At 46.2% G+C, this 267024-nt stretch overlaps 5 protein-coding genes and 1 non-coding gene across 12 annotated transcripts; 4 read left to right on the top strand and 2 right to left on the bottom strand.

Annotated features, from left to right (window-relative positions):
• The first annotated feature begins 19000 nt into the window (after positions 1 to 19000).
• Positions 19001 to 32452, top strand: LOC134151696 (heterogeneous nuclear ribonucleoprotein M-like). Its single transcript, XM_062596484.1, has 3 exons — positions 19001 to 19218; positions 23541 to 23710; positions 32268 to 32452. Exons 1-3 carry the CDS (start codon positions 19049 to 19051, stop codon positions 32330 to 32332), a joined length of 405 nt encoding a protein of 134 aa, XP_062452468.1. The 5' UTR covers positions 19001 to 19048; the 3' UTR covers positions 32333 to 32452.
• A 640-nt stretch (positions 32453 to 33092) lies between these two features.
• On the top strand, positions 33093 to 49230 carry LOC134151695 (heterogeneous nuclear ribonucleoprotein M-like). 4 transcript variants are annotated; one of them, XM_062596483.1, is made up of 14 exons: positions 33096 to 33164; positions 33249 to 33342; positions 35762 to 35959; positions 37014 to 37167; positions 38315 to 38364; positions 38813 to 38873; positions 40292 to 40393; positions 40974 to 41018; positions 41421 to 41495; positions 41909 to 42007; positions 44723 to 44776; positions 45434 to 45504; positions 45803 to 45854; positions 47079 to 49230. In XM_062596483.1, exons 2-14 carry the CDS (start codon positions 33265 to 33267, stop codon positions 47240 to 47242), a joined length of 1203 nt encoding a protein of 400 aa, XP_062452467.1. In that variant the 5' UTR covers positions 33096 to 33164; positions 33249 to 33264; the 3' UTR covers positions 47243 to 49230. The 4 variants fall into 4 exon arrangements, with proteins under 4 accessions (XP_062452463.1, XP_062452464.1, XP_062452467.1 ...); XM_062596482.1 differs by having other exon boundaries at positions 45422 to 45504; XM_062596479.1 differs by having other exon boundaries at positions 33093 to 33164; positions 44723 to 45504.
• Positions 49231 to 49730: 500 nt separating this feature from the next.
• TIMM44 (translocase of inner mitochondrial membrane 44) lies at positions 49731 to 74827 on the top strand. Of its 3 annotated transcripts, none has more exons than XM_062596117.1 (13): positions 49731 to 49783; positions 50871 to 50978; positions 51492 to 51662; positions 52693 to 52773; positions 54465 to 54614; positions 56835 to 56974; positions 57434 to 57519; positions 59342 to 59434; positions 59789 to 59913; positions 61579 to 61629; positions 63907 to 63996; positions 66848 to 66958; positions 73366 to 74827. In XM_062596117.1, the coding sequence occupies exons 1-13, from the start codon at positions 49751 to 49753 to the stop codon at positions 73483 to 73485; spliced, it is 1359 nt and encodes a 452-aa protein (XP_062452101.1). In that variant the 5' UTR covers positions 49731 to 49750; the 3' UTR covers positions 73486 to 74827. The 3 variants fall into 3 exon arrangements, with proteins under 3 accessions (XP_062452101.1, XP_062452102.1, XP_062452103.1); XM_062596118.1 differs by lacking the exon at positions 49731 to 49783 and adding an exon at positions 50283 to 50302; XM_062596119.1 differs by lacking the exon at positions 49731 to 49783 and having other exon boundaries at positions 50872 to 50978; positions 51497 to 51662.
• On the bottom strand, positions 72456 to 72526 carry TRNAS-GCU (transfer RNA serine (anticodon GCU)). Its single transcript has one exon. It is a non-coding gene; the product is annotated as a tRNA-Ser (tRNA).
• A 30165-nt stretch (positions 74828 to 104992) lies between the features above and the next one.
• Positions 104993 to 142636, top strand: CTXN1 (cortexin 1). 2 transcript variants are annotated; one of them, XM_062596297.1, is made up of 3 exons: positions 104993 to 105080; positions 140456 to 140575; positions 141153 to 142636. In XM_062596297.1, exon 3 carries the CDS (start codon positions 141375 to 141377, stop codon positions 141627 to 141629), a length of 255 nt encoding a protein of 84 aa, XP_062452281.1. In that variant the 5' UTR covers positions 104993 to 105080; positions 140456 to 140575; positions 141153 to 141374; the 3' UTR covers positions 141630 to 142636. The 2 variants fall into 2 exon arrangements, with proteins under 2 accessions (XP_062452281.1, XP_062452282.1); XM_062596298.1 differs by lacking the exon at positions 104993 to 105080 and adding an exon at positions 132519 to 132563.
• Positions 142637 to 145149: 2513 nt separating this feature from the next.
• Positions 145150 to 253089, bottom strand: FBN3 (fibrillin 3). Its single transcript, XM_062596517.1, has 64 exons — positions 252909 to 253089; positions 234989 to 235071; positions 232659 to 232757; positions 228446 to 228541; positions 226750 to 226845; positions 210879 to 211076; positions 210013 to 210138; positions 196288 to 196413; positions 188539 to 188691; positions 187649 to 187846; positions 186833 to 186976; positions 186145 to 186264; positions 184660 to 184785; positions 183932 to 184054; positions 182896 to 183171; positions 181998 to 182051; positions 179458 to 179583; positions 178301 to 178426; positions 177159 to 177278; positions 176199 to 176336; positions 176064 to 176114; positions 175448 to 175573; positions 173954 to 174181; positions 173690 to 173815; positions 173179 to 173307; positions 171841 to 171966; positions 170768 to 170893; positions 170283 to 170405; positions 169848 to 169973; positions 169576 to 169701; positions 168999 to 169121; positions 168303 to 168425; positions 167762 to 167887; positions 167064 to 167186; positions 166360 to 166482; positions 165541 to 165702; positions 165071 to 165139; positions 164639 to 164764; positions 164172 to 164297; positions 163493 to 163642; positions 162735 to 162806; positions 162467 to 162592; positions 161879 to 162004; positions 161007 to 161132; positions 160656 to 160772; positions 160244 to 160372; positions 159448 to 159567; positions 158939 to 159064; positions 158372 to 158524; positions 157851 to 157916; positions 157419 to 157544; positions 157031 to 157150; positions 156171 to 156293; positions 155776 to 155907; positions 155075 to 155200; positions 154037 to 154243; positions 153652 to 153777; positions 153101 to 153223; positions 152158 to 152274; positions 151747 to 151875; positions 150980 to 151099; positions 150196 to 150427; positions 148494 to 148662; positions 145150 to 147724 (listed from the first exon to the last, which is right to left on the bottom strand). Exons 1-64 carry the CDS (start codon positions 253076 to 253078, stop codon positions 147350 to 147352), a joined length of 8622 nt encoding a protein of 2873 aa, XP_062452501.1. The 5' UTR covers positions 253079 to 253089; the 3' UTR covers positions 145150 to 147349.
• Between the last annotated feature and the right edge of the window lie 13935 nt (positions 253090 to 267024).

Genomic DNA, 267024 nt, shown 5'->3' with positions numbered 1-267024 from the left:
CACCCGGGAGCTTCTGAGCTGGGGATGGTGCTGATCTCTCCAGCTGGATTAGTCTCAAGTGACCGCTGGTATCTGAGGAGCCCATGGCGGGGAAGCAGGAGCTGTTTTCCTTCCTGGGCTCTGTTTTTAGCATGGCCTCATCCTGTTTCTGTGGAAGGAGCCGAGCTCTCAGCAGTGCACTGTGCTGCCCAGCCCTGTCCTTAGCCCCCGACTCCCTGCTCTGCTCCCGTGGAGGCTGGAGATCGCTGCAGGAGGCTCACCTGGCCCTGCAGGCTGGATGGTCTGAACTTCAGCAGCTGAGATCGCTGACGCTGGGATGGGGACGTGCCCCTCCATCCGCAGAGCACGGGAAAAGGAGAGGCAACGTTGCTCCGAGGCTCCGACCAGCTCCAGCGCTGCACTGTGCAGCAGCCAGGGCCGTGGGTGACTCCCCTTCGACCCTGAGGTTTTGGTTTCCTTCCAAGAGTTTATGTCCACCTTGCATGGGTGGGAATGCTGAGGGCTGGTTTGGCTGCTGCCCCTGGGACCAGTCCCGCTCCCTTCCTTGCGCTCTCCTGCCCTGGCTCCGGGGCTGGTGGGCCTCACGGTGACCTGGATCAGGGTCCCAACAGCCAGAAAAAAACTGCAGAACGAGGAAACAATTCTGTGGCGCTTTAACTGCCCGCACTTGAGCGTCCGCTTGGAGGCTTGTGTCAGCAAACCGCCAGCTCCTCTCCTGCTGTTTGTTCTGGCTGTGGCTTCGCTGCGCCCTTTTCCTCCCGAAACGCGGTGGTGGGGAGAACATCCTCCTGCCGTCGGAAACCTGCTCGGGGGGCGCAGCTAAGCTCAGCGTGGCCGGCACGTGCGCAGGCCGATAGGCTGCTCTTGAAATGTCTGAATGCCTGTTGCAGGCAAAATAATCTTGACTGAGGGCATGTCATTTCATTTCATTTATTGCCAATTAAAATAATTGGCTATTGAGAAGCAAGGAAGACGCAGACAATTAAACAAGACTTAGGAAAACTCCCTTCCTCCCCTTTCCGCAGGCTCCAGCATTAGCCCAGCACCTATCCTCCCCACTTCCTCGGCTCAACTCCCCTTGTTTTCCCTGCATCACCCGCAGTCCCTTACAATTTTGGTGAGGCGACAGGCGGTGCAGGAGGTCGGTGGTGGTGTGCAATGGTTTCTTTCTGCTGCCTCTTGCTCCTTCCCTCCACTGCTCGTTGCTTCTTGCTGTTCCTGTGCACCAGCACGGCTCCTCCACATCCTTCGGACAGCCAAGTCCATGTTCTGCTGCTCAACCACTCACAGTTACTGGTGTTGGTTTAGGAATGGTGAAAAAGCTACCTACAGAATTCAGCTCTACATCAAGGCAGTTTAAAATCCAAGAACCTACAGCAGCTGCCACTATCTGTTATTGGCTTCTGTTCGCTGCCCCAGGACCAGAAGGACAAAATACTGTGGTGAAAGAAGAGAGCTAAAAGAAAACCCAAGTTCACACTTCATCTCTGTAAATCAGTGTTTCAGAAATGCAAAATCATGGATGTCAGGAAAAAAAAAAAAAAAAGAAAGAAAATCAACAAGGTTGTCCTTGCGACAGAGGTGAGCCACAGGCTAAAGCTCCACTGAGAAATGGGAATCTGAATCAACACTTCCAGTGACAGTCTTAACTCAGGGGTTCCAGTTGCAGCTCGGAGGGAATAAGCACTCCTCCACAGGAGCAGCAGAGCTGGGAACAGTTCCCAAATGCCTCCTTTAAAACAACACAAACTCTTGTTCCATCCTCAAGAGCAATCCAATGTCCACACTGTGAAACACAGGTGGTAAAGCAGAGCTGCTAACCCAAGCGCTATGGCAGCAAGGCCAGAAGGTGAAGTAAAGATTGCAATGTCTACAGCATCGGGATTACCTGTCCTGGGAAGCAGAGGCAGGTCACTGGCACGGGTCTTTCTCATACTTTTCCAGGGAAAAGCAGGCGCTGCTCCCCGTTGTCTGACGGAGCAGATCCTGCCACGGGGCTCTCGGTCCCCAGGAGAAAGAAGGCTTTGCTGCGCACTTCCACGTTCTGCTCTTCAGATGTGCTCGCCCACGACAAGACCACGTATGAGACCACATGCAGGACAACGCACAACTCCCAAAGAGCTGCAGCTCTTTGGAGAGACAGGGCGGCAGATTTGGGGCTGCCTCGCTTCTGAGCATTTGCGTGCTATTCCTCCTGGCTCGCAGAGGCAACGCCTGCCAATTCCAACATCCCCTTCAGCCGGAGCTACAGTCAGGGAGCAGCAGTACTTTGCAGCAAACTAGCTGTTCAGCAGAGCTCTGCACCGCATCCCTGAGGTGGGCACCTTCTGTGACATGGACTTTGGAGAAGATGTTCAGCACTGCTGACAGCCCAAGCAGCTAGATCCTCTCCTGAGACTAGGTTTGGCAAACAGCAAAGGAGCTCTCACTTGCACCAGTGCTTGAAAGGGAGGAGCGGTGCAAAGGAGCACTCCGCCAGCCGCAACAGCCGACCAGCAAGACACACAGATGGGCACACGGACAGTCAGTCGAAGGCAGTCCTTGAACCTTCTGGTTGACGGTATTGTGGATGATGTTTTCTGCTTCTGTGGCAGTCCCATCTTTCTGCCTTTTCTAATGCTGTCTGGATTTGGCCATATTTTGGTGTTCTGTTTCATACCTGACATCTGTAGAAGGTAATGCTGGTTCTCTGCAACAATAAAATATGTTTCCAGAAAGAATATTCACTGGCATGAGCTACGTGGCCAATTAAAAAGTCTTACAGCAGAAACCTCAAAGGACCGCCAAGAACAAGTAGCTTGGCACTTCAGAAAACTATAAATACTTAATTACTATTAGCAAGCATCTAATAAATAACTGGGGGATGTGGGAAAACAGCAACTCACTGTTTTTTGATTCTCCAGTGCAAAGCGAGGATGTATATCATAGCTAGTAGAAAACCAGTGACTGTCACAGACAGTGCTGTAATGTAGATCTTCTGTGTGTTGTGATGACGTGCACCGTCCTTCTCACTGTCCACACCTGGAGGAAATTACACAATTCCATACATTAGACGGGAAGTGTCTGCATTATTGATGATCTAGCAGCACGTTCTACGTTCCCCGTACAATCTGGAAAGTTATTTCTAAAGGTGATCTGATGACTTCTGAAACAAAACTTGCATAGCTGGGTTTCAAAATTAAATGTATCAAACAGCTCAGAGGTTTTGTACAGTGGCTAATTCTGAACTCTCAGGTCTCGATTCACTGCAGGTTTTCCTTGTATTCAAAGCAGCTCAGCAACAACAACAAAACTCGCCCTGGTAATTCTGTAGTCAAAGTCTAGGCAAACAAACTGCCACATCCACAGGAAGATGTTTGCTCTCTTTCAGCTGAACACACATAATACATTTCAGGTGCAGAAAAAACAACTGAAAGGCATAAACCAAGTTTCCAGACAGCTGGAGAAGAGTTGTAGCTTCCTAAGTCACCAAATACTAAGCCAAAATGTTGTATATGGTAAGACACTGTCTAACTAGATGACAGTGCATTGCTACGAGCTGGCCAGGAAGACCAAACTAGTGTCCACTATTAACCTAAGTGAGAAAGGACACAAAGGACAGCTTTCCAAAAAATGAATAAAACTACTTCGCATTTACCTTCACCAGTTTTATCCACCGGAATTATGATGACGGGGCCCTTCTCTTCTGGTTTTGAAAGACTTGCCCCTAATCGGAGAAAAGTAAAGTCTCAGCATGTCTCTTCAGAGTTTAAAAAAGTTTAAAAAGTAATTTAAAAAAGGACAAAGTATTAATCGTGTGCGGCATGCTGCTTTTTGTAATCCCCTTTCAAACGAAAATATCAGTCTGATGAGAAAGCACAAACTGCTCTTGAATCCAATGGCAATAGGAATAAATAACCACCACTGCTGGCAATAGGCCAGAGACCAGGCTCTGCAGGTGGGCCACTTTTCACTCATGTTGTGCAGTCAAACTCTGCGTTTCAGGGACGTTAGCTGCATCTTCCTTACACCCTCCCACCAGGTATTTATACACAAGGATACGATCTCCTTGAGCTCTCTCTTCGCCAGGCTAAACATGCCCAGTTCTCTCCGCCTCTCCTCACAGGTTGGATGCTCCAACCCCTTAAGCACCACAGTGGCCCTTTGCCAGTCTCACTCCTGTATGCCCGTGTCTTTCTTGCACTGGGGAGCTCAAAAAAATTTATTACGTACTTTACTTTCCTGCTAATCTAAAGAATTGTGAAAAAGCCTAATCTTTACAGGAAATAAATACTGGCTATCTACCCAGTAGATCCTGACGCTGCTCAGAAATTGGATCCTGCTCTGAATCTCCATGTGCATCAGCTGCAGGGATCTCTGTAGCCAAACATGCATGAGAAGTTTCCATTACATATTTCACTCTCCTCCTAATCTAAGGAATTATAAGAACATTTATTTTTTCCAGGAAATCAATGCTGACTACTTACCCAGAGGATCATGCTGACCCTTGAAAATAGGATCCCTGTCCGAAGAGGGGTCCACTCTGCCTACTGGAACATTCGAATGCAAGCATACTTGAGAACACATTTAATTACATATTTTGCTCTCTTGCTGATCTAGAGTGTTGTAAAAATGCTTATTCTTTCCAGGAAATCAATACCGGCTACTCACCCAGGGGATTGCGCCGATGCTCAAACATCCGACCCCTTTCTGAAGCTGCGGAAGCTCTGCCTACAAACATATTTGGAGCAAAAGGCAAATGACAACAGTTTGTGTTACACTTTTTGCTCTCTTTCTTATCTAAGGAATTCTAAAAGTGCTTATTCCTTCCAGGAAATAAATACTGACTACCTACCCAGGGGATCCCGCTGATGCTCAAAAACTGGGTCCCGCTGGGAACCTCCATGAGCTTCACCAACGGGCATGTCTGTAGGCAGAAATGCATGAGAATAGTTTCCATTATCTATTTGGCTTTCCTGCTAAGTTGAGGAATAGTAAAAATGCTTATTCTTTCCAGGAAATAAATACCAACTACCTACCCAGGGGATCCCGCCGTGGCTCAAATACCTGACCACTCTCTGAAGATGAGTAATCATTGCCTACAAGAATATTTGAAGTCAGAAACGAATGACAACGCTTTCCATTACGTGTATTGCTCTCCCCAAAATCTAAGGGATTGTAAAAATGCTTATGCTTTCCAAGAGATCAGTGCAGAATACTTACCCAAGGGATCATGCCGACCCTCGAAAATAGGATGCCTCTTCGAAGATTGGTATACTCTGACTTCAGGGACATCTGTAGGCAAATATACAGGAAAATAATTTGCATTACATATTTTACTCTCCTGCTAATCTAAATAATAATAAAAATGCTTATGTTTTCCAGGAAATAAATAGCAGCTACTTACCCAAGGGAACATGCCAACGCTCAAAAATTAGATCCCTCTCTGAAGATGGGTATGCTCTGCCTACAGACACATTCGGAGACAACAACAAATGACAACAGATTCCATTTTGCTATTCTCCTAGTTCAAAAAACAAGTCTGTTGCTTCCAGGAAATAAATGCTGACTACCCACCAAGGGGATCCTGCCGATGCTCAAAAATGGGATCCTGTGCTAAATCTCCTGGGGCTCCAGCTGCAGGCACATCTGTTGACAAACACAGGAGAACAGCTTCCATTGCATATATTGCTATCCTGGCAATCTAAGGAAATGTAAAAATTCTTACTCTTTCCAGGACAGAAATACTGACTACTTACCCAGGGAATCCTGCCGACGCTCCACAATCGGCCGCCCGTCTAGAGATGGGTAAGCCTTGACTGCAAGCCTATCTGTAATCACACAGGCATGGAAACAGCTTACCTGACATATTTCGCTGTAATGCAAATCTCAAGGCATTTACGGAAAGCAAGTGCATCATGTAATTACTCCATAACACTTTTCTCTCCCTTCACCTCAGGAGTATCTTCCAAGCGGCTGACGGCTGCCTCCAGTGGCACTGCCTTGATACACGACTAATTCTCAAGGCAAAGCGTGCCGCCTCGCACCTCCACGGTCTCCTGGTTCCCACTCTGCTCTTTGGCAGCTCCGACCGTCCGTTTGCCTCTAATGAGCACAGTGAGGCCACTCTGCCTGTGACGCGGACACAGGTCGAGGTTCTCGGTGCTGCCGAGCGGGCCTGGGTGTCCTTCTGGGCCTGATAGCTCTCTAAATCATGCTTTGATGCTCTCTCTGAGGCTCCTCAAGCACCAGCGGGACACCACAGCTTCCCCCTGGGCTGCCTTACGAGGAGGTCTCTCCTGCACATGGAAGGAGCACAGACCCCGTAGGGAACGCTCAGTCCCCGAGGACAACGGTCATCTTTTCCCCGTGTCTGGGAGAAAAGCCCATGGGCCAGAGAAAGGCTGAACCCTCGCTGCCTCCAGCTGCACACTGGGGATCTTGCATGATCCTCCCCACCGCTGCTGCTGTGGGCCAGGCCAGGCCCCCCGGGGCCACTGTCTGGTGCTTGCCCGCCCTACCTGGGCCTGGTGCTGCTGCCGACGCAGCCCCGCCGTCCCGGGCGCGTGGTGCCACTGGCGGTGGCAGCAGCAGCAGTGGCAGCAGCAGCGGCAGCAGCAGCAATGGCAGCAGCGGCAGCAGCAGCAGCGGCAGCAGCAGGCGGGGCGGGGCCGAGGCCCCCCGCGCTCGCACCATGCGGCCGCTCGCCAGCCCCTGCCGCCGCCGTGTGTCCCAGGCTGGGCGCGGCGCCGCAGGGCCTCTGTGACCTCACGGGGCCTTTTGTGACCTCACGGCTCCTCTGTGACCTCATGGGGCCTTTGTGACCTCACAGCTCTTCTGTGACCTCATGGGGCCTCTCTGAGCTCACAGCTCCTCTGTGACTTCGTGGGAGCCTCTACGAGCTCAGGGGCCTCTGTGACTTCATAGGGCCTCTGTGACCTCATAGGACTTTTGTGACCTCACAGCTCCTCTGTGACCTCATAGAGCCTCTGTGAGCTCACAGCTCCTCTGTGACCTCCTGGGGCCTCTATGAGCTCAGGGGGTCCTGTGAGCTCAGCGGCCTCTGTGACCTCTGTGCTGTTGTAAAATAGGCAAACGATGCCATCTCCCCAGTAAGTTTTTGTTCACAACCTTCTTGATGATCAAACTGTCCCCATCTCTGTTCTGCTTTAAACTACAATCTCTGCTCGTCTCTGCTCATTACATTTATTCTGAGGGTGAGCTACATCTTTTTCTGGTTGCTTGGCTGTATAACAGCTTCCACGGGTTTCTTCTCTTGACGAGAAGAAATCACCTATCAAACAAAGCAACACATCTTGCAAAACTAAGAACCCCCTTTAAAAAGATCACAACCACGTTCATTGCTAAAGCAGGTGGAAGAGCTGGGAAACAGTATGAATTTTACTTTTTTCTCCCCAAGCAGTTGTTGGCCACGGTGGGAACCACCTCAGCCCTGTGGGAGCAGGGCAGGTTCAGCCTCAGGTCTCAGAGGGACTTGTGAGGTCCCAGAGGCCCCGTGAGGTCCCAGAGGTTCTATAAAGTCACAGAGGAGCCATGAGGTCACAGAGGCCCTGTGAGGTCACAGAGGCCCGTGTGCTCATAGAGGCCCTATGAGGTCACAGAGGAGCTGTGAGGTCACAGAGGCCCCGCGGCGCCGCGCCCGGCCCAGGACACACGGCGGCGGCAGGGGCTGGCGAGCGGCCGCATGGTGCGAGCGCGGGGGGCCTCGGCCCCGCCCCGCCTGCTGCTGCCGCTGCTGCTGCTGCCGCTGCTGCTGCCGCCGGTGGCACCGCGTGCCCGGGACGGGGGGGCCGCGCGGGTGGCAGCGCCGGGCCCAGGTAGGGCGGGCGAGCAGCTGGGCGGCGGCCCCGGTGGCCCAGCCCGGCCCGGCCCGGCCCGCGGAGGCGGGGGGCTAAGGCGGAGCCGCGCCGGGCCAGGGCTGGGCGAGGAGCGGGGCTCCGCCGCCGACACGCCCCGAGCGGTGCCGGGCCGGACCCGCGGCGGGCGGCCGCGCGGGGGGCCGCGGGCGCTGTTGCGGGGCAGCGGCGCCGCGGCCGGCGGGGAGCTCCTGCCATCGCGGCGTGAGTTCGCGGGCCGCGCTGCGGCTGCCGGCGGCTCGGCCGGGGGCCGGGCCGGGCCGGGCGAGGCGGGGCGCTGCCCCGGCAGGCGCAGCCGCAGCGCCGGGTGCTGCCAGCGGGTGGCCGGTGGGCGCGGGTGGCTGAGCCCTCTGGAAACTCCCTCTGCCTCCTTCCTGCCCCCAGCGCGTTTTTCCGGGAGGAGCTAGGGAGAGCTGGTGGTCACTGGTGATAAGGGAAAGCCGGGATTTTGTCCCCCATGTGCGGGAAACATCCTGCTCTGCCAAAGCACCTCTTCCTCCTTGTTCCACAGTGCCCACACCTACCACTTAGGTCCGCTGGTGATGGCACGTAACCAGGCTCTGTCTGAGCATCACCACCGCAAGCCCAGTAAGGCAGTGGAGAAGAGCCTTTCCCGTGTAGTCTGCTTTTCCAGGCAGGCAGCAGTGGCATGGAGCAAAGCGTGTTTCCTGCTGGCCTGAGTCGTTTCTATTTCTTCTGTTCCTAGCCGGCAGTAATACGCAGCTCAGGTTACTTTTCCTCCTATGCTAAATGTTGAGATCGCTCACGTCTTGGACACGAGAAGGACTCCATCGGAGAGGTCTTTCGTCATTCCCTGATGAAACATTCGCACAAGATCCCCAGTGTGCAGCTGGAGGCAGCGAGGGTTCAGCCTTTCTCCGGCCCATGGGCTTTTCTCCCAGACACGGGGAAAAGATGACCGTTGTCCTCGGGGGCTGAGCGTTCCCCATGGGGTCTGTGCTCCTTCCATGTGCAGGAGAGACCTCCTCGTAAGGCAGCCCAGGGGGAAGCTTTGGTGTCCCGCTGGTGCTTGAGGAGCCTCAGAGAGAGTATCAAAGCATGATTTAGAGAGCTATTGAATCAGACCCAGAAGGACACCCAGGCCCGCTCGGCAGCACCGAGAACCTCGACCTGTGTCCGTGTCACAGGCAGAGTGGCCTCACTGTGCTCATTAGAGGCAAACGGACGGTCGGAGCTGCCAAAGAGCAGAGTGGGAACCAGGAGACCGTGGAGGTGCGAGGCGGCACGCTTTGCCTTGAGAATTAGTCGTGTATCAAGGCAGTGCCACTGGAGGCAGCCGTCAGCCTCTTGGAAGATACTCCTGAGGTGAAGGGAGAGAAAAGTGTTATGGAGTAATTACGTGATGCACTTGCTTTCCGTAAATGCCTTGAGATTTACATTACAGCGAAATATGTCAGGTAAGCTGTTTCCATGCACAGATGGGCTTGCAGTCAAGGCTTACCCATCTCTAGACGGGCGGCCGATTGTGGAGCGTCGGCAGGATTCCCTGGGTAAGTAGTCAGTATTTCTGTCCTGGAAAGAGTAAGAATTTTTACATTTCCTTAGACTGCCAGGATAGCAATATATGCAATGGAAGCTGTTCTCCTGTGTTTGTCAACAGATGTGCCTGCAGCTGGAGCCCCAGGAGATTTAGCGCGGGATCCCATTTTTGAGCATCGGCAGGATCCTCTGGGTAGCCAATATTTATTTCCTGGAAAGAATAACAATTTTTACAATTCCTTAGATATCTAGGCTATTAAATATGTAATGGAAACTGTTGTCATTCATGTTTGCCTCCAAATGTGCCTGTAGGCAGAACATACCCGTCTTCAGCAAGGGATCGGATACTTGAGCATCGACGCCATCCCCAGGGTCAGTAACCAATATTTATTTCCTGGAAAACAGAAGCATTTTTACAATACCTTGAATTAGCAGGAGAGTGAACTATGTAGTGGAAATTGTTCTCATGTATGTTCACCTGCAGATGTTCCTGTTGGCAGTTCATACCCCTCTTCGGGGCGTGTTCCAATATTTGAGCTTCGTCAGGATCCTCTGTGTAAGTAGTCAGTACTGATTTCCTTGAAGAAATTTTTACAATTCCTTAGATTATCAGGGAAGGGAAAAATATACTGGAAAATGTTTTCCTGTGTGTTTGCCTACAGATGTCCCTATAGGCAGAGCATACCAATCTTCAGAGAGGGATCTGATTATCGAGGGTCAGCAGGATCCCCTGTATAGATAGTCACTATTTATTTCCTGGAAAGAATGAACTTTTTTTAGAGTTCCTTAGACTCTTGGGATAGCATTATATGTAATGGAAAGTGTTGTCTTTTCTCTCTGCTTCCAAATGATTGTAGGCAATGATTACCTAGCTTCAGAAAGAAGAAATCATCTTCCCAACGTTGCGCTCACTTGTAACCACGACCAACTATAGACTATGCATCCACTATCTGTGCAGTGAAAACGTGGTGTATTTACAGTCATTCTTTCCACTTGTGTCAGAAAAAGATGTGTATTTTCTTCTGTGACCCTAAAAGAAATCTGACCAGCAAGCACAATAATTTGTAACACACTTGGCCCAAGTTAGAGGCAAGCCTCAGTTCAGACTTGGATTGATTTGCCCACTAAATGCCCAATGAACGAATCGATAATTTCTAAGAAACTTAGAAACAATGGGCAGAAGAGCAGAAGACCAGAGCTCTTTGTACCATCTTGGCACAGCATTTCTGTGGTTTGTTTGCCCCTGTCAACAACGGCCATCTCCAATGGGTAAGCTCAGTTGCTGTGGTGAGATCCTGTCCTTTTCCACTGATGGTGGGGGGAGTGTAGCTGACTAGTTCAGGCTGGACACTTAACTTTAAGGCATCTAAAATGAACTGCAGTTAATTCAGTGTTGGATTAGGGAGCTGTTAGTTCTATTTAAAATCTCTGAGTGTGCTTGGGGGGGCTGTGTGTTCTTTGCTAACATTGGTTAGGGTGCCTCCAAGGTCTTTGCAGCGCTTGGGGCTCAGGCCACTTTCTGTGACTGTTACATTGCATGACAGAGTTGGCACGGTGAGACTTCCTTCTCAGGAGGCCATTTTCCCAAGCTGAACTGGTACAGATTTCATTCATTCCCGCAGAAATCAGCATCAACATGGTTTTATGATTGGCAAAAATGCACCAAGGGGAATGTGTTCAAGAAAAGTAGATGCAATGCACTCCTCGCTCACTGGGTTTTTCTTGTTTGCATTAGCGAGCTGGAATGTGTTATGTGCTTAATTGTTTCTCCAGAAATGAATCTTTCTTTGGACTAGCTGAATCCTCAAAATCTCAAGTTTTTTTTTTTTTTTTTTTTTTTTTTTGAAAATGTTATTCAGTGTCTTGAGAAGTACTACCTTCAGAAGATAATATGTTCCTTTTGATGAACCATCCCTTTTAATTCAAATGTCTTGCTTTCTTTTCTAAAGTGGCAACACCGAAGAAAAAGGACAAAGAGGCATTTCAGGAAGGTCCGAGTGACAGTGTACCTGTTCCTGCTGAAAAAAAAGAACAAACTGGAGCACAGCGCCTACCAGGTAATTGCTTTCGATTGTCAGGTGCCATAATAAATCAAAATAACTGTCTGTCCAAAGCCTTGGTAGGTGTAGTATATCATGTCAGCAGCCAAACTTGAAAATAGTAGGGAAAAGGAAGTGTTTTCCACTAAATGACAAATGGCTATCTGAAGGTGACTCTCATCTCCGGTATGTGGTAGTTGTTGTGGTTAGTGTGTTAGCGATGTTCAGCTAAGCTTCTCACAGAATCACAGCTTTTACCTGGGGTCAGAACTGCTGCACTGATTCCCTGGCTGGGCACGGGCTCTAGAGGGAAATGCTGCTGTCCTTCTGCATCCTCTGCGACTGAGACATGCTGAGACTTTTTACCTTTCTCTGATTAGTGACAGTGCTGGCAGATCTTTCAAAACCACTCTACGTGGATGACCTCATCATAGGTCCAATTTATAAAACCAGTGAAGGTAAATATGAGCTAGTTTTATTTGTTCTTTGTAAAGCTGTCCTTTGTGGCCCCTGTATTTGTTGATTTAGGAAGCTACAGTTCTTCTCTAGCGATTCAGAAACACCGGGTTTATGCCTTTCAGTTGTTTTTTCTGCAGCTGTAAGGTAGTGTGTGTGACCTCTGCAGCAAGCTGAGTGTCTTTGGAGCATGTAATGTTGCAGGCTGTTACGGGAGGCAAGACTTCTCTGGAGAGCACTTTGACCCAAGGAAAGGGAGGAGTCCCATTCGCTCTCTCATGTCTTTCTCTTTTCAAGGGTGTTCAGAAGGGGGAGGAAGCAATAGCACAATCAGAGGTGCAGTCAAAAGAAACAAGAAAGCAGGGAAGAAGAAAGCTGGAAAGAAGAAATGCAGGGGTTTGCCCAGCAAGTGTAGTGCTGTGTTGAAGGCATGGAAGGTGTGCCTAAATCCCTAGGAGAGGAAAGCTATTTCCCTGTCTCACTGTATGTCCACAAAAGTATCAGAATGGCCAAACTCAGGCCAGCAGTTACCAGATACCAAGGCTTATGAGGAGAGGTGAAATGAGCTGAGAGTCTTCATGCTGTCAAGCAGAAGGCTCCAGGGGCAATGGCTGAGCTTTCCAAAAGCTTTCCACTGCGAGGGTGCTGGATGAGGTGAAGGCAAAGCCGTTGTTCACCAAATCCCACAGCATGGAAAAATCAAGAGCAAGTCTTCCTGAAGCACAGAAATTGCAGTGGCTCTGTCACTGGCTACTAGAGGCCCAGTCCCTCAGTGTGAACTAGCAAAGCCTTCAGCAGCTGAGAAGGGACCGAGGTGTTCTTGAAGATGGCAACGGCTCCCTTCTGTTTGACCCCTTGTGTAAGTACCTAGGTTGGCAAAAAAGGACAAGAGGGAGTTTGGCTGCCTCTCACCAAGTTCCACGCATAAAACAGCTAAGATTGCCATTGGCATAAAAGCAGCTCCAGAGAACAGAGTGAAGAGAGGCTCCAAAGTACCTAACGTGCAAAGACTTGGGAGTTCCATCTGCTGCTTCTGAAACCAAGAAGATGTTACAGTCCCAGGGGTTTCACTCATTTAAGGATGGGAACAAACGACAAGTTTATGAGGAACGAAGAATACGCCGTTAGATCATCAGTAATGCAGACTCTTGCCCTCTAATGTATGGACTTGTGTAATTTCCTATAGGTGTGGATGATGAGAAAGAAGATGGAAGCCATAACAACATTCAAATATATCCTGCAGTGGTGTGTGGAGTAGTCAGTGGTTTCCTATTGATTGCAGTATGCATATTTGCTTTGCACTGGAGGAGGAGAAAACAGTGAGTGGTTTGCCCCTCCCCAAGTCATGATTAGATGCCTGTTATTAGCAATTAGATATTCGCATTTTTCTAGGACACCAAGTTATTTTTTTGTGAGATTTCTGCTGTAAGATTTTTTAGTTGGCATAGTAGTTCATACCAGTGAATACTGGTTTTGGAAACACATCTTTAATGTTGCAGAGAAGCAGTATCACCTATTACAGACTCTGAGTATGAAACAGATGACCCAAATACAGCAGAAGGAAGATCAAACCACAGAAAAAACATACAGTGATGGGAGAGCTGTGGAAGCATGCAATAGCCTATGTACCGGCTGTCAGCCTCTGCTGCCTTTGCCAAAAGAGAAATCTCAGGGTGCTTTGGCACCCTACAATGAACTGAAACAGCTCTGCCCTCTGTCCCTGCTCTGGACGTTTGCAGCTGCTGCTTCTATCAAGATAAAGAGCAAAATATGGTGTGCTGTGCTGCAATGCTTTTTAAAAATCTCTGTGTGCTAGTACATCACATACATGAGGCCCTTTAAAAGGTCCTGCACAATTAAAATCTGTTTTAACATGCAGCCGTGCGTGTGTCTGTACGCAGGTGTATGCCTTTGGGTGTATAAGGGCTGGTCCACTTGAGGGTGAGATTTGAGAGACTGATGAGGAATGACAGCAGTCCTGTCTCTGAAAGACAGCTCCAACAGTTGGTAGATGTAAGGGTGAAGCAGGGACAACGCCTGGACTTCTGACAGAGACAGACAGACATGACTGATATTGAGCATTTATTACCTCTGCGTCTGAGTAGGGGATCCCCAGTGATTTCCCAATCGATACGGGGGCAGTAATGGAGTTGGAATGTCCCTGGCACCGCTGAGCATCGGTCCATGGCGAGGAACGCCGGTGGGGGGGGGCACTATATGAGTTTTTTATCTACTTTGCAGATGCGCAGTAAGCATATTGAGCTTTTTGCTAATCTCAATTCAAAGCCCAGCTGTAGCACTACACTGGCATAAGTCCAGCTGCATGACTGTGAGTCAACGTGCCCCGTTGATGCTCCTTTTTTCCCACAGAACGGTCTGGCTAGCTTGCATTGCCCATTTCCTCAACGTTCTTCCGCTTTTTTCCCTACAGCAGGTAATGCGCTAGGTTTTAGAAAGAACTCTTTGGGGCAGCAGGGGAGCAATGTGTCCAGCTGTGATTGTTTTTAAGATTCCAGTTGTTTGGAAAAACAAGAACAGAAGCTGAGCCTGTGTACATGACAGTTTCCCCTTGCTCATACATACACACAGTATGTTCTCCTTAGTTTGCCAGAGCTCTCTGCAAGTGATCCCTCAGTCCTGCAGACTTCTTTTTGTTTGGGGAGGGTGAGGAGTTCTTCTCCTGTCCGCCTCCACCCCCAAATGACAAAGTACAAACTAGATAAGTGGTAATGAGGTGGACTGAAAACTGCCCTGACTGGCAGCCTCAGTTCAGTGGCATGAAGTCCACCTGGAGGTCAGTCGCTATTGGGGTACCTGGGGTCAATACTGGGGCCAGTATTGTTTCACATCATCAGTAACAGCCCTTAGCAAGTGTGCCGATGATACAAAACTGGAAGAAGTGGTTCATACAGCATATGGTTATGCCACTGTTTAGAAGGATGTTGACAGGCCAGAGAAATGGGCTGACAGGAAGCTCATGAAGTTCAACACAGGGAAGTGCCAAGTTCTTTGCCTGGGGATGAACAACTCCATGGACTGGTACAGGCTCGGGGCTGGCTGGCTGGAGAGGAGCTTTTCAGAAGAGGACAAAGGTCCTGATGTACAACAACTTGAACAGGAGCTAACAATGTGCCCTTGTGGCAAAGAAGGCAAATGGTATCCTGAGGTGCATTAGGCAGAGCATTGTCAGCATGTTGAGGGAATTGATCCTCCCCCTCCACTCAGCTCCAGTGAGGCCATCCCTGGAGAGCTGTATGCAGATCTGGGCTCTGCCATACAAGAGAGAGACGTGGACCTACTGGAGCAGGTCTAGTGAAGGGCCACTATGGTGATTAAGGGATGAGAGCATCTGTCATACAAAGAGAGGCTGAAAGAGCTGGAATAGTTTAAAGAGTTTACCCTGGAGAAGAGAAGGCTTAGGGGAATCTTATCAATGTGTATAAATATGTGAAGGCAGGGTGTAAAGAGGATGGGGCCAGGCTCTTTTCAGTGGTGCCCAGTGGACAGGATGAGCGGCAACAAGCACAAACTGGAACATAAGAACTTCTGCCTGAGTATAAGGAGACTTCTTCACTGTGTGTGGGTGACTGCCCAAAGGAGTTGTGGAGCTTTGGTGACTTTGCTTGGACAGGAGGATTGGACTAGATGATTTCTAAAGGTCTCTTCCAACCTCAACTGTGCTGCCATAATTATGAGACCTAGCATGGACAAAACCAAGGATCAGCAGTGGAGCTGGGGGTTAGCTAGGGAGAGTTTGTTTGCTGTGAAGAGGGAGTATGTCCTCTGTCCTCTGAAGCACAGAAATTGTAGTGCTCTCTGTCACTGGCTACTAGAGGCCCACTGTCCTCTGAAGTCCACAGAAGTGGATTTAATGGAACAGAATATGATTGCTTATATTCATTGCATGCTCCAGTTACATACGCTGGTTGGTTTGACAATCACTTAATAAGTTAATGTATCTGCAGCCCCTGATTCTTCTTTCTCACACCTCTTATCTTGTTGTTTCACACTTGGGAAGCCTCTCTCCTTGGATACGCTGGACTGAGTAGATTGAATTTGCTAGATCTCATCAAGTTCATGCAGCAGCCTCATTCCATGAGGAATATCCCAAGTTCCTTTGAAGTAAGAGAATTCCTTCTCCAGCGAGCTCATGTCAGAAACTGCCTGTTTCTGGTATGCAAGGACTTAGGAGTTCCACTTGCTGCTTCTGAAGCAAAGAAGATGTTATAGTCCCAGGGGTAAGTAATTAAGTATTTATAGTTTTCTGGAGTGCCAAGCTAGTTGTTCTTGGCGGTCCTTTGAGGTTTCTGCTGTAAGACTTTGTAATTGGCCACGTAGCTCATGCCAGTGAATATTCTTTCTGGAAACATATTTTATTGTTGCAGAGAACCAGCATTACCTTCTACAGACACTGGTAGGAAACAGAATACCAAAATATGGCCAAATCAAGATGGCATTAGGAAAGGCAAAAAGATGGGACTGCCACAGAAGCAGAAAACATCATCCACAATACCGTCAACCAGAAGGTTCAAGAACTGCCTTCGACTGACTGTCCGTGTGCCCATCTGTGTGTCTTGCTGGTCGGCTGTTGCGGCTGGCGGAGTGCTCCTTTGCACCGCTCCTCCCTTTCAAGCACTGGTGCAAGTGAGAGCTCCTTTGCTGTTTGCCAAACCTAGTCTCAGGAGAGGATCTAGCTGCTTGGGCTGCCAGCAGTGCTGCACATCTTCTCCAAAGTCCGTGTCACAGAAGGTGCCCACCTCAGGGATGCGGTGCAGAGCTCTGCTGAACAGCTAGTTTGCTGCAAAGTACTGCTGCTCCCTGACTGTAGCTCCGGCTGAAGGGGATGTTGGAATTGGCAGGCGTTGCCTCTGCGAGCCAGGAGGAATAGCACGCAAATGCTCAGAAGCGAGGCAGCCCCAAATCTGCTGCCCTGTCTCTCCAAAGAGCTGCAGCTCTTTGGGAGTTGTGTGTTGTCCTGCATGTGGTCTCATACGTGGTCTTGTCGTGGGCGAGCACATCTGAAGAGCAGAACGTGGAAGTGCGCAGCAAAGCCTTCTTTCTCCTGGGGACCGAGAGCCCCGTGGCAGGATCTGCTCTGTCAGACAACGGGGAGCAGCGCCTGCTTTTCCCTGGAAAAGTATGAGAAAGACCCGTGCCAGTAACCTGCCTCTGCTTCCCAGGACAGGTAATCCCGATGCTGTAGACATTGCAATCTTTACTTCACCTTCTGGCCTTGCTGCCACAGCTCTGCTTTACCACCTGTATTTCACAGTGTGGACATTGGATTGCTCTTGAGGATGGAACAAGAGTTTGTGTTGTTTTAAAGGAGGCATTTGGGAACTGTTCCCAGCTCTGCTGCTTCCTAGGCAATTCCTGACAGGCTGGAAGGCCCAGAGCTTGATTATATTTAAAGAAAAAGTTTTAATAAAGATAGCCACATCGCAACCCCAGAACAGAGGCCTACCGCAGTCCTTTAACACAAAAAGGTGGGGAGAGGTGCCAGACAGCAGTTTGGCCAGGACAAGAATAAAAAAAGAAACAGAAAAGCCAGAGGAAGAGAGTTCATTCTACTGCTAGAAAAGGAGATATATTTCAACAGCCATCTGGACAATCCCAGGCATCGTGCGCTAGGCGACCCTGCTTGAGCAGGGAAGTTGGACTAGATGATCTCCAGAGGTCTCTTCTAACCTCAACCATTCTGTGATTCTTTGTGATTTTAACAGGGATGATTTTCATTTGTAGCTGTTGAGAGGATGTACTAGATCTGAGCTGGATTTGTTTGAAGTGTTCCTGACACAGACCAGTATTGAGAAAAGCTTGTTTCCTGATGTGCTGCCACTTTCTGAGTGCAGAGTCTGCAACTCAGGACTTTTTTCACAGCTGGGAATGAGGAGGCTTATGCACATTTTGAACAACACTGCTGTGTCTTTGCTGCAAGACTATAAAAGCTGATGGGTCAATATTCGATGACAGTGAGGTTATGGACCTCGCGAATTACCCCGGCTTCTATTTTCAGGCAGCTGGATGTTACGTTGGGGACCGAGATGAGCCAGAACAGCAACAGCTACCCCTCTTGTGCCTTCATTGAGTTGTTTTTCAATTACAGCCACAACGTACTGTCCACCACACTTCTCCATGGAGCTGTCCTACAAAGACATAGCTGGGCAGCAGGAAGTGGTCACACTGGTAATCAAGGGTTTACACAATGCTCAGCTCCGGTGGCCCAGAGTAGGATAACTGAACTGTTGTGTCCCCTCCACAGCAATCTGTTCTTTCAAGAAAAGCTTTTGTTGAATAGGGTGAATGTAAAAATTAAGCTGACATGTGACAAAGAAAGCTTGTGTTGATGAGCTCCCGGGTGACTGTGATTTTGGGTGTGCCCAAATTCAAGTTGTACCAGATAATGATGTACAATGCGATGCAGTCGTCCCAAGACCCCTGGCTCAGCCTCTTGGTGTAGCAGAATGCAGGAAAAGGAGGTGGCAGTCCATCCCAGCACAGTGACAATATTGTGATTCTGCCTATTTGGTACTTCATGGGAAACCTGAAGCATGGGAGATACAAACAGCATTGCTGTGTCTTGAGGACAGGAAGGAAATGGCACGGCCTCTGCGATGGGAGTGCAGGCAGCGTGAAGCAGTACCAGGCGGAAGGGCCGAGCACACGCAGCAGGACCTTCAGTGGCCGAACAGGCCCCTGAGCAGTTGCGGCCCACAGGTGACCAGCCACAGCCGCACGTATGGCTCAGGAACGCAGGGAGCTGAAGCAGGCTTCTAAGAGCGAGCCCACGCAGGACGCGGAACGCGAGACACGACCCACGCGGCCCGCGGGGGCTCCGCGGCGGGCAGGCCGCGGTGGGAGGGCATCTGCGGCCCCCAAGCAGCCGTTCCGCCACGCAGGCACAGCCCGGGCAGCCCCGCAGCGCCACGGAGGCTCAGAGCCATGTTTCCGGGCCCCGACGGGACCCGGGTGCCAGCAGCCAGCGCGGCGCCGCTCCGACGCCCCGCAGCCGCTCGGGCGCCATGAGGCGACTCGCGCCCCCCCTTCCCCCCCCCCCCCCGCGCCGCTCTGCGCATGCGCGGCACAGCGGCCTGCAGCCGCCACCGCCTCCGCCCGCGCCGCTCCCCTTCCCAGCGTGCCCTGCGCGGCCAGCGCGCGGGGCGGGCGCTCCTCACACAAAGGCGCAGCGCTGGGAAAATGGCGGCGGCAGCGACAGTAGCGGCGGCTGCGGAGGGCGCTGGCGGCAAAATGGAGGAACCGGCGGCAGCCACGGTGGCGGCAGCGGCGGCGGCAGCGGCAGCAGCAGCAGCGGCGCAGCCGCCGCCGCCCAACGGGGCAGGCAGCGCTGGGGACGCGCCCGTCAAAAGGTGAGGGAGCTGCTGCGGGGCCGCCGTCCCGCGCGCGGCCTCCCCGTGCCGCCCGGGGCCGCCCGGGGCCGCCGCCGCCACCGCCGCCCGAGGGCTCGGCGCCGCGCGGGCCGGCGGCGGGCGGGCCTGTCGGTAGCGCTGGGGTGCCGCTCGCGTCCACGCGGGCGCGGGGAGGCCGCGCTGGGCCTAGCTGCCGCGCCGCCTGGCATGGCGGCCCAGGCGGCGGCGCGGAGGTTGGCGGGCGCGAAGGCGCCTTGGGGAGGCGCTTCTGGGAGCGCGCTCGGCCTCGGGTCGGGGTGTGGAGGTGGCTGGTGCCCCGTCCTGGCGCTTTGTGCGCCGCGCAGGCCTCGGGGTACGGTTGGAGTGCTCCTCCAGAGATACGGGTAGTGCCGGAGAATTGGGTTTTGATGTCTTATGTTAATTATCGTTAATTATCGTTTGCCCTAGCGTTAGTAGATGGGTTATAATAATTAGCCTTTGCTCAGACAGTGATCATCTCTCACTGCTGCAGAGTCTGGATCAGTGTGCTTCTCTTATGGTTGATGATGTCCTACTGGCAGGTACCTGATTCAAATACCTCATGGGCAAGAGCTGGCTTGAAGGTGATGCGAGGCACTAGCTAGGGGTTATGCGTCTGTTGTAAGGAAAATGTTATAAACTTTTATTTTAAGAAAAGTTTCAGAGCTTACAGTTACTGGCCTGTGGATGTGGGGAAAATAGGAAAGCCTAAACTGCATGTAACTTGCATAGATTAATATTAATCTCTTTTTGGGAAGTTTCTTTCTTAGAGAAACCTAGATTTTATATAAAATTTATGGGATGAACAGGAATTTTTCAGTTACTTTGTGGCTCTGGGACTTGAAGATGAGAATTAGCATTTTGAACCTGATGTTCTTTGAGCAATTTTTTTTATTATTTTTATTTTTTTGCTTTGTTTTTTGGACTTGAAGTCAGATTTGTTTAACTGGTGTTCCTGAGGTGTGTTACATACTTGCGTGTTAGTTGCATTTCAAGCTTCTGAAGACTGTTATGCCCAGACATGTTGCATATCTGCTGTCCAACTTGGAGCTGACAGATATGAATAACTGAGGCTAGCTAACTGGTCTGTAGCTGATTGGAGATAATAAAAGTACAATGAAGAGGCAAATGCGGTGCTGTACCTTGAAAAGCTTCTTTCATCTGTCTCTACTGGCTTTATCTGTAGGTTCAGTTTCACATGATCAGGAACTTCCTGAGCATCAAGCATAGAATGGACTGTTTCAGAAAAATGTTCGTATCTTTTCTTTTCCTTTTTTTTCCTTTTCTTTTCTCTCTCCCTCTCCCTCTCTCTCTCTCTCTCTCTTTTTTTTTTTTTTTTTTTTTAATGAATAGTTAAAGTGTGCTCCTGACAACTGATACTTGGCTCTTTCATCTCCTCTTTGCCAGGCAGAAATGAACACGCCCATTCAGGAGTAGAGGCAGCCCTGGTTGCAGAGGGTGGAGTTCCCCGTGTCACCATGTTGTGTGATGCAGAGGCATGTAGTTTGTTAGCCAGGGCTGGTGGATGATCCTCAAATCTTCCTGTTCTCTCCTTTTCATGTTGGGTAGCAGACGATTGGAGGATGTTCATGTCTTATCTTGGATTGTGGTTACAGCTCTGGTTACACCAGAGCTTGATCTTGGCAGTTATACCAAACCCTCCAGCTCTGGGTAGTATGAGTACAGCAGTTTGTCTTGTATGAGATGAAGATTTATTCCTGAAAGTATAAATAAAGATTTTGAATTTGTTCTGGTTCAGGAGGCAGACCCTTTCCTGACCCTGTAGGTATTTGGGGTTTCTCCAGAGAGGTTGTCATTGTTGTTCTAGGTTCAGTTCTGTATCTAACATCAAGCTCCACGTAGCAAAGCTAACTTGTCTACACTGATAATACCAATGTTCTTGAGAGCATACTTTCAGTGTTCTTGAGGGAGGGGGAAAAAAATCTGTGTGTAATGTATTGAATTCTCGCTGTATTTAATGACTTGTGCACTTTCTGGATATAAGTGGTGTGTTTCTGAAATACATCTTGAAGAGTACTGTGTGCAGTAGTCCATTTCTTGGGAGAAAATAAGAGCTCCCCTTCCAGTTCCTCCTTTCGTACACTTACCACAAACAGAATTTTTCTTGAGACTTACTGGAGCATTTCAGTTCTCTAGCCTAAGGGGAAAAAAATCAAAGTAGAGATGTAGGATTGTGAGGAGCTCATCCTTTTCTGCTAGCTAGAACTCCTCAGGGAAAGAAGAGACCTAAAAACTTAGTTGTCTTCATACCTCCCAACTCTGTCTTTTAAACTGTCTGTGTGGACCTCTGCCTGCCCATTTTTGTCCTTTAAGTGTGATGGAGAATACTGTGGAAGTTGTCTGAAATCCTGCAAAAGAAAAATATTGCAGCTTAACTAGTTTCTCTGACACTTCTGAATTTCCTCTACCTGTCTGGATTCTTGTTACATTGAGTATGTTAAGGAATATGTTCTAGGCTAATACTCACCTTTAGTTGCGGGTACTATGGCTTGTCTAAATTTTTTAAAGGTGTATCAAAACATAAGGTGTACGTAAGCTGATTTGGGAGCATTAAATGCAGGATTGTGAAAGGTGTTTTCATTGTAGCTTGTGACTTTGAACCATCCTATACAGCAGCTCTAACTTGATGCAACTCAAACAGTTCCATTTTGAGGATTAACCATAGAAAACTGGAGCACTGGATGTAGCTTTTACTACAGGTGTCAAATTTAATGTGTATATGTGTTATTTGTTCAGCTAAATAGAAGTTAGTTTAAAGGATTGTCCTGATTTGAATCTGTTTTTTTTTTTTTTTTTTTTTTTGCATTTCTTCTTTACTCTTGATGACTTTGTTACTCAAGAAGTATTTTAAAACTCAGAGGAAAAAAGTCTAAACATTTCACTTTTTGATGAAAGTTTTATAAATAGTAAAGAATTTTATGCACTCATAGGTGCATATGCACGATGCTCTTCCAGCATATTATTCACATGCCTCTCCTTGGCCTATTTTGTCATTGACCTCGAGATTGAATAATATCTGATGGTCATATACAGAGCCAAATTATGCTTGTGGTTAGAGCTGTATCTATAATGAACAGTATTTCTTGAATATTTGCTTGTAACATGCTTATAGCTGAGAAAGCATAGATTACTATGTAGTAAAAATGAGGAACCCACTCAAATATGCAGCTTCTTAGAAATCCTCGTATTTTCTTTTTCACTACAGGCTGTTGTATCTGTTCACTGGTTGAAATGTTTGAAATGATTCTAAAGGAAAGAATAGTATTAGTGAAGAAGTAGATTCATATCAGAGCTAAGATTTGTCATAGAAGTGATAACTTCTGACAGGGCTGGAACTTTGCAGTTCTATGTAGGTTGAGCTGGAACTTAGTTTAAGTACAGCACATTTTTTAGAAACTTTATCAACTTCTGTGGTTAATGTTTTCTGATGAATTCTTTGTGAAGGTGCATTTCTGCATCTTGTAAAAATGGAAGTTGGTTGTATCAGTGAATGGAGCTGTCATGGAGTTGTCACGCTGAAGTTTTTCATCATCCTATTTTTTTAAACGCTTGCTATTCAGTATTCAGTGGGATTTGTATTCTGTAAAAACCTCACGTAAAGGCTCACGTAGCTTGTTAGAGATATAGTCCTCAATTTTTCCTTTTCCAAATCTGATGTGTCAGAGTTAGTGCTCTGATAGAGTTACAATAAATGTACTGGATGGTTATTTTAAGGCAGAGGTTCTGAATTGTCTAAAATGATATTCATTAGTAGAAAAAAAAGTTGTTTGTTAACAGTCATAGTGACCTTAGTGCTTACATGCTGGATCATTTTGTTAAGATTCTTCTAGTACAAAACTACAAATATGGTGGGTCAATGCATTATTTTTATTAAAGTTGTTGAAGTAATTCCATGCGTTAAGGGAAAAAGAAGTAGAGTTGGATGTCTTTGGTCTGAAATATCATGAGGAGGTGAGGTTAGGCTCGGTCAACTTTAAAGATAGTCGGCCTGTAAAACTGAGAACTTCTGACTTAAATGAGTTAGATGAATGTGAGGAAGAATGGTGGGTCTTGATGACTATAACTTGTCTACTATTAGAAAGTCTTTGTTACAATGCAGCACTAGTACTGTGAGTCCCAGCTGTGTGCAGTTCTATAGTAGTTCTGCAAATAGCAGTAATAGGCGAAACTTTTCAAGTTTGGATTTAGTTTTAAGAATATGAAAACTATGCTCCAGGAGGTGTTGTGATTTGGATCAAATGCCAGAGTAGTTAATATATGTGAATGTTTTTCTTTACTTGCAGTGAAGGTGAACGACCAAGCCAAAATGAAAAAAGAAAAGAGAAAAGTGTCAAAAGAGGAGGGAATCGCTTTGAGCCATATGCCAACCCTGCTAAAAGATACCGAGCTTTTATTACAAATATTCCATTTGATGTGAAGTGGCAGTCTCTGAAAGACCTGGTCAAAGAGAAAGGTAATGTACAATTCAGGTGGCCAAGTGATGTCTGTCATCTTACTTGTGGTTGACTCTTTGTTTCTAAACTTAACAGTTGAAGTTCTGGGCGCACTTAGTGACAGGAGTTCTGTAAAAGGTCTGCTTAAAGCCTTTTTTGGTGTTGTACAGCATCCACTCTGTGGCAGAATTCCACATGGCTAGTTCCTTTATAGGCATTTTGGCAGATGGTTAATAGTGTTTCATCAGAGATTAAAAAGTCTCAATGGGGGGGTGATTAGGCTTCTATCAGGTTTAGTCTTGACATGCAAGAAATGCAAGAAAACTTTCTGAAGCATTTTAATGTCTCTTGGTTACTGAAGATGGTTATTTACTGCTGATCTGGTGTACATATAGCTGTCTCCAAACTTTGTAGTGATTTGTGCTTAGCTAAAAATCCATATTGCCATCTGATAGCAGTAAAATGTATTTAAGGGTGACCTGCAAAGGAGAAAAATCAGGTTTGTGCTTTGGCATGTGCTGCAACATGTGTAGGGCTTTAGAAATTATATTCATGGTGTTTTCCCCCTTCCCCACTTTTATTTAATCTACACGTATGAACGGGAGCCTTCTTGGTTTGCTGGCTTAGCATCTTCATCCCTTCAAGAAGATGAAGAAATTGAGTTGACTATTCTCAGATGGTGATAAGTTTAAATGCATCTTTTTGGCTCGCTTAGTGTTATTTCTTTAAGCTGATGCCCAACCTATTAGTTCTCAAGTCATCTTGGAAATGTAGCCGTGGCAAGAAAATATCTGGCTTCTCCATCATTAAAATGTCTGAAATGTTAAGTCACTAATAGAGCCATTCCTCTTGTGGGTCACTACTAAAATACATAGCATGTATTTGCAAAATAAAATAGCAACCAATGTTCACTTGTGTTTTGAACTAGGTAAGGAATTACGGCTAATGAGTACATAAGTTGTGGCCTGATGAATTGGAAAACAAATTTCCAAAAGGGTTTTAAAACATCTGTCTCTGGAGGCAAAATGGAACTGAGTCAGTGTAACAAACTATAAGCCTTGGGAAGTGTTCATAATTAGAGGCTGTGAAATGTTGATGCCTGAGATTCAACAACTGTTCTCCATAACATAAAGAAAGTCTTAAAAGATTGCATTAACAGACCCTAATTATGAACGGTCCCTTGCCTTAAACTATGCTTTGCTACACAAGATACACTGGTTAATAGGAGTATCTGTATGTGTAGATGTCTAATATTTTAAGTGCTATGTTGAATTCCGTTCCAAGTGTCTTGTGGTTTCTCTCCAGTTCACGTGGATGGAAAAGTCCGATGTGAGATTGTTTCCTGCCTTGCTGTTCAGCTACTCATTCCTGCAGATACTTCTAGGGGAACAGTGAAACCTCTTCGTTCTGTCTGCAGGGCTTGTTATGCTAAATCCTGAGAAGCATTGTTCTTGGTTTTTGGGACTGCTTGTTAAAATATAACAGTTTAGATTTGCTGTGTAGTTGGGATTCATTCCAATTAGTCACTGACTTTTACCAAATTGGTGCTCTTGTGCTGTGCTTGAACCTGCTGAATCGGTGCTCCCTGATATAAGGCATAGTAGTTCCAAGAACCAGGAATGTGGCTGTGAAAAATCTAACTGTTAGAATTCTTGGTTTGTAAGTGTAAGAATTACAGGCCAAATGTTCAAGGTTTTGGGAGCATGTGATACAGCTCTGTACATAAGGATAAATATAGGTGATTCATTACTGCTCCATCACTCGGCAGTCATAGAAGACTTAAGCTTTTAGCAGCAATGGCATAGCAGGTTGCCGAACGTAGAAGGAGTTCATCTCAATCGGCTGTTTTGCGTCAGTAAGTATGGTTTAGGAGACATGAGCTTTGAGGTTTGCTTATATTTCTGCAACCTGGTTTTCTTCAGATGCGTACATCTGAAATCTTAAAATGGTGACATCGCTCTGAAGAGCAATGCCTTGGTTCAGTCATTTCAGCGTATTTGTTGGTGAAACTCAATTACAGGTGTGCAGTATGATACAATTTATTAATAAAAATTAACAAATGTTCTTGTTTGAAACTCCCTTGTATTGGCTGACAAACCCAAGCTTCTGCTAAATTGATGTCATCAGCATTGATAACTGGTAATTGGTAAATGGATTCAGGAGAAGAATGAGGCAGCAGTTCTTCAGCATGTAAGTGGATTCTAAATGTAATCATGATTGAATGCTAAACAGTTGTCTTAATCTGTTCCCCCAACAAATGGCTCTGTCTTGGGGAGAAAAATTGTGATGCTTCATGGCAGCTGGCATACACAATGCGATACCATAAGATTAAAAACAATCTGGTATTTGAATTCGTGATGCTTATCATTGATTCCTTTAGGAAAAACAGAATTTTATAGTTTAATCTCTTTACTGATGAAAATAGCAAGATAGAATACAACACAAATTTTAGCTGTAAAATGAAGAAATAACTATATTCTGGTCTGTTGCAAAGGTAGGAACAGTTGCAGCCAGGGCTATGCTCAAGTTGAGCTCAAATGTTTCAAGAGATCCTATAGGTTGTTTGTATTAGCATGGTTGAACCCACTTTTATGTAGTCCGGCCTGTAGTATGTGACAGGCGTGCTCACCTTTTCATATCAAAACCTGAATGCCTGGACAGATAAGAGGAAAAAGAAGTAGCATAGCTATTGGCACCTTATAATGACTGAAGAAGAGCAGCTGCTAAACTTTATTGTTCATGTGCTGACTTCACCTTTCTTGCCACATCTCTAGGTATTGTTGGCGACTGATTACAGAGGTAATTCGCACACTCTTGGTATTATACTTAGTCCAAATTGTCACTTAGGTACTAATGGCAGTTACTCGAGTACTTGAAGACAGTTATTGCTGGAGGTTGCCCTGAGATTCAGTGCCTAAGAAGATACTGTCAAAATGTGCTCGCAAACTTCAGTTTGTGGCCGAAAAGGATGAATTGAACAAAGCAGTAGTGCTGATTTGTCTGACTTACTCCCTCTTACTTTCAGTAGTCATGCTAATGAGGTTTTTTTAGCATCTTGCCACAAAAGCGGTTCCTTGTCCTAGTTCTAGAATAACTTAAAACTGGATCCTCTACAGGCCAAGATTTTCCCATCCTGTGCCATTTCTGCCTTTCTTCTCATTCTTTACCACGAGGCACCACCACCTCTGTGTGTGTCAAATTAATTTTAAACTTCAGTCTTAAATTACAGCCTAATACTTGCCTATTCCTCTTTTTGTTGAATGGTCTGGAATTTAATTTAACACCAGTAAGAACTATCAGCTAGATGCTAGTGGCAATTTAATTTCTTTAATGGTTAATGTCAGTCAACAGGCAGCTTGCTTGTGTGAAAGCAAAAGCAAGCCTACCATTTTATTTCTTCCTCTGAGAAGTAGATACTCTTTCTACTTATGGAAAGGGGAGTTCTACTGTGTTCCTTTTTCCATGTGTTTATATTGAGACACCTACATCAATTTCTACAGAAGGCAGGAAAATGGTTTTTTTTATTCTTCATTCTGTTCTTTGCTGCCTTTCAAAGCTATTGTGAAATGCAGTGAGATGTATTCTCTTGTGTAAGAATAGCTATATATCTTAACTTGAAGTGAAATTACTTATTTGAAATTTAGAACCAAGTGTATGCAGATGTCATAACTTGTTTAGTGCAGAAGAAAACTGTTTATTCTGCTAGGTACTGCACCAATCTGAGAACTGATGTTCTATTGCTGTGGCAAGTATGCCCTGGATATGGTTGCTTGCTGGTGTCAGTAAGGGAGAAGGATGATGCTTCCCCTTTCTTCCTCATTTTCAAATAGGTGTTTTTTGTGAACTGGAAGAGAGCCTGAAAAGCTCTGAGCAGTACTCGAAGCTCTCAGTTGGACCTCTCTATCTGCATCTAAGGCTTTTATACAGGAATATTCAATACAGACTGCAATGTAACTGATTGTAGATGAGTTTTCTTGCAGTACAGAGATGAATACATCCTTAGTTTTAAGATTTTTCTTTTTTTCATTTTATCATGGCCGGAAAGAGAATCATGGCTGATGTTTCCGCAGTTCAAAACTTCAGGTTATTCTTCTTTGGACAGTGTGACAATAGTATCTAGATTACCTGCTTTTTTTCATAATTTTTTAATGTGTGCTGAGTGCAGATGGCAAGACTTGACTATACTTAAAGTATAGTGGGACTGTTTAAAATAAGACATCTAAAATGTTCTTAAATAGAAGTATCAACTGAGAGAAGTAGCAACTGCAAGTCTTTAACTTGTATGTGATTTCTCTTGCTTAATTTTTGCTATTTAAGACCCTTCTGTGCAGTCAGTAGGTTGTATTCATAAAATAAAAAAGAAAACCCTTGGCTGTCCTTCAAGGTGAAACCTCAGTTTAAATACAGCTGTGTAGCTTGTGCGCTGCTCACAGCACTCATCTCTGATTAATGTTTTATCTGGCTTCTATGTGAAGCACTTCAATAAAATATCTTGAGCAGCCATTATAATAGGACTTCCAAGTATAGCAATCGCTAAATTCATTTAAATTTTGCATTTCTGCTGCGGCTGTCATGTTTAATGGAATTTTTGATGTTCTAAAAAAGTTGAACCAAATTTACTAAGAGCGGAAGTTGTGCTTGATGTTCTTGAGCTGTCTGTCACCCTGCAGCAATCCTGCTTGAGACATGGTTCCATCAACTTCCAGAAAGATGGACAGAAGAGACTTAAGTCCTACTGAAATGCTAATAACATTTTTAATAAGTATTTTTAAACCTTTTGATGAGTATTTAAACTTTCAATCTAGCTAATTCAATTACACTTTTAAACTTGTGGGTACTACTTGTTTCTTCTATCTTGCTCTATTTTATAGCCTTAACTATCTTTTGGAGGTGCCATTGTCCTTGTGGATGTCAGTGGATATGATGTGCTTTTCATCTCTTCTATCTTGGCTGAGCTCTTAAAGAGCTAAAATTGCACAAGGCTTTTTTTTTTTTTTTTTTTTGCCTAAGTTGTCTCACTGAAAAGATGGCTTGTTTCTTCTGTCTTTGCTTTGGGAGAAATGTATTTTTCTTATCCCGTTTTGCCTAAAAATTCATCTATACATCAAGTGTCCCTCCTTCTTCCCATCCCTGCCCACAGGTAACTTTTTAGATGTAGTCTGTCCTGAGATTTAAATACGGTAAGTGAAGGAGGAACTGTGACAAATTCTGAATTCTTAAGTTGACCTTATTTGGCTTTTGATAGTACAGTTCTCCAGATTCTAGTATCAGTCACTTTGGTTGCAGTTCTTTACTTCTGAAGATGATGATAAATCTGTGCAGTCTTAGGATAATGTCTTGAAAGGGTGCCTTCTCTGTTTAGTCTATAGCAATTTATTTTTGACCAAGGAAACTAATGTAATTTTTAAGCTTTTACCATGTTTTCTCTTTCTTTTTTTTTCTTTTTTTTTTTTTTTTTCCCCTCCTCAGTTGCTGAGATGTCTGTCTATGAATCTTTTAAACAACTTTCAGGAGTTTTGTGGTTCTTCCCTAACAGTGAGAGTTGTATTGCCTAGCTTAATCTTTAAAGTGAATGTTTGTATCCTGAGCTCATTATCCTGCACTTTCAGATTCATTCATCTAGCCCTGAAGAGGTATCTAAGCCATGCCTCAGGTCACCGTGTGGACATACTTATCTGAACATCCTGAACAGTCAATGAGAACATCCAAATACAGACAAACTAATTTTGGTTGTACATCCTAACTGTCCATGCAGATAAACTTCACAAAGTGGATACAAAATGGAGAAAAAACAATGACAGTGTGAAGTCATACCTGTTCTTCATCTATAACACTGGAGACTTCTTTAGTTTGTACTTCCAGTTCTTGTAATGAAGACTTCTGCTTAAACGTTTTGTTATAGAAACACTGAGTTTCTCATCTTTCTTAAAAGTGAGGTTTAAAAAAAAATCTTTCTGCTCTAAAGGCACCACAGTGAACATAATGCAAGTATAATTATATCAAGGAATAACTTAAAACATTGAGCTAATATTTTCTGTTAATTTTTTAATCCCTTGTGGATGTATATCTGGTAATAAACTTTAATTCCTTGAACAACCTTTTTTATGCTTGGATGAGATTTCTTCACTTCTGAGTGTAGCATATCTTTCCGTGTGAGCCAGCTGTTCTCTAGCAGAAAGAAAATGTGCCTGGATCACTGTGGATTTCTTTTGCACTCTGAAGCAGGATTTGGTTTGTGGATATCTACTGTTGGTATTTTTCCATGGCTTAACTGCCTGTGCAGTGTTACAGGCTGCATTTGCCTGCTGTTGTAGCAGGCAGATTTTTGTCCATGATGCCTGCTCTTCTGATGCACTCTGGTCTGAGATCTAGAAAGCAGCCAACTAAAATGTGACTTTACGTAGATTCTTAAAAAATATATCTTTCCCAGAAACTACTGTTTGAGACTAGCAAAGAGTGCCATGTTGAGTATTATTACATGTTTTTCAGGGACACTTTCCTTTGCAGTTCTCTGTTCTGGACTTGGTGTCTTAGATATTGGACTATTAGTGTTTTCCTTTCCCCCCTTTTTCAGGAAGTTCAGACATCCTTTGAAGGAAAACAGCTTTAGTTAAAGGTTTCTATAAAGCTTGAACATAAAGCTTTGAGTGAAATTGGCACATAAAAGATTTTCCATGTGATAATACAATTACTTCTGTGGCAGATTCTAGGGAATCTTGTGGTTCAGAGGTCAGAGATTCCTTAAACGAGCCTGTTAAATCATATTTAACTTACGTTATATTCAGGCATGGCAAACTTGTTTTGGAAGAGTTTGTGTAGATCTTGGGTAAGAATTGCAGCTGATTTGATTAGTGATTGGGAGTGGAGAGCCATAAATCTAGGGGCTCTAGTGTTATTAGGAGCAAAGAGTCACAGGCTTCTAACCTTGTGACTTTTGGCCTTTGTGAAATGGAGTGGTTTTGTATTGTAGGTAATCTGGGAATTTGTTGTCTTACTACATAAATTGTTGAATCACATTTCATTCTTGATAAAAGTTCGGTTGGACCCTGGCTGCTGCTGTTGAGATGGATGGCTTCAGAATGTCCTGGTAATACTGAATATTTGCACTTAGTGCATGGCCCCTGTGTACCACCATGGGCTACTCCAACAGGGCTGTGTACAATGCAGTCCCTTTAAATAGACTGTGGAAAGAATTCCATGTGTTCTGTGTTCTTTCATGATCTCCCACTACTCAGATTATAGGATGGAGTTGCTTTTTTGTTAGGCTTTATTTCAAGAAGTACTTACTGCTTAGATACAGAAGATACTGATAGTAATTCTGATGTTCCCCATCCCTTTAAAAGGGATGTTTGTTGGTCTCTACCAGTCTCAAACACTTAGTGTCCTCAAAAAGACATGAGTGCCTCAGCATTTGTTTAATATGTCTGGCCATCTGCTCTCTGCCTCGAATGCTGATGCTGTTTAATTTCTCTTTAAATGGAGGAAAAATTGTAGAGACTTCATTAAGCATTCCTTCTCTTCCAGCTTCTGGAATGGACTTTCAGAATGCTTGTTTTGGCTAATCACACTAGCTGTCCTATAAAATGAGTGGTCCTGTAGGAGATGAAATTCCTTCCTCTGTCCCTTGCTAAAAGGGTAGACCCTTGAATGTGAGACTCCAGTTAGTTCCCGGTTCGGTGGAGTAAAAAAGTCTGTTGTTCAAAGAACTCTACCAATATTCAGACTCTAGGGCCTGTGGTTTCCCGTGAAGACTGCTTTCCTGACACCTTTCAGATAATAAAACTTGGAGTCCTCCTGTCATAATTACAAAAACAAAAAGCTCACAAAAGTCATAATTGTTTTCTTCAGTTATTCTTCTGTATGCCAATCACTTCAAAGGCAGCAGCCATTTCGGTAGTTGTATTCTGGAGGTACACGATACGGTTATGTGGTCCTAAATGGGCAATCCTAATCTTGTGTGGAAAGGTGCAGAGCTAGTTTTCTGATGTGTTTTGCCTTTTGCTGCAGACTGTTTTATCTTGAGAGCGAAGATGGCAAAGTTTAGTGTTTCTTCCTGAAGCTAAAAAATGCAGTTAACTTTTATTACAGCTTGACAAAAGGCAAAAAAGCTGCTGAAATAAATAGTAAGCAGTCAATAATGTCTTGGTCTGTTAGGTCAGTCTGACTTCCATTTTGGTAGCTTACCTTTAAATCCAGAAAAGCAAATGGTAACTGTTAAGTTCTGGATTTATGGTGACAAGCCTGCAGATTACGTAATGTGAAGGAAACTTACTCTTGCAGGCTTTCCCATGGATTTGGATTGCCTCTAGTAATGAGTGGGTACTAAAGATAAGGAAACTGATATTGTGGAAATAGCTGGCTTTTGAAGTGGAGGAAAAATCAAGAACATGTTTAACTGTTTTAAAACTTTACTGCATACCTGTAATTGTCCAGTTTTGTGGTTTAGAGAATATGGAGTGTTTCTGGGCTTTCTTATAAGGCAGAGGCTCCATACACGGTTGTTGATTGTTCTAAATTCCCATTGTTTTCTTGGCTTTTCTCCCTTGGTATATGTGTCGTCTGGAATCTGATTTGTAGTTGGTGAGGTAACATACGTGGAGCTCTTAATGGACGCTGAAGGAAAGTCAAGGGTAAGTGTTTGAGAGAATTTCTTCTGTGGATTTTCTACATGACAAATGTAACTGTATGGTGGCGTGGAACGAAAAGAAGTCAGGAAGGTAGACTCTGTATGCTTAGTGGCTATAACATAGGTAGTGCTTAAAGCTTCTCTTGGGATGGGGAGGAGGTGGGATGGGGACTTGTAAACAGTGTTAGGGTGGTCTTCCACTGTGTTCAGTTGGTGTTGGCTGCGTGAATTATGCATGGACCCTAGCAGTGGTATGGAATATTAATGCAAAACTTGTGTTTTGGCAAATGTCACTGTAGTGGTTTGCTGAATTTGTAAGGCCAGTGTGTAAAAGCAGGTTCTGTAAACTACACTTCCTGTGCCAGTAAACATAAGTCAACCTCTTAACTTAAACGTATATAGCCTTCACAGGTACTTAACTCCTTTAGTTCAGCAAAAGAATTTTGCAGGGAGGAAATAGTAGGAGCTCGCTTAACTGTACTGAAGAATATGGATTTAGGGTGAGAGAATATGGCAAGGATTTTGATGTATGACAGAGAAGAACAGGCCATATAAAGCGTGTGGTATTTCTCTTGGAGAATCTGGACTTTAGTTCTGTTTGTTACAACTTCAGAAACTACAGTTTAATCCTGTTAATGTGTAAAAAATTTTATCTTATGGAATTCAAGTAATGAAGGCCTTACTGGGTAAGATTACATTTATTTTTGCTATTAGGGTTAACTAATGTAATTGGACTTAAAAATCATTTGTTTTGTATTTTGTGCTTTTACTTACTTTTTTCTTCTTTTTTTTCCCCCTCTTCTCTTCCTTGTTATTTCGCCTGTGAAATCATCTCGTCAGGGATGCGCGTAAGTTCACTTATCAGTTCGTAGCAAGAAATGGGGAAACTCCAAGCTGTAAGCAGTGTTCTTAGCTGTCTTGTATCTCCACAGTGTTGTTGAATTCAAGATGGAAGAAAGCATGAAAAAGGCTGCAGAGGTTTTGAACAAACATAGCCTTGGTGGAAGACCATTGAAAGTGAAAGAAGTAAGAAAGACTTGTATCTGCTCTTTCAGTATCTTGCATTTTAAAGTGAAGGGATTGTTCTTACTCAAGTTTCATGGCTGACTAATTTGCAGATAAGAATACTTAAAGTAGGGTTCATCAAATAGAATTAGAAAACAGACCAACTTTTTTTTATTGTTTTTGCCATTGGCATATGTTCCTGAATGAGGTTGAACATGATTATCAAGAATAAACTTGATTTAAGGAATAGGGGCTGATGATAGTAATGCATAACTAGAAGAGAAAAAGCAAGATCTTGACTTTAACTGAAGGTATACTTTCTTATTTAATGATTTGGAAAAGAAACCTGTGTAAGTACTGTTTGTTCTTTATTGACTGCTTTCTGTTTTAATTATGCATCATAACGCATGTATGCTACAAACAACTACACAGAGAAGCTTTGTCTCTGAAACATTTTGAAGATTTATTTCCATTTTGTTTTTTAGAATGACATGCTTAACTATATCATGCATTAATATTTATTTATTGACAAATTTAAAACTTGCTTGCAGTAGCTTAGATCCTGTAGCTGTGTTGAAGGTCTTTTTAAATGGTCAGCAGTATTAGCATTGACTCATGGCCATATGGTATATGAGCTATATTCTTAGCTAAGAAAACTGCATGCTTTCTAAATACTGGGAGAAGATGTGTCTGCATATGCATAAGATGGGGTATATGTGTGCAGGAGGTCTGTCCTTAGCAAGTGCTTCTTCGTGCAGTTTGAGGAGCAGTTGAAACGAAGGATGGATACAGTAAGTGACAGCACTTCCCATATCTGGCAGCATTGATTGCAAGCAGGATAATGATTTCCTGGGGCAGCAGCCTGCTTCTGGCTGCAAGCACTCCTTGAACTATTGGCTTCTCCCTGTCCTTGAAGGAAGAGGTGATACTGAAGATTAGAAAGTAGTAGTTTTGTCTGGAATTCATCAGGTACTGACCTTTCCAAGGGGCCTTTGGAAAGAAAGGCTTCTTCAAAAGGGGTCATGACATGAATGTCTTTCTGTTAATGATAAACCATTAATACAGGAAGTCAGGTTGCCCCTTCCCCCCCTTTTTGTTATCAGTCCTTGAAAAGAGGTAGTTCTAGTTTGCTAAACTCTTCCTTAAACTGTTGTTAAACTTGAACATTCCTGTTTATATGGAATGAACAGGACACAAATGACTCTTGAAATTGCCTTAGGAGCATTTTACTGGTTTGAGGGATTTTTAGCAACATTTAACCCAGGCATGTGCCACGGTCTGGCTGTATAGAATGAATTGAGTTATTGTGGATGACCGTTAACATAAGTTCTGCTGACTGCCATGTTTGCTAGCTCCCTACTGAAGAACATGAAATTAGGTGACAAAAGTTATGAGGCAGCATAAAGGTCTCTCCCTGAACATAAGGCTTTAGTTTTGTAACTGCTGCTTTAGGCTTTGTTGGAACCAATCTGATTTTAAGCCACACCTTAATTTAACAGTGAAATAGGAAATTTACACTGAGTTTTGACTTGTATTCACTCTGTGTTGTTTGCTGTTTTGATACCACTGATATTTTTCTGAAATAACTTTGTGAAAGCTATCCTTTCTCCTGTTTTCAAAATGTACTTTTGCTTATTCTTGAAATTCAGTTCAAGATTAAATTCACTTAAATAGGGAGGATTTTTAATGGATCTTTGTATTGCAAGCTAAATCTATGTGTGGCTTCGCTTTCCTTAGCAGACTTGTGATGCTGCCATGTTTGGCTCACTGAATACTTAGTTAGAAATTTTGCATTGTAACATAGATTTACCTTGTATTGTGTGGGTACTTTTCACTTTCTGTCTGAAACAAAGTGGCAATCTTTTTTTCTGCCTTGAAGTCTTTGTTCTTTATGTTCTCTAGTGTGTACTAAAATCATGAGATTCAGCACAAATAGGGGCATATCTTAGCATGATTTTAGTTTAAAAGCTGTATTTAAAGGGAGGGGGGAGGGAAGGGAAGGGGAGGTTGCCCAAATGTCTCTTACTGACATTGCATGCACTTTAAGATAAATGAGTTATAGCATTGTTTTGAAGATTCCAAAAGGCAACTGGCATTTATCTTTCAATACCTTGCCGTTGCCATTCTGAATTTATAGGAACAAATGTGAACAAACTATGAAGTTTATCTTCAGTGTTGAATAATAGATAAAACATTCTTGGAGTCAGTGAATTAATCAAAAGGAGTAGCTTGCAAACTTGAAGGTTACCAGTACACCGATTTAAGAATGTTTTGACAGGTGGCTATGATGTGTGAAATAGTTGGCAGCATATCCATGGGGAGTAGATAGCCCTGAAGACAGAGAAACTCCTTCTTTTGTCCGTTTTAGTCGTGCCATTGAGTCCCCATGTATTTATGGGAATATAGAGGAACTAAATATGTTTGTTTCTGTTTTTTGTAGGATCCTGATGGTGAGCATGCGAGGAGAGCAATGCAGAAGGTCATGGCAGCAGCTGGTGGAATGGGTATTGGTCCAGGCCCAGGTGGCCCTGGAATGATCAATATCCCACCTAGTATACTGAACAATCCCAACATACCCAACGAGATCATTCATGCCTTACAGGCAGGGAGATTAGGAAGCACTGTATTTGTTGCAAATGTAAGTAGTATGTGATCTGAGAACAGATCTGGGCCTTAACTGAATTAAATTTAGTGGATTAGGGGAGAAGTCAAGAATCATCTCTGTTGCAGTAAAACTGAGTAGTAGTTTATTCTGTGACTAGTTCTGCTCTCTTCTGAGTGGAAACAAACTTCCACTTCATATGAAAAATAAGTGAGATGTTTTTCCCATGGTAGCAATACCTTTGTCACAGAAATAGTGTAGAAACAAGACAAGAAGCAGACAATTTGTTCTTCCCTGAGTCTTTAGACCTAACTGTACATGTGACATTATCAAATACTAAAATTAAACTTGATCAGTGAAGGAAAAGCTGTCTGAAGGTAGAAGAGAAAAAATTGACTAGAGCATAAGGTCATTGACCAAGCTGCACAGGAAACTGGGAAACATGAAGATAGGCTGAGGAACCTGGGTTTGTTCAGCATAAAAAGAAAGCATTGAAAGGAGAGACTTTAATACCAGTCAAAAGATAGAGCCAGTCTCTTCTCAGAGGTGCACAGCAATAGGATGGAGGGCATCAGACAAAAATTGGAACATGGAAAATTCCTGTTAGATACAGTTAAATAAAAGTCCTAGTCTCTTTACCATGAGGCTCATCAAATAATGGACAGTTTCTGAGAGAGGGTATAGAATCGCTATCCTTGAAGGTATTCAGGAATTGACTGGACATGGCCATGGGCCACCTGACCTACTTAGGCCACTTTCGAGCTTGAGTAGGGAGTTGGACTAGATGATCTCCAGAGGTCCTTTCCAACCTAAATTATTTTGTAGTTCTCTGTGCAACTGATGTTACAAAATGATGACATATCCTATCTGTTTTGATGTTTGATAATGTGTATTTTTGATCCGATGTTCTCGGTTTTGTTCAAGTTTTGTGGTATTCTCTGTTACTTAAATTTTATCCTGCCTCTGTTGGCATTTGATTGTTCTCAAGACTGCTGATACTAGGAAAGTAAACTTAAGAATATTTTCTTTTTTTTCTTTTCTTTTTTGATGGAAAACTTTATTCATACTTCTGGTATCACTTGTCTTCCAGTTGGATTACAAAGTTGGTTGGAAGAAACTGAAAGAAGTATTCAGCATGGCTGGTGTTGTGGTTCGGGCAGACATACTAGAAGATAAAGATGGCAAAAGTCGTGGAATTGGCACTGTCACTTTTGAGCAAGCTATAGAGGCTGTTCAGGCTATATGTATCCTTGAAGAATAATAATGGTAAACAGTAGGCAAACTTACTAGTATTTCCTATACCAGCTTTCATGAATTAGTAGGTAACTGTCAGTAAATAAAGGAGGATGAAAGTATGATTTTTGCTGTATTACAACTGAGAGAATTGCCACACTGTGGGAAATGAAGACATTGCAGTGGATTGAGAATGTAAGGAAAATTGAAAAAGAGAAAAAAGCCCAGCTTAAAATAGTGGGTTTTCTTTTCTCAGATGACTAAGTGGATTCCCTTTCCCATATGGGGCAATGCATTTCCAGCTCAAATGTGAAATTTCAGTCTCTATTGTAGCTAGTACTTAAATGCAGTTTATAAGAAAAGATTTGCTTTAAATTTCTGTAATGGAGATGAAGAGGGAGTGCAGTAGATCCATCTGCAGTGTAGAAAAGCTTGACCTCGTGTGTTCCCCTGACTAGTGTATCTTTACATGGTGGAAGTTCTGGTTTGGTATGTATAGCAGTCTTCTAAAAACACCTATGTACAGATGGCTTACTGTGTGCATGGTCTCTCAACTGAGACTGCAGTGTGGAAAGGAGAAAAATAACCTCCTCTCCCCCCAAAAAAGTGTTTTTGGCTGCTTGAGTATTGATTTCTTTTTCCTTATGAACCTAAGAAGTTGAGACTGCTGGTTACATATTTTCAGTTCAGCTCTTGACATATGAGAGAGTTGACTAAATTCTGAAGTAAGCCACTTCAGTGAATCATGTGATATTTGTATATTCATTGATTTGGGAATGTTGGACTTAAGCATCTTATTTTCATGTTCAAAATATCTAAACATATTGATGAAACACTTAAGCATCTAGACTGGTTTGGAGACATGCAGGCTCATTTCATATGATGTCTTAATGACTTTAACCTTGGCCAGAGAGTATTTTTGTGACTGATGTTTTAAATTAAAGACATTCTTTAAATACTCAGTAATTGGATTTGGAAGCCTTTTAATTTTTGAGAAGGCAGAAGGCTTGTAGATAACCTGTGAGTGGCAGTGTAAGAAGCAAGCTGGAGGGATGTGGTTCTGTGACTGGGTTTTTGTGCTCTGCATCAGAAGCACTTAGACGTTTGAGACTTTGGGTGGTTCCAGCACTTGAAAGATAATCTTTAACGAAATAATAGCAATGTTCAATGGCCAGCTGCTGTTTGACAGACCAATGCATGTAAAAATGGTAAGTACATTCAAATTCTTATTGCTCTTCGGACTGATAATGTACTCCTGGTTTTGGATGGTGTATGACTTTAAGGTTGTGTCTTATAGTGTTCTGGGTAAGCAGAAGAAGTAAGTAGTTAGGAGAAAGGAGCTGGTATGTAGCCAGGTATTTTGCATCTCAGTTTTAGCTTACGGGTTGAAATATGAAAGTAAATGTGAATTCTACATAAAGATTGGCCTAATTCCTAGTGATATAAACCCGCACAGTCCAAAACAACCTACAGAATATTATTTCTGATTTTTTTGCTAGAAAAAAATCACAGATACAGTAAAGATAGGAATGCAAGGCTAAAGCAATTTTGTTTGAAGTTTGTATGAGATTCTAGCCTACCTTCTGCCTAGAAGAGCAAGAAATGCTTTGGTTTTTTTGTTTTGTTTGTTTGTTTAATGTATTTAATTATATCTAGGATGAACGAGCTTTTCCAAAGGGAGACTTCTTTCCTCCAGAGCGACCTCAACAACTTCCTCGTAAGTCTCTTCTGTGTGACTGAGGCCCTTAAGGTTTTAGTTTGCTGTGCAGCAACTTGAATGTTTACAGCACAAGACGTTATCTGAAAGTATTTTGCTCTCAGCACTGCATTTAGAGAAGCTTCCTTTATATTTACATGTATTACTGAATATTATGCAGATTACATGTATTACTGAATTGGAGTCTGCTGGCAAACAAAGCTGAGTTGCTAATAGTGCCCCTTAGGAACGGGAAAACTGGGCTTAAGAGGTAGTGCTCTTGTAGCCCAGGATCCTTAGGAGGAAGAGATGAATAAATAGAACCCACCTAAAAAGTTAAGCGCTTTTTTAAACTTGAGGCCATCTACTTTTTTAGAACCTGGTCCCCATAAAATTCTAGCTCAGCCTTTTGAAAACTAGAATCCAAATTGTCAGAATAATATCAAAAGAGGAAATAGTAATGCAGAGTTTCTCCTTGCCTTTTTTGGATCCTTCTTTTTCGCCTCATAGCTGGGTTGTGTTAAAACAGTGTTGCATTCATGTTCTTAAACTTCCAAGTTTCTCAGTTGTAATCCAAAAGCCATGATGGCCCTCTTTTTTTTAAGAAAAAAAGTGAGTGATAAGTTGTGTTGTTGTAAAACAAGATTCAAAACTTCCCAAGTTCATTTTTTTAAGAAATAAAGGAAGAAGTCCTAGTCTCATTGGTAAACAATTCTTTTAAGATGTTTGTAAGTACAAGCAGAGTTTTCTTCCTGATAAGTATGAGGGAAATAGGAGTGGTGTTTCTTTTGTTCTTTCTTTGGACTTGGGAACCCTTAAGTCATTTGGGTAGAGGTAGATACAAAATCAATCCCAAAAAAATTTGGGAATGATATACTTCCTTTGCTCAGGGGAGAGGCTGGCTGTGTGCTCTGGATTATATAGGTGGCTATCTAATGATAGATGGATCTTTGATTATTTAAATTCTTACCTACAAGGGAAGATGTTTGGTCAAGGTGGAAATAAGCTTTTTATCAATCAAGGATAATATTCTGCAAAGTTTGGAAGTCTTTTATGCTAAATTGCCCACTCAGTTCTCCTTAGCTTGAGGAGTTGCATCACAAAATAAAATGAGGAAAGCAGTGTTCTAGCCGGATATTTTTTCAGGAGTCAGCTCAAAAACACACACGCGCACACACACACGTGCACACAAAAGCGAGTTTTCTCAATAGCCATATAGAGAGTGGAAGATGAAAAGGAATATTTGAGATAGTTTTCTAGTCTACTTCAAGACACATTACTCTGGTTTTAGTATATGCTTTCATGCTACAAGTACAGACCTAGAGGTGGGAACACAGCAAGCTTTTTAGAGAATGGAAATCAATTACTTAAGAATAAAACTTGCTGTTTTGACAAACTATGGAAACAAGGCTTTTTTGATATCTGAATATTTTCTTCAGATGGTCTTGGTGGTATTGGCATGGGATTAGGACCTGGAGGTCAACCTATTGATGCAAATCATTTAAACAAAGGCATGGGAATGGGCAACATGGGACCTGGAGGTAAGAAGATTACTCCTATGCTTTGTTTCATGAGAGCTTTAAGCTATATAGAAGGTAGATAGCTGTGTTTTGCCAAAACAAAAAGTTGAAGTGTATTAGGAGTGTTAAAGGCAATTGGGTTTTTGTTGAGCTAAATATTGAGCTTGGTAAGGGAAACTTGAACTAAACAGATTGCTCCATTTTTTTCACCATGGTCAAGGCAGCTCTCACTTCCTGACTCTTGAGCATGAGCAGCAAACACTGCAAATATACAATAAAATTTTAAAACCATCTGTCATCCTTAATATTTGTCAGTGGGCTTGCAAATCTGTGTTTAGGATATATTTAAATAGCAAAAATTTTAAAGAGCCACCAAAAATGTAGCACACATTCAGCTTTCAGTTTGTGAATGCCTGTGGGTTTTTCCCTTTGCTGCTTTTACCCCCTAAGAAGGAACTTTGTGCTCTATTCAGAGCTGTCCTGTGTAAACTCTTCAGTCCAAACAGTGGACATGCTATATGGTCTCTTTGTACAGCCAGTCTAATGGCTGAATTTTTGTAGAATTATATCTGCTATATAAAGCTCTCTCTTTTATTTTGAGGAATGGGAATGGAAGGCATGGGCTTTGGAATGAATAAAATGGGAGGTAAGCTGTGTGTGTTTTTTGTTATTGTTTTGATGTATATAGCTTGGACTGCCTGAAAGTCATGTAAACTTAAAATTTTCACCAAATTAGTAATTTTCACCAATTTAGTAATGACTCCTTTTGAGTATTAAAACTGCTGTGATGTGGCATATACAAGTGTATGGAGAAGTGTTAAATTTTCAGAGAAAGCATGACCAGTGCTTTAGTCATTTGACTTGTTAAAATTGCCATTGGTTTAGGAGATAAAACAGTCTGGTCAGAATTTGGTCACGTCTTGTGAATGTGTGTTAAAGTTATCTTGGTGCCTGTGGAAATGTTTTTCAACTTAGCATTTACACTTCACGAGATAAGCTGTTTCCACAAAACATCACTAAAGTATTGCTGTCGAATATTTCATTTCAGGAATGGAAGGTCCTTTTGGTGGCATGGAAAACATTGGTCGCTTTCCAGCTGGAATGAACATGGGCAGAATGAGCGGTAGGTATTTGATTTTTTTATCAGATTCCACGTAATCTCTGAAAGTTTAGTACTGAGGAAACTCTCTAGGTTGGCCCGTTTCCTTTCCCCAACTTTTATTGGAAGAACTCTGGGCTTACAGATGACACAGTATTCGCAAATTCCTCGTGGCCTCTAAATCATAGAAAGAGTAATGTATTGGGACTGTCTTGAAGGCTGTTTTAGAATGAGATAAACTACACTATGTCTGTATTCAACAGAAAAAAAAACTTAAGAGCAAAGTGACTGCCTCAAATGTGGATGTCTGTGTATTGAGATGAGTCCCATTTCTTGTCTCAAGAGGCATGATAAAACTTTGCCTTACTGCTGCATTAGGCCTAATTTTTTCAAGGTTAAAGATACCCTGAAGAACATATTAAACTTAATTTTTACAGAGATGGATCGTGCAATGGGTGGAGGATTTGAGAGAGAATTTGGAAGAAATGAAATGGGAATGTCCCGTAGTTTTGGAGAAACCTTGGAGAGAGGAATAGGTAAGTACGCTATGATAAGGAATTCTAGTATGTGTCCTAGCTGAACTATACATAAAAAATCATGCATACTCTGTTCTAATCTAACAGACTAAATTTTTTAAAGAGCTTCTGTAGTACTTTTTGATCAAACTCCTATGAACTATATATAAGACAGCTATATAACCAGTAGTGATTTGTAATGTGCTGTGTAACGGGAGCCTGATAGGAAAAGGGAATCTTTCTGGCTGTGTAGTAAACTGCCTTGTGTCCTGAAATTTCATACTAAACTTCCATATTTGTGCATGGCAAAGAGGAAAATTGACTGATGCGTTCCCAAGCCTGTAACATAGTTTGCAGCCAAGACAGCTGGGAGGGGAAATGGGTATAACCTTAATTTCTTTGCCTTCCTCCCAGACATTGCAGGAACCTGGTGTAGCCTCATGCATCAAATCACTGAAGAGAACACCATTACTATGCAGCTTCAGGAATTCATGTAGTACTAAACTTTGTGCTCTTAATGTGGATCTTTCCTTCTGAAACTCAGTGGGAAAGGAAGACTATCAGCATAGCAAATAATGTAGTACAAAATAGTACTTGAACTGAGCAAGTAGAGCAGTGCTTTTCTGTGGCTGTAGTAGCTTGGAGATGGCAAAAAGTATTATACTTCATGGAAAGCTTCAGAACTTGAACATTTTAATGTCTTCCATGAGCATCTGTTCCTCATGTGTACAGTTTGATTCTGCCAGTTGCTAGTATGTTAACCTCTCCTTAGATTGTTCTGCTATTGCTGTGCTTTATTGATCTAACTTAAATTCATTCTTAAAGCAAAATGTGCTACGTTGTTGCTGGCAGAACTCAGAGGTCTGGTTTTGTAAAACTGGATCTCAGCTGCAAGGGGAGAGGAATCTTACTTTAGTCATTCAAAAGGACAAAATCCTTTAGAAGTGAGGTTGCAAAGCAATACAGCCTGACTTTAAAAACTTCCAGAACTTAAAGCAGCAATGCACTGATTGTAACACGTTGCATTATCGTTTCTTGATATAGCGTAGTACAGTCAAAAATAACTTTCTGGGAGATAATCTTTAAATAGGTAAGCCATGTTATTGCACTCATTAAAACACTTCTGGAAAAAAAGGAGGAGCACTAGAAAAATAAGAGAACTATTTTTAGATTATGCTTCACTGACAGCTGCCCATTTTTGAAGTGCTACTGTTGAGAAGGTGGGATATTGTCAACAAAATCCTACTTCTTCCCACTGTGTAATGTCTAGCTTCCTAGCAAGCTACCTGCTGACTCTGGAAATACTGGACTACAGTAATCAGTCACTTAAAACTGTAGAATTTCTGAAACAAAACTGAATGCAAATGTCCCAAAGTAGGCAGGCCTTTACTCTTCAACTTACAGAAGGAATTTTATTTGGTTTATAACTGAATCGCAGCACTTAAATAACCCAAATTTGGCTCTGCCTGCTTGCATGGGATTTCTGAGAGGCTCTAAAGTAAACATACAACGTTACTAGCTTTCCACTGAACAAACAGTAAATGTTTGTTGCTGTCCTTTCTTAAAAAGAAGCTTGCTCAAATACAGGTGTCATATAACCTGAAACCGTTCTGCCTTACAAGATATTCCTGAAGCTCAAAAAACAGGAGCAAGATGAGTGCTGTTCTTAAACGTGGTTGCTTCAGTCTTCTTAAGGCATAGGTTCATCTTATAGTTGTATTTAATGAAGAATAACAAGATAGTTTTTAAACTGTTTAAGCACACAGGTATTTTAAGACTTTCCCTCAAACTGTAATCAAGCTTAGGGTTTTACTACAAAGCTGCAGTGCTAAACTTGATTTGATAAATAAGCTATGATCCTTTGTACAACAGCAAATTGGCCTAAACTACAGGGAAGCGATCCTTTTCGTGTAGAAAGCAGAATATTCTGTAGCAGAGTTGGAAGAACTTAGTCAAGATTTTGTGGCATAAATCTTGAAACAGTGTTCCTACTTACATTTTGTGGCACGGGCAACCTTCTTATGCTTCTTGCTACATTAAAAGGCCAAGCATGCTTTGTGAATTTGTAATGGTCATACTATTCTTGTATGGATTTTTTTTTTTTACCCTCCATTTTTAAGAGCTGTGGATAGAGATAACTCTTAGGTTTGGGGAGGCTTTTCCTGTAACTCTTGTAACTTCTTGTAGCTCACTCTTGTAATTCCTTGGCAGAAGGAATTTTTGAGCTACATAGCAAGGATGATGCAATTTCATTCCTCTTCCCAGCAATCAATGCTTGAAGTGTAATTTTATCTATTAATTGATTATCCTTGCTGCGTTATCCCTGGTGTACTTCAGTGGACAAATACTACCTAAAGTTTAATGTAACATACCACCTTTGCCTCCCTGATTTTGTCTGAGGTCTGCATACGCCTTCAGAATCTTTTCACTTGTCTTTTGAAATCTTCATGTATACGGAAGTTAAACATCTTGGAGAAGGGATGAACTTTTTCCTTCTGAACTGTAGTATGTGTATGAGATTACTACTCCCCGTGCCATGATAGTCTGTGTAAATACCACCACCACACTTATGGCCTGAAATACAGCTTTGCTTCACATTCTGCAGCAACAGAACACACAGCATGCAGTCACTTTTCTGTTAATAGTACAGCTTAAAGCATTTGGGGAATGCAAATATATATATCAGCTTGGTTTTGTCCATGTTACATTACTGATAATCCATGTGTTGTATTCCAGGTGGTGGAAATGCCAGCATTCCTGGGATTGAGAGGATGGCACCTGGCATTGATCGTATGGGCTCGGGAATAGAAAGAATACCTTCCGGGATGGGGCACGGGATGGAGAGAGTAGGGTCAGAAATAGACAGGATGGGTCTTGTTTTGGATCGCATGAGTTCCAATGTGGACCGAATGGGTTCAGGAATTGATCGAATGGCCCCTCTGGGCATAGATCACATTGCTCCTAACATTGAGAGGATGGGCCCAGCTATTGAGAGAATGGGTTCTGGCATAGAAAGAATGGGTTCTGGAATAGGCTTTGGTATTGAGAGAATGGGTGCTGCCATTGATCGTGTCGGTACCACTATGGACAGAATGGGATCAGGTGTAGAACGTATGGGTTCTGGCATGGATAGAATGGGTATAGGTATGGAGCGTATGGTCCCTGCTGGAATGGGAACTGGAATGGGTCAGGTCATAGAGAGAATGCCAGCTGGTTTGGATCGCATAGGTGCCACTCCTATGGAAAGAATAGGAATAGATCGCATGGGTGCTGCTAGCATGGAGAGAATGGGCTTGGAGCGCATTGGAGCCACTAATATGGAAAGAATGGGTCCTGCTATGGGACAGGGCATGGGAGCAGGCATAGATCGAATGGGACTTGCAATGGGAAGCAATTTTGAAAGAACAATGGATATGGAACGTGGAAACTTTGCAGGCAATTTTGCAGGCTCCCTTGGAGGAACTGGAGGACCTGCAGCTGGGGTGGCCAGAAAAGCCTGTCAGATATTTGTGAGAAATGTGAGTAGCCTTCTTCCTACCTCTCCCTCATTGATCATGAAATTAATGGTACTGAGATGTTGGCCACCTCTGTGCTTTGTTGGCTTCGGTTAGAATAATACTGGCTGCTGCCCAACGCAAAATTAGTTAGGCTCTTGGGAGCTGAAGCCAGTCTTCAACAGGAGAAAACTGTCTTCGTTTGTAAGTGATTATGCTGAACTGTGGCTGCCCCTGAATGGAAAAAACTGTTTTGGAGAGTTGTGGTACTGATAAGTCATTCAGTAAATCCTCAGTAATGGTCTATTCTTCTTTTTCACAGCTGCCTTTTGATTTTACATGGAAAATGTTGAAAGATAAATTTAATGAATGTGGTAAGTTATTTTGTCTTGGCAGTCTTTACCAATTACTGTAAGAGCTGGTATGACTTAAAGTAACTTTTGGCACTGTACGTCCCTGACAGTAGTATCTTAGTTGAGATTTTACTCAAACTTGGGGAAATACTGGCTGTTAACTTTCACTAGTATTTGCAGTGTTTTTATCTCCACTAGGCCAGCTAGAGTTCTGCAGTGGTGAAAAGGAATATTGTGACTGGCTAGTTGATAACCTAGTCAACACATGCTCTTTCTCAGCTCAGTGCTTTGTTCTCTTCTCCATCTCAGAATTAGGAGAGCTTGATTTTTACCCTGTGGATAGCCTCTTTGCAGTTGCAGAAAGAGATGAGAAATAGAGATACTGAAGTAAGCCCAGGACATTGGATCAGGCTCTTTCAGTAAGAGCCAAACGTTGAGAACTGCTGAGATACATCATGGAGTCAGGTGGCTGAAAGGATTTATGAATGTAGCTTGATAATAGATAAGTTTAGTGTGCTCAGCTTGTGAGATGTTTGATGTTAGCTTTAGTAAAGCTAACCCCATACAGACATCCTGCTCACTACAACAGTGACAAATTTCCAGTGTTGCACTGTGGAATAAACATACTTCTAGAGGACTGAGAAGCATCATATGGTAATTTTTTATGCCATTTCCTTAAAAAGCGTAATGGTTCTCAGACTTCATGGGCATGTCTTTCCTTTCTGGTCTCCTGCTTGCTATGGTACCAAGAGAGGAGCAAAACAGAAAAGCAAGACTTAAAATACTTGTTTTCCCTGGACTGTAGAGTTAGTTGGATAAAGTTCTGACTTGTTGAAATTTTGGGAGATTTTTTTCATGGCAATAGTCACTGCCCAAGCCTTCATCCTTGATACCTGGTGCTGCTTGCCTCATGGCAAAATCAAGTTCCAGCCTCATTAGCTACAATGTTAACTAAGTGTTGGCAAGCTGGACGGGGGCTGTTAGATTGCACTTTGCTCCCTTCAGCTACTTTTGATGCAGGTATTTGAGTTCAAGAGAACCAGTTTGAATTAATTCATCTTTTAAACTGAGTATGCTCCTTTAAAAGAGTGACTTGGTAAAGTTGTCTTGCAGCTTAAAGTTTCAAAGTAATGGCAGTTTTTAAACTTCCACTTCCCTTGCCTGTAAGGTAGAGAATGTCAGAGTTGATACAGAGTTCTGTGGTAAAGTTAAACAAGAAATTTTTTTTTCTTTTTTTTCTTTTAGGTCATGTGCTGTATGCTGATATCAAGATGGAGAATGGGAAGTCTAAAGGATGTGGTGTGGTTAGATTTGAGTCCCCAGAAGTAGCTGAGCGAGCCTGCCGTATGATGAATGGGATACAGCTTCGTGGGAGGGAGATTGATGTGCGAATTGATAGAAATGCTTAAGTAGTTGCCTTTTTAAGACTTATACCAGATTTTTGTTGAATTTGTATTTTTCTTGTTAACCATTTTAATTTGACTGGATGTAAAGGTGTTAAAACAATTCAGTTGCTTTCTGGAGTAATTTTAATTACTTTTTTAACAAATGGATTTCCATTTTACTGTTTTTGCATTGAAACTGCAATGTGCACAATCTTTTTTTGTAGTTGTGGCATCTTGTTGACATTACAGATGTAAACAGTATGACTTTGATAATAAATGCAAGTTAAAGCTTTCAGTCATTGCATCTGTTACTGGCAGCACATCTTATGCTTGCAAAAATACCTGTAATCTGAGCTCAGTAACTAGAACTTGTATTTCCTGTGAAGTGTCAAGAAGGAATGTTCGTCTCGGTTGTCAGTTTATGACGGTATGAATCAGTCTTTAAAATGATAACTTGCATATTAGCAGTAGTATTTGAATGTCTTCAGGGTATGAGGGACTTCTCTTCCTGTATTAAGATGTAGTAGATTAGCATTATTCTAGCAAAAGAACTGGAGTTGGTCACTTAAATTTTTCTCCAGTGGCAAGGCTGGTTGTTAGAAAAAAAAAAAAAGACAAAAAAAAATCCTGCTTGTCAGTTGCCTCAGAGCCATTCTGAAGGCCTGAACTGAAAACAGATTAAAAACACACGTTCTTTCTAATGTGGACCATTTCAGCAGAGGCAATGCACACTGTTTTGTCAGTTCCAGTGAGGGGCAAAGTACAGTCTGTAAGTGGGAAACAGCTGCTGCAGGTGAAGAGAAAAGATGGGATTTTATACCTGCAACAAGTACAGTTTTAATGTCCAGCTACAGAAATTAAAATTGATTGGAGGGGGGAGTTCTCTTGGTGGGAGAGCTGAAATTTTATACTAAAGACACAGTTTCTTGCCCTTTCCTCTGTTTGAGGTCTGCAAAAGTTCCAAGACTAACTTCTAGTTACAGTAACAGGAAATGAATAAAGGAAATGAATAAATGTTCTCCTTAATGGCCTTGATTCTATCTGCAGTACTCTGCTGCCTGAGAGACACAAGGACTGCTTATTAAATTCATGAACAGGCTTTGTTGCATAAAGACGTCATCCAAGCTGTATCCCAGTCAGAAAGGATAGACATTTGAAGTGTTAATCTAGTGCAATAGGCTGAAGTTTAACAAAGTTTTCTTCCGGTGAAAGGTCTCCTGGCTTGTTTCTGAGATGAGTGCTCTGTGATACCTAATGACTGAATTGTGCTGCAAAGGCTGGAGTGGTGTGGGAGGTCTTAAATGTGGAAAATTCATTGAACTAGATACTGGAACAATTTTTACAGCTACACTGTGCCGGGGAGGAAGGAAAGAAAAAGCCTGGTAACTGGCAGCTTTTGGTCTCCTTAAGAACTCTTTTCTCCACTTTGCCCCTGCAGTAAGTTTCATGAAAACTTACTGTTCAAGAATGTCTTCTCTACACTTCAGGGTTCTGAGTTACAGCTTCACCTTGCCATTCTTACTCAAGAAAAGGCAGCATAAGAGTTTCCCACCTTTTCCAACAGTGCATTCTCTCCCCAGTATATTTCCCCTTGGTTGTACTGATAGAAGTATTTGTGGGGTAAAACTGTTGAATCAAGAGACTCGTTTGTAATTCACTGAGATTTTACATTATACATCATTAATGAACAGTTTCCTCTCACACAGCTGTACTGCTGAAAGGTAAACGTAGCAGAGAAGTGTAGGAACAACAAACCAGCTTTGCTACTGCAGAAAATGTAAACGATAAACTGTATGTTGAGTAGGTAATGATCACTACACGATGAGCTGCTACAAGAAGAGGAGAAGGAATAGTGGCTGGAAAAACTTTTGAGGAGAATCTCAGGATGCTGCTGACATTCCGGAGTGGTATGCTGGAGAGAACATGTGCAGACACTTCACTTGATACTTTGTACTTTAGAGGAAAAAAAAAATACTGCATTTTACTTCATAATAAAAGAGATGTTAGTTAAACTTTTGTTCTGACTTTCATTGTAGCTAGCCTTTCTGCTGAGATGGGGACGGGCTACCTGGTGCGTGAGACGAGTTTCTCGCGGACTCTAACCTGGGGCTGGTTCGCTTTTTCTGCCCCTCGCCGCTGCCCCCGCGGGCCCGCTGCCCCTCGCCGCTGCCCCCGCGGGCCCGCTGCCCCGGCCTCGCTTCGAGGCAGCCGCGGCTAAACGGGAGCCCGGTAAACCGCTGCCTTGTTTCCTTCGCTTTCCCGTGCTCTGTCGCTGACGGGAGCTGTCAGTGCTGTTCGTGCCGGGTCGGCGTGCTCCCAGCACGCAGGAGCCTCCGTTCCCTCTCGGTTTGCTCGGCGGCGCTTTCCGGCGCTGCGCCGAGCCGAGCCGAGCCGAGCCGAGCCGAGCCGCGCCGCGCCGCGCCAGCCGCCCCCCGCCCCGTCCCCCCCGCCCCCGGCCGCGCCTGCGCCCTGCGCCGCGGCGCGCCGCGCTGACGTCACTCGGCGGCGCCGCGCGGAGGTCACGCGCTCAAGATGGCGGCGGCGGCGGGGTCCGGCGGCTGCCGGGTGAGCGCGGAGCGGCGGGCGGTGGCGGAGCTGGTGCCGGTGCCTTCGCCGAGGGCCGGGCCGGGCCGGGTTCCGCGAGGTGGCCCCGCGTCCCGCGTGGGCGGCTCCGCGCCGACGGAGCTTCCGCCGGGTCGCTCCGGCCGCCCCGTGAGGCGCGGCCTGCTCCGGCGTGGCTCGGGGCCGCGGCCGCCGCGCGGAGCGCCCGGGGCCGCCGCACGTCCGGGCCGGGGCCAGCGGGTGCTGCCGGCGCCGGCGCCCGGCTACCGGATCGCTCCCCCGTGCTGGGGCTGCCGCGGGGCCGGCGCCGCGGGCTTTCTCCGCCTGGGTCCGGCTCGGCCCTTCGCGGAGGGCTCGGCGGGCTGCCCTGAGGGCGCTGACAGGCCCCTCTGAGCGAGCTGGGACAAGCAGCGTGAGCTGTGCGCGGTCTGCTGTCACTACAAGATGCTGAACTGGAGGCTGGGTTTTGTGATACAAGAGTTTGCAGCTTGTGGTTTCAGCAATACGCAGCAAACTTTCTTAGTGAGCAGTCTATACGTGGCCTTCGGGTGCATCTTTTCTGTTCCGTGTCTTGGGGCAAAAGATGTTTCTCTGCCTTCAGGCAGCACAAAGCTTATGTGCAGAGTGGCCCTGATTTATCCTCTGTAATTGAGGAGGGGGAAGGGAGTAAGTAGTTTTGGAGCCATTTTTTCCTAGAAAAACATAAACTTCTCATCATGAGCAGATGTTTCAAACAGTTACTGATTACATACAAAGGAAGGCTTTACCTATGTATCACTGTTATTATAAAATCAGCCCTCTGCACAACACACATTTTTCCAAGTAATGGTGAAAAGTATATTGCCTATTTTTGACTGCAACGTTGGTTTTATCAAAATGAACTTTAAGAGGATGCAGTGCTGTTTAAACGTAAAACAGTATTGTTATGGATTATCCTATCTTGCCAGCCTGCAAATATTTCATGGCAGCACCTCCAATCTGTTCCCTAAAGACCAATGAATATTGTCTTTTTTTGCAATATTCTTTTCTTGGTTCTTTAAGCCAGCTATCTTGTATTGCATGCTAACCTAATCTTATGTTTTGATTGCAGAAATGTCTTGTCAGTGGCATATGGCTTATATCAGGAAGATACTCTGTTCCTGCAGTCTACAGTGGCACAGTGTATAGAATGAGCAGGCCTGTTCTAGAGCTTTATCAGGTTGGTTAATATTTCAGACTGAAAGAGTTTTACTGACAAAGTACTGAATCTACTAGATGCGGATATGTTCCCGAGAACAGCAGTTCTAGATGAAAGTTTCAACTTTTAAAGATACATCTGATGAATTCAAGCATTTTCTTAGTGGTTGAGTTCAAGTGACAGAGTTTAGGAGTGGTCTTCCAATAGCTCCTTCATCTACCATGTAAATTTTCCATTGAAATTGGTTAATTGTCAACAACTGTTTCAAGCCTAGCTAGTGTCAAACTGTCTCAAGAGAAACAGCTTTTTTACGTGACTATATAGATGTGTGTCACAAGACATTATAAGTGTGTTAGATGTTCTGCTGTTAGGAGGGTAAGGTGCTTTTCTTTCAAAGTGGCTATATATTTTCTGTAACATCAAATACACCAGAAGTGACATGGTACTTGGCTTAAGTAAATCCATATTCTGTCTTTAATACTTCTTCATTTTAATGTTTCTTTGGTTTCTACAATTTGTAATGATTTTCTTTAGTCTAGATGTTACTCTTCTGGAGGAAGAAAGGGGTTTATATCAGGCTTTGTGGAGAACATCAAACAGGAGTTAGCAAAAAATAAAGAAATGAAAGAAAGTATTAAGAAGTTCCGAGATGAAGCTAAAAAGCTAGAGGAATCAGATGCACTTCGAGAAGCGAGGAGGAAATATGTAAGTACCATGAATTCTTTCAATGTTTTCATTGACTAGTCACTAAGCTATTACTGTTCTCAATGTTAAACTTCAGTCTTTGTGCAAATTAATTGTTCAGCCTATTTTTATGAGAACTTCTGCTTGCCTGGAAATACTGACAAGCACAATCAATGCCTTAGAGTGTTGTTGCTTTTTTTTTTTTTGTGCAAAATCTTTCCAGCAGATCCTTCATTAGATTTCCCAAACAGTGAGCAGATAAAATAACGAGGCATTGAATGTAATTTTTTCAGTATTTAGATGCTGTCTATGTAACCTTAAAGGATTAAAAAGATCTTTACTTGCAGTAACGAAGTGCTAATGTTGTTAACTTGAGTATTGTGTGCTTCATAAGAACATAGAACAGTCAGAGCAGGAAGGGAACCATAAATTGGCAAAAAAATTACTTTGTATTTATCCTACTGCTTTGTATTGTGCTTCCTCTGCACTTTGTCAGATGTAGTTTTTCTTTTAAAAAAAAGATTGCTTATCAGACCACAGACCACTTAAAATAAGATTTCTCTGCACTTAAAAACAAACAGAAAAACTTGACCATCTACTTACTCTTCAGTGGAACTCTAAAATTTTTTACTAACTTACTAAGTTGGTTGTTACAGAATTAACTGCTGGGCTCTAAATCCCCAGTTCACTCATTTCAAGCTATTGTCCTGCTCAGTCTGTTGAATTTGTTCATTAATTCATTTTTTCCATGTTTAAGGGTAGCTGTTAGTTTACATTGCATTGATCAGGGGATGTATTTTACCCAGCAAAAAACATGTTATGTTCTGGGTTTTGTTGTTGGGTTTTTTTTTTTTTTTTTTTTTTTGTAGTGAGAAAGTGTTTTTTATTTACCTTGAGAAATGCTAGGAAGAGAAATGACTCTATTAATCCTACTCAGTCATGAGCAAATGTAGCTTTTTTTTTTTTTTGGTCCTAAATTACGTTGTTAATGCTAAACTGTTGCTGAGTGTTTTTTTTCTCCTCATAGTTATATTGCACGTTTTTTTCACAGAAAACAATTGAATCTGAAACAGTGAAGACATCAGAAGTAATTAAGAAGAAACTTGAAGAAATAACTGGTACAGTTAAAGAGGTAAAACATAACTGTGGAAAAACCTTCCTCTGAGGCCATTTGGTCCTAAGGCTCTGTGTTTTGTTTGTATTTGAATTATTGTCAAAAGTAATTGTCAGTAAGTTAATGTACGGTCAGAGGTCAGGCACTGCAAGAATACCCAGTGCTGCTTCTTGGTTTTGCAGATTGGAGGTGGTATATATGGTGTTCTCACTGTTAGCACTTAGGAAAGACAAAAAGCCTCAAGGTAGTCTTCCATTGCAGGACAGTCAGAGCAATGCTGGGAAGTCACCATGGGAAGCTTTTTAGGAGATGTGGTGTTGTCACTTTTCACTAATAATGTGGTAGAGCTTGTGTTATAATACTGAAGGCTTTGACCTCATTACTGCACGTTTCAAACACCTTGCAAGGTCAGTGGCTCCAGGTGCTATTATTAAAAGTGTTGTTGGTATAGTTGGTGAAGTTGTTTCCTTGAAGTTAGCGTGGCGTTAGTGATTGCATGGCTCTCTGTGCCTTGAGAATAACAAAATGCCTGGAGGAACAGTTCTTCATACGTCAGGGATATGAATGCCTTCCGTTCTAGGATTTGCAGCTGAGAGGTGCTCTAGGAGACTGTTCATTGTAATGATGTCAATTGGGGCATCCTGATTTAATGCTTTTTCCTAGGCTGTCCCAGGGCAGAGTGAACTCAGTCATTTTCAGCAGTAATTTAAGGCCAAAGCCTCTGTGGCTGTGCCCAGCACTGCCTTGAACATTTGCAGTCAGGTGCAGAACCTCAGCTGGGAAAAAAAATAGCCTAATGGTAGACTTAAACTCTGTGTGATAGGACATTTGTCTGTGGACCCTTGGTCCCCACTCTCTGCTGTGCTGCTCCACACCCATTAATCTCAGACTGAACATTTTGGTGTGGCTTAACTGTATGTACAGTTGTGAGCTGGACACAGTGATTGTTAGTGGACGTAGCCAGTGTCTTTTCAGCAGTGTGTTGAGTGTGCTGTAAAGCATATTTGTAAGCCAAATCCTATTGAAGAACAGGGGAAATCATGTAGTACTGTCATCCTATCATTTCTCTTCCTGTGAGCTTGTAGCTTCTGAGCCATCCAAGATCAGCCGCCTACTGCCAGTGAGATTTCTGAAATCCTCTTCGAAGGAGGATCCTATGACCTGATGGTGCTGCGCAGAATGAAAGGAATGAGCAGCTGCTGCTCACAGTCCTTTCTAACCTATTGCATGGTAGATCGTGACTCTGTAAACAGAGCAAAAGTAATGTATGTGAAACTAAACTGAGAAGAGCTCTTGCTAATTCTGCATGAACACTTGCATACAGATGCATAGCAAGGCATCCTCTCAACCATTTCTAGGCCTTCTGTTGAGAAATAAAAAGTACCTAAGTGTTTCAAAGGAAGGGGCTGGAGTATTTTGACTCTGGCATTGTTCGTCCTTCTCTTTAGTGTCAAGAATTCTGAAATGTATGGATAGCAATTATTGCAAATGCACGTGGTCTCATGACTATCCAAAATTGTTGCTCTGCACAGAGGTGTTGGCTGTTACATCCAGTCAGCCTCCCCTGTGACATGTAACTGTACTTACTTTTGGCTTGCTTAGTCTTACTGGGTATGCATTGGGATATCTGTAGCACTCCGAAAGATGACTTACTCCAAAGGAGTTTTGAACCATTTTTTTATGACCTTTTCTTTCCTGTTCTGTTGCAGAGTTTGGATGAAGTAAGTAAAAGTGATATTGGCCGTAAGATAAAGGAAGGTGTGGAAGAAGCAGCAAAAACAGCAAAGCAATCTGCAGAGTCGATGACAAAAGGAGGGGAGAAACTAGGCAAGACGGCAGCCTTCAAAGCTATTTCTCAGGTACGTACATGGGTCCCTTGCTTCTCTGAGGCCCAGGTCCCAGTGACTTGTGGACACGAGTCATTGTCATGGAAGTTACATGCCAGCTTGTGCTGACTCTAAAATTAAATGCAGAACTCTTAGAGCAAGACCTTTCCCATAAAAAGATCCTGCTTGTGAGCTATTGGAATAAACTGGTAAATTTAAGAGCTATATTTTGCAGGTCTTACACTTTTCTAGGGCAACTGAATGAACTCAAGTAGATGAGTTTCTGCTAAAATGTGATATTGTAAAAATTGCTTGCTCGTGCTGTTCTCCTGGAGCAGAGTAGCATATGTTCATGTTCCGTAGACAGGTACTAGTGGTACTCTTTGGAACTACCGATTGACAAGCTGGCAAGCTCTAATTTTCTAGAAAATATGTAAGCCCTTGTATGTTTTGACATCACCCAATCAACTGACAAATAGTATAAAATGAAATGTTCCTCGCTGGTTTCTTGTGCTTCCTCTGAAGTATCTGGTTTTAGCCTTTGTAAGAGCAGATACCTGGCCAGATGGAATAGCAGCCTCATCAGTCATGTCAGTTCCCTTCTTTCTGTGTTTCTAACAGGACGTCATCTGCTGAAGGCCGCTTCTAGCCATAGCAGCAGATCACATTATACTCTGGTTTGTCTGTGTTGAAACCTATTGTCCTGCTCTGGCAGCATCCTAATCTAAGAACTGTTTGTTCCATCAATGAAGCAAGCTGCTAAGCCATTCCTTGTAGGCCATCAATGACTTTATAGAACTTTAAGCCACAAAAAAATTTGCTTTGAAGATTTCTTCTCTTTATATGCTGATAAGTATTTTGATTTGTTGTCAGGTTTAAGTTAACTGATTCACAGCGCTGTAGGAATGGACTGAACTTCAGAGCTTCTTATTTGCTTATCTGTGATGTTTAAAATCACTTGAAGTCCGATTTCTACTTCATATTGTATCTTCTATTCTGTTTAGTTCCTGAGCACTGCTGTAACTTTCTCCAGGAAGAAATCGCATTGACTTTAATAGGAGAGGCTGTCTTACCCAGGCATAGCTGTGGTGGACACTTTTGAGCATTCTCCAAGAAATTACTGCATTAAATAAAGTTTAAAATTAACAGTCCTCATAAAACCACTTGGTGCTCTGGGCTAGATAAACTGCATGTCCTAAATAAACATGCATCTTGGGAAAAAGCTGTACAGAAGGAGTGAATATAAAATGGCTTTCTGCCCGAGTGTATCTGGTTGTAATATTCTCGTGAAACAAGTCTTCTATAGATACAGTCACTAGAGAAACTACTGCTCAGAAGTTCAGTAAATTAATGAAAGTAGCACAGCCAAGATAAAGCAGAACCACTAAAAATGCATTTTAGTCCTAATCCCTATTGAAGTATATAACAAAATTTCCTCCAGTGATTACAGTGGGATGTGGCTTCTTCTCAGCAAAGTCTGGATTAAGGAAGTAGGTGTGCTCTGGCGTGTATCTGGATTTATCAAGTCATTTTTCTTGATGTAACTTCGTCAAAGAGAGCGAACCTCTCCTTTAGTATAAGCTACATTACTGTGATTTTTCTGCACCTTTTCTCTGGCAAAAGCAGTTTATTTCAAAGTTATTTTCTCAGCTGGGAGATGTGTAGACTTCTACTGTGAAAAGTGAGGCTGCTTTTTTTTTTTTTTTTTTTCTAAAATAGGTATTTCAGGAAGAGCAAAACTATTTGCTTGAGCTTGTGTCTTTGTCCTGGATTTTTTGTTGACCTTTCAGATGGTTTTGCTGCTAGTGCTGATTTTTCTGAAGACTTACTTTTTTCTCTCCTATTTGTGGATGCTAGGAATCACTCTTCCTTTATCTGTAGCTTGTTGTTTTATCAGCAGCTGCTAGAGCTGATACTCCTTCTTTCCTCTAACATAATTTACTCAAATTTAAAGTACAGAGAGAGCCTGTAGAAGGTGCACCTCATCAGCCATCAGGTTTAGCCTTCTACTTTGTTGTTTTATCTTCAGGTTAATCCAGATAGAACTAGATCTGTTTATGGTCCCAAACTGCTAAGTTCTTAAGCAGAAAGCCTTAATATTGATGTATTGCTCCATATACATTAGCAAAGAGCCATTTGCTGTGTAGAGAGAGAGGAGAATAACCTGTGGTGTTACATCTTTTTTTTTCCAACAGAAGTGACTTGCAGTTTTTTGAAAGGTAAATAACCCTAATAAGAATATTTTTCTTTCAGGGAGTAGAAACTGTTAAGAAGGAAATAGATGAAAGTGTTTTAGGACAGACAGGTCCTTACAAACGTCCAGAGCGACTACGAAAAAGAAAAGAATTCTCAGGCGAGAGGATTAAAGAGGAGCGAATATTTGAAGCTAATGAGTAAGTATTGGATGCAACTTAGGTGAATGTTTCTGTGTATAATTTGATGAAAGTTTTAAAATTTAACTACGGGTTAGAGAAGGGTGGAATCTGAGAGCTGAAGTGAGGCTTTGGGGTGAGGCATAACTTAGCAGAGCAGGTGGATGCGGGAGCAAAATTCTACCATATGCTAATGATAGTGAAGCTGGACATTAAGAAAAAAATGTTCTGACATGACATTTTTATGTGCATGTGCATTATATTTTCTTAAGTCTAATGTGTTGCTGTTGATTTAAGTTTAGCAGGACCAAGTCCTTTCTTCTCTGTACTGTCTAGCTCCACTAAGTCATGTATTTTGTGGCATATTGGCCTGAGTGGTACTGCATGCTCCAGTGATGTTCATCAGTATATCCTGTTTTTTACTCTCACTCAGATACTAAGGACATGTTCATGAGTACCTATGTCTACTGCTTTTTCTAGGGAGGCTATGGGTGTGGTGCTGCATAAGGATTCAAAATGGTATCAACAGTGGAAAGATTTCAAGGACAACAATGTAGTCTTCAATAGTAAGTGTTCCAAAGATGGAGTAGCACATTATTTCCAGTGATCTGATTGTTGCTGCGTTTGAATCTGATGCCATCTGTGCAAGTAGTCCCAGCATACTGCAAATCATGGGCATTTTTTTGTTGTTGTTGTAGCTGTGGGTGTGAGATGGTGTGAAATGGGAGGTAGGCGTAGCTGACAACGTGGTAGCCTTTCCAAGCTGCTCTGTCTCTGTTGAGACACCCCCCCCCCCAAATTTGTATTGCCTTTGATCAATAAAATATCACAGCTTCTTGTAGATATCAAAACTTATCTTTATGATTGCACAAAGAGAACTAAATCTGCTTTTTCTAGTCAGATGCACTTTGGCATTGTGAAGGGGCCAGGGCATGCATGCATTCATGTTATCAGGGAGAGGGCAGGGAGATCTCTTCTTCCTCACCTCAAGCTTATGGTGAGGAAAAGTGTTGTCCTCAGTGAGTTGGTTTCTGCTATGACTTGCTTATGACTCTGGGATATGTGTAACTTTACTTCCTTTCTATTTTTATTTCAAAACATAAAAACAGTGGATATCTGTATTGCAGTGAGCAATAATTTTTGATGGTTATCTAGATGCTTAATGTTTCTGAAAGGCATAAAGAAGCCAGAAACCAGAATCCTTGAGCAAATCAAAATAACTGTTGCCTGTAGCTGAAGGGTAAATAAGGAAAGGAAAAAAATATTGTATCAAACTGGATCATATCCTTAAATGTGGACCATGTTTTTTCCCACCTGTCTTTAAAGCAGAGCTCCTGGGGAAGTGTCCAGTGTGTTTTTGTGTCCCTTGTGTTAGTCTTTCCAAGGAGACGCTCGTAACTTCTGAGATTTCTCCACATATTGCATCCTCCAGGCCAGTTAGCATTGAGCTCTTTGTGCAATCTCTGTTTTTTGTTCATGTTTCCCAGACTGTAATTTCACAATTTGGGCAGATTTGCAGATGTGGCTGCACCAGGCTCTAGAGTGTGTGCTCTCTCTTTGTACCAAGAGCACAGTGTGATTTTTGGAAGCAGCATAAGATTCAGGGCAGCATTCCAGTTGTTAATTGGCATGGTAGGAAGAAGCTTCCCTGTGGACCCATTATCCCACAGCTACCTACTGCAGTTTCTGATGGTCCATCTGATGGTGCTCAGAGACAGAAAGTGATTTTATTGTAACAATGTCTACTTGTTTAAGTGGCTTTGCTTCCCCCCTCCTTACCTCTGCCCTTGCCTGCTCTTTTTGTCTTTGAGACTTTGCTTTATTAGGAAGAGAAGAGGTTCTCCTTCCCCTTCAGTAACTTCTGTGTTTTTGTAATACCTTGGCTTTCTTCCTCCTCAAGGTTGAGCAGTCCACAGAGGTGCTTAAATACTGCATCCTCACTGGTGTCTTGCTATTCTGTCAAAAATTGACAAGCTTTAAGGTCTACTTTGATTTTCCAGATACGCTTTCTGGGTGTTGGCTTCATATTACTACATCCTGCGGCTCCTTGTATCAAACTGAGTCTAGGGAGGTTGTTACTGCTCTAAGCAAGTCTAAAGGCTCTGACAGTCGAAGTGAGAGAAACCGTGATCCTAGGCCAGAAGAATTCTAGTGGGACCCTGTTTTCTACAGGGAACCCTCATACTCCTGTGTAAAGGAACTAATCCCATAGATAGTGACAGTTATTGATATTTAAGAGGATTGTAGGAAGGTGAGAAGAAAAATAGTTTTTGAAATTGAAACTTGGTAATCCGTGAAAAGATTTAGAAGTGAACTTGTAGGTTAAATCTACAGTCTGCCAGGAATGTAGTGGAAAGGCACTGTTACTCATGTCTTCTCTCCTTTCAGGGTTTTTTGAAATGAAAATGAAGTATGATGAAAGTGATAATGCTTTCATTCGAGCTTCCAGAGCTGTCACAGACAAAGTCACTGACTTAATAGGTAATGTTTCATCCTTGCTGTGAAAATGCATCTCTAGCCTTTTAGCTCTGTTCCTATGGCTGATAGTGCTGTTCTCCTCAATGTATTACTAGCCTTTGGGAAAGATCCTGGAGCTTTATAGTATTTTGCATGGGTCATTATCCAGTATCATGCAGTGTAGCAACCTGTTACTGGATCAGAAGTGCAATGTAATGCAATGACAAGTGCTATTACGGGATAAATCTCAAACCTGATGTGCAGTTTATAGGTGTTCCCAGGTGACTCTTCCTTCTGTTTTATAACCAAAAGTCTGTCTGTCTGTCTTCTGTTTTTTTGGCAACAGTTGTCATATCACCAGTCTTATTGTTTTATCAGGTGGGTTGTTCTCGAAGACAGAAATGTCTGAAGTTTTGACAGAGATACTTAAAGTGGATCCATCCTTTGACAAGGATCGTTTTTTAAAGCAATGCGAGAATGATATAATCCCCAATGTCCTAGAGGTAAGGCGGAGGCAGAGTATGATGCGTTTGTTTTGTTTTTTTTCCTTTATCTCGGCATAGCAGATTTTTCTTTTAATTTTCTAATGCTAATATTAAAAGCTGGGACAGCATTTGCTTCTCAAACATCCAGCTTAGCATAACATCCTACATGAGATAACCTTGGTAATGGGAAGCTTGATCTCACATCACAATTTAGTTGCAAATCATGTTACACAATTTAATAGCGTAGCAAAACATTTTCTGGCCTGGGAAACAACTGACCTTCTCCCATGAGAAATTGTATAAACATTTGAGGAATCAAACTGCACTAGATGAATGAGCAGTACAGGGATAGTGTTGATATCAAATATTCATGAAGGAAGGAATCTGGTGCAAATGCACTATTGGATTTAAAATGATCTGTAACTGCTTGGGAAGAAGACCAGGTCAGGGCAAATGATTCAGTGAAAAGATTTCTGGCGCCAGTCAAGAAACTTTGTGAAACTTTAACGTTTCTGAAGACCAGAGTACAAAAGCACTCAGAAGATAGCACTGATTCAGGATGCAGCTGTGAACACATGTAGTTCATCTCACTGCCACAGTATGTCTGAAAAGACAAAGTGAAGGTAGGAGATTAAAAGACAGATGACAAAAATAACGTCTTGAGAGATCTGTGTGACACTGGAAAAACAGACTTTTGAAGAGAAACGAATGTTAGCAAAGTATTATTTATTCCTCCTACCATACAATACGATAGAGTGTAATGATGTTGCCAGATCATATCTCAAACTGATAAAAGCTAATAAGCATTTAGAAATATTTAATGCTCCTAGTCATGAGGTAATGAGTATAAGATGAGTCAAAAAGAATATGATGCCTGCAGATACAGACATCCAAAGTGATGTACAGTTATGTTTTGTCACTGCTACCTTTCTAGTGACTGACTCATGTATGTGACTGGAACTGTACTGTCTAGAGGGAAATAAGGTGGACCTGATGTAGTAAATCAGCCTAGTGATTAGTCTAGTCCAATTCCTACTCCTAACAATGTGATGTCACTAAAGCGAGGTGCAAAAAATGTGTTCTTGACTCCTGGAGAATGTACTTCTTGTAGGAGAGTTTTTTTCCAAGCAGCCAGCTTACTGATGCCCTCAAATACGAAGATTTATAGCTATTATATTGGAAAACATCCTGCCACATACAAATAACTTTATTTTGAAATTTGATAAATTCACTGTTTGTCTTACAAACTTCAAGTGTTTATTGCACAATGTTTTAAAGAAAAATTAATGAGTTGCAATGCAATTCTTGTGTTCATTGTGTTCCCTGGCTTTTTGCCATCTTGAAAACTAAGCATCTACATCTGTCCTGTACTCCTGCTTCTGTTAGATCCCACTTCTCAGGATTTCCAGGCTGTGTACATTCTTGTGTCCTGCTGAACGGTAACTTTGAAGATGGCTTGTATCTTAAGTAAGATTCATGTCTATCCTGCTTGGTATCTTTTTATTTATAGAAGTTCTTATTGCTGTTCATCTTTATTTGGTAATACATTCTGCTCCTGTCCTGTTTCAGGCTCTTACAAGGTGATGTAGGATTTAAAGTAGTTCACTTCTGAAAGTGCTGATATTTCAACTTTATGGGAGGTGTTTTAAAATGTTCATATTTTATTTGATTTTTCTCTCTTAGGCTATGATGTCTGGAGAACTTGATATCCTCAAAGACTGGTGCTATGAAGCGGTAAGTAGGGCTACTAGTAATGTCTGAAAAGGTTAGAGCTAAACTAGTTTAACTTGCTCCAGTTTTGCACTGCCCTTCTGAGCTTCCTTGGACTTTTGCAGAGCCTTTGAGGATTGCTGCACTGTGTGCTCTTAGTTCCAGGGACCTTGTTAGCTCTGAATTTAGCTCTCTTATGGAACTCCCTAAGAGCTAATGAGCCTTCCTGCAACCTGGAGCTTGGGCTTTCATGACACACAATCACCTTAGTGCCTCAGCAGCACCAATTCACAGCTATCCACTCTTACTTAGCATAGGCTTAGCACTGCCATGGCGTGCCTGACTTATCCGAAATCATTTTGAGTTTCTTGGCACTGGGCCGTCTTGTGACGATTTGTTAAGAGAGATAGAAAACCACATGAATGTGCATGTTCCTCTTCGCTTGATAGTTACTGCAGCTTTAATGAGCTGCTGTAGCCTGAAGCTGTGGGGAATGGCTGGAGAGACAGTTGCTCCATGTATGGTCATCTGGGATCCAGCATAGCTGGATAGAAAAATAAGCTGTCTCCATTGCTATGACTGTGACTTCAGTGACCCTGTCTGCTTTGGATTTCTCTGCATTCCTGATGTGGGAGAAGAAGGTGCAGAGACATCTGAGCTTATCCAAAGTGGTGGGGGTGATCTGCTTGCAGAGTTCACCTGTCCATGAAGCTACTCCATAAACGCAGCTCCACTGTAGTATCCCAGCAAATAATCTTGGCAGACTCAAATCTGTATGAATTTGCAACACAGGTAATCCGCAGCCTGGATAATCTGACTGCAGAAAATTTAATTTACTGTTAAGATGGTGGTTTTGTTTTCCTACTGGGATAGATTTTCAGTATTGCATCTAATTTCTGAAACACAATGAATTAGTTTTGATTCAGTGACTGTATTCTTGTACACTTCATGGAAGTAGATCCTTATCTGAAGTTAGCACTTAAATGTAAAAGGATGTTTATTCTGCTCAGTCTTCAATCTGTTCTAAAATAATTGTGTTGTTGGCAACAAAGCCATACTTGTTTTGTTTCTAAATAATTTGGCTGCTTAAAGTGAATGTTCTCCTTACTGATCACCACCACCACCAGAGGGCTGAAAATTCACACGCTGGAAGAGGAAACCTTTTCTGTTTAAAATTTTCATGTTTGTTCTGTTAGGTCTTCCTAACAATTTTGCAGTATATAAGAGTAAGATATTTAAAGCAGTCTGAAAGTAAAGAAAATTCTTTACTGATTCAAGCAGCCTTTAAAATGACACTGCAGAGTTCCTCTCAAATCTGTAGAGAGAGCTAGCAAATTTATTGCAATGCGTAATACGCAAGGAAAACCTGTCCAAGTTGGTTGTAATTGTAAACTAAGCTCATTAGTTGAGACTCATGTAAAATAAGCCAAGAGAGAGGAGGAGAGCCTCACTAATAAGTGTCCAGGAGAAAAAGGCTTTTGTATAGAATCACCGCCTAAGTGTTAAATGTGTGGTACTGGTGGCTAAAATGTAAGGATGCAAACCGGTAAGACGAAAGCTTAAAACAGTGGCAAGTATTCCAGCCAGGCTGCAGGATATTCTCTGCCCACAAACTTACGTATGGTTTGTGTTTTATAAAACTGTTGCTGCCTACTCTCGCTACAATTCCTGTCCTGTATCTCCAACTGCAGTCTTGTGACTTTACCAGTATATTTCTAAGTTATTTGTACCTGAATGCTTATTATGAAGGTTAGAAGATCTGTGATCGGGAGGCAGGGTAGCGACTGCCTCGTGTTTGTTTGACAGGTGCCAAGAATGCTGTGATAATGCTGGAAGCAAATAGAAATTCACTATTCCAGAAGACAGTTTTCAGTGCGTAAATAATGAAACATATGTGTGTGTGCCTTCAAAGGAGCCAGGAAATACTGGGCTGCCTCCAGGGTCTGGCTGGGTACTGGGAAAGTAGCTTCATTCCCAGATTTTTCTCCCTGTTTGCTCTCAAATTGGAGCAGCAAGTGCTTCGAGTATCAGGTGCACTCAGTGTGCGTATTCTGTGGTGAATGATGGATCTTCTATTATGTCTAGTGGAGTTGGGAGTTTTAGTGGGAATTTAGTTATGTGGAGATCAGCACGCTTGATGTAGCTGTCTGATATCTTGCAATAAATCAATTTTCAGCATGTTTGCAAGAAAATGACTTTTTAAAAAATTTTTTTGATGGTTCATACTAAGCAAAAAAATTCCCGTTTTCTTTATGACAGAACAAATTCAAACATGTAATACAAGTTTGTTTCTTCATTTAGACTTACAGTCAACTTGCTCATCCGATACAGCAAGCCAAAGCCATGGGTCTCCAGTTCCACTCCAGGATTCTGGACATTGACAACATTGATGTGAGTGTCCTTTTCTGTACTTCACTGTGTGGACTGAATTAGAAACTTGTGACTTCAGGACTTTACTGCTTTGTTTCCTGCTGTGAGTGCTGTTTCTTGCCTCATGCTGTTCTTGTATTTGCTGTTCCTGCTAACAGAGGAACAGATCGCCACCACTGAAGCACACGAGGCGGGTTTGGGGAAGTAGTTCCCTACTGTGTGATCAAGCCTAAATTATGGGACTGTGATTTGTCCCCTCTCTGCCAGGGCACCTTGGTCTTAATCACCTGAGTATAAATTTAGAAAGGCTAATAATAAAGGCAAATAGCACTGACCCAGTGTTTTCATGAAGGACTTTGTTGATGCTTATTCTGGATGATAATGTGTAATACTTCTGTGACTCAAGGCCATGTAATGCAAGAATGGCTATTAGAGAGACTTAACTGCTGTTTTGGATGGCTCTTGATGAGGAGCAAGGTAATGGTTGTGAGTGAAGCCATTGCCTGGGTAGGAGCAATGCTGGCAGTTGGGGGATTCTTGCCAAATGTCTGCACAGTCTTAGTGCTCTTCAGATTCCTTTTTATTGAGGAGCCAGAACTGTTACTGTTGTACTTAACAGTAAGTCTAGAGTAGTACTTTCATCTTTAGTTTCATCTGTTACTGGCCTGTAAGTTTCCCTTCAGATGTTTTTCCTTCAATGGCAAAAGCATCTTCAAAAGAAATTCTCATCTTTGATCAGCCCTTCCCTATTTTATAACGAGCTCTGCCTCAAAGGAGATATATCAGGGGAGGAGGGGAATAGGGTAGCTACGCAATAGCACTTTAAAACACATGCATTAAATAGTTTGAAGTCAGAATATCAGTTTGCCTTTGTCAAAGGTACTAGCTCAGTGACAGCAACAGGATGGCAATATGGTTAATACCAGTTTTCATGGATTTCAAAGAGGAAAAAAAGCTTTGTGTTGGAATTGATATTTTTTCTGAAGAGATGATCAGTTTAGCTGGGAGAGAAAAGGAGGCGCTTGTGGCATACTGGCAATTTTTAAGACATCTTGACTTGATGCTGCAAAGCATTTGTGTTAAATATATTGCTGAATTGTCAAACCAGTTGTCAAAGGGCAATCATTGGTATGTTTTTAAGCAGCTCTGTAGGGACTGATACTGAGTGAGACACTGTTCAATGTTTTCATCAGTAATCTGGAAAGTACAATTTTTTTTTCTGACAGATGTACAGAACAGCATTCTTGTAAGAATAACAATAGAGCTGTGTGCAATTATCTTGACTAAGATGATAAGCTGAATCCCTTCAGACAAATGTGGTACCTTAGTAAAGCTGAAAGCAGAGTCATTCTTGTAGGAACAGAGAACAGAGACGTATAGAATGGGAGCCTATACCCAGGTGATCTAGTCCAAGGGACAGAAGACTTAAGGGTGTTGACATGCTGTAGAGCTTGCAGCATTGATGTTAAAATTGAGACTGTCAAGTATCAGCATCTGAACTCACATTCCAGGTACATATTTAAGTACTCTAGTTTGCTGCTTTGCTAGACACCTACTGCCTTCAAGTTTAATTTTGGATCCTTGATATTTTTTAAGGCTACTTCTTTACCTGCCTAAGTGTGTTTTTAAGTACGTAACTTGTGCAGCTTAGTTTCTGAACTTGATTTAAGAGAAGTATTATAAATATTGTCTTGATCACTGCCGAGTGAGTGGGGCCCATTCCATGAATCCATCCTGGACTGGGATGGTGGGAGTTATTGCAACGTTAGAGAACTGACTCCTTCAGTAGGTAAGGCAGAGGGGCATTACAGAAGTGCTGAGCTTTCCTCAGGAGAGAATAAAGTGTATACCTTCCTTGTTCAGACCTATCCTATCAAAAGTAGCAAGAGTTACTAGCAGAGTTCTGTCCTCTTGCCTGAATGAATGCGGTGGTTATGAATAGACTGTAGGACTGCAGTGATCAGTTTATTCCCTGTGTCAGCTGGAGAGGTACGTACTGATCTCTGACTGTTTGCTTTAAGGCAGCAAAGTGCAAGCATGAAGTCTGAAATACCCCTTTGTAAATTAGGGCGTGTTCTTGTAACTCCCTTGTGATGCATTCTTTATTATGTGATGAAATGCAATGTTTTTGAAACAGTACATCTCATATACAGAAAAGTTATTGTTAAGTCTGAGGTAGTGTGATCAATGCTTTGGGTAAAATACCCAATAACTCTAGAGTTGCTCAAGAGCATGATGAAAAATATTATTCGGTAACATACTGCATTGCTACAAAAGAAGCAGGAGGAGGCTTGTATTTTAAGAGTACAGCTTTGGGAAACAAAACTTTCTATCGTATTTCTATTCTCTGTTGTGTTTCAGTTAATAAGTTCGTAGAATATTTAATGGGATGATCTTGGAATAGAGATCCTGTCAAACAAAAGGTTGTTACCTTGAAGTCTTTCTCCTTAGTTCTCTATCCAGTTCTGTATAGTTTCATGTTAAAGATTCATTTACAAGCAGATCTTTGGGAAATGTTTCTTAAGAGCATGATTTCTTTTATTATTAGTCTCTACTTTGGAAATACTTAAAACAGAGCTTGTTCATGTTTTGTGAATTTTCAAACATAGGGAAAAAACTATGACAACTTTGAGAAAAAAATTTGGAAAGTATTTAAGCACAGGGAAAGGTTTGGGGAAAATGCTTTACAATAATTTCTACAGTGACTGTGCCAACAGAACAGGAATAACCCAATTGAAGTGACTAGATTCAGCTCTGAGAGGCAGCAGCACTCTTACAACTGCTATGGCCTGACACACCTGTTAAATGCTTGATGCTTTTACATTAATCTTCTGAAACTCTTTTTTTCTAATAGAATTTTCTTTCTTTGCAGCTGGCTATGGGGAAGATGATGGAGCAGGGACCAGTATTAATTATCACTTTTCAGGCTCAGGTTGTGATGGTAGTTAAGAACCAGAAAGGGGAAGTGGTGGAAGGTGATCCGGTAAGTGATGCTCACCAGCTGTCTGTTCCCCTGAGTTTTTCTGCTAGCCATCTCAGTTATGATGGATCCAGTCTTTTTAGCAGTCCCTTAAGGCACTCTGTGGGGCTTTTGCATTTTGTTTATCCACGTTCTATATAATTCACTCACCATAATTGCTCTCTCTAGTTCTCAGCAAAACTGTTACGGCTTTTGCAAGAGTCTGGTGATGCTGACCCTTAGTGCCTCGCAGTCTCCACTAGAACATTATGAACTGTCAGTGGTTAAAAAGAAGGCCGTCCAATGAATAAGTGCATAGTGATACAAACTGTTGTTACTTAGGATGTTCATGCACATGTTAACAAAAATCAAGTACTTTGCTGTTTCATGAATTGTACTGTAAAATACTGAGGTCCACCCCACAGCGGACAGGAAGGCTGTGCACTGCAAGGGTGTCTAGTCTGCCTGTGTGTTTCCTAGAGGTCCTAATGAGACAGGGCTAGAAGATGAAGCAGGTGACTTGAAACAGAAGTGAAAGAGAAAATAGGTAGGGCTAGAGAAACTTTTTTTAGATGAATAGGTTACACTTTGCTCTGTCTGTTCTATAGACCTGGGAAGCACAGACAAGCTGTGTTTTGGAAGCAGTGTAACTGTCCATACTACTCTGTAAAAAGCTAGTATACCTACAGCTGAGTTAGCTTAGTTCTATGCTTTACATGTGTGGCTCTGTGGCTTTTGGAGCAGAGCTGGCTCACATCCCCCTCACCTCAGAGCACTATGGAGAAGGCATGGGCTTGTTTGCTTGTGTTCATATAAGCATTTGCCAAGTTCTTAAATCAAGCAAGGAAAATCATCTGGATATTTACAGGTGAAAATGATTGACCCAAGAAATCAATTCTAGCCTCAGGTAAAATTAGGAGAAATGGGGAAAGAGCAATGCATCTAGAACAGTGGGTGACTGCCTATACATACTACATTGACTGGTTGGTGTCATCAGCCATGGTCAAGGCATTGTCATGCAATTACACGAGGTTTCGCTGTCTTACCAGACCATTGGAAATACTGAACTGAAATAAAATACTCTTGGCAGTGGTGGAGAGGTCAGAAGGTGAGTTAGAAAACTGTGGCAGTTGAACTCATTCTTGCATGCTGTCCCAGCTGTATTTCTTGTCAGTCTCATCACAAAGCTGCTAGATAAACGTATGGAAAGTACCAGTATTTGCTGAAGCCTGGAAAAGAGTGTTCCTGTTCCTATCCATGTGCAGAAGAGCAGGGCTGGTGCTTTAACAGATTGTTGTTTGGGATTGTTGCCTTGATATGGCTATAACAGAATTGTTTCTTCTCTACTCAAATACAGCATCTGTCTTCACTGATGGTGTATTCTGTGTACTCAGACGGCTGTTAAAGAGATTGTAGCTGGTAGATACAAACCCTATGAAACCTCTCACTTGTGTTCCATGTGTTTCCTTCAGTGATTCTTAGGCTTCTAAGGAGGGAAGTTTAGATAGATTAATCCCATGTGACCAGGTTGTTCTTGTTGCTTTGTGGGTTGCTAGGTTATCCTGGGCCAGATGTGCAATAGCTGGACTCTGGAGAAGCCTTTGAGAATCTTACGCAAATCTGAAAGAAAATTAGCTTAAATTGGCTGACACAAGATTGGTGTCCATGAAACCCAGAGGAGAGTGTAAATATGAATAATACTGTATCTTTGGGGTTGGTGCTCAGCATGAGCCATTTATTCTTGTCAGACTCTTGAAACAAGTGTTACAACCCATTAATTGAGAATTATCTTAAGTCAGAAGAGTCTGCAAACATCTAGAAGGAACATTTTAGATCACAGTGAGGAGAGGAGCTGGAGCTGTGACCACCAGTGGCACTTTCTCCTCTTGTTGCTGCTGTGCGTGGCCAGCTCTGCCCTGCCTGCGCGCGTTTGTCACCTGTGGTTTCCGCTCCTTTAGCGCTCTCTGGGACAGAATTGAAAAGCTATGTATTAAAGCCCCATCACACAGCTTCCACTTAATCCTGTTCTTTTTTTCTCACCCTTCCTTTCATGAAGGGCACTGTAAGAGCTGAGCACAAAGTTGCAGTGCGTTTGGCAGACAGGGCAGGAGCTGGAGTTACTTAACCAAGTTGTTTGTCAGAGATGGGGAAAATTACAGGAACCAAGTGGAAGTGGGAGCGCAGGTTTTTTGCTACTGCCGCGCGACCCTGGTACAAAATGTCTTACACTGTCATAAGCCTTTATTTCCTGGAGCTCTCCCATATCCAGTTGTGTTAAGTGTTATACATGATACAGGCTGCTAATGGGAACCTCTGACAAGAGATGTTTTGTAGAGTGATTGCTGTGCAGCAAATCTCTGACATCTCTGTGGATTGTACTTCACTGTGGTTTAGCTTTTAAATGTGCAAGTCCTAGACTGCAGGTTCTGCTGTGACTGATGCTAAACTGAGCTTTTCAGATTTAACCACAGAATGCACTTGTTACCAGAGTTAATGACACAGCATGCTGGATGAGGCTGTGCATTTTTCTGGAATATCTTTGTTTCTGAGTGGCTGTCCAGACAGCTCTGGCTTGCACTGTGTCTGTGCAATGTTCAGGTAGTCTGATGATGTATAATGGATGACATTGTAGAAGCCTGGAGCTGGGAGTTTCTAGCAGACTTGCATTAAAATTAATAAAAGCATTTAATAAATATTGGCTTTCTGCAACCATTCTCATTAGTCTAAACTGTAAGTTTACAATAAATGGACTAATTTTAAAAATGAGGCCATCTGGATTAATTACGACCTGTCACATTGACTGCAAGGGGAGGAACAGCTGATATAGTGATTTCTTGCATTAAATTTCTCCAATCCTAGAAGATAAGTATTGATGTGATAATTATTAAACAGGATATCAAAGTCCATTTGTAGTCTGATTTCTCTGGAGCAGCAATAAATCAGGGAGATGAATTAAAATTCTCTATAGGAAACAAAACTTTAGTTTTAATCAAATGTCAGATGCAGGCTGGCTAGTAACTATTATCTGATGTTACTGTTGAGCTGCTCCTGCAGTGTGGTGAACAAATGACCTTCTAGGGAAAAAGAGCCTCAAATTGTAAACTCTAAATAGAAATGATGTGCTTGTAATTGCTGCGGTATTACCTAGTTTGCACTTGTGCAAGCTCCCACTGCTGTGCTGTGTGCTCACCCCCCAGTGAGATGTGGGGAGACTGAGCAGGCTGCGAAGAAATTGGGCCAGGTGTTCTGGTAGTAAATGTAGGAGATCCCTGTGGAGCACCACACAATCAATCTGGGGAAGCTGAGCCTTACACAGCCCACTGAGCAGTGCTGGGAGGTCAAAGGAATCTTTTTAAAATTGAATCCTGAGGGACTCTGAGACAGGATGCCGTTTCTCATAGTAGATTGTGGGATTAAAGGACAAATTTTATCTTATATGCGTAGCCATGGTTGAACCACACCTCTGGGAGTCCGCAGATGTTTACTGTCCCAGGCTCTGTATGCAGCATTCTGTATGCAGCAGCATGCACTGTACATTCAGGATTAAGATGTACCCTATTAATAAAAGCACCAAATCAGTAAGCCAGAAATCTCTCAGCTTCAGGAACTAACCATTTCTATGCTTCGTCACGTCTCATTTTCGGGAAGAAAGCTTTACTCTTTGTTTAGTAGTGCATGCTCTGAGGTCAACAGCAACTGTAAGGTGGTCTGCTGTTCTTCCTTCAGAAACCCTGTCTTCAAGAGCATATATAGTATAATTAAGAGAATTATAGTCATCAGGGCAATGAGAGGTGTGGAAGAGTATCCATTAAAAAAAAAATTAGGAAACAAGATAAACATGGATAAAGGGCTGTAAAATAGGTTGCCATGAAGGTGCCAAATAAGATGCCTTTGGTTTTGTAACACAAGAGCAAGTAGGGTCTGTTGAATGAGGGCAGAAAACTTGAAACCAAGGACAGTATATTCACTCATGGAGAATATGATTACTGTGATGGAGAACTGTGAAAGTTGAAGGTATAAATTTGCTCAACTGAAGTTGAACAAATTCACAAAGGATTGATCTGTTGATGGCTTTTGGGAACAAGCAAGTCCAGATGGAGGTGAGTGCCAGGAAACCTCTGACACTTCCCTGCATTACATAAGGACCTGCTTGCTACAAATCCTGTTTCTTTTACTTTTTCCTTGCTGTGTATCATGCTGGCCAAAGTCAGAAGTAGTAGTCTCGATGTATTAACAGGATTTTTTCTTTTTTTACAAGAAAAGTGAAATGAATATGAAGACCAAAAACATTCTTTGTGAGCTTGGGATATACCTTGGCCTTTTAGAATCCAAAGTTACATTTAAGTTCCAGTAGCCTGATGAATGCTGCGAAGATCTTGCTTGAAGGATTCACAGCTCTCCAGCTTTCTCAAGCACTCGGATATTCTGTTGGTTTTCTTCTCTTCTCTCTTATGCTCTTCCTACTTACATATCCCAAACATCTGCATGACTCAAGTTTTCTTTTTAACACTTCCAACTCGAAGAAGCAAGTTGAACTTTTGAAACATTAAGAAAAAAGTGGCTTTGTGATGCACAGTGTTTCTAAAGCATTAGTTTCTAATGACTGCACGGGTACAGAAAGTCTCCCCCTCGCATTTCTATACCTGAATTGTAACCTATAAAGATTCACACATTGGATCAAAATGTAGTAAAGTACGCATGTGGGCACTGAGCCAACGCTCGGTCTGATCCCTCAATGACACTTCCTTATCTGAGGGAAATACTTGTCCTTCTGTGGTTAATGCTGTTCTCATTATACGTCTATTACATCCCAAACATTCTTGAATCTGTTCAAATGTAACTCCCTTGAAGCAAGTCAGATAACTTTTTTTTTTTTTTTTTTGATTTGGTTTATCTGGAAATGATTTTATAAAATCAAATACTTGTTCCTAGTCGTTTCTCCGTTTCTCTTCATTGGATGTACCTTTTGATTTATCTGACTTCAGTGCAGATACAGTAACAAAATCTTTTCCCAGGTAAATTATTTATCTTCTAATTCTTCTAATAAACTTCTGAATTCTTAGAGAATGTAACTGATTTAGAGTAATAATTAAGGTAGGTTAGAGAATATTGGATTTGTGCTTGTATTTCACTGAAACCTAAGACCCACTAATATCAAAATATATACCAGAGTTACTAAAACAACCTTGCCTTTGCCTGTCAGTGATACTTGCTGCGTTTATAAATGCACTTCAGTGTTTGTGGTCCCAGATACAAACAGTTCATTGTGGCCTGGCACAAACAAGCACTTCGCAGAGCTGTGTGGTTGCAGCAATGCTCCGGTGCTCTTACAGCCTTTCCAGTGAGAATCATTGTTAGGTAGTTACAAATCACCTGTAACTTAACTCAGAATCAATTAGCGGAGCTAACAGTTACCCAGGAAGAGAACATCTTTTTCATACTTAGATGGGACCTTGGCTTATTCATAGAATGGTAAGGTTGGAAGGGACCTCTGGAGATCATCTAGTCCAGCCCTCAGCATAGCCCCATACGGGGATTGAACCCGTGACCTTGGCATTAGCAGCACCACGCTCTAACCAACTGAGCTAAACCTTATTGAAGGGTAAATTATGATGCTTGTTACTTAGCTAGCTTCTGTGGCTTGGTTTTGGCTTCCCATAAACAGGAACATGTTGGATTTTCTCTATGATTAGAAAGATGGTGATATTTTTATTATTGTCTGTTATTTTGCAAGTGTAGGAATTTCTGGAGTCAAATTTTATGCATTTCTTATTGCATTGCTCTTTGTTCTGGCTGTTTGGAGACTTGTATCGAATTTGGGCTCCTGGCAGCCCATTCTGTCTGATAGTGTCACTCCTTTCCTAGGAGAGACAGAAACTTTGTCATCAGTAGCTGCAGAGACTATTCAGGGATTTGTTTTCCTAAGACTGTGAGTGAGTGAGCTCCGATTGAAATGTGAGCGCTTGCAATAGCAGTGGGTGCAGCTGATCAGCAGTTATACAGGCTGATACAGGAGAGGCAGAGTTACAGGTTTTGGGGAGAGCCTAAGCTTTAAGTTGTGAACAATGGTACACCCTAGCCATCAAAAGGGGTTTGAAAACAGAAATTTATGTTGAAAGTAAGTAAACTATTATCAAGCTTGATAGTGGTGTCTGTCAGTTAATGTATGCCCTCCAGAGATACTTGGAAATCCTAATTTTGTGTTCAGAAATCAAAAGTGCCTGTGTTCCTGACGGTGATGAGTTTGTAACCATAACATAGTAAATGTTGCTGGACCTATCCTTATTTGGGATCTTTGGCTTTAGTATCCAGAAAGCAAAATTTAAATGAGAACAATATCTAGAGGAAGTGTGGAGCTTGTTCCTAGTCAGCACTGAGGTGGGAAGTCTGTGACCATCATGCAAATTCTAACAGCAGCATTTTCCTTCCAGGACAAGGTTCTGCGGATGCTGTATGTGTGGGCGCTTTGCAGAGACCAGGATGAGCTCAACCCTTATGCTGCTTGGAGGTTATTGGACATTTCCTCATCGAGCACTGAGCAGGTTCTCTGAGAAGAATTACGTTCTAGAGCTTCCAGTACCTCTCTCAAAGCGATGCCATCTCTGAACTTGCACCAATCTACTGCATGATGAATTGTGGGGGCGGGAGTGGGGAGGGAAGAGGCCAGATTGGTTCCTTTTCAGAAGAAGAGGCTATTAGGTGTGCCATCATCATACCAATTCCTACTATGAACTGGATGAGTCTGACGTATCTGCCTTATGCTTTGCTGTGTAGCGATTGCACTGTAAGGATGTATGGTAGATTTAAATGTGAATGATCTAAGACACTAGCAGCTGCTGTTGGTTCCTTTTTTAATTGTGGGTGAAGGAGACTGGTTTTGTTCCTCTGTGTTCCCTACTGCTTCCAGGGTTGGACAGAGGTGGGTATCTGAGAGCACAGCCACAGTGTCTAGTCTAGTTTCCATCTGCTGTCATCTTCTGATGGCCTTACAGCACCCCTGAAAAGCACTTAGAGGTGGTCTTAAGGCACCTAGGTACCTGCTAACATACATCTCTCGTATGAGGTTGTACCAATAAGCCTTCTGTTGCTACAGTGCACTTTACCAAACCAAATAAAATAAGGTCTTTGCAGCTCTTAGTTTTGGGGGGGGCATAGCCGTAATGGAGGTGTTGATATCATCAGGCAAGTTCTTAAGGCCAGCTGCAGAGGTGAAGCTTACTGCCAGTGGTAATGTTCATATTTCCCCACCTTTGCAGGGGGAATTGTTCCCAGTGTTTCTTTTCATTGCATCAGCTGGTGTCACTGAAGAGCACATGACTGCATCTCCCTGCCAGGTTAATCTGGCAGGGTGGAGGGGACAGCCCTAACCAGCTGCAGGGGGGCAGACAGAGCACTGGAACAGTCACCAGGAATAGGGTGGGACTGAATAGCAACAAATGAGCAAATAAGATGCAAAAACAGGCAGAACATCACCTCTTGTAGCTGAGATATTTATCACGTGAGGTGAGTAAAGAGGGTGTGGTTCACTGACCTACTCTTTGAAGTGTATTGTGAGCACAGCTTTCTGCACCAGGTGGACTCATGCTTCAGGGTAATGGCACATCTGGCCTGGGGGTCCCTGATAGCAACTGGAAGATGTCAGAGAGCGCTGCTGGCAAGCTTGCACGGACTCTTGGTTCTGGGCTTCTGTTGGAGGTTCAGTTGGGAATTGTCATGTGGGTTGATTCTTCAGCTGCCTCCTCTTAATGGACTGTGAGGTTGGGGGAAAACAAAACTTTTATGGAATGGGAAATCAAAGGATGGATCTGCTGCTGTTTTTCTGCCTGTACACAAAGTGAGGTGGTGCGGGATAGCACTTCCTCGACGTGGTGATTAAAGAGAATAATTTGCCCATTCTCTTGTGAGTGTTCAGATCCTTTGATGTCCTTTAAATATAAGTGGAATTATGGCTCTTGAGTGAGGTGTTTAATTTCTGTAGCAAACATTGTAGTCTGAGAACTGGTGTGCACAGCAAATTGAGTAGCACTGTCTGCCCTGCCTCCTTCAGAAGATGTCCAAACCTGCTGTCTGGCTAACATGCTGGGATCTCCCAAGGCAGACTGTGGATGCGATGGAATCCATGCTGCCCATCGTGCAGTTCTCCTGCTGGTGCTTTTATCAGTGAACTCATTTCAAGGTGTGTGTGAGGGTGTTGTGTGTTTTTCTTTTTTTTTTTTTCCCCAAGTACGTTAAGCACTGGCACATAAAGATCTGAACAAAATAAATTCCACAGTGCAGAAAGCAACTGTGAATTGGGGAATCCCTGTATCTGACTGCCTTCAGAAATGGAGGATATGAATGTTTGCAGGGCTCATTCAGTGAGGCTGTTTCTGGGACTGTTCCCCTCTAACGTATTTCTGCACCCTGGCTGTATCCAGTGCGCAAAGACTAATTCTTTCCTTCAATGTCTGGACCGCTTATGTTTTTGGCACTCTATGTTGTTGGCATTAATAGTCCGTGAGATACTGCTAGAACTTCATCAGGACTGAGGAAGGTCTTACCACCAAGAATCTGCAGAAATTGAGGGAGTGACCTCAGAAAATCAAGACTGATATCTTCTGCTGTGCTTCGTCATTAGCTGGATGTGGGCGGTCACTGGTCAAATTGAAGATTACAGGAGTCTATGTATGTATGTGCAATCTGCAGCCTGCTGTCCGAGTCTTTATGGATGCTTCTATGAAGCAAGTGCAAAATTTTTTTTATTCGATCTACTTTACTTTTTGTGTATCCAGTATTTAAAAAAATTAAGTGAAGACACCAAGCTAAGAGTGTAAAAATAATTTGTCTGCTTAGGATAGCTGCAGTAACCTAATGCTGGTGAGTAGCAACATTTTGCTCCCAAAGTTGCTTCATACTTCTCAGTTTGTGAGCGCTCCGTGCCTGAACTGCGTTGCTGGCCAGGTGGAGGTGAAGGGGGGGTCCCCCCACCTGTGTGAGTGTGATTATGTCGGACAGCCCTCTGGACATGCGGTTTCGTGGTGGAACAGCTGGGGCTTTAGATGACCAGAAAGAACTTGTGCTTTGGATGCCAAACCCTGAGTGTGCAGGACAGTTTGTAGCCAGTCTGATGAATTCAGCTGGCTGCCCTTGACTTGTGTGGCTAGCAGGCGGGATGTATGGGGGGCAGCTGGCTTCAGTATAGGTTCTCTGGAAAAGTCAAGACTCCCCTCCAGAACTGGCAGTGCATTATTGCTTGGTTTGGCCAGTGAGCGCTGCGTAGCGGCTGGCACGGGCACCCAGCCCTGCCTGGCCGCAGCACGGAGGGAGCAGAACTGGAGTTTGGAGTGCCAGAGCTGTCTTGGTGCCCAGGTGGCGTCACTGCCTGATACAGAAAAGCATTCTTCGCGCGGCAAGTGATGGTGCGAGCTGCTCCCTATGAGGCCTCCCTGCATTTACCAGGGATGGTCCCCTCAGTCTGTCTTGCTGCTCATTAGCAGTTTTTTTTCAAAGGATGCAGTGGCACGAGGGCAATTACAGAAACAAAATGAGATGCAAACCATGGGGTAGAAAGTGGCGATAACCACAGCAAACGTGAGTTCTGCACTAGTAACTGCTGTTACTGATAGGCTGTAGCCTGTCGCAGCTGCAGCACAGGGTTGGTGGTTGTCCCAGGATGCTACCTGACTAGGTGCTAAACTCACCTCTCAGTTTATCAGTATTGTTAGTGCATGATCAGGGGCCTGGAAAGCTGGGGTGGTTCCTCCCCCTGAGCAAGCAGGTGAGCTAGCACGAGCTGGTGTGTGTCTGGGTCAGACAGCCCTGGGAATCAGGAGGGAGCTTCAAGAAGCAACAGAAATCACTGAATTGTCAAAATGAACCGTCTCTAAGTTCTGCTTGTCTGAGAGAGTCATAGAGGTGGGGGCAGAGGTGGAGGCTGTCACTGCCTGCCTCCTCCCTCAAGTCTTTGCCCTTTCTGTGGGCTCGTGGAAGGAAGAGGTGCTTGTGACTTCCGCCGGCCTCAGCAGCTGCCGCAGTTCAGCAAGGACAGTGCTGGCAACCCTTGGCCTCCGGTTGATGGCTCGGAGTCCAGGGGTTCCCCTTTGCACCCTGACTGCACTGCTGATGCTTGTTGCCACCACAGTACATCCACGGGTTTGGACCCGAGCTGGGCTCAGCCCCACCACTCTCCCTCAGGGGTGTTCCCCTGGCTGGGGCCTGATATCTTCTCTTCCCTGGCTTTTGTCCTGCACTCTGTCTGCACCCCCCTCCCCTAACGTCTCTCTTCTCCAGGCCCAACTGCTCTGCACTAAGGGGACAGTGGAGAGATTTACTTGCTCAGGAGGAAGTATAGTTAAAATGAAATAACTGTTTCTTAGCTCTTGGGACAATTAATTATTATTATTATTTTTATTTTGGGAGGAATTACAAGTAGCAATGTCGTGGGAGCTGCAGGTGGTTTGGATTGAAAGGCAGTCCGCAGCCTGCACAGAGACAGGAGGAGGTTTTTAAATTATTTTTAAATATTTCTCATGAGTGTGCGGATTTACAGTGGGCTGTAAATATCCGGTGGTGCTGAGTTATAGTAGCACTGCACAGGCCTGGGCTTGCTGGCAGCATCACGATGACACTGCTGTAAAGACATTGTTGCATGAAGAGATCTTGGCGGTGCTCGTAAATCTATAAAAAATAACGGGGGAAGTTGATACAAGGAGAGCGCCGGGTTTCTCGGCGTTCGATCCTGCGCCATCTCCGTCGGTGAGTCCGTGGGTGCAGCGTGCGGCGCTGCGGGACCAGGCAGGGGAGCGCAGGGCGGGCAGAGGGGCTCCGCTCTTCCACCCTGCAAATCCTCCGCAGTCCCTTGCCTGCGATGAGCACACGGCCTGATGCCAGTCGTCACGCAGAGGGATTCCCCGCCAAAAACGCTTTTCCTGCGTAACCTACCTCAAAGTAAGCTGCCTTTACTGCTGCATCTCACAACAGCACTCCCACTCAGCCCCAAATTTTCTCATCTTTCCACCAGCACTAGAGCCCATTTCGCAGGTCCTGTTGCACTGTGACTTGTGCTGAGGTTTAGGTTATTGCTGTTTTACTTGGCTACGCTCTGCAGAAAATATTTAATCACACTTGCTAGTATCCTTTGCCAAGTACTGGGTGTGTTTGTGAAGCCTGGTTTAATTCTGCTTTAGATAATAAATACCACTTGTTCTGTAGCTGGTTACTTTCTGTACTCTATCGTTACGAAAATGTGCAGCTCGCTTGACAAATGCTTGTCAGGTTGGAGATATATCAGTAATTGGCTGAAACTGCATGTCCCCAACTGCTATTTCTGTAGGTGTGTTCAGCAGTGTGTGTTGGTAGAGAACTGACAACAGCGAAGTCTTGGAAAGAGGTATTTAGCTGCAAACCCCTCTGCGCCAGCACATGAGACAGCCCTGAGCCTCCCGAGGTCGTGCCCGTGTCTGCTATGCTCCTGGAGCCCAGCTGCCCCATCACAAGGTTGCCACAACGGGATGGGGCTGGGATGGGCCCTCAGCTCCCCGGAGCTGTTGGTGCTTTCTAATGCTGCTCACAGCTCTTGGCGCGAGGATGCTGGAGGCAGTTTTTGCACCTTGGCCTGGAGGTGGAGAGGTGAATACGGTCACTATGAAGTGTTTGAGTGTGCTTTGAATATGCCCCTCGCGCCTGATTGCTGCTCAGCCATGCTAACTGGTGAGCAGCCTTCTGCACAGTGTGAAGCCAGCCAACAGCAGAAGGGGAACCTGCAAGGCCCTGGTCCAGCAGGACCGAGGTTGATGCAGAGATTATTTTGGCCAGTGATGTGAATTCCCCTATCCTTTAGCAGGGATGGATTCGCGCCTGCCTCAGCGCTCACCCACTGGGCACTCTGCGGTGAGAGGCAAGCTCATCCCTGCAGCTCAGTGAGCTGAGGACCGTCCTTGGGGGACCATTTGATCATGTGGATTTGCATTTCATTAATTAAATTAATACTTAATGATGGATAATTTGCAATAATTAAGGCCTTGCTAAAGTGGAGGGTTTGGGGGCATAGCCAATTAGTGACCGTTGCTCGAGGTGGTGTGTTGTGGTGTTCAACAAGCTCGGGGAAGCTGTGTGCTGAAGGACGTGAGGCAGCGCCGAGGTCGCTCTAAGGGAAGCAGCAATCACGCTGGGTGATGAAGCATTGCCTGGTTACTCCTCCAGTATAAACAGGCTCTTGGATTTATCTTGGGTGACTTTTAGTGGGGCCAGAGCGGGGAGGAAGAGGAAATGGGTCTGCAACACAGGACACTGAGCGTGCCAGAGCCCAGTGGAGCTGTTTGACCCCCTGGCTAAACTCCCGCAGCGACGGCCCCCTCGTCCCTCGGTGGGAGAAGCTCCACAAAGCAGGGATCCAGCCCAAGACTAGTGGGGGAGCTGTAGTTTCCCCCAGCAGCCTCCAAGCTGGGTGTTAGAGGAATGACTTTCCCCACTGAAGAGCCAGGGGTGATGCAGCTATGGGGGACCTAATGCCGGCCTGATGCGATGGGTGAGGGTGCCGGGTCGATTGGGCCGTGAGCCGGAGAGGGCACCGTGGGCCTCCAGCGCACTGTTTCTAAGCCCCGTTACTCTGAGCAGCCTCACGTTATTTAATGTTTACAGCTATACATTTATAACAGTGATTTATGAGGGAAGATTAAGCAGCCTTTCAAGCATATTAAACACGTCTTTGGAAATTCCTGCTAATATCATTAAAGGAGGAGCTTGATGGCTAAGGACATGGCAGTGCCAAGCTGCTGGCAATGAAGTAATTTGTGAGGGCAGGCAAACTCTTTCTTCCTCTCCCAAGCAAGCAGACGGGTGACTCAATCCTGGTCTGTTTGCTTCACCAGCCATGGGCGATGGCATCCCGCAACCGAGAGATACGGGACTGTGTGTGCTGTCTCTGCACCAGGCAGAGGCTCTGCCTGATTTATTTCCAGGGTTTGCCAAAGCTCTCAAAAGAAGGCTCATTATTTTGAGGGAATTAAATAATTTTATTAGGCACAGGCTCTACTTACAAATCATAAAGAAACAAATAAAAATGAATCACTATAACTGGTCAGAATTAGCTTTTCTTGTGAATCTTTGATGGAAGTAGCAACATTTGTTATGGATATTTGCAGTGGAAAATTGCGATCTTTTGTGGAAAAGAAACCCCACTTCCCTGCACAGATGTATTTGCCCAGATATGGGAAATACATTCATATTTTCCTAAGAAACATTCTCATTTTGACTTTCCAAAGAAAAAAAAAATGAACAATTTCAAGCCAAATAAGAGTTTAAAGAGAGAATATTAGTTTGATTAGTCCCCTAACAGGTTTCAAGGGACTTTTAGGGGTCTCTGGTCCAACCTCTTGCTCAGAGCAGGTCTTGAGTTCTTCAGGGTGGTATCCAGCTGAGGCTTGCATATCTCCAAGGAGGGAGATTTGATACCTCTCTCATCCCTATTCCAGGGTTCAACTAACCTCATGGTGGAAAAGAGTTTCCTTCATATCTAAGTAGAATTTCCCTCGTGCCAACTTGTACCATTGCCTCTTGTCCTGTTCCTGTGCAGGAGAGAGGACCCTCTTCTTGGAGAAGAGTCTGGTTCTGTCTTCTCTGCACCCTCCCATTAGGCAAGTGTAGACAGCAATAAACTCTCCCCTTCACCTCCTATCCTCTCAGCTGAGCAAACTCATTTTCCTCACCCTTTCCTCATCCATCCTGTGGATGAACTTTGGGTGAAGAATAACACTTTTTTTTTTTTTTTTTTTACACAAATGATTTTCCACGTAAACGATGAAGACTCCAGTTTTCCTGCTGCTGATTAAGGTTTTGAGTGAGCAGCAGGAAAGCCAGTGCTCTCCTCATAGGACATATCCAGAGACATAGATACAGGCAGAAAAAACAAGAGATTTGTTCTGATCGCAGCTGCTCACCTGTCTCTTGGGTGAGCTTCTGCAAGTGACTCTTGAGTGGGCTCGTGTGACTGGCTCTCTAGGTCTGTGCCAGCATCCCACGCTCAGGCATGGAAATGCTCTCTTGTGAACATGCAGGCCTGGCAGCTGAGCATGGCTGGAAGATGGAGCTCATGGGCTTCTGCTCCTCTGCTTGGCACTTCCACATGATTTGCTGGCTCCTGCAGTGACAGGGGGCTGAAATGTGCCTGGTGCAGGCTCTTCTCTGATCACTGACAAGCAAACCATGTTCCGCAGTGAAATGTGTCAAAGGCAAATGAAGACAGATTGCAGCAGACACCTCACCAGCATACATGATGCAAATGAGAATGAAAAATGCATGTGGAGGGAACGGAGGAGCATGTGGGCTGCGATAGCCTTATCTGGGTGGTGTGCTGAATGCCAGGCAAGCTTGCAGCATCTCCTGGTTGCCAAGCAGGCTCCCAGCATCTGTTTGTAGCACTCTTAGGGCCCACTTGGGTGCCAGGCTCCTGCTTAGATCTGCTCTTACACTGACAGCGGCTTTTGCAGTACCCAGGACTGTTCACCAGCCCCTTCTTGTCCTGAAGACAGAGAGCAGATCTTCCAAAAATTCAGAGGCAGGCCTGAGGCCTAAGGCCTACTTTTCTTTGCCAGGCGGCAGCTGACATGCATGTTATAACCATGCCCAAAGTCACGCTATGACAGGCCTTGCACATCTTTGGCAGGGCTCTTTCCAGCACTGGAAAGGAGGTGCTTTGGAGACACGTGAAGCCAAGGCAAGGAGCAGGAACACAGCTCCTTTGCACTGAATGTGGAGGAGTCCTGGTCTTGCTGTGGGAGTTTTGAGGAGGTGGTGACTCCTTCTCTTCCTTGGCCTTGAGCCACAACCACACATTCTCCTGTGCTCACGGCCACATGCAGACAGGCAAACTGTGTTCTTAAGAAAAGGCTACCTATACTGGCATTCCCTTTGGTTATGTGTGTTCAGGGAAGCAAGAGGAGACTTGGAGCTCATCACAACATCGACTTAGTTGAAAGCTAAGACTGAAGTAGCAAATTTGTTTGGGACCATGTGAGCAACCCAGTACCATCTCTGCTTCTGATGTGGCTCTTACACATCCTCTGCCTTCTTGGGTGGAGGAACCAAGAAAGAAGCTTCCCAGACTGAGTCAGATGCATTTGCTATCATGATGACAGAACCTCACTACCACAGTGCCAGGCAATGATGCTCCTTGTGAAGATCTGATGAGATTTTTGCTATAACTCGCCTAAAGCAGCTGGAGACATCTTGTCTACAGAGGAGAAGGGGAAAATGGGAAAGATCACAGTCTGAAAGCCTGCATGGTAGTTGAGAGACCTCTTGGTAGCAATGAGGTGAGAAGAAGGTGACAGTCAGAGCACCTTAGCTGCTTGGTGCTTGACTGGCTGTGGCAGGCTCATTCCCCTGTGTATCTCTGCATTGCTCCCTGCATGACTGGTTGCTCTCTGCACTTCATGGCAGCATCACATGTGGCAAGTGCAGAGAGGACAAAACTAGGAGTGAAGGATAGTCTAATCCTCTGAGTCCCCTGCACAGGGGGGATGCCAGTGTCTGACTCCTCTGAGATGAGTAGAACCATTTTAGATCATCTCCTGGTGTCAGAAAGACAATTATGTCTTTTTGTGGCCTCTGAGAAATCCAACTCCCAGTGAGGAGCCAGATGGGTAGATAGGAGGTCTACCCCTTTGTACCCTGGTCAATCAGCAAGCTGTTTTGGTTTGCAGTTACTGATGCTGATGAATGATCAAGTTGGATTTTGGGATAGCAACACTCAGAAATTTCTCAGAGTTCAGAGCTCAAGAGGTGTAAGCCTGGGGATATGATTCATCCACTGAGACTCTGCATGAGCAGGAGGGATGAAGAAGTTGTAGAGACACAGTGAGCAAAGCAATGCTGTCACATTGCCCGTCGGATGCCCTTTCTACCCCGGCACTCAGTCACCAGAAGTGAGACCATCATTCTGGAACTGCAGTACCATTCTGAAACTTAAGACTGGCCACAAAATTCAGATTTGAGATTTTTAATAACTTACCTGGGTCCCTGGATTCCCACTGCAACACAAATCTTTTAGTACTGACTGATAGCCACTATTTAGTCTGATCTACCTTGAAGTGAACACACAATGTTGTGGGGGCTCTGAGAACTGGGGGAGCTCTTGGCGTCTTGCTGTTTGGTAGGACAGTCAGCCATGAACTCCTTGAGTAACTCCTCTGTCTTTCTGTTCACATCACCTCTAAAAACTGAAAAATACTATTATTGGTTGCCTCTGGACTCTAATCTTTCTCTATTTATCTCTACCAGCTAATTCTTATCCTGCCTCCAAAGGCTTCTGCTCTGTGTATTCAGACCAGACACAGTCAGGATTCACAGTAATATCTCTTAAATATTCATTTATGCCAATTAAGTGACCACGACCGTAATAAACAGCCTCTCTGGTGCTGTTCCTCTCCTGCCTTGTTACAGATCCTGCCATGCTTTGGGTCTTGGGCTTTGCAGGCCTCCACAAACCTGGTGTGTTGGAGCATATTCTATCACGGAGTGAGAGGTTGTGATGGGCTGGCTGCCATAGGCAAGGTGGTTTGCCCTGACTCCCACCAGCTTCCCCTGCTTGCACTGCACCCACTGCCCAGATCATTTCTGTTGGACTCCTGTTCTCCCTGCTTGGCATCTCTGTAAGAATCTCTGCCAATTCAAGGCCCACTTGCTCCCCTCAAACCTTTCCCAGCTTCCTCAGACGACAGGAGATACCTCTGCTCTCCAAGAAAAAGAGGCCAAGCAATGGAGCCTTTTGTTTTAACCTTTCTGCACCCGAATCAAACCCACCCCCACCGAGCTTATCTTTTACCACTGAAGAAGAAGATGGAGGAGGAGGATCCATTCCTGAAAACAGTCCATGAATGAGAGTCATTTCTATGCTGCCAAGGATCACTTGAAGCTTGAGTAGGGTTCTGCTTTCCGTATTTCCTCTGGGCTGCTCTTCATACCCTAATTCCAGAGGATTCTCTCTCCAGGCAGTGTCTGCTGGAGGATAGCTCATGGGCACTTTCACTCCACTGCAAAGGTTGCCAGGGCAACTTCTCCAGCTTTATTCCATTGTCCAGAGGTTTCCTTTTTTCTCCTGGACATCTCTGAAGATAATAAGTTCCTGGTCTTTGCAATGCATCTCAGTGCTTGGGGAAGATTTATATCTTTCATATTTTCCTTAGCTTTTTGTTTTTAGCAATTCTCTGATGTCCATTTGCGCCTTTGGTGGGCTTCCAGCCTTCTTGCCATATATTAAGGTCAAAATGGCATTAGAGATGAACAGTCATAGTTTGTCATGTAAATTACAGATTTTCCATGACCAAGTAAATTGAAAGTGGTATTGCAGCTCAGTCATGGCAGCATTTCCTTCTAGATGTTTCCACTAACTGAGACATTATGCCAAGTTTCTGACTCACGAAAACAGTGAAGCTCCAAGAATTGTTTTTACTGAGAGCTTAGTCAGTGGTGCGATCTATCCTGGTGAGGCCCAGTCTGCTGTTCTCTTGGATGTTTTTCTTTTACTCAGCTTCAGGGAAGGCTCCAGAGAAGCCTGTGTGTCTACCATTAGAGCCCAGTGGTTCCTGCTTCCACTGTTGAAATTTGACTTTGTGATTCTTTTTGCCATTGTCTGGATGTTTCAGGGTGCCTGGAGCAGCTTTTCTCACTGATGGTCTCATTGTCTCCAAAGTGTTGACTGTCTCTCCATTTCCTCCTCCAAACCTGTTTTTTTTCTGTGGCTTTCATGTTGCTATTTGCCGTACGGGTCAGTGCAGTATCCCAGGTCCTTCAGCCCTGGGTCTGTAGCAACATCATGGTACAGACAAGGAAATGATGAAGTGCTGGGTGGCCAGGAGTGGCAACCTGGCTCCTTTAGTTCCAAGGCACTGTGGAAGGAAAGAAGATGGAAATAGGGAACTGAGGACACTGGAAGGTAAGTTTGGGAGGGGGAGTCCCCTTCCCTTCTGTATTGCCCTGACGCTTGTAGCCCTGGATGAGTGTGGGAGGACACTGACCCCAGCCAGTGCTGCTCTGAATTCAGCCTGCCGCATGTTGTAAAGAGCCTGGACCACAGCACTCCTGCTTGCCAGGCAAGTGCTTTAGTGCCACAGCTGTTGCACTAAGGGGTTAACTTGCTGTGACAGCAGTGCCCTTGTCCAGGGACTCTTATTGGGACCAGAGTTTGGTAGAGACACTTAAGTCCATGGGGAAGAGCAGAAAAAGAGCTGGGCACCTCCCTGCCCATCCCCAGGGATCAGCAGAAGTCAGTGCCCATGTCCCCAGAAAAAGACAATCCTAAGTGTATGCAGGAGCCTTGTGTTTTGGTTCTCGGGGAACTGTGTGACACGAGGTGGAGGTGCTGCATGATTTTAGGATCCTCCAGTGCTAAACCATGATTATGTGTTGGTGGTCCAGGTTGTTCTCTGAGCCTGAGGTGGCATCACTTGCTTGGGCTACAATCTAAATGAAACAGTGTCTGCGGAACATGGCCTGAGGGCTGTATTTGGGGGTGAAGGTGGAAGCCTGGTTTTTGGTGCTTGATGACTGAGCTCTGCATATCTTGAGCTTTTCAGAGTTTGCAGGGTGGGACTGGAGGTCTGCATGAACCATTCGTGCCTGAGGAGGGGGGGATTAAACTACAAAAAATAGCACCACTAGCAGTGTGACTTTGCCAAGAAAGAAATTGCCTCGAGATCCGTGCTTGAAACCATAGACTGCTTGGAGAGAACTGGCAGCGACTGACAGAGGCTGGCAGAACCAGCACCTTGGCATGGACCTGCCAGCTGAGCCTAGGGAGAGCGAGACTCAAGCTGCCTCTGAAAGAGCATCCAGGCTCCTGGAGGGAAAGCTGGACCCAGTGAGCCAAGACAACTATTTAACTGCGTGCTTATGGTTAAATAAGCCTGGAGCAGGGTGTTGCTAGGAGCAAGTGTGGGCTGAGTCAGTGGCTGCCGGCTTGGCTGGCAGGATGCCTGGGTCTAATCCTGGGTTTGTCTGTCTTTGAGCTGCAAAGCCTCCCCATGGTTTTCTCTTTCTCTTTTTCTGCCCACCAGACTGTAAAGGCTTGACCTGACTACCAAATGCTGGCGCAGGATATCTAAGGAATCCCTGTGAAGCCAGTGGTTATGGCTGCTAGAAGATCCATGACTGGCATCTGGAGGCCTGGCCCAATGCCCCAGGGCATTGTAAGTGATGCTGGACCGTTATGTTCAAGCTACTGAGCTGAGCTCTGAGCTTTGTATGAACACATGTGGGTCAGCGTCGCAGCCAACTGAAGCGCCTGCCATGGCTCTTATGTGGCTGTTCCCAGAATGATGCAACACAGCCTCGAGTAACAGGTGGGGTGCTCCAGCGTACGGGAGAAAGGAAGCCCAGGAGGCTGCACCTGCCACCGCTGCTTAAAAATGGCCTTTGCTCCCAGAAGCGCCAATGGAGTGACTCTCCAGCCTCTGGTCAACCAGCCCCTAATGGATACAGATGTTATGAAGACTGGTTCTTCCTCTGTTTGTGCAGTACCAGCACAACAAGCCTTGCTCCTGGTCTTACCATGACACCTTTCACACCAGTGAGTGGTGTGACTGGGGAGTCATGGGACATGGATAGGGAGGAACACGCTCATGTCTGCAACCCTTGCAGGCTGTGCAGGAGAACAGTACCTGCACTCAATGAAGAGACAGCACTGTGCAAGATAGAGTAGGACATGGAGAACATGGCTTCTCAGAGGGCAACAAAGAGTGTTCTCACAGAGCACAACTGTGAAATTGTTTCATGAAAGAAAAGATCCTGAGGCCTCTCTCTGGTGGGAATTTACGAAATGGCTCCTGATTCTCGTAAGCCAAAAATAGTGCCTGGAACACAGTTGGAAGTTTGAGAATTTGAGTGCAATCCAAGCAAATTCCAGCAAAGAATAACAGATTTATCTGATGACACCGCATTGCAGCTCATGGCTGCTGCACAAAATGCGTTGCAGAAATGTCTCTGCTTCTCCCCAGTGATGTATGAATCAACTGACTGCACATCCTCAGCTCAAGAGCTTATTTTCATTCATGGCATAACAACAAAAGTGGAAGTGTCTGGAGTGTTCGTGAGCCTCCATGAGCCAAGACCTTGGTGGCTTGGAGATATGACCCCTTGTACTTGGACTGACTAAACAACTCTGCTTTGATAGCAGTGGAAGCAGACCAGGAGACTGAGCCAACAATGGCTGGGGTCTCCTCTTGACTCCCAGCCAGGAGACAGTGAAGCCTATAGGTTAGTATTGCCCACTATGGTGATTAACATTTTTATGGTAAAGGTAGCTAGTGTTTTGGAGGATCCCAGTAAGAAAGGAAAACTAGGGGAGGTATTGATTAAAATACCATTTATTGAAGCTAATACTGTAAGGAAAAAGAGGAATCTTATATCCCTTCAGATTCTGGGAACCCTGAGTTGTGCAGCATTGGATGGACCTTCAGTCAGGCCACAACACGTGGTGGCGTGTGTCCTATCAGTTCATAGGCATTTTGGACTTTAGAACTCTTACGGTATTTTGTTACAAGAAAACAATCCTATTAATCATTCCTACAGTCAAATGAAAGGGTGTTTACATGAGACCATAATGCTTCTTCTAAGAAAAATACGAGGACATACAAATGGTGCAATTGCTGTTGCCAAGTGGGAGCTGCCTGCCGGCTCCTGTGCTTATCCTGTGGCCAAGGATACGCTGCACCTCACAGGCCTGGAGGCTGAGATGTACATGCAGCAAAGCACAGCACATACCTGTGCCTACTCGGGTTAACTGTTACGTGGATCACCAGCTCCTCAATGTACAATGGTCTTTTGGTCAGGATCACTACAATGTTGTCTTCTGGTTTCCTTGTGTTTCCCTCTCTGTAGCCACCTGTATAGGAATATGTTTTGGGGCAGAGAATGTCCGTTTTGGTTGTATAGCGCCTTACACACTTTTTGGGTTCTCGTTCTGCTTTGGGGGTGCCAAGGTCCTGTCCTAATGCAGTGGTACAATTTTGTCTGGGAAGTTCCTCTTCGCTGATGTTAGAGAGATACAATGAGATAAAATCAACTCATAAGCTTGGGGAGGGATTTGTTGTTGCTCTGTGTTGCACTTAATTAACTTCACAGATCATAGGGCCGGCAGGGGTTATGCTCTTGGGGTGGGCTTAGAGAAGGAGGCCAGCCTGCCTGCTTCAAGAACACCAGTGCCCTTGGCAGGGCCAGGCAGCCTTCACCCACTTTGTGCCCTCTCTCACCTGTGATACCACCGATGACATGCTGAGAGCTGGCCCCAAAAGGATGATGCCAAGCAGATCTGGGCAGGATATTTGTAGGCGACTGAAACTTCCTGGGGAAAGGCATTGGGGGTGGAGGAGTTAAACTGTTCCTGAATTGGATTAATTTGAGCTGGAGACATTGAGAAAAAGATGGAACGATTGTTTCTACTTTTCATTTTAACGCTGGGCTTCTCACCACCTAATGAATCCCCATCAGATTGTAAAAGTGATGAAATAACTCCAGTGTCTTGTGCAGGTTCAAATGGACTTTTAAGAAAGGTCTGAATGATATTTGGGGGATTATTTAACTAGTATTTTTAAATTATTTTTCAAAAGTGAAATCTGTCCTTCTAGTTTCAGTTTCAATTACCTGATCCCAGTAGTTCAAGCCAGCTAGGATACATTTTGCCAGGAGGCCAAAATACTTTAATGAAACAGTTTTGTGGAATCTAAGAGTGAAGAGAATGTACCAGAGGTGGGAAATTTAGATCTGAGTAGACCCTTTCGTTCTTCAGGTCTTGAGTACTTAACTGAGAAATTTTTATAGATGTGAACTATTTGGAATCTAAACTGGCTGAAACACTGGGAAGGGAAGGGAGAGGGTGATGGTAGTGTTTCAGATGCAGGAGGTGCTGGCTCACAGCTGTTTGCACTTAGGGTTTGTACTTTTCTCGGGCTGCATCCAGAATCCTGCTACACAGCCACCACTGGACACCGTCTTGACAGGCTCCCCCAAGGGAGCTGCCACCCCTGCTTTCCCTGGAGTCTCTGTCTTTCTGTATTCGTCACTGTGTCTTGTATTGCCCTTGAATACCTGAGTACGTAGCTTAGGCACGTGTCTGTGCTGCTGTGTCTGTACAGCACCCACTACCCTGTGCTCCCTTTTGTGATTGAGCTCCAGACCACCAAGATGGTGCAAACATTGCAGGTTGACCGACTCACTGCTTATGCCCTTGCTCCCTATATTCTTTCACCACCAGAAGAAGAAAGTTGAGCTGACTCAGCTCTCCTGCTTTGTAGACATTTTTGTGCATTCATACGGGTCCATTTTTGGTTGCTGGGTGTAGGATGGTGACTCCTGTGCTCCCACTTCTTCCCAGCTCTTTTGCAAGTGAAGTAGCCTGTGGGCTACCTCCTTTCTCCTCATTTCGTGTTAAGCCTATAGCTGTATTGTTCATGACAGTACTTGTCGTAAGACATGCCTTGACTGCACATAATCGGGTGGAAAGTGAACAATTTGAAAGTTTTCCTAAGGACTTAAACCTTAATTCCCATTCATGTCCAATGGGAAATTTGGAAGATCTCTGCCCTAGTCACATAATTGCACAAATTGCATTGGCAGTGACTGCCCTGAGTTGAGGAACAGAAGCACGAGGGCCAGCTGCACAGAGCCATGGGATGTATTTAACTCTGGCCAGCTCAGAATTCAGCACAGACACTGACACTTAGCTTATTGATTTCTTCTCAGGAGAAATCTACTTTCATGAGATCAAACAGGCACCAGGCCTGGAAGAGTGTAATTTGATCACGGCAAGCCTTTCATGCCTGCTGCGCCTAGAGCTTTTTCTCTGGAAATTGCAGCTACTGTCCTACTTGGTGGGGAAAGGACAAGCCTTGAGACCAAAATACTCTTTGGAGAAAATGTTTGTGGACCATTTAATGCTTACATCCTTCAAAGAGTGCAAAAGAAGCCCTATTATTTTGCATGGGAAAGAGCTCTCCTGTGTTACATGCCTGTCCACTGGGCCTGTCTACTGTGGGCTGGAGAAAATGATGCCTTGGCCATCAGCAGGTATGTCTGGAAGAACATATGTATTTGTGCTTAGTCTTTCCAGTCTGATTCACAAAGGAACTACCATTTTGTTGCACTCAGTACTGTAATGTCTCCATTTTCTGGCTCCATGTGCCTCTGGCTGGGCCACTGCTATGTCCATCTTTGAGTTGATTCAGGAGCGCTTCATTCCTAGTGCTTTCTGTGGCCAGAACAGTGAAACCATAGTTCTTTATACTGCATGTACCTTAGGTACCTAACCAGACTCACTTAGTGGTATGTGGGCAGCAGAGTGGTCCAGCGAGCATCTATGGGTTGATCAAGTGGCCAGAGAGGGTCAGGAGAACAGCCCAGGGCATCTGTTTGGAGTCAAAGGTAATAGCCTGTGACCAGGTCTGGGGATTTCTTTTGCTGAGAAAGAAAAACAAAAATAAAAAGAAGTTTGGATACATTTGTTCCAGCCAGGCTGAAGACAAGCACTATAATGTCCTTATTGCATCTAGGCAAAACAGCCTGATGTTTACTCATCTCTAATCACAAACTTTTCCCTCTCTGTTAGTTTTTATGCCTATGGTTTCCGAGGGACACAGTTGCAGAGGTGCAGTTTGCTGCCCGTATTTGAGATCCACTTGTATGGGCTCAAAAGAGCTTGGTACGGGCCTGGTGAATATGCTTATGATCTCCAGAAAAGTAAGGATTTTCTTGCAGAGCGTACCACAGGAGAGAGATGGGTGCTGCAGCTGTGCCACTGATCTGCTGAGGTCAGAGAAGATGGCATGATACTTCCTGGGCTGAACTTCCATTGGCATCCTGGCCTGAGAGCACTTAGAGAAGCAGGTACGGGACGCTGTACTGGGTCCCCAGGGCATTCAGCACTCCACCAGATTGGATCCAGCCTTGATTGAATTGAAAGCACAGACCCCCCTCTTGGAAGTCCTGAGTAGCTGTGCATGTCCTTGAGCATTCCCTGCTTCCTTACTCTGTGAAGGATGCAGGAGCCACCAGACACCCAGCCATCCAGACACCATTGGCAAGATGAATAGTCTTCGCTTTGCCAAGCCTGCCCTTTCACTACATCTCTCTGGTAATTAAATAGCGCTAACTTGCCGCTGAGTCTTGTCCGACAGAGACACATGCATGACAAGTATTTTGGCCTCTGCTCTGTTGGAGACAGTGTGGTGGCCAGATTTATCCTTGAGCAGTCCCAGGCAGAGGTTATTGCAGCAGGAGTCTGTTGAAGGATGTGGGGAGGCAACAAGGATATGCTAACTCTGTAGACAGGCTCTTGGGCATTGAGAGTGTCAAATGGGAGAGAAAAGGGGTCCTGCTGGACAGGAAAGCCGGTGAGCCAGGGAGAACAGGGCTGTGAGACTCCAGGCACCCAACCCCATGTTAGCTTTCCAGGTAGCCCCTTTTCATCTCCAATCTGGCTCCCCAGGACCTCTCCAGTGCCCCCTACAAATGCCCTGCAGTAAACCCTTCACTACAGCTCCTTCCTAGCTCAGGTCTCAACTCTCCTACCACACACCCCTCTCCCCTTTTAAGTCCTGTCTCAGTTTGATAGAGAAGGTATGTCCCCACCAGGGCCAAGCACCATGCCTTTGTGCTGGGTAGCAGAAGACTTGGGGATGCCCAGGAGCATTTCAGAAGAAGGAACTGTCTCTGCATTATTCTCAAGGACAAGATGTTCCTGGTGCCAAAGAAATCTGCCAGCCTCAGACCCTGCATGGTGGCCGAACTCTACAGGGTCTCTGGTGACTCCTTCGAAAGGCTGCTCTGCTGGCAGTGTGGCCGTGTTGCTGTTAGCCTGGTGTGACAGGAATTTCTGGCTTTATGTCCAGGCCTGTGCCTATATCATAGTGAAAAATGATCTTGTGACATGCCCTGCAGGTGGAAAGCGCTTTCCAAACGTCATTATGGCTTTGAAAACTGTTACCAAGGCACCTGTCTGGGACACAGCTGGCTGGAGTGCTCCTAGCCCTCCATCCTTAGCCTTTTGCTACACTTTGCAGTCTTTCTTGTACTTTCTTGTACTATTCTTACAACTGCCTCCTCTCAGGAAAGCCTAATGATAGGAGAGATAAAAGCAGCTCTGCCAGGATTTTCCCACAGTTCTTCCTGAGGGGGAGTAAAACTGGCAGCCCCCTTTCCTCCTCTGTCTGCTCTCGCTGGACTCATGGGGAACCCTGTCCTCCAGTGCTGTGGGGCTTTGTGGGGCCAGCCTGCACTTCCCCCTGTTTAGACAGTCCCTTCTGGTTGCTAGAGACATCCCAGAAGTACTAGAAAGCCAACCTTGGCCTGGCTTGTGGGGCACTTGGCATTCAGGGACACCAAACCATGATAGTAGGCCACATCCCAGGATGCGTTCAAGGTAAGTGGGATTGCCGTGGGCATAGTGACTCACTGCTTTGCCAGCAGTTACAGCTGCAGACTGCACTGGTTCTGCGTGGAACCAGCCCATCACCGTGAACCCTGCTCTGTCCTGGGACCAGGACCCAGAGCGGGGAGGGCTGCCAGAGGAGTTTTCCAGGATGGCTGCTGGTGGAGAACCGGGCAAACAAGAGAGACTGAGCTGCAGAGTCATTGCTGGAAAAGCAATATACCTGACAAATCCATGGCACAAAGGGCTTGTCTGGGAAAATCCTTGCTTGCCTAACACTCCACTACTACCAGCTGTGCAGTTTCTCTAGCAGTACCCCAACTAGCCGGGTACCCTGCTGGGGTCTGAGGGAGGCAAAGAGGAAGTGGAGGGACCGTCAGAGAGTTAGGGCCAGCCAGCGAAGGAAATCTCCGTACTCTCCACTTGCACAAGCCCTATGTGGCAATCATTCCTGCTTATGTGAGATGCCTGAGGCTGTCAGGGTGATACTAGAGAGCAGAAGGAGAGTCAATGAGGAGTTAAACACAGCCAGAGCAGTGGCAGGCAGGAGGCAGCAAATGTGAAACTCATGTTCATTGCTGAGAGAAGCTGCTGCCACCTTGAATGGGCTGGGGAGCATTGACACTGCTGTTAATGTACCTTACAGAAGTTTAGGTGCTAGCTGAAAAGGAAGGAGAGACCTGCCACCTCCCCTGGAAAAGAGGCCAAAGCCAGTGCAGGGAATACGGATTTTGAACTTGCCATGCCTTGTGAAGACATGGGAGCAGTGAAGGCTGGGTGGTCCTGAGCAGCTTACCTCCTGCTGCTCAAGATGGAGGCACCTCTCAGTGCCTACCAGGGAGACTCTGCCCTTATCTATCTCCTGTCCTCAGAATGATGATTGAAGCTGGATCATGTCCCCTCTTCTTTGAATCCGGCAACCTGTGGAGGAGAAGGCTTTTGGGTTTTCTGCGTGTCTCTTGTTCTGGCTGCATGGCCACATCAGCCTGGCAAAGCAAGAGTTGGAAACTAAGTATAAGAAAAGACAAACCTGCAAACCAGCAGTGTTCCCCGAGCTGTCAGTGCCACCTCCCTGAGATATGTCTCAGTCACAGGAGCCAAGGGAATGACTAAGGAGCATTTTTCCTCCTCAGTGCTTATTGTCATAGGCTTGTTAGATTTGGGTAGGTGAGTGGGGAATGAGTCCATGCATCCTGAGGGCCAATCAAAGCACCAGCCTGCTGCTATCTTGTTTCCCTTGTGCCCACTATTGCCTCCCTCTTTCTAGTCTCTCTCTCTCTCTCTCTCTCTCTCTCTCTCTCTCATATTTTTTCCTATGTTGCTGTTGTCCTCTGTGATTGTTGAGTTATTCCCTCCCTGAAAGTTCTTAGGACCTACTTTATTGCCGGCCTCATGTGGCAAGTCCCTCCCAGTACAGGTCCCTCTGGCATCCCCTGCCTGGCCAAGGCTTCTGCCATCACCTGGCGAAGCGCTCTGTAAGGATTTCTCTGCATGTACACCCCGCGTCAGGCTCTAGTTCTGCCCTTGTTTCACCCACATGGCACACTATGGCATTTGGAAGCTTTTTCTGTATTACCTTCTGACCTGCAGTCAGTTTGGGGACTACTACTGACAGATCAGGATGAGACATGCAGAAAGGCCACAGGCTCTTACATCTCAGTGCTGGTCCCTTGCAGGAAGGAGCCAGGGGCCAGGGGCTGTCATACAGGGGCCTGGATGTTGTATGTTCTTGGGTAGTAGAGTGCAAGCATTAAGATGTGGCATGATCCTGCAGCAACACCAAAGAGAAGGCACTTTGGCTTGCAGGCCAGTTTGCTTGTTCAGTTGCTGTGATGCATCTCCCTACCAGCCACCTGCAACCTTATGTAGTCTGGTGCCTTTGAAAATCCATTGTCCATCTCAGGCTTATGACAGTGTGATCCCGTTCATTTCTAATGGCTCTTTGAGCAGTACAAGATCTTCAGTGAGCTTTGGAGGGTTTCTATGATGTGCTTGTGTGAACAGTTTCCTCTAAAAATCTGCTGCAGTGGAGCAGTGGAAGGTAGATGAGGCCCAGCCCAAAGCAATGACACTCATTAATGAGCCAGGGGAATCTGGATTGTAAACGAACTGGGATATGAGGCATAGGAAACAAATACAGAATGTCCACAGGGAGGTCCAAGGCAAAAGTTTTTGTGGCCCAGGGCTAGAATCTGGCTGATTAGTGAAAGATCAACTCTCTTGTCACCGAGGAGGAAGAGTTGGCCTGGAGGCCAATTCTCCCCTGCAAGAAACTCTAGTTAACAGAGCTCCAATTAGCAGAGCTACTCATTATTCTGCCAGACTTCCAGTGCTGAACACTAGAATCATGCACTCACTATGATTATAGACACAGTCAACAGCAAATTGCAAGCAATTTGCAGCAGGGAATTTGCCTGGCTCTGTAATGCAATGTGTATATCTACAGTGCCTTATATAGCAATATAGTCATTATGTGTTATTAATAACCTGGCCTGTTTTTATAAATAAGACCAAACTTTCTTCCTGAGTTTGCTGCTTTGCAGTATAGATGGAGGCACAGCCTCCCTCCAGCAGCAGCAGCGTTCCTGTCCTAGCGCTTCAATTTCCCTCTTACGGCCCCAGGAGTGTTTAGGGGTGCAGCTCCAGCTTTCTGATAAACTGCGACTCCTGTACCACATGCAAGGGGGCAGGTGGCTTCAGGCCCTGATGTGGGATGGTTTGAGCTGGCATGGGGGTGTCCTAACTCGCAGCCTCAGGCCCCGTCCTCCTTCTTCCCCACCTAAACTCTTCTTCAGAATGGTTTCTTGGGGTGGCCTCACAGGCAGGGCAGAGACTTCAAGGACTTCAAGGACTCTGCCAATAAGTGCCACGCTCTAACCCAGATGCATAGATGCACACACTGGCAGCTCTAGAGAATCACAGAATAAGGATACCGTAATGATAATCGTATATACCATATATGACATTCATATATATCATGATATTCGTAATATAATAGTTACTAGTATATAACTAACAGTATATTGAACTAAGATGCAAGACATCTGTTGTGCCAGTCACTGTATATTTAGAAATAACATAATCTTGCAAAATCATTGTACCAGCGACTAGTACGTCTTCAGTTCTTACAGCAAGATATAGTTTTTGAAACACCTTCAGCCCACATTGTGTGTGTGTGCGCGCATTTGTGTGTGCATATGTGTGTGTGTATGCATATACAGATATTCAGGATGCTGGAAAAAAAAAAAAAGAAATCGTTTTTGCAAGTGAATCAGAGGGAGTGAAGTTGCACAGTTTTTATTCAATGTTATTTGGAAATGTTAGCACCAACCTGGCCAAATAAATTCAGTTTTCTCAAAGACCAAAGGAGACATGCTCAGAGCAAATGAGCTGATGCTCTGCTCTAGCAGGACGAATGAGGGGAACAGGGGAATGAGAGATGGGAAGCCACTGCTGAGGGGGCCCAGGGAGTGTAGCGGCGGGTGGCATGGGTGCCAGTGATATCTCTGCAGAGGGAGGGACGTTCCCTGATGATCCTTGACAATCATGAGAATGTGAGTGCTCAGGCTCTGCTTATTTTCTGAGAACACATGATGGATCTAGGAATGGAACTGCTGGAGATGCAACACTGGCAAAGCAGTATCCTTGTTCTGCACAATTTTCCTAGCTTCCCAGGCAGAGTACTTTTTTGCCTTATAGGACTCAGCCACTGTCTCTGCATGCCCTCTCTTCTTTCCTGGCCTCTCTGGAGATACACTCTAAGATACCTGCGTATGTGTAGCTGGTTTCAGGAGCCGGATGTGTGTGTTGAGCAGTGGGACAGGCCACATGCCCTGAGCTGAACTCTTTGGGCCTAGAATAGGTGCTCGCAGAAGGGTCTTGGAGATGTGGAATGGGAGAAAGTTGGGACACTGTGGAAAACAGTCGGGGCTTTATGGCAGGGTCGGGCCATGTCTAGCCTTCCAAGATGCTCACTGTGCCCAAACTGCAATTCTCCTTGGCTCCACAGGGCTGCCAAGCTGAGCCTGCACCATGTTTCTCACCCACAAATCCTACCAACTCCTCCTTCACACTCCCCACCACTGCTTCAGAGGACCCAACTGTTTACTGGTTTTGCGGTCATGACCAGAGATTGTGAGCTGCAGTTCTTGACTTCCCTCCACAGTCCTGCCATGTATTTAGGATGACCACCATGTCACCCTGGATGCCTTGGTCTCCCTCTCACAGTAGTGACAGCACTAGGGGTGGGGTGATGCATGGGAAGTGCTAGAAGGCTCTCAAGATGTGCCAGATACATGAGGAGAAACTGAAGGCAGGTTAGCTCATACCACTATCTGCAGTCCATCCACACCATGTTCTGTGGTCAGCCCACAGCATGCTCCAAGGTCAGCCCACACCATGCTTAGTGCTTCTACAGCCTCTGAAGTCTGTGAAAGTTCCAGCTGTGAAAGGTGGCTCAGAATAGAGCAGGGAATAGGAGACCAAGTGCCTTGGATTTCTGTGGTAGTTACAAGCAAATGAGTGGCTGTGACCTGCTGGAGGGGGAAGCCCCAGCTGTGCTTAGGAGCAGCTCATTTACGTGCTAATGAGGCCTTTCAGCCAGGGTATTTCTCTGCTGCAGGAAAATATTTCAGTGATGGATGATGCTGTGTTCCCAGATGTCTCTTCCCAGCTGCCTGCCAAGCAGCCTCCACCCTGAGTGAGCACAGGATGGGCAGCCCAACTCTGAGCTACCCTTGGCTCCAGAGCAGGGCAAGCTTGCTGAATGGCCTCCAAGCCTGGGCCAGCAACCCTGAGGGGACACAGCCCAAGGGAATGCTCTCTCACCACCCATGGAGCCACTTCTCAGTTTTATTTCATCATCAAACTTGCTGAGGGTGCACTCTGTGCCTTCATCCAGGTCACTGCATCCACTGCTCTCCCATCATGTACCGAGCAAGTCATCCCACCACAGAAGGCTATCAGGTTGGTTAAACGTGACTTCACTTTGGTGAATCCATGCTGACTACTCCTGATCAGCTTTTTATCCTTCACTTGCTTAGAGATGGCATCCAGGTTGAGCTATTCTGCCACCTTTCCAGAGATGGAGGTGAGGCTGACTGGCCTACAGTTCCCTTGGTCCTCTTTCCTGACCTTTCTGAAGATTGGAGTGACATTTGCTTGCTTCCATGATCTCCATGACCTTTCAAAGATGATTGAAAGTGGCTTAGCAATGCTGCCTGCCAGCTCTCTCAGCACTCATGGGTGCATCCCACCAGGGCTCATGGACTTGTGGAAGTCAGGTTTGTCTAAATGATCTCTAACCTTATCTTCCTCCACTGAAGGAAAGTCTTCCTTTCTCCAGACTTCCTCTCTTGTCTCCAGCCTCTGGGATTCCCGAGGGCTGGTCTTAGCAGAAAAGACTGAAGCAAAGAAGGCATTCAGCAACTGCCTTCTCTATCCTACGTCAGCTAGGCCCCTGCCCCATTCAGTAGTGAGCCCACATTTTTCCTAGTCTTCCTTTTGTTACTGATGTATTTAAAGCCCTCTTGCTGTCCTTGATATCCCATGCATAAGAGTGATGTTGCTTTTGCTCCTTGCCATCACTTTCCCTTTTCTGTATTCTCTGTTTCATGTACACTGAGCGTTTTTGGTCTCAGAACAGTTGTTTTATTTCCAGAAACCAAAGCAGTTCAAGATCTTATTTTATCTTCCCATCTAATTCACAGTCATCTGGATTCCCAGTGTATGATTTAAGGTTTATCTGGGAGCGCTCCATGCAACTGTATTTTCTTTCTAGTTTTCATAGACTAACTTCAGAAAGCCCATTAACTTGAGGACGGGGTCCAACCAGAATAATTAGGCTAATTTCCAAGAATTATGCCATTTTTATTCAGTATAATTGTCCCTGAACTTAGTTGTCTCTCCACAAATTCCAGCCAATAAATCTTGTGAGGTCCTGCTGCTGCTACTGCTCTCCGCAGAATATGTTCTGCAGGTACATTACATCCTCTTCGGATGTAATTCTTTATATGTACCATCTGTTCACAGTATCAGCCCAAAGTATATGCTTTATACATGCTCATTACTGATCAACCTCATCTGGTAAAAGAGAAAACATAGCTTAGATCCAGTTTTGCCTCCCCGCTCGATGCACAGTTCAGTATTTGCAATGTCTTTCCGCTTGCCTTTATAGCCTTGCTCCTAGTTCTCCTCTATGTTCTACTTTTGTAACTCTGATTCACCACCTTGTACTCCTCCCCCTGCCAAAACCTGTTTTTCTCACCTTTACTCAGCAGCATTTTTCTTTCTATGCATAAATCTGAAATTTCTAGCTTCTTCTTCTTTTTTTTTCTCTCTCCCTTTCGAGATCTCTGATCTGTATTACGTATTGCCCTGAGGGTGGGATTCCATAAGTCATCCAAAATCAAGCATTTTGCCCAAATATCAGGTCCTATATGAATGCCTTCTTTGCTTCAGTCTTTACTGCTAAGGCCAACCCTCAGGAATCCCAGATGCTGGACACAAAAAACTGCCAAATTTCCACCTTTTTTTCTGGCTTCTTGAAAGTCCCAGACTCTCCCATACTATGGGTCCCCTTTTGTTATCTCCAGACGCTTAGAGTTTTACAAACTGTTTGAACCCGTCCTGCTGTGTCTGAATTCATGCAGTGTATTTACAGACCGAACGCTTCTTTCTGAAGTTTTTTTTTCCAACATTTCCAACTCTAGTGCTAGGTTTGGATGAGACGTGATGACTATAGCCCTCAAACATGTCACAAGAGGCTTCCAAGGTGTACTTCAGTCCTCTATTCCTCCACAATATAGTGTATATTAAGGATGCAGCCTGTGCTGCCAGATCAAATTGTCCTCTCTGGGGCTTTCTGGCTCAGGGTTGTTTCTTTCCAGACTTTTGCATGCAGAACATTCATTGCCAAATTACAGCTACAATAAAAGTGCTGTGTCAAGACTGATGCATCAACCTTGTTTAAGAAAAGTTCATTAGCGGTGAAAGTTCTTTGAACGGGGTGTATTTCATCTCAGGAACATGCCTGACTGGCCAAGGTACAGGTCTGGGGAACAGAGCCATTCTGCACTCTCTCTCAAGATGCTCTTATCTGCCAAAGCCTCCGAGAAAGGTTCATTTTTGCAGTGAATGACTCCAGAATGATTCCTCTCCTTTATCAGATGAGCTGTGAACTGTAAGTTCTCCCTGGGTGATACTAAAGAGAACAGCAATAAGTTTATCCAAGCTCTTTGGAGGAATGAGTTACCAAGACCTGCGGAGTCTTCTGAACGTGCCGATGCCACCACATTTCCAAAAAAACCTGCAGCTGCTTTAAAGCAAATGCTTGAAAAAACACCTTCTCTGGGACAAAAGGCACAGAGGGGAAAGACTGCTTTGAAAGGATCTTTCTGAAATAAAGCATTAGTGAAGGGAAACTCCTTAAGGTAGGGAGTCTTTTTTTAAATCTGGTCTCATTTATACCTGGCTGTGCTCTGAAAATGCGAGTAGACTGCTCCCAGTGCAGGAGGGGATTTTACAGGTGCCCGTGGTAAGTCAGGCAGTCTCTCAAACTGCAGACTCCAGTGTGGCACCAGCAGTAAGCCAGTAGCACAACCAAGACACAGACTGCTGTTAAAATAATAGCTACACTACAGTTGTCAGCTCCGAATTACGAGCTGGGCAGCATCTGCAGATGCCATCAGCAAGTTACTTTCAGAGGGAAAAAGTACTCAGCACTTAAAAAAAAAAAAAATCTATGCTACAGGGTCTGGAGGCAGATGTCTGAAACCAAAAGCACCCTGACACAGTATGCCTGTCTGAAGTAAGTTTGAGCATGTGGCTGACCATGCTGCAGCCAATATCTGCCAACAACAGGCAAAAAAACCTTGCAGACACCTTGGGAAAAACTTAAAGGAAATCCCAGGCTGATGGAGCGCTGAAGAGGCCTGGACGGGATCAGCAGAGCCGATAGGGAGGCTGGATCCAGCACATCCGCGTTACCCCTAGGGTCATTCATCTTCCTGGGCTTATAAAATCATCATGTTTTAACAATTTTTGCATTACAGGTTTTCAAAAAAAATTTCTGAGAAATTAGTACATGAATACATTAGTTGTATTTTGCCACTGATCTAAATCTTAAATTCCCTAGTATTCTTTCAAATGAGTTGTTTCTAAAAAGATTTTCATTCACTTTCACTCTGCTTCTGCAATACTTTTAATTGGTTAATGGATCTATATGATAGGATTTACCTATATTTCGAAAGAGGAAAAAAAAATCATAAAACGCCGCGATCTCTGAATGAAAAAGCAGCAAAAAAGTTAATGAAACAACTTTATTAAAAATTACCAAAATATCATATGGTTTTGAAAGGAATCTTGCCCACAAAAAAAAAAAAAAAAAAAAAAAAAAAAAAGTCTGCTTTTGGAAAGGACGCAGCGCTAGATTAAAACATTCTGACAAGCTGTGGTTGTAGTGAGGTCTGTAACTACGCAATTGGTGCCCAGGCAGGAGAAGCTCTTCAGCACATGCTTCAATTTCCCTAGGAACACGTGCCAAACATTTGCTGCGGCGTGTGGTGCTTGTATTTCCCTGCCAGGGCCACCTCACTCGCTGTGTAGGATGGTTTCTTCTCCGAACGGCTGACGTTTATTTTTATCCCCATCGGTTGCTGTGTGGGTCTGTGCTGAGCAGCCAAACCTGCCCTGACGGAGGATGAGCTCCTGCGTTCTCTGCCGACACCATCATGTCTGATTTCCCTGGTAGTGACACGCTCGCCTGTATCTATGGTTACACAGCGCACAGCAACAGTTTTCTATGTTTTTCTCTTAGACACCATCAGCCTTCTTGGGTATGCAGTGACTCGGGCTGCTACCAGAGCAAGACTCTGCAAGGCTGAGATTTTAAAGCAAATATAATCTGTGAATTTTCTAGCTGAGGCTAAGCAGCCCCTTTCAGCGCAGTGGAGAGAGAGCCCTATTACAATTTATCTTTGCTCTGAGCCTTCCACTGCCCGTGAAAGCCTGTGTCCCACCGATGGACACGGCTTCCTGTTTAATAACAAGGTCATAACCAACCCCTGGCCCAAGCTCTGCTTTGGCACACCCATCAAGTAGCTGTGCTCTTCTCCCTTGAGAAGCCTGTCCTGATGGCCTCAGGGCGAGATCAAAGAAAGGATAGGGAAAATATGTGGTAGGAGCTTTGCTAGCTGCACATGAGGTTTTGGAAGCTGCAAACAACTGGCCTGTCTGATCTAAGGGGAAAATATCACCGGCGTGTCCCAAAGGGTTTGCTAGCAGGAACCTCCCGCCAGCTCTACACTTAGGCAATCCCCTAAATGCTCTGGAGGGTTTTCCAAAACCTAGAGCTCTCCCCAGTCCCTCCAACGTTAGGAACAAAGATTAAGTCTCCCCTGACTGAGCAGGAATTGCTTGTTTTGAAGACATCATGCCCTCAAATGTTCTTGCTGGATAAAATCAGTACAGATCTCCAGGAGGTGTGAATTTTGGAGCAATTTTGGCCCATCCTGGCTTTGGCATGTCCTGTAGGGACAAATCTCAAATGGCCCCAGAGCTTCCAAGGAGCACGTTACAGCCCCTGAGGACACCTGAGAGAGATGTCACACAGCTCTGGCAGGGAGCTGGTGATGTGGGTCCTGCCTATGCGCTTTGCCAGCCCTGCCTTGCCATCGTGCCTGCGCCCTAAGGTTGGGCAGTCCCTGCAGTGCCTGGGAAATGCAAGGGGAGCTGGAGTGATGGAGCAGGGTGTGATGGCTTTGGTCTAAACACATTATGATCACTTTTGCTTGTGGCCTCAGTTGTCTCCCAGCCCTTCAAACCAGTCGCTAGCCTCAGCCTCTGAACTAGATAGTCATCGCGACTTCTCTCTCGGCAATCTTGGGATTTCCTCACCTTCTGCATCCCAGTTTCCTCTGAGACTGCCTATTCTCAACGTAGGTACTGGGACTGCTTCTATACCCTCTGCTTTGGATGTCTGGTGATGTCCCCTTACTCCCTTTAATGTGCAGGGTTATGGCTTGCCATGGTGTATCTGGAACCTGCCCCATTTCAGAGGACCTCACCACCTGCACTGCCAGCCACCGCAGGGTGGGCTGCCAGTGGGTGCCCAGGCAGGCGAAAGAGAAAAGGTTCTGCTTTTGCTGCTCTTGAAGCTGCTGGAATGTGGAGGAAGAAGACGCAGCCACTCTGTCCTCCCAAAACCAAGTGATTCAACATGCCCTCTCTGCTGAGCGTCAAACGAATCCCATCGGGGAGCAGCCCTGGGGAAAGGATCGGCTCCAGGGAGCTTCGCTGCATCTGCCAGCGTCGGCCCACATCTCCACGGGAGCAGCTGCTTTCTGGAGAGAAAACTGCATTGTCATAAAACACCAGCATGGAGCACAGAGAAAGCATCCCCCTGTGGCAGTGCCCTGCCTGAGCTTCATCGGGATCGTAGCTTCATCCTGTAGCTTCAAATCCCACCCTGTCCTAATTTGTCCTTGCATATCCTGCAGTTTCCCTGAGCTTATTTGGTACCATGTCAATGTATCCATAAGTCCAGCATCCAGTGTTTGATCTGCTCTGCAGGAGCAAAGCACTTAGGCAAAAAGGACTTTACAGGAAGGTGTCTATCTGTGCACACATCAAATGTGCCATGAAGAGCACTGCACAGGCTTCGCAGAGACCGGCAGGTCTACTGCAGGAGCCTGCCCCGTGCATGGCTCAGGCACTCGGCGCTCTGCGCTGCGGGAATATCCGCCCTGCGTTCCCCGGAGCTGGCATCCTCAGGGGAAGGGGCACACCGGAGGGAGCATCATCCGCTGCTGCCAGTGCCGTAAGTCCAGTGTACTGAGAGAGTTTGCTGGGTGCTTTGGCTGAGGGTCCCACTGCAGGGAACTTTAGAAGAAACTTGAATGTGTGTGGGGGGGAGAGGTTTTTTCGGACATAAGTTCACTGGCAAGGGCTGAGCACCTGTGGTGGCCCCCTGTCCTGCCTGCTAGCAGTAGTGACAGCTTTGAATGGCTCCCTAATCTACATATATTGCTCTGCATGTCTGTTTTATACTAACACAAGGGTATATTCACAAAACCCTGGTGACATGTTCCAGCCTGAGGGACTGCTAGGACAGGAGAGGGGAGCGTGCACAGGAAGGTTGGGAGCTCAAAGCCCTCTGGGCTGAAACAGAGTGGCCAGAAGCATGGTCACCCTCTCTGTGCTCTGCTCTTGGAACTGGTGCATTGCTCAGGATGGCAGAGAGGGATGGCTCCAGCCAGAGGACGGCTTTGGTGCAGTAGCATTTGACAGAAAAGCTCCAGAGCTGGTGCTGAGCACGAGCAGCAGCAATGCTGTAAGTCCGTGCTGGGATCTGGCAGGGATCTTACACCGACTGAAAAAATACTGTGAGGTCTTTGCCTGTATTCCTCCTGACTGTCCCAGCAGACTGGCCTACTCTGAGGCTGTGTCCCCCTTCCGCAGCATTCCCTTTGCTGTGCCTCCTCCTCCTCCTTCCTCTGCTGCTCACAGGTACTGCCTGCACCCTCCTGCTCTGACCTCCAGCAGCCACATCACCCCTTGTGCTGCCACAGATCCTGTGGGACCCACGGGGATGATGCCTGTGGCTTCCTTGTGCTGTGCACCTTGCACAGCCACCCCTCCCCATGGCACCCTGCCCTCCTGTGGTGGCCTTCCCTCAGGGCCACCATTCTCTCCCCAGCACCACCTCTTCTGCATCCTGACCCCCCATATTCTCCTGCACCCCCAAAGCACAAGCCACTGCAGCACTGATCACCCCTCCCCAAATCCCCCCAGCACCCCTGTGTCCCCACAGCAACCCCCCAAGACACGCCACCCTGCAGCCCTACCCCTGTGCATCCCCACAGCATCACACCCTTGGCACTTCCATGGCCAGCCCCACTACCGCGAATCCCCATGGTCATTCCCCATGGCACCATGCCACCTGCATCGCCCTAGCCATGCCCCATGGTGCCCCATACACCTATGTCCCCCGTATCACCCTATACTCCCACAGCAACACTCTGCATCCCCCTGGCACCCCTGCCACCTCATCCCCGCTGACACACTGTGGTACTGCTCCTCCTTGCATCCTCCATCTCCCCTGTATCCCTAAGATCGTCCTGTCATGCCACACCAAAACGTTCTCCGTGGCCCCCTGCATCCCCACAGCCCCCGGTGGTACCACAGCCCCCTGCATCCCCACGGCCCCCCGCGGTACCGCACCCCTCGCACACCCCCGCGGTAGCACACCCCCCTTTGCTGCATTTCCCACGGCCCTCTGTATCCCCACGGCCCTCCTGCCCCTGCCTCCCCCCTGCCCTCTGCCGTGGTACCACCTCCCCCTGCATCCCGCTCTCCTCCCCCGCAATGTGGTGCCACCTCCCCCTGCACATCCCCGGCCCCCGCATCCCCCGCACCTCCGCATCGCCCCCCGGCCCCCTCCTCAGCACACGCCCAGGCCCCTCCCCGGAGCCTCCCCACGCCCCGGCCCCCCCCGGTCTCCGCAGCCCAATCAGGGAGGGCTGGACGAATTCAAACCCCGGCCCCGCAAGCGCCCGCGGCGGCTCTCGGCTGCGGGAGGAGCCGGGGCCGGGGCCGGGGCCGGGGCCGGGGCCGGGGCCGGGGGGTGCCGCCGCCGCCGCCGCCGCCGCCGCCCCTAGCCGGGGAGGCTGCGCCGCTGGGCGGCCGGAGCGGGGCTGCTCCGCATGGGAAGCGCCGGGCGGCCGCGGCCCCCGCCTGCAGCCCGGAGCTCAGGTGAGCAGGGGGGAGCCGCCGCGGGCACCGGGCGGGGGTGGCCGGGGGGGTCCCGGAAAGTTTGATCGCGCTGTGGCCGGGGGGGAACGGGAGGAGGGAGGAGACCGGGCGTGGGGCGGCGGCGCAGCGGGGGTCTCGGCGGTGCCCGGCCCGGCCCGGCAGCGCAGGGCGCCGCCCGGCAGCGGCTCCGCAGGGGCGGCGCGCCGGGGAGAGCCCCCGCGGCCGGGCGGGGCGGGCGCGATCCGCGCTCTCCCCCGAGGAGCCCGAGCCCGAGCCCCGCTCGCCGCTGCGGGCTGAGCCGCCTCCGCCGCCGGCTGCGTCTCCCGGCGGCATCGGCCACCTCCCGGGCGCCCTGCAGAGAGGGGGCCCCGAGGAAGCGTGTGTGTGTGTGTGGGGGGGTCTCTGGGGGTGCCGGCTCTCCCCGAGGTCGGTGATGGTTCGGGGCAGGGGAGGGAAAAATCGATGTTTGGAAGAAACCCCGCTGCTAAATTAGGCAATTTGTATAGGCATTTGGGGAAGGGAAAAAAATGGAAATGGGGAAATTCTGCAGCTGCTGAGGAGCTGATGATTTTAGAGTTCTCATAGTGGGAAGTGACAGGGGTCTGTGAAAGAGACCCTTGTACTGAAGGGCCTTGGAAAATGCCTGCCCTCTGTGTCTGGAAAGGCTATGTGAAATCGAGAAACTTTTGAATTAAATTGGCTTGATTTCTGCCTTGGAAGCTCTGGGTTTCTGTGGAAGCGGGGGAGAACGGCACAGAGCCTTAGAGTAAAGCAAGAGGCCAAACAGTCATCCCCAGGAAGGAGCTGGTGAAGTTTAAACCGCAGCCCCCATGGGAAGAGTCAGAGCTGTGGGACCTCTCCAGCAGCAGTGTCAGTGAAGCCCTGCTTACGGCAGGTGCAATTCAGCTCTCCCAACTCCTGGGAAGGCAAGTGGGAAGACTGGGCTTGCCACAGGCAGTTTTTGGTGCAGAGTCTCGAGTTAAATATGGAGAGAAAAGCTGCTGTACGGCAAGGGTGGATCTCTGAGAGCTACAGGCTTCCCAGCGCTTGACTCCTAGCTTCAACTTTCTACCATTCCTGGAGAGGTACTGCATACTCGCAGCTGTTATTGTTTCCAATAAATCTGTCCAAAAGCTTTTTAGCTCCTTAGGAGGGCAGAGCAGACCTGTTTGCAGTATTTGGAAAAGAATGGCTTTGGTTCTCTCTGCTTGACAGGTCCCATCCCTGTGCGTTGCAAGCACCTTGTGACCCCAAACGAGGCTGTGGTGCTGTGACAGGGCACCCAAAGCCCAGCATCTGCTCGCTTTGTCCAGTTCAATATCTGTCAGTTTGAGGCACAAATCTTGAACTGTGCCAAAGCAGAACCAGAACTGTGCACTGCACCCAGCAGGAACTTGTCTGAGAAACACTCAGTTTGGGGCTAGGTGGGCAAGACACTGCAGGATAAAAAAGCAGCCTGGTAGTGGTCTTTGTTGTTAATATCACTACGAACCTGCTGCTTCTGCATCCAGGAGGTGGCACGGTTGCAAACATCATCTTATTTTACTTCATGATTGGTTCTGGCAGTGCTGTGGTGAGGTTAGTACATGGAACTGGAAAAAGTGGCTGGGTGATGGGGAAGATACGTGCAGCCCTGGGTGCCAGCAGGTTGTTCTGATAGGTGGACTAGATGGAAGTAGGTTCTGTTGTGTCGTACCTCTGGTCTTGCCTTTAGCAACTCAGCTTTGGCTTGCTCCTAGCTGGCAGGAGATATGCAAGTCTCTGGGCAGGTCTGTGCTCTTCCCTGAGCCCTAGCCCTGTGGGACATGTGCCCAGAACTGCTCCCCGTGGCTCTGGTTCGAGGATGAGAAGGAAGAGCCAGGGCTGACTTGGCTATCTGTAAGCACATTTCTTTGATAAAAGGTCCAACTTGCAGGTCTGCCTGAAAGGAGTGTGGTACTGCTCTGGAGATGTTCAGCCTCTGCCTTGCTGCCTGCCTGCTCACCAGCTCTCCAGGCCTGGTCATCCTGGTAGTGGCTTGGGCTGCGCTCATCAACTTGCCATTCACCTGTTGAAGGTGGCCTTGACAGGGCAGTGCAGGCAAATCTCTCTGCCTTGCTCACTGTGGTTCTGCCAGAGAAAGATGTTTATTTCTCCAGTGCTTGACCAGCTCTGCTGTGCCGTCTACAGCACTGCTGGGGAAGTCTTCCCAGTCCTTGGTCCTTGGACAGGATGGAGTGGGCTGTATACCAGAGACCAGGGCTTCCTCAGTGAGCGTGGAGAGGAGAGAGCTGGAATAACAGCAGGCTGTGGGCAGATGCTGGAAAGCCAGAGGGGCATACCAGCAGGCCTGTGCTATTGGCTTTGTGACTGAAGCCACATGGAAGCTGATATGGGTGACAGAAATGGGTGACATCCTTTGTCTCATGGCTTTGAACTACTTCACATTGCCAACTGTCAGTAAATCCTGAGTCAAAGTGTTTTTGAAACAGCTGCTCCTAGGAAGAAAACATTGTTGGGCTGTCAGACACCCAGGAGCTGCTCTGATTTTACTGCAAATATTCCTGCAAAGTAAAATTGATGGATCTGTAATCTAATATTCTGAAAGGAAACTTAATGGCCATTAGGTTGTTTCCTTCCAGCTTTGAGTGCAGAGCTGCTTCCTTTAACTAACACATTAAAGGCGTGAAGACAAATGAAGAGGGCTCACAGATGGATAGAGGGTAGCAGGGGGCTGGCTGCTCTCAGGGCATGGGGCCAGGAGACAGAACCAGGCACCAGAACCAGAGACTCCAGAGAGCAGTCTAAGGAGGCTATTGAGCAGCCTACAGCAGGAGCACATATGTAAGGAGCTGCTGCCTTCCAGAAAGGAGCTGTGGTAACCTGACCTGTAACTTGGGTCTGAAATGGTTGAGCCTCCAGGGATCTGCATCCCTGATCTCCCCCGGCCAGGCTGTTCCCAGCTGTCCTGGTGCTGGGCTGGGATCTCTTGCTGTCTGCAGTGCCCTGCTCATGGCTCTCAAGCCTGTGGGCTCTTTTCAGGAGAAGATCAGTCTCAGACCTGCTGCCCACCTTTGCCCTGAGGTCCTTTTGACCACACTGTGGAGAGAAGCAGACCAAATTCTTGGGCAAGTCTTAGGGTCTGTGTGTGCCAGGAAAGCAGTGAACACCAGGGACTGGCGCAACCCTTCTCTGTTCTGGTGTGTCCCACCCCAACTGACTGGTAATCTCCTTTCAGCCTGTGCTCTGGCTACTCAAACTGCTGTCTGGTCCTTTTCCCTTCTCAACTGATTGCCATTTCACTGATATTAAAGCAGAGAGCTTTGCTGAGCTTCAGGCATGTTTATTGTCCACTTTGATCCTTTGCTGCATGTTGACACTGGGCCAATTCTTTTTTGTGCTTCCCCTGCTAAAGCTGAAACATGCTCCTACCCCATGGATTTGCTGCTGGCCATTTAGCCTTGCAGCCTTCCAGGAGAACGGGAGAGTGGGCTAGCAATGATACACCTTCTCCAAGCACTGCCTCTCCTGGCAGTCTCTCCCCGTATCTCCCTCCTGCAGCCTGGCTCCATGGTTTTGTTGCTGTCTCAGGACAGGAAGCCCCTTCTTTGGCCCCACAGCATCTGGGAAGTGGGGTGAGGGCTGGGTTCAGACTTGACTCTCTTCTGGCTGCTAGATCCATCTGCTAAAGTACCCAGACCCTTGTTAGCAGTTGCTATATCTCTAGGATCCAGAGATACTGGAGATGCCAGCCTGCCTCTACCATGTCGGCATAGCAGCCATGCTGCTTGTCCCATATTCAGGTTCTTCAGTGGGACTCGAGCAGCCTCCAGTCAGAGTGGCTGTTGACTACTTAATGACTGAAGCATGCTGCTTCCAGGAGGGATTACAAGGCATGGTAACAGGTGGCCAGAGACCCCTTCCAGATCCATATTCCTAATCTCACACCTGGAGGGTGATTTACTCCATGGACAGGACTGAAGGTGTCCTAGCACCCGCACCTCACCGTGAGCCTTGCCTCTGTGGCAGTCTGTGCATCCTGACTGACACCTGGCCTAGCCTTTGATCAGAGCTAGGGTTCTTGGATATGGGCTTGTAGGCTGTGCCCACCTCCTGGGGGACAGGCAGGCTCTGGCTCTAGCTGCAGCACATTGCTGTCAGCTTTTCTTGCCATAATGTGCTCCATAATGTAAGCTTCCAAGTGGTCAGAGCCCTTTGCCTGGAGGAACTTTTCCTCCATGGTGTGTGGGGAACAGGGTAGGAGAGCAGGGATCTGGACGCACAAAGAGTCAGAGCTGGCAGTCCTGGGCTGGCTGTGTTAGTCTTGTGGTGCCTTCTGAACTTTGGTTCCAGACACCATATCTGGGTACACTGATTGGCAGGTTGCTTGTGAGGGGATGCATGCCTCCATTAGGCTGACCATGTTGTCCATCCCTGATCAGAGACATCACCATGGGAAGGTAGAGAGTGTGAGTGCTGATGGGAGTCAGGGTTGCAACATGACCAAACCCAAGGATCAAATATCACTAGTCTAGAAATCCTGAGGTATGCTTAAAAATCTCTTTGTCCACCGAAGCAGTCCAAGCAGGGCCTGCAACTTGAGGCTGCTGGGATCACGCTTTTTGCCCCAAGCATGAAATCCTCCCTTTCGTTATGAGAGCTGATATTCCTACTACCTGGAGACAGTACTGCTACTAAAGCACCAGCTTTTACAGTTCCTGGGAACTGGCAGAAGCAGCAGGTTGGCTGTTGTCTGTGCCAGAAGCATGAGCCAAGGGAGCCCACACCTTCTGCTTTATGGTCCTGCTGTTGCCATAAAGGGCTAAGCCTTGCCTCACCCTGTCTCTGCAGTTTTTCTGGTTTTCCTGGTGCAAGAGTTGGCTGGAGGGGGGAGGGTGCGGAGGTGGTGGTGGATCCAGGTGACTCTTGGTACATCTGAGACTGAGGCAGTCCTCTGCTTAACGTAAGATTCTCCCAGACTGATCTGAGTTCAGAGGTGGACTCCCCCCAGAAGGGAGGAGTGAAGCGATGGAAGTGAGCACAGATCTCTGGGGACCCACAGAGACATAGGACTTAATGCTGTAAGAGATCCTAAGATGGCTTATTTCACTCACCTGTGGAACCTATGGGACCTACTTGTCTGATTTTCTTCCCAAGATCTGTGGTGGTATCAGCTTTGGTTTGTAAACTTGGACTAACTGCCTCGTTTCATCTCCAAGCCTTTCGGTCCTCTGCAAAGAGCAGTTACTTCACAAGCTGTTTCGCTAAGAAAGGAGACTGGAGGTGTTTCTCACCATAGGTTATATCCCTCACACTCCTCATCTCCATGGTGTCTGACTGCCTCCACAACAGGCATCATCCCTGTAGCCCTGTCACTGAGGGTGGGTGGCTGGATGTGGCTGCTTCTCATGACAATGACGGCCTGTCCCCATCACAGCAGCTCTCCTACCCCGGCTGCCTGCTCCAGGCAGCAACAGCAAGCCAGACCTGCCACTGCAGCCAGCACAATGAGCTGGCAAGGTGGCTCTGAAAGCGTCTCTATGTGCCGATGCTCTGAGCATATCAATTCTTCAGTGCATTAAATAAAATAAAGAAATAAATCCAAGGGGATAATAAACCAGAAAGTGATAGGCCAAGAACAGCAATAATAAATGGATAAACAGCCTTCAGGGAGAAGCAGAGACATTCACTGCTCTTCAGTGCACATATGAGCAGGGGCAGGCAAGGCACACAGACAGATATGCACGCCCGTAAGGACGTGCGTATGCGTTTGTGGCAGTGCGTACATGCATGGTTGCATCCAGCTCAGCAGCGTGTCCAGAGGCAGTTATCCCATCCTCATCGTCTCAAGCTTTGCTGTGCTGTTGAGCCCCTGCGTGGACCCCCACCCCGAGGGGCCGCAGGATGAAGGCTCTAACCACAGGGTATGAGATCTTGGGGTGACGCTGGCCCCCGAGTTCACCATGCTCATGGAGTTAAGGTGAAAACGGGGAAGTCCACAACACTTCACTGTCTTGCAGATCTTGTTGCATCTCTCCCTTTCCTGCAGTCTCGTTTATACATCACAGGTCTGGTTCATGCTGCTCTCTGCTTATGTGTGGGGGTGACTACAGAACCACACTTGTTGCTGCAAACTCACAATCTCAGCACTGCCTATGGTCTGTAAATACTGAGCAGTGTCTTGTTTATAGCCCCTGACAACATCAATGGACTTGGCCAGCTGTGTCCATGCAGCTGGGAGGGACAGGGAGGCTTGCACTCTTTGGGCAGGGCAAGAGCCTAGAGACTGCTGGTGTTTTGTACAAATTCTAGAAGCGGCAGAGTTGTTGGCACAGTCAACCGTCAGCTGAGGAAGGCCGTTGCCTAAGTTACTGGGAATTGTGCTTGCTGAATATGTGATGTTTTTGTAAGGAGGGGCGTGAAACAATCCCCCTCCCGGCAAGAAGCAGGGACTGTGGGAAGGTATTTCGACAAGAGTCAAGGGTGCTGGCTTTGGGCTGGGATAAGCCTTCCAGTAAATTGTGCCAGATCTTGCAGTGTCACTGGGCCCACAAGGCTGGGTAGGGCTGTCCCAAAGAGCTGTTCCTCTGCCGTAATATGCTGCTTTTTGCTGTTTGTGTTGCAGTGATGTTTAGAGTCCCGGTAACAGTGCAGGGTTCCACTGGGGAAGATGTAGGATGCAGGCAGAGATAAGACAGCCCGCTCCTCACAACCTCCTTTATTTGTCCTGGCCCATTCCCATGGCATGCTCTCTCCTGGCATTGGTGACTCCTTCTGCATTGCCTGTGCCCTTGCTCCTGCTGCTTGTGTATAGCGAACTCCAGCCTTGCTTGCCCTGGAGACCTCTTGTAGCTGAGCCTCCTCGATGCAGGGACCTCTTCTCAGCACTCAGTCCCTGATTGCGGGGGGCAGCTGCTTGGAAACAGCCCCACTGAACTGCAGCACATGGGAAATACTTCTCAGCTTGGGAGATACTGGTAAATGCAGAGATGAATTCATGGGATCCTTTGTTGGTGCAGACAGTCTGCACTGCAGGTTTGGGAGAGCTTGTCTTTAATTGTATTAGGCTTGTGTATTAATGAAGGGATTAAGGCCCAGGAAGGTGAGCAATGCAGGGTAACTTTTCCTTTCCTGTTTCAAAGTCTTCCCTTTTATTGCATTTTCCCTCTCCCCCTCCCCCATCCTTCTCTCCCTCTGCCTGGAGCAGGCTCCCACTGCTAATCCACATGCTGATCCACTGCTTGCCTCAGGCCTCCTTCCCACAGCAACCAACTGATCTTTCCTTCCCTCGCCACTGGCAGAGGGCCACCAGGCCTCTTTGCCTAACACACGGGCACTGTGTCACTGAGGTCAATGTACCTGTGGCAGGGAAGAAGCAGCGTATGACTTGCAGTGGCTGTGCGGTGGGCAAAGGCAAGCACGAGAGAAAGTGTTTGCCTGGCCCCCCTACAGAGGAACATCAGTTAGAGGAACAACGTGATTAAAAAGGTTGGAGACTGTTTGGTGTATCCTATATTATCTTCCCTGCCTCTAATAGGACTGTATTGGAGGCAACGTCCCTGCTGGCTCTTGCTTTGTCCGTACAGGGTGTTTGTGGTGAGAGCTGGACTCTGTTGATATGAGATGGGTAAGGACTTCCTTGTAATGCAGCACTGAAGGGAGGGAGCTCCCTGGCCATAAGCCAGATGGAAGGTAATGCCTGCTGATCACCACAAGAAGGGCAGAGCAGGGGTCACCACTTCATTGCCTCTCTGATTCTGCAGTCTGGGAAAAGATCTGCTTGGAGTGGCAACCGATCACAGAGCTGGTTTTAATCGGGAGCAGACTCCCCTGTGTTCTGTAACCGTTCTTAAAGAATGCAATGCAGTGTTTAACTCCTGCTTGGGCAGGACCCAGATTCATTCGTGTGCTTCTAACTTTGGCCAGCAGTATATTAGGTGTTCTCTTCTCCCTGGTTCCTCTAGTGCACCTCAGTAGCTTGGAGCACCTCTCCTCCAGCAGAAGTGAAGAGGTTCTCCAGGGCTGGCCGTGTTCCTGGGAGAGGAAAGAGCAATCAGTGCAGCTCTGTCTCATGTGGGGAACAAGGACTGCTGCAAAGGACAATCTCTGACAGCCTGCGCTCTGCTGGGGAGAGATATGGAGCAGACAGCCATTCTCAGCGTCCAGCCATAAGATCATCCTCATTCCAGGGCAGGAGTGCATGGAGTCACCTGTCGAGACTGGGGGAAAGTGTCAGCTCCCACAGCAAACCAATGGGTGAGGTGGGTCACGATTGAGAGCTGCTACTGTGGATACAGTCACACCAGCAGACCTTTCTTCCAGCCTGTTTTTGCTTGGTGAGGCTGGCATAGATGATAGCGGACATTCATGAGCTGAGCTGCTCTTCTTGCAGCTTTGGGCTCGTTGGAGCCGAGAGTCTACCCAGTACCAGGGATATGTCCTATGACTGAGTGAAGGTACCTTGGAGCTGGCAGTGCACATCAGAGCTACTTAGGAGCAGTGTAGATGAGAGCTGGAGTCAGTAATGCTCTCCAGAGCTCAGTTGATCACAGGGCAGAGCACTTTATCCCCATCAGCCAAGTCCTTTTAATGGAGGTGCTAGTGTTTGGGGTAGGGACCACACGGCTCTAGGCTGTGACTCTCTTTTCCAGACAGAACAGTCTCAGAGCACTCAGATCAGCCACCTTTCCTGGTATGCTGACATACTTCCAGGAATAAGCATGGAGATGCATTTCTCAGCTGTTACGTGACTAGGGAAGTAAACTCAGCAAAAGAAACAGTGATGAGTGCTTGGCACTGGGAAGGCACAGAGAGTCCTGGCACAGGAGACCTTGTGCAATTAGCAAAAGGAGTCTGGCAGGTGGCTGCGGGACCAGCGCTGCCCCATGAGCTTATATACCTGGCACTGTGCTGGAGCCTTGCTCAGTGAGAACTGAGCTAGCTGTTGCCCAAGGCAAGTCACAGGTCTCCACTGAATGTGGCTCCTTCCCCGCTATACAGATCTAACGGCTTGTTGCAGCAGATGGGCAGTTTTAACTCCCTTTGCTGGTCCTGCCTGTTGCTCTGCTGTTCACTAGGCTGGAGGACAGCAATTGATAGCTTTCTGCCAGGTCTGTGACCTGAACTGACTTGTTATGTAGCATGGCTGACACATTGGATGTGGAGAGGCAGAAGTGTGTGTGTGGCTCCCCATGGACTGAAAGGATTTGGGCCATCTCTGTTGTTTGAGGCTCAAGTTCTGGAGATATTCCTTCACAGAATCACAGAATTACGAGCCTCTGGCTCTGTTCTTCTTGCAGCTAGGTTCTCATGCAGGCACAGCAGGCTCTGGAGCTGCTTGTTAGATACAGCAGGCTCAATTATCCCGGAGCAGCCACCTCAATCCACCAGTAACTCCCAGTTCTTGAGTCTACGTGCCTAGTTTGTTGCTTGTTGAAATCTAGTTTGGGATGGAGGAGTGCCTCAGATGCTGAGAACTGTGATGGAAATGAGTTTTGATTTGCAGCTTCCCTGAGGGGAGCAGAAATAGGATACCCTGGCTTCCTGCAGCTTTGTGTCTCCTGGTGTTGATGTTAGATAACATTAGTTTGAGTTAGTAGCAACTGCTTCAGTCACGGGAACAGCATTGATTTACACGAGCTGGAGACCTGGCCCTGGAATTGATCTGCATTTTTATCAGCCTATTTCAGCTGACGGGAGATGTTTTGTCACTGCTGCACAAGAGGTCTGTTCTGGGACTGCTTTTGTTGCCTGCTTGAGTTCCTCAGCTCCTCTGTAGGGTCCTGCAAAGTCATGCATTAGCCTGTAAAGATATGGAGGGATATTCTTTCAATTAAGAGCCTCCAAGGGGGCTGAAGTTTGACTGGGCAGCCCTTGTCTCCAAAATTTACAGGTCTGTTAACTGTTGTGGTGCTTTATGGGAGAGGCCAGGGTAGGTGCCTTAGGCAGACTGATTCCAGCAAGGTTGTCTGTAACTTCAGTTTTCCCCTCTCTGTCTCCTGCTTCTTCTCTCTGGGGAGAGATAAATCCTGGAGTATTCAGCTTACAAAGGCAAGGTGTTTGCTATTCCTCCTTTGATCACACTTGATGAGAACAATTAGCCCAGTCTGACATTTGAAAACTTCATTCTTCCTTCAGATTTATTATTCTATGGGGAGACTGGGTTTGAAAGTAGTGTCAGTCCCTTGGCAAAGGAAGCTCTCATCTTCTTGGATGCTATTCCATCAATTTGCCTCTCTCTAGGTATATCCTGCTGTGCAGTTTGTCCCCTGTGTGGTGCTATTCCTTTCGTGTCCGTTTGTCCTTTCTGGGTTTAGCAGGAGCTGAGCTGAAAATAGAACTGTCTCCACTGGAATAACTGGGAGTGTCCTCCCCAACATTAGTCCTTGACTTCTCATTTGGACAGCAGCAACTTTGTGAATTTAATACCTGGAGTCCTGGGTTCAATCTGGCATCTCTGCTCTGTCTCCAGGGGAAAGTGGTGGCACTTCATTGAAAGTGGCAGGTTAGGAGGGACCTCTCAAGTCTCTAATCCAACCTCCTGCTCAGAACAGGACTGGCTTCAAAGTCAGATCAGGTCGCTCAGGGCCTTGGCCAGTTGAGGGTGGAATGCAGCCATGTCCTGAGCTGTGGATGTTCATAACCCAGCATGGCCAGGAGCAGTTGTGGGCTGCCAGCACCCGGACCTGGTATGGGTAGGAGGAGAAATGGCCTTGGGTGCCTGCCATTCCAGATTCTGCTAGCTGATAGGAGTCCCAAGTGATATTTTAGATGTTATGTGGATATCAGCGATGCCAGTGGATGACATGGACTTCCAAGCTATGCTCTGCAGGAAGCAGGGAACAGGCACTGGTGGGGCTCACTTAGCACATGTCCTTGTGCTCAAGACCACAGTGGCTCTATCTGGAGCCCATCTGATACGTGGGACACAGCAAGTGGCAGAAGGGTCAGCAGCAGCCCTGGGCTGGAATGGTGGCCTGGCTCCTGGAAATTTGACTCTTAGAACCAGCTCTGCCTCATGCAGGCTTGGTGTAGCTGTGGATGTTAAAATGAAATGCAGAGTAATTTGAGACCATGGAGCTGGGAGATAGAAAGGCCTGAGGAAAAAGAACAGAGGAGAGCCAGGCTCAGGACAGAAGATGCTAAAGATATTTTGCTTAGTGAAATAAGGGCAAAGAGGAGCTCAGATCCCCATCTAAAATGTGCAGGGGTATAAGCTGGGGTTGTAGGCAAGGGCTGGTGTTGACAGAAGAGCAAGTATCATATCCTAGCCATGAATATCTTATGGCTGGAAACCAGCCCATCCAACCATAGGGTTTTGGAACAGCCTTGGGGAAAAGAGGTGGAGATGGGTTTGACAGAGTGTGATGTGTTTCTGGAAGGGTTTGTACAACCTTTGATTGCATCAGGCCAGACTGGCTGGTTCTTGGGTCCCTTCCAGTCCCAGGTTCCTTGTCACTGAGCACAGAAACTCCCTGGAACTGGCTCTGTCACAGCCCTTGTTTAGCGTTGCCTTGAATGAGGTGTGGGAAGGCACAGTCCTTGCTAGGAAAGGCAGTTTGTGCAGTTCCTCCCTGTTCCTCTCCTGCATGGGCATTAAGCCACTGTCCTGCCTACTGGCAGGTGGGAAGTCGAGAGCAGCAAAAGGGGATGGTTTCGTGTGTTGCCGGTGCTGGGTCAGATATGTGGAACAGCCTGGGGTAAAGCAGCCTTTGGGCTACCTTGCCAGCCAGGCTTGAGTAATTCAAGTGCTCAGGAAAATGTTGGCCAATGTGGAGACATGCATCTATGGACAAGGTGGAGGGTACTACCCAAGGGAAAACACATTAATTTAAGTCTGCCTCTGTGTGTGGTTAATATTCTCCATTTCCCTCTGAAATTGGAGCTGCTGCCGACCACACTGCCTGGCAGGCACTCAGGTTTGGTGCTGATGCTACTATATAAGCAAAAGGCTTGTCTAGAAATGATCCAATTTCAACCCCAGGACAGACCCTGCCAGGCTCCACTTCTTCCCCCTCTGACTGACCTAAACACAAATTGTCTCTCCTACTGCACAAGGCAGCACACTCCAACCTGGCCTGGCTGTATCCCAGGCAGAGCAGAGCCAGCCTCCCTTCCAGCCAGCAGGCTCTGCATAGTCTGGTATGTGTTGGGATGCTTCTCTTGGTTGTCTCACACTAGTGTAGACCTCATCAATATGCTCTGCATCTAACCTAAGAAGCCATGTTGAAGGGTGGGAGCAGGAAGCCCTAGAAGAGCTTCTGCTGGCTGACTGTGGTTCCCTGGCCCAAAATGTAGCTCTCTGTGATCTCCCTGCAAAGCCACATGTGTTCTCAACACTGCTCCCGCTTCACTGGAGGGAGCAGTAACACTTGAGAGAGTTAGGAAGGACAAGGAGGGCTGAAAGAACAAGCTGAGTTAGATCAGCAAAGGGAGGGAATGGAACTTTTCCCAGACACGGAGGCATTATAAAATGATCAATTGTTCTTTGCATCTGCTGGGACAAGATGAGAAGTTTAATGAGATCAGTTTAATTTGGAGACAATGAGATTTAGGTTAGGTATGAGTGAGATACTCACTAGCAAAAAAAAAAAAAAAAAAAAAAAAAAAAAAAAAAAGAAAAGGAGTTCTGTGAAAATCCCCTTCATCTGTGTTTTAACAAAGTAATTGACTGGTCTGAGCATCCTTGGACTTATTTGAGTGCTGGGGCTGAATGGTTCCCAGAGGTCCCTGTGATTTCATGAGTCCAGGGTGTTCCTCATTTAAAACCTTCCTGAAAATTGCCTCTCCATTTCAGATAGCTCTAGGGTAGCCTGTGTAATTGGTGGTGCTAGCTGCAGATATGATGCCTTCCAGAGCCACGTAGGTGGAAGACAGCAAGGAAGCTGAGCTCAGCGTAACCCTCATAGAGGGCAGGCTGTAGGGTGGCTAACAGAGCACTGGCGTGTTTACAGGCAAACTGCATAGTTATTCTGGAAAATTCAGCTCCGTCATCCACAGAAATGCCCAGGCACTGCCGTGCGTACCGTTCCACATGTGCAATGCCAGGTAGGGCAGCAATCCGGTCCAAGGGATGATTTAAAATCTCCTAGTAGCACCCATGGTTTTCTTTCAAGTAGTATATTTGCCTAGTCACTAAATAATTCATAGGAATGCCTGGTAATTAAATGTTAAAGGCCTGATTTGCTTTGCATTGTTTGTACTTATATTACTATTTAAATGCGAGAAATTACCAAGTCATTTAATTGCTAATTAAACATAATACAATTACATGCCATCTTATAAGAATTAGTCAGCATTTCTGTGTATTGTTTGCATAACACATAAGCAGTCCTGCCCTCTTTCAGCAGTTATTTTGTAAACTTTTATCCCTATGTTTGTGCTGATGGAAGGCATGTTCCCCACTTTCGTTTAATGGCTATTAGAAACAAAAGGAAAAATGCTAATTCCAGAAAAATTAAGCAGCACAGAGTACCTGCGGAGGGTCTCTGTGGAGAATGCCTGGCTCTGTTCACCATGTTCCTCCTTGCATTTCCCTGCAGAAGGTGCCCCAAGTGCCAACCTTTGCTGCACCTGCATTTACATGCTTGCTCACTGCATATGGTCTTGGACTGCATGTAGTGCACAGCACAAGGACAGGGCTTCACATGTCCTGGGGAGAAAAGTGGTACACAGCACCCAAAAAGATGTTTCCAAGTTGGGAGTAACAAAGAGGGCAGAAGGTCATTTCACTCCCCCTTAGATCTGGATTTGATGGGAAGGATCGCTCAGGAGGCAATGAGACACGATGGGAGATTTTTATATTGGAAAAGGAAGGGAATATGCGTGTGTGGAAAGGGGAATGCACACGAACTCCAAGAAATAACAACTGTTTTCCAGCTTTTCTTAAGGGAACTTAAGGGACATGCACAGGTCTTGCTTCTTTTGACTTGTCAATAAATGTTCCTAAGGAGTTGCACATTCCTAGTCATGCATCCTCACTCGGTGTTAGTTCAATACACAGCTTCTTCAAATGATTCACTCCTAGCTTTTGAGACTAGGAGGGAGACAGGCCGCTTTCACAAGGCCGAAGCAAGGCTGGGGCTCTGCAGGGCAAACTTGCTGTGTCCCCTCTCTGAGGTCTATGAGTCACGTGTGTCCCCGCGCTATGGGAAAAGGTGGCCTTTGCTCCCTTTGAGATGCTAGCGTAGACCTTTTCAAGCAAGTGGTAGCCTTTGAGGTGATGATCTCCAGGCCAATGCCTTACTATTCCATGGGCAGCCATTTATCATGTTGCCAGGACTGGGTATATCGTGTGCAACCACTGCCAGCCTGGTGACAGGCCATGGAAGTGATGTAGTGCCAGCATGTCTGTCTACTCTGTGCCCCACTCAGAATCACCCGTCTGGCCTCAAACAACTCAGGACTTCCATGGTGAAGGTGAGTTCACCTCTAGCTCTAGAACAAGCCTGTCCAGCAGCCCCAGCTGAGATTGGAACTGATGTGATGGGGTTTGCTTAAGCTTGTTGTGAGCAGCAGTCCCAGTCCCAAAGAACTTGTGGTGCAGTTAGATGTGTGGCAAGGCAGACTCAAAGGAACACGGCAGGAGACTGGGTGTCTGCGGCTGAGCCGGCTGTCCAGGCTGCCTTATATTGTTAGTGTAACTGGTAGAAGCTAGTGTTTTGGTCGCTATTTTCCATGGGAAAATGTTCATATTAAGAAAAAAAAATGCTGTTTTCATTCCCAGATGAAAACAATCCATTTCAAATGTTAATTAAAATGGCAGGGGTCTGCTTAATACATTTTATTGAAATGTTTAGTGCTGAAATTAAATGTTTTGTTCCTGTTAACAATAGGAGTGTTTCATTCGGAGAATGTACATGTGGAAATGCTTGCCTGCCATCAGGCTGAAACATATTTCAGATCAATGGGGTGTCTCAGGATAGCAGCCCTATCCCCATATGTACTCTTGTCCTGTCCTTACATCCCCTCCCAGATTCAGAAAGTGGTTTACAGTGGAAAATATGGGTACCTGTAGCCCAGAAAGGGGCCTGGAAGGGGCTTTTTGCTGACTGAGGTTCCAGTTTAGTAAAGGAATCAGCTAATTGTTCATGTTAGCCTGCCAGTTTCTGTTCAGCTGTGTCATTTCCTTACATTAAGTGATAATCAGAGCTCTGGGATAATGACTGTCTTTTAAGTGCTGTATGCAGCAATTTTTGCATGAGGCAGTTTGCTTTCCACCCTCTTGGACTGTCAGCAAAGAAGTGCCTGTGAATTCCGAAAAGGGCAGGAAAGTTGGTCCTGATCACAGTGCTGCTGCACTTTGTCCCACAGCAGTGGCACTTCTGGAGGCTTTCACTGATTGTCTGAGTTCTTGGAGACTGTGTTGAAAGTCATAACCAGGTTAGTCTTACGGACTGCTATCCCTTATAACTAAGTTGCTGGGGGAGGTGGGTGGTGGACTGTTTTCTTTAAGAGATAAAATCACTTACATGTTGGTGTTTCTGCAATGAAGTCCTCATCACTTACAAGCTGTGTGCACAGTCCTGGTTCTGAACACAGCAGGACCCTTGCAGCTGATGAACAGTTTTTCTCTCACAGCTCTGATCTACTTCCCAGCAGCTCTCAGCCCAGACTTTTCTCTACTAACTCCATCTAGAGATCACACAGCCCTTCAGCTCTGGCACCGTGTCTTTGCTTTTTTGCTGCTCTCTCATTTCACCTTCCAAAGGAGCTCTTTTCTCCATCTGTATTTTGGCTGTATTCTGCCAGAGACTGAGCAGAACCTAGTTTTGTTCCTGTCTTTGGATGCACTCATCTGCTAAGTTCACTGGATCTGGTCTTACTTCCCCCTTGTCCTCATATCCTCCCTCACTCAAAGAGGGCCAGCTGAGGGAACATCTCATTGCTGCTGTGGGGAAGCCAGTTTTCCCACAGTGCTTTGAGTATGCATCGTTCTTGCTCTTGTGTTCAAGGTGTTCCTTTGAAATGGAGCCATCTCTCACTCTCCTCCCAAGAGCTACGACCGCTGTAGGCCAGCTGGGATTGTAACCTGAAGGGCTGAGTCCAGCACTGTAAGCTCGTGTCTTGGAAGCTCTGTCAAAGGAATTGCTTTAGAGAGCTCCTGGGAGCACAGAAAGTAAAGTTCAGCTCTGTGGTAAGAGTATTGCATCAGTTCCTCACCTGCGCTGTAGTGGCAGAGACCTTCCTTGACAGCACACTCATTAGGGGGAGTTTAATTATTGAGATACTCATTCTAATTGTGTCCCTGGTTCCCATTCTGCTGAGGTTACATCTGCTTCTTATCTTCTCCATTCTGGCTACTGTCCAAGCCACTTTGCTGGAACATACGGAGTGTGCACAGCAGCAACTCACCTATCAGGCCAGAGAGCAGGATATTTGTTGCCCTCCTTCACCTGCCACTAACCACATGGGAAGAGAGCTGAAAACCCAGGTGGGGAGGGCACAAGGGTGAGGGCAAGGTTTGTGAGAGCCAGACAGCACGGGGCCAGCAGTTTGCTGCTGTGTTTGAAGTCCTCCTGCTCTGGAGTCCTTGGTCACGGCTGGTGCATCTTGTACTGACCCACCCTGCACTTGCACGTGCAGCTGCATTCTCTCAGCAGAGGTGCAGCCGTTGAAGAACACAATGCTGCTGTAGTACTGGCAGACCCTTGGGAGAGACGTGACTTCTTCTGGACAAGGTGTTTTTCCTAGTGCTTTGTATATTCAGCCCTGGAACAAAAGCAGGGTGGTTTCTTTTCCCCTGTGACCATCTCCATTTGCAGTTTCAGTGCTACAATGTTGTCAGCTAAGTTGTCAGCATCTGTTTTATGCTCCCAAGTGCCTTAGACTTGCTGACAAGTGTTTGGAGTGCAGATTGGTCTCAAACGTTGGAATGGGATAATCCAGAATTAGCTCAAGGTAGGAACATCCAAGTGTGCTGCCAGCTGCAGATGCTCTAAATGGGACTGCAGGGCTAGTGGGATGGGCAACAGCAAGGGGTACAGTGTGCCTTGACTCACGGTTTGACTGATCAGAATTTAGACTCATGCTATGAACCCTGTTACAGATCAACCTTTTGCTTTCTGAAAACTGCTGTTCAAAAGACACCTTGTCTCATTTTGTTCTCACCAGGGAGTCTCTCACCCCCCTTTCTGCAAGCCTGTGGGATGCTGAAGGGTCCCTGTTATGCTGGTGAGGTTTTATCAAGCCCTGTTAGGGTTTCCTCTTCTCACAATGGGAGATGTGACAGCGAGGACCTGGTGATTTCAAGGGCTGGTCTTTTCCTTTCCATGGCAGTGAAAGGGGCACTATATATAGCTAGGTCTTCCCACCTGCAGTTTGAGAAACTCCTGTTGCTATTCAAGCTGACCAGTTAGCACATTAACAAAGTAGCAGTGAGGATCCTAGGGCAGCTGGTCGGACATGATGAACCTTTCATGCCTAAAAGGTCTTGAGAGCATTGCCTTAGTGATTTGGTCAGGCTCTGCAATGATCAGCTCCACCTTCTTGTGGCAGAGTGTGGGTTGAAACATGCATCTCCTTGCATGTTCTCGTCTACAGGACGCTGATAAATGGTGGCTAGCAGCACTGACCCAGGATAGGACTAGACAGTGCTTGCAGAGGAGGATAGTCTGATTCTGTAGCAGTGTCAGGCCTCTGGCACAGCTCCTGCCCAGTCATGGTGAATGAGGTGAGCAGCTTTTATACCAGTTCCAGCACTGGACCCAGCTCCTCCCCCAGGCTTTCATTCATACACCTCTATGCTCAGCAGACATGGATGCTGAAGCTGGAGACTCTGGTGAGATGTTACCACAGCTCATGGCACGAAGCCTGGCTAAAAGCATAAGCTTCCTCACCATGGAGCTCCGAGGTGCTGCTGTGAAGGAAAGGTTCGTTTAACCATTAGGTGTTTACAAGGGCTGGCAAGATTTCCTGAGGGGCTGGAGATGGCTGCTGTCCAGTGTGCCAGCGATTGAGCTTAGTGAAGTTTCAGAGGGATACTGCCCTGGCCCCAGAGCCCAATTTGCAAGTCAGACAGTTGAAGAGAGTAAAATACATTTATATAGTCTTGGGTGGAAGATCTCTGGGGAGCACTGGAGTTGGATTATCCTGGAATGGTCAAAAGACGTAGGTGTGAAGAAGAGTGTAGGAAATGTGCAAGATGCAGATAACCTTTGCTTATTCCCAGCATGGAGTTATGCTGAGATACTTTTTGCTGCCTAAGCCCTTCTATCTCCCCTTTCCTTCTTTCATTCCCAAATAACAGGCTCTAGAGGCATCTCACTCCTTCACGTCAGAGCCAGAATCTGAATTAATAATGTTCTAAGAAAATATAGTCCAACAGACTTTAAATCAAGGAGAACAGCATGTTAAAGAGTTTGAAGAAAACACATTACTTTTGTGCAGTTTTAGGGATGATGCAGTTTTAGGAAATAACTCTAACAGCAATTGATCGATGGTGACAAATTCTTTCAGAAAAAGCTTGCTCAGGGAATGCTTCTCTTTATCACTAGACTCTCTACATGAGTTGTCCATGACCAGATTAATGTGTCCTAGTGAAGATGTCAACACAATTTGTGATCCTGAGCCTCCATGTCACCCAAACTGACAAGTCATTTGAATGTATGTGCTGAAATTCATGTTACTTTTTGGATGCTGCACCCTTTGCAAGTATCTGGGCCTGGGTTCGAGAGAACCATTTTCAGAGCCAGACAGATGTATCTCACTAAGTGCAGAGCACCTTTGAGGATGGATCAAGGACACAACTCTCTTAGCCTTGACACGAGGTCTGCCTGTGGAGACCTATGGCAAAAAAAAAAGAACACTCCCTGTGTTTGTTTATGCTACCTGACCCTTGGAAGCTATTGCTACAGGACCTCCTTCTCAGCTGTAACAGTGAGGGACAGCGGACAGGGAGCCCTAAGACTTCGGTCACGAAGGGCCCAACTTCCTATATGTCTAGACTGCAATTGCACATGTACAGCATGAGACTCGGCTAACTGAACTGTGAGCAGAGAGGCTCCAGCAGAGATCTCCAGGGAGCAAACTCCACCCTTCAACTGTCTCAGATTCTGGCCATTGGGGTCACAAGCTGCATGCTGTGTGTCTGCCTAGAAGCTTCTATTTACTCAGTAGCTACACTCTGGCTCAACAGGGAGGAAAGAAGAGAAGTTAATTTATTACTGCAAATGACTTTGAAGTAATTAATTGATCTTGTCAAATGCAAGGGATAATTCCACAGCTACATAATCCCAGCAGAAAGACACATCTTGCCTCCTGACAAGGCTTCTTTGATAGAGCTATTTCACTAACACAGGCTGAAGTCAGGAAGGGGACATTTTATTTAATGATTCACACTAATTAACTTGGGGCAAGCAAGCACCCTCTCTGCCCTGCAACACAGTGGTAAGTAACCAAGCCTTTCATGCAAGGCCCATTTCCTCAGGGCTTGCCTGCTTGCAGAGGTGACACTGAGAGATGTTATGCGAGAGCCACTTAAAAACTAGGCTGCTTTTTGCAGATTTTTGGAGCTCAGAATCCCTGATCCAGTGTTTGGGCCAAGCCCTAGGAGTTTGTCTCACTGCCTGGATGGTCTTCTGGCGGGACTGTCTCTGCTGGCTGCAGAGAGCTCCTAGTATGATGGTCCTGGCAGTTACTGGGTCCCAAGGGCCTGTGACAATTCTCACAGTAAATAAGCCTCTACAACATAGTGTCACTGAGGGGAACGAAGGGCTCACCTTGACGATGTGTTTTCCCACAACAAAAGCAAAATCATGAAATGACCCAAAGCCAAGATGTGATGCTCCTAAACTCTGTTTCCCCAACACCACTAGACTCCATCATTTCCACAGATATCTCATATATGTGGCCAAATGTTTTGAGCAATTGCTCCTGATTTCAGCGGAGGTCTGTACCACCTCCAGGGCTTTGTGAGGAGGAGCAAAGCTAGACCATGTCTGCAAGACCCATTCAGGAACATCCATAATGGAGGTCTACCCCTATGAGTAAGATCCTAGCAGGACTCTGGACTGACAGCAGAGCCCTGGCAACACTGGGGTAATTCACAGTCCTCTACCTTTGCCACTCCCCTGGGGAAACTGAATCATTGCTGAGGTCCGTGTGGTTTCTGCAGGCTGTGGGACAGATGGGGTCAGCCCAGTTCCCCATCCTGCCTGAGGCCACATGCTTGTGCCTTGAAGGAAAGAAAGGTCCTTTGTCACCACCAAGTTTGAGCATCCATCTGGGGAACTTGTAATGATAAAACTGACCTGAAAGTGAGAAGGTTTTTGACCATTGCAGGGTGAGGGAGTAGGGGGTAGAGAGGGAGTGGAGGGAAGGAAGAAGATGCCCTTGATTTGGGGTAAAAAGGTCAGATCTCTTCTCATTCCCCTGGCTCTTGTAGACCTAGTGCTGCCCAATTGTCTTCATTTTAAAAATCACATTTTGACTGCTTGTCACTCAGCCCTGGTCTACCTGTTTACCAGATCTTGCTGTGTGTCTACCACACGGTGAATTTTCTGGAAGGAAAATTTTGACTTAAATGAAATGGGAGGAAACATAATTCTTTCCTTCTTGTTGCAAACAGAACCCCTGTGTCATAAATAGAACTTGAAACACAGGGATGATTGCCTTTTAATTGGCCCACATTTGTTTATGGTGAGAAAATATTAACTAATCCATCTGATAAGATGAGACTGAAGTCAGCAACAAACTTATCCGAAAACTTGTTTGCTGTCTTCATGCTCTGTCCTGGGCACATTCATTCGTTGGTGCTGAGTCCTCGCACCCAGGCACTCAAACTCAACCAAAGTATCTGCAATTCTTTGTGGCTTCTTGTGCAAATGTCAGTTTTGTCTTTCAGCTTAGCTTTCATGCCTGTCTGGGGAAATCAGAATCCCTTTAGTCTCCTGTGGGTCTGGGACAGTGATTCATCAATACTCCTGGAGCTTGAATCCAGCATAGAAATGGCAAGGAGTTTCACAGTGTTATATTCGAAGCAGGTTTGGATGGAGCATGAGGCAGCCAAATACTAAATAAAGAAGATAAGGAGAGACGTTGAACAGCTGCCCAGGCATGGCAAGAAATAGTGACTGTGCCATTAATTGCTGTATCATAATGCAATTGCAGAAGGGAGCCTAAATAAAGTGGCTGAGGCAACCTTCTGTCTGGCAAATCTTGGCTTCCAAGTGCTTGATCTGGCAACTTCAGTAACACTCCTTAGCTGTGGATTTGGGGGTCTTCATCCAGCAGCTGCTAAGGACCTGCCCACATCTTGGCATTGCTGCTCAGTGCAAAGGAGAGCAAAGTCACTTCTCTGCCTCACTAGGGGTCCCACCACCCTCTGAGGGTTGCAGGAAAGTCTCCTTCAGCTTTGATTGTGCTGAGTCTGATGGATCTTTTTGCCAAAGGAGGGTCCACTTCAGAAGGCGACAAAGTCGCTCCCGGCAGAGCATTATGCTCTAGAAGGTGAAGGTGTTTGGGAACAATGAGGTTCTGGTGCAGCAGAATACTCAGTATCATCTATTCACCATCTGTGAAATGGTTAAGGGAGCTCTTGGTAGCTGCTGGGGCCTGAAGGCTTTGTGGAGAGTTTTTAATACTTACAGATATCAAAGAACAGGTCAACTGTAAAGCACCATTCATGTTATCCATAATAGCGTTGCAAAGCTGAACTCAGCTCACAGCAAAAAGTAATGAGGTGTAATTCTCTGCTTCATCAGGTGACATTATGAAGGAGTCAGCTGCTCCCAAGTGCTCTGGATTAGCCATGGAAAGTACACTCTCTTCCCTCATTGTCACCCAAGCACGTTGAGAAAGGTGGCCTCAGCCTTCAGCAGGAAGGTTCAGGTCAGTGCTGAACACTTTCCAGGAAAGATGACGGGCTTGTGCCATGAGCCCAGCTAGTATTAGAGGATGAAGAAGGAAAGTCAGTGCATTTGAACTGGCTCACTTCTTCACTTCTTGGCATCCCACAACAGTCCAGACCGTTGCCCTCCAGATTGCCCGAGAGATTAGAAACTTGCCTAAATCTTCCAGTCCTTCTGAAGCAGCAGCTACGCTCACTGTAATCCAATCTCACAATAAGTAAAGTCAGAAGTTTATTTTCTTAAAGTTAACTGCCATTGGCAGATATATTAAAATCTTTAATTGGTGAAAACTGCATGAATAATGATTTTCATCTTACATGGGTGACTGTGTTTGCTTTGAACTAAAGCATCCAAATATGCATTTGCAGTCACTGTCTTCAAAGGCAAAAACATTTCATGCCACAGGGTTTTATCCAGTGCAACCACCGCAATATTTCACAATATCACTGTGTCAGCACTAAAAAAAAAAGTGCTTAGATCCCTTTTTGAGATTTATTGCATTTCATAGGTGAATAGATTTTTGATTAGAGAAACACTCTGCTATTTCTTTCAAAAGTGCTTTGCCGAGTTCTGCGATAATGCAAAGGCTGAACTCCATTTAATTATTAAGACCTTTAAGTCCACATAGAACAAACTGCCTTGCTGCCTCCATGGTACAATTAGGTCAGCATAATCTAAAGCCTGAACCACCCCTTGAGGTGTCTAGCTGGGGCAGTGACTGTGCAGGCTGTGGTGCAGTATTAAATCAGTGCTCTGAAGTGCTGGTAGGGTCAATATTTCTAAATGCCGGAGTCTGCCATGTGCTTCTGAGAACTTGTGTCCTGTGTTTCCCCGGGACTTATGCAACTTTGTTTGCAGTAGCAAATGAAATCTATGTCAGGAGGTTACCTTTCAAATCTGAAACCCTTGTAAGAAGTGAGGGCAGTTTGGGAAATGCCCTACATAGTAGCTCCTGCAGGCATGTACTTTATAACAGAGACTTAAGGAGGGGAAAATCAAGACAAAAACGTTAGAGCAATTGGAGTTAGGCTGCCAGCCTGGACGTGGCTCCTCTTTGCCTTCTCAAGGGCTGAGGAAGAGTATACAGAGCTGGGAATGGCTATATTCTAGCTGGGCTGCTGGGAATGGATGGAGGAGATGACTTGGTGTACTACTACTTTCTGGAACTAGAAACAGAGCCTAATTTATGTTGTCCATAGCTGCAGTTGGCTTTTGTGGAGAACAGCCAGGCTGGCCTTGTCACTGCTGGATGCTGTCTTTCATGGGGCTACTCTGCTTCCTCAGCTGCCCAGATCTGTCTCACAGCCTTGTTTTAGAACCCTGAAGGAACAGGGGTGCCAAACTCCTCTTGAAGTCAGGACCAGTATGCACCAGGACTGCGGTGCCTCTGGGCCTTTATCCTGCACGCCTACCACAATGGTTCTCTCTACTGACCACAGCACAGATGCACCACACACAGCTCTGCCCCTGGCCTGGAGATGGGAGAGCTGAGCACTGCAGACAGGACAGGCCACACTTGCTGGTGCTACCTCCATGGTCCTTCCCCGCCTTCTCCCCTGGACCAGTTCTCCTCCTCCAGGCCTGGAGACTGGATTATGGGAACACGCCTGACCTGCTCTGGCAACAAGAATGGGATGAACCATCCCATCCCACAGGTCTGTGCCTGGTATCTAATCGCTGTTAGTTAAATGCCTGGTTGCCAGGGTGACAGGCGCTCTTGAAACAAATCAAACGGCAAGCCAAACAGGAGCAATTCACCTACCTACCAATAGACATGTGCAGCATAAGCCACCTAGATTGGCATCACTGCAGGGTCCCCTGTCCCTAGAGAGAAAGAATCATGCCCAGGGCTCCAGACTCCTGTCTGTTTCAGATAACTGTGTTGGATGCAGTGATGGGTTCCTTGTAGGTATCCTCTTCCCTTGACTCTAAAGGGATGCTTGGTGACTTGTCCAGAATCAATGACCTTAGGGAGCACCACATGGAGTTGCTGAAGCTATGCCCTGGCCATCCTCCTGGCAGTTCCCTGAGGGAAACGGATCTGCGCACCCGCATGCCCACCACTCTTCCTGCTCCTGGCAGCTGCACTGCACTCAGGGCAAAGACACCAGTCGGTGTCCCAGATGCAGCCTGCTCTGCTGGAGACAGTCCCAGCAAGAGAAATCCTGCCCGACCCATAACGTGGCTCATGGAGAGCCCTTGGCTGAAGTAATTGTGTTTGCACAAACCAATCCTCAACAGTTTAAAGGAGACAAAATCAGCAGGAGCATACTGAAATGCAGCCACAGGCTCCGCCACGGAGCAGCTGCTGGGATCTGGCACAGAGGAGGAGCGGCAGAAGCTAGGCTCAGTTCTGCCAGATGCCCTGGGACAGTGAATGGTCCTTTCTGCACTGGTGCAGCATTGCTGGCTACGACAAGGCTTTCCACGGCAGCTCTTTGCACTGCTCCCAGATACCTTCTGAGGGAGAATGGCTGAAAGAGGTATCACGTATTTCTCTCCACAGTTCGGGCTCAGAAATGGTAGCAAAGTCTCCAGTAGGCTTCCTCACAGAAAGCACCCAAATTTCCCCCTCTGTCAGGGCATTTGGAAAGGGATTGCTTTGCTGTCCCTTGTGTTCATAACCCTTCAATCTGAAGCAAAGGAAGACAGGGAAAGACACAATCACTCGAGGAGAGACAGCGCAGTGAGCAAATGAGCCGCAGACCAGCCTAGAGGAGTCTGGATGTGAAAAACAGGCAACAGCTGGAAGCTGTGAAAACTCTTGCCATCATTTCACACACCATCTGCTGCTGAGAGTTTGGATACTGTGCTGGTGTGTAATCAACTCAGGGGCCTCATTCTGGCCAAGGACTGTGATGTTCACATGTTGGGGGAAGATGCAGTAAGGTTACATGTGACTAACCATGGTGGATGGCCACATGCAAATCACAGCTGCAGGCCCAAAGGGACGGCTGGACTGAGCTGGATTTGGCTGGACTGGACTGAAGAGGGGCTTACAGTATTCTCTATGTGAGAAGGTCCTGTGGGTCTGCTCTCTGATGGATGCTGCAACCACAAAAGCTAAAGGCTCCTGTGGGACTTCCATGAGCAGATGTGAAGAAGGCCTTTAGGAACTGTTCCAGTTTCTGTACATTCACACATTCCCACTCGTGCCAAAGGGCAGACAATTAGCAAAGCAATATTAATTTTGCAGAGAGGCCCCTAATGTGGCCTGTCTCCCCTTTGCCCTAGGCAGCGAGCAGTGTCTCTGCACTGATTAAGTGTAAGAATGCTCTCCACAGGCACCTTTCGGGAAAACCATTTCAATTAGCAGCTAAGATGAATTGCACAGGAAATATAGCGTGGTTATTTCCAGATATTTACAATGAATCACCTTATTGTAGGAAGAGGGAATGCTGCACTGTGCTGAAGGGGCTTTGGATCACAATTATGCTCCTGTGATACTGTTAAGTGTAAAGGAGTTTGCTTGATGGCTTGGTGATTAGTTTTTGCAGGATGAATATTTTCCTGGGAAAATAATGGAAACTGTAAAAAGGAAGGAACATGGGGAGGCAATATATCAGGTCTTGCCAGCTATAGGCAGCTTTAGCACCTAATCCACACTTCTAGGTGTTTCCGGTACCCAGTGGATGGACAGAGGTCCACTCTGCCCCCTCTTGATTGCCTGGATGGGGAGGGAGGGATGAGTCCCTTTCCCTCCAGCGGAGGCAGCAGTGACTGTCCTTATTTCCTGGCATAAAGGTCTATAGGCTCCTGAAACACCTCTGGGCCCTGTGGGCCAAGACCAGAGCTCTGTTTTGTGCTGCGTTCCATGGGAATTTATATTTGCTACGCTCTGCTGTTCATTGGATGCCAGGAACCACAGGCGGCTGAAGTGGTGATGGCTTCTGGGGGAAACCCCACTCAAAGTGGTGTCCTGTTTCCAGGGCTCGATTTTCCTTCTCACCCGAGAATGCTCCTGGAGTGTCTGGGAATGGTAAAATCCAGTTTCCCAGCGCTCTGAGGGGTGTTCATACTGTATCGTGCTAGAAGTTCGGGGTCTGTGTGCATGTATTTGCAGGATGTTCTTCACTTGCTAACCTCCTCTTAGTGAGGATAGGAACTTGTTATTGCCATATCTTTCGGTTCATGATTCAGGATCAGGAGGAAGACCTTCTGGCTCTGGGTGTCCCTCAAAGTTGGGTGAGGGTCATGCCTTCATGGTCACTGCTACAGGCAGTCTCTCCTGGCTGTAGTTGCCAGCCCTACCACTTTGGCTCACCTTTCCTTGCGCACCTCCTGCTAGTTCTTCTTCCAAACTGCATCTCATTAGCCCAGGCTCCAAGGCACCCATTGCTTCTTTCCAGAAATGAAGATGCAGCCCTCAATTTTTTTTTTCATACAGGTCTGGCATGCTGAGGTGGGGAAGGCACGCAGGTGGGAGACAGAGGTGGGCAGAGTGGGTCACTCAGACTTGTCCTCAGGGAGCTTGTGCAAGACTGCCAGATGGCAAGGTTGTTTGGGGTTTTTTTGTTTCAGGTCCAGACATGTATTCAGGTTCCTGGAGAGCTCCTGGAGACCTGGGCATGTTTCCCTATGAGCTGGGTGTGACACTGTTCAGCTCCTGAAGCTCTTTGTATTCCAGTCACTAAAAGCTGAATCATTCCTTGAGCCTGGGGTGGGAAGATGCACACAGAGTTGTAGTGAGATTTTACAGTACCATGTTCCTTCAACACCTGAACACTCATAGTCAGCTGTGCCCCCAGCATCCCTTGCTTAAATTGCACCTTGGAGGTGCAGTCCCCTGCCTTGGGTGCAGCAGGCAGTGAGGCTGGGTCTCACTGCCCACATCTGTCATTTGGTTCTTTGTCTGCCGTGCTCAGCTCTGGCTCTGTCAGTGGGAGCAGAGTGTGCGTGGCAGGGGTGTGTCTGCCAAGTAGAGAGGCTGCGCTTGCTCCAAGACGTCTCAGGCTCCCAGGAATGCCCCATGGGTCTGGGACAGCAGTGGGCACACTGAGGAGTGGGAGAGGCCCTGGATGCCTCTCCGCATGGTAGTGGTGCAGACGTGTTGCTCTGGGGGCTTTGGTGGGTGATGCAGAGGGAAGGTTGTGTCACTGCAGCATCTGGAAGAAGCAGAGCTGCCTATCCTGCACCTGCACAAAATCTGTCATGCTAGGTTTGCCCCCTCCATGTTTGATGTGGACGGTGGGAAGACTCAGGGCGCACAGGCCTGTGCCGAACAGATTTGCAGTTAGGTCATCCATACTCCTCCCGCAGCTTTAGACAGCTTGGTGGAAAGTTCAGGTAAGAACAGTGGGACTGTCTGGTGGACACCTTTGTGTGCTGGCCTGGGAACACCTGAAGTGACCACAGAGAGCACTGGGATCTTGGAGTTGTAGCTCAGGGGACTGGCAGGCTCAGCTCTCAGCCTTGCACTTTCCCACAGCCTCGCTCTCCCAGGCAGCTCACGAAACTTCTCTCAGATCCAATTGCTGTGCTCCACCTTTTATTATAATTGATTCTGCATCGCCATAGGAACCCACTCCAGCGCGAGTGAGGAGCAGCTGCCTTCCCTGCGTGCTCTCCAGGAGAGGCGGCTGCTCCTTCCCACGAGATGGCAAGCGGTGGAGCTGGAAGCAGCTAAGTGGCTGGGCCCCCCGGCCCATGCCAGCAGGTACTGTCCATGATCCCATCTCCTTGCAGGTGCTCATGCTGTGGGGAGGACAGGGGATTGCAGGAATTGGGAATGCAATGAGGGGAGTTCCCTCTGCACTCAATTTTCAGGCCCCCCCCACTCCCCCACTACTTGCAATGCTGGGCTCAGGAGATGGGGCCGTCTCTCTAGTTTGGTGGTGGGAGCCCCGTATATCTTCTGATGGGAGTTCTCAAGTCTGGCCTTAGAGAGTAGAACCCTAGGTTTTGGGGTGGGACAGGGAGAAGTCAACTTTCCTGGGGGGTTAACAGCTGGGTGGGTGCCTTGGTTTAATAGTGGTGGCATTTCTATGTGTGCCAGGATGGCAGAGCAGAGGAAGCATGTGTAGGGTGTGGTGCAGAACCTTGCACTTGACAGAACTTCTTGCACCCATGAGGGGGACCAGGGATCACAAAGCCCAGGCTTTGGAACAAGCATCTCTGCTTAGCTCTGGAAGGGGTGAAGCTCCTCCTTGGCTGAAGGGTCACCCTCTCTACTGACATCAAAGGCTTGACTAGCCCAAGAGACCAGGACATGCCATCAGAGACCTGGAAAATAGGCAGCGGAAGGGACAGGGCTAGGTGAGTGGAGCACTGCAACCAGTGCTGTGCCAGTGGGGCTGACTCTGGGTATAGCTAGGTGTCAGTCTGAGACGCAAGCAGCAATGGGACAAGATGTGTGATGATGGTGCAGCCAAAGACCCTGGAGCCCCTGCGCTATCCCTGCTCCTTCTGGGGGCCAGGAGCATTTTGGAGTCAGTTGTTACTTCGTTCCTGCCCTGGCCTGGTCAGCTCAGTTCTCCTGTCCATGTCCTGGCCTTGCTCGTTTTCCTCTGCTGTTGGCTTGGCTGCAGTCCTGCTCAGTAGAGCCATCTTGCTGGGGGAGCTCCTCTGAAGTATCTGCATGAGATGATTGGAGAAGCAGTGGTATTCTGGTCTCCCCAATAACCCCAGGCTTGTTTAACACAAGACTGGCCAAGTTCTTAAGTCAGGGTTTGGGGCACGGACGTAGCAGAGGAATTAATCTGGTCTGGCGTTCCTGGGCCCTCCTTGCTCTGAAAAGAATTCAACACCCAGTGGGCAGAAATTCCATGCCTGGTGTCGTACTGCCTCCCAGGCTGAGCTGACTGTAGACAGATGCCCTTCTGCCTGGTTCCTTATGTTGGGGGCATGTTGGTCTCTCCCAGCCCCTGTCCTGTTGTCTACCTGCGTACCAGGCTTGGTAGAGGAGTGGGTGATGAGGAAGGAGCGCTTACCCTCAGCCCTCCCTGCCTGTGTAGCCATGGGACATGAGTCCTGTCCCTTGTGGTGGAAGGTGCTTGTGAGAGGTGTTGAGACCAGGCTTTAGAGAAGATGGTAACTGGTCCCCTGCTACACTAAGAGGATCCTACTGGGACTTGAGGGTCTTCCCTGGGCATCTGAAGACAAACTGTCTCCAGACTTCTCTGTTATTGGCTTGTGCTCAGGGTGAACAGACCTTCCCAGAGAGACTCCATGACGAAGTGCTCTGCTGGAGCACAGGCTGGCTCTCAATCTGCACCTCTTTTCTCTTTTCTAAGCTGGGCTCTTTAGCTTTGTATGGCGTAATCTGCACAAACGGCTGTGTGAAATGCTGCCTGGATGCAATGAAGTGTTTGGAAAGGAGTTAAGAGAGGTGGTAACTCTTCTTACCTCCACCCTTGAGCAGGCTATGGATCTCTCCAGTCGTCTCTGGAAGTGCAGGCCCTGGCATGACTGTGGCTGTGTTTATGCTGGCAGCTGCACAGTAAGCCAGTGGGATTTGTTCATTTGAATCAGCAGCAATATTTACTGGAAAAAGCAATATAAATTCTGCAAAGATTTCAACTGCTTTGTGAGCCCTATTCCAACTTCATTTAGTGGTGCCGGGCACAGAAGTGTGCTTCCCAGAACATGTCCAGTTGTCTCCTTCCCAGCAGGAGTGAGTGGAAAAGCATCAGACAGACAGACCCCTTAGTCTGAGAATGCAGAAGTGGAAAGCCCCCAGTGAGTTCTGTACCCCTGCTGCACTTGCAGGTAAGGTCTTTTCTTATATCTAAGGCGCTTTCTCAGGCCCTGGAAATTCTTCTGCTTAAGTAAAAACTTGTTTGCCTGCAACCTCACAGAGGGGGTGTTTGCTTTCACCTGGTGATCACATTTGCTCTCTGGTTGCAACAGGAGGCTGCACACTGCGTGCAGTGACAGAATTGAATATTAACAAGGGGGAGCACATGGAGCCAGGTCCTGTGAGACCCTGACTCCCATGGAGCAGCAGATGTTCTCGCAGCTCTTGGCAGGGTCCTGAAGAGCGGCTCTGTGTATACCACACAGCCTTTTTTTTTTTGTTTTTTTTTTAACTGTATTTGTTAGACATCCCCAGGACCTTAGATGCATCTATCTTTTAGATTTTTCTCCAAGATGTCTCAAATAGATATGCACAGGGAGCAACACTGGGTTTGTGCCTTTCAAAGCAAGGTTATTTTAGTCTGATCATAATGAATTTGCTCCAGTTCTTATTCTGTGTGCAGCTATTTTGTTCTGGTCTTGGTGAAAGTTTCTTTTGAATTTAAGGATTTTAGCCCCTGCTAGCTCTTCTCCATCAAAACTGGCTCCACTCTCTCCTTTTACATCATTTGTTGTTGTTATATAATTGTAAGTATCTATTTTGGTTACAAGATAGTACTAAATATATTTAAAAGTGTGTAAACTAGGTAACTCCATCGTTATTGGACTGCATCAGTCACACAGCACAATTAAACCTTGCTTCGCTGTGACTGCTATCCTAGGATAGTGTTCATCTCCTAGTTTCATTCTTTGCATGAGCCAACCTTTCTGGTGCAATTCTATTTTGCTGTGTCAAATACTGGGCTTTGTAAATTCCTGCTACTGAAATGCGCAGTTTTCCGTGTGAGGTTCAGTTTCCTTTAATGGCAATCAATCACACTCTTGCAAAGCTGTCTTAACCGTCAAGCACCCTGAGATAAAATTGCCAATGATTAGGTCAGCTGCCTTATCATTTGGGTTCTGGATCCAGAGCTGGGCTCCTCTTTCACTGACCCCTGTACATCAGCTGCAGAGAGAATGGATTGTCCACTAAAGCAGAGCTAAGCACAACTACACCAAAGCTCACAGCTTCACCTACTATTTGAAGGGGGGAGAGATTTTTGAGCAAGGTTATGACACTGTAAATTGAGAGCAAGCAATATCTGAAATGTTAGCATCAAGAAATTGCTGCTTGGTGACAAGAAGAAGGCTGTTTCTCCAGCTGCCTTGGATCCTTCTTGTGCTTTATGATCTAGTGCTTGTCTCTGGGTCTTGACTTCTGGTCAAAAAACTGCAAGAACTTGAAGGATGGAATAAGCTGGTGCTAGCAGAAGTGGCTGGGTGCAGTCCAAAGAGCAGGCTGAGTCATGCCGGTGCTGTGCAGCCCCATCCTTGCTGAGAGTCCATAACTTCTGATTCCTGCCCACTCATGGGCTCATACTCTCAGCTTGGACGTATCTGCAGTGGGGAGGGTAAGCTCTTCTTACCAGATGTCATCCTGCATTGGTTAACATTGGTCTATACTTATTTTTAAATGAATGTCTCATTAGATATTTGTCATTCTTCAATTAACTTTTAATTCATGTTTCATACTGACCACATTCTCCCCAGTGTTGCTAAATTGTTGACAGGGATCCTCTTCCTTTGCAACTGAGATCTCTCCCTATTAAGCAATTTCCTTGCTCATGGATGTGTTCTTTTCAGTTACTAAGGGAACATGAATCTTAATAAAACTCAATCAAATAGACCTTAAATAACAGCTGCATTCATTTAACTGTCTTATCAGCATTTTTTACTCTGCAGAAAATTCCCTAGAAATTAAGATCTGATTCTTCACACAGCAATAAAAAAGCAATACATCTCAAATGTGAAGGAAATCCTTTATCACGAATACAGGACTGTTATTTAGCAGAAAAATTTGTATTTTGTCCTAATGTCTCTGTTCCTCCTGGCACTTCTTTAAACGTGAGTTACAGGTCATCTGGGCACCTCCAGGTAAATGATTTGTGTTTGGGCCCTATGCATTGCAGCAGGGCCTGCTCTGAACATTGCTGTCACCAAGAGCCATGAAGGATTTCTTTTCTACCCAGATGTTTCGGTGGGGAGCGTGACATCTCCCTTGCAGTCTCTAGTGGAGAGTTGTGGCTGGGGAAGGGAGCTTGGCTAGAGTTTCTCTGCTTTAGCAATTTCCAGCTGCTGGGGAAACTCGAGCGTTTTTCCTTGCAATGACAGGTCGCTGGTGCTCTTCCTGGTGTTTGTGCAACATATAACATAGGTAGTCCTCATGCAGGGTTAGACTCCCAGGTCCTGTTTCTGTGCAGTTACGAAGGAATAGGCTAGAACGGTGCCCAGCTGTCCCAGCAGCAAGCTGAGATATGTGAGTAGTGCATGGAAAGAGCCTTCTCTGCAGGGACTATTGCAAGCTTTGACTCTGTACAGTATACTCTCTGGGAGGAGATCAGTAGCAGGGAGTGGAGGAGCCTCTGATAAGGATCCTGGTCATTTCACGTCCATTTGACTCCTGAGCTCTTCTCACCAGGGACTGAAACCTGAGAACTGCAGTCAAAAAATTCTGATGGTATCAAAAAAGCCCTGGGCTATGTGTGAATATTTTGGACAGTGTTCTTGAGTGTTTGTCATGGATCAGCTGGTTCTCACTTCTGTGTACATGTTAGCTGGGAACTTGATTGCGCTGTGCAAAGTTAAATGGCAAAAACTGCATGAACATTCCTGGCTCCTGGTCCTTCAGGCTGGGATCTTTGGAGACCTCTGAAAGATTCTTAGAACTGATCTCCAGCACTAACTCTTGCTGTAACTTACACTTCTCTTGACTTCTTTGGCTGAATTATTCCTAACCTAGATGGTCTGAGCCAAGGTATCCCTAGGTGTCTCTTGTCCATCCAAGAAATAGCCCTGCCATGTCTGGCCCAGGCACCCAGCAAGAATGAGATACTGAGATGATAGTTCTCCAGCTAGAGCTAGTCCCTTCACGCTTAGCCTGTGCATTTCCATAGCAACCCTTCAGGGACAGCCATTTTCCAAGCAGCAAGCTGTGCAATCCACTGCTTTCCACTTGTCACTTGGTGCCAGGAAAAGCTCCCTGCTCCAGGCCAGAGCTGAGGACTGTGAGGTCAATGTCCCCTGCCTGAGGATGCCTGTCTGAGATCCCCACTTCAGTGCAGGATGAGGCAGCGCCTGTGCAAGCAGTAGTGATGCTCCAGGCTTGCCTTGCTTCAGGTCAGGAGATGATGCAGGTACAAAGCAGTAGACCTCTTCCCAGACCCCATCTTCCAGCATCCAGGAGCTACTAAGTGTTTATTCTCAGGGGGGTCTACAGCTTGCCTCGTGTCCAGAAAACAGGAATTCATTAAGATGATATTTCATCTGGCTTCTGCAGGGAAAATGTGGCTGTTCAGACACTGAATTCAATGAGTCTGAGCTTGTGGAGGAAGCAAAGTCCTGCCTGTGTGAGTGGCTCCAGCTCTCCTTGCTCCAGACAGCTTTCTAAGGAATACAACTTCTCTGGGGCCAATGCTGTATCCCCCATGCCTTGCTGAGCTCAGAGTGGCAGGGAAGAGACACCAAAATGAGCCATGACCACCTCTCCAAGTACAGAGGCGTGCAGAGCAGACAAAGCAGTACCCAGGCAATGGCAATGCTCTCAGACCTCAGGAAATTCCTGAGGGCTTCCACATCACAGGAAACACTGCAAGGAGACAGGAGGCTGTGGAGAGTTTTATCCCCTTAACCATCAGCACTGTGTGTGTCCCCAAAGAGCTCTGTGGAGAGGAACAGGGTGCTCTGCCCTGTGACCCTGGCTATGATCCTCCTTGAGCAGAAAGCTAACACAGGAGATGGAGTCCTTCCATGGACAGGGCCACACTCAGTCATCACCTGCTCCTTTGCTGTCCTCATGCATGAGGACCAGCTTTCCATGGGCATGGCATCCGTCTGAGCCAAATAACCTAGAAAGCAGGTCTCTGCAAGGCCCCAGCGATACATCATGCTCCCCAAGCTGTCTCTATCCTGTAGGCCACTTCCATTTCCAGGCCACTGAGCCCATTGTCCTCTTTACCGCCAGCTGCAGGCAGAGATGGAGGACAGCTGGCTCCCCTGACCCACAGCCACACTTCTTGCACCCTGAGATGCTGGCTCCCAGGTATACTGAGGCCCTGGTGTCTGTGCAAATCTCACTGCCCTTGCCATGTGCAAGGAAGTTAGCACTTTAAGACACCAAGCCTTGGACTAGGCCATTCTCTGGGCTGATGCCAGCTGGAAAAGGGATACCCAAGTGCTCCCTGCTGAGGTGGAAGCTTCTCCAGCTCACTTCACTCATCTCTACCTTCCTGAGGTGGAATCTGTGTCATGGTAATGAGTGATGGAGAGCTGGAGGGCTGGCAATGTGGGACTGAGGGAGCCTTCTTTGACACACTGTCAGGGCAACAGAGGTCAGGGAAGGCAGGAACTGCTGGACAAATTCAATAATTACTATTCTTATTCATTAAGGGGATGATGATAAATATGTCACACAACCTGGCAGAGAAAGTGTGAGGAGTGCTCCCCTCCAGCCATGACTCTGCTTGGCTGAGCATTGCAGCAGCCACAGTCTTTCTACACAGAGCTTCCAGGAGATGGCTGTGTCCTGGAGCTGCCTCAGTGCCCAGCTACAGGGACCCTTCCACACCATTTCCCTAAATCAGAGGTTATGTCTCTGTTTCACAGGAGCTCTGCCTGCAAGCACCACAGGCCAGAATCTGTTTGCCTGAGCCATTTCTGCCTTTGCCGGCATAGTTCTTCCTGTAGACTCTGGTGGTGGTACCAACAGCCATGGTCTCGAGATCTGGAGCACCAGGGCAAACATTCAGGTTTTTTGCTAACAAATCTTGCTTTGCCCTTTTCAGGCTCTGAGCAAGGGCAGAGAGAAGGGCGAGAACATTCTCATACAGGGAGTAAAGTGCCCCTGGTCTCCTAAATGCAATCTATGCCAGACTGAAAGATGCAGTGTATGAGGATCAGCCTCCATTCCATTGCTAGCACCACTCTGATCACTTCTGCTTGTATAAGGGGAGGTTGCAGGTTTGTGATAGACCAACTGCTTTTGGGTGGCCTCTTTGCTGCCATCTCTCCTTCCACTCACACTGGCATTTGTGCTCCTTGGAAATAGGAATAGCTTGTTTATATGTAGATCGTAGGGCACTAGGTTGCTGTCTGGCAATGGACAACATATAGCATCTGGCAATGGGCAGCATCCAGCCCATGGGAGTCAGGAAAGCAGATGAGGAACATGTCCGTCTTTCTCACCTTACTGCTGCTCTCACCTTTTACTGAGCTGTTTTTGTGATCTGAAATTATTTTTAAAACCCGCAAACACTGTTTCTCTGTGTGTCCCAGGAGCTGCAGCAAAACAAAAGTCAGCAGGTCCTCGGCATGAGTCAGAGCTGTGCTGGACATGCTGTGTTTATATCTGAGTGCGTTGGCCTTGAGAAAGGGATATGCCTTTTCCTTTATCCGTGTTCCCAATCAGTATTGCTGCCTGGAAAGGCAGTGAGGATAGGTCAATGCAGGCCTTTAGTTGTTCCTGATATCAGCCAGTGTGGCACTTCACTGGAGTCTTCATAGCACTAAGAGCACTCAGGCTCTGGGATGGTGCAAGGGGAGCTTGCTGCAAATGCTCCCCTAGGTGAACTCTAGCCATTGCTGGTCCAACAGGAGACACTGGGAACTTGCAGTAGCTGCTAACTTCAGAGGTGCCTTGCTGCTCTTTGCTTTGATTCATAGTGAATAAGGTCCTTCTAACTCCTTTTGTTATCTGTCCTTCTGCCTTTACATCCCTAGCCCAAGAAAGCTGGATGTTGACCCTGGAGATCTCGCCTCAGCGACGTGGCTGTCAGGACACAGTTTTCTCCTCCGTCTGCTGTAATAGCAATGCTAGTGTCCCTGTGTGGCTGCAGTGAGGTAGGTGCCTTCCCTCACCACTGGGAATCAGCTCCTTTCAGGCCTTGTGAAAAAACAGAGGCAATCACTGGGTTGGGGAAATACAGCAGCAGGATGCGTCTCCCTCAGTAGGAATGGGCAAACTAGGCTTGTGACTGTATCTGGAGTTTTTCCAAGACCAGCGATGTAGTTTCTTAGCCAGGATCTCAGAGATGAGGTCCTTTTTTTTAACCTGAATTATTACATGATGCCAGTCAACTGGCACAAAAGATTCCTATAGCACTGGTCGTGGGCCGATAGGCACCATCTCCAGAAGTTTCCAAAAGTTTCAAATTAAGAATATTTAATTAAAAAAAAAATCTTCCTAAGTTTCCTGGCTAAAACTGTATTTTGAATCAGCCCCTAGCAATGAATGATCTCAGTGTCCTCCTCTGGTCTTTCTGTCAGACATCTGACTGCTTGTCTGCATATATCGGCAGGCAGGTAACTGCAGCTCGGGTGACAGAGAGCCCTTCCTTGCCCTTTCCAGTCCCCCAGTTATTTAGGAGTATCCTGAGGCCCATTTCTCCTCCCTCACTAGCTCTGCTTTCCCCTCCAGGAGTGCTTGGCCTGTGCAGAAGTGAACACCAAGCCCCCCCAGCTCCGCATAGCAGCACCAGTGGCTATGGAGTAACCCACGGGCAGGCAGCGCTCTGGGTGTGCGGGCACAGCGGGAAGCTGAAGGTGGCTGCCTGGGCACCAGGGCGGCCAGATGGCTGTCCTGTGAGTGCCCTGAGCCCTGCCCGCACACTCTGCGCTGCTGGCGTGCCTCACCTCTGCCATGAATGATGCTTCAACAATGGATTATGAACTGCTGTCCCCTTCCTTGGTCGAGCACCCGGCCAGCGCCGCGGGCATGGATGCTGAGCAGAAAACCGTCTTTGCCTTTGTCATCTTCCTCCTCGTCTTCTTGGTGATGCTGATGGTGCGCTGCTTCCGCATCCTGCTGGACCCCTACAGCCGCATGCCCGCCTCCTCCTGGACTGACCACAAGGAGGGGTTGGAGAGGGGCCAGTTTGACTACGCCTTGGTGTAGACGGCAGGGATGGGGCAAGCCTGCTGGGCTCCCACCCCAGCTGGCCCCAGCCCCGGCCCCCCCTTCCTCTGTGGTGTTGCCCTGGGCCAGCAGGGATACTCTGGGCAAGGAGGCAAGGTGGGGCTCTTGTCTAGGGTGGGTTTTCTAGGAGTTTCTGTCTTTTCTAAGCACTTTTCGATTCTCTTCCTGGTCTGCAGCACCCTTGGGGAGACATGCTGGAAGAACGAAATGAGGCTGCCTGGTCCCTTCTGCCCACTCTCCCCCTGGACAGTGCCACGTGCTGAGGTGAGGGGCAGGAGGCGATGGGGCAGGGCATGGCAGAACCTGCCTCCAGCCACAACCTGCATGGCTCCAGGTGCAGGTGGCTCTGTCTGCCTGTTACCAGGCCAGAGCTTTGATCCCCATCTCCTCCTGCCCCTCATGTTGCCCTTGTCCGTGTCCCCTGGGGAGTGCTGACTGTGGTCCCGTATGTGTGCGTGCCCTTGTAGCTGAGCTGTGTCTGTGAGAGGGCTTGTAGGCACCAGACCCAAGTGCTGGCTTTGTTTCTCTGTGTGGCAGCCCCAGTTCCCCCCAAATGTGAGAGGGAGATGGAGAACCCATGCACAGCCCCCTTCTGGCAACGTGTCCTGTGGCCTATTCTCTGCTTTACACCATAGCGATCTTCCCTGCCCAGCTAGTGCAAATGGTCTGAGCAAGATGCAGTCATGCAGCTACCTGCAGAAGCACCTGGGCAGCCCTTCTGCATTCATGGCAGAGCCTGTGAGTCCACAGCCGTGCCAGCAGGGATCTAAAGCCCTGCATGACATTTGGGAGATGCCCCTCAGCTGGCCCAGGCCTGGCAGCCTCACAGCAGGAGCCCACTCTAGCCATTCCTTGCTCCACTGGGAGCTGGGTGGCCTCTCCATGTCTAGGGGTGCTGGCCAGCCCTTCTCTAGCTATCCTGTACCTAGGTAGCAGTTAGGCTGTGTAAGAAGCTGAGGGGAAAATAAAGCTGGCTTCCCACCTTGTGCAGGAACTGTGCTTGTCTTGCAGGGGAGTTGCAGCTTGCCACGGGGCTAGCGAGAGCCCTGGGGGTTTCTGGCCGCAGGCCAGTAGGAAGGTTTGTGCTAAGGGATTGAGCCCCTAGGGGAGACCCTCCTCCCCCACCATGGAAATAAAGCTGCACTGTGCTAACCCCACATAATTCTTCCTGTGCTCTTTAGTGTATCCCATCAGGGACTCAGAAAAGTACCAGTTGCTCCCCAAGCTATGGCAGGCTTCACCACCTCAGTCTGGGCCAAGACTCCACCTGCACCCTCCATCCCTGCCCTTCCACCACCCAGGAAGGTGGTGGGATCTCTGCAGTTGCAGGGATGTTGTGGCTCTGTCTGCCCTCTTGTGGCACAGGGCTCAGCCACTGGGCAGTCCAGTGCCAGCTTTGCATCTGGAGCACCAGGCCAAGAAGAGCTCGCTAAATGTGAGACTGGAGACCTGGAGCAAGGGCCTAAGTGGAACGCAACCAGCTGGACCACGTGGCGTGATCTCTGGCAAAGCACAGGCAGGCAAGCACCTTCATCATAGCACACAGTGCACGTTACATTCACTGCACAATCTAGACAGCCCCTGCCCTGCATGGCCACTGCTCAGCAGAACTGCCAGGAAGCAGCAAGGGAGACGGGCTGGAACTCAAGGGTGACCATGGCATAGGACGCAGCAGGGAAAGCGCCTTCCCTCGCCACAGCACCCAAGCAGGGTGAACAGGACAATAAGGCCTGTTCCCTGGTGTTTCCCGGTGAGCTTCGTTAGGGAAATTATGGACTGTTAGTGCACACTGATGGCGACTGCTGCACCAGTTTCAGTCCATTTGCATATGCCACGTTTATACTGTATCATGGTGTATGGCACAATACTACCAACACACTGCACTTACTGTAGCATCATCCAGGCTGTGCAAGCATGTTGCAGGATGATCATCTCCAGGGTGCATGCAGGTTTGTTGTAAATGATTCTGGTGAGTGTGTGAGTAGAAAGTAACACTCACAGATATAAGAAACCCCAGCATGAGCTTGATCCAGGTGACTCTATTGCTGATTTTAGCAACAATGGATTAGGATCAGTTTAAAATCAGCCACACCTGATCCAGCTATATCAATTTTGTAGCTAAAATTGGGGATGAGGTTGTGGACAGTGTTGCTAGTGCCACCAGAGCAATAGCTTTAATTATATGCATGTTTCATATATGAGACAGCTTGGTCAATCACTCAGAGGGGTGATCTGGTGCTCTGGTGGGATGAGTGACCTCATGGAGAGGCTGGCCTTGTGCTATTGCCTGTAAAGCCTGAACTGGGAGCTGGCTCACTCTCCACTGTCAGGCTCCTGCTTGGCTAGATATGCTGGGCTCTTCTAGAACCTCTGCAGAGAACATGAATCAGGTCCCAACTGGCCCAGTTTGGGCCTTATTTGTCCCTTCCTTAGACTGAGCTGTGACCCACCATGTTCTGGGGCCCTTGACTGTACTAATAAGGTCTCCTTTGCACGCTGGGTGAATCAAGGGCGCAGGAGACATTTACCTTTTGCCCAGTGGATCCCTCTCCATTGGGTTGTGATCTGTCTTACCTAGGACCTGAAGTTCTACACTGGGTCTTGTCCCAGAGGCTGGGGAGTGTCATTTACTATTTACAGCCTTACAAGGAACAGGAAAGGAGCCAGCAGCACCTGCCTGGCCTGGCATCTGAGGGAGCAGATCTCAGAAGAGGAGCAAGTTTTGCAGTGCCTTCCTTGCAAGTGTTTTTTTGTTTGTTTGTTTTTTTAACCAGGACAGTACTCATCAGTTGCCAAGCAGGTCTGTGGAAATGTGGCCTTCCAGGCCATAAGAACCCATGGTCTTTTATTGTCACCTTGACTTTCATCAGGCTCCTCGTTTGAACTGCCTCTCAGTGCAATACAGCATGACCAAACACAGTTTTTCTTCCAAAATTCTGCTTCGGGACTTTTTGGTATGGTTCAAGATGGAGATTCCGCTATCTTAGCCCTGGAGATGTTGCAGAATGACACAGGCTGAGGGAATGAGCTTTTCTGGGCACAAAGCCATTCTCTTGAAGACATTGGGGCTGAGACCTAGGCCAGGATAGAAGCTAGGGAGCCCAAGAACTGTTCACTTTGCCTCGTACATCAGGGTTTTCCAAACTCAGGTAATCAGACAGAGCAGAGTAAGGAGGGATTAGTGTTTCACATCTCAGCTTCCCTACTGGCTTGTTTTCAGCAGGGGGGTTGGACTAGATGATCTGCAGAGGTCCCTTCCAACCTCAATGACTCTGTGATGTACCATAGGAATGGCTCAGAGGAGCGCAGGGCTGGGAGGCCAGGGAATGCTCAGATATGCTAGGGCCAGACCTCTGTCACCCTCCTGCTGAATCTGACCTCTCTGCTGCACCTTGCCACCGGGCTGACTGGCACAGTGCCACAGGCAGCCACCACCGTGCCCAGACTAGAAGGAAAACGCAGAACCATTTAACCCAAAATAATTTTATTGTTGCTGTTGCTTCTGATACAAAAAAGGAATTCCGCAAAGAGCTGTCTCTCTCTGCGGGACAAGGGGGCACAGGTTTTGGGTTTCAACGCTTCCCAAGAACAACCAGCAAGAAATGTCAATATAAAAAAAAAAAACAAAACCAAAAAAAAAAAAAAATAAAATAAAAACCACCGCACCAGAGAGGAATGAAGGAAACCTTGAGCTTTTTCATTTGACACTTTTGGCTCAACACACACACACAAACCCACCTCTGCTAATTTATTATTATTAATATTTTTTTTAAAAAAAAGCACCTGTTGGAAAAACAAAACAAAACAAAAATAATAAAAATTACCCAAACATCAGGCCACCCATCCTGTTACGAGCTCTGGGACTCTTGCAAAATCCAGAGTCTGGAGCTGCATTATACAAAAGAGTTTTCAAGTTTGATATTAGCCCAAATACAGCATACAAACACTTCCCCCCACCCTATGCGGTGGCAGTGTACCAGGAAAAAAACAACTCTCCCCCAAAGTACCAAAATAGCTACAGGAATATGCACTCCTCACAACAGTGAGCAATCATAACTTTGGTGGTTATACATAAATACGAAAGAGTGGATGGATACAGTGCACTAACGCCGACAATTCAATACCAGCACCAGCTTCTGAAAGCTGAAAGCACCTTTAGATTTGTTGATTTGTCTATCAGGTAGTCTTGTGTGTTACCAGAGTGAAATAGCACCTTTATTTCCTTTGGTGATGCACAGTGTTGATGCAGAACCCAAAACAGATTCATGTAAAACTAGGAAAAGGCATTGCAGAGACCAGCTGGGTGAAGAACACCCTCTTGGGAAGAAGAAAAGCCCATCTGGACAGAACGGTCTGGACAGGCTACTGGAAGCAGCAGGAAGACTTCAATTCACTTAATTCATATTTTCCAGACACTTTCCAGGGCATTTCATTTGTCTGTATTAACCAGAGACTATTTCAGTTGTTATCTTGGACTGATCAAGACGAATGTGACAACCAGACAGGAGTGACTTGCTGCCTTAATTTCAGAAGTGCTCCTAACTACGGGGAATGTGGCCATAGGCACTGGAGACATGCAGACACGTAGTTCAGAATCAAGGATTATTTTGAAAATTAAGGCCTAGATGTTCATGTCCCTGAGAGGCTGCAGCATCCCCCTCCTTCCCATCCTGTTCTTGCTGGTGGGAAAATTTTCCCAGGATTTTCAAACACTCCCAGCAGTGGTGGTCAGCAAATTTACCCGTGCAGTTTGCCAAATGTGTCCTGCCAAGCCCTCCATCCCCTTTAGCATGGGAAGGATCCAACCGCTCTGTACCACACTTGTGACATTTTTCCTGCCAGTTTAGTTTGTTCAATCACATTCGACAACACAATTTTTTATCCTCCCCTAGAGCTCCTCTTCACTTATATCAGGACACATTAACTCTTGGACTTTCTGGAGCTCTGAAAAAGCCCTTCCAGCTCCAACCTTTGGAGGAAGTGCATGTGCTCAACATTTTGTGGTGTGAAAGCCCTAGGTGCCCTACAAGAGCCTGTTGCCTGGCTGCTTCACAATATGAGGTTAGAAATCTGACCTACCCGTTCACTCAGTGGTGACTTTTTCTGTTCTACAAAAGGACCGGAAGACACAGAGAGGACAGAGAAAGACAGAGCAGCCAGTGTAGGTAAGAGAAGGTTTCCCTAGCACCATTAGGACAATGCAGAAGCAAAGCAAGAAGAAGAGCTGTTGGGAAATGCACTAATACCACACCATGTCATAGCTCCTTCCAGAGCCATTCCCAGGCTCCCTTCCTTTTCCTGGGCTATGGGGTGTTGTGCAGCCTGTGGCTCTGAATAACAAGGAATTTCCCTGTGGGACAGCACTTGCCAGCTTGGACTAACAGTATCTATTTGAGGGGAAATGGCCAGGAGCTGAACACGGGGAGAGAGTCCCTGCTAACAGGGTTTGAACCTTTGGTAAAGCTTTCATGAGCTGTTTTGTGGTGTGGCTTGGTTCTATCCCAAATATCCCATGAAGCAGAGCATCCCCACATGGCTCAGGTGAGCACTGAGCCCAGAGGGACATTTCCCATCAGTTTTACAGCGCAGTGGGGGAGGTGGTGGCAGGGGGTGCAACAGGAGAGGAGGCAGTTATTTCCAGGTGTGGATGGCAAGGCTAAGGACTGTACTGTCAGTTGGGTGGGTGGGTCTCATGGCTGTTAGTACAGTTGGAGCTGGAGCTTCATCCTCAGTGCCTGGCCCAGCTCCCCTGCTAAGTAGTTGAGGTGGTTCTTGGCCTCCATTTTCTGCAGTTCCTTCTTCCGGTACAGGGGCACACTCACAATTTCCAGCAGGTAGGTACCAGGCACTATTTTCTTGCGGCCAAGATGCAGGTAGCTGAGCCCCTCTTTTTGGTGGATGCGGAAGTAGCCATCCTCGTTCCCATGGGAGATGAGGTACCGCACACGATTCTCCAGGGGCTCCACAGCTGGCAGGAGTTCCAGGATGTGCTTCTTGTGAGCCAGGTCAGAGAGGTTCAGCATCATGGACAGAGGAGCATCCACATCCATGCTGGCCAAGTTCACAGTGTGGTCCTAGGGAAGGAACAAGGTGTGTCAGTGGCAGCCACAAAGAACAGTCTATGGCCAGGTGCAGAAGGCCACTCCAAGGAAGCTCTGAGAAGTGCAGTATGACTTCTCTGGTCTCTGTTGTCCTTCAAGTGTTGCCTGGTTCCTTGTTGGAACCTCTGAGATCACATGGCAGTTCATTCCCTCCTTGTCCTGCCCTGGCCAGCAGGTGACTGAATCCCTCATCTTCAGGGGAATCACGAATATATTCATTGTCTATTTGCTCTCATAGCCTGAAGAGTCTGTAATGACCTCCCAGGTCAACCTGTCCAGGCCCTGCCTGTGACTTCCTTGGAGGAGCCCTGGACTGAGGACAGAGCTTCCTTCCAAGGGAGAACCTGTATTTAGAGTGACAGGTCCAGTCTGGAATCAAACAGTAAGGGCTGACAGTCCCCTATGGCCCTGTGGAGGCTGTTCCGCATGTCAGCTGCCCTTAGAGGGAAACACATGTGCCTTATTTCTAGATGGCACATATCTCCACCTTTTGTGGTCAAGCCACACAAGTGTGGCTCACTTAGAGTGCCTTGGTCTGCTCTAAGTTATTGAAAAAGACCTTCCATTCCTACAGGACCCCTGGATTCAGTGCCCTACATAAACATCCAAGCATTCAGTGTGTGCAGGTGCCGAGTGAGCTGCTATGTCTGCTTTGGTTTAGGCAATCATATAGCAGGCCATCCCCCAAGTGAACTGAATCTTGTCTTGCTCTACCCCATCCAGGATGCCATGGTTTTCTTACCTGGTGCATCTCAGTCCCATTGACACTGCGTCGCTGCCGACCCCGCTTGGGGTAGCCATTTATCTTACACTCATAGCAGGTTTCAGGGGAGAGCAGGTTGTCTTCATCCTCTTCTTGAGGGGCAGGAAGGTAGGAACCTTTTCCAAAACCCAGGCCAGAAATACAATGTCTGGTAGCGGAAGAGCAGAGATACACAGCTCAGATTCAGGAGGGAAATCTTAGCATTGCCCTCACAGGCTCCCCATATGATACCAAGAAACACATGGAGAATCATGCACACATATAGGACAGAGCTTGTGCTGAGTGGCTTGTGTAGAGGACCTACCTGGAGGAGATCAAGCCACATGTTTAACAAGGCAGTATGTTTAATCTGTCTGAACCCTGGACTTTCGATTAATCCTAAGTCTGCTGCAATGTTAGCAGCACCACTAACCATTATATTAGTGAAATGGAAGAGGAAATGGGCATTAGGATGAGAATTCTGCAGTAGAGGAGGAATAGGCTGGCGCTGGAGAAGCTGAGGACTCGTGGGCATGGGAGCTAACTGGTCTTAAGATTGTATTGGTGACTTCGAGAGATAGCAGAAGTGCAGTCATGGAACATGCCTGGGGAAACCATGCATACAGGGGCAACCAGGAATATCCCCCAGAAATATTCAGATGCCTGTGGGACTGCAGGAAGAGACACAGTGTGAAATTCAGCTGTGCAAAGTGCACATCATGCACCTATGTGTCAAGGGAGCTGTGTTCTTCTGCCCATCTCATGAGCCTCAGCTACAAATTATGGTGGAGTTGGGATGCTACCACCTGGCCTCTGGCTTCCTGACTACTCCACAGAGAACAGCAGGTATCTCTCAAAAGAGAGTTGAAGTACTAGAGAGAAGTCTTAGATTTCTTTCTTCTGGCAGTGGAAAGCACCCAAATACCCTGCAGGGAGCCCTGCTCCTGCTGCTGGGAAGGGAGAGCACAGACTCAAGATGAAGCACAGGCTGGGCTGGAACAGCACCTGACACAAGACTGAATTTTAGGACTCTCAGTGCTGAAGATTCGTCACTCAGAAAAGGTAAGGGTGGAGGAAGGAGCTGCATTTGCCTTGTGGCTAAGGTGCTTGCTCAGAAGGAATCTCACTGCCCTAAGAACTGGGATAGAGATGAGCTGGGGTGAGAATCAGTTTCCATTCCTTCTGGTCATGCTGAGGGAGAGTGGGCAAGTCCTGGGCTCTGGCTGCAACTCTAGGTTTCAAAGGTGCTTTATCCAGGGCTGTTTAAACAAGAGAAATCCCTGGAGCAGAGAGTTGGCCCTGGGGCTCCACTCTCATGGAAATGGCCCTGCCACAACAGAGAAGAGGCAGTGCTCCTGCCTGTTTTCTTTCCACTCCTGCTATTATCCTCCAAGGTAATCCAACACCTAACATTAACCTAAGCCCCTGTGGGTGAGGTAGGGACTGGCCAGGCCTGACTACAGACTAGTTTGGGAGTATGTGTGTGCACATACGCTCAGCTTTGCAAGCGTGAGAAGGCCTGTAGGGACCTAGCGTGCCTGTGGAAGTGTAAGCATACAGATATGAAAAGTTGGGTTTGGTGCTGCCATCAGAGCAGGCGTGAATGGGTTCGTGCCCATACTACATGCATTCCAGATGTGTGCCTGCCATCTTTCTGATGCAAAAGGTAGCAGACAGTGACCTTACTGGTTGTTTCTCTCACCCTTGTCCTGCTCGGAAGTAGCCTCCAGGACAGCCACACAGATAGCCTCCGTCTGTGTTGGAGCAGCCATAACTGCAGGGGCTGCCACCTGCTGAGCATTCGTCTACATCCTGGCATCCACCAAAGGCCTGGTCAAAGTCGAAGCCAGATGGACAGACACACTTGAAGCTTCCCAGAGTGTTGTAGCAGGAAGCAGAGCCACACGCACTGGGGCTGGAACACTCATTTTCATCTGCACCCAAAGAGAGCAGAACGGGTCAGAAAGTTACTGGAAGGGAGTTTCTGTGCCACCGATTCTCCTTGCCCTGAAAGGCCAAGGAAATCAGCTTATAGCCAGCACTGAGCTAAACGCTGGCAGCAGGCTTCCCTCTCTCAGTTCAGAAGGGAAGGGAGGCCACACACTTGGGGGCCTTGTCCCATGCAGGACTGCCTTGACTTCCAGGTGGTGTCAGGAGCAGTAGAAGCTCATCCCTTTGCAGAGCAGCCTTCCATCAGTCCCTGTTGCACACAGAGTCTGGCTGGTGGGTGTTTAAGTAGCACAGAGGGTGGGAAATGGCAGGGGCACTGCCTCTGGACACAGGCACTGCCCAGGCTGTCTCTGAGGCAGGGCAAGAAGTGCAGTGCTGGGTTTGCGGAGATGAACTCCCCAAGACCCGGTGCCCAGAGGTGGCTGTGCTGAATAGCTGGGGTGGCTGGAGAGGGACTCAGTGGCTTATCTGTTCTCTACTGCCTGTACATATAACTATAGGATACAAGAGTTCCCTGTGTCCCAGCCCACACTCACCCACACACTGGTTCCACTGGTAGTGCTGCACGTAGCCCTGTGGACAGCCGCAGCGGTAACCTCCGAGCACATTCTGGCAGCCATGCTGGCAGCGATGGTTTCCATCACATTCATCCACATCTGTAGCAACATAAACCAGACAACAGTGAAGCACCTTCTGTCTGTCCTGCAGGCAAAGCCAGATGCCCAGGGCCCACATATACCATGCTGTATGCCTGGGGTCTAACACCCACAAGGCAAGGTACTCCTGTGGGTGGCAGTACTTCCACCTAAACATGGCTCTGCAGCTTGGACTTGAATCATATCCTCAGCCCCAATGCCCACCTACACCTTACTGCAGGCCCTGCTTGGATGCTTTTTGCTTTAAGGCCTGTCAGTTTGACTTGGATCATTATTAGATCTGTTCTACCTCAAACTGTCTTGAACACAAGCTTTTCTTTAGCCTAGCACACAATAGGTTTGTTCTGACATGAGATCTCCTGTGATGAGACACAGGCCCATTCTTTTCTCATCTTTGGCTGCCATGGATGCATCACCAAGACCCTCATCTACTTGCTGACACTAGGCCAAGAGCCAGTGTGTCTCTCGACTGGTCAGGGCAATCACCATTGACCTCTCCTCCACAATAAGACTTCCCATTTCTGTTTCTGGTGTCACACAATGTGTCCCTTCTTGGCTGGACTGAGCTGCCACAGAGATTGTGAGTGAACTAGGAACTTTTCCACATGGACTATCTTTCTGTCAAAGCCCCAGAGACGAAGACCCACCTTCACAATTGACACCAGAGCTGTCCAGGGAGAATCCTTTCTGGCACTCACAGTTGTAGCTGCCTGGTGTGTTCAGACACTGTCCTTTGGCTCCACACAGAGACGGTTGAGCTGTGCACTCATTATTGTCTGCAAAACATCGACAGCCAGCTATAAGCCCAACCCCGGGGATGTGGCTGTGTGCAGCTTTGCAGACAGCCACCTTGCAGCATGGTGCTTAGCACAGTTTGAGTAGCAGACAGATGGGTCAGGTGCACAGCCCCAGGCTGACTGGAGAGGAGCAGGCAGAACTCCCTGGGGAGCTGCTAAGAACTATGGCTGTACACCAGAGCCAGAGCTGGAGGCTGAAAAGACAGCTGGCTTTGAGGCTAATCCATGGGCACCTTGCTGGTGCTGTCTAGCACTACTCACCGATGCAGGACGAGTGGTGCTGAGTGAACCCTGGCGGGCATTTACAGTTGAATCCTCCAATAATGTTCACACACAGGAACTGGCAGTTGTGCTGCTTGGTGGAACATTCATCCAAATCTAAAGCAACAAGAGTAAGAATATGTGTCTCAGATTATCCTACTGGCTTTGTGCTCTCAATCTGTGATACCTCTGGGCAGACCTGTGATCCTGGGCAGACCAGGAACTGACCGGACTAGCCCCCAAAACACCACAAGTGAGGTGAAGAGAATCTCTTGCATGAGAATCACAAGTCCAGGGAGCCTCCTCTCACCTCATGTGCTGATCATATGCAGTCATATTTAGAAGATGCAGAGATTTTTATCTGCCTTTCCTGCAAGACACTAATCCCAGACTCTCCTAGACTCCTAGGCCAGTCTACTACTATACTAATACACAAGCACCTTGAGAGATCAGCAAATCCCAGTCTTCCCCAGCCAGACAACTGCCAGGCAGGAGCCAGCACCAGGAGCAGCAGCCGTGAGAGCATCTCTGACATGACCGGTCCACATGTAGGAGACATGCTGGCTCAAGGTAATGACTCCTGGAGTTCAGCTCGGCTTGGGAAATGCTGTGCAGAGTGCAGGAAAGGGCCAGGAGCATTTTTGGGGGTTTTGGGGGTTTTTTTTTGTTTGTTTGTTTGTTCTGTTTTGTTTTCTGATGAGATAGTCTAAAGCGTCAGTAGAGGGATGAAACTCTGGCACATCAGTCCACAAAGGTCCAGCATTGCACCTTTCTTTAGGCTTAGCCTAAGCATGTGGCTGAAAAAAGAGTAGAGATAGTGAGTCCAAGGACCTGGCTTTTCTGGCACGTGCTAATCAGGTGTCCCAGTTCCCACTACAGCACACAGACCCTGTTGTCAGAGATGAGGCAGGGTCTCTGCTGCCTCTTTGTCCTGGGTGAATACCTTTGCAGATCTTCCCGTCTTCCTGCAGGATGTACCCTCGGGGGCAGGAGCACTGGTAGCTGCCCTCTGTGTTCTTGCAGATGAAGTTACATGGCTTGGGGGACTGGTTACACTCATCCAAATCTAGACTCGAGACAGAACACAACAGCATTCACAGACTGTGCTGCTAGGCTGGGCCACTTCCTCCCATGGGACCATTCAGTCTAGCAAAGGACTTCTGCACACAATATGACCCAGGTTTCACAGCCCCATGTATCCAAGCTGTCACACAGCTGTCACTGAGGACACAGCGAGGAGAAGACAAGGAGCTTTGGGGTTTAAAGAGTTAAATAGCAGTGAAGGATGATTTTGATGTACCATAGGCCTTTTAGTAGGCAAAATGTTCAGAATCTTGCCATGAATGGGCAGGACAGTATGGACAGAGGTGGAGGGCCAGCCCCAGATATGGGCCACAAGACCTTCTCTTTGCATGCTGAAAGGTACGCACAGATGGAGGTGGGTTGCTACCAAGGCCAGGGCTGTACAAAGAAATGGGATTCTTCCTGACTCACCAACACAGGCTGTGCCTGTGATATCTGCGGTGTAGCCCAGCCTGCAGTGACAGCGGAAGGAGCCAATGCTGTTGATACACTGCCCATTCTTGCAGAGGTTGGGCAGTACCTTGCACTCATCGATATCTGCGGGGAGGAAGGGAAGGACCTGTAAGTACCAGTGTTGCCCCTACCCCCATTCCCCCATGCTGTAGCAGGGCAGCTCAGATCCTCCCTGGGTGCCAGGGACTAGATTCAGGGAGTTATAGGATCATGTCCCAGAGGCTTTTTGCCTACTCCAGGCACTGTGTAGGTCTGTCACTGTCAGTGCCCAGGCAACTTCCATCTCTGCCCACATGTCTGCTTCCTTCCCTTTACATTGAAGGTGATTTGTGGCCCAGCTCACCTCGCCCATCAGTGGAGTACCCTGGCCCATGTGGACACATCTTCTTGTACTGGGTGGTTCCAGGAAGGGGGCAGAGCTCACACTGAGGGCCCCAGCTGCGCCCACTGTTGCAGCAGCACTCAGACTTGGTGACCAGGTTACGGTTGGTGGAGGACATCTGGCACATTGTCTGCAGTACTTCAGTGAAACAGAATCCCTGGCGAGTGTCTGGACAGAAAGAGTGAGGGGAGAAAGTTCAGGATCTGAGACAGTGCCAGCACCACGCATGATGAGGCAGTCAGTGCAACCTGTGCCCATTTCAGCACTGAGGCTGAAGGTGATGTCCCAGCAGTTCTGTCTGCATTGATCTCCTGGGACTATCCAGGCACTCCTTACAGGCTGGATCTTTGACTTCCAGGCTGCTCCCTGACTCCATTCTTCCAAGGTGTCCTTCCACAGGCCTCTTCATCTCCTAGACTCAGCAACACTCCCTGACACTGCTTGAACATTGGACAGAGCAACTGTGACCTGGATCACGGATGACTGCTCCCATCCTCTGAGGTGGATCAAGTCCCTGTTTTCAGTGAGGATACCTCATTCACATGGCACATTTCTGATTAGCAGATGAATGCTGTTGTGTCCAGGCCCTGAGCCTCAGCTGTGGCCCATCCCCTCTTCACCAAGCCTGCTAGGTCTTGGGGCTCTCCAAGGCACTGCCCTGACAGTCTCTCCCTTCTAGCTCTCATGGCACAGAAATGGCTGGGTCAAGGCTCAGTGTCCCCCAGTGCACTCCAGTGTACTTCACTTCCATACACAAACCTCCCCTTGTTTGAATATGATCAACAAAGCTATCTATGATAGCAACCTTGAACTGCATGCCTCCAACATGCTCTGCTCCTCTCTGCTCCTTTCTCCTGTCCCACAACTCAGTGAACCTGTGTTTCAACATTTCAAAATCCTCTCTTGGGCAAACTCCCCTGAGAAACCTAGGAACCTCTGACAAGCATTGCCTGCTGCTAAAGAGAGGCTGCTTGAGACCTACTAGGACCTAATAATTACCAATACACTCTGTGCCAGAAGGGCTGACTTCAAAACCTTCATTGCAGTCACAGCGGTAGCTTCCCACTGTGTTGATGCAGCGGCCGTTAGGGCAGATACCAGGCTTGGTACGACATTCATTCTCATCTAGGAAGGAAGGAGCCACAAAGAGCTGTAGTGAGGCATGGGACAAATTCACCTTTCCATAAGTCCCCATGATTCCACTGAGTCTGAAACACCCTCACACTACCCTGGAGAAATACTTCCACATACTCAGACAGCTGTAAAACCCAGCCACCTGCTCCAGGCCTCCCGCTGGCCAGGGTAGCTGAGTGCCTGGCTTTCCAGGTTTGCACCCTGTTCATATGCCAGTAGCCAAGCTACAAGTGGAGCTGGGCCAACTCTGCATTCCTTCTGTGCTTAATACCATGCAGGTCTGGGCTGGCCAGAAATGCCCCTTTCAAAGGCAGCTCAAAGAAAGGACATGTGGCATAACACAGTGTCACTCTGTGCTGGCACTGTGTGGGTCCAAAACACAGAAATGAACCAATATTTAAGGTGTACAGGCATCTAGTGGAGCACACAGGAAATTCTGGTCCACAGGAAACCCCAGAAAGTTGTTGTTTGACAGAAAGACATACAAAACCAGCTACATGGACAATGCCTAGAAGAGCATGGTCTCAAGCTCCACTGGGAACCCTTTCCAGCTTGATTCTTGGTACCTGTGCAGCCCTCTCCATCTGGCCTGCGTTGCATCCCTGGGGGGCAGATGCACATGAAGGTGCCAATGAGATTCTTGCACAGCATTCCTCGAGACTCACAGTCGTGCAGTCCCTCTGCACATTCATCCAGATCTGCAACCAAAAACCTCATGAGACTGAGTTCAACCTGCCAGCTCTGCGCCACTGTAAGAGTGGTTCAAACCTGCACTAATTTGCCAGTCTCCATTGCCTTGGTACAGGCTGGCCTGGCACACACCATAGATACCAGGTGCAAGAGTGGGCACAAACTAAGAGATGTCAGCTGAGAATTCTCACCTTTTCTCTGTACAGCACCAGGGACCGGCTAAGTGCAAGGGTCTGAGGAGGGTGTAGGAGCTGCAGAAGCGGGATTTTACCTTTGCACATTCTTCTATCTTCTCGGAGGGCGTATCCGGATGGGCAGGTGCACTCATAGGAGCCAAAGGTGTTGATGCAGCGGAAGGCACAGAGCAGGGGATTTAGTGCACACTCATTGATATCTGGGAGGCAGGAGAGAGGAAGAGTTTGACTCCATGCTCTGAACAGTGTTAACTGGATAATAATGGTGGTGAACCTCCCAGGACAGACTGCCCCGTAAGCATCCATCTCATGAAAGTCTTGTGTGTTCCAACAAGCCCTCTTGTCATGGTCTTTGGTTGCAGAGGGACACAGTTGCAGTGTGTCCCAGGTGAACTGAGACAACTCATGACACTAGCACTCAGATCTCTGCTTTAGCTGAGGATTTCCTAGATGAATTCCCATCTTGTGTGACAAAAGGAAAAAACATTTCAGTGGTCCCTGCCAGTCTGGTAGTGGGATACTTCATCCTAGATGTCCAGCCAGTTCAGCACTAAAGGTCTGAGTAAAACCCATTAGCTAGGGATTGTGTGGGTTTCGGAGCCCTCATGCCCATGGTGACAACAGGATACAGGTTCTTACAGCCCCTGTATAGCCTGACCACCACTGCCTACTGGAGCAGAAAGCTCATGGGCTCCTCTCAAACAGCCCAAACTCTTCAGATCTTTTTGAAGTCTCCAATTCAGACCAGAGCAATGAAAAATGGCCTTGGTAAGTGAAAGAATCCAGAACTCCAACCCAGCTGGGAGAGCACTGTCCAAGCGAAAGGAGACACAGGAAGTCAGATAGGGGTTTGCTCAGTCTCTCCCACCTCTCACCAAGGTGCTGCCTGGTTATCACCATGAGATGGAGTGAAAGGGTAGCCCTACAGTAGCATTACCTTCACACGTCATCATGGGACCTGGCTCAAAGCCCTCATCACAGGCACACTCGAAGCCTCCTACCACGTTGGTGCAGGTCCCATTCCCACAGGGGTTGCCAATGGAGCACTCGTCTGTATCTGGGGGAAGCCAATACTATGTCAGAGGCATGAGTTAGAAAGGAAAGGTGCAGCCTGGTCTCTAATTGCACCTGGGGAATTCAAACAGTCCTAGCAAAGCCTGGAGCCAGGGAGAGGAAGGGAGGGAGGATAGGAGAGAGGAAGGAAGATTCAAGCAAAAATTCCCTCTCACACACATGCACACAGAGTGATAGCCCTTGACATAAGGAGGAGAAAATCAACTCAGTTGGAGCAAAAGAGAGCAGGTGCTGACCATGCAGACCCTTACCCACACAGTTGACACCCGTGTAGTCCAGGTTGTACCCAAAAGGGCACTCGCAGCGGAAGGAGCCGTCGGTATTAATGCAGGCCCCATTTATGCAGACACCCAGGTTCTCTGAGCATTCATTCACATCTAGAGGGGAAGCCAAGGCAATGAAACCTCTCGTGAGAACATGGCCACAGAGATCCCTGTCCTCTCAGGACAGGCCCTGCAACCCCAGAGCCTCTCTGTCTAGAATCGGTGGCTTCAACCAGGGCTGAGGTGGGCAGCTGGGGACGAAGAGTCTGGGAGGGCACCCAATCCTTCATCCCTCCTCTTCTGCAACTGGGATTCAACCTTATGATCCAGAGAGCTTGAGCTTCGTTGTTTCTAGGCTGATGCTCCACCCCTACCCTCCCTGCAGGGGACACTTCTCCTCTTCCTTAGATCAGATCTTACCTTCTCGGGTATCACCTGGGCCTGGGATGGCCCCATGGCCATATGGGCACAACTCCTGGAAGGCAACTGGAAAAAAGAAGAGAAGTGTGATGTGCTTACAGGTGCTTCCATTCCCAGCAGCTGAAATGTGCTTTTGAGGCCTCTATGGCAAGACTGAGAGCTTGACAGCTCATTGCACTTTGAGAGTCCACAAAAACTCAGCTGGGGAGAAACACTTGCACCTCTCTTAGATCTGGAGATACCAAGGTGTTTTTGCCTTCCAAAGTCCTGCAGAGAACTGAGAACAGATCCAAAGCAGAACTAATCAATTTGCTTCCCAAGAGGTTGTCCGAGGTTGTTGGAGACCCTGGGCTACTGCAATCCAGTGAGAGGCACTAAGTTTCAGGGAAATAAACCCCAGAGGGAGAGGCCAATTTTGCTGGGCATCTTGTATGGCTGCATGCCTTTCCTACACTCTGTCCCATGTTGGAGCCATACACACAGCCATCTTCTCTTTGGGGCTGGGGGCTCAGCACACCTACCATTTCCTTCCTGTGGGCACAGCTCACAGGGATCTCCCCAGCCTTCTCCCGGCATCTTGCTGCAGCAGCACCGGGCCTTGGTGGTGTTGAAAGCCTTGGGGACAGAGCACTTTCCATTGTCAAAGCGAGTGAAGCAGAAGCTCTGGCGAGTATCTGTGGGATGATGGAGAAATGCACAAGGCAACCATCCAGGATGGTTGTGGACACCCACTTGTCCCACTATGACCCTTCAGCTTGAGGAAGGCACCTACTCCTCTAGAGGCTTGTGCCCTGCATAGCCCTGCAAGGAGGTGACACTGGCCCAGAGGAAGGGAGCAGCCCACCCACTCCCGCTTTCTGGCACAAAAATGCCAGTTGTCCTGGAGCAGTGCAGGGATCTGCTGGAAAGCCAGGATATTTTAACATCCTGGGCCCACTGACACTCTCTCTGCCTTGGGCATACCCTTAGGAGAGTTGCAGCGGGTAGCAGTGGTACTGTTGTCAGCTCCAATTCCTGCTCCCTCCATAGTGGTTAGCTTTGCCATGGCCCCTACTGCCCCACAGGCCTGTGGGCAGAGCCGTACTCACCAAAGCACCGTCGGCCATTATCGGACAGCACGAAGCCAGGAGGGCAGACACACTGAAAGCTGCCAGGGGTGTTGGTGCATGTTCCAAATAGGCAGATGTTGGGCTCCTCTTCACACTCGTTGATATCTAGGAGCAACATAGACATGTTATTTGCGGAGCAGACAAAGGTCACTCCTTTTTCCATTATATCAAGCCAACTAAGTTTGTGATGCCTGGTGAACTTTGATGCCTGCAGGATGTGACCCCTCTGTGGAACAGGAAGTGTGGCCTTAGCCCTTAACCCACCCCTGGGGCAAATGGGATAACGAAGAAGCAAGGGATCAGCAAAACCACTGAGTTTCCACTGTCCTGGGAGCAGGCTGTCCATTGCTCTGTGGGCAATTGCTTTCAAGAGGACTTTTGGGGTTGGTAATACATCCCCCATCATACCCAGGAAGAATGTGGTTGTTCTGGGAATAGACCAAGCACATGCTGAGCTAGAAATGGAATAAGCAGAGAACCAACATTACCAATACAGTTGTCGTTCTGCACCTCGTACCCAGGCGGGCAGATACAGCGGAAGGAGCCCTCCAGGTTCTGGCAAGTCCCCGGAGAGCAGGTCCCAGGCAGGCTCACACACTCGTTGATGTCTGCAGAGGAACAGAAATCACCAGTGAAAGTATCTGATGTGTTCTGAGGACTTTGGTGCAGGGTGCCTTCCCACATCAAGCCATACCTGGGAATTGCACACTGCTTTGCCCAGGAGACCCAAGGTGAAGCAGATGAGACATTTGCCAGAATGCCCTACCTCATGGGCCACAGGGACAAGGACTCAGCCTTGCAGGACCTGGTGCTGCAGGAGGCAGTGTGATGAACACAAGTAATCTGGGTACAACATGCCTGCCAGCCACAGCAGCCCCAGAGGCTGCACACAGCACGGGCACTGTTTCAAGAAGAGCCTATCCTGCCTGCAGGGCAGTTACCAAGGCATCCCTGATGCAATTCTGCATGCTTCAGGGACACAGACAGGGCAACCTCTGTTCTCACTGCCTGCAGGTCTCAGCATATAGAAAGGAACTGGCATGACTGTTCCTTGCACTGTGTAAAGGGAGATGTAGGCATGGTGAGGACCCACAGGCAGCCAAACGACAAGGTGTTGGCTCTGCAGAGCTTGGGGACCAGTGAGTGGCTCTGAAGAGTCCATTGCTTAGCTGTCTCTGGTGGGGTTATCTTTAGAAATATTAGCCTTGGACCAGGCCTTGCACACTGCCAGATTGGCAGCTAACCAACATGCACCTTGACTCACCCTGCTTCCCGGACACTCACCTACACAGTTCTTCCCATCAGGGGTTCGGTCATACCCCTCTTGGCACAGGCACTGGAAGGAGCCGATGCTGTTTATACACTGGCCATTTCGACACACCTGCCCCACCAGGGACGAACACTCATCAATGTCTGTGGAAAGGAAATGATAAGCACAGTGGGAAGAGACATGCACAGCATATGAGGTACCGCGTGCTGCATTAACAACCCCTACACGCCTGACTGGTGACACCTACAACTCCCCCCACAGTCACTGCCATGTAACACCCAACGGTCACTGCTACAGCTGGTGCCATGTGGCACCCTGTGCTCACCCCTTGCATGCCACTGTGTGACACCCAGTAAATGCCCCATGGCTGTTGCCATGTCAGAGCACCAGGCAGTTATCTGCATGGTCGGGATGCATGTGACTCACCCATGCAGTCATTATTGTGTGTAAGTTCAAAGCCAGGGAAGCAGAGGCAGTTATAGGAGCCAACCGTGTTCTTGCAGGTCCCATTTCCACAGGGCTGTCGGTCACATTCATCAATATCTGCAGGGAAAATCATCACAGCCGACTGAGAGGCTGAACGTGCTGAGTGCCACTGTTCTGGGCATGCAGACAAGGTCCAAGCAGCTGGCAAGAGCGGTCTAGACCAAGAGGGCACAACGGCCCTGCCCTTGGCTACCCTTGGCACTAGCCAGCAGGTGTGGGAGCGAGCTCACATCCATGCTGACAGGTGATTCACTCAGCAGGGCACCACAAGGCTGTGGCAGTCATACCCACCCATGCACATGGTCTGCTCCCCTGTGGCCTTGAACCCGTTGTGGCAGATACAGATGTAGCTCCCTTCAGTGTCAACACAGTCTCCATGGCTGCAGACGTTGGGGATCTCCTGGCATTCATTGCGACCTAAAACAAAGCAAGGAGGATACTAGTGAGCAGAAAAGATGGACCAAATGGGAAAAGTCAAGGCACTGGCCTCCTCTAGACCCCTGCCTGCTAGTAGGGAGCTGTGTCTGTGAGCAGCAGCACAGAAGAACAGGGTCTCAGTTTTCCGAGACATGGTTTCATGCAAACTAAGCAAGAGGACTTATGAGCTCCCATTTCTAAAATAGTAACTTTCACTGCAGAATATGGCCTGGGAGTGTGGCCCAAGAAAGTTCCATTTGCTTCCTGGTTTGCCTTCTTCAAATAAAATAGGGCTAAAATTAATTGCTTTTCTAATCTGTCGTTTTAACCAGATGTGTGTTTCTGCTAGGACTGATTCAGGGACTGTGAGTTCCTAACTGAGGGAGAAACATTAGCTGGACAGACCCATCCTACAGACCCTCCGACATTTAAATTGATGCGCCCTTTAGATGTCAAACTAAAGCTACATTTCACAATGACCTTTTCTCATCTCTCAGGGGCCCACAGTCCCTGGAAATTGTTCCGTCAGTTTAGGTATCCCCTAAGCACAGTCCAGCTATGTCACGGTCCCCCAGCTTGGCAAAGGACCAGGAACCCACATAGGGGACTGGCATGTCCTTCATCCTGTCCTTCCTTGAGTGCACACAGGGTGGTCTGCAAAACCAGCGGAAGAGCCCACGCAGGCTCTTCCGTCAGCGCCTCCCACATGTGTCTCTGGAATAGGTAGTGAACAGCTGCCATCTTACCCACGCAGGCTCCACTAGGCGACAGCTTGTATCCAGTTGAGCATTCGCACCTGTAACTGCCTGGGATGTTGATGCAGTCAGCATTGCGCTGGCAGAGGTTCTCCCCGCTGCTGCATTCGTCGATGTCTGTGGGAGAAGAGAAGCAAAACCCTGACTGCACAGAGTGTTAAGCAATCACCAGGTACCCTGCTAACAGGGCTGGAGCGGATCCCCGGAGTCAAATCAATTTTAACTGTTGTTTTGTTCTAACTAGGGTCAATTTTAATCATTTTTTCTATGGTTTTACAATAAAGTGATGCATTTTAAGTACAACTCAAATCTTTTAAACATTCAAATCTGCTAATTTTTTCTTTTAATAAAAAAGAAAATAGTGGAGAAGGAAACCAGACAGGAACATTCACGAAAACCGGCAGTATTTGTCCGTCCCTTGATGGTGAAAATGAAGATACTTTCAAGAAGGCTAAGAGCATGTGGACTCTGTGCTTGTCTACTGGCAGCCCTGATCCTGATGCCCCATGAGCTGAGGATGTGTGAGTGCCTTGCTGAGATTCCCCCACCTTGGCAGCACTGCTTTGGCTTCCCCATTACCTTCACAGATGAGGAGGATGTTGTTGTAGCTGAATCCAATGGGGCACTCACACCGGAAACTGCCAATTTGGTTGATGCAGACACCATTCGTGCAGATAGCAGGGATCTCACTGCATTCATCAATATCTGTGCACAAACAACATCTCTGTCAGCATCCCAGGAAGGGAGAAGGGAGGAAAGAATCCCCCATGGCTGGACAACTGCTGTCTTGGCTAACTCTAGAAAGAAGTCTGAGGAAATGGCCCCCAGAGGGACTAGCTGTACTCACCAATCGGCTTCCCTGTGTGAATGTCGATGATAAACCCAGGCGCCTGGTTCCCACACAGGATCTGGTACTCCGCTGGAAGGGGAACAGCAAGGTCATGCCTAGCAGGCAGGCAGAGTGAGATGCAGCAAAGGATGAGAGGGAGAGGAGCCAGCTATGACTGGACCCAGCAAGGTAGGCAGGAGGGTATGTGCACTATGTTCAGTGAGGTATCTCAGGGGACGTACAGGGAACTTCAGACCACACATACACTGTAGTGCATTAAGTATACACATGCATGCACTGTGTTACAACAGACACACACAAACACACACACACATCGAAAAGGACATGCAAACATGACCTCTGCATGCCTCTCCTGCAGGTATGCACTCATTCATTCCTCCACGCTGCGAAGAGCACACAAACCGTGCTCCCCACTGCATCAAAGGCACACAGACAACATCTCCACCCTGTGCTCAGCCTGTCTACAAGGCCCAGACTCACTGCATGCCCACAAGCAGGTTTGCCAAATATTGCACACGCTCTGCTGATACTCACCCAGTCACCTGTGTCCTTCCAGCACAAGACACTGTGCAAAACTGTATGTCCCTGTAGCATTCACACCCGCAGGAATTGCCTGCTGGATGTGATATCCCCCCCTTACCCCCACTGTGTTGTGGGGTGGGTCCTACTGTGCCTGTGCCTCAAAGCACACAGTGACCAGAAAATTGAGGGGGCAGCTATGGTCTCAAGATGTCCTTCCAGGAGGGTTGACTTACGGCTGGCTGGCGTGGGGCAGGGCTCACACGGCTTGTTCCAGGCCTTGCCAATGTTGTAGGAGCAGCAACACATCTTCTTCGTCATGTTGAAGGAGAGCTCGTTCTCACACGTGTCGTTGTAGTTGCGATAGCACACGCTCTTCCTCATGTCTGCAAAGGCAGCCCAGACACTGTCTTGTGTCAGCCCTGGGAATGGGAGCTGCCAGCTCCAACACGTTCATTGCCTGGGAGACACCAGACCGCCCTGTCCTGGTGCCCAAGGACTGTAGGTAACATACAAGCCCTTCAAGGGAAGCCTAGAATAGTGGCTGCAGATACAGGCTGAAGCCCAGTTGCCCTGCAGCATTGACAACCTTGGCCCATAGCAGGCAGAGGCAATACACAAGCTCCGCTGGATGCTCTTGCGACCCCATTCCAGCCATTCTCCCTGTAACTGGTGACATGCCAAACATGAGCCTCACTGGCATAGGCAGACTGCATAGCGTAGGAGCAGGGAGGCAGTGAGGTACCTGGTGAACCCAGGAGCCTTGATTCCCAGCTTCCTGCTGGGTAGATCACTTTTCCCACTTCTTCCACTCAGCCACAGTGCCCTTAACATGCTGCCCACAGTATGATCTGGTGGCTCTGCACAGCCAGGGCACTGCCAGGCCCCCTACCCTGGATTTGGACAATGGCATACCCATGCAGTTATTTCCACCGTTGACTTGCATGTATTCAGGTGGGCACACACAAGTGTAGTTGCCAAGGGTGTTGTAGCAGGTTCCAGGGCCGCAGATTCCGATGTGAGCAGAGCACTCATCAATATCTGCCAAAAAGAGGAAAACATAGGTCAAAGCACTGGGCCTGACATGAGGTGGAGGGCAGACTTGTCAAATGATCTGGCACAGGGTACACACACTGGTGCATAGGGACCAGGCTGCCCTGGTATTGGGAAGGCATGGAGGCATAGGATTCTTGATGAGCATGGGAAATCCAGAAGAGAAAGGAGACAGGATTCTGCCAAGTCCTTCCTCCTGGGCCAAGGAAAGTCCCTACCCAGCCCAGATACAAGCACAGGTATTAGGACACACACACCACACACACAAACACTCACAGAGGCTTCCACACACTGGACATGCACACACAGAGGCACCATAGTGCAGCTACCTTCACAGATGCGTGTGTCTTCATTGAGGTAATAGCCAAGTGGGCACTCGCACTGGAAGCTGCCGAAAGTGTTCACACAGTTGCCCCCCTGGCAGAGGCCTGGCAGCTCTTGGCACTCATCGATATCTGAGAAAGGAGAATGGCTGGGAAGTGCCCACTGCCCAGAGACCTGGCAGACAAGACCAGGCAGCAGCCTCACCCCAGTTTACCTGGTATGTCAAACCCACCATCTTCAGCCTCTGTTAGCATCTGAGCTGCTTGGCCAGGTGGCCAGAGCATGTCAGAGGAGGGCACACACTCACTGTGTGCTACAACATGGGCAGCAGCTCTGGACATGACCAACAAACTCAGTGCCAGGGCAAATGGTGGGTTTGGGCTCTCCTGGCACTTGAGTTCCTAGAGACAAGGCATGGGGGAGCCAGCTCTCCTTACCTTCCAGGATGACAGTGATAGGGTTGGGCCGGAAACCTTCTCCTCCAGGGCATAGGGTCTTATACTCGGCTGTGGAAAGAGTCAGTCAGCGGGATCCTGAGCCATGCTGGGCTTCCATGAAACAGGGCAATAAGGGAGAAACCCAGTAAAAATGCTCCATGGATGCAGTGACACTGCTCCAGATGCTGTAGCTTGACTTCTGTCACACCCTAAGCCAACTTAGCCCCCTTACTTCCACTTAACCACCCCTGAACAAGGCTATCATCTCATGTCCTCCCCCAGCCCACTGTAACTGAGAATGAAGAATCTCACCCTGGACACCCAGTTACAATGAGTGTCCCCCTCCTCCATCCCATCCCACCTTTCCTCTTACCTGGGACTTGGCCCCTACTCTTCCCTCTGTTCTACATTGCCCATGGGCTGCCCATGCCCAAGTTCACCCTAGATGCTTAGATGCTTTCCCAACTCACTTGTGTTGGCTGGAGGACAAAGCTCACAAGGATTTCCCCATGCACGACCCAGTGAGCAGCAGCAGGATGCTCGAGTGACCCCAACTCCAATTTCTGCACTGCAGGAGATTCCCCCATCTCCTCGATCCTGGGTGTCCAGAAAGCAGTTCCCAACACGGGTGTCTGCACAAAGACAGTAGTGAGTGAGCAAAGCTTCTCCAGCAGATACTGATGGGCACAGAAGGAATGAACAGCACAGTTCTCCCAAGGAGTCGGGAGAAGGGTAAGGCTCCATTCCTGCTCCGTATGTCCACACTGTTATCTGCAGGAAACCTGCATTGCAATAAATGACATCCAGACTGTCCTTGCAGCATGTGACTTTGGAATTCCTTCAAGAATGATATTTGGCCAACTTTCCCAGGACAGGACACACTATGTCATGTAGGGGACATAGCATGGTGCCCTGTCTTCACTGTGACAAAGGAGCATGACTCAAAAATTGCCTCCAGTGACCCAGAACCTTTCAAGAAACAAAGACTTAAGACTAGCTCTAGAATTGCCCAGGGACCCCTTAATGATCCCATATCCACTGATGAATTCTCTTTCCTTAAAGTGTTAATTTGCACCAGCACTTCACTACCTCTATGGCTCAGGCTTCAGAGGAGCTGGGTGCTCTTCTCCTGAAGCTCCAGGGCTAAACCTATCATGAACAGTCCAGTCTTAGGGAGGGCCAGTTGCATTCAGCCACCTCTGTGGCCAGCTCTAGTTGTGTGGGTCCCACAAGAAAGACCACTAAGCTCTGGGATGGAGGATGTGCTTTCCACGTGGGTCATCACTCACCCACACAGCCCACACCAGTGGGATTCAACTCAAAGTCTTGTGGACAGTTGCAGAGGTAGCTGCCAGGGGTGTTGACACACAGGCCATTGATGCAATTCACAGGGTCTGCACACTCGTTGATGTCTGAAAAGATGGAAAGATGAAGATTCAGGCCCTGTGTATGGTTGCCACAAAATCCATAACCCCTACCCTGTACACACAGGATTGCTTTGTACACACAGGGTTGCTCTGTACACACACGGGCTGTCTGCCCATAGCCTTGGTCTTTCTAAGGTTCTTCATAAGAGAGCAGGCAGAATTCTCCTACAAACAAAACCTGTCTTGCCCTACCCTGCCTTGCCTTGTCCTACTTCACCTATCTTGACCAGGCTCACAGAATCACAGAATGGGTAAGGTTGGAAGGGACCTCGGGAGATCATCTAGTCCAACCTCCCTGCTCAAGCAGGGTCACCTAGAGCATGTTAGACAGGACTGTATCCAGACTCAGAAGAAATGAGCAGAGTCACAGGGAGCTTTCCCTTCCACCTACTGAAGGCATACCATTCAGCAGTATCTGGGTCTTTCTAAGAGCAAATAAACATCACCCAGGGGTGCTTAGTTGACTTCAGGCTGCTAGACCTCTCCCTGTTGCATCTGGGATCAGCTCACACCAGCAGATCATGGGGCAGTGATCCTCATATAATGGCTCCTTGAAAATTCCTTACCTGTGCAATTGCCTCCACTCCTGTCCAGCTCATAGCCGTCATCACAGGCACAGCGGAACATCCCAGGCAGGTTCTGGCAGGTCCCAAAGACACAAATATTCTGGAAGGTGCATTCATCAATGTCTGCAAGAGAGAGAAAACTGGATACTCGGGCCATGGCAGGGATAAGCCTCTCCTGCACCCATCACAAAGCAGAGTCATAGCTTCAGCTACCAACCCAGTAACCCAACCCCTCATGTTGGCTTTAATGCCAATAGATACCACCAGGTGAGTGTGAGCCAGGCACACTATGTATACACTCTCTCCCCTCGCCTTTGTTCTGCTAATCCCCCACATCCTGCATGTATCCTTGGCTTAGCCCAGGCTCTCAGTAGGTTGGGGACTGACTCTTGTAAGAAGAAGAGATGACACCTTTGCAGGGGTTGGTCTTACCTGGAGCCAATAGCCTCAAGGATAGCATCTTGTAGCCAGAGCAACGTGGCATATAGGGAGGTGCTCACCATGGCAACTTGCCACCCAGCACTGATGAATCGGGGATCTGACTGCTTCCTGGAATAACCTAAGGGCTCTGCACCACCAGATGATGGTGTGCCTTGCTTGGTAGTAGATTAGCGGGTGACAGTATGAGAGAGGCTATGGCCAGAAAGAAGGCAGGCCCTGGATCCCCTGTAGCAGCATTCAAACCTCTAGGCACTTACCCTGGCAGGCCTTGCTGTCCTCTGTGGGATTGAAGCCCATCTCGCACTCGCAGCGGTAACCCCCAGGTGCATTGAGACACTGCCCATTCTCACACAGGTTCACATTATCCGCACACTCGTCCACATCTGGGGAGAATCAAGTGTGAGACTGATGCAGTGCTCACCCAAAGATAGGAGCGTCCCCCACCTTGACCAGGAGAATCCCACAAGTCTTTGCTGTTAGCTTGTTCCCACCACTCTGTTGGGAGACTGTAAAGAGAGACTGCAATATTTTTCATTGCCTTGGTCCAGACAAAACATCTGCTGAGAGAAAGGGGGATCTCTGCTGAGGGCATCTGAGCAGGCTGGGTAGAACGAGAATATCTGAGCAGGCTGTGCTGCAGGGCAGGCTATACTGGTTTGGGGGGACATCTGGTTTGGCAAATCCCAGACACAGGCAGCCAGGTGTTGAGCCAGACTGATGGTTGAGAGGGGATGACACTTTATCCCGTCAGGACACCCAAGCCACATTCCTGCTGCTTGGTGACTATACAGGCCTCACCTGAGCAGGAGAAACCATCCCCATTGAAGCCTTCTCGGCAGGTACAGCGGTAGGAGCCTGGTGTGTTCACACAGTTGGCATTCAGGTTGCACTTGTGCTCTTCGGTTGCACACTCATCCAGATCTGGGCAGGGAGACCCCCAGTCAGTGTTGTGCCACTGGTCTTGCCTTACACAAACACCCCCCCACACTTCCCCACACATACCCCTTCCTTTCATACGCACCACACACACACTGATAAGTCACTGTACTCATACATCTCCTGCATCCATATGCACCATATACACACCAGCACGTCCCTATACACCTCCCACACCCATATACCCCTGAATACATACTACACCAAGCCCCAACATACCACCACACAGATACACAATCTGACAACGACACTCACATCCACACACATCTCTGTACCATACCCATACACTCCACTTCGCGTATATATACATCCTCAATCCCACCTCCACTGCTATCCTTCCTGGACACAGCTTATTGACAGTGAAACACTTACACAACCATGTCTACAGCCCCACTCCATCACATACCCACAACTCCCTGCATCTCAGTAAATCCTCATGTAGGGTTCCTGCTGCCCAAGAGCATTTAAAGTGCAGATGCCAGCCCAGTGAAACTTTCACAGGTGCCCACAGGGCACTTGGACAGACCAACATCCTCCTCTCCTGCAATGAGAACTCACCATTGCATTTGAGCCCATCTCCAAGCCAGCCTGAGCGACACTTGCACTTGAAGCTCCCAGGCACATTGATGCAGGAGGCATGCATGTCACAGTTGTGAGCCCCGATCTCACATTCATCAATGTCTGCAGGAAGGAAGGACATCAAATCTGACACAGCTCAGGTCCCCTCAGGTCCCCCAAGAGAGGAGAGAGCAGCTTAGTACCAGCCTGCTCTCTGATACAGACACCAGTGACTCCTGGGAGGCTTAACTCCAGGGAACAAGTTCCTGTGGGGAACAGGCTGCCTGGAAGTGATAACCGTGAGCTGAACTGCTGATCTGCATGAACACAGCCCACTGGAAGATGAAGACAAAAGGAAAGGCAGGTCCATGGCTTGGCTATAAACAAGGACAGTCTCAATTTCTGGCTGGAGCCTGCCTTCCTGGTAATCTCTGCCTGCCTAGAAGGGGCTTCTGGGAGGATGAAGTGTCCACAACATCCCCCAGTAGAGGGATGGCATGACCTCCAGGGCAGATGCAGTAGGCATTTGTAAGCGCTCCCACCAGCACCCCTGGCTCCAGGCCCCGTGTGTTCCCACCTGTGCAGCCTGTGGTTCCCTTCTTGACAAAGTAGCCCAGCTGACAGTGACAGATGAAGGATCCCTTAGTATTTTCACATTCGCCATGCAGACAGATGTTATGGTTGAGATCACATTCGTTCACATCTGTAGGAGAAGAAGGACCTACTTTAAGCATCATAACAACCATGTCCCGGCTCTGGGGCAGCCTTTTCCATCCCTCCTTCCATCCATCCAATGGCAGCCTGGTGCTGCAGTGATGGTACATGTCCAGGGAAAAGCATTGTTCTCACCAATACAGGTTTTCATGTCCAGGGATGCCATGAAGCCATCAAAGCAGAGGCAACGATATTCCCCAGGGATGTTAGTGCACTGCCCACCATCGCAGATATCTGGATTGTCTTCACATTCATCAATATCTAGAAAGAGGAGATCATTGTCTGGGTAAAGAAGTTAGAGTCAGGGGTTGGGGTGTTGAGGGAGTAGTAAGGGGGATGGCATAGGACAGTCTGCAGTCCAAACCATATAGCCACAAGATTCTGGTGCCTGTAACGAATGTCTGGATTTTCACAGTAGTGCAAGCAGGGAACATTTGTCCAGAGAAATCATTTCCCTGGAAGTGTGCAAAAAATGAGGCCCCCTTACCCCAAAGCCAACACTATGGTTGACAGGTAATCGTCTCAGAGGTCCCTGGGGTGCCATCTGTGACAGCCAGGCTGGCCGCTCACCTGCACATGATCGTTGGTCTGGCATCAGCGCGTAGCCTTCACTGCAGCTGCACTCGTAGCTGCCCTCTGAGTTGGAGCAGTGTGTATCGCAGCCACCATTGGTGATGGTGCACTCATCAATGTCTGGGGAAGAAGGGAGAGGTCAGGTAGCTGTTTGAGTTGTGGACACAGTGGATGACAGCACAGAGAGAAAGTGGCAGATGTGCCTTTGTGGTGGCCTCACTGAAGAGGGATCACAGCTCCCCCCGATAGAAGGAAGCACCTTTTGCCTTCTCTGCCAGCCACTTCACAGCTTACAGCAGATTCACAGCTGGTGACCCCTGGTGACCAGCAGTGCAGGTCTAGCTGCAGCTCACTCCTGAGGAGACTCCACCCTTGCCTACACTCAGACACCCCACTGAGCTTTATAAGAGGTATGAGACTAAGAGGGTCCTGGATGCATACTTGAATCTTGGCACGGCTAGTTGGCAAAAGAAAACACTCACCAACACAGCCCTGTCTGTCCGGTGTGGCCTGGAAGCCTGAGTCACATGCACACTGATAGGTACCAATGACGTTGACACAGCGTCCGTTGCGACACAGGTTATCACTAAGGGAGCATTCATTGATATCTGTAGTGGAGAGAGCATTTTGAGCAGTCAGTCATGCTGATGTCATGTTGAGCATCCTTCGGTACCCATTCCTGAGTACCCACATCTACTGCTGTCTCCAAACTTAGCTTTGTCCTCGCCTTCTGCCCTGTAGCTGTCCTGGGCCACTTTCTGTCCTGAGTGGTGGAAACAGGCTGATCCCCTGCAGTTCTCAGGTTCAGCCCAGAGCTTTTATGCTTTCACTTTCTCTTCACTCCTCTAGTGTGATCTTCTATCCTCTCTGGGTTGGTAAGGCATCCCAAATCCCTGTCTTCTCCAATCATTGTTTGATGCTATTTATATTTCCCAGGAATTTGAACCATGGCTTCCCGATCACACTAGAACACAGACCCAGCTCAGACTGTCCTGGTCAAATTCCCTTTGCTCACTTGCCTCTCCTCAGTTTGCTGGTTATAGCTATGCTAATAACCTAAATAGAGCCAAGCATGAGCACTGGAACTTGGGTCTTTAAGACAGAACAAATCCCTGACACCTTTACACACATATCTCAAAGATTACTGCAGGATAGGAAGCATTCCAACTTGGGATGTGATCAGCCTGCTCGGGAGGTAAAAGCTTTTTTGTATGGTTATGCATGGGGACAGATCATTTGGCATCAAGTCTAGAGAATGACATTTCAGTTACTGTATACATGTATCCATAGCAGCCAGGAGACAACCCTGTGTTTGCCATCTCCTCACCATCATCCCACTGGTCAATCTTCAATGAAAAAAAAAGTAGAATAATAGACACCATAAACACAATAAAACTCTGGAAACTACCACAGTCCTTCCTGGCTTTTGATGGGTATGTTCCACCGGCACATGAGACTGGAAGGAGAGCTTCATGTGCCCAGCAAGACATGCAAATCTCCCTGCATCACTACCTTGAATAGGTTCTGGTCATAACATTGCTTTCCATCATCTCACCTATGCAAGCATTTCCTTCAGAGGTCAGCTCATGTCCAGGGGGACAGATGCATTCAAAGCTGCCATCCGTGTTCATGCAGATCCCACCTCGGCACAGCAGTGGGTCACGCTCACACTCATTGATATCTGCAGGAAGTGACATGAAATATGGTGAATTGGCCCCTTTAGCTGGGTTTTCTAGAAAACGTTTTTGCATTGATGCCATGGACCACAGTTCCCAAAGAAGTCCCATCACCAGAGATATACCCCAAAAGAGAGGCCAGCCCAAAGTTAATAAGGCAGTGAATCCAGGGTCTGAGTGAACCCAGTGGACTTATGCTTGAAGAATGCATTTTGGGAAACAGCAACTCTTGCCTTGACCCCAGCAGAATATAAAACATAGCACTAGGAGGGAAGAAATCACTGCTTTTGTGCAGATTAGCTAGCAAGGACTAGAAGGATATCTCCTAGCTCCCATCCCACATATCTTTGTACACTTTCAGTGGCTGGCATTAACAATGGAAAAAAATATAGAAAAGTTCATAAATGCAAGACTGGAAAGAACAAGAGAATCACTGGAATGGTGCACTGATGACAGTTTGAAACAAAAATCAACAGAAGGAGGAGATAAAGCACTGAGGATTTTGAAGCTGGGCAACCATGTTGTGCAAGCTGAGCTCTTTGGAAAGGGAAACGCTGTAGAAACTTGATCCTCTACTAACTCTGGGAACAGGAATCTGAGCCTGAGGTTCTCTATCTTGAACTCAGACTAGATTCAAAAGATTTTGCATTCTTATGTGCACCTAAGCGTTGACTCAAGATACCCTGCACTATCAGTAAGAGGGAAAAAATGAGAGCCTCCCTGGAGCTGCTCAGAGGATTCATCTGTGCATAATGGTGCTCTGAAAAAAGAACACTAAGAATACAAAGGCATTGGGTGCCGTTTAATGGACTAAAGGAGCTAATAAATGCCCAGAAGAACTCTTACGTTGCGGTGGTGAAAGGGAGAGAGTAATGTCAGATCTATTTAAAGAATGCATTTGCTTTTCATATGTTTCTTTTTCTGTTTCCAACCTTGTAATTAAGAATGGGACCCTTCAACTTACTTGAATAAAACACGTATTGTCGAGATTTTCAGCTTATCTAGAGCAAAAGTGGACTGAAATACATCTGATCTTCCTGGGATAACAGGGAAGGTAACAGGGCACTGCCAGAGGAACTAAACAGACAGGTAGCTGGACAGCAAAACGCTCAGAGAACAGCTGAGAATGGGGAGCCCTCACCAGATCCATCGTCAGCTATTTTCTTCCCCATAGCAAAGTAGGAAGGTGCTGCTCTGCCTTGTAGACAGGCCCTTACCCATGCAGTTCTTCATCATCATGAAGCCGCTCTCATAGCCTTCGAAGCACTCGCACTCAAAGCTGCCCGGTGTGTTGACACAGGTGCCATGGCCACACAGGTCTGGTGAGATGCGGCATTCATCTATATCTGTGGGGATGGAGCAGATCAGCTAGTGAAGGCAGGGTAGGCTAGGAGTACTACTGCAGCTGGCACTGGGCTGCCTGTCCTGCAAATCAAATTCAGTGAGAAGGAAACGAGCTCCTGGCCTGGGAAGTCTGGCCTGGCAGCCTGGAGAATTCCTCTCTGTCAAAGGAGACACAGCCATTAACCTTTCTCTCTGATGCAGGGCTGATCTTTCCTCCCAGCAGGCTGGAGGAGTCTCCATGGGCCTGCCTTTGGCTTCTCAGCACTTCCATGACATAGCTGCCATGTCTCCTCCAGCTACTACCACCATGCTAAGCAACCCATGAAGCAGGTAAGGCAGCAAGTTGGGCAGGAATGGTCTGGAGGGGGCCGGCTCTTCCCTTACCTGTGCAGTTCCTTTCCTCAGCATCCAAAGCAAAGCCATTGCCACAGAGACACCTGAAGCTGCCAATGGTGTTTCGACAGGTCCCGTGAGTGCACAGGCCAGAGAAGACCTTACATTCATTCACATCTGTGAAGAAAGAAAAAACAGCACTGTTTCAGAGATGGGATGTCTGCAACGAACCTAGTGTCCCAGTGCAAGAAACAGGACTAAGCTAAGACAGGCTGAGCACAGCCCACGAACAACAGTTCCTCCATCTCTTCTCACCTTTATAGAAGGGCCTGCCTGAAAGCACGTCTCCTCTATTGGCAAAGCCAGGTCCCCTTGGGCAGATGGCCTTATACTCGCTGGAGCCGATCTTGGGACATTCTTCACAATCGATGCCCCAGGCTGAGCCCACAGAACAGCAACACATGTCAATCCGGTACTTGCCAGGAAGAGGCTCTGCACACTCATCTTCATCCCACTTCATGTAGCACTGTTCCACACGCACGTCTGTGGAGAGAGCAGAGCTGAGCTGCAACAGCAGACAACCAGGAGGATCAGAGGGATTTCTTTCTGTCTGGAACCATCTCCTGCAGTGAGGGTGAGGCCCTCAGAAAACCTCCCACTGGGAAGGAGAAGAATCATTCCTGCCACTGCACTCGCCACACCCCTGAGGACTGGCAGCCTCAGTCCTGCAGCTGTGAGAGTGAGCACTCACAGTTGCACCATGTTCAGGAGAGAAGGCACAGAGTACTCACCCCATCAGTGCCATGCTCTGCTGCCATGAGTGCTGTGCTGGATCTTTAAAGCAGAAGAATAGAAATGAGCAACATCTGCCATCCTCTGAGCAATGGGGTAAGTGCTCCATGTTGTGTCAAGGAAGAATGGCAGAGCACAGCCACAGGTGACACCAGCACCCACCACTGGGAGACTTCATCAAGCCAGAAGCCTTTGGATGCTGAGTCACTAGGCATTACTGTGATGTGCCAGTAGTGATACTACAATAGGAGATACCCTATGACAGGTTTAAAAAACTGCCATGGGGGCTGAATTTAAATTAATGTGGATATAAATAGGTCCATCTACACTAAAAAATGTGATATTGTCAGCAGAACATTACCAGCCCTATGATATTGTTAGCGTCAACAACCAAAACAGCTTTGGCTGAAGTCAACAAGCATCCTCCAAACAATGCCAAGGAATGGGTCCAGGAACCTTTCCAGTAGGCATTTGGATATGGCCACTTTTTTTTGGAATGTTATGAGAGGTTAATAAGCCATAGCCAGCCTGTGACTGTTAGCAGCAGGGCCAGAGAATGGTCCCTCCATGGGATAGTTAGTAGTGCAGACAGCCCCCTATGCAAGGGGACAGCTTTGTCATGGTGGGTCCAGAGAGCAGCCAAGAGCTGTTTTAGGGCTGCTGGGAAAGGTGTTGCTAGGTTATCTATTCAAAGTCACCCTAAGCACAGATGCCCAATGATGATCAGAAGCAGAGGAACCTACTAACTGAATCAGTGAAAACAGAGCACGCAAAATTGGTTACTTCCTAATTCCTCCCAAGGAGAACGTCTATGCTACTGACTGAACCTGGGAATATGGAGCTGCAGCAGCCTCACTTCTGTTAAGCTACTGGATTTGGCAAGTCGTAACAGATTCGACATTCTTCAGACAGCATTTGTCTTGGGAGCTCAGTGGTGGCATGCAGTGGGATGGGTTGGGCCTAAGTAAAGGTGGGTGAGAGGAGGGCAGGGGTCTGGGTGAGGTGAGGTGTCCTTACCCACACAGGTCCTGGCAGTGCCATCAAGGGTCAGCCCTTCTGGACACTCACATCGGAAGGAGCCCGCTGTGTTCACACAACGGCCATTTGGGCAGACACCAGGGAAGACATCACACTCGTTCACATCTGTCAGCAGGGAGGCAAGAAACAGGCATGAGACTGGCACGTGACCAGGCCCAGTATGGTCTTGAAGGACACTGGGAGAGTCAAAAGGAGCCCCAAGCTGCCTACTAGGCTAAGAAGAGCAAGCTGGCACACAGCCATATCCAGACACTTTTGCAAGGAGGTTGAATCACAGGGTCTTGTCAGAAAGGATCTGGCAGGCAGGATGGGCATGTTGCACATGCCGATAGCTGGCACAATGTTGATAGAACAGCACCAGAACATACAGACATTAGCATTTCATCTCCAGGTAATGGTGCTACATACAGGAGACTGGTTTCCACCCCAAACACCTGGCTACAGGACTCAGGGAAAAGGCCAGCAGCAAGAGGTAATATGGAAGATGCAGGGCCCCATCCAGCTCCTTCCCGACTCTAAGATGCAAAAAACCAGCAAATGAACCACGACTATATCCCCAATAAACCACTTTGTTCTGTCTCCTGCAGCACTTTACCTTCACATGTGACTCCCTTCATCCTGGCGTAGCCTCGGGGACAGGCAGTATCTGCAAGAAAACAAAGGAATGTCAACAGAGAAATGGGTGACATCCTGCCTTCCTTGCTGATTTCTGCACCAGCCAGGGCCTTACCAATCTCACAGCGCTCACAGGGGCTGCCCCAGGCTGCCCCCAGAGTAGCACAGCACTCTGACTTCAGTGTGGCTCCATTGATGTTCACCTCACAGCGCCCATCCTGGATGTTCAGCCAGCACGTACCTTTCATGCTGTCTGTAGAGGTAGAGACAGGATGTGAGTGAAGAGCTGCTCCTCAGCTGAGGTTCCCAGCTTTATGGGAGCCAGATGAGAAGCAGCTAGGAGAAACTATCCCTCGGCTGCAATGTGACTAATTGCTCTCTGGTCCCACTTTATCTTTCAGACTGTTGGGCCAAGCACTTTGCAGCATGGACCCAAATTGCACTTTTCCCCAGAACCCTGTCCCACTGCTGTATTACAGAGAGGCATTGCTGTGCTCTCTGATACTACTGCTATTGCATTATTTCTGCATCCTTCCCTTTCCTAATCCCAGCCTGCTCTTCTTCTGAGTAAAAATAGTTCCTTCTGCCCAGCTATCCTGGATCACCATACACTGGTGATCTGCAAGGCCCTGACTACCTGAGGGCGGCTGGATCTATTGGGAAGTGATCCAGATGATGAGAAGGGACCCACTTCATCTTTATGTGCCCCAATCTCAGCACAATATGAACCCATCTGATGAGTAAGAACCTGCCATCCTGGTATCCTGGAGGGTCCCTTGGGACCCCATGTCTGTGCTTTGTCTTGATCCAGCACAGTTAGAGACTTCTGTGTCTGACACAATGCTCTGAGCAGTGCCTGAGGTTTCAGCTTTTCAGGCTTCCTGCATGAACAAAAGAGGTTTTAATAGCTGCCAACAAGCAAGGAAATGCAGAGAGAGAGAGAACAAGAGGTCTCAAAGGATCTCCATCCCTAAGCCAGGAGAATGGGATCTGGCTTCAGGTAAACAGGAAGAGGACAAAAGTCACTGCTGATATCAGATACCACCCCACGGCTGGCTACTGAAGGTGACCTTACCCACGCAGATGGTGCCACTGGGGTCCAGCTTGCTGCCTGGGGAGCATTCACAAGCAAAAGAGCCGGCATTGTTCCTGCAGACACCATTCACACACGGGTTAGAGGTGCACTCGTTGATATCTGAAGGGGGAAGAAAGGGACTGTGACTGTGGTGAGTGCCCTTAGACCCAATATTTGCTTCCAGGACATGACCATTAGGCTGTAAAGACAAAGGTGTCTCCTGACAACCTCCAAACCAGGCTGCTCAGCAGAGAGGGGTGTAGGAGAACGTTGTTTCTGTGACTTTCAAGAGACATTTGAAAAGTTCTACTGGCCTTCTAAGGACACTAAGCAGGTATAGTGGCCGGTAAAAACTGCCAGGGCCAGAGACTTGGGGTGGGGTGGGTACAGGGTAAGGAGGAGAGGAGAACAAGAAGAAAAGAACAGGAAAAAGGGAGATATTGAACTGTTCAGAAGACCAGCAGTCCAGGCCATAGGGGTCTTGGATGGTATGACTCACGTATCCACCATCACAAAGGGACTGTGGAAATGGATGGATTGAGGCTGGTTGATGAAACTACTGGGGAATGATGGACTCATTCGCTCAGGGCTGCTCCTGCCTGGGGAGGAGCAGCCACAGTGCTGAGCATGGCCTTTATCTGCCTGTTTGGACCAGGTGCAGGGCTACATAGCATTTGCCAGATTTCATCATCTTTACAGAAAATCAGGGTTTTATCTAAACACATATTCATGCATAAAGTGCCAGTCCTCAAATATTTTGGGACTCTGCAGTCAGGAAACAAATCTCAATCTTTCCCCAATCCAAACTGTAAGCTTTCAGCCAAACCCCTCAAATTTGCAATTTTGTGCAGCTTTTGGCTACCAATTTTGGAGCTTGGAGGAAATTATTCTAGTTTTCAGTTACTGAAAACCCCATATGTTCTGAGTTTGGATGTCTACTATTTCAAATGAAGAATGAAGTTTTCCACTAGAAAATAACAACAAACCCCAAGCACCTGGAGCTGGTCCTGTTCAAACCACTGGAATTGAAAGGAACCAAAGTCACATTAGACCTTTAGCTCCCTTTCAGACACAGTCAAGAACTGCACTTTCTTCTTTACATCTTATGAAGATGCTCTACGTTGCCTTCCGAGTCATGTTACCTTCACAGGTGTCTGTCTCGGTCCTGAAGACAAAGCCCTTGGGGCAGGTGCAGGTGTAACTGCCCGGTGTGTTACGACACAGTCCATTGTCGCACAGCAAACGATTGACACTGCATTCATCAACATCTGTGGGAAGGGAGATGGGGTTTCTGAGTTACTCTATCAGTGTCCAGTCTTCCACCTGGTTAGCTCTACAGAGCCATGGCAATCTCAGAGGCACAGAAATGGTCTCCTTATGGTTCAGGTCAATACTACTTACAGCATGGCATGTGTGAGCAAACACATACAGATCTACAGACACAGCAAGAAGGCAGGGGAGAGAAGAGACAACAGGCCCACATACACTCATTGCTTTCTACGGTTTACAGTGACATTAGGCAGCAGGATGCAACTCCCTCTCTAGAGACTTACCCCAGCTCAGGCACTGGTATGTTTAGAGTAGGCTAGTCCATCATTTGCAGGTCAGCATCTTTCCCAGAGCCATTCAGACTCTAAGCCTCACTCCCCTTGGTGTCCCTTGGGGTCCAGTGCTTTTGTGCCTAGCATCTGGCCACCATACTAGAACTATCAAGTATCTGGAGAAGAATTCTGGTGTTGGTGGCAGTCTTGCTCCAAGCAGGAGGCTGGAGTGGATTCCTTCAGAGTTCACCCTCTACCAACATTTCTTTGATTTATGTTACCCACCCATCCATCCTGTCCCGGGTCCTTATTCAGTCAATGGAAGAAGGACAGCAGGTGGTCTGGTGTCCCTCTGTCCAGTCTTGGCATGGTCTATATCGAGCTCTAGAGGGACCCATCCACCTTTTTACTGTACAACAATCCTATACCCATTCTTTTGGTCAGATGGTGAGGGGGATGATACCATCCTCAGAGCAATGCAATGTGGAAAGTATGTTAAATCACGTATGTGCCACTTCTCACACAGCATCTTGTGCTTTCCCATGTGGACAGGACAGCCCTAAATGAGAATAGTGCCTGAGATGACCAGATGCTGTATCACCTCCAGCTCCTGGGCAGCTGTACATGTGGAGGTTTGTGCCTGGTTCCCAGCCTTATCTGATGAGTGCATGGCTCTTGCTGTGTGTGGGCTTTCTCCTTGCTAGTACTGAATTCTTGCTTCCTCACATGAGGCTGAGTGTGAGCTGCCCTGAACTCACCCACACAGTTCTTGCCCGTGGGATCCGACTCATAGCCCAAGTTGCAGATGCAGCGGTAGCTCCCACGTAGGTTCTCACACATGCCATTGGGGCAGATGTCTGGGTTGAGGGCACATTCGTTGATGTCTGCACAGAGAAAGAAACCAGACAGGATAGATCAAGACCAACCGCAGATACAGAGATTTTCCCATCTCTGCTGGGACACTCCTCAGCTGACATCCCTCCTTCCTGTCTGACCTACCCTCCTGGGGTGTCCCAGTGTGTCCTGGGGAGTCTTGCACCATTCCTCCTGGTGCTGTGGAGTTGGGTAACTTTGTCCAGAAGTGCACAGTTGCAAAGGATCAGAGTGAGCCCAGATTCAGCTCCATGTAGAGGGCAATCAGGACCTTCTGCCATGTGTTTGACTCTCCTGACAGTGTATCTACTTCAGGAGCTTAAGTTAAATCATTTAATTGTTCTTTCTTTTGGAAAATGCAGGAGGAAGAAACTACTTGGAAAGTGCTGTAAGTAGGATGCTGATGCCACCGGGGATAAGGGCAGAGCATAGTGGACAACCTGCCCTTGCCAGCACAGTCCTTCCACAGGGGTCCATTGCTGGAGGGAGAACAGGGCAGGGAGTAGACAGACATGCTGGACAGCACCCTGCAGGTAGCTGGGTTAGCAGAAGGTCAGGTACATGGCCAGATGGTCTCAGCAAAGAACTTGCAATGGCACAAACTCTCCGCAGGTCCCTACGCAGCCACGATCCTTGAGCTGACTGCCTGCCACAGACTGCCTGGCCACACAACTCCCAGACTAGAAAAAGTCCTGGCCAGGTCAGAATGAATTTCCTTTTCCTATTGCTGCCATAAAGAGTTGTCTGAGAGCAGCTCGGCTGCCCTGGAAAGAGGGAGGTGAGAACCTGTGGACTCAGCCTGTTTCCTCACGCTGGTGAGGACTGTGTCATGGTGGCAGCACAGGGAAGGAGGGAGAGTTTTATATTTGGATAAGGGTAAGGGCAAGGCCCAGGACAGGGGCCAAGCCCATGGGATGTCCAAACCTCAGTTTCAAAGACTTGCAAGGAATGGCCTTGGACTGATTTGCCCCAAAGAGAGATTTTTTGGATGGTTCTGCAGTGGCATGTTGTGGGTATCACGAGCCCCTGCTGCCTGTGTGTGTGCTGGGTGGTCTTAGGTCTGCAGAGGTCCCAGCAGGCAGGCAGAGAGCACAGCGAAACATGGGCAGCTCTGCTGTCACTGACCTCCTGCCTGCCCATAGTAGGAGCTTTGTCCTTGAGGGGAACTGCCCCATACGTCAACAGCACCAAGTTACTGAGCACAGGGAAGTATCCCCGAGGGGTGACAGCCAGATGGGCACTTCCTCCTGCTGTGCACCAGTGTCACCTCTCTTTCTTTTTGGCACAAAGCTCTGGTGACCAAGCAAAGAGATTTTACCATGGTAAGAACCAGCCTTCCCACAGAACAGGGCAGATTTGTGTTTGTACAGCAGTGTCCTTGCAGTGTCATACTGCCAGATGGCAAATAGCCCAGGCCAGGGTTTCCCAGTCACTGTTGGTCTTTGTCTTTATGTGGTCGTAGCTCAGTTATATCTCCAGGAAATTGCAGCTTTGGAGAGGCACTGAGCATGTGCAGCCCTAGCTGCAGGCAGTGCCATGCTGACCAAAGCATGTCTCACGTTAGCTTCTTGCTAGAAAGCATCTTATCATCTGTCTGAGACTGAGCTCTGTCAAGACAAGATGCCCTGGAAGGATGCCCAAGAAGCCACAAGGATTTTGCCTCTGGCTCATTCCCGCTTGGAAAGTTTTGAAAGGCCATAGCTATCGGGCTGCTTCGTGCTCTTCCTGCTGATCCAAGCACTGCCTAGGGCTGGCAGCACAGCTGCCTGACCACTTGCACAGCTGTCTAATTAAAAGCAGCCCCTTGGCAATATGCCCCATGCCGCACAGCATGCACTTATCACCTCCCTCTCCCTGGGAGACTGCGAGACCTCTTCTTCTGCGACCCAGAAGATAGAGGGTAGATGAGGGACGTGATCAAGTGAATGCACTTGGTCATGCTCTTCATTCCAATGAACGCAGAGTGTAAAGCCAACTTCTGTGTGCAACCCTAGAAATGTGGTTCCCACAGAGTGCCAAGAATCAGTCGCTTTATCCAATACACAGTCCTCCGGGATGTTTGCTTAACATTAACTCACTGATCACTAGGCAGAAGAAAAGACACACATCATCTGACTTCTCCTGTGCCCAAGCCCATGTCTCACCCACACAGACGCTCACACTAACATAACTATACGTTCTGCACGCATCTACACCTGCCTGGGCCTATGCTCGCTCCCCAGCCCTTAATCGCAAACAGCTTTCATATACACAGGCAGAACGTAGCTGACTCTCCAATCTACACTCCACAGTGCTGGGTTTCTAATGACACACAGTCCCATGGTCACACAGATGCACACACATTCAGTTGAATGCAACTGAACGAAGGAGCTCAGGGTGACATTAGATGCATCTGTCTAGAACATGGTATGCGAGATGCACGTACCTCTGCCATCAGCCGTTATTCCGATGCCGCTGCTGCAGAGTGCCTGGAATTCAGCTGTACGGAAAGCACAACAGAGTCATTAGCTTTTTGGGACATTTTAAGTACAGTGAGATCAGTTTTGAGTAACACTGGATTTATTATTTGTTAGAATATCATCTACGAGCTCCCAAGCTGTGTTGGTTTACACTTATGCAGTATGTATTTTAGAGCTGATACTCACAGCTAGCAGCAAAATTCTGTGAGAATCCATGCAATGAGATCAGCATCTCATGACACCCTATTGGGCATTATTTAATACACATAACTAATGGACTATGCTATACAATTTATATAGTATATACTACATATATGCATATATAAAATGGGTAAGATCAAGGAACATTTTAAGTGTGTGACTAAGAATTTGTCATCAGACATTTTGAAATGTCAGTTATTGATGAAAATTCATCAAGAAAAGATGTTTGTAGTGGGGGTCTGCAGGAAAGGATACAACTTTCAACACTATTCAGCATTTTGGAGGATCATCTGGGAGTAAATGCCCATAGGCCATCACTGCCCATAAAAACATTAGCTGGATGGTAAAAGGTGAATAGGAAAGACTGCCTGGAGGAGTAAAATCACTTGGCACATGAGACCTATTCAACCAACATCTATTCAAAAGGATATGCTGTAGAATTGGAGATTCGGCATTTTGATCCCAAAAAAGCTTCTATCAACTCTGACTTGTTTGTGGATCCAACACAAATCTGTTGAGTACTGAAGGCGGTCTTTCTTTCTCCCCACCTATGGCTCTTCCATGTCACTGTGAAGCTGTCTAGCCCATCTCACAAATCAGGGACCCAGAATGTCTCTGAGCATTTTCCTGGCGTTTTGCTCACCCACATGAAGAGGAGCTCACCGGAGTTTTTGGCTGGACAGGGCTGGCAGGGCTCTCCGAAGCCATGGTCTGGGTTAGCACAGCAGCACTCAGACTTGGTGACTGCTCCCGGAAAGGGACGAGCACACGTGCCCTTTTTAATGCCTCCATAACAGGTGCTGCGCATGTGGGTGTCCACGCAAACTCGTCCGTCCACCCCAATAGCGAGGCCCCCAAGGCACTCGCATCGAAAGGAGCCCTCTGTGTTGATGCACCAACCATTCATACAGATCCCTGGGGTCTCGCACTCATCGATGTCTGAAAGAGGAAGCACAGAAGGTCTGTTACTTAGCCGTGAGCAGCAGGATACACAGATAGGGACTTTGGCCTATTTTGCAAGGAGGCTTGGAGACTACGGGGGAGCCAGAGGTACAGTTTAGAGCATTGTGTCCCTTGCGTGCTCTGCTGCAGCCTGTCTCCAGCCTGATTTTCATGCTCTGACTGTCCCTGATGGCTTGGGAAGGGGCTCCCTTTTCACTTCATTGCAGGAGTATGGGAATCTTTAGTCTCCTGAGACTCAGCCCTTTCTCAGACTGGCCAGGTCTTGTCTCTGTTGAGTTAACAGTGCAGTAAGCAAAAGAAATTACCCTGTGTCACAGCAGTACCTGGGAGAATTGCTATGTTCTCCTCTTCCTCCTTTCTCCATTCTAGCTTCACATCCATTGGGAAGCAAAACACAAACCCTGATGGAACTTGCTGTAGTGGCTTGGTAAGATGCAGAGCTGACTGCTGTCAGCTCATATTGTGTATGGGCCAGCACAGAGCCTCATAGCAACACTTAACTGCTGCTCAAAGTGCATTTACGTTCCAATTTGCACTGGAGTAGCAGAGATGCAAATACATGTCCCCTTATGCCCATTCTGCTGTGAGGAGGCACCTTCTGGCAGCTGAGTGGAAGCTGTCTGGCAATGATCATGCTTTTCTCAGCTATCCTTGGCCTCAGGCATGTAACAAGTCCCCAGAAACATGGATGGGAGGCTGGGAAGGGGGCAGACACCAAGTTTGGGAACCTACGCACCAACACAGTATCGCCCATTCGGAGCCAGCACAAAGCCTGGCTTGCAGATACATTTGAAGCTGCCATCCTCATTGATGCACATCCCATTGAGGCACATGTTGGTTGTGGCACATTCATCGTGATCTAGGGAGGACAAGTAGAAAACATGAGCAGAGCCTGACACTTGCAGCAGTACTCCCCTGTGCTCAAACTCTTCTGTCCCCTCTTAGGCAAAATTCCCACTGCTAGTCCTGGTGAGCAGCTGTAAACAGGCTGACTCGGACTCTTGGAGTAGAGGGTGCCACCCTGGTGGCATGGAGAAGAACACAAGCCCAAACTATCCTGCTGCATCCCTGCTGCTCTCAGTTCCCTGGTCCAGCTCGCAGCAAGACCAGCAGAATGATGGCTGGAGATGGCATCTCAGGATGATGGAAAATGTCCTGCTTCCGGACCCATCCCTGTTCATGCTTCTGGACCCAAAATCCTGCAGGCACACTTCAGGAGCAGTATCATCACAATAAAACTGCCTTCCTATTTCAGTGCATCAGTATTTCTCTTCCTCTCCTTTCCTTAAGAGCATTTTTAAGATGCAGTCTGCCCTAGAAGCATCTACCTGGGTCAAAGGAAAGGGATTCCAGACTCATCCAGCACAGTTTGAAGTAACGATCGATCCCCAGGGAGGATATTGTGTCAGCACAGTCCCAGCCTCCCCAAGGCCATAGATGACAGCACAGCAGGAAATGGCTTACCAACACAATTCTTGCCATCAGGTGTGATTTCAAAGCCAGCATTGCAGATACACTGGAAGCTGCCATCAGTGTTAACACAACGGCCGTTCCTGCACATCACTCCATTCATGATGCACTCATCAATGTCTGGCAAGAAAATAAACATAGGCAAGTAGCAACAGGCAGGGTGAGGACAGGTTCTGGCAAACCTGCTCCATGAGAAAAATCCTGTCAAATCCTTACAGTGTGCCCTGCTTCAGGGCGATTGCACTCTCCCCCTCTGTACAAGCTGCGGGAGATGGGAGAGAGGTGAAGAAAGCTTCCTGCACGCTCTGGGAATAGCACTACATTCAGAAGCTCAGAGCTCTGGGATCTCAGTCCCTCCATTATCTTTGTCAGCTTCCTGCCCCAGGGTTCCCCTTGCATCTCAAGTAATTCTAGGTTTCTCCAAGCCTACTATAGGCAGCAAGAGCCCTCCAGTCAATGAATGTGGACTCAAGCCTACTGCTAATTGCCACAGATATGTGATTCCAATGCCTTAGCTGAATGAATCTCAGGACTGCAGTAGGGATATAGCATGGCTGATGGATGTAGGACAGCAGGGGAGTTGCTGCACTTCAAGAATATGGTTTACACTTGTTCAGGGAGTCAGGCTACCGAATGCCCCTGGGTAAAGATGAAAGAAGAAAGGAAGAGGGCTGTATCAAGTGGGAGGGTTGTTATCGACTCTTTATCAAGAACTGGGAAAGGCAGGATAAGGCATTTTATGAGCCAATTACAAGAAAAAAATAGACTGGTCACAGTAGTAAAGGAAGATCCTTGTAGACAAAAGACTCCCAATGTGGAGAACTTAGCTTGACAGGAGTCTGGCAGGAAAGGATCTGGATTACAGATAGGGTAATCCTCAGGGCTACCCACAAATGAGTACAGAAGGTAACCTCCTTTTGGGCTACATCAATAGAAGAGCTCTGCGTGAGCCACAGGGGACAGTTTCTTCTTGTCAGTGCTCGAGAGGCCCCAGCTGAAGAACTGCATCAAATTTTGGCACCACATGTTAGGAAAGGCAGAGAAAAAATGGAGAAAGGCAGAGGAGAAAAACAAGGATGACAAGAAGCTTAGAAACAATAATTATGGGAGGAGACTGAGAGACTTGCATTTGTTTAGTCTAGAAGGGAGATGATATAGGGGTTACAGGGTTACAGTTTCCCCACATTTAAAAGAAAGTTGTAAAGGGGACAGTGATGAACTAATTTTCATGGCCAGAAAGAATAACAAGAATGACGGAGTGTAATTTCCAATTAAAAGACTTAGTTCAGAAATTAGGATAATTTTTTACACTGCTACACTATTGGGGGCCCTTCGGAAACACGTTCATCAGAGTCTTTACAGCTCGAGTAGCTGTCTTTTTCTCCTTTACAGACATTTTCCTTTGGCACCTAGCTCTCTGATAACCCTGCTGACACTGGTGCAGCACCCCATGTCCCTCCCAGACCAGAAAAGACATACCAATGCAAGCCTGCTTTGTGGGCGTGCTCTGGAAGCCTTCATGGCACTTGCAGTGATAGGACCCAGGTGTGTTCACACAGTCACCGTGCACACAGGGGCTGCTGGAGCACTCGTCCACATCTGCAAGAAGAAGAGCCTAAACCTGTGAGACACCATTACGCAGGGAACACGCTGAGAGCTGCCAGAAAGGGTAACAAAGGCTGGATTCTGTGAGCTGCTGAGCCCTTCCTTACAACCCCGCATCCTAACAGCGTGGCCAGCAGGGAGGAATGCAGCAAGCCTCTGTGTTGAGGAGTCCGTAACAGAGCTGCTGGGGATATAAGGCCAGTCAGGTTTGGTGACAGGACCCTAAAGAGAGTGTAATGGTACAGGATATGTGGATCTGCAGCTTGGAGAGCAGTCAGCTGGTCCCTGTCACCTCTCCTGAGGCTCTGCCTGGTGAGCAATGGAGGGGGGAACAAAGCTTTGCTGGGCCTGTTAAGTCATGATAAGCATCTAACGCAGTGGCAGTTGCTTCACATCCCTGATCAAGCTGTGGCTGAGAGAGAAGAGTTGTCACGCTGGGTGTTCCTCACTGGGCAGGTACATCCTTTCTATCAGCCTGCCTCGATGGCTGAGACCAGCCCTCCCTCTCCAGCAGTGCGTGGCAGGAGCTGACTTCTGCGCGTGTCAAACAGATTCCACCTACCGATGCACTCTCCACGCACGTCCTGCTTGTATCCCATGTTGCACTCACAGCGGTAGCTGGATGGGGTAGGGATACAGCGTCCGTTCAGGCAGAGGTTGGTGAAATGCTTGCAAATGTCAATGGTCTGATTTAAAGTGGCAGTTCCTGGAAGGCACAGAGACAGCATTAGGTAGAGAACTGTAGCTCCCTTGGAGCAGAGTCAGTAAACGTAGAAACTGTGCTGGATCGATGCTGCTCCTGGGCCCTGAACAACCATCTCTGCTTTGAGCTGCAGACACAAACCCAGCTAGCTCAAAAGTCTCTTCAAAGTGCTATCGTACCCCTCCTCTACTGACATGCACAAGACTGCACAGCCTTTAAGTAAGGCGGGGATCAATATTTATGAACATCCAGTGCATGTTTACATGTCCAAGCCCTTGGCAAGGAGCTATTTGGGATGCACACAAGAGGGGTGTCTCTGGTAGTGGGAGAAACACTCCTCTGTTTTGAGGAGGCAGAGAGTGAGATGGTGACAAGAAAGCTTCATTCCTATTTGGTAATTAGAAAGATATTCTGCGCTGAAGCTAGCCTCCCTTGCTCTGCCAGGAGACGGTGTTTGATCTGCTGCTGGGCTCAGCATTCTGCACAGCATTAATGTCAAATCCCATCACTCCCCCAGTGTCAAAATAAACCTTGTAGCTGGCTAAGAACACTGGTGCTCTGCTCGTGTGTGCACAGCTCGGAGGAGCGGGCAGGCACACAGGCAGACACGCCGTGTATGTCCTGAGACACGTAGCCAAGTTGGGTCAGCACTGTAAAAAAGGAATTTTAATTTACCGATGCTTGAACTTCCTGGGCCCATTCCAGGCAGACCTGGGATCCCTCCTTGTCCGTTTGCCCCATTTGGTCCGATGCCTCCAGGCCCGTTGATTCCCGGCCCAACACCATTGGGCCCAAATCCAGGAATTCCTGGAAAGCTCCCAGGGAACCCTGGCACCACTGGGAGTCCTTCGATGCAAAGCCTGCGGTACTCATCTGAAACAAACCAGCTGCCTTAGTGTCTTTCCAAGAGTGCCTGAATCCCCCTCCTGTCTCTGCCAGGATGCAGAGAACACAGGCAGCGAGATGGAGACAGGAACTGGCAGACAGCAAAGAGGGTGGGTGCTGATGGGAAGAGGGCAGACCGATGAGGAGGGTTTTAACCCCCTCTTCTCCAAAGCAGTTGATGAGAGTCAGCTTGCCAGGGTGTTTGGCAGGAGCTTCTCAGGGTGTGTGGGGAAGATGGCACTGTAGGCTCCCTTCATGCAGGAAGGGACAGGACTTAGAAGGCTACCAGACTTGTCCTGAAAAGTTCTCCCCTGCATGGTGGCAGGGTCAATGTGATGGAGGAAGAGAGAGGCAGAGATGAAAATAGTTACAGTGTTGTGACTTCTCAAGGACTTCTGTCTGGACTCACCCTCATTTGGGCCCACGGCTCAACTGCAATGGAAAAATAAGCTGGAAGGGTAGGAGAGTAGGAGGAAGGGGGTAAATTCTTGCCTCAGCTGAACTCATCTGGCTTGCTTTCAGATGAGCCCCAGGCAGGTGAGTCAGCATTCCCATGTGACCCTTCTCTGTGGCATTATGTTGATAATCACCCGTGTCTGTGAAAGCCTGGGGTATCACTGGGGCTGTCAGAGCTGCAGGCTGGCCCAGTGGGAGGTGGAGGTCCTTAGTGTTGCACTTACCAGACCCCCGGACAGGACACATTTCTGGAGTCTGCCCAATGGCCCAGCAACGCCCAGAGTCACAGCAGCACTGCATCTTGGTGTACTGGCCAGGGAGTTCCCCAGCACAGCGGCCCCCGATCAGAGCAGAGAAACATGTCCCAATCCGCTGGTCTGCAGAGAGAGAGAGAGAAAGGAAGGAGATGCATCCACAGGGTGCCATCACTCTACTCCCAGTTAGGTCCCAGCCAATGTCCCGAGTGCCTGTTTCTAGTGGTGTGTCTTTCTTCTGCCCAATGTCCTGATCCGACCTTCTGTTCTGCCTCACCCTCCCAAATCATGAAGTTTTCCAGTACCTCCACCTGGAGCACATCAAGGCTGGAGTGATGAACCTCATTTCCCAGTATTAAATTTCACATTGCCATTTAGGCTTCTATATACTATAAGCAGCCTGACTGAGAGCCAGAAATGGGCAGTAGGTGGGCAACTCCTCTCCACTGGATTGGCTCCATCAGGATCTGCCTTGAGCCTTGCAGGAAGGACAAGCTGACTTAGCAGATACTGGTTCAGTTCAGAGCAGAAGACAGATGAGATCCCTCCACCAGCACTGTCTTCTGCCCTCTCTATTCATATTTCAGACTCATATTTGCTCTTCTTCCCATTTCAAAGAAATGAGATTTTTTACAGCTGTGTACTTTTTCTCACTAAAGTTTCTGCACTGATGATAGTCAGGGCCAGGCTACCCACTACCCCAACACAAATACTGAGTTAGCAGCTGGGAGATAGAACAGGCTGAGGGGAGCTGTTCTGCAGGAGACCTCACTGTAAACTTTAACACTTCCCCTATCAAACAGCCAGACTCATCCCATCAGCTAGGGCAGACAAACTTTTCTGGACTAAATACATTGTTCACCAAAATTGAATTCTGGGGCCAAGATCTCCATTCTTCAGGTTCTCCCTCTGACATTACTGTATGTCTTGCTCATTTAGACTACATCTGTGACTGGTGTTTGGCCATCCGTGCCAGTTTAACTGTACAGCAGGCCCTGAACTTGTCCAGATCCTGCAAGCCATAACAATAAACAGAGCATGCACCCTTCCTGTCTGGGATTTGTGCGCAGACCTGTGTGGCCTTTGTAGAAGTTTGTTAGATTAGAGACTTGATTTTAAAACCCATATGACATTCTTGACTGTTGTCCAGAAAGGAAGTGTCCCACACACAGTTCTTGAGTGTCCCTCTGGACCCTCTCAGTCATCTCTAAGCAAGCACTGGGACAAGGCCCCTTCTTACCACACTTATGGTTCAAGTACTGCATCAAAGGTAACTAAAACCTGCTGATTCAATCAAGGAATAAAGGAGGCTTGGTGAAAATGAAAGGCAATTAATTTAGAAACACCTTTACTACAGATAAGGTATTACCAAGTCAGAGGGAGCAGCAGAGAGTGATAACTTCTCTAGTTACTGTAACAGGCAGAAATACAGAGACAAAACTTGTCTGGCTCCAGGATACAGAGGTGAATCTGTTCATAAAAATCAGGTCCTGATATTCAGGAACTGGATGCAGAAAACACAGTCTAATCCGTTTGACGTCTGAGACGCACAGGGAGTCAAGGTTCCTTGGTAAGTCAAATTCTTGACTTACAGGAGTAATCTCTGGAAAAAGCACCTTTCAGTGATACACAAAGTGAGCAGTATCACGTTTCCCTAGACCTTGGCCTCTTTTGAGGAGCTGTGGGAGCAGTGGCGGACAAGAATGTAGGGTAGTGTCCCCCCAGTGCCTGCTGAACTGATTCAGGCTAGAGCTGCTGTTTCTGCCAATAAACACGTTTTCCCACGATAAAAAAAAATCCAGTGCCGCCTGCTACTATTGTAAAGGTTCCTAAATAATTAGTGGGCATTCCCTAGGCATTCCTGCTCTACCCTGAAGCCTTCGCTACATATAGCCATTTCCTTTGTTTTTCCCTTGCAGGACAGAGCTGGCAGACAAATGTGGCTCAGCCACATCCTACAGCACTTAGGTCACGCTGGGGAATCTAGGTTCCAGCATTAGCCAGAGTGATCCCCAGTTCTGTGCTAAGCCAGGACTTTTCCGCAGCTGCCATTGCCCAGGGTGGGCCTGCACATCTTGAACCTGGAGAGGACCTGCCTCTCCTTCCCAGAAGAGCTATGATGGCAAACCTCCCATGGTCTGTGAGGAAGCATTCCCTGCCAGGTTCCAGTGGTTGCAGCATCTCTCCCTAAACAAATGGAGATGTTCCCAGTCCCAACAGCGCTCCAGTCTGACCTCCCTCCAAGTTCCCAGTGGCTGCATGTTTCAGGTCATGGGCTGGTTCCCACAGCCTGGACTGAACCGTGAGGAGAATGAGCCCTGGAAGGTGGTCAAAGTCCATGAGCCTGGCCAAAGCCACAGACACCAAGCCTGGCACTGATGTTTGGGGTGTGAGGCTTCTGGACTAGACCCAGGAGACTGAAGGCCTTTCACATGTCTAGCAAGGCCCTGTCTGGCACCAAATCCTCTAGGAAAACCTGGAATATTCCACTCATTCAGCTCTTGTCCTTGTTTCTGAAGTAATTTAATGAGGGGGAAAGTCTGGTCTGATTTGTCTGCTGAGCCTGTAGAGTGACATTAACCAGCAGGCTGACACTTCACTGAAAAATAATTGAAATTAATTGCACAGAGCTGTTTGATCTGTGGGCTGTGGTTACTTCTTCTCTAATCACAGCTCAGGGACTTATGGAGGACAGTGACCCCATTTAAAGCCAGGGTGACTAAATCAGCATGTCTTTTCTCAAATACATTCCTTCAACCTGCAACACTGAGTTCAGCATGAACCACTTCTCTAAACGTAAAACTTTTTATCCACCAAAGAGACTTGCAGAAGGAGAGACAGGATAGGAGAAGGCAAATTTGGTCACAGGCATTGAATGCAACACAGGATTAACTCCTAATCCTAATGAAGAAAAGTCCTAGTCACATGGAAGTTTGTGCTCTACAAGGTCTTTGTTCTCTGGCAGATGACAGGCGTGCAAGAGCAACACCCATGTCTCTACAGGGCTCAGCAAGCATCAGGGTATAGAACAGAACGACAGGTTGGGAACACTGCTGAACAGCCATGACTCCTACTCCAGAAAGGGGCTGTCCTTTGAGCAAGCCAAGGCAGGATAGTGGGATCATTTCAAAAAGCTTCACAAGTCCCTTTTTCTTAAATCACTGATGCTGCTTTAGGGCTTGGCTGAAATAGTTATCTAGGTCTGAGGGCAGTAATTTGGAATAAATCCTTTATCTCCCCCCTGGCCCTTCTGTGTGACACTCTCTGTCACCAAGACTGTGACACACTGTGACAGCCATCCAGTTAATAAGCCAGAAGCAATTCTGAGAGGGCAACACAAGTCCCCACAGACAGACATGCACTAACAAGTTTAACAAGGCAAGGAGGTCACAGCACTTTGTGTAATGGAGGGATTGATCCAACCCTTATTCATCTGGACAAACATTTATTAAATTCATCTGTCTTTGCTGCAGTTTGCAATAACTTCTCTCAGAAATGAACATCAGAACTAATTGAAAACCCAGCTGGATCTGCCTTGGGCAGAGATAGGGTGGATGGAAAGAACAGCGGGTCCCTTCAGTGCCTCCCCGACCTCCTGCAGGACCACCCACTTGCTGGAGGTACAAACACAAGGCTGCCGTGATATTGGTCTGCCTTCCTCCACAGCTGTTAAGGGGACAGCTTTGCACAATAATTTCAGTTAATCAGATAATGCTGCAGGCGAGAAAGGATGTAAAATTCCACATTAGATTAGAAATGATTAGACACAAAGGGGAGGGACAGAGCTACAGGTCTGTCAGTGGTCTGTGATTCAGAGATGTTATGGATGCTTTGGAAGTGGTTTTCATGATATCCATACAAAAGTTTATTTGGTTTAGTGAGCAGTTCATGGCAGTCACTTGAGGAAGATTAGAAGAGTCAGTGAATGAAAATAATTTTGAAAAACAATTTCTATTTTTTCTGATTTAAGGGCATAAAATGTTTTCTTAAAAAATATCAAATTATTCCATTGATCTTCTTTAAAAAAAATTGATATTTGTCTTTCTCCACATTTACTGCCTTCTATAGTGAAATGACTATCTGTATTTGCTTTTTTCCCAATTCCTTATTGTTATCTATAAATTCTCCAGGGTCTGGGGAACTATTAAAAAAAATAGACTTACAAAAGGACAAAGGAAAATGAAAGAATGGGGAAAAATATTACTGCATGGCCTTCAGTGGTGGAAAAAAAAACAAAGACAAGCCAAAAAAGTTATCTGGGTTTCAAAAAAAATCCCCATTATTTTCTAATCTTCATTCCGATGAAAAGCTAAAGGTCTATTTTGAGGGGGAAGGCGGGGGAAAGGAGAAATGAAAAATACATGTACTTCTTGCCAGGGGATAGCTTTTAAGGGTATTTCTCTGACTTTGTGTCTTATTGTTCCCAGGAAACTCAAGTGATCAAAACCAAACAAACTAGTTGTTGCAAAAGCCATCTGGCTCTGACTACAAAGGACCTGAAGGTGATTAGCTCAGAAGGGAGCTGCAATGCAGATATCAGCGTGTAGCCAGAGGAATCCCGCCCAAGATTTCCAATGGTGCTTGGCCCTCAAGTTGCTAGGCTGTGGCCCTGCTTCTGGCCTTCTGCTGAGGTCCTGGTCCTACTGCCTCCCTTGCCTCTTCCTCTCTGCTGTGCTCAGCAAAGCTCCCATTGACTTAAGGACTCTTTTGACCACCTCCTGGGCCTGGCCGTGTTGGTACACATCACAGGTTAGATGGAGCTGAACTGGGATCCCAGCAATTATGGAGCCTTTTTACATCTCTAGTCTCCTCAAGATTTTAGGCAGAGCTCTGCTTGGCAGCCTCCCTGGCTCCCTCGACACCTGGCAAAGTGGTGGGAGCTGTCAGGGGGCTCTGATCAAAGTGCCTCTTCAGCTCCCTGTGAAGCCATTTTCAAGCCTGTGATTCTCCCATTTCTTCCTTCTTGTCATTTCTTGCCTTCATAAATATTATCTAGTCATGTTTTTTTCCTCCTGCTCTTTCTCTTCCCAGATAATGATGAGAGAAGTAAAGAGTGGTTCTCTAGGCAGGTGAAGCCCTCAGTAAAACTTTCACAACCCCAACTGAACCCAGAAATTTGCAACAATAAGTTAGACTTGGCCCTAGCTGGAACTTCAAGCAGTAGATTTGCTGATCTTGCCCACCAAGAGATAAGACCCAAATCTCTCTTTACAGCTTTGCTGCACCATCAGGAAAAAAAGGAAGAGCAAATAAAGCAACGTGCAGGAGCTCTGACTTGTAATGAAGAAGGGAAGCATTTTTACGCACCATTTACAAGATTAGAAATGCATCTGAAAGGACATTTTCCTGTTTGGAAAATTATTCTTTTAAGCCCTTCTTGAAAAGCAATCCATTGCACAAGAAAACAGCTCACTGCCTGCTGAAGCACATCCTTCTGCTGCCTGAAAAACATTGAGCCCATCTTTTACAAGCATAAATGAATGAAATTGTTGTGAGCATGTATGGATCTGGATTCTTTGTGTCAAGCACAGGTGGTTGAATCTTGCAATAAATGTTCATTTCAAACTATGACAGACTTTCTCCAGCTATGCCGCTGTTTGCATTTCACTGAGCAAGGCAGTGAAAGCAGCTAATGAGATTTGGGATCAACTCAAGCTCAACGTCTTGCTGTTTCAGCTGCAAAAACTACAGGAGATTATTCAAATGCAATAAAAAGGTGTTTACTCTACTAAAAAGGGAGGGGAAAAGGATCAAGGCTGCCACTATAAAGTCACCACATACCCAGTGCTGGTGCGCCATGATATATGAGACAATGTGGTCATTTCCGGTCTAAACATCTGGGAGGTGTTAGCACAACGTCTCTTCTGCTCTCTCTTGAAGCTGTTCATGCTTTAATGTTTTTAATTTAATTATTTATTAATTTCCAGTTTTACACAGCGTTTATTTGATTTGTTTCATAGACCATAAATTGTGGTTTTAAAATACTGTAAACTCTCAAAACGAGCACTAAAACCCTCCAACCTATATAAACAGAATTTGCAAAATATGGATCATGGGGCAACAGCACCCCAGAGTTAAATCAGCACATTTTGCCAGAAAAAATATTATCTGTCCCAAAATATGACAGAACACTAACAGCATATATTAGCTCAGGGAAGTGGCTACAGTATGATATATCAAGTTCAGATGCAGTCATAGTCCACTGCAGCTAACTAAGCTTTGGACTATTTTTAAACTTTGGGATCCTAATTTTATTTACTTCTCATTTCTTGAAGTACTTGGTTTGAGGGAAAGAGAGGAAATGTCCATATGAGTCATCAGACAGCCATCACATCCCTCTGGCCTTATGGCAGGGTATAGGAAATATGGAGGAATAAAATTTCATTCTTGTCAAAATCTATCAGATTCCCAAACAAGGTGACTCTTACTGAACACTTTACAATTTTTTCTTTCTGGAACTAGAACATGGTTGATTTTTACTCCAAATTCTGTGGCTATAAAACAGTTTCGAAATGAAATATTTCTGTATTTATTTCCAGGACTTTCAACAGAAAACTCTACCTAACATTTCCATTGTCCTAATAGTAATCCTATTTCTGCCTTTTCTGTAACGATTCCTCTTTATAAATCCTTGTGTCCTTGACCTTCTAAAGATGAATGAACTTTCTGAATGGTGAGACAAACTCTGGGATTTAATTTGACTCAAGTAAGTGTCCTGCTGAGAGCAAGTACACAGAGCTGCTCTATTTATCATAGAAACTGTTGTCTGTTATAGAGAGAAATGGACCATCAAATATTTACAAGGCTTGGAAAGGAATTTTGATCTGTTAAACATGCAAGATTCACTCCAGGCTCTGTAGTCTGGAGGCAGGACAGGTCGTAAGTCTGGGGAAAGCATGCCTGGACCCCAGCCAATTCTGGTAAGCTTTAAAATACAGGCGCCTTGAGCCAAATTGCAACAGGGGTAAACAGGTACAGCAGAGCCTGTGGAGTGTGACACACTGGCCCCACCGAGCCCTTCATGTAGCCTGCAGGATGGGGACTGCAAGTGTGATTTCTATATGGTCCCAGAAGTCGTTTTGTAGTCAAAAATCAAGTGCTGTGGGAGGAAGGTGGCTACAAGGTAATGTGTGAGAGCTTATACAACAGTCATGTAAGCCTGCAGTCTCTGCATGCATGCAGGGATAGATGCCTGCAGTGTGATGAGCCATGCTTGGGAGCACTTTTTTTTCTCCACTGACTAGAGAGGGATCCCAGACAGTCAGCTCAGCGCAAAGCAACTCCCCCGTGAAAGTTTGAGTTCAGTGAGATGAAGCCAAATTGAAGTCTAAAGCCCTCAAGAACACAGTCACTGACACTATCCTAGCCAGACATCTTCCATCCCAGACATTTTCCTTAATAAGTTCCCAGCCACGCCCTGTCAAACACTCCAAGCACTAGGATAACTATAGTCAGGGCTATTCTCAGTGGGGTGGTGAGACAGAGAAAGCCCTGGTCTTCAGCAGCCAAGTAGGACTGCACCACAACCTGTAACTGAGGTGGAGCATGGCAGCCAGTCCATGGCACATGCAAGGACAGCACTGGAAAGAGAACATTTTCTAGCTATTACATGGACAGCATGCACATTTGAAGTGATTTGCAAACCACCATCATCATGTGAGGTCTGAGTTTCAGAAACTCCCTTTATGCAACAGTCCTGAGAACTATTTAGCATCTTACCAATGCAGCGTGATCCATCGGGGCTGGTCATGAAACCACGTGGACATGCACACACATAGCTGCCTGCTGTGTTGGTACACTCTCCACCATCACATACGCCAGAGATTACTCCACACTCATCCACATCTAGGAAAGAACAAACCAACAGTGATTACTTTTCCCTGTGATTCATCTCCTTTCCTTCCATGAATGGATGTGGGGCCAGAGCTGTGATCATACAGGAAAGGAACTAGTGTTATGAGCTGTCATGAGATGTTTGAGATCATTAGTGGCCTCCTACCAGTGGCTTAGGAAAGAAAAAAAGACTCCCCCAAAGAGTGATTCAGAGAGCTTCATGGAGTCATCTGCTTCTCTCCACTGAAGAATAGGTCTTTGTGTAGGCTGATTGAAAATGCTGAGCTCCCTGGAACACAAAGGAAGCTTCAAGACAGAAACATATCTGTGCAGGTGCACAACTCCGGCTGAACAGCAAGTCCCTCCATGCAGCTTGGAAGCCTCTCTGAAGGCAGAGATGCTTCTCACAACATCGTATTTTTAAAAAAAAACACCGGACACTTCCATTATTCACTGAACTGCTCCATATAGTGAAGAATGTATAAATTTAGACATTTACAGGTGAAAAGGCACCTGTACTCCCAGTTAGGCAAAGGAGATCTGGACATTTCACTCTATATATTCAGATTCTCAATCAGCAGTTATCTATCTTAGAGTGAAACGATCTTTTCTTCAGGCTCCCCTGAGTGTGTTGACCTCCACTCAGATTCATAGTTCACAGGGCAACAGCTGTATTTGGGTGCCTACACGCAGATTTCTTTGTTTTGAACTGAAGGTTCCCTGTTGCTAGACTGGTTGCCATACTGTCTGGTGCCATCTGAGATGCCCCAGGGAGTTCTGCCTACCTTCCAGTCACTCTGGAAGAATGCAAGTCTTTTGGAGGTCCTGTGTTATTTCTACCAGTCCTTTGTGGACAATCCTGCTATGCTGGGGCTTCTCAAATACCAGTGTGGGCATTTAAGTCCAGCCTTGGTGTCTGCTGGAGAAGGAAGAAGCAACTTCCTTTGTATGAGAAAAGATACAGCATCGCCTCTTCACCTTTCTTTGAGGGAAATTCCTTCCCCAGCAGGCTGCAAAATGAGTGGGGAGAGAAAGGAAGGTTGAAATGAATCCACTGAAATGAAGCTACTATGCAGAACTCAGAATACGAATTAATGAGACTGAAGAGGAGAAACTGAGTCAGAAGGACACTGACATGGTAGCCCCTTGGAGGGTAGATGTGCCCTAAAGACACCTGCTTTGGATTCTGGCTACTTCTCCCAGTGTAGTTAGATGGGCACTATCTAAAGAGCTCCTGGTGCAGGATTCAGCCAGCTGCAGGCAGACCCCTTTGATCTCACTTCCCACTCGCATAAAGGTTCAGCTAAAGGGAAGATGAGCAGTCCAGGGGTGATGGGATGCTTTCCTATGTGCTCTGCCAGGAGCAGAAGCAGATGGAGTTTTCATATCATGAAAAAAGGCTGAAGGAATTGCCCTGCGCAGGAACCTCTGTGACTTTCTCAGTGAAGTCCTTCCTGCCTGAGGCTACTGCTCTTATCAGTTGAGTGCCAAGGGCACTGGACCTCCCTCCCTTCCAGTTTTGCCCTTGTTAAAGCACCTTCTGGTATACCATGTAGCAGTCTAGCAAGCAATTCCTCCACCTATTGAATCATATCTGACTTGAATTCTTACCAGCACTTTGTGACCAAATAAATGCTTTGGTTTTATGGCAGTGGTAAGACATGGTAATCTGTCCCTATTGAGTGCCAACCAGCAGAGCAGGCTGGAGCTGGAAGGAACCGAGATCTTACATGGTACCAGCAGCTCTTGCCACAAGCCCAGGACAGGACTATACTGACTATTTTACATGGAACTACCAGATTTTAGGGAAGCAGAAAAACTATAGAATTGTGCCTGACACTTTTCCTTAAGCTTCTGATTCTGTCCTAGGTTTTCTTCCTTCCTCCAGCACAGCCTTTCCTAGCCTATGAACATGCCATAGTTTGGGCTACTTATCTAGTCACAGGAAAGATTAGTGAGCTAGAGATACACTGAGTCCTCAGTGAGATCACACCTAATTATCCATGAAGAGAAAAGAAACACTAGTGAGCACCACAGCTGAAAGAAAGCCCAACAAATCTGGGAATCTTAACGTTCCTTGATCTGTTGCCCTGCCAGTACCCTCTAGATGAGTGGGTAGGAAACAGTCCCCAGCTGGGTTCCAGTCTAGGCTAGTAGGACCATCTGTATCAACAAGTTCTACCACACACTGATTTTCCAGCAGTTCACTTCCATGCATGAGGTTGTCTGTCAGTATATCTGACACCAGTGAGATGTTCTCTGAATTCTCTGAATTTAAGAGGATGGAAAGTAAGGACATCACAAGAAGATTTTTTCAAAGGAACAAGAGCAGAATGCACATGTCTGGAGATGCCTGTCAGCCCTCATGACTAGATATGGCAATGATTGCAGAAAAGTTGCAAAAGTACTAAAATTCAAAGATAGCCACCTAGTGATATAGCTTCTGTCCTAGTGAAGAGCTTCTGGCTCTTCTTCTAATGAGTATTTAAAGAGCTGCATACATTTGTGGAAAACCTAGTTAACAACAGATGAGAAAGCACATAGGACACCCACGGACTGCAACTCAACAGACCTCAGACTGCAATAGGAAGGGGTGAAGACAGGGCATAAGACTCAACAAGTTCTTATACAAATGATATAGAGGGAGCCAGCTCTTGTTTTCTCTGCAGCACTTAGGCAAGATCTGAAGGCTGGGTAAGTTGAAGGGAACAGAGTGACAAATTAACAATTTTGCAAACGGAAATTTATCTTCAAAAGGTTTAGACTAGAATGTGGATGCTGTTAAATATATAGGCCCCAGTCACACTGGGGTGGCTGTTGATTCTAAGGACTAGTTTTGGTTGTGGATTTGTCTCTATTAACAACTAAAATCTGTTTCAGAAACTTATCTGGAGTTAGAATTCAACCTCTGATTAATGCACCCAAAGCAGTTGGTTGCTGGTCATGGTCCATGTGGTCGGTAAAAGACAGATGGAACATTTGCCAGAGAGTTTTCACAACAACAGGAAAAAACAAAAACAAAAAACACATTTTGGCTATCATCAAAATAAATGATCTCTGCTAAGCAGCTTTATTCATTGTGTTTTAAAACTGCAACACTTTCGTCAATGGATATGGCAATTTTTATATGCAATTCAGAGACTGCCGGGGGCTGGCCAGAGGATGATGAAGAAAGAACTGGTCAAATTAAGCTCCTTCGGTGGGATTTTTCTGATGCAAACAGCGTAACAGCTTCGCACAGCCTGATGGCATTAGCACGTGTGGAGATCAGAGCTGCTGCAGGGCAAAGAGGCATCTGCAAAAAACAAGCAGAACAGCAAAGACCACTCTCCTGGGAGTGGGAATGGAGGATGTCTTTGGAAGGGCTGAGCTCAGAGACTTTAGTGATAAAAGCGGTGTATGCATACATGGAAAGAGTTGCCAGAACCCACTCCTCTATGGCAAGCAAGGAATCGGCAGAAATACATGTTGAGAGCCAGCAGACCTGGCTGTCATGTCAAGCAGCAGTAGGTTTGAATCATAGCGACAAATCTGAGAAAGGGCCCTTGTATTCTGTGAGAAAAGGGTGTGGGTCACCCAGAGGGGTGGTAGGCTGTTTCCTGTACATTGTGAAACTGTGAAAGATTTGGGAATTAGGAAGGAAATTTCTGACTACAATCTCACAGTGCCATGCAGTGGCTAGCTGTGCTAGTGCAGAACTGAAGACTGAATACTGATAAGAGGCAGGGAGGTGGTGTTACCTCTGTAAAATCATTCCAGGATGTCACAACTTTGCCTGACACTGGTTCTTACAATAGGATATTACTTAACTGGAGGAGTTCAGAGTCTAGAGAGCGGAACGATTCAAAGCCTGGAAAAAACTGCATGATATTAAAGGACTAGTAGACTCAATCTACTAATTTATCCACACAAATGTGAAGATGTGAATGGATCACAGAAATGTGACATGCAAAGGTGATCCTGTGAGTACATCACTCTGCACTCTCAGAAAAGACAAGATGAAAATTGGAGTTCAGACTTTATAAATTCAGGTTGGAATAAAGTAGACAACTTTACACTGAAGGTAATTAATCTTTGGCTTAAGTATCCAGTGATGGGTACTAGTTCCCCAGCTCTTGGGACGGAGTCTAGATCTGTGTAAAAGTCAAGTTCATCTAAGCACACTCTAAAGCCAACAGAAATAGACTGCAACCTCCGTAAGAAGGTTGATCCTACTGACTGGAGATGTCTTCAAGAAAGTGTTGCATTACCCTCTTGAGAGCCTATCTTCCTGCTTTTACTATCAAAGGAGTCCAGATGATCAGCTTAGACTTGACATTTCCCTTTCAGAGCCCCAACTGAGAGCTCCAAACAGAGCTTGGGTGTCTCTTTCTAAAAGATGTGCTCTCACTTACCAAGAAGCTCTGTGTCTGCATGTACCCTTCTTCTCTGAGATTGTCTAGACCACAGAAGAGAGAGACTGAATTATCATAATTGTTCTTTTGGGTCTTAAAAATCTGAGGAATGTGTAAGAGGAGGGCACAGTGTTGGACGGCAATAGTATTGATGCTCCACAAAGAAAAGCAAGCCATATATTGTCTAAAAAGTGGCAATAAAAGCCAGTCGTCTTCTGTCTGCCAGAAGCCAGGCTAGGGCAAAGCCTCACGTGTGCACAGAGCCCTGCCTTCACAGCAGTGGAAGTGGCACATCACAGATGTGTTGCCCAAAAAGCAGTATTGTAGTAGGCAGTGAACATTACTGCCAGCAACTCCTGGGTTGTGGTGACCCAGAGAGCAGTGTCGTTGATCTGAGATATGCTGCCTCCTGACAGCAAAGGTTACCTAAGACACCTCAGGACACTAGCACTGGAAATGGTGGGAGGAGTGTGGGATGGTTTCCCAAACAGCAGTGCAGGTGTAGATAGGGGAAAGACCTGTGGATTGCAAGGTGGTCACTTTCCTTCAACAACCACCTCCAACAGGAACCGTTCCTGTTCATCTCACTGCACAACTGGATACCACTCTTTGTCTCTTACCTGTGTTTCCTTCTTGTTTTTCTCTAGAAGCAGCCAAAGGATGATAATTCTGCTGCCAAGAAAACACCTTCCTGCTCCCTAAGCACCAAAATCTGCCAAGTAACCATCAGTCCCTCCTGAACATGGAGCAGAACTTTTTTTTTCCTAAGGGAAAACATAATCCTGTCCCAGCCACTCACACTGGATCTGTCAGAATGACTTTCCACACAGTTCTTCAGCTGCACCTGAACAATCAGAGTTTGGGTGGCTGTTCGTGACAGTTACCTTTTTCATTAGACTTTTCACAGGAACTGGATAACGGCATGCCTCATGCAGCCATTACGCCTGTGCAGCTGGTTGGGAAACACATCCGTGCAGAATGGGAATGACTGTGACATCCTTGCAAGCTGGGTAAACCTCTGCACAAGGCAGAGCATTAACACAGAAGACAACTTGGAGCACATTCATCTGAGCACCACAGGTGCTCTGATCCCACTACATCAGCCTTTGCTGCAGGGTGGGACACCACTGCGGATCTGATGATGGAAGTTAAATCACATCACCATGATGCACATACCCCCACTCACACCAACTCTGGGGGAAAATGAGGCATAGGAAGATCTATGTTGTTAGAGCTCTGGGGGAAAATATTGTAGAAAAGGCCTGGATGACAGCAAGAGGTGGGTTGTGGTTAAATATGCTGAGTGCTAGATGGCATCTCCATAAAGAGTTTTTTTGTAGATGTTCTTTATACTCAAAAGAAAGAGATGGTCTCTTTCAGGCTGTAATTTTTCTCATGTGAAGATACATGTATAAGCAGAGCAGAATTATGCCCTAAAAGTGATGATTTCTCCCAGCAAAATGAGACATGGTGAAATTCATCCCACTCAGCTCACAGTAACCAGCTCAGCAATGAACACTGACAATGTATGAGTCTAAATAAAATGAGACGAATTGCCTTTTGATTTTGATGCATGCAGCATGAACAGAGACCTGCATCACCCCTGCCATGGTAGCTTCATGTAGCCAAGGAACAGTTTTCAACCTCTGCTTCTTGATCTCACAACCAGTGACAAACACAAGTATCTCCTGTTTCATTTTGGCTGTGACTCCAAGCCCTGAGGGATCAAGTGAAATCTCTATCCTACTGTGCATCAAATAAAGCCCAAGTGCATGGGGCAAATTATACAATGACATATCAAGAGGGGATGGTGCATTCCTATTGTCCTGGCTTCTCAGGAAGGCCAGAATTACGCTTTCAGCTTACTGCAAATTTCAACTGCCTTTTGCATACAGCAGGATTGTTGCCTCTGGCCTGGAAAGCTCCTCTAGCTCTTTGATGCTTAGAATCCCTGCACCAGACAGGCATGACTTGAAACCTAGAAAAGCAGCAATGCAAATCTACAGAAAACACTTCCCCCACTCTGGCCCCTGCGGGGAGAGAGATTTTATCACTATAGCCTCCCCTGTCATTTAATTACAGGCTTGTGTTGGGTTACAATTTGCAGAACACGCCAAGGAAAGGAGTTTTATGAAGTGAACACTGGTTGTACTAATAGAAAAAACAGCCTAAAACTTCTGCACAGCACTCCTAAATGTTGTTGTATAATAGATCTGGAGGCCAGCTGAAAGGTAGGCATCTTATTAGATCAATGCTTATGAACATTGCATTAGTCATCCAAGAAGAAGTGTATGTGGTGGGGGCAGGAACCACATTCCATTCTTAAGGAAAAATAGAGTCATTCAAAAGGTTACATCAGTCTGCAACATCGTTTTCTCTTGAAAATCCCAGCTCCTGTAAGACCCCTGTTAGCAACCCAATAAGCAGGAGAAAAGCAATTTTGAGAAAGGGAGGTGGTAGTGAGCTCTGGACTTTGTTGCTGTTTCAATTCTTCCCCACTGCCTCTGCCTTCTATACTTTTTCTACTTAAATTCATCCAGAGCTGAAGTCCATGCAGGGCTTGACCCAGTGGGACACATACGTACACCTCTCGTTAACACCCAGCTGCCAGTTTCGGATAGCAAATTCCTCCAACTATAACCTGGCTACTTCTTGATTTTTTCCAGTTCTCTGTTAAGAATTACAGCAATACTCTGTGCACTCTGCTCCTCAGACAATCACAGAATTCAATGCAAACATTGATTTTGGATCTGGTCTCTATTTCATGGGGTTGGACTTGACTTGATCATTTAAGGCTGGAAATGCTGGAAGTCAAAAGCAACAGAGCTTCAGAAATAGAGTTGCAGTCTACAAAGCTCATCCAAAACAGGTGCCCACAAACATGTTCAAACTTCAACCTTTCCATCTGCTAAAACACCAGGATTTGATGGAGAAAACATCTCTCTGTCAAATAATAGAAGTAATGTCTCATCCACCCTTTCTCGTGTAGTGCACGGGATTCTCAGACCTTCCCTTCTAAAAAGCACAGAGAAACCACAGAGGAGAGTAATGGAATCCCCCAAACCATACCAAATCCATGTAAATGAGCTTTTAATAGATCTAAACAATGAGCTCTTCTGTAGACATTTTGTAAGAAAATTGAAAATATGCTAATAAAATGGCTATCATGTTCCATTCAGGAAGATAGTGGGCCAGTCTACCAGCTGTACTCATGGAAAATGTAGAAAAGCTCCTTCCAGCATAGAAATATGAATGAGATTCAACAGAGTAAAAAGACAAAGCCTTGCCTTCATTACAAAATTAGGATTTTTGTGTCCTGCTAGGCTTGCAGGCTGGCCCGTAGGGATATGACTGGTATCTAACCTACCACTCTACAAGCACTAAATGGATAAGGGGAGCAGAAAGAGGTGAGATTTGTAATTAAAGATTTTGCCTCCCTCAGCAGAATCTGTCTCCTTGAGATGTAGAAGACTGTCAGAAGTGGAGCTGTCATGGACTGATTTGAACAGAGCTTGATGAACACAGCAATGCCTTTCACTCACTTGCCTGGTGTTTCTCAATGCACTTTATTGTATCTTGTATCATCCTGAAACAATTCTGAACATGAGACACTTATTCCTTCTGGGGCATTGGAAAGCATCCCAGATGAGGTACTGGTACTACATACTTTGCTGATAATGGAGCTGGCTTTGTGCAATAGAAGAATAGCTATGGAGAAAAAAAAAAAAGTGAAATTATTGGAAGAGAACCACTGAAACAGTGGAAGGAAAAGCTTTATTCATTCAGGGATTCCAACCATAAGAGCATGCCATGGAATTGTTCCCTTAAGTATAATTTCTGTGATTGTTTCCAGGAGATTGTTTCCCTTCATGGAGAAGGGCAGACTTTCCTTTGGTTAAGGAGGATAGGATTAGAGATCTTCTGGGCAGGCTTGACAGCCACAAATCTATGGGACCGGATGGGATGCACCCACGGGTACTGAGGGAGCTGGCGGATGTTGTTGCCAGGCCGCTCTCCATCATCTTTGAAAGGTCCTGGAGAACTAAAGAGGTGTCTGAGGGCTGGAAGAAAGCCAATGTCACTCCAGTCTTCAAAAAGGGCAAGAAGGAGGATCCAGGCAACTATAGGCCAGTCAGCCTCACCTCCATCCCTGGAAAGATGATGGAACAGCTCATCCTAGATGTCATCTCTAAGAATATGGAGGTAAAGAAGGTGATCAGGAGTAGTCAGCCTGGATTCACCAAGGGGAAATCCTCCTTAACCAATCTAATGGCCTTCTAGGATGGAATGACTGGCTGGGTAGATGAGGGGAGAGCAGTGGACGTTGTGTACCTTGACTTCAGCAAGGCTTCTAACACTGTCTCCCACAACATCCTCCTAGAGAAGCTCAGGAAGTGGGGGTTAGATGAGTGGACAGTGAGGTGGATTGAGAACTGGCTGAATGGCAGAGCTCAGAGGGTTGTCATCAGTGGCATGGAGTCTAGCTGGAGGCCTGTGGCTAGTGGTGTTCCCCAGGGCTCAGTATTGGGTCCTATCCTGTTCAACTTATTCATCAATGACCTGGATGAGGGGACGGAGTGCCTCCTCAGCAAGTTTGCCAATGGTACCAAGCTGAGAGGAGTGGCTGAGACACCTGAGGGCTGTGCTGCTGTTCAGAGAGGCCTGGACAGGCTGGAGAGTTGGACGGAGAGGAACCTCATGAGGTTCAACAAGGGCAAGTGCAGAGTCCTGCACCTAGGGAGGAATAACTCCATGCACCAGTACAAGCTGGGGACTGACCTTCTGGAGAGCAGCTCTGCAGAGAAGGACCTGGGAGTGCTGGTGGATGACAAGTTGACCATGAGCCAGAAAGGTGCCCTTGTGGCCAAGAAAGCCAACGGTATCCTGGGGTGCAGTAGGAAGACTGTTGCCAGCAGGTCAAGGGAGGTGATCATGCCCCTCTACTCAGTCCTGGTGAGGCCTCATCTCAAGTACTGTGTCCAGTTCTGGGCTCCCCAGTACAAGAGAGACATGAAGCTACTGGAGAGAGTCCAGCATAGGGCTACGAGGATGATCAGAGGGCTGGAGCACCTGCCCTATGAGGAACGGCTGCGAGAGCTGGGCCTCTTCAGCCTGGGGAAGAGAAGACTGAGGGGGGATCTGATCAATGTGTGTAAGTACCTGAAGGGAGGGTGTCAAGGGGATGGGGACGAACTCTTTTCAGTTGTCCCATGTGACAGGACAAGAGGCAATAGGCACAAATTGAACCACAGGAAGTTCTGCCTGACCGTGAGGGGGAATTTCTTCACTGTGAGAGTGACAGAGCACTGGAACAGGTTGCCCAGAGAGGTTGTGGAGTCTCCTTCTCTGGAGATATTCAAGGCCCGCCTGGATGCAACCCTGTCTAACATGCTCTAGGTGACCCTGCTGAGCAGGGAGGTTGGACTAAATGATCTCCAGAGGTCTCTTCCAACCTTACTGATTTTATGATAATTTAAAAATGTCATTCAGTGTAATGCCCTCCCACACTTCCCTATGTATCAGTGAAATGTGTCTGATTTCAGCATTGATGTTTCCATTCTTCATTTTGCACCACTATTACCAGCATGCTTTTTTGTGTCTTCTTCAACAATTCTTCCAGCAGTGCTAAGTCTGCTGGAAGTGTGCCTTCCTTTTAGTGCTCACACACTTCTAGTCTCCCTGCAAACATCAACAGATCCTGCTGTGGATCTAGCCAAGCCTACTACCCTCCTATCCTCTCAATTCAACCATAAGCTGACAACATCTGCCCTCCTCACTTATCTTCTCACACAAAGACAATATAAATGTGGCCATTTGGCCTTTGCAAAGAAGAAGGGCTTGTCTCCGGTGCTGGTCTAAGGGAGCAGCCTTGCCTTCTCTACTCTCATTCCATCCCCCTGCTGTGTTTCACAGACTGCTTATATCTTTCAGAAAGTGAGCAGGCAATTTTCTGTGCCAGAAATTTCTCATAATGTGCTGCACAGCCCTAAGCTCAGGAACTCTTGATCCCTTGAGCTCCCTCAGAATACAATGAACAAAGGCATAAAATAGGCTATTTGAAAGTGTCGCATTCATTAGATGAGCTTCACAAATAATTCTGTAACTGAGCAGCCCTGAACTTGGAGAATATTTGAGTTCAAATCCAAACTTGATGTTGTGTGCATATTTTCATGTATTGCAGATAGAACAAGGACATCTTTTTCCTTCTGGGGTTGACCAAAACTCATCCTGTATATCTGGCCACAGCCCCCTCACATGCCTGGGAGATTGGGGCCTGAGCTAGCCTGTGTTATCAGCATAGCAGATCTTGCATAAGAAAGTGTCTTTATCCTACAGGGATTCTGGAACTGAAAATGGAGCCTTGATTCCAGGTGCCGTTTGGGTTGAGAGATAAGTATCACTCTGGGAAACTAACAACACTGTCTCCATTCCTGCCCATTCCCACCAACAAACAGCCTGAAGAAGATTAGTAGTACACGGTGCTGTGTTAATGAAGGAGGCATCATCAATCAGCGGTCACAGTGACATGAACTCTGACCTTTGGCTCAAATGCAATCCCATCTGGTAACTTCACTCCCTAAGAGGATTCTTCTAAGCAGAAAATACAAGATCCTGGGAACTAGAAGAATTTAACAAAGATATTCAAGCTAGTTTTAATATTTCCTGGATGATAGATTTCAATGAGGAATTTGAAAACAGGAGGAGCCCGTCTCCTCTTTTAAGGCTAGATGGTCTCAGTGCAAGCTATGAAACCACTGCTTTCACCAGCTGCAAAGTTAGTGCAAATAGACTCAAGAAGCAAACTTCTGCAGCTTTGAGATTTTGTATTTGGAGCATGCTTCAATAAGGAAAAGATTCTCTTTTATGGTTGTTGTCATTATTTTGATTAAAACTCTTGGCCCAGTGTAGAGTTTGCTTGGGCTGACACAGCCACCTGGGCAGTACAGACACTTCAGCAAATCAGGAATTAGGTGCTCTATCTGCCATCCAGATAATTCACTCCTAAAACATCAAAGCATAGAGAAAACTCCTTGAAACAGGGCCTAGATCTCCCTATTTTTATAAAGTGTTAGTGTAAGATGAACCTTTGTCAAAATGCTGAGTCTGCATCCCCTATTCACATAGTTGTAGAGAGTCACGTGGGGTACAAGTCCTGGAGAGACAGCAGTGATGGCCCAGACAAAAGTATCCTCTTTTTCTTCTCTTAGTGGGGACATGCTGCTGATTTCCGTCTTGGAAAAAGTGATTTCAAAACCATCTCAAGCCTGTCAGTTTAGAGCACCTCTCATGTTTATGTCATTCTCCCAGAAGGACCCGCAGGCCAGTAAATAATACCAAAGGAAAACATCCCCTTTTCATGGTCTCCCTAGCAATTGAGGAATGATAAGTGATGGAGCAGACACTGTAGACATGGGAGATGTCTATTTTTATGGCTATCCAGGAAGGAGAGTGAAAGGAAGCTGTTTATGGCCACACCATGCTGCTTTTGCAGGCATTCCGGGAAGTGCGAACCCATGCAGAGGCCCCTCGCATCTGGATGACAGATTCGGACAATACATTGTTTTCAGTCTTAGTGAATAGGAGGTTCCAGCTAAACTGATTTCATATGTGCTTTTCCTGGTCCCCAGCCAGCATGGGTGAGGTGGATCAGGCAAGAGCTGTTTTTTGCCTCCTGAGTTTGGGCTGGGGTTCTCATAAAGTCCAGCCTTTGCCCATTGACCAGCTAAGTTGCATGAGACATTATTCGGTCAGGGAAACTGAGTCTTCACCTGAGAACCATGTGAAAGGGCTCTTCTGGGTAAGCTACTGGTCCCATGTTCCTGGATGCTGGATACCGCAGAAAACCCTTCTGTTGAAGTTTTAGAAAGCTTTTTAGTATCCTACCAGGAAGATCCACTGGCACAGATGTCTTCTCAACTTAAAAACACGACTACGCTCTCTGAAGGATTAACCTCTGTAGCTGCTGCCTCACCCTAGGAAAGTTTTCTGAAGGGCTGGTCCCAGGTCACACTTCATGCACACTTCATGGAGACTACTAGAATTGTACTAGCAAGGAAAATGGCTGGATTACAGGAGGGTGGGGATACTGGAAGAGTCACTTGGAAGGAATGATACCCCTTTCCCTGAGAACTGGCTATTGGAAGAAACCCCATGGGACAATGTATATACTGTGAAACCTACAGTGCCATGTTGCTGGCGCACTGATTCCTTTGAGTGCTCTCTCTGTGTAACACTTAGCTGCCTACAATCCTGCCACTGAAAATAACTTTGTCACCTGGAAACAAACGCCAGGTTAAACATCTGGATTCCAGTGCATTCATCATCCCTTTTCTTGATTACTACAGAGTGTTGGATAGGAATGAAAGGGATGTTGAGTTCCTGAAACCCTGCTAGGTGGGACTACAGTCACAACAGCAAAACAAACACATTCATCCCTAAAATGGCAAGTACAGGTCAGCAGGATTTGATTAAGATACGTGAGAAAGACCTTAAATAACCAAGGCAGGAAAACTTTAGTGCTGTTTTCCTTTTCATTTGCCAGATGTTTGGAAAATAAAATGAATATTTATTCCTCCAGCTCTGAGATGCAGCCTGTCTGGCTAGGTATGAATCTGACCCTTGGAAACTACTGCAAAGTGCTCGAGGAGAGCGTAACCATCCTACAGAGGTCCGCACACCTCTTAAGAGATATGCAGAGCAGTGGTAAAGGAGCTGCTGAAATTGGACTTAAGGAACTGGAGCCAGGCTATCAAAACAGCACACAGACTCCCAACTTGGTGGCACTGTGAGTGTTAAAATACTGATATACCTAATCTCTGCTTTTGCTCCATGCTTTACTATGAAAGTGTGTGCCTTATGGCATGGAACAGGTGTCTAAGATACTGCCTTTCACTGGGTAGGTAAGTCCTGAATTTAACCAAGTAATGCAATGGAGCAACTTTTCCTGAATCAGTGAGTGAACCGCAGATCCAGAAGCTTCTAGAAGCAAGTACAGTACATTTTCTAACATATTTTGATACTTGTAGGACTCCATCCTATATGAAGGCTGGGTTCAAGGCTGGCATGGGGCTGCTTTACACTTCCACTTTGCCAGGCTGGGAAATCTGCTGCATGCAGAGAGATTCTCATTATTTAAATGCCCTTATGCTCTCAGAGTGTACCTGGGAACCAAGTGCTGAGCTTTCTGGTGAGGTCTTGCAGGTGTCTGCAGTCTTACCTTCACATCTGTGGCTGGTGTCACTCTGCTTGTGCCCTGCAGGGCATTTGCACTCATAAGAACCCACTGTGTTGATGCAATTGCCACCTTGACACAGGCCAGGAATGGCTTGACATTCATCCACATCTGCAGAAAAAAAGAGCAAAGACATCAGAAAATACAGCCATTGCAACAGAAGAAGGTTCAGTTGGAGTTTTGAGAAAGAAGCAGCTTTGCTCTGTGCAGGTGGATTTAAATTTCTTACTGCAATTTGTATTTCCTAAAGCAATTACCCACCATATTACAGTAGGTATTAGGTCAGAGGAAATGGAATCAAATCCTAAAGTTGTACTTGAATCATCTACTTTTATTCAAATAATTTCCAAATGTTTCCTCTGGAAACTTAATGGAGGGCTGCACATTTCCCTGAAATTGTTTGACTTCATGGAATGTATCCAGCTGAAAATGTTTCTACATGCTGTCAACTACAAGACAAACAAACGGTGAAGCATAGGAACCAGGGCACAGACGGTAAAACTGAAGCATGTTGTCTACAGCACAAACAGTACTCACCCCTGCATCAATCTCTTGATGAAAGGGATCAAACTTTGCCCCTACAGCAATGGGGAAGAAAGTGTAATTTCTAGGTGCTTTTATCTTGGCACTGTCTACAGAATAATCTTTGCCACTCATGCTGACTTTTCCTGAAGTGGTCATCGCTTGGGATATCCAGTGACGATGGTGATGGTCCAGGATATATGGCTACGGACTTGGTAAAATCTACACAGAGAACTGGTCTCAGTGTTGGGGGTCCTGGCACTCACCCATCACTCATCCTTTCAGTCTACGTCAGAAGAGATAAGGGAACATCATTACATGGTATTTACCTTGACATGCTCCGGTACGAATGTTGGGAATGAAACCTCGACGGCAGGGGTGAGGTTGGGCAGGGCACATCTCACATGGGTGACCCCAGGCCCGTCCAATCGTAGCACAACACATGGTCTTGGTGCAGACGATCCCACTTAGTTGGCCCTGGCACATCTGGTTATTTACTTGGCTAAAGCAGGGACCGGTACGATAGTCTGAGGGAGAACAAAAATATCCACAGGTTAGGTCAAGATGCAAACACAAGATCTCTCCAACCTCCCAAAGTGCTGATTCTCTTGTCTTCTACCAGAACAACATCAAACCCACAGCACAGCCATCCAAGTGCAGAGCTGACAAGTTCTGGAAAAAGAAAAAAAAAACCCTACAGTCATGGGAAGTACAAAATTTTAAAACTAACCTGGAGTCAAGTGCTGGAGGTGGGGGCATTCTTTCTGTCATGAGTTTCACATGATGGTCTAGAGGCTCTCCAGGCCACACCCTCCTGGTCTCTCGCAGGCTTAGCCCATGAGCTACACTCACTCTATGGCTTGAATCAATTCTTTTAAGCACTCACCATAGGATGAACCCCAAAGATGAAAAGTCAGGCAAAATGGAGATTTCCAGGCTGCAAGTCCATCTAGGCTGTGGAACTTTTCGGGGCAGTGAAGCCATCAGGACAGAAAGCCTTCTGGGAGAGAGCTCCCAAGCCTTCCCTCCCCATGATTTCTACTGTAAATGATGCTGGCAAAGGGATTTCTGTGTTCTCTGACAGTCTTTGTAAAGGCAGCTTCCAGCAGTAACGCATTTCATCATCATTCATACCTTCTGGTTAACACTTAAAGGTCCCTTGGCAATTATAACTAGACATCTAAAACCCAGATGCTGGAGAAAAAAGTGAGTCTGTTTCCCATTCCCACCAAGGAGGGTCCTATTTCTGAGAAAGGGAGAGAGAGAGAGAGAGAGAGAGAAAGAAAGGGAAAGAAAGAAGGGAAGGAAGGAAGGAAGGAGGGAAGGAAGAAAGGAAAGAGGGAGGAAGGAAGTGTCTGAGGAGCTTGTTTGCACTAAAGAATGTGGTTTTGTCACTGCCTAGGCTCTCATGTCCCTTGATTGGGGATATTAGCACAGCAGGCATTCTTCAAGAAACAAAATTCTTAAACAATTCCCTTCTACCAGGAATAGATTATTGTGTGCAAGTGTTTGATCTGTTCTTGTAAAAAGGACCTTTAACAGTGTTATTGTCAGACCAGAAAATTCCACTTTAACCATCTAAAGAAGTTACATGTCGGCCTATCAGCCTGTTATTTCAGAGAGTCTCACCGAGATTTCTGAAGTTGTTTAGGGGATTTTGACATTGGAGTGCCCATTAATTGACTGTGAACCCTAATCCCTGCAACAGTACCTGGATTAGCTCAGAGCTGTCTTAGCAGTGAGACACTTGAATTTGATATGTGAGGCAATTAAAAAACTTGTGTGGAAACTAGTTGTAGCTAAGTAGTGAGTCACAGGCAGTCTGGGACTCAAATCTACTTACAAACAGTTCTATTTAACATTTTCTAGAAAGTGTTAGTGTAATATATACACTCAGCAAAGCAAAGCTCAGAATTCAAGATCTAGTTCAATCTGTGTAGTTCCCTTCTTTTTAAATCTTAACATACATACGAAAAGAGCAAAAAGCAAAGAAAAATATCAAATAAAAGGTTTGTGACAAAAAGCTTTTCCTCATTGGATATGTTTGCAGGGCAGCCACATTAACAGGTCTATGCTTGGGTGAAATCCTGACAGAATGCCTTTATCCTGCTCTGTAAAGGATCATCTGGAAATGCCAGGAATCACTGCAGGTTTAGGAAGGAGAGTGCCTCTGCTGAAGAGGAAGGAGAGTGCCTTCCTCCCTCCCTTTGCTTGTCCTGAGTAAAACCTGTGTGAGGTGCATTTGTGCTATAATTATCCCACCTGACGATAGGTTAACCATGAGCTACATGGAAACCATACAGCGAATTCTCCTCGACCTCTGGGAAAAAAATCAATTAGCACAATAATCGCTTACTTCCAGCTCAATGTTCCCTTGTCTTGGTATTTCTTGAACAGCTGGAAGCACTGTCATACTTTAAAACTAATGCTGATAAAAACATCAAAAGGAGTTTGGCCTATAGATATCACTGAGAAGTAAACATTAAGAGGAGGTTGAGGGAGAAAAAGAACAAAGATTTTGAAGTTTCATTGGCATAAAGGTGACATGATCTCATAAAAATGCCTTCGTTTGGAGATCAGATAAGAAGTGTGCACTGTGTTTGCAACGTTGAATTTTCAAATAATCATAAAGATTGTTTTTGACCCAAATTTTAACATTACCAAAGCACATGGTCCTCATTAATGTCTCCTGGAATGACAAGTTTAATGGTTTAGTTTGTTCTAATTTATTTCAAGAGAAGAAATCAACAAATTTTGAATTGTTTTTTCACCCATTGTCTTTTTTTTATGAAACTGAAAGGGTCTTACTCATAATTTTCAACTTTGAGAAAACAACCAAGGAGAGGCATTTATCACCACACAGACGAACAATTCTGAACGCAGAACAATTTAAATCTTACAAGCAATCAAAACCGAAGAACCATGCCAGAAATTTCTTTGTGAGCTTGTATGAATGGACACATCAACTCAGTAACAGAAAAGAAGGAAAATAATCTGTAGTATATTATTAAGAAAAGATTAAAGAACAAAAAAAAAGAGAGTATCATCAAACCTCTGTGCAAACCCCCACTTTGCCTGTTTTGAGGGCTGTATGTAGTTCTAGCTCCCATCTCAGAAAGCATCTATCAAAACTGGAAAAGGGTCAGAAAAGGACAACAAGAATGATCAAAGGTGTGGAAGGGTTTCTGTGTGAGGAATAACTGTGCTGGCTAGTGCTGCTCAATCTGGAAAAGAAACAACTGGAAGAAGACTTGATAGCAGGACACAAAATCATGGGTGGCCTGGGGAGGAGTAGTGCATTCACATGCATTGCAAATATCAGAAGGCATCACAAAAAAATAAGTGGTAGTGCTGGTTCAGACTAAATTAAGAAAGTGGTTCTTCAGGCAACGTGTACGTTAACGGAAATTCTTCCAATAGAGGTTGCGAAAGGTCAAAAATTGTAAGCTACAGCTGCTTAAAGCCCAGGACAGTCTTATGCAGAAGCACTATATAGGATTGCCCAGGTCTTAAATTGTTCACCAGTCATTGGTTTATGGACACTTTCAGAGGCTCAACAGATCTTTGTCCTGACCCAGTACAACTGCTCCTCTTATGTTTAGCTTCACTGTAAAGTGCAAATAACTTATTGAATGCTGCTTATACAGCATGACATCAGTCTTGTGATAGTTTGTTTTTAAAAAATAAATATGTGTAAGGAGAAAAAAGTTTTGACTGTAATTGTTCCAAAGGTTGCTTTCCATTTCACGTTGGCCCTGAGAGCACACTGTGTCCCCGCCGCCAGCTCAGGTCAGAACAGACTGACTTCGGTTGCAGCTGAAAGCAGCTGCTGAAATTCTCTCTAACGGTCACAGTCAGGCAGGGCTGTATCACCAGACAGCCCGTGCTGCGACTTTCAACATGACTCAGGGAAAGCTCTGAGCATTTGAAACTACCTGCAGTTCCACAAAAAAAAAATGGACTTACTGTCAAGCTTTGAGGTACAAACTCATCTCAGGCAAGGGTCCCAAATCCACCTTCCTACCACTTTGTAAGTAATCTGGGCAGTTGTATTTTAGGTTTGATTTCCATTCGGTGTTATGTTGCAGCATCATTGCAGATAGAGCTGCTGTGATAGACAAGACTGTGGCCAGGTGGGCTGCAGCTCTGTTTAAGTGTGTCTGTGCCTACACACTTACAATGAAATATCATATATTTTATGAACTATTCTGAAGGCTTGCTAACCCTAGGACAATGCAGAAACAAGTGAAAACAGAGCTTGCCTCGCTACTTTTCTGGTCAAAAGAAGCGTGGAGAAGAATATGTGCCTGATGTCATTGTGGTTTGTAACTACAAAGGGCTCTGATTCACTTATAAAGTTAGAGCAAGTAAATGTATAACCCAAAATACAGCCATGGCAGTACTATAGAGAGAAAAGGGATGAACTTACACCTCACATGTCATCTTGCTGAGGCACGGCTGGATGTGCTGCAGCAAGAATTCCTTAAGATCAATAATGAAAGAGCCATTGTAATGAGAACATCTCCTCTTAAATACATAATTGAATAAAATAGATTTTCATATTTAGATTACTTCTTTTGAGGGAATGAAGCCAAGAAAATCACAGTCTGGCATCCAGAAAGCCTGGCAGCATTCTAGCTCCCATCTGGTGTTAATTTTAATGAGTCAAATTACTAACTCATTAATGAGGCACCAATCAAACTTTATTAAAGAAATAGGCACATTTAGCTGATGCCTAAGGTTCTGATACGGTCTGAAGAGAGGTCTTCCAGGACCCCATCTCATGTAGTTGTCCTTCAGAAGTTTGGTCTTCACAGCTGCATTTCTTAGAAAAGCAGAGCAGGGGTGTCTTCCTCATAGAAAGCTCAGTGATTTCATCCTATCTCCTCTTTAAAGCTCACTCAGCAGTACAGTAAGCCTTATGTGGTAGAATATGGGTGAACTCCCCCTTTCCATCTGCCAGCAAAGTTCTTATCAAAGGGGCTGCAAGAAATTCCAGATCAAGCCTTATTCGGGGAAGAAAAACTTTGGTTAGGATCTTTATACCCCTACAGAAGATGTTTTTAAAACACTGGGGCCATGCATGTCTAGCCCTTTACTAATCACTTGTAGCTGTAAAAAACAACATGCAAAGACACTGCTTGGCATAAGCTCCTCCAAAATATTTTGCAAGAAGATATCATAGGACAGACGTGACCTTCCCTCCTACCATCTATCATCAGCCTCATCAATGCACTGGCCCATTTTTCTTTCTTGCCCTATTAATCTCAAAAGTAGACTGTGCTCAGCACACTTGGTCTGCAGCCTTCCTATTACTGCAGATTAGATTGGCCAACTACTCACATCTATTTGTCTTGAGCATCTAGAGAAGTAAGAAGTAAATTGCAAACTGCATAAAGGATCTAGAGTTGCAGCACAGAGTGTTTGCATTAGCCACTAGAAATCTGATTCCTTGCTATGTTATTTGGTTTCAAACTCTTTCCCCCTGGCCCCTCTGAGACAGCTAGTATGATTTTTAAAGCACCACCTAACCAGATTTTTGTACATGCCACAGAGTCAGGTTGGGGCGACGATGTGTCTTACCTACCCTAACCCTGCACCCAATATAGGCCCCAAATGTGTTCCGGAAAGGAAGCGTAACAGGAATAGACCTCATTCCTGATTTCCATGTTTGGCTGGTTGTCATAGAGATCTTTAGGAACCCTGACAGCTAATGAATGGCCATTCCTGACAACTGAAAGCTGCAGACCATTGGGGAATTAATGGGTGGGATCCACGCCATTGCACATGCTCTTACATTGAGCCATGCTATTCTGCTTGCAAATAGCTTTCTGAAAATATCACTTTAGAGTTTTTTTTTTTAACTTTCCTAATTAGTGTATCTGGGATGTATGTGGAGGAATACCTCACAGTTGCTGTGGACATCACCCATGTGTTGTATGGAGTCCTGGTATACGTCAGACAATTTGACATTTCAGTGCAGGAAGTGGGTTGGACTACCTCTGGTTCAGCTGAGCTAGTACAAACAACCTTGCAGCTCCCTCGCTTCCAGAACTCGGGGCTCTATGCCATTCAGGGCTGTTGCCCTGGCTTTGCATGAGCTACTTAACCCAAGTTCATTGTGTCTCACCTACAAGAAGCAATAAAGAACAACAAGCTAGTCTTTGCCCAGCTAATAGTTGCCCAGGACCCTGTTCACATGCCTTTTGAATATCTCTAAGGATGGAGACTCCACAACTTACCCGCGCAATCTGTTCCCATGCTCTGTCACTCTCACAGTAAAGAAGTTTTTCCTTATGTTCAGACAGAACTTCCTGCATTTCAGTTGTGTTTCAGGCCTGCTGCCTCTCATGCTATCACTGGGCACCACTTAAAGAGTCTAGCCCTATCACTTTACACCATCCCTTCAGATATTAAAATGCACTGACAAGATCTCCCCTCAGTCTTCTCCAGGCTAAACGGTCCCAGCTCTCTGAATCTTTCCTCACAGAACGGATGCTCCTAGTAGCCCTTCGCTGAACTTGCTCCAGTAGCTCCATGTCTCTCTTGTATTGGGGAGCCCAGAACAAGACACACTACTCCAGATGTGGCCTCATCAGGGCTGAGTAATGGGGAAGGATCACTTCCCCCAACCTCCTGGCAAGCCTCTTCCCAATGCAGCCCATGATACTGTCTTTCTTTGCCACAAGGGCACACTGCTGGCTTGCAGCCCATTTGTTGTCCTCCAGGACTCTCAGTTCCTCCTCTGCAAAGCTGATTGCCAGCAGATCTGCCCTCAGCCTGTACTGGTGCATGGGATTATTCCTTCCTAGGGGAAGGACTTTGCACTTGTTTGTTGAACTTCATGAGATTCCTCTCTGCCCACCTCTCCAGCCTGTAAAAGTCCCTCTGAATGGCAGTACAGCTTTCTGATGTATCATTCACGCTTCTCAGTTTTGTATCATCAGCAAACTTGCTGAGGGTGCACTCTATTGAACAGGATTGGACCTAGTGTTGACTCCTGGAGGACACTGCTATGTACAGGCTTCCAATTTGTGCCACTGATTATAGCCCTCTTAGCTCTGCCATTCAGCCAGTTTTCAATGAACCTCACTGTCTGCTTGTCTAGCCTGAACTTTATCAGCTTGCCTACGAGGATGTTATGAGAATCAGTGTCAAAAGCCTTACTAAAGTCCAGGGAGACAATATCCACTGCTCCCCCTTCATCTACTCAGCCACTTATTCCATCAAAAAAGGCTGTCAGGTTGGTTACGCATGACTTCTCCTTTGTGAATCCATGCTGACTACGCCAATCTTCCTCTTGTCCTTCATGTGCTTGGAAATGGTATCTAGGATGAGTTGTTTCATCACCTTTTCAGGGATCAAGGTGAGGCCCTTCTTGTAGTGCTCGACATGCCTCATCAGATTAAACTCCAGATGGCCTCAGCCTTCCTAGCTCCATCCCTGCATACTCGGACAGCATCCCTATATTCCTCTCCCAGCTTATTTGTCCCTGCTTTCACCTTCAGCACGCTTCCTTCTTACGTTTGATTTTTGCAGGTTTCCTGCCCCCTTTGCTTGACTTCTTGCTCATTGTGATGGAGCTTGGATTTATTTTAAAATACCAAACTGAACACTTGCATGAAGAAGGGCATGTTTCATATGTTCATTACAAATCTAAATGCAATGTCAGACTGCTTTTTATATCATCCAAAATGAAACAGTATCTGAATCTGAGATATTTTTAACTTAATTTCCAATTTAAATTACAGGTCACTGTGGAAAAAAAAAGGCATCTTGTGTTAACATTCCCCATCCCCCTTTAATTGGTTCTTACTGTCTTTTGGGGGAAAAGGGTGCTTTTGACAAAGAATTTTTAAAGGGAAATATTTTGTCTGAAATTTTTCACAAGAAAAAGACAAAGGCAGTTTTCAAGTCTGCCATAACATCCGTCTAACCAGCAACATGTCACCAAATAAATTAATGCTCGTAACAGGAATTTAGATCCCTAGGTTAAGATTCAAAAGTAGAAGCAAACAAACATACTACTTCCATTGTGATTTAAAACCACAATTCTAGAAACATGAATACGCCTGACCCCAGCCATGTAAGCGGTTCTGCAGATTGCAGGCTAATAGGAACTTCCACTGATTGAAGAGCTCTCCTGCGTACTTTCATTCTATCTTTCAGACTGTCCTTTCTCTGGCACCATTTGGCTGGAATCCCCTTGCAAGACAGGCCATGGGCCGAGCAAATTCCTCCTATATAAAATAAATAAATAGAGCAGCAAGGAAGAAGAGATTTTCTTTGCTAAAAAACAAATTCCCTTCTCATAATAAACAATGCTTTTGCTGAAGGCTTTTTCTTAAAGCAGTATTGACAAATGCTGCTTGTAAGCCGTCCCTGGGGAGTAACAGACCTCACCACGATGAGGTCACTACAACACATGCCTCAGGCTTTGGCAGAGTTCCACACTGCTTTCTGAAAGCTCCAGCATGAGTTCAGAGGAACAGGAAGAGCAGATATCAAGCCTGATATCTATTTTCCTATTGTCAGTGCATGATTTTCCGTCAGTGGGAGGCTTGCTCCCGGGCCAGGAGAGCAGAGCCTTGCAATTCTTCGTCTGTAACATTCTGAGTTCTTGGAGCAGAGAGCATCGCAGACATCCAGCCGGTCAACGCAGCTCTGAAAGTGAGCAAGTACTAATGCAACCAAGGCAAGGCGGATCTAGAAGATCCCCGTGTAAACTTCTACCCCAAAACCCTCCCACACAACGCCAGCCACTCATAATAAGGGTGTTCCCTGGACAGCCCCTGGAGAAGGCTGGCAATGCCCCTAGGGACCTGAGAACTGATAATTTGCAGATGTCATGCCTACAGAAGCAATTCATTTGGCACTTATAGCAAGACCATTAACAGATAAGTATGGGAACAGCACGCAAAAGCCACCAGCCAAAAAATGAGCTGATACATGCCAACAGAAGTTCACCAAAAGCCTTGAAATTCTTCCTCTTGTACCAAATGTGAGTATAGAGGTTTTGGAACTAAGATTGTAGTTCTCTGCACGTAATGCAGCTCTAAATATCTCTTAAGTCTCTGTAGCCATGTAGATCTGTGACTCCTTTTTCAGGAGGGGAAAGGAAGGCAGAACAACGTGAGGGTCTTTGTAGAGAGCTCCCTTCTCATGGAATACTTTCTCCACCTAGTCATTTCCTTACCTCATACAAACACAGCCGCATTCCTTATGGTTAACTGTTTGGACATTTGCAGAAAGGAAAAAGCTGGCTGAGGCAGTTTATAAGGCCAGACATTCCAAGTGCTGCAAAAACACATTCAAAGGAAATAGTAAAGAGAATTTTTTTTTTAAGTTTTCCTGTCCTATTTTTACAGTTTCCTGTCAAAGCCTTAGCCTGATGAAACCTGAGATAGAGCTCCACACACAGCCCTCCTCCAAGGGCTCTCCAGTCCAGCAACATCTCAGACACAAAGCACACAGCAACACAGGACCAATACCTTCATCATAGAAATACCTGGAAGAATTGGCACAGGGACTGGCACTGCCAAGCTGTGTTGTCGGCTCTGGAAGAGACCATGGGTTCAGGACACCGCTAGCTGGTGAACTGTCATGTATCACTGCCTGGCTATTTAGTGCACACATGAAGGTGTAGAGAGCAGCATGGGTGTTTGATAGCTCAGATAGTAGGGTAGAGTGCTTGTGAACTTTGCCTACCTTCACCACGAGCAGGTGGTGAAGCTCAGGGACTCAGGAGCTTGGGAGCTCAGGACTATGATCAGAACTGGAAAGGAATGAGTAAAGGGACCATGTTTACTGTTGGTTGCTTCCTGTTATGACTTTTGCATGTGCACATGGGGATCAAACATATGTGGTGTGCCTGCTGCTTTTCTCCTAAGCTTCCAAATTAAAATGAAAATCTGAAAAAAAATTACAAAGAGGAAATAGAAAAGCTGAGCCTAAGCCTCTCTGAATAACTCTTCTCACGAGGAGGGCTTGAGGAGGCCTTACAGCAAGAATAATGGAGTATTCTGCAGTATTCTCACCATCTGGAAATTTGAGCAGATTAAAGTGAAGCTTATGCCGAGAGACTCACCGGCATTCATCTGTATGTTACAAGACGGTGCTTTGGGTTGCATATATAATCTTACTTGTGTCTGGCCTTGTGCTTACTCACCAGAGTAGTGAAGTGCTTAATTTCAGTATCTTTTTGCCTGGCATCTCCAACACATCCCAGATAAACTTCCTCTGAACTACACTCTCACTGGGATGTGAGACTTGGGAACAGCTGCACCAAGCTCCAAAAGCACAACTGGCTTTCAGATCAGCCCAGAAATGCTTGTACTGAGGAATATCACCCTATGAGGTTGGCAGTTAATCTTTTGGGAAATCTTATGTCATTAAAAATGAGAGGACAGGGATGCAGCAAGAGCTTTCTGAACCAGACAGATCATAGGAACGAGACACTGAGTTAAATTAACATATGACTGCCTCTGCTTCTTCCCATTATTTGCAGAATTCCCAGGGTCTTTGGATTTTTACTGACCTTTCAGAGTTTAGGACACTCCTGCACCTACTGCTCTAAGCTACAGATACGGGAAATTATCACTGAATTCTCCACAAAGAGCAGCAATGTTACTCTAAAACTCTTTTTCCCCCCCCCAAAAAAAAAAAAAAAAACAAAAGAAGAAATGCTTTCATGAGAGGTAGTAAATGGCATTCACAGTGAGACTTCATCATTTTGATGGGTAAACACACAAATTAAATCTCAAAAAAAAAAGAACTAAAATTTTTGCTACTTTTGAAAATGGGTGAAATCGGAGACAAGATATCAAAACGGTGGGTTTTTTTTTTTTTTTTTTTTGGGGGGGGGGGCACCAGAAAACTATTAAAAAGAATTGGCCTCTCTCCCCAGTTATTTTTTCTGTACCGCAGCTATTCCTCTGACACTGATGTAATGTGAGTTCATATTACCCAAGTCTGCTGGAGTTATACAATATATTCACTAGTTCTTCATCCCAGAAGATGTCAATTAGAGGGAGGAAATGATGCTAAGATTCTTTGAGCACCTAGCTATTAAGGTATGTACCTCTGAAGTGGAGTATTTCCTGAATGAAGTGTGAAGGTTGTTAGATTGCTTCCATTACAAAGCAGCCTTTTACCGAGCCCTAAGCTGTTGAATGTGTGACTTGTCAAGTGTACTGCAGCAGAGGCTGTTGCTTAGTATTCAAGAACTCAGATTATTGTAGTTAAATTTTAAATTATAATATCTCTGTTTATGATTTATAGCCAAATGAAATAAAACACATAAATGCATCTGTAATCTGATAAGATTTGTGGCTTTTGAATGCCTCCTTTTCATTAGCACAGATGGGCATATTTTTCAGTACTTGCCTGTCTAGACCAAGACCCATCCTCTGTTTGAAAGCACTCCTATATTGTGCAATACAGCAGCTAATTGCCACGCTAGTGCTGGAACTAAAACCAAGCAAACTGCATCAGTACAAAGCTAATGAGACTTTCTGAGAATCCCGACTCCTTGGCACAAATATTAGCTGAACTAATGCAGCTCTGTGTTCCTGGAAGCAAGTTAGTATCTTTTCATGGCATTACCTTATGTGCATATAGCAATCTGGGGTCGTGACACCATGCTGTACTTTGCAGCACAGAAAAACCTGCAGACAACTATCTTTATCCTGTTAAAGATCTGGAATTTATAGATTGTAAAACCTTAAGGATGAACTGGTTTAAAGTCTAACATCAGATAATCCAGTGCATGACAATTTGGGATTCTTGCCTAAACTTTATTGCATCTAGATTAGCCACAACACATACTCACAAAGCCCTTCCCGTTCTGAAGACTTCAGAAATGGGATTCAGTTGATTAAATGTAAAAGTCAATAGTGCGGATGTCTGTGACAGAACTGATCACCCCCATGCATCCACCCAACCCAAAGACAATGCCTTCATTTGCTCAGTGAATCCCACCCTGCCAGTGGTGCTACCACTCTATCAACTACCACGTTGCACAGGTGCTGTGCTCAGCTGTACGTGTCTACCTGCAGGAGTCTCAAGGAAGGCAATGCAGTGCAGGGCTGGACTGAATGAGTCCATCCTTCCTCTCAGACTGGTCTCTTAACATGACTTCTCAGTCTGAGGCATCTTATGGTTCATTTAACTCTCTGGCTCTAGCTTGGAGCTGTCTTATTTGGGAACATCAACAGAGCAAATGCACAGTTGACTCTATCTCATCACACAGTCCAGTCTCCAATTCTTTCTCACCACTGTTAATAGTTGACTACCAGCTCTTCTGCAACACTTGTGTGACTCCTCACAGTTCCCATGCTGCAGCAAAATTATTATTGTTTTATTGAGAAATAAAGCAAGGCAGAGCTGTAATGACCTACCCAAACAAGCGTAATCAGTGGGCTGAACATGGGATGGAGCTGCCGAGCTCATACCGCCTTGTCCTATGCTCGGCATATGAAATCTCCATGGTGCCCAGCTGTGCTTCAAACCAATTGTCCCATTTCAGCACTGGGTCCGGGACTGGGAGGGATGGAGATATGTGCTCACCAGCACATCCTCCCTCCCTTCTGCAGGCTGAGTGTGGACCTATCTGCTAATTCAGGTAGGTTCCTATCAGCTCCACCATGTATCCAGCCGTGCTACAAGAGCATTGCTACAAAGCCTTGTGCTGAAAACTGGAATTCCTATGCACAGAGACAGTAGGTTTCAAGGTCTCCTCTCAATTCACTCTTCTTCAGAAAAACGTTTAGAGCTATGGACAATCCATGTTTCTTCCAAGCCTGCTACTAGAGTATCTGTTACCAGTAACTTTGATGAATGCTTGTAAATATGTCATATACCAGGATTGCTTTAAATGGAGAAAATGCACAGAAACTCAACAGCAATCATGTCTCCACTAAGTCTCGTGCTTAGGCACTGCATCTTAATATGCCTACTGAGAGAACAGGAGTTCAGTTTCTCCATGGAGGCATTAAGTTATTCCTTGCCACACTAATGATTGCCAATAGGTCAGTCACAACCACCTCACCTGGCTGCAAACTCACAGACAACCCAGCCAGGAGCCTCTTTGAAAAGTGTAACTTTTAACATCTCTTAGGAAAGCAAGTACTCTGTTTGTCTTGGCAGGGAAGACCTGTGTATACACAGCTGGAGAGCTTGTTTTGTCTCTTAGTACAAGTCTGGACCAAATCAAATCTCTAAAGGCTTTGTAAAAATGCTCGCTTTATTTAAAGAATTTTATACAGGATGTCTCCAAAGTCTGCCCCTGCTCAATCCTGTTCTTTCCCTGCCTCTCCCACCCCCTCCCCTTCCATACAGGCAGAGGAAATTCAGTTAGGTTTTTCCATCTCTCCTGGCTTTAGTGTATCCAGAAATTTCTTTAAGAAATTCCAGGTTTCTTTTCAGATACAACCACTGTCCTTATCAATGTACGAGTCTCAATATTTCAAATATCTGTGAGCTAAGGAGCACCACTGACACTTCTGGGGCTCAGGTTTAGGATTCAGGTGGAGGAAGGCTTGCAAGGTAAAGCCTTCCTGTGAGAAAGACTTGTCATAGCACCTTTCTGCAACTCTGTGTCTCTTCGTGTATGTGTATGTGAAAAGCAGGGAGGGTGATTAAAAAAAATTACAAATGCTCCACTAATACCCATCTTTGCAGCACAATACAAAGGAGGAGAACAGAAGAACGTACTGTTGCTTCTGTAAATGTATATGGAGGCTTTTAAAGAGCTTTTCCTTCTCTGCACCCAATAAATGTGAGGCTCAAACCTCAGAGGAAGCCTTTTAAGAGAGACCTGTGCAATGAAGTTCAGTAGATACTTCTATAACCCAGGGAACATAGCAAAACGATTTTGAGTTCTGCATTTCTGCTGGCTGCTACTCAAATAGGACTGACTGATGCCTGGGCTACCAGAAATCAACTGCTATTTCTATCTTACCCTCTAAATCATGTTTCCAATAATTCCCAAACTACAAAAAGCCATTAAAGGCAAGCGCAGACCAATCCTTGGACGGGGAGTTAAACAAAGTTATTCCAATGTCAGGAAAGTGAGAGTCTAGAAAAGATGGAATATTTCCAGAGCAATTTGATGCAAATTTGGGGAGTTTAGACATCTGCTTGGTGTTTCAGCTTCACTTCTGTGCCACTCTGACTCTTGCCAAACATCGTATCAGAGAAGTATTATGAGATGTCCATCCGAGCCAACAGGAAGGCTAGAAATGCCAGGTCTCAGAGCCAGAACCTCAGTCATACCCACACTGCCAAAAGGTAAATCTGATTCAGCCATGCAGTACATGATGGCTGGGTGAAATACAGCAAAGCTATATGCCCCTAAGAGCCATATTCTTGCTGATGAAAAACTGTGGCTTTTCATGGAGCCGTTTCAATTCATCCTGAGTGAGTAGCTGGCCCTGGACTGTGTGAGGTTTACAATAAATAGTATTGGGTTTAATTTCCCTTTGAAATGTTTTTACTAAAATAAAAGCTATTTCAAGGAAAATCTTAAATTCTGGCCATGATTTTCACTATTTTACAAGAAATAAACTGTGAAAATAATTTTGCAAAGGTAGGAATGCTGAGTTTGGGGGTTTCAGGTCCATGTTCACTTGAAAATCATCGGTTGCTAGCAATGGAGACATCGATAGCTTAATATTTGAGGTTTGATGTTATCAGCCTCTGTCACTCCAAAGGAATTGTTTCCTGTAGTACACAGGACAGGCAACATTCAGGGAATTGATTGAGCTGCTGCAAATTTTGATGCTACACAGTGGGGGAACCAACTCACTAGAAGTAAATTTGCAAAGAAGAATGTGATGATGTTGGTTGGCTGTAAGTTGAACATGAGCCAGCAATATGCCCTCATGGCAAAGGCCAGCAACATCCTGGGCTGCATTAGGAAAAGTGTTGCAGTAGGTTGAGGGAGGTGATCCTTTCCCTCTACTCAGCACTGTGAAGCCACATCTGGAGTTCTGTATTCAGCTCTGGGCTCCCCAGTACAAGAAAGACCTGCTGCCTACTGGAGGAAATCCAGCAAAGGGCCAAACAATGACTAAGGAACTGAAGCACCTCTCATAGAAGAAGTTAAGAGAACGGGGATTGTTTAGCCTCAAGAAGAGAAGACTGGGGGGGAGGATCTTATCCATGTAGATAAATACCTGATGAGAGAGAATAAGAAAGATGAAAGCAGACTCTTCTCAGTGGTGCCCAGTGATAGGACAAGAAGCAATGGGTGCAAATTGAAACTCAGAAAGTTGCATCTGAACATAAGAAAACACTTTTTCCACTGTGAGTGTGGTTGAACTCTGAAACATGTTCCCCAGAGACATGGTGGAGTCTGTACCGTTGGAGATATTCAAAACCTGACCAGACATAGTCCTGAACAACCTCTTCCAGCTGATCCTGTTTGAATGAGGAAGAGTTGGACTGGATGATCTCCAGAGGTCCCTTCCAACCTTAACAAATTTGTGATTCTCTGAAACAATTGGATGGTCTTACAGATATGGGAGTTGTGTGCTGGCCTGGCGAACTGAAGTGTATTCCTGTCTGACAGAGTTGGCCAAGTCATTAAACCAGCATTTTTTATGTGATCCCTAAATGTCTGCAGCCCCTAACTACTTAGACATTTCTTTTCTGCACAAGAACTTGCAGTGCTGAGCTGAATGCTGGGGTTCAGGGTAATTCATGATGAGCACCAAAATTAGTTGGCAGCTGGAAAATTTCAGCTTGTATGTCTTTTCCCTGCTCTATCAGTGTTTAGGAAAGGCTGATGGCATCACCTTCTCCTATGAGAATCTCATGGTAAGGGCTTTGCTGGCATTTCTAAGCCACTCTCAGGTTATCAAGACCAGAACCATGGGAATGATCTAGAGAAAATCACCCTAACTCATCACGGGGATTTATTCATATTTAACAAACCGCTACAAGGGGTCACATATGGAATGAGGAGGATCCAAAGAGACACTGAAGGCAGAGTCACTAGGCACTTTGCATCTCACACACTTAATGATTGAGCTCTCCGATAATATTTTGGGCATAAGGATGTGGTTAAAAGCCATATCATCATGCAGAGGAATCCAGCAGAAATTCATGCAAAAGAATATCCTTAATACGCAGGCTTGCATATACCACTCATATTCCTTTGCTCTGTCAGTGACAATATCATGAAAATCTGTTCCTTACCTCTTTCACACTGGGGGCCAGTGAATCCATAGACACAAGCACAGCGGTTTGGTCCAATGCATCGACCTCCATTCTGACAACCGTTTTCACACACAGCTATTTAGAAAGAGAAAAAGAAGTCAATGGATTTCTGCTATCAGGGAAACTACAATGTGAGCTGTGTGGTACTAGTGGGACTTGGAATATCATCTGCTTTGTGTTGTTCGCAAGTCAGGGCTCTCCTCCATGTAACCAACGTCGGGAGAAAAGCATGGACTTTTTTTACTAGAAAATGACTTCCTTTTTATGAGTGAACCCATCCTCTGATACTGCAGCAAACAAGCTTTCATTGACTTTAAACTAGACCTGCCATTCATCATTGAAAACCTGCAGTTGGTATGTTAGGACTAAAGGCAAAAAACTAGGCCACTAATTAGGTCCTTGCTGGAAGATGAGCTAAATGAACAGGACATTAGAAAATTCTCGACCTGATGTGAACATTTGCCAGATGTGACAGATAGTAACATGAGTCACTGAAAAAAAAGTTACAAAAGCACCCTAAGCAATGGATGGATTTTAAAGAAAGCTAAGACATGGCCAAACTTTGAAAATAAAGAGGGAGTATTGAGGACCTCTTAGGGACTAGAGACTTACAAGGCCAGCAGTACCTAACTAACTGCATCAGTAACATCAACCAAGACTGAGATTGCCTAGATAATGGTATCAGAAATACCAGATTTGGGTACAGATGTAGTGAAACTGGGACCAATGTGACAAGAGTGATTAAGGGAAGGTTGTTTGTTAGGGAGAAGATTAGGATGGAGAACGGGAGGTAAAAGGGTGGTGAAAAGGAAGAAGAAAAGGGATAGAGAAACAAGAAACGGGGTAATAAGATATGAATTATGTGGTCAATGCATTCTGGGGGTACTCACCCTGCAGACTAAAGTAGGACAATAAACCAAACTCACTGCTCTGGCCACACCACATGTTCCAAACCTGCTTCTGCAATCGGGAGGACATGATGGGGGTGAGGGACGGGGTGCTTTCTCTGGCTAGCAGGGTACACTTGGTTGGAAGGATTGTACATGCTAGTACCACTGTGTCAGCTCATTCTAGGCTTGATGACATTGGCATCAACCCATCATTTCTTAATATTATAGTTAGACGTGCCCATTCAGGCTGGTAGTAGTATTAGGACATGGTGCTTTCCAGAACGGAAATGACTCTTTTGATGCACCATGTAAAGCTGGTAGAGAATGTGTAAGAGTAAGACCTAGCTAGTATGAGCTCCTCTGGAAGGTGACATGCTCTTGACTGATCTGAATTTATTGATGTTCTTAGGTCCTGCTATTTCAAGGCAGCCTCATTCCCTCAAGCCCAAACTGACCTCTTTCCTCAGTGAATAAAGTACAAGTCACATTGCCTTGACCTTGAAGTCAGCACTTTCCATGGCCCCCATAGCCTGTGTTGGACAGATGTGCTCACTGAGGACTTCTTCATGTGCCACACAGCAGCTTGGATCTGCAGTCTGAGCTCACAGGCCAGATACAAGGAACCAGTGGCGTGCTTGCACAGAACATGGGGCATCAACCCTCCTCCCAGCCCAGTCAGGTAGCACAGATGTAACATATCCCCTAATGACAGCAAGCTGATAACGCCAATAGAGAGGAGTAAATACCAAGGACATCCATGTCAAGTAGATACTGCAAATACTTACGCTGCCCACAGTATGTTCCAGTATAACCTTTCTGGCAGAGGCAAGACTCCTCGTTGCAGCTCCCACCATTCATGCACCTCACGCTGCAGGTTTGGACTGTGGAGAAAAGCAGGGAAATATTTCAAGAGGATGCAACAAACTATCTGTGATGGGAGATGAAAACCTTCACATGTAACTGATCTTTCTTAATCTGTTCTAATCTCAGTGCAGAATCAAAGCTAAGGGTGATTTTGAATGTCCAGTTCCTTCAAGTTAAATGGAGAGACTTGACAGGATATCAGCCATGGGGTATTTAAAGGCTTGCATGGTTGCTGAGATGTAATTACCCCAGAGTTGCTTACAACAGGAAATACCATAGTCTATTCTGATTCCCTGGAATCAAAACATTTTTTTATTGTTCCTGTACCTGGTAATGTTCACATAGGGAAAAGCCATGAATACTACAGGCAATCTCAAACAAGGAGAAATTTAGGGGACATGAATCTTCAAATTAAACTTTTAAAATGCCATCTTAATAGAAGTATGTTAAAAGATCTGAAAGATATCTTGGGGTCTGAAATTATTTGATGGGGGAAAAAATCATCAACTGCCAAGATTTTTCCTTTCTTTATACAACTACTGTATGGCCTTGCTGTTGAGATCCATCTAATATCAGAGACATTTTCTTTTTATTTAAGAATCTGTGATGAAAAGTTTTTAAGATCTGTTCTTGTTTTGCTGTTCAAGTTCAGCTTTCACAGTATATTATGGAGGACTGAGAGTGAACTGTAGGAAAAAATAGTAATAAATCAGAGACAGAAATTTTCACACTGATGTAGACAGAAAGCCAGTGTTGGCTTCAATTGATTCCTCGGTATTCAGTGTTTAAGAAATGCATTATTAAATAGTTTACTGCTATACACGGAGTTACAAATACAGGTCAAGCAGTTTTCATTCCTTACTGCAAAGCCTGGAACAACACATTCTTCCCTTGTAAGATGTGACAAATCAGATTGCAAGTGCCTGAGGTTATAGTAAGTTATGTGAAAACTGCTCTTCAGCATGCACACCACAATTCATATGTCTGCCAGGGATAGGAGGGGCCCTGACTTGGCAGCCTGGGAAAGGTGGAGCTGGACTCTGTGTACATGAATGGATGCTCAGCTGTGACCTGTCTCGTGTGTACATGTAACAGCAGTTTCAAACAGGCAAGCATTGGGGCCAGTACAAGTGAAACGTCTGCCCAAAGGATAGCAGGACTCAGCAGTGTCCAGCAGAGATAGTCATATGGTTCATGCCTTGCTCGTAGAAAGCCTGAGGGACAGAGGAGTGGAACAAGAAATCTCAAACCTTTGTATTCAACAGGTTCAGCACATGTGCTGTGTGTTGATTCCATTCATTTACAATATGGTTTGAATTAATCGTGATGTCTACCATCCCTACTGCTCTATGGCCAGAGATCAGGCTAAATTTAGATGAAGGCATAATCATTAAGGACACTAAGCTTGAGGCTTCAAAGCATTGCCCGGATTGTCAGACATGAGACCAGTCTCTATGGGAAATGGCACTGCTTCCAGCACATTCTTACCCTATGCTGTTTACCACAATTAATCAACCCTGGGAGAGCAATTACATACAGCAAATCTGAGAGAGCTGCCTAGCTACAATAAAAAAGAGGTAGCTAGAAAATGTCTGTCCATTAGTGCTGTCCATCTGTCAGAGCTCTTTCCCATGCCTTGCAGTCAACACAGACAGCAAGGAATTGGATTTAGTGAACCTGAGAAACCTTGGGAGTTCAAGGTTTGAACATAAGAGCCCTGATGCTCATTCAGAACTTTCCCAACTAACTGGAAATGGTCTCTCTCTGCTTCCCTCAAGTACTTTGGGTTTTTTGCTTCCCTTAAGTCTTTTATGGAGGACTCAGCAGAGTGACAGTCATGTTTTCAGAAAACAATTCCCATATCTCCCTGGCAATCTCTGAAGGATATATTCAGGGCATGATGCTGCTTGCAACCACTCTGCTACTCTGCAACACCTGGCTTTGCACTGCAAAATCTCCTCCTGTTTCAGACTAAACACTCATAGTTAACGGTACGATGTACGTGATCGTATGAAACAGTGCCTTGCACTGAATCTCGGACTGGGACACCCAATTGTTATATATCAGATGACAGTTTTGCCTTTGCTGGTCTCCTGAAGAAAGCAAAGTCCCAGACAGTTCTTTCTGATAAAATAGCAGAAAGAAACAGACCAGACCATCTGGATCTTTCACAGAAGAGACCAAAAAGGTTCAGGGTATCACCAAGTACTGCACGCCTATTGCCATTCTGGGACAGAAGCCAGTGAGTCCTCAAGGGTCTATGTGTATAGCCCCTCATATTCTCCTCTTTTGCTTTCCCATCTCTCCCTTGGGAAAGGAAAGGTTGTCTTTCTTGGAAGCTTCACTTTGCATAAGGTGGTCTAACAGCTCAGAGTTTGTTGGATGCAGATAATTGCACTCCAGTTAGGAAAATGAGGGCCAGCACAGTGACCATCCAGTCAAGTCAGGGTAGGCTCTGCCCAAACAAACAGGTCTGCCTGAAGGGACTCCAGTTATTTCTAATGTAAGTAGCAGTATGTGAACTGGTGCTGGCCTGCACTCCTGATCTCCAAAGATGGGCAGTGATAATGGACGTCCATTTGTACCTGACGGTATAAGCAGCCCATCTGTATATGGTGATCCTACTCAGAAACACCAACTAAAAAGAAACCCACAAGCAAAGGAACAAAACCGAGGCATGATGGTAAGCTTTAAAAAGGCTGATTTGCTAGGGCTGTATGTAAGATGCAGAAATTGATAGGATTTTATAAAGTCTTTTAATATCTCGGATGACCATTGCTAGAGACAACACAGATATTTTTTTCCCCGTTATTACCCATCTGTAGGCAATCCATTGCTAACAAAGTGACTTGCAGACATCTGACTGAAGGCCAGGGAACTAGCCCCCTCAGCCCTCAAAACCACATTCAGGGTGTGACTCAAGGAAGGAAATTCCCAGAATCTGATTCCAAAGTGCCACGTTGTGCTACAGCCCTGCAGATGTCCCCAGAAAGCGCTCAGCACAGGAGCCTAGGCTTGCCACTGCTCTGCAGACCTGCCCAGTGCTTTGCTGAAAGAAAGGTCCACAGAAGTTTCTGGAGTGAGGGTCCATATGTTAGCTATCAGAGAGGAATGCAAGGAATGCTGTAAGCAGTATATACATTTGGGCACAGACCTGGCATTCCCTTGAGCCTGGGGTGAATTTCAGCAAGCACTGAGGAGGTAGGTTGCTCTGCAGGGGCTTCATCAAATCTGGTGTTCATTCTAGGGATGTTTGGATCTGCGTTTTTCAAGAATGCTTCAGGGAGGTAAAGCAGGCAAATTGTGCATTCCAGAGGCAATAAAAGCCACTCTGCCTCTCTCTGTCATAACAAAAAATTTGGTCCCTTACTTGAGGGAGTAAAGATCTTTTACGAGTAATTTGCCAGTGACTGTTTAGATAGTAGTAGTCAGTAAGCAAGCAGAATACCTGTTTGCAAAATCTATTAGAGAGCTAGCAGAACAGCTGCAAGCTCTGATTCTTTCAAATAAAAGGTAGGATTAATCCAACCCAATCATAGGAAAAGCTAACTAAGGTGAGCTGCCATTCTCTTTTTTTTTCCTAGAACTTTGGTCTCTGATGCCCTGGAAAATCCTTACAAAGCCTAAGACCTTTAAATTCTTGCTTGAAAGATGTTCTTCTGCACTCCAAGTCTGCAGGCAGTTCTAACAGACTCTTCAGTGCCAGCCTTGGAGATAAGTCAGGTGGGGGGGGGGACCTCAGGGCCTTTGGGACCATGGCAGAAGTAAGAAATGGGACCACCTGTAAGCAGATCCAGTAATAATCTTTGCCAGTTAGTTGGGAAAGTTCTGAATGAGCATCAGGGCTCTTATGTTCAAACCTTGAACTCCCAAGGTTTCTCAGGTTCACTAAATCTGATTCCTTGCTGTCTGTGTTGACTGGTCATATTTTGCTCTCTTAAATATTTCAAAGTCACAATGAAAGGCAATGAAGGTCTCAGAGACCAAAGTTCTAGGGAAAAAAATGGCAGCTAACCCAAAATACCTAAAGGAAGCAGAGAGAGATCTTCATTGCCTTTCATTGTGACTGTGAAATATTTAAGAGAGCAAATAACTTTTCAAGAGGGAGAAAAATTACCAGCGATGTTCTCTTACCTCCAGATGAACCACAATTGGGAGAAAGCTGTCCATTGGAGCATGTACACATGTTTGGCCTTGAACAAAACCCATCACCACAAGAATTCCTGCAAATTGCTGGAGGAAGAGGAGATAGTGATTAGCATAATGTGCTATGCTGTGAACTTGCTCACAGCATGTTTTTGACTGCCAAAATGGTGTGAATTCATTTCTTTCTAAGAAGAATAACCCAGGGAAGAAGATGGGGAAACCTGTCGAAGATCCTGGCCCAAGCAGAGCAACAGTGAGAAGGATCCACTCATAGACAAATAGCGAGTGTCTGGAGAGGAAGATTAGATCTTCCTCTAATCACAAGCTGTGGCAGGTCCTGTTATCACATTGCTTTTGTCCCCAGCAGAGGATGGGGAAGGAGTGAATCATTTCATTATTTCTGCCTGCTTTGAATGCTTCTTTGCATTAGGCCGGTTGTTCTTTTCCTTGCAATTTTTGTGCTTCCATGAAGAGTTTCCCAGTCCATAATCTGGCTTGAGGTAACTTACTGCTACTGAGATGCATCTCATGTTGGGTGAGGGGCTGAGCCTAAGCCAGCTGGAGATGCATTGGAAGGATGCCTTCATATCAGTCCCTACTTCTTGGCTGAGACCCCTGCTAATCTCTTCCCCTTCCTGTGCCATGGGAGCCAAGTGCATAGCTGGCAGTATTGTTCCACCTGTGTAAGCACAGATTTTATTAGAGTCCTGTGAAAGTATCTCATCTCCATGTGTTTTATAAATACAATTACAATATCAGTTCCCAAAGGATGGTGAGCCCACATGGCACATTTTACAGGTATGAGAAAAGTCAGCAGATAATCCTGAATGTCACTAACCCCACATGCTACTCAGCAGCTATTTGGCTGTGAGTTTGTTAACCCTCCACTGTAGCTGGGATCAGATCTGTGCCTGGTATCCTCAGTGGGGCATCTGCTGTCCACAGAACAGTGGACTCCCCAAGGTGAGAAGGATTGTGGATTTGCTCCTTTCTTCTCATCGGGAAGGGAGAGGATACAGGACTCTGGATCTTACTATCACCACATGAGGCTGTGGAATTCTGAACCATTTAACTCTTTATTTCCCCTCTTATTTTTTTTTTACTCCAGTAAGATACCATTTTCTGACACTGGTTATTCACTTTGTGAAATGGCACCAAAGCTGACCCCATCGCTCAAAGTATACCACAGGTCCTCTGCTTTAAGAGGAGAATGTCTACAGCTCTGGGCTCAGTTTTGTGTATTTTAGGTCCTAGACAATGGTATATTAGGAAATATGGGTCATTTCTCTCACAGATGACTGAGTTTTCAGCTCTGAATGTAGAATTCTTTCTGAAATACATGACCTTTACTATGCAGGTCTCACTAAAAGAACCTACACTTTTCCTCAGCTTGAAACTTCCCACTGTGAACTATTTCTAGGAAGTTTTGGAGAAGGGCGTTTACATACAATGCCAAGTATGCAGAAAAGTCACTTGGAACAGGAGACACAAGCATACCATGAGGCTGTCTGCTGGTTGGTATATAGAAGTTATGGTTAATGTCTCCAGGACACCATGTATTTCCAGTGTTTCTATATGAAGCATGACCAAATTCAGGGACAATTACCTCTATTGTCTCCAGTGAGAACCACATTTATTTACTATAATATCGACTTTCACTTCCCATGGAAGCATCCTCCAAAGGATGGACTGACTCCATCTCCTCATAACTCATGTCTTTGCCCTAGAGACATGAGAATCATCAGCTGCAGGTCCTATCCCCCTTAATGGATTTTACAGACTTATATCAGTACTGCTCAGTAAAATAATGCTCTGCTTGCAGTAATAACAACTACCTATGGAAACAAAGGTCTGATCTATCTAAATCAGCATCCTATTTTAGAAACAGGCTGTTCAAAGAAAGATGCAAATTCTTGCATGCAGACACCTTCTCATGATAACACCTTTGCAATGTCAGCAACTAGCTGTTGTCCTAGCAACTAATTATTTCATCTACTCAAACATCTCCAAAATAACTTTCTCAGGAGTCACCAATAGCTCTTGTTTGAGGCTGATCTTCTAAAACAGGACCACAAGCTGTCAAACAACAAGGAACATAGTGGCAATTTGGCAGGAGATAAAAGGCCACGCATTAAGTGGGACCAATTGCAGCCACTCTGTTTAATCAGGCCTAGCAGGGATGAGAACTCCCAACAATAACTGCTCCTGTTTCAGTGGATTATGAAATGTTTTGTCATCTCTTCCAGCATGAGATGTGTATTCCTTCCCACATGGCAATTAGTTTACTTGGTGTCCTTAATAGGAAAATTGATACTCACGGACAATACACTGGTTCCCTCCAGGCAGCGTTTTCCAACCCGGACAGCAGTAGGAGTGAAACCGTGAGCCACAAACATTGGGTCTGAAAATTAAAAACATTTTTTTTTCCTCTGTTTCTGTGCAGTACTGTTGCATAAATCCAGCATGTATCATTGCTATATGAGAACACATTGAACAGCCTCTTGCACGACATTTCTGCCAAATTCCATTCCCCAACTCTGAGTTTAAGCAAGCCATGGCTTTTAATTCCTACAAAAAGGGACTGACACTATTTTAATAACTAACTTCTGTCTTGCCTGTGCAGAAATATCAATTAGCTACACATTCGAGTCAAAGGGACTGAGAGCATATCTGACACTGCTGTCATTTAAGCTAAGATGCACAGTACTGGGGTCATGGAGCTCAGAGCTAGAGCTGAGCAGATGGAGCTCTCACGGCCAGTCACTGGCTTCCAGCCTATCTGATGGCTTGCATGAAATTTATTGTTGTCATCTCCCTGTGACAGAGACAGGGATGTCCAGCTGGTGGACCATGTGCCATCATGGAGAACTTTTTCTTGGATCCTTTAGCAATACAGACTTGCCTGGAAGAAACTCTATAATTCCTTCTGCTGCTGGAGAAAGGGACTTGATAAGGGGCAAGCATTGAAGCAGATCTAGCCCTGGACTGGTCCTCTGAGTAAGGGGAATTCACATGGCAGATGGCCACAAAGCTCTGAGCACTGAAACAGCTTCCTTCCTGGGGCCTATAATGTCCAGTCTATGTCTGGCTGAGAGCAGTATCTCTGGTGCAGAGGTTTGGGGAGTGCCAGGATCTGGGAGCAAAATCAGTGCAGCAGAGCCAAAAGAGGACCTGTACTGAGCTGTCCAGGGGTGCAGGAGTCTGTAGGGAGCTAATGCAGGCTGATAGGTATGGTTGAATCTGAAGAGGGATGCTGAATGAGGGCTGGGTGGATCTGTACTAGGTAAGACAGGGAGGTAGGTGAGGATGTATGCTGAGTTAGGAGCTAGTATTTTGGAGACAGCAGAGAAATCTGTGGTACAATCCTCTCATAACTGCACGTGCCTTTATAACAAACAGAACTAGGGCATCTGTTGCTTGTGCACAAAGCTCTGCAGTGCTGTGGGTGCACAAAGTGGACGCAGTCCTGCTCTTCCTTACTGGATCTGTTGCAATGACTGACTTATGCCCTGGAGATGACAAGACTCTTCTTCTGTCCATTCTTCTCTGAAAACTACTCCTACTGGACTTCATTAGCCTCCTTCATGCACATTCCTTATACGTGAGCAGCACTGTCCCTCTTTCATTATTTTTTGCTCCTAAATCCCCTCTTTCACCCCTCTGTATGTGGTTCTGGGACGCAGTAGAAGATGTGTTAATTTAGCAGCTTTCTGAGAGTGCTAAGGAATTTCATGGAAGGCCTTTGTAGAGGCAGCTTGGAGGCGTTTAAAAATCCTTGATGCAATTAGTAAATTCCTGCGCCCTCCAGTCTATCATTCAGACAGACTGGTCATAGTTTTCTCTGCTTTCATTTGATTGTTCGGGGGTTTAATCAATGTCACATATCAAAGAAGGCAAGAGATGCTACTCAAGCACACACTTCAGCACGGCATTTTCACCATGTTGTGTCATGCTACACATCCACAAACAAACAAACTGACTTTTCAAGAAAAACTGCTAAATGAAACCATGAAAACCACAAACACATGCAATGTCCATACTCTTCGGATATTGCCAAGTGTGGAGTCATGCTTCCCACAGCAGAGAAGCCTGGAATCTAACAACGTGATCAAGCCATCAAGGGAAGAGGCAGTAGAGAGGTAAGTGTAGACAGAGTGTTTATAGACCTTGGTCAGCAAACCACCATCTTCTGTGAGCCTGTGGAATCACATCTTTTAAAAAAGCAGCAGCGTTTGACCTAAAATCATCAGCAATGGAGTGTACACTTAGGTAACCTTTACCAGTGAGTATCCTTACTGTTAAAAGTGTATGCTCTGGGGGGATCTGAGTTATGCAGCTTCTACTTTCAGCCATTAGATCTTTTTAGATCTTTGTTTGCTCAGTAGAAGAGTCCTTGGTTTGCAAAGTCTATTCCCTCAGTGCACCTATGTAGACTGTTGTATCACACTAATTTTCTCTTTGAAAAGCAAAGGAAAAGATTGATTTAGTTTTTCAGAAACAGTTTTCATAATTTTCTATTTTTTGATGCTCATTATGTTATGCTCATTCTAATTTTTATTGATTAAATTCTATATAAACCACTTCAGCCATTTTCCTGGAGTCAATGATGGACAATTAGTAACTATCATCATCATTGCCCAGAAAGCTTGAGGTTAAGCGAACTAATCAGGTTTGGCATTTTCTGCTGTGCAGTTTGGGATGGTTTCTGTAAATCACGTCATTGTGAAGTGCATCTCCACAGCTATACATACATATATGTATATCGTAGCTTCCTGGAGAAGTATCTCTAGATATATGGTGTCTCAGCATGGGAGCAACTGAGCAAATGCAGCAGAGCGGAGCAACAACTATGTCAGATTTTCAAAAACTCCAAAAGCATGGGTTTGGGGTTTGAGGTTTTTTTTCAGTTTTGGTTCCCCCCAAAACCTTGTTAAATCATCCCTGGCCTTCAATTATATCAAAAAAATTATTTTATTTTCCAGGGAACATTCTCTTTATTTCCCTGTTGGTTTATAACAACTCTGCTTCTGGCTTGTGTTGCTATAGATGGCAGCTATGAGGAAACCGCACCTGAGAACAAGCCTCATTTGGCCCTTTTACAGCGGCCCAGTTGGGAGCTGTCTCCACTCTTAATACTTCTGGGGGTTGCCGCTTTCGAACTAAAATCAGAGCATCTACGTTAAAAGACAACATTGCCATTGTTCACGTTATTGTTCTGCCAAAACGAACCCCCAACTCCAGTCACAACCAAAGTGTTGTTAAACTCTTAAACAGTCTGTGCATCCTTCGGATACATTTAAAAGAAAAAAGTAACGGTTATCCAGTCATAGACTTCAGGATCCGAAAGGACTATCTGACCATATGTTGCACCTCCAGGGAGTGAAGCGTACCCAGCCAGCCAATACCTTCCTTGAGATGACGGATCTCATCATCTCCTTCTGCTTCTCAATGGAGAACAGCAAAAAGAGTGAAATACTAAACACGACATGCAGGAAAAATGTCATAGTTCAATACCAGCAGTCACCTTACCTAAATATCTGAAAGCAGTAAGACTCATGCCTCTACCATCTCAAATTACATCATTCTCTGGGTGGCTCTAGTTTGTGTAATGAACACCAAAAGCCTGGGCTTTGTTCGGGAAACCAGACTGCACCACGTCACCCAGCCAAGTGCAGACCTCTGCTCTGTCCTCTCGTTCCAAGTCACTTCCCAGAAGTATCACACGCAGACCTTGACACAAATGCAGAAGCTAAACTGGGCTCTCTGGCATTCTGCCACCATCAGGGGAACGTGCCCCAGGCAAGGATTGTCTCAGTTTACCCTTATCCCTTTAAAACACCAAACCAGTCACTTGACTTTGGCCTTGCAAAACCCACTTTAACCGTGGCTGATTTACCTCCCTTTTATGACATGAAGAGCTCACTGCATGCATTCACACTTTAGCAGAGCCTATCTTTCCTGCCCTTCCTCAAATCTTGGACATCTCTGTTATAGTAGGTTTGCCATTAGTCCAAGTTTTCCTGAACTTACCTTTGTTTTTGCCTGGAAATATTGCCCTCCTTTTATTTTAATATTTTCTTTTCTTTCTTTTCTTTTTTCTTTTCTTTTTTTTTTTTTTTTTTTTTTGAGAATTTTTTTTTTTTTTGAGAATTTTTCTGTTCTGGCTGCCAAGTTCTTGCTCTCAGCCTTCTTGCCCTGCTGCATCCCTGGAGGAGGTTGTGAGAATCTGGCCTGGAGAGACAGAGGAGAGGGAAGGCAGAGGGTGCTGCGATGTCTGTGCACCTGGGCCCAATAGCTAATCTCAGAAGCACTCTATCAGGCTCCTTTGAGAGGCTCCAGTCCACATTTTGGCAAGAACCTGTAGTGCTTTGGGGCAGGACATTCTTGTCCCTGCTGGAAGAGGCAGCACCACACCCCCCAGTCAGTCACCTGGGAATGCACATGATACACCTTTGCACAGCTGCAGCAAGGGCACAGGGACGCAGAGCAGTCATGCATTATGAAGAACATATGCAACATACACGGAGCAAACACAGAGGAGCCATGAAGCAGGGACCCAGCAAGGACCCAGCAGATATGCTGTGGATGCATAGCGGACAAAAGAAACACGGGAGATGTACTGCAGTCATACAGGAGACATGCAGTGCTCATGCAGCAAAGGCACAGCAGATGCACAGCAGACACAGCAGGAACACAGCAGAAGTGCAGCAGACATGCAACAGATGTGAAGCAGATGTGCAGCAGACACAAAGCAGAGGTGCAGCAGGTATGCTGCAGGTGTGTCTTCCCAAAGTGAATAGAAACTAATAGAAAATAGTCCCAGGGAAAGGGGAAATAGGCAGAATTTGAAGTAATTACAAAACCACTGAGCTGGACTGAGAGCAAACCTTAAGGATAAATGTGGCAATTTATTTTCTACGTGTGCTGCATTTGCCCAATGCCATACGGAGCTTCCTTCACCAAACCTGCAAACGTAGCTGTCGGGACGTATTACAGTCTGCGGGACAGGGCAGGAGATGGGCTATGCTATCAGAGCCGAGTCCCAGTGCCTGAGTTAGAGTAGCCGTGGCTGCACAGAGCTGCCTGGTCCTTAATTTATTCTATCTCCGACTGTGGTTTGACAATACCATAAAGGCTCGAGGGATCCGCGTACTGGATTTAAAATGTTGTCAATAGCTGATGCACAACTCAAATACTCATTTAGTCTGCCAGCTCAGATTTGTCCTGACAAGTTCTGACAAGCTAACTTTACATTATCAGACATTATCCTGGGTTAAATATCTGTATTAGCACCATATTAACTTCAGCTGGGGCAGGTATTAGTATGTGATCTTAAAGCCCATACAGTCTCTCTGCTGTGTGATCTGGGTGAGCCAACAGAAACGACAGCCTAGACTGGTGCCAGATCTAGATTCTTCTTGTGTTATTGGATGCACAGGTCTGACAGTAATGATCTTCACACCCTGGCCTCGGGTTACTTCAGGCCTAGTTGAAGATCAAAGAATATTATCTAATCATTTTGTTTAAAAAGGCTAAGAGGATTTTGGTCAAAATCAGTGAAGGAAGGGGTATCTGGCATCAATCTGACAGACTAAGAGCAAAGAGGAAGTTGCATGAAATCGATAATGAAGTATGTATTTTTAACTGTGGTGGCAAGTACCAAATGTGCAAAGGTGGAGAGGTGGAGATGAGAGCTCTCTCTAAAACACATTTAGTGAAGGATTTAATCAAGCTCTGTGCATGGATCCAGGGAGAGGGATCCTTGGCACCCTTTAACACAGCAGGCTAAACTAGAAGATCACAAGTGTTCCTCCAAGATTCAACCTTTATCAGCATATGCTAAAAATTAGCAGATTTTCAAAACAAAACATGGGGAGAATCCATTTCAAATGGGTTGAAATTAACTGTGTCACAGAAATGACTAAAAAGGAGAATGAAATTAGATTCCAGAGACCTCAACAGGGAGAACACTGTTTGCTATGAAAAATAACCTCTTCAGCAAAGCTGTGACACAAATCCTTTTTAAAGTGAATATGAGTTTTCTCAATCCTGGGAAAAACAAGCTGGAAACATGTTCTCATCAGCAAGATGAGACACAGTTTTGACTCCTTGGTAGCCAGAAGTAGCAAGGGACTGCTCACCCAGACAGGATGGAGTCCTGGATAGGACTACTGAGTCAGTGCTAATGCCCATATAGCTTTCCCTGTGGATGTTAGAAAGCCATTCAGATAAGACTTGATATCTTTGTGCTAGTCCTTTCTACCAACACTTTCTGGTAAAAGATTACTTTATAGGAGGACTACTGATCCTCCTATATGGTTCAGCCGATACTAAAGTGAACCTTCCAATACGAAGACATTCCTTTATCACCTTTTGTGGAGCCTAGGAAAAGGCTGAAAGAGCTCAGCTGCTGATGAGAAGCATTTTAATGAAAGCTGAGTATGTCCGAAAGAATGATTCCAAGAAAGGACGCAGGAGAGAGCAATGCTGGCCACAGCATCTTCTTTCTCTGTTTTAAAAAAGCAGTAGAATTACAAAGATAATCAGGGACAAAGAAAGCATTCATTTCAGTTGACGGCACCAAATCCTGTCTGCTGACAGTAAGTGCACCTGAAACACTGAGATGCCAAGAGAAAACACTCCGGCAGAGAAGAGCCAGGGCCATGTGCTGTGCCAAAGAACTATTAGCAATGTGCTATTAGTAAAAGAAAAATGCTTCTGGAATTTGGTTATTAACTATGTACTATAAGCAAAGGAAGCCATGCCTAGACTCAGAGGCATGAGCAAGGACCAGGAGACAGGCCACACTGCAAGATTACCCCCAAGCTTCAGGAGGGGGTGGGGGGCTGGTAGGAACAGACCACGAGTGTTGTCTGGCTGTGGCTGCAGCAGCCTCTTCCTGTTAGGAGCCTGAGAAAGCCAGCCTCGGGCAGTGAACTGTCGCCTGCTAGCTGAGCAAGCAGCTGAAAAGGGCTCGGTCATGCCAATTATTGCCAGATGCCTGGTGTGACACCAGCAGAATTGTAGCCGTTGTTAACGGTAGAGAAGGGCAGGGAGCACAGTGGATGCGCAGTATCTGGTGCAGGGCACTCGGGTTGAGGACGCCTCACAGACCCAGGTGTTAGAGGAAAGTTAGGTAAATTCACCCTGAATGGGGTCTAAGGTTCCTGCTTGCCCACCAATGTGTCCTCATCACGTGTGTATGCATGCAGATCTTTGCCCATTCCTGCAGCTGTGGGAGGAAGAACATTCAGCTAGAATGAATTCTCCAAACCTGCAACCCTTCTTCTAAGAGCTCTGCATAGTCACTAAAAGGCTGCTTTGTGTCCTGCAAGCAGCACTTATCCTGCCCTTCAGCAAGGCCTGCAGCCAATGAAGTCCTGACCCCATGTAATGTGCATTTCCAGAGAGCAGGCACAGCAGCACAGGATGTGTCTCCCCTGCTATGGGTAATCAATATGCCTCAGCTGTCACTAGCCTTCAGAAGTGGTATTTCCATTCCTTAAATTAGAGAAAGATAGATATGAAAGAAAATTGCTGGCCAGGGCTGGGATAATTCTCAGAAATGCTCTGCTCTGCAGAGGAATTGCTCCCTGGCCACTCACATGTTCTCCTCCTCACTGGCCTTATCCTCTTCCTAGGCAAGTGAAAGACAATTTACACACCTGTGTGAGTGATGCAAAAGTCTTGTTGCCTTCTCCTCACTTACTGACCATTGCACTGCCAGTATTGTCACCGTGGGCATTGGATCAATCCTGGCTGCCCACCCAGAGAACTGCAGAGCGTGATGCTTCTCTCATTTCCAAGAGTGTAACTGCACAGGTAATGACCCCCTCCAGCATGACCACTGTAAAATTAAAGTAGAACCTAGTCTGCCATAAGCATATTTGAACTTAATCACTTTCCGCTTTGCTTCAGAGGTACATCCATCCACCTGGAGATGACTTCCCATGCTCTCTAACCTCTTCCAGCCACAGGACCTTCACAAGAGAGCTTGGAATCAGTCTGTCTGTGTTAGTCTCCATAATCTGCTATCTGTCGCTTGGTGCTGTATCAGCATTTTGAAATAGTCCTAAAAGGGAGCTCTCTAAGGTGGAGAGTTCAGATCATCCCAAATAGCATGATATAGATTTAAGATTAAGATGAACAGAGATTATTCTCCACAGTCAATGTGACCAAAGAAACAGAGTCTTATGTATTCATCTTTCCAAGGTCAAGTCATAAACCACATTCTCCCTTTAAAAGCAACGCGTCCTCTCCTGCTCTGTAAACATGCAGAAGGAAGGAACTAAGAATGGCTTGAAGAGTTCCAAAATATACTCACACTGGGAGGAAAAGCCCCAAACCCTTCCACCAAGCCGAGCAGAACTTGCTGACCACTGGGAAAATGACTTCAACCTGGATAAATGAATATTTTACCAGGGGATTCGGCTTGTTTTCATTCTGGAAGATTTCACTACAGTTCTTCACTACGGGCCAATTTCCCACTTTTCTCACCAAGTGAGGCCCCTTGTCAAGCAACTGAGCTTTCCTAGTCCCCATCTCTGAGCTGTGGCCCTAGAACTATTTTGCCCTGCTGCAAACTCAGTGGCCCAGCAGACACTTCTCTCTAGTTTGTTGTTTTCTTTGAGTCTGCCTAGAAAATGTAGGGTTCTTCACAGTTGTGCTAGCGAGGTGCTGCCTGAGCATGGGGACCTCTCCCTTACCTCTCACAGCCCATGTTAATCCCTCTCCTTGATACAGCGTAAAGCTTCTTCCAGTTATGTGGAACCACGTTCTTGGTGCTGTTACTGTCTCCTGAGCACTGCTCCCTTTCTGAGATCTTCTCTGTTCAATGGGAAAGGAAGCCTGAGCTAAGAGAGTCCAGCCAGGATTTGCTATCTGAGCAAATGTCCTGCATCTCTAGCAGGATTGAGCTAGGTGAGCAAGAGATTCCCAAGACATTTCCCACCCTCATCTGTCTGGCTGTGACATCCAAAGCCAAATTCCAGAAGCATTTTTTTTCCCCCAGTGGATTCTGCTGCAAGGCAGGAAGCTGTGATTCACCCCAACTTGCAAATATCCTGTTCCTCCCCACTGAGCACTGGATGTGCTCTTACACCTGCAGTTGGGTGTTTAGTTTCCATAACTCACTCTTACCCCATGGGAAGTGTAATCTACAATTACACCATTCCTGGCACACTCAGTTGAAATAGTGCTAAATACAACTTCTTGTGCTTGAACACAATCTTTAATTTTAGGAGCCCATTAAGCTTGCTCTATCTTCTCAAATTTCCTTCTAATTTTCCTTTCTCCTCTTTGTATATTACGAGTATCTTGAGAGAAATGTAAAAGAAATATTTAATGAGGAAATCAAATCATCATCTGGCCAATTATTGGTGTACTTCTCCTTGTTCAGTTTTATGAATGGCCATCAGCACAAATATTACTGTAAATTCATCAACCTGGTGACAATTCATCTAATTCCAGGCTAGTGAGAATTTCTAATTTGATATTACAGAAAGAAGGCCATCTGCTAGCCACACAAGAGCTATTTTAAGGATGAGATGTGGAAGATCTTATTAGATTATTTGCTCTTGCAGCTTGTTCTCTTACAGTGAAATTCATGCCTGTGCAAAGAGCCAAATAAGATGAGTTTGTATAAATATGAACACTACATTTTCTAGTCTTGTACAACTCATGTGACTTTTCCAGGGAAGATAGCTCTGCCTCTCCATCAAAGCCTGGAACTTTTCCTATGATTCAAGTTTATTTTTGTTTTTGGCCTTAGAGGTTCTTTGCCAGGCCTCAGGGATGATTTCTCACAATAAATGGGGAGCCCCATGACAGGTTTCTGTCACCCTTGGCCTCAGTAGAGTTTACTAAGGGGACAATAAATAGTGACAAATGCGATAGTGATAGTGATATTTTTGAATATGACTTTTGGATCCTTAGCCTAAAGGGAAGCATATCTGTGTCCTCTTAGTCCTTGACTCATCCAGTTCCTAAAATGTACAGCAGAAGCTAGTGTTTCTTAGAGTGATTTATCTGTTCTATAAGCCTAGGACTGTGCTGTGTGTACTTTCACTGTATACTTCCCCAGGGCTATGCATGTTCATGGAGTGGATACATTTTGAGAAGTAGTTTGCAAATGAGAAAGTAGAGCAATACTGCCAGAGAAGCCAGCTGTTCCTATCAGAAATTAATATGCAGAGGGAGCAATACACCAGGCAAGCCTGTGTTTTAATGTGAGGATATTGATTCAGTCCTGCAAAGGAAGTACTTAATTTCTCCTGCCTGAGAAATCCTACTCTTGTTCTGCAAAGCAGCCCAGCTTATGTTTAGCTTTTAGAAATGCATTCAAGTCCCAGGGATTTCAATTTATTTTTGGTTCTAAGAATTTGTTTTTAAAGATGCAGTGATGCCAGCTTTCTGTTAACACGAGTAAAACCACATACCTTAAAATTGGCAAGAGATACTCTGTTGGGTGAGATTGGCAGTACATAAGTATTCACATCCTGAAATTGCTTGCTGAGCTGAGCAGTGGATCACTTTCCTTAGACCCTCAGTAATACCTGAACTGAGATAGGCACTGTTTCACTGAGGTCTGAAAGGGTTGGGTACTCTTGGGAGGGTTAACCAACAAACCCTAAAGACCATTCCAGGATGGCCCTGCTTCATGGTTTGTCTAGCACAGTCATGAAAGGCATGGAAGCTGCCCCAGGGTGGTACCTCTTACATGGACATGCAGAGCCAGAGGAGGCAGGTGAGTGACCCCCCCCCCCATGTCAGACATACTCAAACAGAGGCTTCTGATCTAGGTGTGACAGTAGACACGTTTTTCTCTGATCTCACCAAAATGCCATATTTATGATATCTTCTATATTTCTGTTGGAGACCCTTTACTTTTCCTGGCTTCTTGGAGGTCAATTGCAGCCGCTCTCCAGGCCCAGGGATTAACATGGTGTGCAGCACTCAAAGTGGCACGCAGCTTCCTGATCAAACCGTGGTAACATTACTGAGCATATGTCTCATCTTGTCTGCCTAGCAACGTAGGCCTGGTCTCTGCTTGGGCCCAAACCTGCTGATAGTTCAGACTGAGTAGCTGGGACTCAGAGGACCTTGATATTAGATCCTCAAAGACAGCTAAGACTTTCAAGCATCTGATTTTTAAGCTTACGACATATAGTCTCTAGCAACCAAAGTGGAGATACCCTTGAAGTGACAGTGTGGTCACACAGTTCTGGAATAGGGAATTATTGCAACTCAGGGCCAACTGCTCATTATGCTACTCAGAAATGATTGCAGGAGGATGAGGAACCAGGAGATTCCAAGAGTACTGTAGAGAAAAGGAAAGGCAGAGAGGCTGTTCAGCTGCTGTTGTCCTCTGGAAAGGGCAAAGAAAAGACAGAGTATGTGACAAGTGTCTTTTGGAAGTAGAAAATAGTTTTACGCCTTTATATACATATGACTCCTAAAGGGTCAAAAGACAAAAGCAAAGAAGAAAAGGAAAGAAAAGAAATGAAAAAGAATTAAAATGTATTGTTTTCATGACAAGTCATGGGGCAAGAGAGACTACAACCAAGGGGAAGTCACATCAGGTCCCTGTGGATCCCCAGTATAAGGCATCATCACACCTGCAGCCCAGGCTCATATCACCTTGCTTGCATGTATGCATCTCTCATATGACCTCCTGCTTTGACCATCTGCTTTGGCTAGTGCTGAGTTCAAGCCCAATAATGTCTGCAACCCTTTTTAACAATGAATGTCCATAAAATCTTTTCTTATACATCTTTCATTTCTCAACAGCTCTTTTTTTTTCCTTTATTTTGATCTTCATATATTTTGTATGAATAATGGTAGGAAAAGACTTATCTGTGTAAAATTAAGTTTAAATCCTATACATCAGTAAGGAATTATAGAGAAGACTTAGATTACAAATGCAACTGATTTCCAGGAACTACACAACAGTTTCATTTGGAAAGCATCAATACCAATTCTTCTATCCTTTTTCCTCCTTAAATCCTTAAATAAATCAAAAAAACAGTTCTTAAAGCTTTCAAACAAAACCCCTATATCTTCTAGGCTGCATAATTGTTTGCCATGCCAATACCTGCCTTCATGTTTCCTAGCAATAACAAGAGAAACCAGCTCAGAAGTCCAAGATCAACTATTTCACAACATAAATCAAGACACTAGGAAAATCTAGGAACAGGAGTTCAAATCAGAAGTCTCCATCTATCGCCTTCATTTTGTTCCTGCTGTTGTTAGGTTTGTAGTATTTGATCGCTGGCTTTACGACTAAACATCAAGGTTTACATGTGTGGTGTACGTGGGCCTGGAAAGAGCCGTAATGTGCTCAAGAGGGAACTGGTCAAACTAAAAGACGCTCAGATTGCACCTTTACTGGACTGCTGTGCAGCTGATGTGTACTCATTTTAACGAGCCTTGGAGCATGAATCCCAGTGTTCCTCCCAGGGCAGGAATGTGGTGGGAGAAGGGAAGAAAACTTTGCTGGAGTTTGTCCATGCTTTTCCCTGACATAATCTTCCTCGTTGTTTCTAAGGGGAGATGGGCTTCCCAAGGCCATCTGCTGAAGATGGAGAGTCTCATGAGAGAAATGGTATCTGACATGTGGGCAACCACCAGCAGCATAGCCAATTCAGGGCAACAATTTTTAATAAATACTGGAGCCCACTGTTACTTTTTGTGTAAATGTGTGTTTTCAAGGTGGTTTTCTACACCTTCATGGTCAAGCAAATGATTTCTTTACAGGGCATGAAAGCTGAGCTTCTCCTGCATTTTAAAGGCGTCTGACTCGAGGGCTTTGAGGAAATCAATACCTCTCCCTAGACTTACAGTAGCAGCGGAGCTGGTAACACTGCACAACACATTTGCTGACTACTATTTCAGACTTATTCTTTTTAATGAAGTCAATCAAAATATTGTCTTTAAACTTAGCAGGAGCAGAATTAGGCCCTGAATTGTGACATATCAGACAGTGACAGTACTGTTGGGGCCAACAGCTCATCTTGAAAGCATGTATTTCTGACAAAATAAAAGTCACTGTGCAGAGAAAATTACAATTGCTGTTGTTCCTAAATAAACTTGGTCTTTGTCAAGTAGAGCACTTGTGTATGGAAATACACATGCTAGGGATTGATTTTTTTTTACAGTAAAATCAAGAAGGTTAATAACATTCACTTACGTGAGCAGCAAGCACCATGAGTCTTAAGGGACATGGCTGTGGTTTCACTGTGCTCTCGTTCTACAAGGACTTTGGGCCAATGCAAACTGGTTTAGCCTCTGAAAAGAACAGCCCTGTCCTCTTCCCACACCAAGCTGCTCGCTCCAGTGCTGCACCATCCTCTCCACAAGCATCCAGGCAGCAATCCAGGTCAGGAAAGCAATCCAGGCTGACGCCAACCCTCACACAAAGGAGTGAGCAGTGTGGGTTAAGGATCCATTACCCAGGGACAAGAAAGTGGAGGAGAGCTAATAATTCTTGTACTAAGATGCCTGTGGAACTGCAAATGTCGGGGACTGACTCTGTCTAAAATGCTGCTGGAATTCATCTGCTCTCTGTGCACATCTCAGAGTGAACTGATAATGTTGTAAAGCTGGTCTCTGCTACATCCAACCTTCCTCTACCATTAAACCTCACCACAGTGTCAGCTCCAGTTTAAAACTGGTGCCATGTGGCCCAGAATCACAGTCTGTGTCTTTTTCTTTCTGCTGCATCTGAACCTCCAGGCTTAGGTGTCAATGGAGCCTCTATCTACGTTCCAGCAGCTCCTCCTGTGCCACTCTTTTGCAGTCTCCCTGTGCCACTCCTCTCCCTTATCCAGCATGGAGGTGGAAACAAGAAGACAGCAGAAGTCTACAGGAGAGCAGCTTGTGAGCTCCCCATATTCCTGATTCCCAACAATTCATTTAGATGTATTTTCATCTCTTGTGTAAGTCAGAGAGATTGAAAGCGTATGATAAACACCTTTCATCCCCAAACAGCCTCTCGTCATCCATCTTCTCAATTGCAGTGGCCATTTCATAAATAACGGGCTTGAGATAATTCACTGTGTTTAACCTCAGGCTATAGCTGAGCCTTTTTTCTAACTTGAAAAAACAGGCAGCCATGAACCTACAGGAAATCATATTGCCAGCACACAGCTCAGCTGGCTGCAGACTAATCATCTTCTCTTTCCCTTTGTTAAACACATTCTTGCTCTTGGAAACTGTTCAATAGTTCATTAAACTAATAATCCCATTCAAATCTTGCTGCATAAATGGATTTGTCAGTGTTGTTCCTTTCAGAAGACAGTCACTTTAAATTGTCTCTATTTTAATGGGTTTAAGGACAGATTAAATCATTGCTTTGGCTGTGATATATCACTCTGAATTACTTTAATAGTTGTTATTTGTAATGGCATTGGTGAATCACAGGCTTATTTGTTTTGCATTTATTTCATGTCTTTCCCTAATGGAGACTGGGATGGTAACAGAGCTCCAAGTGACATTTTCCAACAGAAACATATACAGTCTTTCTTCCTGCATTGCTGAAGCCTTATTTTACCAAACAGAACTCACTGCTCCAGGTCGTCTACAGCAGTCCTTTCACACAGCTAGTTCACCCTGCAGGTCAGCAAGGAGAGCTCATGTGGGTCACAACAGAATTATTAGAAAGCGGTTTCTCACCATGAGCTCTATGACATTAAATGATTCTGTGTATTTCTGTTAGTACTAATTGACTAAGACTTCACATTAAGTCACTTGTCACCAGAAGAGAGCAAATATCTTGTGTTGCTCTCATAACACATGAGCTCTGATGCCCTGAGCTTACTCAAGGCTTTGCTGGGAAACCCTCAGAGTTATTTGTACTGCAGGAAGCTGTGCTATGTGTTCAGAAGTAGGAGATATTTAAGAGAAGAGGAGCACTGAATAAATGTTTGGATATTTGATTCTTCCAGAGTTGGTAGAAACCTCCCCATGTAGCAAGCTGGAAGGAATTGGAAGGACATCTGAGTCACAGCCCTCCAGTTCAGAAGAATCTCTCATCCAGTCTTTTCTAGGTGGGAAGATACCAGGTGGGATTCCATGTCCTTGTCCAAATTGCAATGTAACACAATTCAGAGATGGGGAGAATATGTGGTTCACTCAAGAGAAAAGGAGGCACGTACAGAAACAAATGGTAGATCAAAAGCTGGATCTAGCTTATCAAGATAGGTGGCTTTCCTCCACATTGTCTCATGCATGTACGCCTGTCTGTATAGTATAAACTTTTCTGTATTCCACTTTGGGAGTAAAAACATTTCTGCAATGAACAAAATGATTTACAAACAGCACACTAACATGGTAAAAGGCTTTGAGATCTGGCAGTTTAGAAGGTATCAAGCTTAGTGTATGAAAGAAAAATACTTTTTTAAACTTGCACTGGTAAAAATCTGATTGCAAGGAACATGTAAGACATGGTTAGGAACAGTCCAAAAGCCCTGAGCGGAAGGTTTTCACCAAGGAAAAGAAGGAGTAGAAGATAGGACTCTGTCCTGCCTTGTCATTAAACGTGGCCAGAGAATCCTCAAAACCTGTTTCTCTGTTACCTTCCATTCAGAACTGGTATACAAAATCTTGAACATTCTCACAGAAAACATTGGATATTCAAGAAAAATGTCTGGGGGTGGCAGTCCAAACAGTCCTCAGGCTGAGACCAGAAAATTACCGGTTCAAGTCCATGATAAACAGCTAAGCTTTTCTGCATTTTAGTTTCAGATCTATTAAAATTCCTGTCATGTGAGACTCAGCATTAAAGGTATTCCATATGAAAGTTAAATTGAAACTAGTGCATCTTTCTGAAAAGTTGTTGGTCTTTGAAATCAGATTCCAAAGCCAGTGTCATAAACACTATTAAAATAAACACTACAGATAAATATGTTTAGAAGTTCAAGCCTGTATCTGATGAGGTGTGGCGTTACTGAACAGATGATTTGAGGACTCACGGTAGTTGGGATAAGTCGCTTGCATGCCTACACTATAAAATAAGACTCAGTTAAAAATCAAACAAACAAACCTACCTTTACTTACACTTAGATTGCATCAAGATAACTCACTGTTCATTTGCTTCTTTTGTTACCGCAGTGCTAGTCTGTGAGTAAGTCAAACCTAAAATTACCAGGTCTAGGACTCTGCAGGAGATCACTGTCAGGACCAACTACAACATTGCAGCTGGTGACCTCTGTAGCTGCTTTCCGAGCCCAGTAAAACATCCCTTAAAACATAATTCTTCAACAGATTTCTCATCTCACAGGTTTTATCAATGTTTAGTAAAAGAGATTTGAAAGAGCTCTGCTGCTGAAGGGCTAGAAATCCTGAAGGGGAGTTTTGAACACAAAACCTAGGAGACAGTTTGGGTCACTTGACACGGAGCACGGAAGTGCCTTGGGCAGAAGCTCCAACCGCTCTGTGATTTGCCAGCTTTCCCTGTGTTGCCCACTGTGATTCCATTCTTTGCAACGAGACTGCTCTCCCAAAAGCCAGGAAACAATGATTCTTCAGTCATCTTAATTTACAGTTGCACAGACTTCCTTAAACAGCCCCTGCACTTGTCCCTGTGGGGTCTTCTTTCTGCCTACAGCAATTGCTTCAGACAGTTTTAGGAAAGCAGAACAGAAAATGAAAGAGGTAGTGGTGTGGTCCTTAATTCTCAGCAGGAGACTGGGAATCAGATACTTCAGGCCGGATTCTGACACTACCACAAACTTACTGTGTGGCCTTCAAGAACTTCCACAACCTCTAATTTGGTATTGCTTTATTTACATGTTGCCTAATGTCTGAGGCTTTAAAGTAGACCAAAGTTTTCAGAAACATTTCTAACCTGGGAATTCGAGCTCCATTTTTAAAATGTACTTGGTATTTGGACAATTCAGACTCACCAAAAGCTAAAAGGATTTAAGCTGCTAAGTCATTTTTGAAAACATGACCCGATCACCTACGTCACTGAGTTCTAGAAATGTCCCTCGTCCCCTTCGGCCATAAACATTTGAAATGTTCTATCTCAGGGGTGAATGCATTCAAAGATATCGGAGAGAAGCACAGGCAAAGTACTTATGGGTCATGCTGTGGGAGACACAGGTGGTCCCTTACCCATGAATGAGCTAATACCTGCTTTTGATAGCTCTTTTTTAAATAAACTGAGTCTCAACAGAGCAGTCACTGTCCATCTTTTCAGAATCTGCAACAGCGGTAGCAAGTGGCCATGCACGTTTGAACTCCAAGAGTAAATGCAGCCAGCCCGACAGCCCTGCCCCTGGCAGCTCTATTGCCAGGATCTATGTTTCAGATCCAGTTCAAATACTGCACAACACTGTCTGAGTTGAATGCATGGCACTCCATCCCATTCAAGAAGCATTCCCCGGCAAGTTCTGGAGGACTCTGGCTCAGCCCAGACTTTGCGCGTGTAACACGTTCTGCTCTGATTCTGCCCGCTGACACAGGAACGCCTTCCAAGAACTACAGCCAGCCAGACTTAAAATAACCCAGAACTGATGCTGGGGCCAGGGACCATCCTGAGAGCATGAAAACACAGCTAAGCTGCAGCGCAAGCTGCAGGCTTCTCTAGCTGAGCTCTGTCTCCCTCCTTGGGTGGAAGCCCCTCACATATCCAGCTCTCACACCCATTTGTCTATGGGTGAGGCCACAACCACAACTTTAATTCACAGCAGGAAACTCAACACGGACTTTTGCCCATTAGAAACAGTAGAGAGAGCCACCTCCCCTCCAGACCTAGCCCATCATACAAAGGCAGCCATCAGAGGCAATAAACTCTCAGTATAGCCTTGAGCCTCAATTGGTAACAGAGAGCTGAGGGTGACCACAGGGCCAAACCCCTGAGTTACCAGTGTCCCTAGTAGTGATGGTGGAAAGCCCAACCATAGCCATCACTCCATGTAAATGCCCAGTATTCTTCTGCAAGCAGACAGGATGCTGAAGATTCATACACCTCAGAGGTGAGCTCTAAGGTGCTGGGATCCAGTGACCAAAGCAGCACATATCAGTATGCAGAACCCTACTCTCATGGGAGATCTGGGTTCTCTGACTGCTTATCTGTCTCCTGTGGCACAACCTTTCCTCCCACCCTAGGTCTGCAGAGCAGATTCCGACTTGAGCTCAAGGAAAAGATATAAAAGCCAATTCTGTAAGCATATCTCTATATGCTATGATAATAACCCAAGTTCTGCATCATAAAATAGAAAAGAACTTTAAACGTACCCTCGTAAAGTGTCTTGGCCTCTTCTTCTCACTCTGTTTGCTGGCTGTCTTTCCTCATAGCCTGCAAATCTGTCTGTCTGCAAGTCCCCTTCATATTGACCCTGGGCTTGTTCCACATACAAAACTGCTGTACATCCCAGCATGAACCTTGCCAGCCATAATACCCCCATGGTGGCACGGATTCCTTGATTCCCCTTGCTGCCCTGAAAGCTTCTTCCAGCTGGAGGGTCCTTGCTGCCTTGGTGGAGGATGGTTTTTGGCAGCAGCCCCTAAGTGCCAAGATGCCGTCCTGCCGTTCCCCTTCTAGAAGCAGAGATAGAGGGAAAAAAGAAAGAGAGAGAGACACACAAGTGTTCTTAAGGGCTTGCACATTTTTAAAATTATTGCTCATCCCAGTCTGCCCCTCCCCAGAATTAATAAAGTGAGGTCATAAAATCACACTGAGTTTGGCTCCTTTTTGCATGCAGCCAACATGCTCACACTCTCTTTCCCTACCACATCATTGCCAAAGACTTCCTTTCCCAAAAGCTGGAAACCAACAGATGATCTCCAAAAGTCATGATTCTGCCCTTGCATCCTTTGTCTCGCTCACTTGGTTGAGAAGCAAAGAGTGACCAACGAGGGTGTATCCCCATGGTAGTGGGTTATCATACTAACTTCAGCATAGCACCTGGGTTCAGCAGGGCAACATGAGATGCAGGGCTACGAAGCAAGAGGAGATTAGCTCTTCAAGAAATAGCAGATCCTATTTATGGACCTCAGATACCTGGTATCTCTTGCTGACTGAGCAAAGCAGTTACAAGGGGTGCTGATAGCACATCAAAGGGACTTGGGTGCCAGTGCTGGGAAGAGGCAAGAAGCCTGCTGGGAGGGATGTATGAACAGAGTCCTTGAGCTGGGCTAGGCAGCTGAGCATGGAAGTCCATGGAATGGAAGAGGGGTGCAGGGTCCAAAGACTCTGTGAAGGGCAGAAATGGGCCTAAGAGCAGGCCAAAGGAAGCAGCAGGGAAGACTCTCACACCTGCTGTTCTGGGTATACTTCAGGGTAAACACAAGGCAGCCAGTGCTTCTCCAAGAGAAAGTGTGCTCCTGCTCTGTGCCAGGGCTGCAGGCCAGCAACAAAGCCTATGAGCTGGGCCATAGGTGGGTAGGGACCAAATCTGGGGTTTTAGCCCAAATCACACCACAGGTCCTCAGGCTTTAGAGACTTTCTGCCCTAAGTAAGTCCGTGCAGATCAGTCGTGATGAACATGAAGCCTTTCTGGAGAGGAGACAGGCATGACCCCTTCTCTTTTTCCCAAGGAGAGAAGGAGAGACACAGGAGAGAAGGTCTTCAGGTAGCTGTGGGCAGCCCTTGGACTCTACTGTGGGCCACTGTGTAGAAAGCAGTGTGACAGAGCTTAGGCAGGGAGCTGGGGTTTAGCTTGTGCTATTAGGTGCCAGGAGGACAGAATAGCCCTGAGCAAGGGTAAAGGTACTGGCCCAATACAGACCCAAGTATGGGAGCGCTGGAGGAAGGGGACTTCAGGCCCTCAGGATTTGGTGACCATCTGTGATGAGTAAGACAGCCCCGGGGCTTGGACTGAGGGTGCTAATACTGGGAAAAGCATGCGAGGAGCACGCAGGGCTGTGAGGCTGGGCTCCGGGTGGGAGACCACGGAGGCTACGAGAAAGCCAGATAAAAAGACTGTAAAACCGATCACAGAAGAACTTGCTCCCCAAACCGTACCCCCTTCTCCTGCTTCTTCCCTTTCCTCCGCCAGCCCCCGCGGCCCCTCCCATTCCCCACATCTCCCAGCCCCACACTGGCATGTGCAAATGAGCATTCGGCTGCTCCGCCGCCCACCCCCATCCCTCCGGAGCTGGGGGACCCTCCGCTCGGCTCTCCTGGGCGGGGGAGGGTCGAAAAGCATCTCTCACCTCAAAACCCCCAGTTTGCTCCTTCGAGGACGAATCCTCATGGGTCTCCCCTCTCCACTCAGAAAGGAAATATCGGCTCCTTCTGAGAGAGGCAGAGACTCTGAGTCCGTTCCTGCTGGGAGGGACAGGGCCCCTGAGCCTCCCCTAACTGTCCCCCTTGCTTTACCACAGCAGCACTTTCCAGTTCCAGCCCAGCCCCAAAGCAGGCAAAATCAGCCCAGACAAGGCAGAAAATGTGTCTGAAAAAAAAAAAAAAAAAAAAAATCCTCCCAGATCCTCACAGTTGCAGAGCAATGTCCCAGCTGGGAATCTCTCAGATCTTGAGGGCATGCATTTTTCAGGCTCTAATATTTCAAATGCGGTGAATGAGAAAGACAGAGTGGGGAGGAAAAGGCAGGGCTGGGAGCAGAAGCAGAGACAAAGAAACTGCCCTTCCTGCAGCCTTGCGGGCTCTGCTGCTTTGCTACACATGCCTGTCTGCTGCAGACGGGGCTAAGATTATCTTCAGCTAGACAAAAGGGAGCATTTCCTCTGCTCCCAGAGCTCCCAAGGTAGCACGCACGAGTAAAAAGAGGTCATAAAAAGCGTAAAGTTTTGCGCTTCAGGACGTTCTCCAGTCTTCATGCAGAAATTTAAACCGAAGAGGCTCCAGATGCACCCATTTCCTCACGGAGAAATTAGAACCGTGACAAATGATCGATACACAGGCACGTACTCCAAGAGCACTAACATGAGCCTTTCTAAGAGAGTATGGAAAAGTCATTTACACCACCAGAAGCGAGTTTAAAAAAAGACTCAGAAATTATTTTCAGCTCAGAGAAATTCCATCAAACACTGTTTGTAAGAAATACATTGACAAAGCAGAGAGAGAATCAGTCCCTGAATCAGATTTAAAACTGATCTACGAGTTTGGAGGGGATCAGGAAAGACATTACAAAACCATGCCATTAAGTGTCCAAATTAACTTAATCAAAAAAAAAAAAATGGTCACAACACGATAAAATACAATAAGGCAGTTAAGCAATTGCAAAGTCAGATAAAGAGAAAGAAATCAGCTCTTAGCTATGCGGGTCTGGATTTAGTCTGAAACTGTTTAAATACCTTTATGTCCTGGAACTGGTGATGTGCCCAGAGCTCCTTTGTTTAGTGGAGATCTGGGCAGAAAAGAAGGGAATAAAACCCTCACCCTTGAAGGAGAGAAAAAAAAAGGTACAGCCTAATCCAAATTGGACAGGGGGAGGGCCTTGCCGCGGAGAAGGGGTGCAGGAGGAGTGGGAGTAGCAAGAGGACAACCCTACCGCATTCTTGAGCCAAAAGTTTTTAACTTCAAGGAGGGGTTGGGCGGGGGGAGAGGTTGGCTTTAGCAAGAGACATTCGAACGCAGACATGATTCTCACCTAGCCGTTCCCTGTGAGCCGAGGACTCGCGGGGTTCGGTTAATTGGTGCACATTTTCAGTTCAGCTGGACGCAGCGACCGTTTGTTCCTGCTTTACGCGGGAGCTGCAGGAGGCAGATGGGCATTAGTAACAGTGGTTTCACCTCAAAAGATTTGGTGAAAAATAATTCATTTTCAATTTGTAGCGGGTTCTTCATACCTTTTTTTTGGCAAAAGGATCCTGTAGCAAAAAGAATAAAAGATTTCACGTGAAAGATACTTTTCTTGCTGATTATTTTCCGACACGTAGCACCACTAATGTGAAATAATTATGGCAAGACAGACAAGTTGAAGAAAAGGTGACGCAGCCAAGGACCTTCACACCCAGAAGTGGCCTAAGCTCCAGAATGGGAAATTTTTGAAGTTACAAGCATTTTTTCAGAATAAATAAATAATTTAAAAAAGAAAATCAGTATGTTGGCGATATAACATCTTTTAAGCAAGAGCTTTGTCTGAATATCCGCTCTTGGTTTCATTCCACTCTTTTGCTCTGTTTCTTCTGCCTCTTGGTTTAGAAATTGTTTTATGATGGCTTTCCTTTAAATGAAAAATAAAGTGCACGTGGCCCTCCCCCTCTCTGAACTCTGTCTGCTCTGTACCACTGCACACCAGTGACTCTTCCAGGAAGTGGAAGTCCCTAAGTGTAGAAGGACGACATGCCAGAAGTCTCCCCAGAAAGCAGGAGTCAAGCTGCTTTACAGGTCAAAGAGATTCAGACAAATTTCTGCACCAAGCAGAACCTAAAAGGCTGTGCACAAAGCACAGAGCAACGTGTGGAAGCCTGCTCTCCTACCGCCTGGCCCAGCAATCCTCTTTAAGCCCAGTGGATCTCATAGCTGTTCAACTACAGCTATGAGATCAATTCACAGAGGTGCAGAAACTCCAAGGAAAGCCCCAAGCTGACACGGAGACTGTCATCTCTTCTCCTTTCCTCCTGCTTCTCTCTGAAATGTCCTCACGTTCTTCTTTGTTCTTTTCACTCTTCCCAATCAGCCCCCTACTAGCTTTATAGAAGTCACAATCATGCTCAGCCTAATTAACAACAAACTTTTGGAGATAGAGAAAAGGCAGACCTCATTTTCACGAGCAGCCAATAATAGAGCGTTTCAAGGAATGCAGCTCTACCAAGAACTCTGCAGTGTTTTGAAGGGTTTTAGTGCTCAGCAAGATACTAGTCCTAAACTTGCAATATCTATTTCTGTTCAAATGAACATGGACTTCACCTAATTGGGAATGGCAGAAGTGGGTCATTGAAAAGAGCAGCATAGCAATGAAGGCACGAGAAACTGCATTTTCCTCATTCTCAAGGGTGCAGCAAGTTGGTGACAACTATTGACACAAACTATTCCCTTTCTTGCTCTAGTCTAGTTTAATCTTTGCTAACTCCCACATTGTGATCATCACAGTGTTTATGCAGGCACCAGATATTTAATGTTACTTTTGTACCTAAAAATACATATAAGGTCTTAGTTGTATTTTCAGAAGCTTCTAGAAATCTATCTGCAACTTTTGACACCAAATATTTTAAAAAGCAGACTGAAGTGTCCGAACTAGGTGATGTGACATGTATGGAGAAGTTTTGTTGTTTCTTTTCCAGGTGCAAAATCAACCACAGACCACTACTTTTGGAATGCATTTGTAATGCCGGTTAAATTTTATTTGAGTCTGCAGTGTAGAGTATCTGGGCTAGTGAAGACTGTTCTTTGTGCTTAGAATAGATGTTATTCTGTGTCTCACCTATGGCATGATCCTGTTCAATCCACTTCCTCTGTTAATTCACATGTAACTGATCTCAGAGAACACGTTTAATTAACATTTGCCTTGTACGTTCACTCTTCTCTCTCTACAACCTCTGTCCAAAGGTGGCAAGTGGGGCACAACCTAGAAATCACTGGCACACTAGAGAAACATGCTTTTTTTCTTTGCATTCCACGCTGTATAGTTAAGAAGCATTTTAATCCATCCAACATATGCAAATCTCTATGAATGCGATGTTTTTAGCTCCCTCCCTCATTTTCTGGAGCTGGGCTTTTCAGCACAGCTGCATGTGATTAGGGCTCAGCAAGCCCCAGAATTCAGGCATCCCAGCAAGATCTCCTTAAAGTCTCATTCAGACTTCTCACCAATTCTTTATTTCCCCACCATCAAACGCCTGTTGCTGGCCACAAGGAGTTACGAGCATTCGTATATATTTGCCTAGCTCCCCATCTGTTTCCCCCTTAGACGGCTGGGTGTTTTAGTATTGCTTTTGTGCCCAGTAATGTATCCACCCAGATTGCTCCTGGGTGTACCTAGGCACCATGGGGAAGGTAACTGAATCCCTACAGAGCGTAATCTACCTCCAATGTTTGCGTCCAACACAAATTTACACCAGGCCTCAGGCTGGGGATGGGGGAGGGACTGGAGGAAAGTCTTTCTTTCAGGCAGTACTAGGGTATGTACTTGTCCCTGTACTTGCCAGGAACTGGCACAGAGCCTACACATGTGCCCATGGAAGCAGTGGGACAGTTGGCATTTCTTGGCTGAGTTCTTTTGTAGTCCACAAAATTCTGCTGGGAAGAAGGTCTGAAGTGTGAGGAGCAATAGGATGGCAGAAGGTACTACATAATTAGCCCATATAAAGTTACTCTAAATAATCCAACAAAAAGCAATGGTCCTTCTCTAGTTTGGGAGAGTCAAATGGAGAATCCCCACCTGTATAAATAAAAATCTGTAGACAGATAAACACCAACCACATGACAGATCTATCTGTAGCAGAGGTTACTACAGGACAGGTATGGTATCCACTATTTTAATTCACACTGCCTAACTGACTGAAAAAATTAAGCTGGAGGAATTTTCTTAGCATGACATTTGTGGCTTCAATATCATATCCGAAGAAAATTCTGAGCACATCTTTCCCATTTTCCGGCTCTATAATTTGGCCAATTCAAAGATGTTATATCTCCCTTGCCCTGAAGAACAGAAAACATTCCTGTTTCGATCTCCAGGTTTTCACCTTCGTCTTACGTATTTTAGAATGGTAATGACCTAGCGTGAATGCTCTGGATCTCGCCCTGTGAAGCTCTCCAGGAGTATCTCGTGGGTGCACTGGTAGAGCTGGAAGGGCATGTGATGTCCATACTCCTTTCTCTGAAATGTAACTTAGAGTTCCTCCCTTACACCCAAACCCATCATTACAAACCGCTTTCCTTATAGGCTGTTTTGTGTCCTATATGTCTCTTCCCACTTTGTGCAATTAAGGACAAGGTCCTGGCCTGCATTTCACGGTGAGTATCATCTGAGACATTCACTTAGGAAAGGCTCAAAGACTGCTGTGACAGAGCCTGCATAACTTAATAACTATATATGTGTATAAATAGATGGTAAAATACAGTGAACAGATATTTCCCTGGCATTTTTCATCACCTAATCAAAATAACACATAAAATCCAAATCGCTACATTCCTGATCAGTATGGTTACAGTCAATCAAATCATGGTATAATAACATAATCTCATCTATATTGTTTCCAAATTTTTTTCCATCCCAGGTACCTGTGAATCTGAGCACTTTGATATTCATCATTATGAATATATAAATAATACAAGTTTTCTCACAAGGATGTTGACTCAAAGTATAGAATTCCTTCTTATGAAACAACAGATGAACAATGAAGTAGGTGAACACACTTTATATTGTGAACTGCAAACTGCCATGTATTTTATCCATTTATATAGCATACGTGGAAATCACCTATTAATCAATTATCTCATTAGTCTATTTGCTAATAAGCTCACCTGAAGCTGCACTGACCTCTGATTACATTAGTGTAATTTCTAGCAGAATAAGACCTGTCGTCTTCTGAAAAGAACATTCAAATTTTTTCCACTGTGACTCAGCTTTAAATTCTTAGCTGAATATCAGTAAAGTGAAGCATAGATGTAATTGTGAGTTATATGTAGATGTATGCACATACATGCACACATGCACATTTATGTACCCTCTGTAGCTAGATCAGGATTGGAGATGCGTGTATTCAAGATGCTTAGGCCAAAGAGAGCATGTGGGAGAAGGTATTTATGGCGTTAAGAGAACTATTCTGGAGGCTGTGGTGAAACTATCATGAGTTAGCTGACAAGCAAGAGAGCTTGTAAGGGAGCCAAGAGATCTACTTGCCAGTTTTAGTTAGGATGCTGATGCCTAAATTGACTCCAATGACTGGTTAAATTGGAATCTTTGGAAAGTTTGTTACCAAGGATTTAGATCCTGTAACCAAGGCTGCTCCCATTGCCGTGGACCTTTGGATGGGGTAGAAACCTTGTTGATGGAACACCAGTACTGGCCGAACAATGCAGCTGGCCCCAAAGACAACTGAAATGAGGGACACAGGATACAGGAATGAATCAATACTGTATTTTTTCCCCCAGAACCCAGACTCTACTGCATTCAGGAGGGACCTGCTCTGGAGCTGGACTGGTTTTCTACAGTAAAGGTAGTATCTGCCTAGGACTGCTGCTTCCTAGACTGGGATAGTGTGTACAAGCCACAGGAGGAAGGGGTCGGGTGGCCTCAAGTTGTTAAAGCAGTGAATGAGTGTCTGGAGAACAGTTTCTCTGCTTCTGCCACCAAGTTTCTGTGCAGTGCTGGACAAGTCGCTTAAATTGACATGTTCACAAGTATCGGTGATTTAGAGTCCCTCATTTTTGGAGGCCCAGTACAAGGCCACTGGGGACGCTTTGCAGGAATGCTTATCACTCCCACAGCAGCACCTAGATTGTGAGCAGATGAAATGCTGTACAATTAACTTCTTTGAACAATCACTTGCTAGATGCTCAAAATTAGCAAATACTTCTCAGGCCAACTGTACTGGTTTTAAGATCTCTGCCTGTAAAACCGGATAACGCTCCTCCTCATATCACAGGCCTGTTATGAAGATAAACTACTTGTGAAGTGTTGCAGTTTTAATATGTGAAGCATAATGGAAAAATACTTTTTATTAATTATTATTGTTACCCCTGTGCCTGGACTAGAACTGTGCAAGTAATAGAATTTTACTGCTCTGGACAAACTGAAAAATAAAGGTGGGAGATCATTATGAGATGGTTTTATGAATGAAAAATTAACAAATTTTTAGATTGACATAAACATAAAATTTGACCTCAAACAATGCACTTCATTTTGTTTTGTTCTGGCAGAGGGTACTTTTTTTACTATTATTAAATTATTGTGTTTAATCAAACTCCTAAAACATTATTTTGAAATGAAAAGTATAGCATATAATTTACATTTAGTGAAATGTAAGATTTGCAAGTAATTAATTTTCTGTCAAAACTATTTGACAAACTCAGTAAAAAAATCACATGCTTTTTACATTTGCCAAGGAATTTTTGCCTTGTCTCTTATGGGCTTGTGGGCAATAAGTAACACATGTCGTCACCTGAAAGGCAAGAGGAAAAGATCAAATCTCTTCATTTTGGTGAGCTCTAAGATTCATGTGCACTGCACGTGACAAGTCTATGGAAAAACTGCATGAGAAAATCATGAATTAAAGTCAATGTCTTCATGAAAATGCACAGGGAAGCATGTTTAAGGTTTCCTAGCCAGTTTTAACTCTAGCATTTTCTTTTTTAATGGCTGATTTGGCTACCTTACCGCTCTTTCTCTGAGTAATAACATTGTATCAGAGCTCATGGATAAAAGCAGAAAGAGAGAGAGGAACTTGGCTTTTTCTGTTTCTCTTCACAAATGTCAGTTCTGATGCTATGTATTATTATACCCTTTTTCTGTATTTTTGTATAAATGCTTAGGAAAAGATGTCTTCTTGCTACTCAGTGGACATCAGTGACTATCAGAAATATATAACAAACCTGAGTAGTTTTAACTTTTCCATTTTGACTTCTTTTTAGCCATGCAATTTTTTTTTTAAAAAAAATGCATTGGCTAAAATTAGTACGTGCTGCTTCGCGCAAGGTGATGCACTTGCTGTCAGGGCAGCCACAGTTCTTAACCATAATGCCATTTAAAAAAATGAAAATCGGGCTCTAATGTCCCTTAGGCCCAGAATAACCAGCAAACCAGCAAGGCATCCTTTTCTCCTGCTGCTCCTGCAGACACCACAGACAGCACAGAGCATGGCCCATCCCTCAAAGAACAGGACGTGCCCTGAGACAGCATAAACTCAGACAAGCTGGAAGATGGTAGAGGAACACTATCCCCTGAGTATGTTTTACTACAAACTAATGGAGCTCCACGTTTGTCTTCCAGGCCAGGTTTCCTGTCAGTACAAAGGAGCTACCCTGCCATTTAGGCTCTGGCCTGGCAGGAGCTGCTCAGCAGAGCGTGTAGGGACCCATCCCAAAATAAACAAGTCGAGTTTGCAGAACATCTGATAGTCTATGCAGGTGGCCTGTAAGCAGTCTGCAAGGCAGAAGCAGGACAAGGGACATTCATTGTTCACAGCCGCTACAGATACTCCTCTTTCATTGCCTCTTCTTCGACTCCCTGTAGCAAAAGCCTTCTTGGCATGCCCCAAAAGCACATGTCAGTCTCACATAGCCTTAATATCACCTAGTCAACATGTTTTTGATGTTCTTCCCAAGTGTTTTGCAACTTCAGTGATTTTAGGAGCTCAAGACTGAGCCCAAGAGATAAGTGTTCTGCTCTGCTGAGAGACAATCATGTCACCTTTCTGTGCTACAGCTTAACTGCCCCCAAATGGGGGTATGATGCCCTCTTCCTTTGAAACATGTTTCTGCAGTGAATAAGAGACAAAAATGGATGCAGGTTATTTCCAGATACTTCTCCACAAATTTCATCATTTACTTGAGATCAAAGGGGAAGGCTTTCAACTCCCCATGAAGCACTTGAAGACAATCATGAACAAATTCAGGCAAAGGTTTCTCCAGCGAAATCGCTGTACATTAACTGTTTTATTTGCTTTCCACATCAGCAAATAGATGATCACCAGATCATCTGATCACCAGATTAGAATGATCACTAGATTTTTAACATCAGAATAGACTGTTATATCACCTTGTCTGGCATTCTGAAAAACGCAGGCTAGATCATTTCACCACCTCACTTTTTGCTGATTCCAGTAACTTGTGTGTGCTTTAAGTATATATTTTAAAAGGTCCTGTATAGACCTTGAGGCAAGAGGATTCATAAACCAATTGCTCTACTCATGCAAAGTAAATGGAACGTAATAGATGAGCCTAGGGAACAGGTCATTCCTGTCCTAAGGTCTAAAATAACTATATGATCTCTCTTGTGATTATCAAGGGATTACAGGAACAGCCGAAATACATTCCTACTTCTCAATGTCTTGAGTTACTGAGGTGAGTCCCAAATGTTACTACAGCTTGCCAATAGATCAGGAGTCAGCAGAGGTGGCATGCTCCTGCCCACAGTTAATGTCAGAGCAGTATAGCTTGTGATGGGAAGGGTTAAGAGATGTTCTTTACCTTGCCTTCATCATGAAAATGTCATCTTGTCTGATCTCCACAGTAGAGCATCAACTACCTCCCTTGGGAATTTTTACCCTCATTATTCACGCTTTGATCTGGTGGCAGGTTAATGGGCAGCCATCTGTTTAGGTCAGTGACAGCAGATGCCCCAAAAAGGGTGCAACTGAGCCCATCTGCTGACAATGGGAAAGAGCAGTGCCCATCGCCTCCTAGAACACTGCACATCTCCACTCCCACACATTGTCTCGATGTCCTTTATACTTCACAAAGAAAACTGAACATCCCGAAGGCGCACACTAAGGTTTGTGTCTAAAATACCTCAGGCACATGAGACCTCAAGACTGTAGAGTTCAGACCCAACCATCACAGTCTGCAGCAAGCCCTAGAGGAGCTGCTCTCACGAAAGCAGTTTGGTGTTCTCTGAATAAAATGCCTCTCTTTAAGATCTTATCCAAGTAAGGTAAAGGGTCTGTAGCTGCAGTCTCTGGAGGGAGGATCTGATACTGCAAATGTCCCCACTGGGTGCACTTTAGAATTAATCATGGTATTTCTACAAAACCAAAGTTCACCTGGCATGTTGCAAACGAAGTCTCAGGCCTGAGGAGGGGCATCTGACTTTTAGCACATTGGCCAGCTGAGAGGTAGGGGAAAGGACGAGCAGCCTCATTCCAGACCATTTAGCAGTTTCAGCTGGTTGGAGGACTGGCAGGGGGATGTTACTGCAGGTACTGGAACCAGGGAGTGGAGGGAGAGAGGAGTGAAAACTGAAAAGTTAGGACACCAGAAGTGAGAAAGGAGCAGTAGCAGAGATGCAGGACAATAACGTGTTAACAGTGGTTCACAACCATCAGCCTTGCCATTGCTCACAGTTCCCAGAGCAGGATGTGAAAAGTCCTGCAGCTTTTCAAGCCCAAGATAAGAGCATTTTAATAGTTCAAATGAACTTTTAGTTCATAGATTTCCCAAAGCAGAAAGGCCTGATAAAACTAGCATGACTGAAGTGCCAAACCCAGAGCACTGACTGGCACTTACTTATTTTCTTTGCCCTTGAGTCCTTTGGGTCATATTGTCCAGATTTTCTACTCAGTCATGACAAACAGAAATGACCAGGTCAGGCAGAAAAGGACAGCTCTTCCAGATATCCAGACCAGGAGCAATCCTCTGGTGTCAATGCTGCTCACACTGTCCGTTCTTGATTCCAGCCTGGCAGAGGAATCGCTGCTATTCCAGATGGCTCACAGACGCTAATGGAGTCTGTTGTGGCTTCCCCCTTGCAGCAGGACTGGCCTCAGACATTCTGCTGGAGCAACTGCAGAGTGAGGAGAAGAGTCCAAATCTCCCTCTGTAACAAAGAAGGGATCCCACCTGGGGACTGTGTGCTGGTTAGCGGGAGACAACCCTGTGCTCTGAATGCCTGGGCAGATGCCACACTTGCCAATTGCTTCCTTCCCAGGGCCAGTCTGGTTTGCTGTGGCAAAAGCCTGTGATGCCTGGAGAAGCAGAGCCATGGGGGTGGCCATGCTGACACTGCTGTCACACTGAACTGACTGCTCTGGAGGCCTCTCTGCACAGGCCCTCAGAGAAACATTGCCTTTGAGGGGGAGATGAGGTGAGTCCACCTCTCTACCACCTCCAACATGTGAGGCTGTTCTGCCTGAATAGATCAGCCTTCTGGGGCTGAAGGAAGCTGAGTTCAGCTGGGCTGTGAGTCACAGCATGAGCTCCAGCAAGATGCATTCTTGGCTCTGTCACTTTTGCATAAGTTAAATTTGGATTAATTTGGACACAAGTATATACACCATTCTAAGGCGGAGATTCAGTCAGTAGCATTTAGACAAGAGCAGATCAGACCCAGTCCCTGACTGGATTGCCATTGGAAGTTACGAGAAGCTATGAGTTGACTCCAGGGAGGGCTGAGTGCCATTGCAGGGGGAGCCAATGGGCCAACACATGCTACCAGATCTTCACTGTTTTCCATCTTTCCTGGGGCTACAGAAATGTTCCCTAATTCTGCACGTGTGTGAGGCATTACGTAATAGGCCTGTGGTGTTCCTATGGGAATTGTAATGTGTACTGAACAGAACAGAAAACATGTGTTTTGCTGGAACCAGGGCCAAGGATTGAACCCAAGGTACCCACTCATGATAAGCTGCTATCAGTGTTCTGCTCAAGTCAAAGCTCCTGTCTGTGTCTAACACTTCCAGCCTGAGAGCCTGTGATCACAGTTGCAACATTCCTTTTGTTTTCTAGGAATTTGACTCCACCAAGGAGGGAAAAACCACAGGGAAATTGTTTCAGTGTGCGCTTTAGATGGAGAGAGAAGGGATGGGGCTCAGGCATGATGTGTAACACACAACTCAACAGTCAAGACTTTAAAAAACACATTTTTATTCAAACCTAAGGAAAGTAACATTTTTCTCTTTAGTTTGGCAGGCAGCAGCAGCAATGCTGAGTCCAGGCAAGTATAGATCAAAGCCAGGCAAGTATGCTGTGAAAAATCAAGCACTGGACATTTATTAAGATTTTATTCATAAAAACCCATGCAGTGAGTGGAGTGGGATTTCACTGTGGAACTTCTGACATGGGAGCTGCCTTATTTAGAATGAAAATTGCCTCTTTCTCCTGCCAGGAGTAAGGCGATCCCTCCATTTCCTGTAAAATTCAAATCAGGGATACAAACACCTTTATTGTTGCCTTCAGATGGGCTGGAGTTTGCATGTACCACTCACTTTTGGGGGGGTGAGCGCATTGCAGCCATGGAGTTATCATCTCCCTGCGCTCTCCACCCAAATGCCTGATGGCAGAGCAATGTCTCCCTACCACTGCTGCACATTCTTGCCCCAGAGAGGCCCACTGGACATTATTCTCTCATCCCTTGGTTGAATTCAAGACCCCTCCATTTTCAAACTTTTTCATTTGAGGCTCTTTTCTTCCCTTTATGAAAACTGTAGCATAGAAGTTTAACTTGGCAACAGTGCCGGAACAGATGGAGAACACTGGACCAGCTCCTCACATCCCAGCAACTTCTGCTCAGTCCTGCATGGAGGGTTTCCAGCCATCTTCCCACTTACATGAACTTGGGGATCTGCCAAGGAAAAGCCTAAAACCAGTTCTTAAATAGAGAAGCTGAAACTTTCTTTAGGATGTCAGCAATGGCTGAAACTCTCTGGACAAGTCACCATGTGAGTGTACTTTCTCAGAATCAGTTGGTAAACGCAAACATCTTAAAGTTTTTGCTGCCAGACCATTCCTTTCTTCATTTACTGCCCGAAGATATGCTTCTGTGGAAGGTGCTATGCAAAGCTGCATCTG

The sequence above is a fragment of the Rhea pennata genome, chromosome 27 (genome assembly GCF_028389875.1).
Source record: "Rhea pennata isolate bPtePen1 chromosome 27, bPtePen1.pri, whole genome shotgun sequence".
Taxonomy (NCBI): domain Eukaryota; kingdom Metazoa; phylum Chordata; class Aves; order Rheiformes; family Rheidae; genus Rhea; species Rhea pennata.
Note: the sequence above shows the minus strand (reverse complement) of the source record. Positions and strands in the feature narration are given on the sequence as shown.

Bases quoted from the DNA above. Each gene is read 5' to 3' on its own strand.
- LOC134151695 (XM_062596479.1), top strand. From the start codon at position 33,265: ATGGAAGAAAGCATGAAAAAGGCTGCAGAGGTTTTGAACAAACATAGC. The intron at 41,496-41,908 runs GTAGGTATTTGA...TAATTTTTACAG, and splicing joins GAACATGGGCAGAATGAGCG to AGATGGATCGTGCAATGGGT. The intron at 45,855-47,078 runs GTAAGTTATTTT...TTTTTCTTTTAG, and splicing joins AGATAAATTTAATGAATGTG to GTCATGTGCTGTATGCTGAT.
- LOC134151696 (XM_062596484.1), top strand. From the start codon at position 19,049: ATGGCGGCGGCAGCGACAGTAGCGGCGGCTGCGGAGGGCGCTGGCGGC. The intron at 19,219-23,540 runs GTGAGGGAGCTG...CTTTACTTGCAG, and splicing joins GGGGACGCGCCCGTCAAAAG to TGAAGGTGAACGACCAAGCC. The intron at 23,711-32,267 runs GTAATGTACAAT...TCTGATTTGTAG, and splicing joins AGACCTGGTCAAAGAGAAAG to TTGGTGAGGTAACATACGTG.
- CTXN1 (XM_062596297.1), top strand. From the start codon at position 141,375: ATGAATGATGCTTCAACAATGGATTATGAACTGCTGTCCCCTTCCTTG.
- TIMM44 (XM_062596117.1), top strand. From the start codon at position 49,751: ATGGCGGCGGCGGCGGGGTCCGGCGGCTGCCGG. The intron at 56,975-57,433 runs GTAAGTATTGGA...TGCTTTTTCTAG, and splicing joins CGAATATTTGAAGCTAATGA to GGAGGCTATGGGTGTGGTGC. The intron at 59,914-61,578 runs GTAAGGCGGAGG...TTTCTCTCTTAG, and splicing joins TAATCCCCAATGTCCTAGAG to GCTATGATGTCTGGAGAACT.
- FBN3 (XM_062596517.1), bottom strand. From the start codon at position 253,078: ATGGGGGTATTATGGCTGGCAAGGTTCATGCTGGGATGTACAGCAGTT. The intron at 168,426-168,998 runs GTGAGTTCTCAT...CTCCCTGCCCAG, and splicing joins AGATGGGCTCAAATGCAATG to ATCTGGATGAGTGTGCAACC. The intron at 157,917-158,371 runs GTAGGTGTGCTG...TCTTTTTTCCAG, and splicing joins GTGCCCACAGGAAGGAAATG to TTGCCTTCCAGGAGTTGTGC.